Here is a 257,252-nt window from a genome sequence, read left to right as displayed (position 1 = left end):
CCAGTGGTTGCAATGGGACTTCCAGTGAGAGGTCCTTCTGTTTATCTCTGAGAATTGGTCCTTCAAAAAACATATTGAGAGGTAGTATTTCCAGGTGGGAAAAAGAATACACAAATCTAATTTGGACTTCAAGTTGAACCAGAGTGGAAATTCTGAAGGTTGAAATGGTCTTGGACAGATTCCATCCACCCCACTTTCCCTTCTTAAAGTTTATTTCTGGTAGCCTTTGTTCTAACCCAGAGTTGTGGTTTGACAGGAACAGCATGATAAGATGTAGGGCTAGTAGATAAACATAACCAGCATTTCTGACCTAGGGTAGGGTCATACTGATTAACAAGATCTTGACTTAATTCCAAAATCCGTGATATATAGTCTCCTCTATGCAATTGTTGTAGAGGCCCATTTTCCTTATCTATTCCCCCCTCAGCTGGGAATGTCAATAGTGCAACCTTAGGTGGTGGAGTTGACTTAGGTCTAAGGTAACGACCTCGTGTATATACAATGCGTTCTTGGCGTGAGTGAACTTGACCTAAAGTGTAGTCATCTAGGGAATCAATGTTCATCTTATGTTCACTTGAGAGTCCTAGTGCGAATAATGTCCAAAGCCATAAACAAATCATAATCAACTATGGTGTGAAGCTCACTATGTCAGGGAGAGGGTTAGTGGTGCATGTGATTTGGGAAACAGGAGTAGCAATAAAAATCCTAGGTCTACCACAAAAACGTTCCTTATATATGTAAAACAAAATTACTAGCAAAATTAGAAAAACAAGTACCCACAAAATGTACTCCCAAACTTCTAATAACATTAGCATGTGTAAGAAAGTGTTATATTAAAGCTAATAATATGTATATGTACAATGTGAAGGCAGTTGTCCTCTTTACAAATCTTCCGCCGTGCGTAGAGAATCAGCTTCCGGAGTGATTCAACAAGGCTGATGGTCACCTGGTATCAGTCTCATCCAGTGGATCCAGGATCATCCTCCTAAGATCTTAAAAACACAATTACAAAACCAATACATCTGGGCGAGTGCGCAAAGGAATCTGAGCAGTTGTAGTCCTTTTCAGTTGGGAAACAGCATAGGCAACCACTGAATCCTAAGAAAGAAAAAAATACAAAAATAGTCCAGATGAATGCTATTCCCACTGGTGGCTGGATCCTTTGGATCATCAACTTCACTGGATTTCCTTGATGAGATTAAGCCCGTTCACTTGGGGTCTAACTTCCGTCCAGTTTGGATTAACATCCAATCATCGTGGTGGAATTTGTGGACTGGAAACTTCAAAGGCGATGTTTGGGCTAATAGTCCTTGTTTCCTAAAAACTTCAAAATATCTGGACAGGTTATACACATATTGTTTCAATACTTTGTCACTGGTTTCCAAGGAAGTAATGCATATGCTTCCTGTAGTGAAAACTACTCCAAACAACAGTTCATATGATGATAATCTGTCTAGGTTGGGTAAAACTCTTGACACCACTGTTGCTGTAGCATTACTGCAGATAAAAGCTGCAACCCACCCTGTGAGGTGGTTCACTATGACTAATAAATATTTTACACTCCCCACTTTTGGTAATTCTGTAAAATCCACATGAATACATTGAAATGATCTTAAAGCTGGTGATACATCTTACACATCTGTTGTTTTCTGACAGCATGTTCATTCACCTTTTTACAAACCAAACATTTGTGTATAATTGATGTTACTAAAGGATATATCCCAATACAATCATAGCTTAGTTTAAAAGTTCATGTACGATAGCTTGAAGTCCCCAATGACTCCACCCATATTTTGCCAAATGATGTCCAGAGACTAAGGGTTACAATGCATTAAGCAATAGCCATCATAAAGTCAGCTTATTGCCCCCCACAAACTGGGTCCTCAATTCACCTACCTTAGAAAGGATGGAAGGCTGAGTCAACCTTGAGCCTGGTGAGATTCGAATTTACAGTAATTGCAGACAGCTGGTGTTAAATTACAATGCATTTATCCACTGAGCTATCCAGGCTCCCTGTCCATAGAGCTTAATTTAATGAATGCAATTCAAAGGTTTGAGCAGACCAATTTCGAGGCAATTTGTCTCCAGGGGGTGTCCCTCCAAATCTGGTCTTATTTTTGTATGGAGACCAATTATTTCAACACCATAATGTTCTCATCCAAGGTGATCCATTGATCTGGTATTGGTTAAGAACTGTGCTTGATTCAAATTGAAATCTGCAGGTTAAAATCAAATCTGTCTGCTGCATTAAAATTGTTTTATTTTTGTTTAGAATTTTGAATCAGATAACCACCACTGAAGGATAGTTCTGACTTGATGTGGGGTGTTTACAATGAGGGCTCCCCCAAAGGTCAATTTCCTACTTTCTGAGCCAACACCCCTCGTGCAATTCAATTTGTGTGTGTGTGTGTGTGTGTGTGTGTGTGTGAGTGTGTGTGCCTACAAAGAGACTGAATGGCTTTTCCAAATTCGGCAAACCCAATACAGGAGCCCTGGTTAAAGCCTGTTTCAAAATTTTCAAGGCTTCCTCTTTCATGTCCCTCCCATTTCAAACTCCAAGATCCAGATTCAATTAATTTTGCATAGAATTGTCTTAATTCTTGCTTGTTTATAGATGGAGGCGGAGACGCTACCCCTCCTTTCTATCAGGAGTGATTTTTTTTTTTCTGTGGGGGGGGAAGTCTTTCCCTTTAAAGATTGCTGAAAGGCAGAGCTTTCCCCGTCCTGAATTCAAAACTCCTGGAATTAGTTTTATTGTTCCTAGTAAGGCAAGCAAGAAACAAACACATCTTTTATTCTTCCTTTTGTTGTGGAAATTAAGGCAGCGTCTCAGTTTCTTAATGGCCCATTGGTAAAGGTGGGGGCTGAACTCTGCCGGAGTTTCTGCCTATTTTCTTTAGGGGAATTTTCTTGTGCTTTTAATATTGAGCTTCTCAAATCTTCCAACACTCCCTTCACTGATTAAGTGTATTCAAATGCTTTGTTCACTTAATCTGATCTCTGTCAACGAAAAACACCACTTCTCTTCAGATCACCACTTCTCTCCTACTTCTTAGCACTTCCACATTTCAATCTGCCAACTTCCATAACTTTCCAAAAACAAATCACATACCTTCTCCTTTCAATCAATTCTACTTTCTCTAACTCCTTCTTATTATAACATTCAATTCCTCCTACCACTGCCATCCTGATTTCCAAGCCAGCACAAGTCTGTGTAGACAAACTTAAAGGCAACTTTCTGACTTCCCTTAAAACTTCCTCTCTTCCTTCAACTACCGTATATCCCTCTATAAACAAATGAGCTCCTCAGCACCAATTATCTAATCTCCCCGCAAACTGAAGTGAACAAAAACAAGCATACTCTCGAGGCAGAATCCAACATTTTAGACAAAAATGCCACTGAATCTCTCCTACCACACATCGCAATTTCCAACTCATCTCTGTGACAATTCCCAAAAAGGGCAGTAACTTGTGCTACTAGCAAACAAACAAATAAACAACAAACAAACATACAAACGAACAAACGTGCCATCTGTTAAGGATGCAGAATGCACGCAGACATAAAAAACATTTAAGAAAGACAGCTTCAAAAATAAAACAATAGTAGATTAAAAAAATCTTTCAAAATAATTTCTTTGAGATAGAATAAAAATAAGAATAAAAATAATTTTATTTCTATACCATCCTTCTCCCGAAGGACTCAAGGCGGTGTACAGCCTATTTTGTTTAAAAAAAAACAAAACAACACCAATTTAAAATAATTAAAAATATTAAATGGATTCGGCTCAATTTAAAACCTCAGAAATTTAAAACATCTGATTTAAAATTATGTTGCTAACCCAGCCTGGCGAAACAACAGGATTCTGAGTACAGGTTTAATGAAGCGTTTTTAAACCTCCAAAAATTTCCAGAAAAAATAAAATCAAAATTGTATTCAGAGCAGAAAAGTTTTCATATGCAAATTAAAGAGACCTAGCAGCAACAGCATTAGCCGATCACCCACTTCCCCCTTCTTTCTCTGGCTGCTTTTCTGAGAGAAAAAAATGGTTAAACCGTAGCCCCCCCCTTCTTTCGTGCCTCTCATCTCCCAGGGAAAAAGGAGGGGGTGAGAGAAAGGAAAAAAGTTAAAAGGAACTGTTTCTCTCTTACAAAGGAAAAGAGGGGGGGAAGAGGGAAAAAATGTACAGCGTGCAAGGAAGCCTCGCTTCTCTCTTCCATTCAGCATTCTTACAACAAAGCAACACAGTATTATTACTATACTAACATTAGTATTTCTCTAATTTCTCACTTTATCAACACACAGGCTTTTCATATTTGTACTGCAATCAACTTCTTGTTTAAACCAATTTCACATACAAAAAATCCCACTTCATGCAAACCAACCATTACAATAATCTCAAATATCTCTTACAGCCTCAAGCACAAATCATCTCACTTTGCTGGCAGCCACACATATCACAATCAATTAAATTCCATTCAAATTTACACACTATCATTATATATATACATATATATTTAACAGAAATCACACCAAATTGATCAAATCATATCTGTTTTCCCATTTAGACAGGCTTCACCTTTTTAACTGCCTGCTAAACCCCGGGAGGGAAGAACAGTAAACTCTGGCTGTTTAAGAATGTCAGTTTATCAGAAAATTTATAACACTGCAATTAGTTCTTCTCTTACCACACATAAGATTACACATAATACTTAGTACTTAATTTCAACAATTAAATACTTAATTCCAGAGACTTCAGCACGCCAACTGGTCTCTCAGGAGATTGATCAGATCTCACTCTTCCACCCTTTTAATGGGTAGGTACCTCTAAACAGAGAGACTTTAACTCTCTAATTTATACTTACCTGTTTTCTTTCTTTCTTTCTTTCTTTTTTTTTCTTTTTTGTATTTTTGTTGAGTCTCTGTTGTCTGATCAACCTTCAAGGATTCTTGACTGGCCTGTCTTCGTCAGCGGGTTTACGGCACCTCCTCACTGAATCTCCATGGACTTCAAAGGAGTCCTAATGGCCGGCCAGTGGATTTTCCTTGGGGAGGCGTCGATTCCCACTGAGGCAGGCTGTCTGGTAGAACAAAAGTTCTCTGCCTTGTAGTCCCATCTGCAGGGTGCCATAAATGTTGTGGATTTAATAAGACAAACACAACTTTTGGGTTGATCAGAGACAGATTTTATATATTGCGCAATAGGTTCAAGGCTCTGTACATGAAGCGTTGAACAAAGACAGGAATTAGGTACAATGGTTTTATACCCTTCTAGACAAAGGATTCTTTTGAAGTCAGCAGTTCATATGGTCCTATACATTTATCAATTTTAATTGACATTACAGAGTTTCTTTGCAAAACAATCATAATTCTTTTTGTAGATTACTGAAGCATATCTTTTATCTTTTGACGATGGACAACTTTTAACTCATGTGGATCCCCTTGACCTAACCAACCTTTAAGCTGTATGTTATTAGAATGTTCCTTTCTTCTGACAACTTAGAGGCCTCCTAGAGGAACCAAAAGGACCTTGGCTGAGTTTGTACTCTTTCCAACCGGATGCATTTCTTTTTAGAATAGAGTGAATAGAAAGTTATCCAGTGGTCATCCATCAGAGCCCGCTTCATTACATTAAATGAGGTAATAAAAGCACCTATGTCAATGGATTTAAAACAATGATTGCATTTTGAATGGGTAGTAATCACATGTACAAATATTAAGATACTGTTGGAAGCCCCCCCCCCCATAATATTATTTGGGGAATATTAAAATAGACAGAATATTGTATTTCCCCAAAGGAGAAATGGAGAAACATGCTCTTAAAGGCAGAAAGCACCCTCAATCTTCCTGCATAGTGAAACAGCCTCCAGCAGATGCCTGAAGTCTATAGAGATGGATATTTTATGCCTATTAAGAAAAACTGGGCCAATCTATTTACAAACAAAAACAACTTCAACGCCATCTGATGAGATTAAGAAGGACAGGACAGGACTTTTAGGACATAATAGGATTAACTCACCACCATTAGAATAGCAAAAGGCACAAGGCTAAGGTGACCAGACGTCCCACTTTTGGCGGGACAGTCCCGCTTTTGAACAATTTGTCCCGCGTCCCGCGGTGTTTTTAAAAAGTCCCGATTTTTGGAAAGAATGCCCGGCGTAGTGGTGGGTTGCTCCCGGAGGCCCAGCTGATGGCTAGAGGGAAAAAAACTGTTTAAATTCTTGCCGCGGGGCTTCAAAGGGCCACCCTACAGCTGATCAGTGTCAAAAGAAAACAAATGAGTAGACCGATGCCTGCAAAAATAGAAAAAAACAGCCCATTAAAGCTTCAGCATTAGCACAAGTTGATTAGATTTGCTTCCCGACTCTCAGCTGATTTGCTCTCAGCTGTTTTGCTCAGGGCTCTGTAATTGCTAGCTGCAGAGTGCTGGAGATTTTTTTCCCCCTAACTATGCTTTAAAAGCGAAACTGAAAGTAAAGCAGGGTCTTTGCTGCAACGTGGCAAAATGAGGCAGAAAGAGATTTCTTTTTCTTTTTGCTCACCAAAAAAGGTAGGTACAAAACTGCAAACAATGGGAAATTTAGGGCAAAAGAGGAGAATTCAAGGTTTTAAAACACAAAAGAAAAAAGCTCTATTTAACTAGGGAATTGTAATAATTGAAATACTATTAATTGTATATTGTGTTGAAAGCAGAAATGGTTAAGTTGTGGTTTGGAGGAATATATGGGGGAAATTATTTGGTTTATTATTATTGGTAAATATAATTAATTGATTTGTAAGAAATTGGATTGCATGGAAATAATTGGAATATTCATGTTCATATTGATTAATATACAAAAAGATAGTTATATAACTAAATGATTTATATTAAAATGTTGAATTTGTATTAAACAACTGTATTACATAATTACATAATTAACCAATGTGAGGATGGATATAAAAATAGATGACAATGGGAAGGGGTATAATATAGAATAGACGGGAAAAATTGAATTTGATTAAGATTAGAGATGAGGATGAAGGATAATATTGGTTTTTTAAAAAAATAGATGAGGAATAAATATGGCAAAAAGGAAATATAGAAATTGTAAATTTAATTAAAATGACTAAACACTGTTTAAATTTGTGAACCAGCCAAATATTCTGTTCAAAGAAAATACATTGTGTGTTTGTATGTGTGTTTCTAATTATTGCTATTTATTCATATTTGTTCTCTTTTATTCTTTAAAGTTTAACAATTCATTCTTTATCTTAATATCTTTATATTTGTTTGGGGTTGGCTTTCTTTCCTTTCATCTTTTTTATTGTACAGCAATCTTTCTCCTCAAACCTACCACCTCTCTCTTTTCTTTCCTTCTTACTTTCTCTTCCCCCCCTCTTCTTCTCCTCCCTACTTCCTCTTCCTTTCTCCTTCTCCTCCTCTCTTCCTCCCTCTCTTACCCTCACTCCTACTCTAATTTCCCTTCCCTTCCATCATCCTTCTCTATTGCTGTATGCTTTTATGCATATGGACTACTCAGAGGGCTGAAAAAGTTATTTTTGACTGGTCCTCACACTTTTGACCAGTCGTCGAACTTACGACTGTCCTCACATTTTACATTTTTGCCCTATCTTGTCATCATGGTGAAGAGAAGCAGTTGTGAAATGAGTGACATGGTTGTTAAGAATGCTGCACGGACATAAATGTGAGGATGGTCATAAGTATGAGGACCAGTCAAAAGTGCGAGGACCTGTCAGAAATGACTTTTTTCAGCCCTCTGGTTAGTCCTTTTGTGCATATGGACTACTCAGAGGGCTGAAAAAGTTATTTTTGACTGGTCCTCGCACTTTTGACCAGTCCTCAAACTTACGACTGTCCTCACATTTTACGTTTTTTGCCCTATCTTATCACCATGGTGAAAAGAAGCAGTTGTAAAATGAGTGACATGATTGTTAAGAATGCTGCATGGGCATAAATGTGAGGATGGTCATAAGTGTGAGGACCAGTCAAAAGTGCGAGGACCTATCAGAAATGACTTTTTTCTATACACATAGCCATGGCCACTCGATCACATGACCAGCTAGCCATGCCCACCCAGTCACATGACCTCCAAGCCACACCCACAAAATGGTGAGTGTCCCACTTTACCAATGTTAAAATCTGGTCACCTTACACAAGGCTCACTACATCACACAAGCCCTGCAGCATCTCAGATCCCTATAAAATCCATGTACTCATCAAACCAATTTGTCAGCTGTCCCAGACATGCTGTTCTTGGTTCTGCTTGCTCATCAATAAACAGAGTCCTCCTTTCCAATCAGCCTCCATTTTATTTCTAGTGCCTTTCTCCCAGCTTGGAACTGGACTGGATTTTTCTTCAACAATAGAGAAAATGAGGACTTGGCAAAAAAAGCAGGTTGAGTTCAGAAGAGAGACTTGGGTTCAGAAAAAAGAATGTATCTACCAGGAGAAATGTTCTGATAGATTATCTTAAAATGAACTAAAATATATCATGGTACATCATGGTACCTTGCTCAATAGTAGTAACTGTGAGAGGGATCTTGGACTCCTAGTGGACAACCATTTAAATATGAGCCAGCAGTGTGCAGCAGCTGCCAAAAAAGCCAACACAGTTCTAGGCTGCATCAACAGAGAGATAGAATCAAGATCACGTCAGGGGTGGGTTCTACTTAGCTTTACTACCGGTTCGCAATGGGGCCGCACATGCGCAGAAGCATTCTGATGACATCGGGATGGGTGGACGGAGCCTCCCACCGGTTTTACTACCAGTTCTATAGAACCGGTGCGAACCGGGGGCAACCCACCACTGGATCATGTGAAATGTTAATACCACTTTATAATGCCTTGGTAAGGCCACACTTGGAATACTACATTCAGTTTTGGTCACCATGATGTAAAAAATATGTTGAGACTCTAGAAAGAGTGCAGAGAAGTGCAACAAAGATAATTAAAGGACTAGACACTAAAACAAAGGAAGAACCGTTGCAGGAACTGGGCATGGCTAGCTTAATGAAAGAAGGAAACATGATAGCAGTGTTCCAATATCTCAGGGGTTGCCGCAAAGAAGAGGGAGTCAAACTTTTCGCCAAAGCACCTGAGGGTAGAACAAGAAGCAATGGGTGGAAACTAATCAAGGAGAGAAGCAACTTAGAACTAAGGAGAAATTTCCTGACAGAACAATTAATCAGTGTGTCAGGACTGCCTCCTTTGAATACTCCATAAACAACTTGCCTCCAGAAGTTGTGAATGCTTCAACACTGGAAATTTTTAAGAAGATGTTGGATAACCATTTGTCTGAAGTGGTGTAGGGTTCCCCTTAAACGGGGTTGGACTAGAAGACATCCAAGGTCCCTTCCACCTCTGTTATTCTATTCTATTCTATGGTTAAGTTGCACCTTAATCGATAGTACTGATAGAAAAGTAGCCATGATTGAAGGAGTTTAAGATATGTATTCTGCAATCTTGCTTTTTATATGATGCTGAAATAACTAAGAAGCTTAAACTAGAATAGCCAGTGGGGAAGGCTACAGATTTAGGATGCTATAACTTCTTGAGGGTCATTCTTTCTTTCTTTCTTTTTTTTTTTAGTTTTAAAAAACAAACTTTATTAGATTAAAAAAAATAAAATTATATAAAACATTCACAACCTTAAAATACAATCAACAGTATCAATAAACCACAAACAAAGTATATATAATGTATATAAGTACAAATATACACAGTGATTTATTTCCTTTTTTTCCTTAATGACGGTGTATAATTATTACTTTTAATTTCTTACTAAATTTTGACTTTACCTTCTTTTCCATTGGTTTATCCACTCATACCAACTGTCCCATATCTTAAAATACTGTGAGTCTTCCTTATCTTTCAATTTCAACATTAGTCTATCCATTTCTGCACATGTATAAATTTTTTGAATTATTTGCTGCTCCATTGGCAATTGATCTGTTTTCCAGACTTGTGCTAGGGCTAACCTAGCTGCCGTAATTATATGTAATATTAGGTACTTTTTTTCTTTCCTAATGTTTTGTTTAAGCATTCCTAACAAAAAGATTTCTGGTTCTAATTCAATATCCTCCGCAATTATTTCTGATATCCAAATTTTTATTTTTATCCAATATTTCTTAATTTTGGGGCAAAGCCACCAGACATGAAAGAAGATTCCCTGTGCTTGCTTACATTTCCAACACGTTGGGTTAAGATTTGCATACATTTGCCAATCTCACAGGGGCTAGATACCATCTGTACCACATCTTGTAGTGGTTCTCCTTATATGCTACCGATTTTGTTATTCTATAGTTGGTTTCCCATACCCTTTCCCATTCTTCCAATTGTATGTTTTTACCAATATTCCTTGCCCAAGCTATCATTTGTCCTTTGACTAGATTTTTTGCTAGGTCGAATTCTAATAAGTATTTGTAAATCTTTGAAATCAAGTTTCCATCTTTAGCTCCTAATAATTTGTCTAGTCGGTTGGGATTTATTTCAATTCCTCCTTCCTCATTATCTTTATTGTATCTAGTTTGTATTTGTAGGTAGGGCCACCAATCTATTTCTATACCTTGTTCCCTGAGTTCCTGCCGTGTTTTTAATCTTCCATGGGGATTCAGTAATTCTTTATATCTTATTAATTTATGGGGGCTAGTGTGTTGGGGTGCGTTGCCGCCTCCAATGCAGATATCCAGTCGGGAACCTTCATATAATGTTTATTTTTAATTTCGAACTAAGTGCCAATCAGTGAATTTCTTATTATGTGATTTTTAAAATGTTTATATGTTTTGTTCCCGGCGTTCCACAAGAAGGCATGCCACCCCTTTAATAAATCGTGGCCTTCCAATTTTAATAGTCTATAATTATCCAAATTGACCCACTCCTTAATCCATGTTAGACTCGCTGCCTTATAGTATTTTTCCCACGCTGGTAGGCCAAAACCCCTTCTAGTTCTATCATCCTGTCATATGTTTAAATTTATTCTTGGTTTTTTTCCCTCCCATACGAATTTTGATGTTATTTTATTCAGATTTGTAAAAAAGTTTTTCTCTAATTTAACCGGAATAGTTTGAAATAAGTAGAGAAGTCTCAGGAGTATATTCATCTTTATCGCCCCAATTCTTCCTAGCAATGATAGCTTTAGTTTCCCCCATCTTTTAAAATCATTTTTAATTTGTTGTACTAACTCTCCGTAATTATTATCTTTTATAGCCACGTTCCTAGTTGTCAGATTAATACCTAAATATTTTATCTTCTTAACTGCTTGTAATCCTGATTGTTTTTCTAACTCTTCTATTTGTTTTGCTGTTAAATTTTTAGTTAATATTTTGGTCTTATCTTTATTGACTTTTAAACCTGCCACTTTACCAAATTTCTCTATTTCTTCTGTTAATTTTAATTCTGTTTCTAGCGGATCCTCTATGAAGAATACAAGGTCGTCTTCATGCTTGGACTTTGTATTCTTCTCCTTTAACCTTGAGTCCTTTTATATTTTTGTTGAGTCTGATTCTTCTAAGTAAATTTTCTAGAGTTAGAATAAAAAGTAGTGGTGAAAGTGGGCCCTAGTCGTACTCCTCTACTTATTTCAAAAAAAATTGTTAGTTGCCCATTGACTAATATCCTTGCTCTCTGTTTTGTGTATATTGAAACTATCATCTTTTCGAATTTCTCCCCAAATTTCATATTCTTTATTTGTTGTGTCATGAATCTCCAGTTGACCCGATCAAACGCCTTTTGTGCATCCAGAAAAATCAGGGCTACCTGTTTTTCTGGATGCACCTCATAGTATTCTATTACATTGATCACAGTCCTTATATTGTTTTTAATTTGTCTTGTCAGCAGGAATCCGTTCTGGTCCGAATGTATTCTATGATTTAATATTGTCTTTAATCTGTTTGCCATCAAATTCATAAAAATCTTATAATTGGAATTTAGTAAAGAAATCAGCCTATAATTTTTTATCTTTGTTGTATCTGCCGCCTCTTTCGGGATTAGCGAGATATATGCCTCCCTCCAAGAGTCTGGTAGCTTTGCCTTTCTCAGTGCCTCATTGTAAACCTCTAATAATATCCAATTTAGTGATTCCCCTAATCCTTTATATAATTCTATTGGTAACCCATCTGTTCCCGGAGTTTTATTGTTTTTTGTTTCCTTATTGTTGCCTGTAGTTCCTCTATAGTAATCTCTCTATTGAGTATCTCTTCCTCTTCTTCAGTTACTACTGGCATTCCCTCCTCTTTTAAATATTGGTCTATTTCCTCTGTTGGCACCTTATCCTGTGTGTATAAATCTTGAAAAAATTGGGTTACTATCTCTTTCTTCTTTTCTAGATTCTGACATAACTTATCATCTTTATCCTGCAGTTGATGAATTGTTCATTTCTCTCTTTCTTTTCTTAATTTATAAGCCATCCACCTCCCTGGTTTGTTCGCCTGTTCAAATTGATTTTGTTTTACAAATTTCATTGTATTGACATATTTTTCTTGTTCAAATAAATTCAATTTGTGTTTAGCTGCCATCCAATTAGTTATTATTTGTTCATCCCCTGGCCTCTCCTGTAATTTCCCTTCCCAATTTTTAATCTCTTCTCGGATTTTGTTATATTAATTTTCCTTCTCCTTTTTCTGTTTACTATTATAGGCTATTGTTAAGCCTCTAATGTAGGCCTTTGTTGTGTCCCACAGATTTTGGAGGGATGTCTGATATTTGTTGTTATCTTTGAAAAACCCCTTCAATTCTTTTTCTATCCTTTCAGTATACTCCTTTTCTTTCATTATCTGAACATTCATCATCCATCTGCTCCTTTTCTTTCTTTGCCCTCTCCATTCTATTGTTATTGGATTATGATCCGCCCAGTCATTCATCACAATCTCTCCTGTATTAAAATCTTTGTAGCCCATACCACGTCTATCCTCGACCAGGATTTGTGGGGGTTGGACTAATATGTGTACTTTTTCTCTTCTGGGTTATATAGTCTCCATACATCTACTAAGTTTAATTCTTCTGTTAAATTAAAAAAAGGTTTTGGCAGCAAATTTTTCTTTTTTTTACTATTCTGATCACTCTTATAATCCTTTTTTGGGTCCACAATTGCGTTAAGGTCTCCCAACAAACATATATTTTCTATATTTTGTTCTATTATCTTTTCATGTAGTTTTCGGTAAAATTCTTTTTGTTCACTATTTGGCGCATATACAACCACTAACAACACACTTTTACCTTTAACATTTACTTCAATCATCAGGATTCTTCCTATCTTGTCTACATATTTTAAATTACTTTCTATCTCTTCATTAACAAAAACTGCTATTCCTCTTTTCTTTTTGTCTGCTAACGATACAAATAGTTTCCCTAATTTTTTGCATTGTAAAAGTTTTTCATCTTGTTTTCTTATATGGGTTTCTTGAAGGCATACAATGTCTATTTTTTGTTTGATTAACTTCCTAAATATTTGATTTCTTTTGGCTGGCGAATTAAGTCCGTTTATGTTTAATGATATAATTTTAAGATTCCGGTCCATTCTTTAAAATTGGTCTTTTTCTTTTCTTTTCTTTTTTTATTCCTTTACTTCCTGTCCTTTTTCTTAGCTTGGTTTTGTGCTCTTTTCATTACTCTTTCTTCTTCTCAAATTTCCCCCTCTTCTTTTTCTTTTTCCTTAATACTCTCCTCACACGGGGTTTCTTGGTCTTCTCGTCTTTGCTTTGGTTTAATTCTCTTTTCCAATTCTTCTCTTCTTCCATTTGTTCTTTCTAATTCTATCACCTGGTCGTGTAGGGTTTGTGCCTTCTCTAAAGAGTCGACTTTTATCTTTTTCCCCTGCCACGTGATCAACACTCCCTCCGGTATTATCCATCGAAATAATATTTGTTTTCTGTTTAATAGTGCTGTGAAGAATCCATAGTCTTTTCTCCATTTTCTAATTCTTTTTGGTATTTGTTTTAATGTTATTATTTCTTTCTGTTTGTAGTACATTGGTTCTTCTTTTGTTATTCTGAAGACAATATCTCTGACTTTCCTCCGCACAAATTGTACGTGGACCTCTCTTGGCAATTTATGTTGTCTCACGTAGTTCATATGTACTCTAAATACTTCATCCAGTTCGTTAATAATCTCATCTTTATCTCGCTGTAGAGCTTCTGCGATCATTTCAGCCATTATTAGAGTTAGGTCCTCATCTCTTTCTTCTCTCACATTTTGGAACCTTAGATAGAATGCCACTCTCTCCATCTCTAACTGTGCCACTGTATTCTCGAGGTCTTTATTGAGACCTTTCATTTTCTCATCCAATAGTTCTAGCTTCTCTTCTGTTTGCTCTGTTTTTTGCTCTATGGCCGTAATCCTTTGATCATTTTTTGTACTATCTCTTGAATAGAGTCCATTTTTTCATCTAATTTTTGTATATCCTCTTTGACCGACTTTTTGACTTGGTCCAGATCTCTCCTAGTTTCCTCATGGTTTCTAGACAAGCACTCTTGCATTTTTAACATAGTCTCCTGTATTGTCGCTAATGTAGTCTGGACAGTCTGCATACTCATGGTGGAGGTTTGCTTTTCAGTCGAGAACATCCCTTCTAAGGTCTTTTGTGTTTCTGGGGAAGCCGTTAATCCAATTGGTGTTGAAGTGACCTTCTTTCCTGTTTTTACTGTGGTTACTGTGGTGGATGTCATTTCCTTCAAAATTTTATATTGTTTTTCTAGAATTCTGTCTATTCTTTCCCAGATCAGCATTTGCTTCTAGCTCAATTTTGTAAACTACTAATTCCTAATGTTCTTAAATAAGTCTAAATAAATTCTATTCCTATTTTATTTAAATATGAAATCTCAATCTATAACTTACAAATTATATTTTAACTAGGTTATTATATATCACTCTAATTAATTCTCAGACAAGCTGTATCTTAATCTTGATCTTAATGAAAGTCCTTCTCCTGTTCAATAAGCTATAAATACTATAAAGTGTTATAAGTGCAATAGATACTTTAGAATTGTACTAACTTGTACTATAGTATTATATCTCTAGACAGGTTAATTAATTAGTTTTCTCACTAACTTGATATTGATAAGAATCTTAATCAACATATGTATAAGAAAGCAACAGACAAAATATTATGGCATATAAACAGTACTAAAAAATTGTATATATAAATTGATTAAGGTTTAAATTGATTGTCTTATAAATAATTGATACTAATTTATAATTATTATAGATATTAAATAGTTAAGTAGGTAAATTATTAAATAGTTATTAAATAGCAGTGACTAATATATAAATATATAAATAGTTATTATATATAAGATAAATATAAAAATAGACAGATTTCTTTTCAAGGATTAATTGATGCAAAATTCCACTGTAGTTGACACCAGTCCCACTCTGGCAACTTTCCAACACCAACCATTATAAATCCGAATGAGATAGAATCTTCTTTATAAGACCAGAAGGAAGCAAAGAACAAAAACAGAGTTCAAAGTCTTTCATTCTCACTGTCCAAAATGGCGATCTCAGCCCTGCAGTTTTCCCTTTTGTCCTTCTTTATTGTTGCCTATATTGTCCTTCTCCGTCAGTGCAGCTTTATTAAAAGGAAAACCAACATCCTGTTCCAAATCGCTTCCCTTCTCCTAAATTCAGAACGCACGCTCTTTCCTTTTCTATTCCTCCGTATATATCCAACAGGACAGGTTTCGCTGCGTCACTTCGCTCCCCTCGCTGTTTGCTGCCTGCACCTTTCCGAGTCTCCTTTTCCTTCCGCTGCTCCTCTGGACTCTGGGTTTGTCAACTCCTCACAGTTATTGTCTATAGCACTATTTCTAATGTTTAATCTCTTGCTTGCACCACCAATCTTCACCCCGTACTCACTCTTTCGCTTCCCGATTTAGCACTTGGGGCGTTAGATCTCTGGGTCAGCCATGTCGGCCGTCTTCTTTTGTGTTCGGAATGAGGGTTCTTCTTCTCTCCTCACCAGCTCCGCCAAAGTCACCCTCTCTTTACCGGTCTACCCAAAACCGATTTTTCCCGTAACGGGCACCGTAACACTGGAAACCAGAAGTCCCCGAGGGTCATTCTTTCAATTCCATCCATAGACATGGCTCAAATAACTTTTTCCTGTTTAGGAATGTCTGTCTAGGAGTGTCCTTCTTGTTTAAACAGAGGGTCATAATTAGGCAGCAATCAAACCATTGGTATCATTAATATTACCATCCAACAGTTTAATTCTTTTTCTTACTAGATACATAACATCCGCTACTCTGCTTATGGATTAGCAACCTAAGACTCCTGTTGAAATTGGTAATAAATCTGCTTTCCCCCTATTAAGGGATATTAATTGTTAAATGAAAGACCTTAGTATTGCCAGTTCTGCTATTATTATTTTTTTGCCAGAGTGTGCTAGGGAGCTTGATGGCTTCAAGCATATCTCTGTGTTTATTCATATTATTTGGACCACAAATCAACAGGCCTTCCAAGATGCCAAAACAGGAATGGCTGTTTCTGCCAGGCATACAAAGCACTCAGAGGTGGGTTTCAGCAGGTTTTGACCAGTTTTGGAGAACCAGTAGTGGAAATTTTGAATAGTTCAGAGAACCGGAGGTAAAAATTCTGACTGGCCCCACCCCCATCTATTCTCTGCCTCCCAAGTCCAAGCTGATTGGGAGGAAATAGGGATTTTTGCAGTAACCTTCCCCTGGATTGGGATGGGAATGGCCATTTTATAGTATCCTTCCCTTGCCACGCCCACCAAGCCACGCCCACCAAGCCACACCCACAGAACCAGTAGTAAAAAATTTTGAAACCCATCACTGAAAGCACTCTGTTGGGAATGAAAGGGAAAAGTCTTTTAAGTATTCTGGGAAGCTACAAATCAAGGTGACTTATAAGTGTGTAACAATTGTGTGTTGCCAGGAGAGATCTAAGGCAAGATTGGAGAGAACAAGTTAATTGACTAATACAGTGGTCTCTCTAACTTTGCTTGGTATACCTGAGCATGAGGATGTAACTCATTCACCAAGGTGTAGGTGATAAATTGCAGTTTATGGAGTGACTTTAAATTGGCCAATACTTTAGAGGCAAATGTACCCCTCTTTCTTTTAGAAATGAAGTTTGCAGAACTAGAGAACTTTAATGATCCTGAGTGAGATCTGGGAAGAAGTTTATTGGCATTTCTTTTGGAAACTTATGCATGTGGGAAGTCATTAAGGATTATTATGTGCTCTGAGTTGAATTGGTCTCTACTCAATTTTTATTGTTAGGATATTGTTGAAATCTGTATCTGTGAAGTGCTTTAGATATTCATTGGGGAGGACTAAGGGATTCATATCAAAGCAGTAACAGGAAAAAAGTAAAAGGATTAACAACATAGGACAACATTTATTATACCTATTGTGTCTTCTGTTTTCTTTAACTAGAAGAATTGGAATAGCTTTAGTTGCTTGCCTTCTGATTTAAACTGGTAATAATTGCTGGAATTTTTATATGCCTGATCTGATGAGTTAAAAATAAAATTCATTTGCCTAGCCACTTTCATGGGAAACTCATATGCAATTAAAAACAAAAACTAGTTGTTCATAGCAAGCATAGGATCGGAACCTGCTGCTGCAAAAATAATCTTAAATACTGGATATCTTTGGGGACAGGCCAGATATACATATCTAGAGTCCCTCTTTTATTTTTGCATTAGGTTTATAGACTTCATTGACATTTTTTAAAAGTGCTATTAATATTACCAGATTTAAAATCTAATTCTAATCAGGCATGGCCATCGTCTAAATCTTTTGCTATTAGATATATTTGCAAAATAAATATCAACTGGGTGAAAAAACTAAATGGAATGTGTGGAGTTGATCTATAAGGTAAAGATATCCTCTAGATATCTAGAGGATATTTTAAGATATCCTCTAGATGGCACTGTTGGTTTTATTTCAGCTTCAATTCTCCAGTAAACTGGTTTTGAAACCTTAATTGGTTTCCCTTTGAAAACAAGCATGCTGTTTCAACAGAGGGTCAGGGTACATTGTTCTGGGATCCAGCTTTTATGTTTATAGCCATGTAATCAATATGTTGGGAGAGTAATTAATTTTTAACTTCCATCCAATTGTAGATCAACTACCCAGGGAGTTCCTGGGTGGAAGTCTGCTTTCTTTTGAAACAATGATATCTTTCTTGGAAGAAGGGGGAAAAAGAATAATTGGGTTTTTTTAAGGTTACAGATGACTTTGTGCTATGAAATACCTGTCTCAGTCTTAAGAAGTTAATTTGTTTTAATTAATAGATTAATATATTTTTAATTAATTTTTAATTAACATATTTTTTCAATAAAAGAATTCATGATAATGATTTGGTTGTGTTAAAATATTTCCTTTTGCTAAATTTCTATTTATACATTTAGTTTGCTGAATGGAACTCCTTACTAAATGAAATATATAATATGAAGTTTTATATTTCTTGTTGTTATTCCTGTCCTCAATCCCACTCTCATTGTTCTGAAGTCACCCAATATACTTTTAGCATTAAACTGCATTTTGTTGCCTTTAACTACATAAATTCTAGAAAAACATCAGTTAAAATTTGCTCCTATGTTTTTGAGTTTCATTGGTAAATCTTGCTATTTAAATGTTCTATTTCACCACCAATACCAGGTATTGTGATTTAGGATTGTGTTTCCAAACAATAAACATTTTTTGAACTTTTTATTTATAGTTATTGCCTTAATTGCCTGCCCAAAGTCTCCTCGTGGCAAGATGAGTAGCAAATAAATTTAATAAATAAAATAAATATTGCTGTAAAATTTAGAAAAGCATAAGTCTATTTCCTTTTATTTTGCTTCCTTTTGACAGTTAATATTAATAAACCTCTTTTCTGTTTAGCTTTTCAGAAATAATACTGTGTTGAAATGCACAGTCCTTTCTTTTAAAAAGAACTTGTTACCCATCTTACTCACATGGTGCTTGGGAATTTCTTTATGATTTTGGACTTATTTTACTGATGAGTTGCTTTCTGTTTCTCTGCATAGGCATGTGTAGTCTTTAGCTAATAGTAATAAAGCATTTGATTCTGTCCTTGTTCTTCCTAGCTTCCTTCAGGTAAATGTCTTAGAGTAAAACATGTTATTCTAGGACTACTTCCTTCTAATCACGAATCTGTGCAATTAGATCTATTATCACTTCAGTTATTAATTATGACATAGTATTCTCCTTGTTGAAAATAGGTTTGTAGAAAATGAAACACTTGTTTCTGGTAAAAATTTACAAGCAGAATACTTTATAAACTCTTATAATATAAGGTCACAAATCATTAGGATCTTGATGAAATCACATCTACCTAGGATTAAATACATGAAAGATGTTGGTTATTTTAAAGGTTGTCTGGACCTGAACATGTTTAATTGTCTGTTTTATGTTGTAATATTTTTGAACTTTTTCATTCTTTGTAACTACAGTTTTATTTTTTCCATTCCTGTTATATATCATGCTCTAGTCTAGTCTATCTGCTGTTGAGATTGTAGGTGTCTAGGATTACAACAGAGTTCATTGCTTCTCAGAGTAGTCAACTCATAAGATTTGGCAGTTATTATTTTTGTTTCATCCCACACCTATAGATTTTTGTGGCTAAACAGTCTGTATCCACATAGAAGATTTCTGTAAAGGAATTTTTCTGAGTACCAAGAGAAATAAATTATTAAAGATTTTGAGACTACTGATTTCTTTAGCAACCATTTGCTATTTTGATGCTGAATCTATTTTCTCTTTGTTTCATGAATAAACTGTTCAGTTCTCAGTAATGATTGTGTCTGGCATCATATATTTAGACATATTTTCTATTCTAAGGCTAGAATAATAATTATTCCAGAAGTCAAGTTCATCCTTGACACCAAGTTCTTTTTTAAGCCAAAGGTGTGCTTTTATCTTTTATAAGTATTTTATGTATTTACTGCAGCACTTTTATTCCACTTAGGTCAATCGTGGCAGTTTACATAAAATAGTACAAATAATAAAATAAAATAAAAAACAAATAAAAAAAATAAACAAATAATAAAATAAAAAAAATAAAAATTGTACTTGCTCAACCATTCAATTATATTATTGGGACACACTCAACCTGGCAGGGAGGAAGGATCAAGTGTGGAGTTAGCCTGAAGTCACTGCACAACTGCAAAAGGGTTGGACTAACCTCCTCTAGATTTCTTGGAGTTTTATCTATAGGTTCCCAAGAGAAGGTTGCCTGTCTGGAGAGATTCCTGCATCACAGGAACATAATAAAGTAGTTAGCTTGAACTCCACATGTGGTTTGTTTGTTTGCACCTGACATAAATATTCTTCAAATAAAACAATTCTTATCAACTTGAAAAATCTATCGTAGGATGGTGTGAGATGAATATCAGAGTCTGAAGTTTTCCAAAGCCTATACCATCTCCCAAATTCTCATAATGACAATACTTTAAGCATCCTGTATCTGAATGCATGCACAGAACAGGCAAAATCAACTTAGAGGTGATGAACTTTAAGGAATCCTGAGAAATAACTTGACCAAATTTCTTCCAACTTCTTCCCAGTCCCCATAAGTTGTCAAATATTGGGATCAATGGTATCAAAGGCCACTGAGATGGCCCCTAACATGGTTAGAAAGCATCACATTCCACATTCAGGGTTCTGATATAGTTCATCAGACTGACCAATAGTGTTTCTATCCCTGGTCTAATTCTAAATTTTGCCTGAAAAGTATCTAGATAATTTGCTTCCTGTATAGCCCTCTGTAGCCAAGTTGTTATTACTTGGACTACAATCTTTTCCATGCTACATTCTAAGATTTCCTTTAGATGAGATTTATCAAAGTGTTCTTCTAAGTCAAAGTATGTCAGTTCCTATTGTCCCTGCATCTTCTAGTTCTTTAAAATGCATGTGCTTGTTAGAGTTCTCAGCATTGTGACATAGCACTCCAGTCTTTCTCCCTTCTGCTTATTTTTTGAAAATATATCTCTACTCTCTCATTGCACTTTGGGGAAATAGGCTTCCAAAGCTCTTAGCAGACTGGTGTAAAGAGTTACTGAGGAGCTGTAAACTAATATATGATTCTATCCTAATCTACAGTACAATAAAATACATTTAACTTTTCTGCTTTATTCTTATTTAGGCATAGTCATAAAGCTTGACCTGCTTCCAGTGAGACCATTCCTAAACCAGGTCCTTTGTAGAATAATCCAGTCCTCCTGCAGATTTCAGACCATATGCCATGCCTGCTGCCTGTGAAAAGATTTATTATCCGTAAAGAAGTACTGTCACTCATTTTGTTAACATAAGGAACTTGCAATATGTAGTTAGTAAAATGTATTCTGTCTTCATACATTCTATTTTGCTCCTAATTAGGTGTTCTAACATAATACACGCTTGAGCCGGTGAGAATTGAACTGCAGACAGCCGGCAGCTAGCAGAAATAGCCTGCAAAACTGCATTCTAACCATTGTGCCACCATAGGTCAAGCAATTTGGTAGTTCTGCAGATTAAATCAAGATCCCAGAACCCCAAAATGCCATATTGATGCCTTTTTTAAAGTTGTAGGAAGAGATTGTTAATGCCTAAGAAAAGTACTAAAATCAGCAGCAGAAAGAGAGAGATATAAGGAAGTAGATGACAAGATGCCATCTTCCCTTCCTGTTTCTTTAAAATCATAGTACCTCCATAGTACTCTAATCAAGAAGATACTAAGTTTGGCTTGAAACTAAATCTCTTACAATTATTCTACTGTATCTGTTAGAATCTCGGAATCCTTTGCTATTATTAGGTTAGAGTCATATGTACTATGCATAAAGTTGATGATCTCTGTCTCTCTGTCTCTCCCTCCCTCCCTCCCTCCCTCCTCCCCCTCTCCCTTTCCTTCTCTCCCTTTGAGATAGTCTTGTTTCCTGGTGACTAATGGACAGGTCCAAGAACTTTCAGAAGTTGTGTGCTATGGCATTCTTCTTACAGCTGAGAGAAGGTAACTGATCCAGACTCACTAGCCAATTTCTATGCTTAAGGGAGAATCAGAATTAGGATCCTCCAGCTTCTGGTTTAGTACCTTTAAACATTACACTAAACTGGGTCTCTTTTGCCACGCTAGAACTCCCAGTTTCTTTTCTAGACTATGATTTTGTGCAATAAATAATTATATTTTTAAATTATAATAAACTCTGCAGCTTTCTTGGTTTCTTATGGTTCATAGTCTATAAAAAAGTCCATGTGAAATTGTCGTTATGGATCCTGTTGGGATTTAATTGAAGGTTGGAGATTGGGGAGCTAGAGGGCACTGTGATGTGCACATTATCCACTTCGTAATTAAAGTAAGTGCAAGAACAGGGCACTTCAGTCATGATAATTCATTTGAAATTTAATTTTCTTTGTGAGGAAAAAAAGCAGTTCCTTTTCCATTAATGTCAATGAAATTGTGAAAAAAGACCTGGTGATATAACAGTAATCTTCATCTTATTTCAAACTATTCAGTGAGAAGTGGCCTGGAAATTTTCATTTTCTATCTGATTCATATTTTTAATTCAGGAGAGGTAACAGCAGTGCTAACCATTCCCCTAAATGAATAATATAAGTCTTTTACATTCTGTGATAGCAAAAGTTGAACAAGTGACCTTATAAAGCGTGGAGCCTCTGGGATCCTTTTCCACAAGGTTGTTATTTGCAAAACAAAGTTATCATTTTTATGGAGTTAATATCAGATGTTTCTTGCTTTTTTCTATAAATGCGCAATCCTACCTAATACCATCTGTATTAGCAGAGTAGGCATGTGTAGAAGTTTCTTGAATAATAAAAAATATTGTTTTCACTATGAAATATGCATATAAAATATCTGTGTTAGCTCCAGATTGTGTGGTCTTGCGAAAGGTAATATTTAAAGCTCCTTCTATACTGAAAATTCTATAGAAATATATAGGATTAATGCATACTTCTATTTTTAACAGAAAACGTCTTGCAACAGGAATTAGTCTCCAACTATAAGAAACATGTTATCTGTCTAAGTATGGATTTTCACATATATTTAGCACAGGAACTACAAAGGGTTACTCTTATTAGTACTTGGATGGGAGATCAGGAAAGAGTCCTAATTGGTTTAACAGCCATGATTTTGATTATGTGCCATCACATTGGTTCCAACTCTTAGCAGTCACATAGAAGGATTGTGATCCTTCCACTATTCCAACAGTACAATTGAGTCAATTCACCTTACTTTTTGTTTTCCTTCCACCTTTACCAGCATTAATAAACACCTTGAGAGAGCTAAGTCTTTGCATAATGTGTTCAAAGTATGATTATTTGAACCTGGTCATTTGTGTCTTGAGTGAGAACTGAGTTGATTTGTTCGATGAACCTATGTGTGCTTCTTAGTCATCCATGGTATTTTCAGAAATCTTCTCCAACACCAAAGTTCAACAATATCTATACTCTTTCTTTTCTGCTTTTTCAAATCCAGTTTTCACTTCCATGGAATGTCACAGGGAGTTACCATTGCCTGGCACCTGAATATCTTTCCCAAGGCTATTTTTCCAAGTGCTATTTCTCAGCATATTCCTTGTCTGTTCCTCTACTGTTGATTATTGATACTGTAAGGTAAGAAGTTACCTGGCTCTCTGACCTATGTATAGATTTTGCATGAAACAATATGTTCTGTAATTTCTGTTTTTTAAAACCCTCTGCAGCTTGACATGATTGGCATAAAGTAATTAAAGACTTTTCTATAATCAAATAAGCATTTGCTGACTTTTTTTTAGTATTCTGTGATTTTCTCAGATATGAGCCATGGTGGCACAGTGGTTAGAGTGCAGTACTGTAGGCTACTTCTGCTGCCTGCCGGCTGCCTGTAATTTGGCAGTTCAAATCTCACCAGGCTCAAGGTTGACTGAGCCTTCCATCCTTCCAAAGTGGGTAAAATGAAGACCCAGATTTTTGGGGCAATCTGGGATTATGCTGGCTCTGTAAACCGCTTAGAGAAGGTTGTAAAGCACTTGTAAAGTGGTATATAAGTCTAAGTGTTATTGCTATTGCTAATCTAGCATGCATCAGAAATAGTGCTTTATCTTCCCTGGCGTTTTCTAAAGCTAACTTGAACATTTGGCATTGTGTTTTCCATTTAGGGCTCTAATTTATGTTAGATGATCCCAAACATTACTTTTCTAGGTTCATTTTCAATAATTTTTCATATGTGGCAATATTATTTTGTCTGTTTTTAACAGATTGTTGAAACAGGTCTTCTTTCCAAGATGTTTGTTTTTTGTCTTTGACTTCGCTTTTTGTAATTTCCATGGTTTGTCTGTCATCCAGTTTGCTTTCTTTTGTTTCTTTGTTCTAGGCAGTCTTCTTAACTATTTTTTAAGTTCATTCCACAATTCCTTTAATTGCCTGTCAATGAAGTTCAGTACTTCAAAGCAATCCCTGATGTTCTCCTTAAAAATGGAGGGTGTATGCTCAAGGTCACATCCTGAAAATTAGTTGACTTTCTTCAGCTACTTTAGCTTAATTTGGAACTTTCATATGAGCTATTTGTGGTCTGTTCCTTAGTCAGCCTGGTCACATTTTTATGTTATAATTGAATCACCTCTTTATACCAATAATTTAGTCACTCTAATTTCTCTGTTCTCTGTTTGGTAATGCCCATATACAGAGACATTGTTTTGTTTTGTTGTAACACTGTTAGTAATGAAGAAATTATTGGATAACACTGAAATTGGTAAATAGTTCTCCTGCTTCATTTCAGTTTCTTGGGCCATGGAATCCAAGTACATTTTTCTCTTTAATTTTCCAACTTTGCCATTCTAGTTTCCAATCATAAGCAGCACACCTTGTTTCTTTGTTCTGTCAATTTCAAATTTAACTTGATAAAACTCATCAACTTCCTCTTTCCTCCATCAATAATTTGAACATAGACTTGAATAATTGTCATATTAAAGGGTTGGCTACAAAGTGTTTAATATTATGGTAGTCCTTGGGTTAGAACAGAAATTGAGACTGGGATTGGCATCATTAAGTGATGCCATGGTAAAGTGTGATGTCACGTCATCTCATCATTTAGCAACAATCCTAGCAGTCCTGGTTGCTATCATCCTACAAGATGCATGAACTGTTAAGTGATTAGCAGCAGGAGTTCCAGGTAAGGAGTGTGGTAGGATGCTGTGGATAGGCAGAGTGAATGCAGGGAGACTGGAGGAAGTAGCAGGATTTGAAAGATCCTCAGCTCTTCCTTAGCAGCATGTTGAGTGCCATCTGACCATCATGTAGTACTGTGTTGTGATCACTTCTAATTGTTTATCCATGTGGTTTTCTTAGTTAAAACAAAGGAATAGGTTACCATTGAAGTCTCTGAAATCATGTCTTTGTTATTATCACTAAAGCTGTTTCTCACTAAAGCATCTATCAAATGAAGGTGCCTGCTTGCTTTAGTTGGGCAGTTGGGATGACCTTCCCTTCTTATGCTAGAATGTTATACTCCCCGCATTTTTCACTTATTTCTCTTGGGAACACCCATCATCTATCAAAATGAGGCAGCATAGCAGGATTTGTGGGGCAACAGAGGCAAGAATGCATCTTTCTTGATTGGTAAATGCTTGTGGGCTAGTGGAAAAAGTCCCTGCATTTTTCAAATTGTTCATCACTTTCAAAATCCAAACTGTTTCTTCCATTTCAATGATTCTTATCTTTCATTACAAAAGAGCAATCCATCACGTATGGTTCCTGGCATGAGCTAGATTACTTCAAACTATTGAGCAAGATGATCTTGATCTGAAGGGCTCAGTAACAAGATAAGCCAAACTGACAACCAGAATGCAACCAATTGTGTTTTGGGCAAGAACTGTAATGTTGCTGATTATTTCCAACAGTATGAAAACAAATCAGCACAAGTTTGGGCTCCACTTAATCTGATCCCTGAGCCTTCAGGATGTCCCCACTCACTAGCATTCCATATAGAAATACTATAAATGCAATTGTTAATACACGTTGGATTGATTAGCCTGATGATAAGTATATGTATATTCTTTGTGCATGTAGAGTCCATTTATTTATTTATTTGTTCGATTTATATGCGGCCCTTCTCCGGAGACTCAGGGTGGCTTACAATGCGTTAAGCAATAGCCTTCATATTTTTGTATATACCTGCTTAGTTGGACTTTCGGCCCCCCCTAAGCAGTGTTCTTTTTTATACAAAGCCAGTTTATTGCCCCCATAATCCGGGTCATTTTACCTACCTCGAAAGGATGGAAGGCTGAGTCAACCTTGAGCCTGGTGAGATTTGAACTTGCAGTAATTGCAGGCAGCTGGTGCTACTTAACAGCACTTTAGTCTGCTGCGCCACCAAGGCTCTTCTTGATGTTAACATTGATGTTAAGATTCAGATTTTTACCTATGCAGTGAGTGTCTTCATAGTCAAAGGTATTTTGAAAACTCCACATTCAGCTGGACAAAACAGTGAATGCACAACTAAACCCATCGTCATCCTTTCCTAACAGTCCTTATTCCCACAAAACTCATGTTGATAGCTTACTTGATTGGATTGGCTATCAGAGACTTTGCTTTTTGAGTGTATTTAAAAAAATAAGCATGTTGCCTGGTTCATGATATTGTTCACTTCATTGTTTATTCATCTTCATACTCTAGCGCCTTTTCTTTATGATTTGAAATTCAGGCTGCCTCTGCAGTGAATGTGCCATCCTCAAAAACACTAGTGTGTTTTTGCTGCAAGTGAAGTCTTTCTCTTGGAAGAACAGCTTTCCTCCTTCCTTCTTCCTTCCACCAAGTAGGAAATTCATGGTTTTTTATTATGATTAGCTAGAAAAAATGGAAAATCCATTAAATATTGAGATGGACAGTCTATTTGATGATTTGCAAAATTAAGTTTACATATAGACAACATAAATTTTGAAGAGGTTTATTTCAAACACATTCTTAAAATAACCCCCTTTACAGGAGTCAATACAATCCTCTGTCCAGAGTGACGCATCTTGAAAAGGTTTGATTGAAAAGCATAGAGCCAGCCCGTCTCTTGCTATGCTAAAATGTTTATAGACTTTTCTGTGATTTCCAGATTTTTATTGCACAATAGACAGATAGGATCCCACTATTTCCCCAAGGTCAATCCACCCAAAAATATTTTAGGGTTGTTTTTGCTAAAGGATAGAATTGGCAAATAATTCTGTTTTTGCTTCTTTTCGTATGGCCAGCTCCAAAAACAAATAGTTAGAACTTCCAATATGCAATATTTTGAGTTTAAATAAACCATTCTCCATTCTATGCATACTTCAAGGAGTAAACCGAAGATTCTGCATTAACAAAATGAATATACGTCATTTTGCTACAATGATCTGAAGTTTAACCAGACTACTAAATTACATAGGAATTAACAGTAGTTAATTTCTTGTTTTCTTTGGTATTAATAATTTAGTTAGCATGGAAAATCCTAATGTAGAATCATTTCTATTTTGGCTTTATTGTATGTAATCAAGTTTTCTGAATGTTTGAATTCTTCAGTAAAAAGCATAAAAATCACATAATAGCTTAGAATTGCTTGAGCTCCCACATTATGTGCTATACCATAATCAATGCATGAACTCATCCAGACTGCATACCATCCTAAATAATATCATAAGTTAGCCATGCTTAACAGCACTTTGTCTTGTTTTATTAAATCTTTTCTTGAAAGTGTGTTTAGTATTATAATAATATTGCTTCACAGGTCTGTCAAGTATATATTGTGCAGTTTCGCTGTCAACATCATGGTGAGGATATTTCTCATACACATGGAGATAAAGATATGCAAGTTGTAAACTGACTGTTCTGTAAAGAGCCTCTAATGATACATGTTGTATCATATGCTGTTGTTTGCTAACTTGCCTAGTGAAAAGAAAAGTCTGGGCTATTACACATGCCCATGTTGTCATCAGTTACTAAATGTCTTTTGGGCCTTTGCCAGTCATACTTACAGAATAATTTGGGAAGTCAAAATATGATTTAGCACTCTGTTTTTAATCTTAATTGGTAAGGCAAGAATGTTACTGTTGATGGTATTTTGTTAAGATGCAAGAAAATATTATACATTATCAGTTACTTTCCCTTATAACATTTTATTATCACATTTAATTTAAAGTGCATTATTATCAGCCCCACTAGATAGCCCAGACCAAGAACTCGATTTCACAGACAGGCTAAAATTGTTTTTTACTGAGGTGGACGATAGCAGAATCTTGCAAGTCTGGGTGTGTTGTCTCCCCCTTTTTATACCTAATAAATCAGTGTCTTTCTGAGTTTCTTTTGAATGTTTTCTTTGTTCTGGAATGTTTCAGTCCCTTTGCCTAGGGACACTTCTTGCATATTTCCAGGTTTTCTTTACTTTCTTCTTATCCATCTATCTATAAAAGTCTTGAGTCAACAAACTCAATTCTTGGGAGACTTCCAGGGCACTGTAATATTAAATAATAGGCTTTCTATCTTGCCATTTTTTGAGATGTTTTCTGCCATCTAGTCCAGGGCTGTCAAACTCCTGGCTCATGGGCTGGATGCGTCACACGCTGGCCATGCTCATGCCTGGTTTAGCAAAGGGGAAAAAAGTCTCAATACATCCTGTGACGTCGCTGCAATGCTGCGGCTTTGATACCCCTGATCTAGTCTAAGGCCTCCTGACCTTGCTTAGGTTCCAGGACAAGATCAGCTGAAGTTGTCATCTAATTGTGTATGCCTCTACTTGCAAGGAAATCAAGACAAGACTATTTATTTATTCGTTCAATTTACATAACCACTCATCTCACATATGTGACTCTGGGTGGCTCACAGAATTATATGCTGTGATGCAGAAATTACTTGCAATTATTTCTACAGTACCAAAACTTTTAATCACCAAAGCAATGTTTTGTTTCTTAATGGGGACGGAATTAACAGATCAAAGCTATTAAAAGTTTTCTATGAGCTGGAGTGAAGTTTCATTTGCATTCTATCCTGAAACACCAATTTAAGAAGTTCTCCCACATTTTTTAAATATAAAGCCTCTAAAAAAAATTTTTTTTAGTGTAGAAAATTGATCTTCGTAAATTTATCAATAGCAAAATGTGTATTATTCTAGATTGCCTGATTATGTCACTATTGACCTTCAGTTCTAATTTAAAGCATAAAAAAGTTAAACACAAAGTAATTTTGATCAATTAGGTTAGTCTCTCTATGTTTTCTAGGTGACCTGTTGTGCAGTCACCTTTATTCCTAGATAATGGGGATTGGCTGTGATGATTGGTGATGACAGGAGTTGTCATCTAACACATTTGAAGAGCATTTGCTTCTTGGCTTCTGTGAGCTATAGAGGCATGTTCTTCATGTTTTTCACTTTCTAAAGCAAATTTTACATGCAATTAACCTGCAATTTACATGCAATTAAGAAAATGTTTTAAAAGTGCATTTGGAATTTCTATATAATTTCATGCAGTGTGATAAAACATAATTATTTTATGGTTACAATTATGCAATTATATCTATATATGCATTATATGGACATTTTATCTGAAAACAATTCCTGGGAGAAGGCTGGAAAGGTGGAGCAAAGTTACAATAGTGATAAGGGCACTATTAGAAGAGTTGAAACACCAGGACAGATATGACAGATCATCAAGAAGAAAAATATGTATGCACTAAGAGTTGACAAGGACTTGATGGCACTTAATCCGCATCAATCATATGGTTGCAACCTTAATATCATAGCATGGAATTCTATAATCTTAACTCAACCAATATGTCGATAGCCACATGATGGATGTGTCCTAGCGCTGGCCACCTTCGTTACTTTTTGCTTCAATCACAACACAACAGCTAAGAGGTAAAAATCATGTAAAACTGTATCTTGTCTATACTTCTTTCTTTTTCAAGTAAATTCAAGTCTTGACATAATCAACTACATTTACATATATGTACCTATTATAGATACAGACATAACTTCACAAATTGCCAATATACAAATGTTTTATTTTTTATTAGGTATCACAATTAAAAAGGCAAGTACCATTTATCCGATTGGCAAGTATATGAATGTAAAACATCAAATCCCTACAACAATTGAACATTATTTACAGGAGTCCCAGACATGGCATTAATTTTATCACATAAATATTACAATATTTCATCCCTGCACCCTGCATTCCTTGTGTATGTAGGTTTATATTATCAATATTAAACTATGGTATAATAATTTGCCTTAACCTTCAAGCATTTTTTTTCTCTTTGCCTGAAGGAGAATTATGTTTTTGTGCTAAGGCCTTTTACAGGTAATATTGCTTTCTCAGCAGACATGAAGTATTTGCTACTGAAATGGATGTGGCAGTTCAATATAATCCAGTATTATCAGCAAGTAGTTTGCTTACCACTCCAATCTCATCATAAATCTTTTAGTGTGGTATCCTTTCTGTGGAACAATAAATCTTCCCTGTAATTGGCTTCTTTATAAGTACTGTCTCCTCAAAGATATCAAAATATGTCTGATTCCAGAAAAGGAGATTAAACACTTGGGTTACAAGTGGCTTGCAACAGTTCTTGGCTTTCCAGTCTTTACAGGATTAGAGTTTTTAAACAACTTTATAAATATTAAAAGCTGTGATAAAATATTTCTGAAGTGTTCACAGTGCAATATTTTATACCCTAGCCAAGAATTTATCTATACACCTATCTATAAAATTAATTAAAAATCAGTATAAAAATAGAATGATTTGAAAGTTTACACACATACACACACCAACATTCCTCACCTATCTGTTGATTCTACATCAAATAGTCTATACAGTAGAATGCACAGGATTCCACAGGAACAGAAACCAGTATGATGTTCAGTCAAAAGTTAACCTTTTTTTAAAAAAAATACGCTTTTAAAAAATATTTTGGTCATCAGGAAGGCTTATGTCATGTCAAAATCTTAAGAACCAGTTGACAAAATCAAGCAGCTGTGATCTATATTTGCAGGATTTTTATTTCATTTTTTAATAAAAACTTGTTTAAATGTGATGAGCTGAATTTAGCAGCAGTAATGTAAAGATGCGCTCCCTTTGACTGAATAGGCTAGCATCTTGATTCAAGCTCTTCACTTTTTTTCTGTTGAATTTTTCACACAGACACTTTTACTAAACCTTTACTGTTTCCCTGCACAGTTCAGTATCCTCCTGTGGAATTTTGTCCACATAGCTAACATACTCTTCAGCCTACTGAGTAAAGGAATTTCTGACAGATTTCATTCTTGTCGTAGTACAGAAACATTTTCTTTAAATATTCATTATGCTCTGTTTGTGGCTGGTACATCCGCAATATGACATAATAATCTGTTGTATTGCCATCAGTATTCCAAAATTATTTTAAAAATCTGTGTAGTGATAGCTCGGACAATCTGATTAATGTCCATTAGATCTGGGCTACTTATATAGTAATATAAACTGCTATATCAAATAAACATCAACAGTGAAGTAAAATCTTTGAATGTTAGAATATTTATTTAGTTTGGCCCTTATTCAGTGAAAAGCACTTGACTAATAATATCAACTCTCAGTATCTTGTATTATGAGTAACTGAGAAATTTCTGAAACATCAGTTCTGCAGAGTATAGGTGGTCCTCAACTTATGAGCACAATTAAACCCAAAATTTATGTTGCTAAGTGAGAACTTTGTTAAGTGAGTTTTGCCCCATTTTATGACTTGCCACAGTTGTTAAGTGAATCACTACAATTGTTAAATTAGTAACATAATTGTTAAGTGAATCTGATTTCCCCATTGATTTTGCTTGTCAGAATGTTGCAAAAGGTAATCATGTGACTCTGGGACACAGCAACTGTCATAAATGTGAGTCAGTTGTCAAGCATCTGAATATCAATCACATGACCAAGGGGATGCTACAATAGTCATAAGTGGGAAAATGGTCATAAATTACTTTTTTTTAGTGCCGAGGTAATTTTGAAGAGTCACTAAGCGAACTGTTGTAAATCAATAACAGTATAACAGTAGCTAGACTGCTCACAGTGAGTGATATCTGGCAGTAGATGAAGAATTTCCACTGCAGTGTAATTACTGCAATTGCCCATCTCACATGAAAATTATATCTGAACAATACATTTACCTTGTAGATTTCAGCAACTTGAATTGCCTCCTCAAAATAGTGCAATTTTAACAACATATACACATATGCAGTGGTTTCACACACAGAAAAACACTTAAAAAGTAGTTGGCCATTATTTATGCCCTTTCCCCTTTAGCACAGTTTAATGAACTTCATCATGTATCTGCATTTCTATCTATATTATCTTGTGATGACAGCAGAGACGGATATGGTGTGACACATTTCACGTTGACGTAGGTGGCATTCACATGAACATAATGTTCCCCAATAAAAGTGGAGAAGATCATGGATATATCTGAAACTAGCTCAGAAAAGGCTGGCCGTAGTTCAGGCTTTGGATGCCAGCATTTGAGCATGACTTCGTATCTGCAATGAAAAAGCAGAAAAATGATTTTTAATCTATTACATTTAATAACATGGTTTTTCAAGATTTCTAGAAGGTACTTACAGTGGATCAGGACAATATTCAGGCTGCAAGAGCCTCCTTCCTTGCAGTAAGTAAACGGTAATATCAAAAGAGCTGATATCAGGATAAGGAGGTGCGCCTCTTGTCATCAGCTCCCAAAGTAAAACACCAAAGGACCACTAACAAAAAGAACATAAACATCAAATCATAAGGCTGTGAAAGAAAGCCACAAGCATTCATAACTAAATATCACATCATCAAGAAGACAAGGCCAAAAATTTTGCTCTGCTGTTGCATTTTTGCAATTTAGGAGAACAGAAGTAAGAGGCAAGTCTTAAGTCTTGGAGGGTTGTAAGGTGGTCATTAAACCCCTTTAAAATGCTTTCTCTGAATTTTTCTTGGTCCTTCTATCCTTGATATGCTGTGCATAACCAGGTGACTACCTCAAGCTGATGGCTTGCATCAACAAAATTGCCAGTCATCTAGTCCAATATTCTCTATTTTGACAAATTTTCTTTACCTAACTTTTTTTTTTTTATGGGGAAAAATAATAATTGAATCTGGGATTTCTTCCATGCTAAACAGAAGTAATCTTTTGTAATTTTTGCATTAATGGCCGCAAGCTAACAAAGGCCTAATAAGAAATTAATCTCCAGAACAAAATAAAAATTCACGGGGAAAGGGGGTTTCTAAGAATAAAGCACAGCCTGTTGGAAAAATGTTGTATGGAATTGATGAAGAAAATATGCATTTATCTATCAAACATACAAATAGCTTAGAATGGTTAAGTCTTATGAAAAACGGAATTGATGAAAATGAACCAGGGAAGCAAAAAGTAGGGCCCACCAACTTCTGTTTTGTGACCATCAGAGTAAATGGCCAATTTGGAACACCTGGAAAGCTTAAGAGCAAAATAACCCAGCAGATACTTAACACTTACATTTGAATCCTTTAAGGCTGAAAGATAATGTCCCACCTATTCATTCCCAAACCCAGATCCAGCACACATTGTTACGTGATTCTAAATCTCTTATAGGAAGTATGATATTGCTCTCAACTGGAGAGCAGTTGTTAACTCATATATTAAGGGCACAGTTTCAAAATCCGGTCAGCACCATCAAGCTTTTCATAGCAATCATTCAAACTTAGTATTTTAAGATTGGAAACTTTCTTAGTTGTAGGTCATCTGAAATACGGACACAAAAATACCCATTAACTTTTGCAAATTAAGAAACAGGCTAGTTTTGGTTTAAGGTGTTTTCCCCCTTGCGTTAATCTATTATATAATTCTTTTCCTTTGATATGTCCAATAATCTGTTGAAATATAATCAGCAAGTCCCATATAATGATAAATATATTACCACATCTGACTTTGTAGTGAATTTCTGGGTTTGCAAACTTTCTAAAGCCATCCATTTTACTGGCAATTTTGCTCCTGTTTTATTGTGTACACTGTAGTACTCCTTATCATATACATCTCTCGCAAGTCCAAAATCAGCAACCTTGACTATGAAATTTTCATCCAGCCTACAAAAACAATACACGCACAAACATAAAATATTATTTGGAACTAAGACAGAATTTACATTTGTGTAGTCAGGTTACACTTATGATTAATATAAACAAATATTCCATTTACAGTCATCCATTCCTTCCTGAACGTAATGTTGCTTGTAAACAACCAATTGTTTACTTACAGATATCTATGTTCTTCAAAAATAGGCTAAGGGAGGATTTCATCAGAAGAGAGAATACAATTATAAATACACTAGAGTCCAATCTTCACCATTTTCTTTGGCTAGCTGATGACAAATTTTTAATAAATCTATGTCACAAATGAAGGCAACTATACGTGTTCCAAGGAAATGTTGCAGGATCCAGTCTGGGTTAGTCACCTGCACCAAAGGTTTAGTTTTCCAAACTTTTGGACTCATGCTGGAGCTCATCCTCAGGGAACTAAGGAATGTGAGCTTTGGCCTATTCTGTGCTAGTATTTACGTGGTACGTGGTGTGTGACTTTTTATTTGTTGCTTGGGGTGTTGATGGCCAGCTATTACAGCCAACAATTTAATAGCAGCTATCAACACCCCAATCAACAAATAAAAAACCACACACAACTAGGCACCACATAAATGCTGGCATAGCCCAAAGCACACATTCTGTAGAGAGAAGTTTCCTGAGGATGGGCTCCAGCACTAAACCTCTGGTCTTGATGACCGACCCAGATTGGATCCTACAAATCTTGTTCATTTTGGAGTGTTGGATTACTTCCTAATCTGCTACCTTTATAAACTGGTTCTCTTTATTATCTTATATCCTATCTCTTTTTATATAGGTAGAGCTAATCTGGAATAGCTTGACTGAAATGCAAGACTAGTATTAGAAGAGAGAGTGGTTATTAAATATAGGTAGTCCTCATTCCACATGGTGAATTAGAACTGGAGACTCTGTTGTTAAGTCACATAATTGTAAATTGAAAAACCACATGGCCAATCCATTTAGTGATGGTCATCACTAATGAGGACCATGCAGGTCATTAAATGAGGATCTCATGTGATCCTGACTTCTGATTGTTTCTCCATTAACTCTGCTTGTGAGAAGCTGGCAGGTCATAAATTGCAGGGATGCTGCAATGGCCATAAGTAGAAGGTCTAGTAATAACTACCACTCATTCAGTGTAATTATAAGTTTGAAAAAGTGGTCATTGAATAAGGACCATTTATATTACAGCATAGAAACTGGGTTGAATTGAATGCCAGCAAATAACTAGATTTGACCCTACCTTAATAAAGTAGCTCCTACTTATTTTCTATACTGTATTTTCTTCTACTTGAAATGTTGACGGCCTAAGCCTGATTTTTGTATAAATACATCTGTACTCTTTTACAGGTAGTCCTCAACTCACAACCACAATTGAACCCAACATTTCTGTTGCTAAATGAGACATTTGTTAAGTGAATTTTCCCCATTTTGTGACCTTTCTTGACACAGTTTTTTTTTTTAATTTGATTTATATGCCGCCCTTCTCCGGAGACTCAGGGAGGCTTACAATGCGTTAAGCAATAGCCTTCATACTTTTGTATATTTATACAAAGTCAGCTTATTGCCCCCCCAAACTGGGTCCTCATTTTACCTACCTTAGAAAGGATGGAAGACTGAGTCAACCTTGAGCCTGGTGAGATTCGAACTTACAGTAATTGCAGACAGCTGGTGTTAATCACAATGCTTTTAGTCTGCTGAGCCACCAGGCCCTTTTTTAAATGAATCACTGTAGTTGATATGTTAGTAACACAGTTGTTAAGTGAATCAGGTTTCCCAATTCATTTTGCTTGCTTGTTAGGTTACAAAAGGTGATCACACGGCTGGGATACTACAACTGTCATAAATATGAGCCAGTTGCCAAGAATCTGAATACTGATCATGTGACCATGGGGATGCTGCAACGGTTGTGTGAAAAATGGTTCTAAGTCACTTTTTTCAGTCCCACTGTAACTTCAAATGGTCACTAAATGAACTGTTATAAGTCAAGGTCTACCTGTATTATCTCTATTCTATAATGTATTATTCATATTTTATAATGCAATAAAAGAATTGACATGGGGTGGAAAGAGACTTGTACGGCCTGATTTTTCCACTTTCATGTAACATAAGTATGGCCAGATAAGTCTAAATAACCACTTTCAAAAGTAATCAAAATATTAAATTACTCACATTCATTACATATAGTTGATAGCAACTTTGCTGACTTATTTAATAATTGACATTATTAATCGGCCGCACAATTCTTTTCAAATGGGTAGCCATAACTTTATAGTAATATAACTTAAATTTCACATGATGAGATAATTTTAAGTTATAATTGATAATTAGTATAATAAGATTAAGTTTTAATTGTGGATAATTATGACCAGTTGATGCTAAGCTCATTATTCATAATGCGAATGATGAATTGGCATAATGATTCTCACTTCTCTTGGATTACTGAATAATTATGCAAAGTAATCTGTCTGGTTATCCTGATACCAACAAGATTTTTTTCCCCACAACTTTTGCTTGGAGTAAAAATTCTTATTCTGACAGCAAATGTCAGAAAACGTGAGGAACAAATAACTTGTTCTAAAATTGCAAGCAGTGTCAGAAGCTGTGCTTCAGAATAGTTGGTGGGATGAAGGGGTGGGGCGGGGTTGAATCACATCATTGTTGAATAAAGCAGCTATTTTGGAATTTATTTTTCAAATGGAACATAAGCTGTGTCCTTCATTTCTTAATCAGTTTATGAGACTATTATCTCTATTAGTTAAAAGAGTTAACAGCCTTTCTTTAGTTACAGCCTATCATTCTTTTTTGAAGTTCTGAACACCATTTTTGAGACTTCTTTATTGTTAAACGACAAGGAAGAAGGTTGCTAGAGGCAGCCAAAATAAGGAAGTGTGGAGTATCACTTGGAATATAAGGATAAAAGTTGTGGTCTTAATTTACTACTTTTAAAATAATCTGTAGCCCTGTAATGTTTTTTTATGGGTGGTTGAAATTTGCTGATTTTCATGAACTCTGATTGGCTAGAAAAAGGAAAAAATAAAGAAATAAATAAGTAACATTTCTGACCACCAGAGGGAGCTAAGAGATATTTAACTCTGAGCTGGAGTCTGTCGTCAAGGGAATCTTTGAAAAGACCATACAGATAATTGCTCTTTTCATAAATCAGTTAGAAGATATTAATTATACAGAGGATATTAAAAAAGAACAAAAGATACAATTAGGTGTAGAAAATTATCAACCCGCTGTGTCAACACTACAAAAGCTGGACAATGCAAATAACCTAACTGTACCTTTGGAATATAAATCTGGTATCAGCTTTTTTTTTATGCTGATGGTTTGAATACAACCCTCCCAGTGCAACTGAAACAAGAGTGCCAAGTAAATTCACAAATCTCAAGAGGTCAAGTTTTGGAGTTTTTCCTCATGGATACTAACTAATATATATATAAAGTGTTTTCTATCGAGACACCTGGTCTACCCCAGCATGTGGGAGGGAGCGTACTGCATCCCTTTCGCCTTTCAGCTCCAATCCAGGAGTCAAGCAGTTGCATTCACGACAAACTATTTTATACCAAATTTATATTTCGCTGATAAAGAAATAAAGGGAGACTAGTATAGATCTATTTCAAGCTATTTAGCTCTCATCAGCTAGCCATACATGCAGGCAGCCCAAGTTTGAATCCAACTAAGGGTATGGCTAGCTGATGAGAGCTAAATAGCTTGAAATAGATCTATACTAGTCTCCCTTTATTTCTTTATCAGCGAAATATATATTTGATATATATATACTGAAAGGAAGCTTTAAGCTGGTTTTGTACATATAAAATCTTGTACAATTCCCAAAGTTTTTAAAATACTATAGACTAAATTTGAAAATAAGAGAAGAAAAAGATCCATTCCATGAGGATAAACTCGACGGAGAGATTAAAATTCAATGAGCTAATTGGGTTTTTTTTTTCTGCTTTATATATGTAATACTTGATTACTTTTTAAAGTGTAAAATACCAAAACTAAAAAAAGTGTTTTCTCTCTTTAGGGTTAAAAAATTGAAATAATATAGAGGATTTTCTTAATATAAATTATGATAAAGATTAATGAGTTAACAGAAACATATATTTCTGCCCACGGCAAAGAGAAGTAGAGATGGTCAAATTGATTCTTTTATCCAACGAAGAGAATATATCTAACCTTGTTTCTATTCTGAAATTGCTTCCGGATTTTGTGCTTGCAATGAAAAAAATATGAAATTTTGTTTTTGTTAACTAGATAGGCTTATTGTTATAGAAATGGTTTGTACATACTGTTGTGTAAAAGCAAAAAGTTGTCGTTGTAATGTTATCTTCTACTGTGCTAAAGAGAGCCAGATTTTGGTGCCTTTTTCTTTCCTTTTCTTCCTTTACACTATATTTCTTTTCTTTTCCCTCACCCGCTTCTTAGTTTTCCATGACTTTTAAAATTTTTCTTTGTATTTTGAAAAACCAATGAAAAATCATATGGAAAAAAAAGGAGGAAATGGATAGAGATTACAAGATTCAAAAAAAAAAAAAAAGAGGCAAGATGTTTAAAGAAGAAAAGGAACTATATGAATTGGAATGGGCATGATGGAATGAAGAAAAAAAGGTGTAAGAGGAAATTGGTATCAAAGAGTTGATGCAAATTAGATTTTGTTTGTTTAATCTTTTCTCTTATTTATTTATTTCATTTTCTTTGGCTTACTCTATTTCTGTGCTTTTCAAAATATTGCTTATCTTGAAAGAAAATAACATCATGGGTATGTAGGTATGTTAACATTAAGCATGTTATTGTGATATAATCGAATGATATTTCAGGAACAAAGGAAACCTGTAAAAATGCAACAGAAAACATGGAAATATTGCCTTCTCAGAGAAAACCAACACTGAACATTGATTCATTGAAAGGATGCTCCTCAAAGCAGAACAATTTCAACCTCAGAAGCCTGCATAGAAAGAAAAAGCCCTTTAGCATTCCAATTCTCTGTATTCTTAAGAGTAAGCAAAATTGAATGTAATGGTGTTTGCTATACCACATAAGTGATGCAACTGAGCGATATTCAGCAGTTGTAAACATCTGTAGCAATGTTTCTCTGTCTTGATAACTTTTAAGATTAAAAATCTTTAAGACATGCTCACTGGAGAATTCTGAGAGCTAAAGTACACACATCTTAAAAGTTGCAAAAACTGAGAAACACTTATCTATAGGAACATTATAGATAAAGTTCTAAGTTTCATATTAAAAAGTTAGACAGAAATAAATAAAATAGTATAAATGGAATGATCTTTTTTCCCTAAATGCCACTATTTATTTTTATCCCACCTTTATTTTTTAAAATAAATAACTCAAGGCAGTGAACTGCCCCATGAGGTGAGTTGAGCTGAGAGAAACTGGCTCAAAATCACTCAGCTGGCTTAGTGATTACTAAGTCATTACTAAAGTGAGACTAAAATAAACAATCGCCTGGCTTCTATCGTTTATTTTATTTTATTTTGTCAAGCATATATAAGATAACGGGTAAAAGTATAAACATAATTTGAATACAGGAAAAGAGTAAGTAAAAAGGAATATTAGGACAGGGATGGTAGGCACACTGATGCACTTATGTATGCCCCTTACAGACCTCTTAGGAATGGGGTGAGGTTAACAGTAGACAGTCTAAGGTTAAAGTTTTGGGGGTTTGGGGAAGAAACTACAGAGCCAGGTAGTGCATTCCAGGCATTGACCACTCTGTTACTGAAGTCATATTTTCTGCAATCGAGTTTGGAACGGTTTACCTTGAGTTTGTATCTATTATTTGCTCGTGTATGGTTGTGGTTGAAGCTGAAGTAGTCATTGACAGGAAGGACATCGTGGCAGATAATTTTATGTACTATGCTTAGGTCAGACTGAAGTTGGCGTAGTTCTAAATTGTCTAAGCCCAAAATTTGGAGTCTAGTGGCATAAGGTATTTTATTGCGGGTAGAGGAATGGAGGACTCTTCTCGTAAAATATCTCTGGACTCTCTCGATTGTATTTATGTCCGATATGCAGTGTGGGTTCCAGACAGATGAGCCAGACAGTATTCAAGAATTGGTTTAGCAAATGTTTTGTATGCTCTAGTCAGTAGTACAACATTACCAGAGAAGAAGCTATGCAAGTTTAGGTTAACAATTCTTAATGCCTTTTTGGCAATGTTGTTACAGTGGGCTCGGGCACTTAGATCTTATAATAGTGCCTTAATCACTATTCTAAACTGGCTATAAAATAATATGAGAAAAAAATTAACCCATACTTACATACAATTTCTTGCTGCTAAATCCCTATGGACAAACTTTTTGCTTGCAAGGTATTTCATCCCTTTTGCTACTTGCAGACCAAATCCAATCAGATCCTTCACTGTTGGATTCTGAAAATTATAGATGTGTTAGTAGTTAAAACAATGCTGTGAAGAATGACTTTCAGTTATAAATTTGTACAGTAATTGATGAAATCAATCTTAGTCTTCACTTTAATATTGAAAGGTTCTACATCCAAACATTGTTTTCCTGACCCTAAAGTTACTATTAGTAACCAAAGAAACAAAATATGGAATAAATTTAAGTATTTATTTGATTATATAGCATGTATACATCTAAATCTAGATGAAATTAATTGATTGCTAGAACTGTTGAAATATGTGATAACCTATCTACGTTTTTTGTTTTGTTATGTTATGAATGCACTGATTTTATATACATAATATATTGAACGTGCATAAGTTTGCTATCTTAACTTGCAGAGCAAGTTTTTAGAGATTACTAATAAAGCAAAATAAAGAAACAATGGTTGGAAACTAACTAAAGAGAGAAGCAATCTGGAATTAAGGAGAAACTTACTAACAGTGAGGACAATTAACCAGTGGAACAGCTTGCCTTCAGAAATTGTGGACGCTCTATCACTGGAGGTTTTTAAGAAGAGACTGGACAGTCACTTGTCTGAGATTGTATAGGTTCTTCTGCATGAGGGGGCTGGACTAGAAGACCTCCAAGGTCCCTTCCAGCTCTATTCTATTCTAAAGCTACCTGTGAAAACTAAAGCTTAAACCATTGGAATGTTTCTTTCAAACGTAGGATGAACATTAATTATTAGTTTACTTAAACAACAAAATGTTTGCACTGTAATTTTTATAATTTATTTATTTTAATTGTAAAGAATTGCCTATGGCAAAGATAAATGGGAAACTACCAGGATCAGATAGCAACTGCAGCAGGTCTCAATGATTACAGAGTTCTCTCAAGTTTACTGGGAGATGTTAAGGGCTGAATATGGCATATTGCTTTTAAAAAATTGTCTACATTTTTGAAAACGTATGTTTGTAAGTCCATCTCTCTCCAACTTCAACAGTAAATCTATAGGCAATGTACAAGAAACTAAAGAACAAAAATTCAGAAATCCTTACACTCCTCCAGACAAGAATTCTGATCATCCAGGCCCAAACACTTTGTAGGGGAGATGAGTGGCATAAAAAATTAATAAATAAAAAATAAAATAAAATAAACCCTACACATAAATCCTTTGATTTGGATAATTTTTCTGTACTTTTCAACAATTTTTACTTAAAATGTGTAATACAACTTCATTAAATTCTGATTAAAATACCACATTTCAAAGTAGTATCTGATCCATCAATTTAAACTTTCAGACAGCAGAACTGTAATAATACATAATTGCCTAATTGGATCACTACTGAATACCCCATGATACACATACATGAGATTCATTTCTAATAAAGTTCCGAAGATCTCCATGTTTCATATAGGGAAGCACCACCAAAGGAGAACCTTCATTAGGCAAGCAAATTCCAAGTAGTGACAAGACATTGGGATGAGTGAAATCCTTCATTATAATTCCTTCTTTTAAGAATTGAGCTACTTCATCCAAATCTGTAATTCCTGAAAAATGTAGCAACAAATTTTTAATAAATATACATATCATTTCTATTATACTTTAAACACATTTTGAATGAAAGGAGCATATATAACTCCTTAGTATTACTCCTTTATAATCCCAATGAAGTTGTAATAAAACACATTGAAATTTAGATAAGTATTCTCGAAATTATATCCAGGTATTTGCAGGGCTAGATGCTGCATATCTATAAGCAAATGAGCTGGAACAGTGTTATCTGGAATGTATTTAACGAATTTTAGCACACATAGTTCCAGAACTCCTTTCTCTTCCTTTTTCACATATTAGTAACAATATATAGAAATGCTCCATCTGTCGAACTAGAAGAATGTTATTAATAGTTTGTGTCAATTAAGTCCTGCTGTTTTCCAACTGTCTTACTCATAAAAATTGAACATAAGCTAGTCCAATGGTAAAATGAAACCACATTCCCCCCCCTTTCTTTTAATCTTTTATTTATTATGTGGACGGAAAATATGAGCATTCTTCCATATGGACATTGTAAAATGTATGGAATAAAATTTCTGCAAGCTACACAAAGACACTTAACTTGATAAAAATAATCATCATAATATAGTTTAGTCAGTGAAAATATAATGACTCAGAATAAAATATTGTAAAACTCACTGTTCAAGGATTTCACAGCACAATGAATTTTCTTGCCATCAGTATCCAATAAAGTTCCATGATAAACACATCCAAAATGCCCTACAAAGAGAGAATATTATCACAAGTCAAATTTCTACTGGTTTTTCTGGAGCTGTCTTTATATTTTGAGTGTGATCAATTGCTGAGGGAAAGAAGTTTGTCCTGGATTCTTTCAGAAATCATTCTGAGCTGCTTAGAACAATGCAGTGACACTGCCAAAAAATGATAAAACAATGGTAAAACAATCATTTTCCCAACTGATAGCTCTGATATTTCAAAAGTTCTGCTGGACAGAAAAATACTAAATCTAAAACTACTAAACCCATCACCCGGCCCTTGGCGCATCTTCCTTTGGACGTTTACAATACCAGACTTTCCTAACCTTAGAAGTACAATTCTTGAAGTTTTTCTGTGTGCAAATAAGTAGTTTCTGATGCTGGATATACTGTCTGATGCATTGAATGGTTTTTTGGGAAGTCCCCAATGGAATTTATTTTCAGATAAAATTGCATAAGATTGAATGATTCAGCATTCCAACGTAAGCAGGGATAAAGCCAAATTTTTGAAATTAAATGTGTAAATTTAAAATACATTTGAGACACCTACCTCTTCCTATTACTTCACTGAAGTGAACAATCATATTATCAGCACCAATAACAACATGCTCAACTTCTTTGACCAGATCTGGATTTAAGGCATTGATGTCAATGTGAACATTAGTCTGTAACAATGGACTAGCTAAATCGGAGTCTCCAGTAGACAGAATGGGAGATAGGTCCACATGAGGATATTGGGTTGGCCTGCAAGATCCATTCTGAGATAAAGTTGGAAACTGGTCTATAAGAAAATGTGAACATCATTGTCAATAGCAAATTCTGCCACAGAAAGACCCGATTTTATCTGTTTAGTTTAAAATTTATTTTTCACCTTATTACATAATGTAACACATGATTGCTAAAACAGTAACAGTAATCCTAACAGCAACCATCTTATCTGCAACTTGAGAGACACAGCAGCTATACCCTTGAGAGAGAACTTTTCATGATGATGCTACAGGAAAATTTGACTAACAGGATTCATTTAAAATGGTGGCGCTAAGCCTGGAAACAGAATCAGAAGCCTTTATAGATCAAGAGAATATGGCTTGCAAAAGCAAACTGTTATATACTATAATTTGTCTTTCATTTGTTGGGGTAATATCTTCTTCATACCATTTATATAAAACTAGTTTCAAACACTAATTGACATCCAACTCTCATAAACATACTGTCCTACTGCCTTAATTGGAATTGCCATGGTGCAAACCACATTTTCTTTTGTAGAATTTCCCAACGATTTTGTATTTTAAACCAAGCTCAAAATTGTAACAAAAATCATCTGAATTTGTAGTAATCTTAGGGGAACAGACATTACGCATTGGTGAAGAGAAGAAAGAAATAACAAAGGATATTGGTTATTTTCAAATTATTATTTAATGAACAGTTTAAAATCTGCTTACTACTTTCCAAATTACTACAATACTTTCCAAATTACTACAACTATATAGAGGTAAATATTCAAAAAGGAAATTGACTTTTATTATTCATTTCCTGAATTTTTATTATTTAACATTTTTAAGTACAGTAAATGCATTTACTATTTTCGTTTAAGAACCATAATGTGCAGGGTTGATCAGACATCAGTCTTCATGAATTTGCATAGACAAGTTAGCAGAATAAAAATGTGTCTAAACGAAACACTACCATTCTCGTTACTCTGAATCCAAGGAAATGGATAATGACAAAGCCTAGGAAATGTATGGTCTCTTTCCCTTTCTCAGCAAACAATGAAGAATCTTTAAATGAGACCTTGTCCTGCCAGAGCTGATGTAGATACTTTATTACTGCAGACACAATGCACCAGGAAGTGCTCTAGCATAATAGTATGCCAATTGTTGAATTTGTATTTATTTAACTTATTGTATTGTTCATTTATTTAATTTACTAACATTGGTATGCCACTTCTTCTTACAATTCAAAGGTAATAACTTTTGATATCCAAAACCTAAATCATTACTGCTTCATTTTTTAGATTAGCATTCTCCAATCTAGGCCCCTGAATTCCCAATTCTCAACTCCTTCAGCTCACAGTACGTGGTTCTTCAATTTTAAGAATTATGGAAGTTGCAATTAATATATCTGGAACATACCTGCATCTGAGAAGACTGTTCTCAATGTTATTGACTGAATTCTATTTATGCTTATTTTGCTGCACCTGGTGTGTGTGTGTGTGTGTGTGTGTGTGTGTGTGTACAGACATAATTGTAGTCCAAAGAGTGGTCTATTATAATTCTGTCAGGAAATGCTTAGTTCGTATGAAGTATAGTTCACCAAACAATGTGAACATTTCTTACAAGGATATAAAAGCATTCTTACCTATGTTGAGATTTTCTTTATACTTGTAAACAGAAAGTATTCTTTTCTTAGCCATCTGTGCTCAAATAAGACCAGGATATGCGACTCATATATTAATCTTATTTTTTACTTAAACAGGGTATAGACTAGCAGTTCCAGACTTGAGAGAAAGGCCACTTTTATACATATACTGAACGGTTTATAGTATGCCTAAATGATTGATCTGCCTGATCTGATGCATGAATAGCACTGTGCATAGCACTTTAACAAGTTCACTTGTGAAGCACCTTCTTGAAGCATTGAGTCAACTGCTTCCTATGCAGTGCTCAGTCCAAGTACCTTAAGGATTTTTATACTTTGTCACTGCATGTTTGTGCATTGATAGCCACTTTATCTGGCAAGTAGAACATTTGGAAAAATCAATGAAGCAGCCCTGCCAAGACTCTGGAAGAGGTTGCAGCCTCAATGTTTTGAATGCTTTACACCCTGAAATAAGCATTATCAGGTTTAGCACATATACTTATGATCTTAAGTCAGGTATCTCAATTTACAACAGATATTTTTCTTTGATTGGCTTTTGCTTTATTGAACCTGACATGTTGTTTCATGTATTCAACAGCACTAGTTTTAAGTGTTATTCTTTTTCCATACATTTAAGAAAAATGGTGTTCTGAAGCAGCTTTAAGATGGATAATGTCCTAGAATTACTTGGAATTTTTTAAAGACATCCTGCAAGTACATGGACAGTTCACATTGCTGCCACTCTACAAATTAGGATGCTGATACTGAGATTTGTATGATCATGATCATAAAAGAGGAGTCCAAAATTTCACAAATTGCAAAAGTCTCTGAGTACAAGTATAGTGGATGGTCACAAGCTCACCACTGACTCCATGCATTTCTGAAGGCCAGTGTGTGAGAGAAAGCTACATGAGTAAGTTATAATACTCTTTGTATAAACTTCTTACTAGGTTATGAAGATATATTATTTGAAGCCATTCACAGAGAATGGATATAAAAAAGAGAACATTTGGTGAACTTGGGAAAAAAAGATAAGGAAAGGGCCCATTGAACAAATTAAAATTTCAACTGTGATAGCATCAATATACTAGCAAGCAAAAGAAAAAAAGAAACAAGGAGAGGGCCACAGATTCAGGCTGTATGATGATGGAAATCTGCTAAATAACTAGTTGTAAACATTACATCTGAATTACATAAAACCTGCAGAAAAATGTTGTTTGAGGTAGCATTCTCATAGAAATTACAGCAAGAATTGGTTCACTATTCTTGTCATCAGCATCTTGATATTGTGGCATATTAAAATCCTTAAAAGGGGAAAATCATAATATTGATGAAGACAAACAGGAGGATTGTTGGTTTTATAACAGATTCAGCATATTACTGACTTTCAGAAATATGCAACAGTGGGTTGCTTAGTGCTCTTTGAGTTTGATTGTTTTCTTTTATCGCTATCAGTGTTATGTATGGTAACAAAAATCACATTACCTAATACAACAAACCTTTCTAAGACAAATGAAAAGGTACCGATATATATCTCATTATAGAAACCACATAGTAGCTTAGCATTTGGCAATCCTTTTGTATTTATTAATGAGAAAAATGGTAATATTGTACCTTCCAAAAAAGTTGATCTATAGTCTACAGATTCACTTGACACTAATTCAGTTGTAGGGCTTACACTCCTTGCACTCACAAGCCTGTCCAAATGAGGAGTGTGTACTCTGCCATCATAGCGAACAATCTCTCCACCTAAATCTTATCATAGAAGAAAGAATGTCAATATTATAAAAAACATGTTTCCATTATCATTATTCTTAATGGAACTAATGGAATTATTATTATCTTTTATTCACTAAACATGAAACTCAGTCAACGGAACATATAAAAATGTATCACAATTATTTCAAGACCTAGAGTCTTTAATAGACCTGTCCTCCATGAATTTATAGTTATTTAGGTTAAGGAGCATCACATTATGTAGCAATGAATTCCACAGATGGATTATTTACACAGACTGATGTCTACTTGTATTACTCATACATTATGATTATATTAACAAATGCTTCCTCTTGTTTTAAATTGCCTTCCAATCAGCTTCATTGGATGCTTCCTTTTTGTAGTGTTTTTTTTGGGGGGGGTGCAGGGAACCATCTCTACTACTATTCATGACTTGCTGTGTCATTCATGGTTGTATGGACCAACCCTATCTTCCCTCTGTAATCTTTTTTTCTAAGATAAAAAGTTCCTAAAGGGTTAGGGGTTTGATCTGTCTAGTTACTTGGATTGCCCTTTTCTATCCTTTTTCTTCATCCTACACTTATTGTACTAAAATAGAATTGCTTCTACTATTAATTTGACCATTGAAGAATTCCTACAGGATCAGCTACTTTTGGTTTTTACTATTTTATTTTTTATTATCTGCAAACATGGCCAAGAAACTGTTTACACCCAACTTAAGGTCACAAAAGTTAAATCGTCTGAACATAAATCCTTCAGCAACTGTACTTCTTTCTACCCTCCATTCTGAATAGTGCTCACTTATTCCTACTTTTTATTTTTTTGGTTTTTTAACCAATTAATAATCTATAAAAGCATGAGTCAATTTATCCAAAGGTTACTAAATTTATTAAAGAGCTTTTGTTAAAGGCTTTTATTGATCCAAGAATACAGCGCTGACACCACCATCCACATGCCTATCTGTATTAGCAGTTCCAATTCCCTCCCTGAGAAAGTCAGTATAGGCTCAGGTAATCTGTCCTGTATCTTTTGTAGGGGAGACAGATCAGTGGTGGGTTGCTGCCGGTTGTAACAACCGGTTTGTCCGGAATAAAAAATGTGAGTGTGTGCGTCTTCCACCCATGCACACGGCATCGAAAAACTGGAGATTATATAGGATGTGATAGCGCCAGGGCAGGTGGGCAGGGCCAGCCACTGGTCGGAACCACTCAGCCCACCACTGAGACAGATACAAAGTAGTATTGAGCACATTTTTTTCTGAAAATCTTTCTGTTTGTTAGGGAAGAGTTTTCATTTGCTAAAGAGAGCCTTATTATTTATAGTTTCTTCAACATTGTTAAAAAGCGAGGATTTGGTTAACCCTCTTACATCATGGAATATATGTTAGCTGAGCAAGAATTACTGCAGAAACTAAAAAGATATTTTATTGAAATACAGTAAAAAGTATTAATGATCATCACCTTTGATTTGCTTTCTCTTTTTTCTCCAAAAGAGAAATCCAAATGCTAGCAGCAAGAGAAAAAATGTTGTTGCCACAATGCCTGCAATGAGTCCTGTGAAATTTGAGTCTGGTTGAATCATTACTTTCCCAATAACTGTTGATGAAATTTCTTTTTTCCACTGAAAGAGAGATAGATTTAAAAACTCTAAAATGTATTAATACATACAATAACACATTTTATCATACACCCACTACAAATTCTACTTGCTCTTTATTTCTGCTATCAGTAGCTCTTATTCTGATCCAGGAAAAATGTTTAATTAGTAAGGAAGCAAAAATGATGATGAGGATGAGGATGAGGAAGAGTATTTGTATCTGCCTTTGTCTGCTGGCTCAATGATTCCCTGCTTAGCAAAGAATAATGCAGCATGCAATAAATTCGTTGAGTAATGGAGCTTATTCAAGATGTTTTGCTCAATTCTGGAGATAAGAAAAAAATTGTCTAAATATTTATTCAGTTATCTGTGTAACTTTTCATATTGATTTGCTTTATAGGTAGCTTACCAAATTAACAATGTGATCATTTCTGTAAGAAGTCACTGATTAATTTTAAACTATGCCATGCTCTATGCTTCACAATAGCTTATAACATTCCTTATGATTACAATAGTAGACATTTTCTGGTATCCTCAAATTATTTGTTCTGTTGTTAGTAAAATATGCTATCAGATTTATACAGTAATTACTGAAATGTAGTGAATTGTTATCAAGTTCCTGTCAATTATATGAAGAAATATTTTCCATTCTGAATTATTTTTACTAGTAACTTGTAACTCTTCCAAAGACATTCCAATAATATCTTTGATGTCAGCAATCTACCTGATCCATCATCTTCTTTTTTACTTCTCTAAACCTTGCCAAATACTTTCCACCATCTGCTTGCATTCATATATATAGTCCAAGGTGTTCGTACTATCTCCATAGCCACAATTCAAAGGCATCTATCTTCTCGTGCTCTTGCTTTCTCAATGCCAGTTTCTGCAGACATACTTTTATCACAAAAAGCCATTGCTTTGAACTATTCTGGGCTTGGTTAGAGGTGCGCAGTATTAGCATCTGAAGTGGGAAAGATGCTTCCTATCTAAAGTATGTACTTCTTGTTGTATCCTGTTGGCAGAACCTTACAGAAGATACACAATCCTAGAAAAATATATGTTGGAGTTAAGGGGGCAGTAACATGACATAATCAAATCATCTTGTGGGCGCACCGACCCTCTGGAATGGGTTACCCATGGAGCTTCGGACGGCCCCCAACCTCCGCTCTTTCCGCCGAGAGCTGAAGACATGGCTTTTCCAACAAATTTGCTGATCTGGTGGGTGGTTTTTAATTAGATGGATTTTAAATTGATATAGTTATTTTTATTGCTTTCATTGTCTTAACTTTTGTAAGCCGCCCTGAGTCCCTCGGTGGCATATAAGTACAATAAAATAAATAAATAAATCTTGTAAACAGAGGTTCTTCCAGAATTTTGCCATTCTGATAATCCAAGAAAAATATTATACCATTCCTAGTATTCCATTTAATGTTTTTTGCAATTTTCCATAGAATTCATTCTATCATTGTGTCCTTTTAGACAAGTTCAAACTGCCAGACCAGATTGATTTACACCCTAAATACTGAAAATGCTGGCTGATGTGATCTCAGAACCATTGAACAAAATCTTTCAGAGCTCCTGGAGCAGGAGGGAACTGCCAGAGAATTAGAAAAGAACTGATTTCATTCCAATATTCAGGAAGGGAAAAAAGTGGATCCAGGAAACTCGAGATTAATCAACCTAACATCATTACCTGGGAAAATTCTGGAAAAGATAATCTACAGGAGATTTGTGAGCACTTAGAAATGAACAAAACAACCACTAGAAGCCAGCATGGTTTGTTAAAAGCAAAACATGTCAGACAAACTTTACTGCCTTCTTTGATAAAGTGACTAAATTAGTGGATCAGCGAAATGCTGTGGATATACTTTACTTGGACTTCAGTAAGGCATTTGATAAAGTAAACCACAGGCTACATTTTGGTAAGATAGAACAATATGGGATGGACAGGAGCATCACCAGATGGATTCATAGTTGACTGACCAACCATACTCAGCATGTAGTCTTAATGGAACTATATCTACATAGAAGGAAGCATGCCATGGGGTATCTCAAGGTTCTGTCTTGAGCCTAGTACTCTTCAACATCTTGATAAATGATCTAGATGAGGGGATAGAAGGGGAACTCATCAACTGGGAAGAATTGCCAACACTTTGAGAAATGGACGCAAGACTCAGAAAGATCTTGATAGACTTCAGCATTGGGCCCTATCCAACAAGATGCAGTTCAGTGGGAAAAAAAGTAAGGTCCTGAACTTAGGCAGGAAAAAAAACAGATGTACAGATACAAAATAGGTGCTACCTGGTTCAATAGTAGTAATTTTGAGAGGGATCTAGGCAGGGGTGAAATGCTCCCGGTTCAGGCGATCTAGTTGCGATGGAGGCAGGTAGTTCGGAGAACCAGTAGCAAAAATCCCTGCCCACCCACCTGTGCCCACCCAATCACCCGGTCCCCACTTGCCAGCTTGCTGCTTCTTTTATGCTCACTCGCTTTTCTTGCCTTGCTTAAGCTGCTGCAATCAATTGCATCAGCTAGCAACTCAATCTGCCTGCCTGCAATCAATCCAATCGGTGAGCAACTCAATCTGTCTGCCTTGTGCCTTCAATTTGGTAAGTAACTGGGTTGTTTTGGGTGGGGTGGGGGAGCTTTAAAAAAATAGTTAATTGGGTTTTTTTTAGGAGTTTTATTATTTGTTTTAGACATAGCAATTTAAAGTTAAGAAGTTTTAAATTTAGCTGCTTTTATCTAAAAATATAAATAAAATAATAAAATAAAATAAAATAATTGTGCAGCTTTCTGAGATTTGATGTTTCTGTAGTGTTTCACTCTAACTACACAAACACACAAAATCTCACAAAGCTGTATGTGGCATTTTGTGTGGAAAAAGTGTGAAAGTTGGTTTTTGAGCTTTTTGTGGCTGTGTGAGGTTCCTGCTTTTGCAGGGGCTATTTTGGATGAAGTGCAGATACTTTTACAATTTTTTTTTTTTTGCTTTAATTTATATGCCGCCCTTCTCCGGAGACTCAAGGCGGCTTACAATGCATTAAGCAATAGCCTTCATACTTTTGTATATTTATACAAAGTCAGCTTATTGCCCCCACAATCTGGGTCCTCATTTCGCCTACCTTTGAAAGGATGGAAGGCTGAGTCAACCTTGAGCCTGGTGAGATTTGAACTTGCAGTAATTGCAAGCAGCAGTTGTTAATGTGTCTGGCTTGCTTTGTTGGATCTCCTGGGCGACCGTGGGGCGTTATTTGGCCCCTTGGTCGTCCCAGAGGCCTCCATGAGGATTTATGGAGGCTGGGCGAGGCTGGACGAGGCAAGCAGCATGGTCCCAAGGAAGATCCGGGAGGGGTTGGGGAGAGCTGGACTATGACTGAGGGGTTTTCCCCCCTATGGCATTTGTTGCCTCTGCTCTCCTTTTTCACCCCCATCCCCCTGAATGTGGTGATGCCATGCCGTGTATGCCTGCTGAACAATCATCTCCGGGTCTAGATGCCATCTTGACCTCCCCGGAGGTAATGACGGTTATGATCTCCGCTGTCTGAGCCTGTCTGGACTATGTGGACTGACCTGACCCCATTGTTCCCCTCCGTTGAATGGAGGTTTACATCTGGGGATTCAAGTCTTGGTGGAGTGGGTCTATAGCTGCTGTCTCAACTCCGGCTTTTTGGACGATCGTGGTTGACCAGCCGTGAGAGGAGGGCTGGGTCACCCTCTGCCGGACCGAAACAGCATTTTACTCCCGCCATTGCCGTGAGAGGGCACTGAGGTCTCACATGCTCCATTGGAACTCTATTGAAGCCTGGCATTTCACTCCTTCTGACTGTGATAACATCAAATTGGCCCCTGGTTATTGGCCATGGACTATCACCTCCCTTTGATCTTTGATGTACTCGGTGAATGACCTTCGTGCCCTGCGAGACTCCCCCCTCTCGCAGGTCTGGCCCTCTTCGTTATCGAGGGCCTATCTTGATGATGGGCGTTGGAGCCCCGAGAGATGGCATGCGGCTAAGAAGAGTTTGAGGGGTTTTTTAAGTGGGTTTTTTAGTGAGTTTTTAACAAAAATTTTAAGGGGTTCGGGGGGGATTAGGGTGGGTTCTGGGGGAAATCCACCGGGTTCAAGACCAGCCTTAGCGAAGGGCTGCGACATTAGGGACGTAGAACCGGAGGTCGGGGAGGGGGTTGGAGTTCGATTTGAAGAGGGCTGTTCCATCAGCACAGTGAGTGGGAGGGGCAGATATGGCGGAAGCTGGGGACCATATCATGTGCGGGGAATGCGCACTCGCTATCTTAGAGCGATTGCGCATTCCGGTCCCCAATGCTTTTCTTGTTCCCCAGGTTGTTCAGATTCTCAGGGCCAGAGCCTCCGGCTGATGTTGTGCAACGGCAGGTCCGTTGTTAATAAAGCCCCCCTCATTCACGATCTTATTCAGGAGGGGGAGGCGGACCTGGCGGGCATTACGGAGACCTGGTTGGGCCAGGAGGGGGGAGTCCCCCTCGTGGATATATGCCCACCAGGCTTCCGTGCATTTCATCAGCCGAGGGCTCAGGGCAGGGGCGGGGGGTGGCGGTTATTATAAAGGAAGGTCTGGATCCAAGGGAGACCACTGTTTCACAGATAGCCGGATGTGAGTCCCTCTTTGTGAAGTGGGGTCGTGGAGTACAGATGGGCCTGTTGGTCACGTACCTGGCTCCCTGCCACGTGGCAACGGCCCTGCCCGAGCTCCTTAACGTTATAGCCGAGGTGGCGGTGGGCACCCCCAGACTTGCCATCATGGGGGATTTCAACCTGCCATCTATCGGTGAAACGTCTGAGGTGGCTCGAGAGTTCATGGCTTCCATGACGGCCATGGACCTTACTCAGTTAATTCATGACCCCACTCACACAGGAGGACACACTCTGGACTTAGTTTTTGTCTCTGGTCAGTGGTTGAGTGGCCTTGATATAGGGGATATAGCCATCGAACCCTTGTCATGGTCTGACCACTTGCTCCTTCGACTGGACTTTCTAACCGCTGCACCCTGCCGCAGGGAGGCGGGACCGACCAGGTGGTTCCGCCCCAGGCGCCTGATGGACCCTGATAGGTTCCAGATGGAGCTTGGGCCATTTCCTGAGATTCTGGCTCATGACTCGGCTGAAGACCTGGTGGCCGCCTGGGATAGTGCGGTTGCCGGGGCCTTGGACCGAGTCGTGCCTTTGCGGCCTCTGACCCGGCACCAAACTCACCTAGCTCCTTGGTTTTCCGAGGAGCTTAGGGAGATGAAGCGCCGGAAAAGACGCCTGGAGAGTAGTTGGAGGACCAGCCGCTCCGAACCTGACCGAACACTGGTGAGGTCTCATATTAAGACCTACCTAGTGGTGATAAAAGCGGCGAAAACTAGCTATTTTGCCGCTCTTATCGCGTCATCAGATAATCGCCCGGCCGCCCTGTTTAGGGTGACCCGCTCCCTCCTCCATCTGGAAGTGCGGGATGACCCCTTGCAGGGTCGAGCTGAGGATTTTGTGCAATATCTGTATGACAAAATTGCTCAGATTCGGGAAGGGCTGGCCTCTGACTGGGTATGTCCAGACGGGATGACTGAGGCAGGTCTTGAGAGTGTTATCTGGGGGGAGTTCGATCCTGTGGCTCCCGAGGACATGGACAGGGTCCTGGGACGGCTGAACGCGACCACATGTTTATTGGACCCGTGTCCCTCCTGGTTGGTACTGGCTTCCCGGGAGGTGACACGAGGCTGGCTCCAGAAGATTGTTAACGCTTCTTTGAGTGAGGGGGTCCTGCCGGCCGCTTTGAAAGAAGCGGTGGTGAGGCCCCTCCTCAAGAAGCCTTCTCTGGATCCGGCTGTTTTGGCTAACTATCGTCCAGTCTCCAACCTTCGCTTCATTGCGAAGGTTGTTGAGAGTGTGGTGGCGCAACAGCTTCCCCGGTACCTGGATGAAGCTGTCTATCTAGACCCGCTCCAGTCCGGCTTCCGGCCTGGGCACAGCACGGAAACGGCATTGGTCGCATTGGTGGATGATCTCTGGAGGGCCCGGGATAGGGGTTGCTCCTCTATCCTGGTCCTGTTAGACCTCTCAGCGGCTTTTGATACCATCGACCATGGTATCATGTTGCACCGGTTGGCGGGGTTGGGGGTGGGAGGCACCGTTTTGCGGTGGTTCTCCTCCTACCTCTCTGACCGGTCGCAATCTGTGTTGACAGGGGGGCAGCGGTCGACCCCGAGGCACCTTGCTTGTGGGGTGCCACAAGGGTCGGTCCTCTCGCCCCTTCTGTTCAACATTTATGTAAAGCCGCTGGGTGAGATCATCCGTGGCTTCGGGGTGGAGTTCCATCAGTACGCTGATGACACCCAGCTGTACATCTCCACCCCAGGCCACCCCAATGATGCCCTTAAAGTGATGTCCCAGTGCCTGGAGGCCGTGCGGGCCTGGATGGGGAGAAACAGGCTCCAACTCAACCCCCCCAAGACCGAGTGGCTGTGGCTTCCGGCGTCCCGATATAGCCAGCTGACGCCATCGCTGGCTATTGGGGGCGAATCACTCGCCCCCACGGAGAGGGCTCGTAACTTGGGCGTCCTCCTGGACGCACGGCTGTCGTTAGAAGATCATTTGGCGGCCGTGGCCAGGGGGGCTTTTTATCAGGTCCGCCTGATACGCCAGTTGCGCCCCTTTCCAGATCGGGACTCCCTACGCACAGTCACTCAGGCACTCGTCACTTCCCGCCTGGACTACTGCAACGCTCTCTACATGGGGCTCCCCCTGGGGTGCACCCGGAGGCTCCAGCTGGTCCAGAACGCGGCCGCGTGGGGGATTTTGGGGGTGACGAGGCGCTCCCACGTGACACCTCTCCTGCGCGAGCTGCACTGGCTCCCGGTGGTCTTCCGGGTGCGCTTCAAGGTGTTGGTGACCACCTTTAAAGCGCTCCATGGCTTAGGGCCGGGGTACTTACGAGACCGCCTTCTGCCACCAATAGCCTCCCACCGGCCAGTACGCTCCCACAGAGTGGGCCTCCTCAGGGTGCCGTCCGCCAGACAATGTCGGCTGGCGACCCCCAGGGGGAGAGCCTTCTCTGTGGCGGCGCCCGCCCTCTGGAACAACCTCCCCCCAGAGCTACGTACAATAACAGACCTCCGGATTTTTCGTCGGGCCCTAAAAACCCATTTATTTCAACTAGCTGGGCTGGCTTGAGTCAAATTTTAAATGGATTTTAAATTGGAATGTTTTAATTACGGCCAAAATTATTTAATTATTTTAAACAGTTTTTAGATTTTGTATGTTTTGTATGTATGTTTTTACTTTGGCTGTTCACCGCCCTGAGTCCTACATTGGAGAAGGGCGGTATAGAAATTTAAACAAATAAAATTAAACAAATAAATAAAGTTAATAACAGTGCTTTAGTCCACTGTACTACAGGCTCTTTTAATTGTGTGTGAGTCAGTTGTGTTGTGTTGTGTACTGTGTGTGTAAAGTGTGAAAGTTGGTTTTTGAGCTTTTTATGCCTCTGTGAGGTTCCTGCTTTTGCAGGGGCCATTTTGGATGAAGTGCTTTTACATTGTGTGTGTGTCAGTTGTGTTATGTTGTGTTGTGTGTGTGTAAAATGTGGAAGTTGGTTTTTGGTACCTCTTATTGTTTTGTGTACTTTGTTTATTATTTTTATTATTTATTATTATTGGCCATGCCCACCCAGTCACCATGCCCACCAAGCCACGGCCACTGGGTCACCTGACCACCAAGCCATGCCCACCAATTAAGCCACGCCCACAGAACTGGTAGGGAAAATTTTTAGATTTCAGTCCTGGATCTAGGTATCCTAGTAGACCATTACTTAAGTATGAGCCAGCAGTGTACTGGAGTTGCCAAAAAAGCCAATGCAGTCCTAGACTGGATCAATAGAGGAATAGCATCAAAAACACAAGAAAGAGAGTACTGTTCTACACTGCACTAGTGAGGCCACACTTGGAACTATGTGTCCAGTTTTGGTTACCACGACACAAAAAACAAAAACAAAAACACAGAGCTGCTAGAAAGGGTGTAGAGAAGAGCAACAAAGATGATTAGGGATGATAAGGTGTGTCAAACTGGATTTCTTTGAAGGCCAGATCACATTGTGTAGTTCTCCTCCGCGGGCCGGGGGGGGGATGGGATGGATGCCTCCTGCAGCACCCTGCTGGCCAAAACGCCCCATTTTGGCCGCAAAGTGCTGCAGGAGGCTGTCGAGGCCGAAAACAGGATGCAGGAGGGACTCATGCCCCCCCCCATTCCCCATTTTGGCCGGCAGAGTGTTGCAGAAGGCCGTCCAGGCCAAAAATGGGGGCAGGGCCCTCATGTGGCTACCCTGCACCCTGTTTTGGCCAGCAAGAGGCCACCCAGACTGAAAACAGGGCACGGGGGGGCGAGTGTGCCCCCTGTGCCCCTTTTTAGCTGCCAAAGGCACAGTGGGCTGGTCCTTTGCTCTTTCCAGGCCGGACCCATGGGCCAGATTTAAGCACCCCGCAGGCCAGAGCCGGCCCATGGGCCTTGAGTTTGACACCCCGATCTAGAGGCTGAATTGTATGGTGAATGGTTAAGGAACTAGATATGCCTAGGCTAACAAAGAGAAGAACTAGAAGTAACATAAGAACTGTCTTCCAGTGTTTTTGGCTGTCACAGGCATAAGAGGATTGACGTATTCTCCAAAGCACCTGAGGGCAAGACAAAAAAAGATCCAAGCTGGAACTAAGGAGAAATTTCCTGAAAGTTAGAATAATTAATCAATGGAACAGATTGCCACCCAGAGTTAGGGATGCTCCATCACTGTAAGTCTTCAAAAAAAGACTGGACTGCAATTTGCCCAGGATGCAATAATTGGGCAAGGGGTTGGACTAGAAGACCTCCAAGGTCCCTTTCAGACCTATAATTCTGTGATTCCTGATAGGTACACATCTTTGTACTGATTCTTCCTGGATATCCACTATTTTTATCAGTTGAGATCCTATTGTTTACTAAGTTATAGTCAAGCTCATATAGTACTTAGTATATTTTATTGAATATTACTCCCACTCTATTCCATTGTACAGACATGCCATGAATAATCTATAATAATATGAAATTAATTGTTCCATTCCAATTCATCTATCTTCACTTATTCCTAAGGTATTCAGTTTGGCATGCTTCATATTGACTTAGATCCATATATCTAATATTTCAAATACACACACACTCACTCATCCTTGTAAATCACCTCTTTCAATATTGGAAGACTCGTCTTTCAATATTCGCAATGTAAATGTAACCATGATCTAAACAAGGAGGGTGCTTAGCTAATAAAAGCAAATTTTTAATCATGAAAATATTTGCAGAATCAAACTGTATATTTCTACATTTCTTTTTGAAATATGTATAGACAGAGAAAGAATTATGGAAATAATAAGGATTATTAAAAGCCAAAGCTCAAACTTTATCCACAATTTAAAATGCCAAGTTATGGTTGCAAATTTGATTCTGAGCTGCAGACAGATTTCCAATTCATATCTTTAGCTGATGTTGTCATAGGGGAAATATTTTCCTATAAGATTGCATTAATAGTTAAGTAAAATATTTATGAAAGCGTATATATATTTATGAATTGCTAAAAATACTTAAAAAAAGAAAAAATATAATTAATAATAACAGCTATAATTATATATTTGAAAAAGAAATGCAGAAATACAGTATGAACCAAATGATTGGTTCAAACCAGGTAAGAATGTAAAAACTAAGTACTTCCCATTTTAAATGTTGCTGCTACTCACTTAATACATAAATCAAAGACAGAATGAACATATAAAACCAACTAGAAATGCAGAGCAGTAGGTATTGTTAGTAAAAATGGTGACATTTAAAGCTGAATCATATATGTAAAGATAAATATCCTACCACTATATTTAATTCATGGTTGGTTTTGAGCAGCTCCTTAGGAATGGTACAAGAAACAGACTGCAACTTCAAAGTGATGTTCTCACAACTCTTGTTTCCAATTTTTAATACTTCGCCTTTAACAGCTTCAGAGTCAATGTTACTTCCCTTAAAAAAAGTTACATTAATTAGTAAAGAGAGAAGTAGTAAAACAAAAGGCAGAATGAACCTTGTATTTATGCTTTCCATAGTTAAAAAAATGCCATAAGAAATGCCATTTCTCAGTGGCCATTACAATAGATTAAACAAGGTTATTTGGTCTCCAAAAATTAGCAAATGATTCAAGCAGAAAAACTTCACATTTCAAATAATTACAGAAAGACATTAAATTTACCTTCCTAAAATTCCCCAATAATTATTCATTACTCAAATCAAAGTTACAAAGGAGCTTAAGGATGTCTCAATAAGTTAAAAAATTGTTGCCTGTCACTGTGATTGAATGAAGTTCAATCAGTATAAAAATAAATTATTTACAGACATACAGATAGTCCTCAAGTGACGATAATTGAGCCCAAAATTTATGTTGCTAAATGAGAAATTTGTTAAGTGAGTTTTACCCCATTTTACAACTTTTCTTGCCACATTTATTAAGTAAATCTGGCTTTCCCATTGACTTCGCTTGTCAGAAAGCCACAAAAGGTGATCACATGACCCTGGGACACAGCCAACGGTCATAAATATGAATCAGTTCTCAAGTATCCAAATGTAAATCACATGACCAGAGGGATGCTACAACAGTCATAAGTGTGAAAAATGGTCATAAATCACTTTTTTCAGTGCTGTTGTAACTTCGAATGGACACTAAATGAACTGTTGTAAGTCGAGGACTACCTGTACTAAGTCAGGGGTGTCAAACTCAATTTCATTGAGGGCGCAACAGCAATATGGTTGCCCTCAAAGAGCCAGTTGCATGTAAGACTAGGACGACTCACAGAGGCCAGGTGGATGTGGCTGGTGGTAACAGCCAGGTTGCTGCAACTAGGTGGGCGTGGCTGGGTTGGGGTGGCTGGCTTGACGGAAGGAAGGAAAGGGCCTTCCCCCCAAACCCAGTCATGATTGGCAGTTTGCAAGCTCAGATTATGACGACCCGGTGCGAGGCACTGAAGCAACACAGCCAGAGAACAGTTCTAACTCCCCTTATTGCTCCAACTTTCCCCCAAACATCCCCACGTTTATTGCAAGTCCTGGAGCAAAGCTCTCACACACACCTCTGACAGCCTCTGGCTGCGAATAGTTCAGCAAGCAAAGTTAGCAAGCAGCAACCAAGACTGTCCAGTGAGACAGGCAAATAGGGCAAGGCATACAAGACAATGCACAACAAAATCCAGACGTCAGCAACAGCACATGAGGCTCCATGGATTCAACACTTGTTCCTGACAAACATCCCACCCAACAGCTTCTCTTTAAATCTCATTCCCCAAATGAAGAAGTGCCTTGTGAAGAAGGGCAGGGTGCCCTCATCCTCGGGTTGCCCTGTGCTGATCCCTCCTCCTGTCCATTCTTCATGCTGGGGAATCAGGGGGGAGGTAATTGCTCCTCTGCCTGCCCTGCCCTCCCCCCTCGGCTTGTTCTCCTGCGTCCCCTCTCCCTTGCCAACGACCCTTCCCAGGCCCGAGGGGCCCAGGACTGCCTCATCTCCCTCTGGTCGTTCCTCCATTGGCCCTAGCTCTGCCTCATCTTCCTCCTCAGATTCAGGCTCCGATGGGGCCATGACACAGATGTGGATAAAAGTCTCCAAGCTTGGAATGGAGTGCCTTTGGCACAGCATGCCGAAGGAGACATTCTTCTCCCAATCCCAGATATCATTGGCATTTCCCAGTCCGGTGCTCCCTCCCAGCAAAGCAGGAAGCAGAGGACAAAGTTGCTGCATGTGGAAGCGCGGAGGAGAAAGTTTGCAGGAAGCAGTTGCCTCTGAGTCCAACTTCTGCTTTAACAGATCTCTAAAGAGCAAGAGGAGGAGGCATGGGATCAGTGCTCCCTGGTCCTGCACAAGGAAAGCTGGCCCTTCTCGAAAGGGAATCCCCATTTCCAACCATGTGTTGTAAGGATGCTGGCTTGTTGTGGCAGCCTTCCCTCACGCAGCTCCCACACCACCCCCTCCTCCTCTCCAGACATCTGTCAAGGCAGAAGTTGGACTCGGAGAAAACTGCTTCCAGCAAACTTTCTCCTCCAAGCTTCCACATGCAGCAGTGTCCATCCTCCACCTCCTGTGGGGGGACCAGGCAAGGCTGGTCGGAAGTTTCCAGTGGAGGAAGGTGAGACCAGGGCGAACGCCAAAGCCTCATTCACTAGAACCTCACCATACCTCTCAGGCCATGTGGGGGACCCTCAGATGGTGGCACAGGCTGCCCGGAGCCCTGGGCAGCAGAGGGCAAGCCCCCAGCCCAGCCCTCAAGCTCTCAGGGCATCGGGACCCTGCAGCCCAGCCAGGCCATGCTTCCCCGAGGGGGCATCCAGCCACGCTTACCTTCTCAAGGCTGTTGCTGCTTCTGTGCTCACTTTCCTTGGCCAAGTTGCTCACGGTGGGCAAAGTGAGAGGTCAGAGGAGGCCCACTCCCTCTCTATGTGAGGAGATCCAGCTTTGTAAGCAAAGTACCCTCAGTGATAAGATGGGAGACCACCAGGAGAGCCCAGGAGGATGGGACAAGGGGATGGCAAAAGGGCAGCAGGGCTGCTAGCAGGGTGGATTTGATTTAAATCGAGTTGATTTAAATCACAATTTAAATCATGATTTAAATCACTAGTAAAAAGGCTTGATTTAAATCAACTTGATTTAAATCATAATTTTTAAAGAGCAACTGTCATCTCTGCTACTCCTTTGACCCATTGTTGACTCACCGATAGTCCCAGTGTTGCAGAATATACAGCTTCATGCTTCATAACTAAGCTCCATTTCATGCTGAATAAACTAAATTATTTATGTACCTTAAATAGAAAACTATCTTACGATAGATTTTTACCCCAAAAGTTTTTTATTAAAATAAATTCTATAAAAATCAAAAAAATCCAATTTAAATCAAAAAAATCCGATTTAAATAAAAAAATCTGATTTTTTTGATTTTTTAAAAAAAATCATTGATTTTTATCCACCCTGGCTGCTAATGGCCAAGTGATAAGGCAGGACTTCCCTCAGACTGTCCTTCCCTCATTCCAATCTCCCTCCCTCCCTCCTTCCATCGTCCCCCTCCTTCCTTCCCTGCCTCCTTCCTTCTCATTCCCATCTCCTTCCTCCCTCTCTCCATGCCCAGGAAGGGATGATGGGAAGGGGAGAGTGTGGCAATACTGTTGGTGGCCATGGCTTTCCCGCACAGGGGCAGGAGGCAGGGTAGGGTGACCACGGAGGCAGTGGAGGTGCTGGTAGTGGGCGTGGTACTGCTGCTGGAGCTCTACTACACACTGATCTACAACAACTTCATGGCGGGCCCCCAGGCTGCAATGCGGTCACCGTGCAGGGAAAGACGGTCCCGTCTTGCCCCGCAGGCTGTCCACATTTCAGCAGCCCGCAAGCACTTCCCTTTCACTGAGGATGGCTCCCGCTCCTGCATGACAAAGCGCTTTCCTTTCACCAGGGATGCCAGCTCCCACACAAATATTTAATGTTTGGTAATTGATTGTTTGAGAGTTACAGTTATTTTGCAAGTTTCTGGAAATCTTATGCATATTTTTAGATTTCCATTCTTGCGTGAACGAGATCCTGGCTGCAATGATGATGTGGAGAGCGAGATACCAATTAGATTTGTTTAAATTCTCTGGTTTCATGCCTAGTAAAAACGTTTCCGGGTTCAAATCTATTCTACATCCTATGATTTCTAAAATCCATTTTTGAATTCTAGCCCAATATTCTTTTGCTCGGGGACAGGTCCACCAACTATGAAAGTAAGTTCCCATAGTATTATATTACTCTCTGCAATTCTATCCATATTATTATATTTTTTTCTGTATTTTTTAATAATTTTCAATAAAAATTTAAAAGAAAAAAAAAAAGAAAAAAAAAAAGAAATCTTATGCATATATAATTATGTTTTAGGGAACTACACATAGGATACATACAGATTTGCTGAAAGATAACATCTACAATCACGTTTTGGGAGGGAAATTCCTGGAGGTAAGGAAGCTGCTGGATCTGAGACCAGCATGTATTTACAATGGTGGCAATGGCCCAGTGTGATATGATTGCCATTTGCAAGCTGGCTTATGACAAGCAAAGTCAATGCAGGAAACTGGATTAGTTTAATGACTGCATTATTCAAAAAGGTTGTAAAACTGGGCACAACTCATTTAACAACCACCTTGTTTTTTGTTCCAATTGTGGCCATAAGACAAGAACTATCTGTATAAATTGGTGATGATTTGACAGAGATTGCAATTTAGAAAAACTCTTTAAAGGGCTATACAAAGGAACTTCAATTTGCTACATGTTTCAGAGCCAACGTTATTGGTACATTCCATATCTTTACCAAAAAGCAAAAAAGTGTGTGACCTACAACTTTTCCATTCCAAATTAATGAAATAAAATCTAGAGGAAAGGTTATCTCTCAACATCCAAAGAAATTAATGGCATAGGTGGAGGACAGAGGGGAGACTCAAGAATTGGCTTGATGAGTTAATGGACTGGAATGATTAGGGGTACATCCCTTTCAACTAGGATTTTTTTTTTGCAGTTTTTGAAGTTTCTATATGAAATAATACTCATTTGGCAGGCACAAGAAGGAGATGGTGAATGCTGCTTCCCACTGAAATGTCTGTAACAAAACTATTCAATCAGGTTCTCAATTTCTCCTATGAGTTTTAGTTGCTCCATGTTACATGTTTTCAGAAGATGCTTTTAAACCTCTTTTAAATTATTTTAACATTGACTGATATTTACAAATAAGTTTTAAAGTATCTGAATAAATGTATAGGCACACATATGTAACTATTTAAGTAGTTTTTCTTGAACTACTTTTAATTTGCATATATTTATTTACTGGAAGCAAAATATGTCCCATTAGTTACTGCAAATAAAAGCTTCTCTGTTCTGGCACTAATTAAAAAACAGTTCAAAAACTCTTTTGGTAAGAACTTTCTGAACACTGAATTAAGCGATCACTTAATTTTGTGCTGTGTTTGCTTAATGACAACATAACTAAGCATGATCATGAAGCGTGTAAACTTGAGTATTTGTACTTGTTTGAAAATTCATTTCTGCCAATTGGAGCTCTGGAACATATGTTTGAAAATCAATGCACAGCTACGGGCACAGATATCTTACAATATCCCAACATTTTTTGAGCTTTCTCAATTCTTACCTGAAATTCCTCTTGTTCTTGAGATTTACTGATGACATTTCCATCATCTGGAGCCAAGAATCAAATTTCATAAAATACTTGAACAACTTCCACCCTACCTTCAATTTTCAACTTAATCCACTGAGTGCATTTGTTTGATGGTTTTATGTTAAATTACACAATGGACACAAAAACACTACATTATATAACAAACTCACAAATAATCATGGATATATATTTCTAGCAGAACATATTATTAAGTTTATTGTGTATAGCCAGAGTTTGTGCTACAATTCCATTTGTTTTGACCCATTTGAGATCCTGCTAAATACCTGTGCGCTTTTCAGGAAGATTATCTACTCCAAATACGTGACAAGTTTCAAAAACAGAATTAAATCAGAAAACTGAACTTCTCATCCAATGAGATCAATAGACTTATCACCACAGCCAAATCAATTCCATGGGAGAACCTATTAAAAAAAGGGCCACAGAAACCAAACAACATAATATCACTGGCTGTCACTTTCAACTCACAGTTTAAGCCATTCAAACATATTACTAATAAGCTATAAATTACTGTACAAATATGCTGCAGTGTCTCAGGCACCGGGTACAAGGCTATTTGCATATGGACAAACTACTCAGCCTGAACAAGTTCTCACAAGCAACCAGAAACAAAAGGAAGAGAATGTTAACATGGCAACCAGATCTTGCAATAAGTCCAGATGTTCAGATTTACAAAAACAACTTCTTCACAGACTTCAGTAACTTTACACACAAGATTAGGGGTCCCTTCACCTGCTCTTCCGCTAATGTGATATATGCTATTACCAGCCAACAGTGCCCCTCTGGATTTGATATCAGATAGAAAAGAAGGACAAAGTAATCTCTAAGGATTTTAACCTCCCAGAACACTCCACTACAAATCTTAAAGGCTCTTCCGGAAACTTCACCAGCACAAATGAGCAAGAGATTGCTGAAATCACATGCATCAAAGGATTTCAGATATGAGCCATGGTGGTGCAGTGGTTAGAGTGCAGCACTGCAGGCTACTTCTGCTGACTGCCCGCTGCCTGTAATTTGGCAGTTCAAATCTCACCAGGCTCAAGGTTGACTCATTCTTCCATCCTTCTAAGGTGGGTAAAAGGAGGACCCAAATAGGGGGAAATATGCTGACTCTGTAAACCACTTAGAGAGGGTTGTAAAGCATTGTAAAGTGGTATATAAGTATAAGTGCTATTGCTATTTCAGGCAATCTTCAGGTATGCATTTTTAACATGTTATAAGTGTTAAATGATAAGGTACATGAAACCTGCATATGTGTAACCATCTTGTTATCCTCATTTTCCTCCACTTCATCCCAATTTAAATCCTACATTAAATTATTCACTCCAAATATTTGATGCAGTAAGCTCAGAAAATTTTATAGCTTTTGATACAATTTGTATACAAATTGTATCTTCTCTTTTATGTACACCAAGAGTGTATGCACCAAGACAAATTCCTTGTGTGTCCAATCACACTTGGCCAATAAAGACTTCTCTTCTCTTCTCATTCTCTCTTCTTATTCTCTTCTCTTCTCTTCTCTTCTCTTGTTAGTCTGAAATGATGATATTCTCCTGTGTTTTTTTACTATTATAGGAAGTTGATCAGAGTTACTAACTTCATAATTATATCATGTTCAAAGTAAAGTATCTAAAGTATCAAAGCATAAAACTGATACAGTATTTTCTGGCATATAAGATGACTGGGCATATAAGACGACCCCCGACCTTTCCTGTTAAAATATAGGGTTTGGGCTATACTCACCGTATAAGACTACCCCTCTTCCAACTCACACCAAATAAAAATAAAATAAAATAAATAAATAAAATAAAATAAATAAAAATACACACACACACAACACAACACAACTGGCTCACCCACAATGTAAAAGCAGCTGTGCTAGACTCAAAATGGCCCCTGCAACAAGCAGGAACCTCATACATCCACCAAAAGTCCCAAAAACCAACTTTCACACTTTACACACACAAAATTCCACATACAGCTTTGTGAGATTTTGAGTGTTTGTGTAGTTAGAGTGAAACACTACAGAAACACACAAAATCTCAGAAAGCTGCACAAATATTATTTTATTTTATTTTTATTTTATATAAAAGCAGCTAAATTTAAAACTTCCTAAACTTTAAATAGCTAGGTCTAAAAAAAGAACAACTAAGAAAACCCCCAATTACCGTATTTTCTGGCGTATAAGACGACTGGGCGTATAAGATGACCCCCTACTTTTCCTGTTAAAATATAGGGTTTGGGCTATACTCGCTGTATAAGACTACCCCTCTTCCAACGCACACCAAATAAAAATAAAAAACATCAGATTTGATTTCAATATGGTAATTTTAATTCAAATGCTTATGACATGCAGGTACTTAGCAGGAAAACTGTCACTTATAAACATAAGGCTGTTTGTCATCAAACATGTCAACATAAAACAGTGCAATTGGATTAAACTTTTCCTAATTCACTCTAAAGTTGAAAGGAAGGATAAGACAATAAACCCATGGGAGCTGCCATGCTGTTTTGTTTTCTAAGCTGTCAACCAAACTGGAACTGATGATGATAGGAGGAAGATAACAAACAAAAGAGAGCCAGTGCTGGGCAAGTCCCTGGCGAGTCAGCAATGTCCATCATAACTGCAAGCTATTTTTATAGGTTTTGCTGGTGTGACAGTTTCCCTTTAAAAGCCTTCAAAATCCTCCTGTTCGTCATCTGATATCATAAGTACATCAATGACATCTTGTGATACATTTGTAAGGCAGTCATCATATGGATCTAATTCCGTATCAGATGGTGTGGTCTCAGCTTCGGCTTCCTCTTCATCTTGCCACAAGTAGTCGTCCTCCATACCATCTAATGAATTTGATATGCCACACTTCTTGAAAGACTTGATTACTCTTTCTGCATCAATATCATTCCAGGCTTTTATAACAAACTTGCACAAAACATCCAACTGTGGAGCACGCATGTTTCCTCCTTTTGTGAATGACTTTTCACCGCTAACCATCCATTCATTCCACTGTTCTCGAATGCGATCTTTAAATGGCTTGTTTAGGCACACATCCAGTGGCTCTACCAACGATGTCACTCCTGCAGGAATAACTGCCGCATCTGTGTTTATTCTTGCAAGCCTTTGCTTGGTGCTGGGAGTTAAATGAGCCCTGAACATATCCCACACCAGTAGACTACGTTTTTGAATAAGTCCACCTGGTCGCCTGCTCCATACATTATCAAGCCATAGCTTTACCCCTTCTTCATCCATCCAGCCTTTTCCATTCACATGTACAAAACAACCAACAGGGAACTTTAGTTTCGGCATTGTTTTTCTTTTAAAAATAATCATTGGTCTCAGTTTGGAGCCATCAGCTGTGCATGCTAGTACCACTGTAAAACTGGACTTCTCATGTCCTGTTGTTTTAATTAAAATTGTTTTTTCACCTTTTGGATGGACAGTTTTATTTCCAATCATATCAAAATTCATTGGAGTTTCATCCATATTTCCGATACTACTTAACACATAGCCATGTTTCTTGCGCTGTTTTATTACATATCGATGGAAACTATTTACTTTGGCATCAAGATCTGCAGGTAATTTTTGTGCAATTTTTGTCTTTTGCCTCAGAACCAAATTATGCCTTTCCAAGAATCTAGTACACCAGGATACAGTGGCCTTAAAACTGTTGCTGTGATCTGGGTTAGATTTGGCCCACTGAAGTGCAAACAAACGTATTTTATTTCGTGTCACTACATAACCGTTTTGGCGATGCTCATTCACCATGTCTGCTACATGTTTTTCGAGTTCTGGCCAATGTGGGGTGCCTCTTCTTAATGCACACTTACCCCTTGGCATACTCTTATTGCTTTTACATTTGCTTTCCAGTCCCGAACCATCTTTTCTGTTACTCCATATTGTCTTGCAGCAGCACAGTTATTATGTTCCATGGCAAAGTTTACAACTTTAAGTTTAAAACTGGCTTCATATTTTTCTTCTTGCTGGTGGAGCCATGATGGAGTCTTGACTTTTATATTTGTATACTATACTGTATGTACTGTTGCTGTACTGTATGTATTGTTGCTGTACTGTAGAGAAAGGTAATGGGCTACGCTATGTGTAGTGGCAAGAGGGCTATTTTGTACCAGGTTTTTTTCCTTCACCCATGCAGCCTTGTCGAGATTGGCACAGCTTCATGAATCTGAGTTGCTGGCGCTGACTGATGACGCTACGGGAGCGCCGACAACATTGACAGGAAGCTGTGCTGATCTAGTCAAGGCTGCATGCTGCTGAATGCTGGAACCAGCTGATTGCTGAGCGGAGCTTCCCCCGGCATCTAGGGGGATATTACCGACGCTCCGACTTCCCCAGCTGACCCCCACTGATGGCGAGCCCCACCGGTCTAGGGAAGTCGGAGCGTCGGTAATATCCCCCTGGATGCCTGGGGGAAGCTCCACGCAGCAACCAGCTGGTTCCAGCATTCCAAGGCGATTCCAAGGAGGTCCACGGTGAAAGCGGCGCCGCGGTTGACCTGGGCCAGCGCCTTGCACACCTGGCTCTGCGTCTCCATTATGAGAAGCTCCATGCGACTTCGCATGTCTCCGCCCCAGTCGCGCAGCTCTCGCAATCCGCTCACCGGAGGAGCCATGAAACGCTCGCACCGCCTTGCCAGATTTTCCTCGTCCTCCTTTCCCCATGGCTTTTCCGGTTGTAATTGCTGCTGGTGTTGCTGCTGCCGCTGAGGCTGCTCCTTCATCTCCACCCGCCGCACCAGATGGGTGGGAGTGTGCAGCGCAGTTTCCTGGCTTGGCGCCAATCCGGACGGCTGCAGAAGGAACTGGGCACTGGCTGTCATGTGTTTTCTGCTGTGCGGGGTTCGGCACCTGGGCTCCTGGGGTTTAAGCCTCTGGGCCGGCCCGTGCTGCTCCAGGATGTTCGCTTCGGGCTCCTTGGAATCGCTGCCGGGCGGTTCTTCCCATTGGGGTGATGGTGGGTGGCAGCGATCGGCATCGCTTGGACTGCGGGAGCCACAGCGGTGCTGGACGGGCTGGGTCATCATTTATGCCCATTGTAGCATTCTTAACAACCATGTCACTCATTTCACAACTGCTTCTCTTCACCATGGTGACGAGATAGGGCAAAAACGTAAAATGTGAGGACAGTCGTAAGTTCGAGGACTGGTCAAAAGTGTGAGGACCAGTCAAAAATAACTTTTTCAGCCCTCTGAGTAGTCCATATGCATAAAAGGATACATCAATAGAGAGGGATGAAGGAAGGGAAGGGAAATTAGAATAGGGGTGAGGGGAAGAGAGGGAGGAAGAGAGGAGGAGAAGGAGAAAGGAAGAGGAAGCAGGGAGGAGGAGAAGAGGGGGGGAAGAGAAAGTAAGAAGGAAAGAAAAGAGAGAGGTGGTAGGTTTGAGGAGAAAGATTGCTGTACAATAAAAAAGATGAAAGGGAAGAAAGCCAACCCCAAACAAATATAAAGATATTAAGATAAAGAATGAATTGTTAAACTTTAAAGAATAAAAGAGAACAAATATGAATAAATAGCAATAATTAGAAACACACATACAAACATACAATGTATTTTTTTTAAACAGAGTATTTGGCTGGTTCACAAATTTAAACAGTGTTTAGTCATTTCATTTAAATTTACAATTTCTATATTTCCTTTTTGCCATATTTATTCCTCATCTATTTTTTAAAAAAACCAATATTACCCTTCATCCTCATCTCTAATCTTAATCAAATTCAATTTTTCCCTTCTATTCTATATTATGCCCCTTCCCATTGCCATTTATTTTTATATCCATCCTCACATTGGTTAATTATGTAATATTACAGTTGTTTAATATAAATTCAACATTTTAATATAAATCAGTTATATAACTATCTTTTTTGTATATTAATCAATATGAACATGAATATTCCAATTATTTCCATGCAATCCAATTTCTTACAAATCAATTAATGATATTTACCAATAATAATAAACCAAATAATTTCCCCCATATATTCCTCCAAACCACAACTTAACCATTTCTGCTTTCAACACAATATACAATTAATAGTATCTCAATTATTACAATTCCCTAGTTAAATAGACCTTTTTTTCTTTTGTGTTTTAAAATCTTGAACTCTCCTCTTTTGCCCTAAATTTCCCATTGTTTGCACCTACCTTTTTTGGTGAGCAAAAAGAAAAAGAAATCTCTCTCCCTGCCTCATTTTGTCACGTTGCAGCAGAGCCTGCTTTACTTTCAGTTTCGTTTTTTCCCTAGCATAGCTACTCATTTGTTTTCTTTTAACACTGATCAGCTGTAGGGCGGACCTTTGAAGCCCAGCAGCAAGAGTTTAAAGAGTTTTTTTCCCTCTAGCCATCAGCTGGGACTCAGGAGGCAGCAATAGATTGGGAGTGGGGCCAAACAAAGGGTAAGAATAACGTGGGGGGGTGGAGGGGGAGAACCGGTTCGGTGACGTCATATCCTTACCGTTACCGGCTCGGGGGAACAGTGCAAACCTGGGAGGACCCCACCACTGATTAGCAGTCAGTCAGAGCCATTTAAAAGAAAAAACTTTTTGATTGAAGCTGAGTTGCCTGATTAGCAGGCAACTCAGCTGGGATGGTCAGAGCTTGGCTCGTCAGAGCCATTTAAGGCTCGTCTGAGCCTTTCGGGCTGGTCTGCCTGGTTACAGAAGAACGACACCCGGCGTATAAGATGACCCCCGACTTTTGAGAAGATTTTCATGTGTTAAAAAGTCGTCTTATACGCCGGAAAATACGGTACTTTAAATTATTTTAAAAATAGGCTATATAACCAACTGAAATGACAAACTGCATATTTTGTACTAAGAGAAAGGGAAAATATGTTTTCTTAATATATGAGTAGTAAAGTTCATCTTTTATTTATCTTAATACCCAGCTATCTTTTACCTTCTGAGATTGAAAACTATTCAGCAATCTGTCATTTTCAAATCTGTTTAAAATCATTATTGCAGTTTTTTGCATAACATGGTATCTGTTCAGCTAGATAGGCCAAAAACTATTTTAATAATGTAATGCCTCCATAATGCCCAGGATAATCACCAAAGTAAAAACATGTATGTTATATAAAATCTTACCTTAATTATTACATTCTGACTTCCCTTGGAAACCAACAATGGTGTTTCAGAAATGGTAAAGTCAGGGTCATTCACATAATCAAAATTAAAACCAGATGAAGTGACACCATCAAAAATGAAAAACACTTTTGTAACAAAAGGCAACATCAGCTCATAGGCTTTCAGTGAAGGAGTTGTACAACAGATTATTTCAGAATCTGAACGATGGTCACATGCCTGTAAGAAAAACAAATTAAATAGATGTATCTGCTAATATGTCTACAACGTTTTATATGAAAGACTATGAGTTTTATCTTTTTGTTGTAATCACACTGCAATTGTGCAGTTGAGCATTGAAAATTATATTGAATGGCTTCTTATGTAGACAATAGAAGCATAAGCAGGAAAATGTAAATTCTATGTTACACTGATAGATTTTGAATTATATATTAATCATTGTTTACTAATTAAAATCCAAATCTACATATATGCATACATACATACATACATACATACATATAACTTCAATGCATACTGGTTTTCTATTTGCATGGATTTCCCCATTTACCTCAATTGAATACAGGTCTACATTTACAGATCGGAGATAATTTGTACCTACAAAAAATTATTTATGCAGCTATAAGACATTACTCATCTCAAAGTACAGAGAAAGTTCTATTTCCACTTAAGAAACAAAGGCCTAGCAGAAATAGCCATATTTAAATGTAGAATGATTTTATTTATTTTAAAAATGTAGATGCTGTCTTGAAAAACAAATTTGCAGGAAAACCTTAACGAAGAGAGAGTATCAAATATTCAACACTGAAACATACTCTGAAGAAATTAAACATAATTCTGGACTGCCTTCTATGAAGAATGTTTTAGTTCCAGCATAATGATAGTTGCTCTCCAAATGTTGCTAGTATACAACTCGCAATTACACATAGTAAGGTATGTTAGAAGTTGTAGTTTAGACATATGTAGAAAATCACCAATTTCCAATCCTTGCTTGTTGTTTATTTGTCTTTTACTAATTTAACACATTTAACCCAATGGTTATCTAAAAGTGTCTTACTCTAAGAAATGGATTAAACTAAACTTTCTTCAGCTGACCTTTAATCCAAATGGTGAAATATTGCAAACCATTTATAAATATACTAAATATTTTAAATTAACAATTAGGTAACAGATTATCTAAAGTAAAGGTTATCTTTAATTACAAAAGAATATAAGAAAATGTAACAAGATATATTACAGTATAAAAACTTAATACATGCAAGAATGATATGCAATTAGAGTTAGGATCTCATGCAATTCTTCCGTTGTTCATAAGTACTATTTTAAACATTTTGCTTTGATCCTTTAAGGTATTCAAAATGGATAATTACACAAAGAAGCAGTTGTATAGTTCAAAATAAATCTATAATACTAAAATACATTTCATTAATACAAATTCATTGCACATCTTATCTACTGCAGAGTAGCCAATGTCTTTTAAATTAATAACAGTGGTATTTGTAATCTAGTTTGTGGTCATCTACTAGAATGGGATCTGTAGCTTGTTACTTTATCTGCCCCTAGACTCTGAAAAGCATGCTTTCAGAGAATGATAAAAAAGAAATCTAATAATGTTCTTTAGTGATGATGCAATGTGACTGATTGGAAAGGTCACAGTAAATCACATTTCTAGGGCCCTTACTGTTATGTTATTTGACACAACATTTTGACTTTGAAATTAGTTTTAACATTGAAAATTGTGATGCTTTCGGGAAATAGTACATTGTTTCATTTTTTTTCTTATAGATAAACAAATCAGTTTTTAGGATGCATTTTAATTTAGTGTTACTTTAAATTTTTACAAATGTTTCTAATATAAAACATAACTACTAAGTATGTATTTTTTACAAAATATATATATTACTAAGTATGTGTATTTACAAAATAAATAGAAATATTTATTTTGAGTGCTTACAATTGTTTTAAATGAAAAAAAAATTCAATAATATTTCAATATTATTATTTTTATTTCCACCACCTGCACCTGTGAACATATGGAAGAAGAAACCTTTTCACAAAACCCACATTGTTTGTAAGGCCCACTCATGTCTTTCAGAAACAATAATGCAACCTCTGAATTAATGAATATAAACACAACCTATAAATCTAAACTCCAATAACTAATTTATTTTTTCTTAACTTTGTGACATACACATAAAACTGGAAGAAGTTTTGTGTACTTAAGGGTACCATCAAGAGGGCAACTCAGATAAAGAGATAAAAAGTTATAGAGCCCAGGCCATTACAATGCCTGAGATAAAATGTTTGAAATAGAATTCCAAACTTTGATGCATTAAAATAATTTGAATATCACACCAATTTGTAAGAGTTTAGGCTATTAGGAATTATCATCAATGTGTGCTCTTTTCTCACCTAACTTTAATTTAGTATTAGTTTGTTAAGTATGAGCTTGTAGTAAAGACAGATTAGGATGTGTAAATAAAGCCAAAGATATACAGACAAAAAAGGACTTTTGAATATATGGATCAGATCAATATTAACATATTCAATTGGTATACTCAGGAAATGGCGAACAAGAGGTAAGGGTAAAAGACTAAAAATATAGCTCCATTTGTATATAACAGCCTCCATTTTTAAAATAGTGTTATGGTTGCATTTAAAACATTGAGAGGCTCACATGTTGTACAAAGTAAATTTGTTTTAATTTAGCATGATCTGTGAGTTATTCTTTTATGAACTTTCTATCCCAGTGTTTAGAAAACTGGGATTATCTATACTGTTAGCACAGTTGACTTGCATCTGAGATTATTCTCAGGGCAGTTTGTATTGGTATTTATTATGCAAAGTTGTGCTATAATAATCATCTAAATTAGCATTATCTCAAGATTTATCATAACATTTTCAGATATAAATATTTTAAATCAGTTTTGTTCATTTGTTTATTGTTAAACATATTTAAATTGAACACAGATAAATATTTTGATGTACCAAACATACATACTTTGACTGATCAATGAATTTGTCTATAGAAATTCAGTCTGTAGATATTTTTATGAATGCATTACTTCAAAACTGAAATAAATCCAAATTATCTTTGTACTGACATATTTTTCAAATTATTTGAAGATTTTAAATCTTCTCCCTCAGATTTCACTATGGTGTGGTTACAAGTCATGCTGATCTTAACACATTTTTTCCTGTTTGTGCTAGGTTTTCCCTCCCCCCTCACATATGCACATATTTTTCCAGAAAAAGAAAATATGCAATATTGTTATTCTGGAGAGAGGCATTAAATGCAACCGTATATAACAAAGAATTTACTATGTTTTTATTATGCTTAATTTTAAGCATATTAATTCTTTTTAAAAACTTGTAGAAAATAAGTTTGCCAGGTTATTTCTTGTTATAATCTCCAAGACAAAGTATATTTTTGTCTATCTATTTATGTATTTATGTATTTATTTATTTATTACATTTAGATTCTGCTCATCTCACTGTTGCAGCAACTATGGGCGGCTTACAGAAGCTTAAAAGAAAGTACAAATGGTTAAAACAATTAAAATGGTTAGATAAAAAACTAAAAACCAAGAGAACAGGTGACATGGGACTGGGGATCTTCAGCCAACCCCAGCATAGCACATCCTTATTGGCGCCCCATACCAACCAGCACAGTCAGGTTTTAATGCTCTTCAGGAACGCCAGGAGTGTTAGGTCCAACCTCACTTCCAGCGGGAGAATATTCCAAAGGCCACAGGAGAAAATGGTTTTCTCCCAAACCCCGCAGACAAATAGACTAATTGAGCAATACAAATCATTTCATCTCTTTCTTTCATATGGTTATTCAACAGAATTATCATAAAGGTATTTCAAATCATCACCTCACACACTGTGCAGGCCTACACCAATGAACAGTACTTATAGTGTTTTATATTGTACAATTATACATGGCAAAACATAGCATTTAATTTTTGACTGTTTGCAACAGCAGCTGATTTTTATAGCATTGCTAACTTTAGATGCATCTGTACATACTTCTAAAAAAACCTCCCAGCTCTATGAATATTCATTGGCATTTATATCCAGTTAAGTATGTATACAATTCCTGGATTTCTTCCATCTTCACTTACTGGCTTGATGTATTTATTAACAGAACCAAAAAGCACAAAACTATTCCTGCTGGATCATACAAACAGTCCATTTTTTCAAACTGTGCCAACAATGGCTTTTGGGAAGCTTATAAACATGGACAGGAGAATGACTGCTATCTTTTACTGTTGCTCTTAAGTAATACTTCAGATATGTTACTTGTGCTTCAAGAAACAGAATACAGTTATAAAACCCAGTATCCATTTAATACCCATAATTCAGATTAAAATGTGTTTTCAGCAACTTATGTATTACATAGTGTTGAAGGAAAAACAGCTGCTTCTTGCAAAAAGTTCAACATATTAATAAGTGCATAACAAAATTTTACAACTCAAGACTCACTAATAGAAAAGGGCCATAAACAAAAAAAAAGGGGTAAGTGTATGTCTAACTGAATTACATATTCATTAGCTGGCTAATATATAGCTTAACATACATGATTTAGCAGTTTATATTTAGGGTATGTGCACATTTGAGTGGCCTGCATGTTTCTAATCAGAAGATGCTACTCCTATGTCTTCCAACTCAACTGGTTCCAACTAGTCTTGTAGTTTAGAGTGTAGATCTGCATTCATGGTGTTAACTACAATATATATCTGTATACAAGCTGGGATGGGTAGTTAAATCTATTCAAGAATATACTTTTATTAATCAAAAAGTATTTTATTAAATAAAGTATTGTATTAAGGCCTTTGTGCAAGTAAATAATGTTCTGCACAATACAAGAATACTGCCTTTTATTTATCGTGGATCTGATTTAAAGCAATCAAGTCTTCTATTTCTGCAACTTTAAGAGATGTAGACATGCTGGGTGGGGAGTTCTGGGAGTTCATTTCTGTGAAACACCAATCTAAAGTTCTTACACTATGAAATAGGGAACAAAACTTAATTTCATACATTTTGCCCATTGTGGATCTCTTGTGTTCAACTTTCCCTTAATTCAGCTTTCCTTTTAAACATATGTTTATCTAATAGAAAAAAATATTTGTAGCTCAAGATTGAATCCTGTGGGATTCTTGGTATTCTGTGAGTACCAACAATTTGGTTGTTTCTTTGCATATGTTTCATTACCAAATTAGGTAACATAATCAATGCAGTATGTTTATCCATCCTTGAATTAGGGAAATCTGCAGGGTCTCCCACTGTCACCACCTATCTTTCCTCTATTGCCTGTATCAAATCATCCCTACTTGTATGTTTATCCAGTTAAACAAAGAAGTGTTCACCATTCACCGGAAAAGACGCCTAGAGAGCGGTTGGCGGGCCAGTCTTGCTGAATCTGACCAAACACTGGTAAGGTCGCATATTAAGACCTACTTAGTGGCGATAAAAGCGGCAAAGTTTAATTACTTTTCCGCTCTTATTGCGTCATCAGAGAATCGTCCGGCTGCCCTGTTCAGGGTGACCCGCTCCCTGCTCCACCCGGGAGCGCGGGAGGACCCCCTGGAAGGCAGGGCCGAGGATTTCGGACAATATCTATATGACAAAATCGTACAGATCCGGGGGGATTTGGACTCTGACTGGGTAGATTCGGGCAGGGTGGCGAGGAATAGTCTTGAGAACGTTATCTGGGAAGAGTTTGACTCTGTGACCCCTGATGACGTGAACAGGATTCTGGGGAGACTTAGTGCGGCCACATATTTACTGGATCCGTGTCCCTCCTGGTTAGTACTGGCTTCCCGGGAGGTTACATGAGACTGGCTCCAGGGAATTATTAACGCTTCGTTGAGTGAGGGTTACTTCCCCATGGCCTTGAAAGAGGCGGTGGTGAGGCCTCTCCTCAAGAAGCCTTCCCTGGACCGGCAGTATTAGCCAACTATCGCCCTGTCTCCAACCTTCGCTTTGTGGCGAAGGTTGTCGAGAGTGTGGTCGCACAACAGTTTCTGCGGTACCTGGAGGAAAGGTCTTATCTAGATCCGTTCCAGTCGGGTTTCAGGCCTGGGCACAGCACGGAAACGGCATAGGTCGTGTTGGTAGATGATCTCTGGAGGGCTCGGGACAGGGGTTGCTACTCTGTTCTGGCCCTGTTAGACCTCTCAGCGGCTTTTGATACCATCAACCATGGTATCATCCTGCACCGGTTGGAAGAGTTGGGGATGGGGGGCACCGTGTTACGGTGGTTCTCCTCCTTTCTCTCCAACCGGTTGCAGTTCGTGTTGGCAGGGGGGCAGAGGTCGACCTCGAGACCTCTTATATGTGGAGTGCCTCAGGGGTCGGTCCTCTCGCCCCTTCTGTTCAACATTTATGTGAAGCCGCTGGGTGAGATCATCCGTGGCTTTGGGGTGAAGTACCATCAGTACGCTGATGACACCCAGCTGTACATCTCCATCCCAGGCCACCCCAACAATGCCCTTGAAGTGATGTCCTGGTGCCTGGAGGCTGTGCGGATCTGGATGGGGAGACACAGGCTCAAGCTCAACCCTTCCAAGACTGAGTGGCTGTGGTTCCTGGCATCCCGATATAGTCAGTTGACTCCATCACTGACTATTGGGGGCGAGTCTTTCTCCCCCTCAGAGAGGGCTCGCAATCTGGGAGTCCTCCTGGATATGCAGCTGTCCTTGGAGGAACATCTGACAGCTGTTGCCAGGGGGACTTTTGGTCAGGTTCGCCTGATCTGCCAGTTGCGGCCCTTTCTTGATCGGGATTCCCTGTGCACAGTCACTCATGCCCTCGTCACCTCTCGCCTGGACTACTGCAACGCTCTCTACATGGGGCTCCCCTTGAAGAGCACCCGGAGACTCCAACTGGTCCAGAATGCGGCTGCGCGAGTAGTCACGGGAGCCGCATGGTGCTCCCATACAACACCTCTCCTGCGTGAGCTGCACTGGCTCCCAGTGGTCTTCCAAATGTACTTCAAGGTGCTGGTTGTCACCTTTAAAGCGCTCCATGGCATAGTACCTAGTTATCTTCGAGACCGCCTGCTGCTACCGACGGCCTCCCATCGACGTGTGCGCTCCCACAGAGAGGGCCTCCTCGGGGTGCCATCAGCCAAACAATGTAGGCTGGTGACCCCCAGGGGGAGGGCCTTCTCTGTGGGGGCACCTACCCTCTGGAATCAGTTTAACCCCAGAGATAAGGAGAATCCAAGACCTTGGTGCCTTCCGCCGTGCCCTTAAAACCTTCTTTTTCCAGCAAGCCGGGCTGGCCTAACACTTTTTAAAATGTTTTAAATTGTTTGTTATTGTTTTTAATCATGGGGCCAAATTTATATATATCTTTTTAATTGTATTTTAATGTTTGTAGTTTATGCTTTTACTTGGCTGTTCACCGCCCTGAGTCCTCAGGGAGAAGGGCAGTATACAAATTTAAAAATAAATAAACAAATAAATAAATTCCATTTTATTTTAATAACAAATGCTGCAAAATTACATTTAGTGCATGAGCAGAAAATCACGTCTGCACCTGTTGTATATTGTGAACTTACCACACTGAAGTTTCTGCCTATCTTTGGGACTGTTACCAACATCTTTGGAGAGAATGCTGAATTCAGGTTTATCCCTTGAGCTGTAATTGTACTTCCACCACTGATGAAATAAAGACATTGAAATAATCTTATAAATATTACTCCAGAAAACTGATTGGTATTTTAATTTTAATAAGTATGCATGTATAAGTATGCGGTTACAGGATGAAACTAATTTTGCAAAAAGATCATTACAACACCTGAACCTTTCTTTCTTTCCCTTTTTGGGGAGTTTTTTTTTTTTCTGAATCCCCTATCAAAAAAAATTTAAATGGCTCAATATGTAGTAATTATTTTTATAACCTTGGAAATATGCACATTAAACAAAGACAAGTAGTATAACATAGTCCTGATGGATCTTAGGTTTATTGTTGACCCAAACCCCAACAGCTTATCACCAGTTGTAAAAATAACAAACTGATTTGTAACTTGAAAGATCTTAGAAACAGACCTCAACCATCTTTCCCATCAAAAGGCAAAATAAACAACAGAATTTAAAGATCCTGCAGTTTGTTGACCAAAGTGTAATAAGCAGAGTGGCACAGAAGAAATATTAAACAATGTTTCATTTTAAGGAGTCAGAGCAAATAGAATTCTATTTACAGCAACAAATACAATTCTTACATCAAGAATTCTACTCTCATGGGGTGAGGAACAAGCTTTATAAATCAGTATGCATTAAATTTACTATTTTTTGGACAATTCTGTGATAAGGCAATAACAATTTCAGAGGATGCTTCTAGAATACTATAGTGCTACCCATACACTGGCATTTTGGGGGTGGGGGGACAATCTAGAGAGAGTTTAAATGTTCAAGATGTCAACTGTTTTTCTAAAAGATACTGGAACAATCTCTAAGCAATTTGTCCTTGTGAGAATCCCCAACATTCTTCCTTTTTTCTCTGAGCCTTTTTCCATTTGCGCTTAACTGAAGCAGAAAGATACCCCACCAACAATTGTTTCTATGACATTCCTATAAGCAAGTTTGATGTAGTGGTCAAGGCCTAGAACCAAGAGACTGTGAGTTCAAAGTTTCCCTTAGATATGAAAGCTGGCTGGGTGACTTTGGGCCAATCACTCAGAGAAAATGCAGAATAAAATACTAAAACATCCTCATTTCACCATTAAAATATGTATAATAACATTAATAACCTACATATAATATGTAGGTTATTAAAATATAATAACCTACATATCATAAAAAAATATACAAGCCTATTCCATTCTTGTAAAAAAATACATTTTTCTATTAACATTATTTTACCTGAGAAATTTCCATTAAGTTCCTGTTAATGCTTAGAAAAAAGACTGGGTAGTGAGGCAGCCCAAGTTGCCAAAATGACCCAAAAGCAGTCTACCGTCACACCTTGGAAAGTGGGTGGCTACCACCTTGATTTTTTTTTTTTTACCTTTCACCCCTGTGGGTGTCCCTAAAAGGGGCCTACATATCATAAAGTGAGTGGAAATATTTTGCCAATACAAATTTTGGAAAAAGACATTTCCTTCTGTATGTAATTAATAACAGATTCTTTAAGCATGACTAAAGAATAAAGATTGGTTTTGCAGTTTATTTTGCAGTATTTTACTATCATTATTTTTTCCATTATTATTCATACATCAATGTTAAAATTCCACTCACCTAAGGAAAGATTTTACTGGATAAATTTTAGAAACAGCAGGGTCTTCCCTGTAGGTAAAATGACCTGCTAAACGACTGGCCGAATCAATTTTCATTTCAACAAGGCATTCCAACGTTTCTCTTTGAAAAGGACTGTAACATTCTATGGTATTAGCAGTCACACTGTAAGAAAAAAAAATTAAAGAATTAAAATAATTCTTACTATAATCAGGTTCACATTTTCAAAAATAGTCTGAATCAGTATGAAATGTTACTCATTATGTAAATCCTCAAGATCTATGATTAAACCATAATTTCTAGTTCAAATATAATAGAACTTAACTGTGGCTCAACCAACTCTGTCCATTTATTTTTAGTATTTGAAAAAAAAATAATATGCATATACACTAAAGTAAAAAACTTTAGTTTTCATTCCTATGGATTTATTATGCAAAAACTGATACATCTAAGGCAGATTACCTGCAGTTCATAAAACTGCCAATTACACTGCATCAGCATACAAACTAGAAACTAAAGTACAAAAAAAACTTCAAGGCTATGGTGTCAAATACTAAAAAAATAATAAACACTGAATTCAGAAATCTCAGTTGTCTAATTACTTTCAACTAAAATTCTAACATTTTCTATTACTACATTAACATGATAAAGAAATGAATCCAACATGGAAAGGATGGAAAACTCAGATACAAAGTAAAAGATATAAGAAACATATCCAAGACGCATAAAGGACTTAAATGCCTATGCACTAACACTCAAAGTTTAAGGAACAAACAAGATGAATTTGAAGTACTAGTGCATGAAGGTAAATATAATATAGTTGCCATTACTGAAACATGGTGGGATGAAACTCAAGACTGGAATGTACAGGTAGTCCTCGATTTACGACTACAATTGAGCCCAAAATTCTGTTGCTAAGTGAAACATTTGTTAAGTTAGTTTGCCCCATTTTACGACCTTTCTTGCCATAGTTGTTAAGTAAATCACTGTAGTTGTTAAATTAGTCAAACTGTTGTTCAGTAAATCTGGCTTCCCCATTGATTTTGCTTGTCAGAAGGTTGCAAAAGGAAACTATGTGACTCTGGGACACTGTAGCCCTCATAAATATGAGTCAATTGCCAAGTGTCTGAATTTTGATTACATGACCATGGGGATGCTACAATCATCATAAAACTGCTCATAAGTCACTTTTTTCAGTGATAAAGGGAGTTGAAGTTGCCAGAACTTTGGGTGAGAGTGGCCACATCATAATGGAATTCAGTATGATGCAAGCACAAGCAATAGAACATAATCCAGTGTCTTAAACTTTAAAAGAGCTAATTTTAACAAACTCAGAGCCTAAGAAAAATTCCATGGATGAAAATCCTAAAGGGGAAAACAACTCAAGAAACGTGGGAAACTCTGAAACCCTGACCAGCACAATACCACTGAAAAAGAAAAACAAGAAATCTAAGAAGAAACCAGACTGGTTGCACAAAGATCTCTCTGATAAACTGAAAGACAAAAAGGACAAGTACAAAAAATGGAAAGAGGGACACATAACTAAGGCAGAGTATCAGCAGATAGTCTGAATCTGCAAAGATGAAGTCAGGAAAGCAAAGGCTCGGAATGAACAAAGACTTTCAACAAAAGTGAAAGATAATAAAAAAAAGTTTCTTTCAACATATAAATAACAAGAAAAAAAGTCAAGGAAACAGTAGGTCCAGGTTAGGCCAAACCTGGCTCAAAACACTAACTGTAAGAGGGGACTTAGAGTCCTAGGGGACAATTACTTAAACATGAGCCAGCAGTGTGCAGCAGCAGCCAAAAAAGCGAATACAATGTTCGGTTGTATAAACAGAGGCACAGAATCAAAATCATGTGAAGTATTAGTACCGCTTCATAAAGTCTTAGTAAGGCCACACCTGGAATACTGCATCCAGTTTTTGTCACATTACAAAAAAGATGTTGAGACTTTGGAAAAAGGACAAAGAAGAGCAACTAAGATGGTTAAAGCCCTGGAGACAAAACCATATGAAGAACGGTTGCAGGATTTGGGTTTGGCTAGCCTAGAGAAAACAAGGACTAGGGGAGACATTATAGTAGTACAGCAATAGCAATAGCACTTAGATGTATATACCACTTCATAGTGGTTTACAGTCCTCTCTATGCAATTTACAGTCAGCATATTGCCCCCAATAATCGGGGTCCTCATTTCACTGACCTCAAAAGGATGGAAGGCTAATCAACCTTGAGCCGGTGAGACTCAAACTTCTTGCAGTACTGCATTCTAATCACTGCACCACCATGGCTCATATTCCAGTATTTGAGAGGGTGCCACAAAGAGGAGGGGGTCAATTGCTCAACTTGTTCTGTAGCTGCTTGCAGCCAGACGCCATATGGCACATTGCTCTGGTGTAACTGTTTGTGGCAGGATGCTGTATGACTCATTGTGCTGGTGCCGCTGCTTGCAGCAGGATATCACATGCTGTGCAAGGCTGGTGACACTTGTGTACACAATGGCACAACATGCCACGCAGCCTCCTATATACAGTATTTCCCTGAGAATTTGACCCACCCGGAAAAGGAACCCTAGCCTGTGCCTAATATAAGCCCTACTCCAACAATAAGCCCTAGTTAAGCCTCGTCCACTGTTTACTTGTACGAGGTGGGTTGAGGCTCATGAGCAAAAATCAAGCTAGGGTGGGGATAGGTGGGTGGAGCTGCCTCAGATGTCCCACACCCACTTACATTAGGACTGCCACAGACAGGCCTCCCATGCCCCAACATCTCTCACGTCATTAGCCAACTTCTTCTGCAGCCGGACACCACGTACTGCATCGCATCGGTGCCACCGCTCGCAGGATGCCATATGGTTCATCATGCTGATTCTGCCGCTTGCATGCACAATGGCACGATGTGCCATGCAGCCTCATGCCACGAGCAGTGGCAGTGGCATGACAAGTCACATGGTGTCTGGCTGCAAGTGACCGCAGAAGAAGTCGGGTAGTGGCGCAACAAGTGTTGGGACATGGGAGGCCTGGCTGCAGTGGTCCTAAGATTAGCAGCTAAGACAGGGGTGTCAAATTTGATTTCATTGAGGGCCGCATCATGGTTATGTTTGACCTTGGGGGGCCGGGGTGGGTATGGCCGGGATGGGTATGGCCGGGATGGGCATGGCCAGCTCAATGTCACTCTTGCCAGGGATGCCTGTGATGGCCTGAGCGCTCCGTCAGTGAAAACGGGATCCCAACCTCCATTTTTGGCTGCGACAGTCTCCTGCAACCCTCTGCCAGCGAAAAGAGAGCTCGAGAGGGCTGCACGGAGCCCTCCGAAGCTCCGTTTTCTCTGGCAGAGGCACTGTCAGCCGGTCCTTTGCTGTTTCCAGGGCGGCCCCGTGGGCCAGATCTAAGCACCCCACGGGCCGGATCTGGCTCCACGGCCTTGAGTTTGACATCCCTGGGCTAAGACATCCTCCCAAAATAAGACATGGTGCTTATTTTGGGGCCCAAAAGAAAATAAGACCGGGTCTTATTTTCAAGGAAACATATGTATATAGCATGTGTATTTGTGTGTTATGTATGTGTATGGGTAGATATATACTTTCTTTTGAGAGCAAGCAACAGAATTTAATTTTTAATCTGTGCTAGTGTGCTCACAGTAAAAAATGGCAACAAAGGTTATTTAATCTTTAAAAAAATCTTAATCTTAACATCTTTGCAGTATGTAGGTTTCTGTCATCCACATTTAAACTTTTGTCTGTATTTGGTCTTGTTAATTTTACCTTGGGAAAGATTATTGTTTAGGAAGACAGAAAGAAAAATGTGATATGGCTAACACTTTAAGATTGCCTTCACAGTCTCAAAATGAATAATCTCTAATAGTTTAGCTTCAATACCATAGTAATATAAATAGTCTGCCCACTTGTTATAAAATCCAGAAGAAAATAGGAAAGGTGAAAAGAAGTTTGGTGATCGCTGAATTTATCATTCAAGATGTGTAATACACTAAACGTAGTTTTTGTTTTCCTTCTCATTTAATTCCATGGAAGAATCAGATTACAAAAGAAATTGGTGACTCTTTCCATAGCTTGATGTGGAAATTTGTAGTCCAGCATATCATGTGGGCATCGGATTGTGTGTTTGTGTGTGTGTGTGTGTGTGTTTGTGTGTGCGCACGCGCGCTTTGCTGCAGGACAGAAAGAAGCAAATGCTGAAACTGAAGAGGACTGCTTCTGCTGCTGGAGTTCCACAGAGAAGTGATCAGGCAGTGTCAGGAAAAACCCTTGTTAAAACCCAATTTTAAACAGTTGTTTAGTGTGCTTTACTTTTAAAGCACTGGGTGTGTTGTAGGTTAGAGGGAAGCCAGAAAAAAAGAGATCCTCTCTCCCATCATCCTCCTGCTTTTCAATTCAGCCTCCTTGAATGTTAAAAGGACATTTCCCCCCTCCCTCTCCTTGCTTATTTGGGAAAAATTAATCTTTCCAATTAGGTGTTAGAATGACAGCACTGCTTTGTTGGTTGCTAAGCCCCACACAGATTATAATAGATCCTTTCATTTTAAATCAAGGCTTGACTTTATGGTTTCTGCACTGCACCTCAGTTTAGGAATAGCTAGCCATATTCGCCTTCCTCTTACAAAAGCTTCACTGGAAAATGCCATGACTGGGAAAGTTTGAAGAGACAGTGGGAGAGTCAGGATAAAATATGCAGTCAAGGGAAAAAGAGAGTGATAGCTATAAAGAAGCTAGATTGCTTTAAGTTTCCCACCAAAGTGGCAGCAGAAGTAACATCAGTTGGCAATGTGGATGAAGATGAAGAGGACTCTGTTTTTAGGAAGAAGCTGTTCCTCCCAGAAAAAGTGGTGGTGGTGAAGGTCCTGAATGCTTACCTATTCAACCGATTCCTTTATATTATGAACCCAGAGACTGAGGGTTAGGAGGTGAGATGTTTCTCTTTCCTGATGGTGATGATGACCCAGAAAAACCAGCAACTCATTCACTATCTCTAAAGCAAATACAGTAGTGGCCAAAATTGTGGAAACCTTTTGGGAAAAGTGTATTTTCTAAAACTAGCTAATAACACCATTTTTTTTTTTTGGAGTAGTACCATAAAATTATATATCAATGGAAAGATAATTTATGAAGGATTTGCTATTAGAATAGCAGTTACAGTATAAAGAAGAAAAGTGAAACATGTAGAAAAAGCGAGATATACAAAAATTATCACCATTGAAAAAACGAGATATACAAAAATTATCATGTCAGTTAATGTAGCCTTTAGCATGAATTATGGCCTTACAATGTCTTCCTATGGAGTGAACTAAGTCTTTTAGTTCTGCAGCTCTTATAATGTGAAACCAAGATTAAATGATTGCTTCTATTAACTGGGTTTTATTGCTGGGTCACTTCTGATTAATAAGTTTCTTTAGTTAGCTCCATAGATTTTCAATTAGATTAAGGTCTGGGCTATTCCCAGGCCATTCCAACAGTGAAATATGATTATCTTGAAAACCCCCCCCCCCGAAAAAATGGTGTTATTAGCCATCAAAGCTCAAAAATACACTTTTCCCAAAAGGAAAAGCATTTTGTCTTATTGTTTGTCCTTGATTAAAGAACTTTTCAGCAGGAAAATGGTACTCCTTCTAGATCATCTACCCAAGGGAAAAGTTCATTTGAGATATCTGGTTGAGTTTGGGTACAGCCTAGTTTCTAACCCCTTCTTCAATAAAAATTAATACCATCATTACAGGCACAGTAATTGCCACCAAATCTTTTGGAAATAGGTTTTGATTATTGGGTATTGACTGATGTGATGAGAAATATTAAGTACCAGGCATCAGGTCTATCCTGAGTTTTGATCTCTCATCTGAGGCCGTAAACTGGGGTTGACCAGGGTGCAACCCCAATTTAACCTCAAGATGTATATGGCATTTCCAATGCTTTGCCAAGGAGATGAAAAACATCTCTTGTTACTTTACAGAGTACCATAAATTGGAGCATTTTGCATTCCCTGAAGAAGTCAGAAAAAGCCAGAACACATATATATCCTATTAAGGGCAGTCTATTTTCAGTTCTAGTTAGATCTCACAATGGCTTCTGTACTATATCTATGCCTCCACAGTATAGTAACCAAATTTGTATATGTAGGTTTATGCTCTACATTTTACATTCTAGGTTTTCTCTTCCTCCTTTCCAAATCAGCAGCTATTTAGGCTGATTTAACAGTTTTTTCATGCTGGAATCACTGATTCTTGCCTTGCGAGTTTCATTTACAAAAGAGATGTTTTGTTCTGAAGATAAAATATATTTCCATTTGGTTTAGAGCTCCAGGTTTACAATTTATTTTAAAAAAATAAAAATCAGCCCATTATACCTGGTTAGGTTGCACTGCTTTTTGCAGATAGAAATTTCTTGCGAATTCCCGCTGTTTAAATATTCCCCAGTTAATGTCAACAATGTTCCGCCAGATCTTGGACCATAATTAGGAGAAATCTGCCTTATTCTCGGATCCTGCATATGGAACAAAGTTTCATTTGTTACTTAAACCATATACAAACAATGACACATTGAAATAAAGGTAAAATAACTATTAAAATGAAATTATATAATTATAAAATAATAGTCTTTTACTTACCACATAAGAAAATGTATTCAAAGAGGTATTAGCTTGTCCATTTGAAACACTGCTTGAAACATTAAAACTTGTATTCTTTACAGGCCCAAGCTTGCACTCCAATCTTCAATAAAAACAAATATATTACTAATAAAGAGTATTTGTAACTCAGGGTTGACGAGGGATACTTGGTGCTCTCTGAACTTGCTTTTCTTGCAGACATTTCATTACCCAAACTAGGTAATATCATCAGTGCTAGTAAAGAGTGCAGTTTGCTGTCAATTTATATTCTAGTGGCTTGCCTGTCAGTGTTGGTGGGGGTGGTCTCAGAGATTCTTTGGTTGGGCTGTTTGCTGTTGGCTTCTTTGACAATTTCTTGATTGGGGTATTGTTTACTTGATTGTTGATCTGATGTTAACCTAACTCCAAGCTTAACACAGAATATAAAATGACAGCAAACTCCACTCCTTATTAGCACTGAAGATATTATCTAATTTGGGTAATGAAATGTCTGCAAGAAAACAAACAAGCTCAGACAGCACCAAGGACCCCTCACAAATATATTAATCATAATTAAACAAAACAAAAAATCAGAACCTCATAAGTAAATTGCAACATAAATAGACCAGCCAATGTCTAGTGTTTCAAACACTAAGAATATGACAAATCAGTAAAATAAAAATACCCTTGAACTTACAGGTGGTTCAGGAATAATTGATAGGCTATAGCTCGATGATTGATTGATAGATAGAATCTATCAATACAAATGTATTTATTTGTAATCATCTTTTTTAAAATAAACAATGATAGAGCAGTACAACAATTATTTAAAAAGTCTCATCTTAAAGAGTTTTTAAGAAAAATATCTTCCACTGAATATATTCAAAGAACACTATATAAAAAAGAGAAGGGATTAGTTACAGCTTTCTCCTTGAAAAGTAAATCCTTTCTTAAAATCATCCCTACCCTCAATTATTGCTGTAGAAAAAAGATTGCTTCTCAATAAGCAAATGGCCACATTCAACAATCTGCACAACTTTTAAAGACAGATATGCTTGGTGCTTCAATCCACATTAATATTCCAAGATAGTTACTGGGCCTGTATGAAATTTGCATATGATAGTGTTAACTAAATTCATGTCATGTTGGAGAAAAGCAATCTACTGAATATTTCATTCAGTGTTTTACCTTAACGATAACATTAGATTAAAATACAAAATAAAAAATAAAAAAATCTAAAAGAACACAAAAGAGAAACAAAGGACAAAAATCACAAAACAATCAAAACATTAAAAAGGTGCATCAAGCATACACAAATATTATGCCCTCTAGTTGAATATTGATTAATACCTTACTACATTAGCTCTCACCTCTTGCAAAACAGGGTCTCTTTAAACTACTAAATCTATTTGCAAATGTTTGAATTTTGTATTTTAAGCTTGCCTTGAATAAAATAAATACATATATAAAGAGTAAAAAACATTCGGAAAGTGACATTTCATGGTCAGTAGTAATAATCATTGAATGAGCAAGAACCATAACCTGTATTTTTCTATTAACATGGATAATACAATAGCCACTGAAACGGGAATATTTTTACTATAGACCAGGGCTGTCAAACTCAATTTCTGTTGTGGCCCCGCCCTCTGAGCCTGTCCCATCGGAGGAAGAAAGCTCCGAGCATGAGGAAGAGGAGTCAGCCAGGCCTCCCTCTCCAGGCCTCTCCCCTCTGGCATTGTCTCAGGTGCCGGCCGAGGGAGAGGAGATCAGTAGGGAGACAGCTGGCTCGGATCAGAGTGATGAAGAAACATCATTCCTGGACGCACGCCTCCGAAGGCGTGATAAACGTTTGCAGCAGCTTAGGAGGCGTGCTAGGGATTAGAACTGAGTCACTGGACCACACCCCAGAGACTATATAATAGAGGGTAGTGGTCAGTGATCCTTGTGACGAACAAAAGTAAACCTTGGATAGTCACTAAAGCCTCGTTCGGAACTGCGGAGAGAGATATTATTTCTGCTTGGACTTTTTGCATGTTAAGTACCTTATCTGTCTGTTTGTGAAAATAAAGGCATTTGGCAGACGGTGTGTCTATCGCTGCCAAGTGGGGGATAAGACCTGGGTGCGTTCCAAAGTGTTTCCTTAACTCTCGGCTGGCTGTGTTTGTGTGTGTATGGGTACGGGGACAGATCAATTTCACTGAGGGCCACATCAGGGTTGTATTTCACCTTGGGGGGGCCAGGGGAGGCATGGCCAGCTTGACATCACTTGTGTCAGGGGGGCTGTAGTGGCTTGAGCGCTCTGCCAGTGAAAACAGGCTCCCAAGCTCCATTTTTGGCTGCGACGGCATCCTGCAACCCTCTGCCAGCAAAAATGGAGGTCCGTTTTTGCTGGCAGAGGCACCATAAGTCGGTCCTTTGCTATTTCCAGGGTGGCCCCCCGGACCAGATCTAAGCACCCTGCAGGCCGGATCTGGCCCCCGGGCCTTGAGTTTGACATCTCTGCTATAGACATATTCATACAAATGGAGAGCCAGCTCAATGTAGTGGTTAAAGCACTAGACTAGAAACTGTGAGACTGTGAGGTCTAGTCCAGTCTGATAGGAAGAGAGCTGAATGACTTTGGACAAATCACTCTCACTCCACCCTAGGAAGAAGGCAACAGCAAACCATTTCAGAAAAAAACTTTGCCAAGTAACTCCAAGGACTAGTCCAGGTAGTCCAGGAATCACCAGCGACTCAAAGGCACCCTGTCCTCAAAATCATACGAATATTCATATGCTATTTTTCTGAATGAAGTCTATCAAACAACGGAGAAAGAGAAAGAAACAATACATTAAAATACAATTAAACCAAAATAATTGTATATAATATCATGCAAGACATTGAAGTTACCGTAGTTATTTTTGCCACACATCACAATATCTAAAGAGAAAAAAAAACCCCTCATATCTTACTTGTTTTTGTCACTAGTCTTGCCATCCACAATGCATCGCTGTCCCCCGACAAAGACTGATATTTTTTTTAAGCTGAGCTTATTATTTTTACTGAATCCAAAATCCCACCCGCACAGTGTCAGTCTTGTTGAAGCATCAAAAGCAGCACTTTTTGGAATAATCTAAAAGGGGAAAAAGAATAATAAATTATTATTTCTAATGGGCTTTGAAGGTGCTTTTTAAGAAAAGCAACAATACTGGCAGAAAATAATTTATTCTGTTGAAGATACCCCCCTCTTTAACTTAATTGTTCCTCCGTTTTCATTTATCACTGTATGAGCTTCCTTAGATATTAGCAATAAATAATACTGCCACTGCTACAAAGCTCTGAGTTATTGTGTTTAGGGGCACTGAACAAGCTCTGCATTGTAATAGTTTTTTTTAATACCCTTTGGTTTGCTTTTTATGTCTTTCTTGTGGTATGTGAAAGAATACAATGCACTTATTTTATTAAAAGTATGATACTGAATAGAAGAATATCAAACTGATGAAGCAACTTATTTCAGCAACCTGAAGGAAAGCTGCAATGTCTTCATAGCAATGACAGCTTCAAAGGTGTATAAATCAAACACTGTCTTGGGAACTAAAAAAATAATGTGGCTTTTACAATGCTGTCACTGAAAATACTATCTGTTGGTTACTTCTAAATTTCAAGTTAAAAATAAACTACATCCTAGCAATGCAGTGACAATCTCAAAAGGAAATGCTCTCCCCCCCCCAAACCAACTTCTGTATATTGTAAATTGCGCTGTAAATGTAACAATGGTGGGAAAATGCATGAATAGCAGAGAAGTTGTATAAATTTCAGTGGAGGGCATTTGGCAAGACACTATCAATAAAACATTGACAATGCTATAGGGCTTACATAGACATGCAATCTAAGTTTGATAAGTTTTTTGGTCAGAGAACAAAAAACTTTTTTATACTTGTGATAAAAGCGTTGTATAGTGTTTTATAGAAGTTGCATTTTTATTCCTAATAAGTAGCACAATTGTGTCTTTCATCATGATTTCCCTATTTTCCTGCTGGATCTAAAAAAAAACATTTCTATTTAAAAAGTGTTCAGGTTACTGTTCTCTTTGATATCCAGTAACATTGGCATCTTTTTAAAAAACTGTATCTATATAATGTACTTAGCTTAATTCTGTAAAAATATAAAAAATTAAATGCCAAAGAAAAATAGTTATTCTGAACATGTAAACACAAATTAAACCATACGCTTCAGGGCAACGAAGAACCAACCCAATTCCAAGTGCATTTGAAAGTCCCAGAGTCATACTTGCACATTTCCTCATGTTTTAATTATGTAAATGCTGCCAAAGGGAGATCTCTCCCTTAGAATTGGTTAATTTTTCAAACAATATTACAAATGGAACCATGCACAGTTGATATCTAGGTATCACAACCTGTAGTCCTGCGTGTAGTCTTTTTGAGGCTTTGGTGTTTGGTGGTAAACCATTTGGAAACAATTACTGCATAATTTAGGATAAGGGAAAAATAATAAAGCAAATATAAAAACTTCAGAAACATTTTATAAATATTTTACCCTTTCAATTGAAACCTGTCATCTTTTCAAATGTCCCTGTCAAGGTTCCGACTGACAAACCCAACCAAGCCACCACTCAGACTATCAGATCTCTTTAAGAACTATTTTATTGAGCACACATTTCAGCACGCATGAAAGCAAAACCAACTCTAACTATTTCCCGTGGTTTTCATATAATTGAAGGATATTCCCCTCCCTCCTTGTCACAAGTCACATTGTCAAATTAGGTGTTCTAGCGTCACCCAGGTAACTCCTTCAAGTCTCTGCCCAACACCTGTTGATGATCCCACGGGATGATGAGTTGTTATTGTTTGGCCTGACATTCCAAATCTCTCCCTCCCTCCATAGTGTGTGGAAAGTTGAGAAATGAAAAGATGGCTGTGGCAGCATGGGTCCTTTTCGAAGTTGACAGTCCCACAATGACAAAATCAGTTGAGCAGATATGTATGAGAGAATCGAGGGAGAAATATTTACAGCTGTTTAATTTTTTAAAGAAGATATTGGGTGATGACATAACACATATGCTGTATTTGAAATCCTTTTTGCTAAGAGATTTATGCTTGAATTTGGATCTGCTTGACTATTTAGTCACTGCCTGAGACAGAATATTTTATTTCTTCCCTGAATTTGGCTATTAAATATTGGATTATGCCTGGCTTGTCTTTTGTTACTGTAGGCCACTGGAGTGTGTGTCTTGGCAAATAACACAAAAACACCTGGCATGTAGTCACACAAGGTCATTTGAAAGCTCATCAAATATTGTGATGGGATTTTGGATAAACTTTTGTTTAATCTTAGTAGATATTTGCAGCCTACAAACACTGAAAATATGTCAATGATACCAGCTGTTGAAAGATAATTGTTGTGTATAAGCAAACTTTGTTTACAATATGAGGGTCAGGCCCGTAACTTCAGAAATATAGTATTTTACTAGTGAGGACAGCAGTAAATTTCTCTAGAAGAGCTGGTTTTTATTTGTTCTCCACATACATTCAAAAAAATATCCACAAAAAGAAAAGAAAGAGGAGGAAGGACAAAATGTAATGTTTGAGCCTTGGGTGGTTATTTTTTAAACTAGCTTCTCTTGCAATAAACTCTAAACATGTTCAAATAAATTGCTAGTTCAAGCATGCTGGCTATATTGATTTTATTTGGATTGCTGTGACTGTTGCTTTCCATGTTTTTCCTTGTGTTCATTCCTTTCCCCCCCCCAAATACTTTTTATATCTCAACATCTGATTTCATAATTTTTCTAAAATAAAATTTCTTATTAAAAGCATATCTATTTGCCAAGATTTAATAATTTGCATAGTTGATGTTTCAGAACTGACACAACTTAAGCTAAATTCCTTATTTTGTGCTTTGGGGAAAAAAATCCAAACCACCTTTCTATTTATTTTCAAAGAACTGAGAAGAGAGAAATCACTGGTAGGCAAGCTAAATTCAATAATTCTACTGTTCAAGCAGGTTTTAGTCATCTCTATTTAGAATTTAAAGGATGGGAGTAAGGATACCAAGTAAGCACCCTTTAACTAGAATACTACAACTAAGAAAGGCTTCAGCTACTACTTCCTTCCTAATTTTTTGCCTATCTATCTCAAATCTGATCGATCGTATATATCCAACTTCACACATACAGTTTCAGTTGTATTGGTACAATTGCCATCATGACATTTGTACTACCTCCCCAATCCCAACATTGTTGCTATGCAGTTTTAACTGCTGTGGATTTAAATGAATTTGCCCACAATTTGCAGAATCCCGTGGAGTTGTACCATTTGTCATAGATACTTAATCCCTTGTGTGAAGGCTAAAATGGAATAGATCTAGATCTGTAGCTGTTATTGCCTGGGTGATTCTGTGATCTGAAATTCAACTAAAAGTTTTCTCACCACATTATTGGCAAATGTAATATTGATACTGACTCAGACCTTTATAACAACTACCCTATGTTCACTTTAACATCAAAATTATCATTTAACATATTTTAATTATATTCTTCTTTCCAAAAAATAATTTTATATGTTAAGGATTATTGCAAATACCAGAGGTTCTTTTGCATTTCTAACAGCCAAAACAGTCCTGTGCTATATTAAAGCTATAGGCCAAATATGGATAATCTTTTTTTTAGTAGTATGAATAACTGTCATGGTTCAGCAAAGCATAAAATCTGCTTGAGTAGCTATCAGCCGTTAAGATTTAGGAACCTAAATGCATCATTACTTTCCTTTTAGAAACAAAACCTCCAAATCTTCCACTTACTATGGCACATGCTCTGGGGATATATTACTATTTATCATTGTCATAGAATATTTATTGCATTTTCTAAAATATATCCAGCACATGAACTCTGGCTTGAAATCAATCGAGTACATTTTAAGATTTTTTTTGTCATTTATTAACTTCATACAAAATTACTCCTCAAAAAGCATAAGCACTGTGCCCCATTTAACAAATTAGTACTTTCTTTTTTAAAAAATGAGATAAAGCAATAACCCAACCCAGACCTTTGAAATTACTTCATGTAGGTTGGTAATACAGAGATAATATGCTCTCACCATGTCACAAAGTGCCCAACAGGGTGGCTTGGAACAATTTCATGCTAACTCTGAAGACTCTTCAGCGTGTGACATCTCAGCCACACTAAGGGACCTAGTCCTTGCCCTCACAGGAATAAAGGGACTTAATGTAGCTTTAAATATGATTTACATTCATTCAAGCACCCTTGCACACTACGTGAACTACATAAGAGCCTAATGTAACTATGAATCAGACTTCATAATTTAAAAGTTATTTAGGGTCTGCCATCTGCCCTCATTTAGTTTGTATAGGCTTGCTTAAAACGAATATAAAGGCTCCTTTTTTAAACGAGATGAATTTCCTTTCCTATGGTGTGTCTGTATATATTAGTAAAGTGCAGAACAGTGAAAGGATGTTCACTAATCTTTCCTGAAGTCACAAGCCATTATGGAAAACATATTTCCCATTATTCTGCTAATATTCCATTTCTGTATGGTTTTCTCTTTTATTTCAACATTGCTTAGAATACATGTTTAAGTTTCAATAAGAGCATATTTTTTATTTTCCCAATCAGATATGTTTTGAATGCCATTAAAACATTTATTTAAAAATAAAGCATTTCAGAGTTTATTCAGAGTCACAAAGTGACTGCCACTGAAAAAAAATACAGTGTAATATAGATGGTAATAATGATATGCATTAGGATCTACAAATTCCACAACCATTCTGTAAAACTAGATTTTCATAATTATTAGAAAATTAATATTTAATAGAAAATTATTTTGTTAAACACAGAGACAGACTCTGAAGATCTTGCAGTGACCATAGCTAAATGAAAATAGCAATGAGCTATTATGTTCTTTATACCCCTTTGTATAATATTACTCTTATTTGCTCTTTTATTTACAAACTTCTAAAGCTGAAAATAGCTATTGTTTCTCCCCTTTCAGAGTGGTTTATATGAAGACTATAGTGAGTGCAAAAGATAAGATGGATTGCTTAAAGAAAAAGCATTAACTCTCTAGAATTGACATTACATTTTTTCTCATGAAGGAAAAAGTTCTGAAGAGGCAAAAATATTTTTTTTATTTCAATCAGTTCCAAGATTTTTTTAAAAACAGTATCATACTGTTTTAGCTCTTTTTAGGGATTGTTTTGAGACACCTACAATTATAATATATGACATAGGTAGCTATATAAGTCCTGTAAGTAATGATATATATGATATGACATGATATATGACATATGATATGATTTCTGATTAGGTGAAATCAGGTGTAAAAGACAGTACCAGTTCACATATTCTTCTCTGAACCTCTCCCAGTTTTAACTTAGCTACAAATATCAGAATAAAGCCTCATGCTTTATCATGCCCCTATCTCAGCTTCATGGAATTCCTGTAGAAGTACAAAGGTCTTTTCTTTACATCTGTACTGCTTTCACATCGTGTTCTAAACAGAAACTTTGACAAAAAGTTTCAAGTAAGAAAACAGTTGCGGTGAGATGTTCACACATCTGGACCATCCTAAAAGTGCAAATTAACATAAGGAACACAACATAATCTTTGATTTACAGAAATGCTTCCCCTATATTATGGTTACTTTGTGTTGTAGTTTTATGCTTCACTGATATCCCATATCCCATAGTGACAGTCTATGTAGGTTTCAAATAATTGGGGAGGGGAAGGAATAGAGTGAGCCAAAATATAAATAGGGTTAGGGTTAGGGTTAGGGTTAGTCAATTAACAGCAGTGGACCTCATCTCCCCTCATCTGGGAATAAGTTAATTATTCTTCGTTTTTCAAAACATGAAAAGAGACATTGTTGAGGACCATACATACTTATTGCTATAGCAACTTACAAATAATTTGTATATGTTAACTATGATCTGGCTCATGTTATGCGGTTCCAGTAAATAAAAGATAAAGGTAATTTTACCTCAGAGATTTTAGGTAAACATATGTTCTGTGTCCATCCTCCTATATGGCATTCCTGTGGCCTCACACACTGATTGCCACACCATCCACAGTTCATAAAAGAAGGTGCTAGAAGGCACTGACTGCACGTGCTAAAGTGAGAACATCCCGGTCCATTTAGTGGAATCTTGGTTACCTAATGGGTAAAACATGACAGACACATAGAAACTAATTATGAAGACTAGCAGAAGATTTATACAAAGCTAAGGTGCTAGTAATTTTCAGTACCTAACAACACAAAACAAAAAAAACCAAACATATACCTTAGCATTATGTGTGCAATTCACATCCTGTGCAGTCTTCTTCGTGCTATGAACGAGAGCTACCCAATAGACTGTGGATTCTTATTGTTATTTATCATGAATTTGCCGTATCTTGTTCAAGGATTTTCAATTTTGTTAATCCATTTGCATTTCTCCAGTATTTTATCTTTTTTGGTTACGTAAAATATCAGCTAAAGAGGAATTATTGCTAATCTCTGGAAGCAACCTGTCTGTCACCAGGAATTGTACAACAACAAGGGTTCCTGATGAAGCATGCAAAAAAAAAAAATCATCTATCTCATTGTACTTGCAAAGGTGCTCCATATTTTGTTACCATATACCAGTATAAATAGATTATAATATAGATTCTATATAATTTACAGCCTGAAGTTGAGCATGATGACATTAATGGGGCTTAATATTAAGTATGTATAGTTAAGATCACAACCTGATCAATTTAAATTTCAACTTAAAAGCTATGTTTATGCATGCCCAAATTCAACATTAGCAGATATTTAAACAAGAACAAACAAAATCTAGCTATATGCATAGTCTAATCTCATAGTCAGTGCTCAATGTGTGGAATTCACTGGATGAGATGCTTGCAAAGAAAAGTTTGTTTCCCTCTGCTGAACACCTAATTCTCGCAATGCTGCCTAATGTTTATGTGTATTTGTCCATGTTGTTGTGTGGCAGCAGTAGTATTATTTATATTTATTATTATCTTCTTTACTCCCCCCTCTTATTGGGATTATTATAATGATGATTGTCATTATTTTGTTGCTTTGCATGTACATCATTCTACTTTCATTTAAGGCAAGAAAACTGCTAACCTGATAAAAATGTATTATAGCTATCCCTATAGGGATAGGAAAAGTTAAATGAAAGTTCATAAAAAATTAAAATACTTTTGTGATCAATGAAGACTATCAGAAGTAATGAACCAGATTACCTTTGCTTCTTTCCCATGACTTTTTTGTATTGCTTTATAGAAGGTGGCAATTAATTGGTATCTATGATGTTTGCAAAAGTATAAAAGAAATGGATAATAATAAGTTTCAAATGCTATTTAATCCTCATATAAAATTAACAAAGGGCAGGAAGTTTTAAAGTTTCATTCTTTTAAGTTATTGTGTATTTTTGTCCTACATACTTTCCACCAAAGTAAAAAAAAAAAAGGTATCTAACCTTATATTTGCATTTCCTTTCTTTGGTTGGTTTGTATCACAGCTTCCCTATTCAAACAATACTCAGTTATTCATTTACTTGCCTCCTTAGGAAAAACAGTGAGGAAATACAATATACACATGTCTGGAAAGGATGCAAAGGAAAAATAATTGGAATCACAGATTATATTAAATGATTCAGTCCTGAGGGGAAATAGGTGATTTTCTCTTTTGCAATCAAATGTAAAGAAGTTTAGTTGGTCGATGCATTCCATTTAAAAATGGATATCTGATATTAATATTCCAGATTAGTGCTGAATTATAAAATGTTAAACCTGGGGTATAATCATTTCATGATCTCACCTATTTTCATGAAAAACTCTTTCGGTTCCATCTATCAATAAAATAATATACTGTATTTTCACTTTTCTTTGATACAGAAGGAAATGTGTAAAGAAAAAAAAATACATCTAAAGTAGCTGAATGTAAACACTATTAGGATTATATGTGTATATGTACACACATGTATCTATTTGTACATACATTGCCCAAAAATGCACTTGACCAGGAAGCACAAAAAATTATGAATAATATTTTACCTTCTTCCCAGTGATCACCAGAATATGCCCATCATTGCCTAGGGAATTCTCAATGATAACTTCTGAAGAAACAGGGTGGGAATCTAAATGGAAATTCATGTATGGTGTTGTGCGTTCAGAACGAGAGATCACTATCTAAAAAAAGAGAAACATTAACAACTATCACACAGTTTATATTTATATCACACAGTGATTTTAATCTACAACTATTGCTTTATGGGGGGAGGTGGAGTTAATGATTGAATATAGACAGAAGCTACTGTAGATAATTTGAATGGAGCATTGGCACTGCAGGAAGGAGGTTTAGGCTGCAGATCTACTTCAGTTATGGTTAATTTTTTTTCTTCCCATATCCTTTTCAGTTCAAGTTCTGCTTTCCATTGTAATTCACAATGGATGGATGCAACGGGGTTTTTTTTTATTCCAAAGAACTATTGGTAGACATTAATTTTGTTGAGGAAATAGTACGGGTGGAAAAGATGTACTTTCACTGTCAGTTTCAACATTAGGTGTTAGCTTCTACAAAAGAATTTCAGTTTTGCAAAAAGCAAAACAGAAAGGAAAAGTAAAGACTAAAACTCCTACTTCTTAATGAATCTTCTACATCAGAGATGGGGAATCACAGCCCCTTTATGACTTGTCGACTTTAAGTGCCAGAATTCCTGAGCCAGCATGGTTTTAACATTTTATATTTATATAGATAAAGAACTGCATTTTTATGACGATGTAGTGTTGTCATTCAAAATTGCACAAACGTTTCTGATAATATGGAGCTGTAGTGTTCATGGCTAACATGGCTGACAGAGAGTTTGCTACCCTTGACAGGTACATAGCTATATCTTCGTTTTCTAAACCCAACCAAAAAAGCTAATATTCTTTAATGCTTTATCAATTCTCAGTCTAGAAACTTATTTTGTAAGTTTTACTGTAGTTTTAGATATAAGAGGAAACTGATGAGTACCCATCTGTCTGTAAATAGTCTAAGGCAAAAAAACAAAACAAAAAACAGAATAACATTTTTGCTAAATTTTCCTCATCAGGGTATAAAGACTTTTAAAAATGCAAAGTTATATAAATCAGTAAAAATTGTACTGATTTAAAAATCCTTTTAGGAAAAGCCTTAAAACTTGGCTATGGCAGTGGCATGGGGCCCTGAAGAAGCTGGAGGCTGGAAGTAACTGCTGCAGTAACAGAGAAGGAACCACCACCTCTCTGCTCCAAATATGTTTGGGGTTTTTTTAGGTTGTTTTAATCTTTTGTCATTTTAATTCATTTTTATATTTATAATAACTTTATATCTGTATGTTTTATTACGTTTTAAACTGCTCAGAGTCGCCTCGAGCCGTGAGATGGGTAGCATATAAATTTAATGAACAAACAAACAAATATTTGAATTGTTTGTTAGCTTCAGGGGCGCTTTTATGGACAGTGGGAAACAAGATAAATTTGAATTTACTATGTAACAATGCAGAGAAAAAAATTGTGAAAATATATAACTTTTAAGTACCATTGTTTTTAAAACATATTTCAGATGTTATTTTGGTTTTATGAACAGGAGGGAGAGTGAAAAATCTAACAAAGAACACATTGCAAAGCTGCATGAAAATTCAGATTAATTTTGGAATTTACGAGAGGTAAGTCCACAGCTGCAAATACCTTTATTATGGTGGTATTCTGTCTCTTCGATATCCATTGCTAAATGCCAGGAATGCCTTTTTATCAGTCATTCAGGCTTTTTCTTGCCAAAAATTATTTCTTCACTGAGCAATAGTCCTAATCTCCAGAGAACCTCCAAAATGCATTCATAAAATACTGCCAGAAGTGTTTCCTGTTGTCATGATTCCAGTAAACTGGTGTTTCAGAAGTACCCACTTTTATTCAATTTGGAATTTATTCAATCTGGAATTAGCCAATAAACACACAAAACCTTGTCCTAGCAATGCAAGCTGAAGGCTAAATCTTTATTATGAGTGCAAAGAGCAGACTTTTCCAACAACTGCTAGTCTGGAACTAGTCAGGGACACTCACATTTCCTGAAATGCAGTTTATGAAACAAAGCCCTAGATAAAGGATGGAAACAACACTGGTCACTCTGATAGATCGTCACTTCAGAACCTTCTGGCCCTTTTAGACTTCCTGGTGGTTTTCAATATTGTACCACCAACCCTGGTATCTTGCTGAACCATCTGCAATTTCTGGAACGAACAGGCACCATTTCATGGTGGTTCTACTATAACTTAATTAGGCAATTCCAGTCAATAGCAAGTCCAGTCAATAAGCATGATGAAACAGCAATCAAATCCATGGTTGGTTTTGTAGTAAGGGGAGTGAGTGAAAAATATAATAATGAACACATTTCAAAACTGCATGAAAGTACAGATTAATCTATATGAATGGACTAAACTTTCCCCTTATGCTTCTATATTTAACATATGAATCTATTGGGAGAGATTACCCACCAATTCAGGGTGAGGAATCACCTGTATACAGATAATATCCAGTAATTTATTACCATTCCAGTCAGGCCAGAGATTCTTTAAATGTCCTCATATGGGCTGTGAGAAACTGCATGGAACAAACAAACAAACTTAAACTGAATCTCAACAAGGTAAATGTAGTGTTAATCCAGAAATACCTCAGCTCCATATCAGTTCCAATTAGCCCTCTCAATACTGTCATCCTCTCCAATAGAGGACCAAATCCATTACATGGGGATCCTTTAGACTTATGATTCCTGTTAGAACAACAGGTTGAAGCAATGTTTAGGAGTCTTTGCCTAGCTTAGGCTAGGGCACTTCCTGGTATCAGGAAGCAATTTATGCCATAACAAGTTCAACCTGGGGCTGCTTTTGAGACTTTCTGGAACTGCAGTTTGTACAAAATGGGGTACCCAGATTACTAGTGACTGAAAGGCATTATTACGATATAACGTAACACAATTTTATGATTGCTGCATTTGAATACCAATATGTTTCAAAAATGCTGCTTTTCACCTATCATGTCCTAGTTCCAAGATACTTAAGAGACTTTCTTTTCCTTTTCTATGCAAGAATATGGAAAAGATGCTTAGATTCCAAATTTGTCGGAGATCAGAAAGACATTGATCTGAAGAGAATTCTTTTCTTTTATGAGATGGCCCACATGCTATGGACTGTGTTGCATTGGAGATACACTTAGCACTCTTGTTACTGACCTATTAGGTTGTTGGAATATTTTGTTTAAATAGCCATTTGGATAATTATTTTTTTATATTAGATTTTAAGATGGCAATTTCTAAAATAGGTTTTTCTGTAATCATTTTGGTTACAGCAGGAGTAATTTTGTTTATTAAATGTAAGAAAAAAAGTAATGGGAGTGAGAGCAAATTTTGCCTGTGAGCTTCCCCATTGACTTCACTTGTATAATCAGAAATCAGGGAGCATCAGAAATCACAAGCAAATGACCGTGGGGATGTTGCAACAGCCTTCATTTTGCAAATAAACTTGTGAAAATTTTAATTCCATAGATGGAAACTGAATGTGTCCCAGATTATTTTATACATTATTTAAATTAGTGGATTTTAGATGCCTCAATTTAAAAATTGTTACTTTATAATGCACTGTTTGGACCAACTTAAGGATACCAACAGAGCTTTAATAGTATAAAGATACACATCATTTTCTTTTAAGGATCTCATGGATAAGTATATGGAATTCCTGAGCAGCCTTCATTCCAGGGACTAGCCAGATCCTGATACCCATAGAAAATTTTGATGTAACAAATAATCTTGCCAAGTGATTGATCTAGCCAATTCTGGTGATTTCCTCATATTAAATTATTTATGTTGGACAATGCCATAAAGAATATACCAAACTTTTCTGATTAAATGGATGAGTTAGATTTATAATGCTATTTCTGCTGATATATTCATTTTGGCACTATAACATAATTACCAACAAATATATAGCAACTTTTCACGGCAACTCAGAATATTTCAATAATTGCTGTCTATGGAGATGGCAAGTACTGAAGATGACACAGGAGCAAAAGATTAATGTTCCACTTAAAATGAAAGTAAGTAATCAGCCAGGAGTGCATGGTTACCAGATAAATTCTTTCTAGCATTTTATTACTATCAATTTATCTTAATATACATGCAAAGTCTGAATTACCAATTAAACTCTACATGTGCCTGCATATCATTATTTTAATAAAGTGAATGAAGTAACTTTTTGCTGTTTAATAAAACGGTACATAGTAACTTTTTATCACAATGTGGATCAATACTGGCAACCACCAATTTCAGACTTTTTAAAATAAAAATAAGGAGCTTGAAATTAAATTTTAAAAAATCAATTTTTTTTATGGATCTCCGGCAGATATAAACCACTATCCAGAAGATATATGCTCAAAGTTTATTATATTTCACAACATGTCCTTCTAAAAGTAAAACATTTGAAGATCACTTTAGCTATACACATTTCTAATCCATTCAATGTAATGGCATTATTTTGAGGATTTTAACCATTGTATTATTATTATTATTGGGAAGGGACACAGTGGCTCAGTGGCTAAGATGCTGAGCTTGTCAATTGAAAGGTCAGCAGTTCAGCGGTTCAAATCCCTAGTACCGCTTAATGGGGTGAGCTGCCGTTACTTGTCCCAGCTTCTGCCAACCTAGCAGTTTGAAAGCACGTAAAAAATGCAAGTAGAAAAATAGGGGCCACCTTTGGTGGGAAGGTAACAGTGTTCCGTGCGCCTTTGGCATTTAGTCATGCCGGCCACATAACCACGGAGACATCTTCGGACAGCATTGGCTCTTCAGCTTTGAAACGGAGATGAGCACCGCTCCCTAGAGTCAGAAACAACTAGCACATATGTGCGAGGGAAACCTTTACCTTTACCTTAATATTATTATTAGAAAAAGTAATTGCTTCAAGAATTGGTTTTATTTCAACATTTCTCATGCTGAGTACTCCAAATTTACAGTATCTCTCATAATCTCTGGAATGCTTAACTATTGGACAATTCATTTATTTAAGTTTGTTGATACTATCATTAAATTTTACATAATTTAAGCATACACAATTCAAATGAAGCAATTGTTTCATGAAGATAATTGCACAGCAGCTTAAATGAAAGAAGTAGATAAGATTGACTATTCTATAAAGGTGAAAACTATGGCTATATTAGCAACAAAGGATCAGTCCAACACTACAGTAAAGCCAATGATGTACATTTTACGTTTTATAAGATCATGCCTTATAATAGTCTTATTCCTTATGTGCAAAATTCCTAAACATCTGTAAAACACTGAGACAGATCAAATTTATAATTCCAGTGAAAGAATAGACTCTTAAAGTATCATTGATCCTCATTACAATGAGGATGTGACCAGACAGATTATGGCCATTTTTGAGGAACATCAATCAAAGGAACATAGAACTTTGTTGATTAGCCTTCAATGGACAAGACTCAGATTTTACCCACTGAAAATCTAACTCATACTATTGCTGGTTGAAATAGTATAATTCTTTTTATTTAACCACTGAAAAATTTCCAGTTCACTTAGCACTCAACAGCTGTACTGAGATTGTGTTCCCAGCTAAGCACCAACCACAATTACAACTGTAAGAAGCAGAAACAGCTGCAAAATCATGTTGGGGGTGGATGGGAGGAGGGAATGGAAAGAAAAGGGAAAATCTGCAAGAAGACTTGTCATACAGCTTAGGGTGGATATAAAATAAATTTCTTTTCTTTCTCATGCATGACAGCTGTCTTAGTCAAATTATTAGCAGTCTGTTTTGTAACAGAAACTCAACAATATTTTATCAGCTCTGAAGTCAAGGATATTTAAGGACCAGTACAAAGTTTTCACACTTTTGTTTTAGCCAAAACAATTATGTACATGACTGTGCAGCACGTGTTCCAACAGGAAAAAAAATATTCCCTACTCCCAATATAATTAGAGTCTAAAAAAATAAAAGTGTAAGATTGCTGTATTTAAAATACTACATCTATTTCCAAGACTGATACTTAATTACCTTTAGCAGCTGGTATAAAATTTATTTTTTTTATTGATAAAGTGACTTGATCTTCAACATAAAAATAGAAGATCTTAATTGGAAAGGATATTTTTTCAGTAGTTCAGTATATATTACATAGACATATGCAATGTTTGATAAAGAGATAGTATCATTTTTTCATTTTGAAAAATTAGACAAACTGAAAATTTGTTTTCTGATTTGCAGCTAATATGCTAATATGTTTGATTTATCTAATATTATTGGGATGTTTTTAGCTAGGTAATCACTATGGACAGAGTAGACATCTGGTGGTCTTTTATTAACTCTGTTATTTTGGTAAGGGAAAATAGTAATATTAATTTTAATAACACAGACATTCCAGCCAGTTAGATTATTGAAAATTAATGTCTCAATGTTTTTGTTTAAAAACTGGGTTTTTTGCATTGATGTGGCCTAATTGACACAGATATGATTCATCAGCAGCACATGTTGTTTGAATGCAGATTACAACATGACTGCAATTTTTAAAGTAGCTCAAGACCATTGTTCCATCTTTGTTTCCTGCTGCTGCACACTTGGGCATTACAACTGTCAAACTCAGTTGCTTGACACACAGAAATTCTGTCAGTAAAGGTTTCTTTCCCTGACATGTCAATGCTGTAGACAATAGATACTCATTGGCAAAGGTTATGCTTGTCCCACAAGTGTTTAAAGACCTCAGAGACCTGCTAGAAAAAAATGCTGGCAGTGAGAAAATGTTAGAATACAGATGTAAAGTACTTAAATTTCATGGCAATTACTTGTACTCTATAATGCCATGCCCAAAGAACTGAAGTACCATTTCTGCAGATGATGAGTTGCAGTGTTAACATATTTAAAAGGCACTATGGCTACTGATGGCAATTTGAAAGACTAAGCATGCTTTCTGCCAAAAAGACAGCTAAGACCACCCCAATGATGCCCTTAACGTGATGTCCCGGTGCCTGGAGGCTGTGCGGATCTGGATGGGGAGAAACAGGCTCAGACTCAACCCCTTCAAGACCGAGTGGCTGTGGTTTCCGGCGTCCCAGTATAGCCAGCTGATTCTATCGCTGACTATTGGGGGTGAGATCTTGGCCCCCTCAGAGAGGGCTCGCAACTTGGGTGTCCTCCTGGATGCACAGCTGTCTCTAGAAGATCATGTAACGGCTGTGGCCAGGAAGGCTTTTTATCAGGTTTGCCTGATTCACCAGTTGTGTCCCTTTCTGGATCAGGACTTCTTGCGCACAGTGACTCATGCCCTCGTCACTTCCCGTCTGGACTACTGTAATGCTGTCTACATGGGGCTCCCCTTAAAGAGCACTTGGAGGCATCAACTGGTCCAGAATGCGGCCGCGCGGGTGATTATGGGAGTGACACGGCGCACCCACGTAACACCTCTCCTGCGTGAGCTGCACTAGCTCCCGGTGGTCTTCCAGGTGCGATTCAAGGTGTTGGTTACCATCTTTAAAGCGCTCCATGGCTTAGGACCGTGATGGCAAACCTATGGCACACGTGCCACAGGTGGCACGTGGAGCCATATTAGTGGGCACACCAGCTCAGCTCTGGGGCGCATGCGTGCGCAGGCCAGCTGATTTTCGGGCCTTCTGGGCCCACCAGAAGTAGGGAAACAGGCTATTTCCTGCCTCTGGAGGGCCTGGGGAAGGCCCGTTTTTCTTTCTTACCTGGCTCCAGACCCTCTCTATGCATCTGGGAAAGGCAAAAACAGGCTTTCCCACTCCCTTGGAGGCCCTACGGAGGCTGAAAGGGCCCATTTCCCGACTCCCGGTAGGACAGGAAGTGATGTTTTTTCCTGTCCCCAGCCCCTAGAGACTCCTAGAGAGGCTCCTAGAGACTCCTAGAGAGGTTCTGGAGGCTGGGGACAGCAAAAAATGTCACTTCCTGTCCCACCGGGAGTTGGGAAATGGGCCCTTTCAGCCTCCGTAGGGCCTCCAAGGGAGTAGGAAAGGCTGTTTTCGCCCTTCCCAGATACACAGAGAGGATCTGGAACCAGGTAAGAAAGAAAAACGGGCCTACCAGGCCATCATGTGCCAGGAGTGGGGGGGGATGGGGAAGGGGGTTGCGCACGCATGCGTGTGGGCACGTGCACACGCAACCCTCCCCCGCCCCCCTCTCCTGGCACGCGATGGCAAAAAGGTTAGCCATCACTAGCTTAGCACCTGGGTACTTACGAGATCGCCTTCTGCTACCAATAGCCTCATACCGACCAATACGCTCCCACAGAGAGGGACTCCTCAGGGTGCCGTCGGTCAAACAATGTCGACTGATGACCCCCAGGGGGAGAGCCTTCTCTGTGGGGGCACCTGCCCTCTGGAATGAATTGCCCCGGAGATACATATGATCCCTGACCTATGTACCTTTCGCCGTGCCCTTAAGACTTTACTGTTTCAGCAGGCTGGGCTGGCTTAAATAACGAATTTTAATGGGTGTTTTAGTTTTTTAATATAAGGGCCAAATTATTTAATATGTTTTAAATTGTTTTTAAACTTTATGGATATATGTGTTTTATTGTGACTGTGCACCGCCCTGAGTCCCTCGGGAGAAGGGCGGTATAAAAATTTAAATAATAAATAAATAAATAAGAGATAATGTGAGGATTGTCTTAAATATTACTGAATATTTATAATATCATAATGAGAAACAGGCTGCCTTAATATTTTTAGCTGCAGAGAAGGCCTTTGACAACCTAAATTGGGCCTTTATGTTTAACGTGCTGGAAGAAATGGACTTTGGGGAGAATTTTATCCAAGGAATTAAAGCGATCTACACGTCACAGAATGCAAAAATGGTCATAAATGGTGATCTAACTAACTCATGTGAAATTCAAAAGGATACAAGACAAGGATGGCCCTTGTCCCCTCTGTTGTTTATTTTGGTAGTGGAAGTTCTGAATAGAGGTATCAGGCAAGATGATAAAATAAGAGGTATAAATATTAAGAAAGAATTTTATAAATTGACGGCATCTGCTGATGATCTGGTTATATTTTTACAGGACTCAAAAACAATATAGGATATTTGATGAGGAAATTGAATGAGTTTGGGGCTTTGGCAGGTTTCAAAATAAATAAACAGAAAACAACATTGCTGATCAAGAATATGTCTTCTCAAGATAGTGATATATTGAACAAAAAGTCGGGCTTTAAAAAAAGTTGAAATAGCTAGGGGTTATGTTGACAAATACAAATATAAAACTGTTTCAAAACAACTACGTCTCTCTTTGGAGGAATATTAAACAAGACTTACAAAGATGGGCTAAACTACACTTATCATTATTGAGTAGAACCTCTGTAACCAAGATGATTATTTTACCAAAGATGCTTTTTTAAATTTTAGATGTCACCAATACTTACAACTGACAACCCATTTAAACAATGGCAGAAGGATATTTCCAAGTTCATATGGAAAAGGAAAAAACCAAGAATTAGATATAAACTATTGCAAGATGCCACGAAAAAAGGGGGGTTGGGTCTACCAGATATGAAACTGTATTTTGATGCATGCTGTCTGACCTGGTCAAAAGAATGGGTGAGCCTCCAGAATAAGAGCATCTTGAATTAGAGGGCCATGAATTAAGATTTGGATGGCACGGCTACTTAGGGTATGAATGTTGGATGCTTATCCTACGGTTGGGTAGATAATATATAGAAAACTATGTTCTGTAACTTTAACTGCTACAAAGATGACTAATTGGCTGTGCTAAGCAGACATAAAAGGAAGGCAGGAAGTTTGTTCACTTCTGCTCTTGCTTCTGCTCCTGCTCCTGCTCCTGCTATTGAAGGTTGAACTGCTGGAAGGAACTGTGTCTGTGTTTGAAGAGAACTGGAATTGTAAGCAAACTATGTTTTGTGTTAAACCGTGATTGTTTGAAGAAGTTGTTTTGAGAAGCCAAGTTTGTTTTTATACTACAAGTAAAGACTGTTTATTTTTCTTTAAACGTTCAGAGGCTGTTACTATCTGTGTGTTTTGCTAAGCAACGTATCTATTCACTGTCTGGTCCGTTGCACTACTTTGCAGAGGGCAGTTTTGCCCTCAACAATGATAAAAGTAATGTTGAATTTAATAATCATGTTGTTAGATGTGCCATACTAAGAGTTGGGAATAAATATAAAGCAAGGCTCTCTACAAAGTTGCCTCTTTGAGTGTCACCCCAGGAAGCTTTCTTTAGAAAAGAAATGGTGCAAAGCCAAACTGTTGACGTATGCTAAAATGTTATCTTTCAACTCTGGTGACTCAATATTAAAGATGAGGAAGAACTTGAATCAGAAGGTTATGCTTGCCATTAGTTTACTTATCAACAACTGAAAAAAAGATTTAAACTGGATAAAAAGTGCTATGGATTTGACTTTGTTAAAAATGAATTGGAAATGTTATTATGTGGAAACGAACATGTTATCGCTAAGTTCTATAAAATATTATTGAAATTGAATTTGGAAAATGAACATGTAAAACATTATATGACTCAGTGGGCAAGGAATTTTGGATATAATGTGATCCTTGAACAATGGGAAAATATGTGGATGAAGAGTTTAAAATTTACATTAAATTATAATCTAAAAGAAAATTTCTGTAAGATGATGTATTGTTGGTATTTAACACCAGATAAGTTATCTAAGATACATAAAGGTATGTCAAATGAATGTTGGAAGTGTAAAAGCAAAGAAGAGACTTTTTATCATCTATGGTGGACATGTGATAAAGCAAAAATTTTTTGCAGTATGATAAATATTTTAATACAGAAAATTTTGAAAATGGAGATAAAGATGAAACCAGAACTTTTCCTTTTGGGCATAATGGAAAAAGACCTGGAGAAAATTTGAAACTTTTTTACTATATATGTTGACAGCAGCAAGACTATTGTACAGTATGCACAAAAGTGGAAGGACACTTTGATCCCTACCATGGACAAATGGTTGCAGAAGTTGATGGAGTTGGCTGAAATGGCAAAATTGACTATTTCGATTAAAGAAAAGAATATAAGTACTTTTGTTTCCGCCTGTTGACTGCTTCTGAACTTTGTGCTTGAAGTGGAAAAGAATGAAACTTTGATTTTGGATTTTACCGATTAGATTGATAGATCCTTATAGAAATGGCTTGCTCCTATTATTTTTTTTAAAAAGTTGGGATTTGATGTTAATGCCTTATTTTACTGGAACAGAGAGAGTCGGAAGACAATGTTTCTTTTTCTTTTTCTTATCCTTCCACACTTCTTTTCCACCTCTTCCTCCCCACCTATTTACTTCTGTATTTTGTATCTGATTTTATTATATAACTCAATAAAAATGTTAAACGTTAGAAAGTCTGCCTCATAAAATGTGCACAATAACATAATCAAAGCTGAGTTGTGTCCCAACCCTATGCACAGTTACTTCAGAAGCTCAATGAATACCAGAGGAATATTTGGGAAGAAACTAGCATAGGATTGCACTATCAGGATAGTTGTTACAGTTAAGCACTCCATAGATCCTAATGCTTAGCAGAAAGCTCAAACATGAAAATTCAGAAATTGTAACAGTTTCATAGACAGCTGCTGTTTTTCATTTTTTGTTATAAAAAAAATCCTTATCTCCTTATTGCAGTTTTTACAAAAAAAGTCCATTGCACAGCTGACCTGCTAACAACATATTAATTATGCAATTCTGTACCAATGACATATTGTTACTTTTGTTAATAATTATACTATCATATCTAAACAGAGTGTTAAGAGCATTTGATTTGTTCTAATATATAACCATTGTCCTTACCCTGAGGTTAAGCAACTCTAGTAACAGATATCACAATTAAATTTTTTTATTATTGATAATCCCAAGAAACAGCATGCGAGAATACATTTGAAACTATTTCCCATGTAACCATTTGCTTAACAAAGTAAAGGAAATCCTACATATGTTCTATAATATTCATATCCCTTCTCTTATTTTTTATGCCTAAAAGATGCATCACAAAGACAAAATATTAAGAACAGATAGGATGTTACTAAGTATTAAAAGCAATTAATATGTTTTGGACTTTTGAATATGTCAGACTCTTCTAACAAAATTGGGGGAGGAGGGGAAAACTCCACAGGTTATTAAAATACAATATTGAAGACAATTTTTGTTCAGTAACTCAATACAGTGGATATAGACATTTCTCCTAATGGCACAACATATTTCAGACAATAGCATTCTTTTTACTCCCTTGGCTAGCCTTACCAAAGGAAACGTGCTCTGGAAGTATTGTGTTAGATTTTCTAGAGTTCAGTATAGTGAAGATAAAATGTATGAAATGATCTGGCTTATGACAGAAATGAGTGAGAACACAATTCTGAAATAGGAAAATCTTATTTTTTTATTTCTGTGGAGGTTATAAAAATATTTTACATCAAGTGCTGGCACTTTAAAGGAAACTATAGTGAATTAGAATTCTATTCCCCATATCACATTTAATCACAAAACAGTTCATTGAATATATTACCCTACTATTTGTCCACATAACTGCTGAATTCTCTTGCAAAGCAACTAGAGAGCTACAGCCTACAATAGTTAAATATGCTGGTTACTATTTGAACGAGCTGTTCAACTTATAAAAATGGATTTCAAGAGCTTGCACTCACTGAAACTTTCAATGCCAGAAACTAATATCTAAATAGAATGGTTTAGCTGTACCTTTAAAAAGACAAAATTTAAAATTTCTTTCAAGATATTTAAAAATTCAAATATACTGTATCTCCCACCATGCTAGGGTATAGAACATTTTCATTCATTTTTTGAAGAACAGAATAATTATATCATACTACTTCATACTTTGGAATAAGAAGTTTTTTTTCTTTTCTTAAAATAGTTATTTTAATTCAATCGATTAAATTCATGCATAGAATTTCCTTGACGAAAATAGAATTACAGGTGCTTGGTGAACTTCTGGATCAGAGCACTAGTAAAGTTATGGCATACATGTACCGTATTTTTCGGAGTATAAGATGCACCTTTCCCCCCCCCAAAAGGGGGTGAAAATTTAGGTGCGTCTTATATAGCAAATGTAGCCCCACCCACCCACTGGCCCCCACCCTTTGGCTTCTGCCTCCCAGCAGTTACCTCCTTGCAGCAAACAGCAAGAAAAAACAGCTCCTTTCAGCTTCAGCACAGCCTAATTAGCACAAGTTGATTGGATCGACCTCCCGACTCTCCGCTGTTTTGCTCTCTGCTGTTTTGCACAGGCCTCTGCTGCTTGCTGCAAGGAGGTAAATTGCTGGAGCAGATTTTTTTCCCCTTGTGCTAATCAAGCTATACTCCGAAAAATACAGTAACTCTCTGGTTATGGTCATTCACCCAACAACTATTTGAAGTTATAAAGGCACTGAATGAGTGGGACTTGTGATGGTCATCAAAGATCTGGCTGTCACAATATTCCCACAGTCATGTGATCACAATTTCTCACATTTCCTGCTGACTTCTCACAAGCAAAGTCAATAACTCAAAAGTTGCAGGAAGTCAAAAGTTACAACCACATAAGATTTTTGCTTAATGACCCACATAGTCCTTGTGTAACAACAGCAACTAGGACTACCGGAATTGCCCTTGTTAAGCAATTTAGTCATATGACATTTTACCATGTTGCTTAGTGATGGGTCCCAATTGCTGTCTTATCCAAAGGACTACCTGTATCATAAGAGATTGCTTTAGGACTGAGAGCAATGCCAGAAACAGTAGATGCTGAGTTCAATAAAAGATAATGTAGGAGGTATTCCACTATAGAGGAAATAATGTCATAACTCTACTTCAAATTAATTACTGGTTTTAAACTGAGCATGGATTTTATTTCATGTCTGCTTTCTTCAACTTAACTTGTATTACTGTTAAAATTTTAGCATTGACTTTCCCAGTCAAGGATGATTCTCTTCCTTCCGAGCCTTAGCCTTTATTGACTGAATTTGTAAAAACAAAAACAAAACCAAGTAGTAAAATATTATATTGCTTACCTGCATAAAGTGTCCTTCAGATGTCCCCAGATTTGCTATAGTAAGATCCCCTTTAATGAAGACAGATATAGAAGTTAAGAGGATAGCGTTGAATTGCTGTGTGAATAAGTCAATTCTCTGCAAAGCTGTAGTAACCTCCACCCGATACTCGTCATCTTGAGCTCCACAGTAAGAGGTGTTTCTTGAAAAAGTCTGCAAGAAAACTAAATTTGTTTCAGCAAATCAGAGAAGACAGTAAAAATGACAGTACTTCAGTAGCTGACAAAATGGTAGGTAGGAGACCAGGAATATTGATTGAGTTTTGAAAATAGTTTTTTTAGATTTTAAAAGCAAGACAGTATTATTAAATTGCATAGTTTACATGGTATTATGGAAATCTTTTTTTTCTACTTAGTGATGTTCATGCTTTTGCAAATATTTTTAAACTGTCAGACAAGGAATCCACCAACACCAGTGGATGGCCAAAATCCACTGCATTCTTTTAGATCTTTGGGCTTGAAAAGCAAGAGAGTGAATTCTGTTGCCTATTCAAAACAAAAATAATATAACTAATGATATAAGAGGGATACTTCATCCTTTACAAATATATTTCCTATAAAGTTTCTTCTAGCTAGAGAGTATATGAGTATAATGCCAGCAAATAAGATTCTAAAATATGTTTGCAGGGGACTGAATAAAAATATTTGCAGAAGTTTGATAAATATTTACTTCATATATAAATATCTTAAGACTCATATACTGTTTACTCAACTTCTAGTAATATTGTCAAACTACATGGCTGATACTAGTTTAAGAGGTCCAACATCCCTGCAAAACAATATATATATATGTCTTATTAGTATTAAGTCAGATGGCTTTCTTAAGAGTCTACACAGATAAAGAAATAGCAAAATAGGTAATTAATAATGGTAGGCTGCTGTACTTTGGATCATGGAAGCCCCAGACCTGGAATGTGGTGGAAGTAGCAAAGATGGCATCTACAAGAATGTACACCATGTGGTGACTGGCTGGCCGCTACAGCAGCATTATGTGGAGTGTTTTTGGTGTGTCAGGGGGAACCCGCTTACCAGCCATCATGCTCAAAAGGGTAGCCGCTGCAGCTGCCGTCATGCTCGCCATAGCCACCGTAGCCATCATCCACGACACGGCCCCAAAGCTTTGGAGGCATTCCTTATCGCTGCGCGCACCGCCATTACAGTGGACACTTCTAACACTGTTGCTACTGCTGTGGGCGCTGCCATTACAGTGGACGCCTCCAACACTGTCGCTGCCGCACAGCTGAGGGGCGGGGCCGGAAACAGCTGAGCCACAGGGACTCCGATCTCAGTAGCATTCCCAGGCAACCTCAACAAGCCAAAGGGGAAGCGCCTTGTAACGCCATGTCGGCTACCTGTGATGACGGAGCGCATCTAGGCTTGGGGGTGGAGCTATAGGGTGGAGTCACAGGGGTAGCAGGTAACCTTAAAAGGTGGTGGGGACAATAGCGCTGACAATGCTTCATTCTTCACAGGTGTTTGTTGGATCGTGCAGGAGCCGAGGATAAAGTACTCTACAACACAGACAGCTTTTGTTTGGAGTCTTATTTTACTGCGGCATTCCGGAACCTGACAGGTTGTCAGCGCTCTTCTCTTCCTCTATATATACAGTAAACATGGCAGAGGGGACGCAGGACGCAAGTTCAGGACTAGAAACTGTGGACTTAGTGGAGTCGGGGGAGCAAGCTGAGCTTTCCACTCCAGAAGACCTGCCCATTCAGCAAATGGGGCCAAATGTTAGGCCTAAGGAGCACCCAGCATTGCTTCCCCCACATTTGGACCAGGAGATGGGGGATATTGACCAGGTCAGACTGCAAAGGACAGAGGCTATGGGAGAGTGGTGGATGGGTCCAATGGGCCAAGGGGGTTATGAGGCACCCCCGCCTCCACTCATGGTCACTCCCACCAGGGGCCATTTCATTCAGTGGCAGGAGAGACGCATCTCTGAGGACGAGTGGAGTTACTCTACTGCCCTGGGGAGCCAGACTCTGGATGTGTTAAGGGAGATGTTTGGTCCTGCTGAGTTCAAGGGCCTAAACTCTGGTAGAGGTTGGAGGAGGGGTTTGGAATCTCACACAGCACGTGAAGCTCACCTACCAACAAAGGGCCTGACCCAGTTCCCGGAGAAAAACCCAAACCCACGGTATGATAGGGGAAGGCCCAAGATCACCAATCCACCCCTAAGGGCCCACTTCGAACACTGGGGGCCCAAGACAGGGCTCTGAGGCAGGACAATTGGACCCCACTCCAATCCTGGCCGGTTGCAGCCCAGGGCCAGGCCCCCTAGTGGGACCCGCCAGCTGTGTGGGCCTTGCTTGATGGCAGCCCGGACAGGACCATCTTGATAAGTACGGCCATCTATATACTTCCCAGTGGCCATGGTAATGGCGGTGTCCACCGTTATGGAGGGTGAAGCAGCCAACTGTGTTGCTGACTTATATAGCAAACATGCCAGGGAACTAGGAGATATAGGCCTGTTCCTCTCAGCTATGCAGGAACAGTTCGAGGATAACAGACAGCTATAACAAGCTGAAGGGGACTTGTTGGCAGCTAGGCAATGAGGCAGACCAGTGGGCGCTTATATAAAGGAATTCTGGAGGTTGGCAGGAAAGGTGTGGGGTTGGCCGGAGAGGCTGATGGTACATCAATTCAACTCTGGACTAGACCGGGTATTATGACAAATGTGTGTGACACGTGGCCTTCCTCCCTGCCTGGCGGCATGGATTCAGGCCACCACCAAGATCGGTACGGAGCTCCGGAGAGACAACTGGGCTAGACCAGATTGGACTGCCAGGGGTAGGAGGTCACCAGACCGGCTCATGCGACTAGTCCAGATGACACGGCTACCAGACCCAACTCCCACCACACCCTCAGCAACCTTGCCAGGGAAGCCCGGTCTCACATGAGCCCTGATGATCTGCTTCCGATGCAGGAAGCCGGGACATTGTACCTTAGATGCCGAGATGGGTATAACTCGATCAATTGGAACACCAAAGCCCAGGCAGAGCACTGCCAGGAAGGGTACACGGAAAACTCCAGTTGGGGGGGGGACGCAGCACGCAGGCCATCCTCCCCCCCTGGTGAAAGCGGCACCACTCCTGATAACAGGGAAAAAATGACCAGTGGAACCGATGACGAGGTGGAAGCCAACCCCATGGTAAGCCAGGCTATTAAACCTTTCCTCATTTCAGTGGTGGTGAGGGTGAAACGCCAGAAGTGCAAGGCACTTGTGGACTCAGACTGCACCTGTTGTCTCATGAGTGCAGCCACCACATATAGTATAGGAGTGGGGGTGTGCAGATTAGCACATCCCATCCGTTTTGAGCAGATGGATGGGTCTTTGCTAGGAGGACAGCTGGAGACACTAGATTAGTTTAGAGATTAGTGGGGCCCAACGATCTGGCGGGGAGGGGGTTGTAGGCATCTGAGAATAGCGGTGGGGCCTAACCCGCCCCTGCATGAACTGCACCCCGAGGGGATAGGGACCACCCAAATGGCCAACAGGCATGACAGTAGACTGGGCGGCCTCCCTGCGGGATATAATGACCTAAAACAGGTCTGTAGTGAGCAGGAGTTTGACAGCTTCTTGGGGTTTGCAAATTTTTATCACCAGTTCATCCCATCCTTTGCTCGTGTGGCTCTTCCATTAATGAATCTTCTCCGAACGAAACATTTAATCCAAAAACCTCATCCTGGCTAACCAGTACAATGGACATTGGCTTGCCAACCTGCATTCGAACACCTGAAGACTTTGCAAGAGAGCTGATACTGAAAAAATCGGATCCCACCAAGCCAGTCATAGTGCAAGCAGATGCCAGCAACGTGGCGGTGGCAGCGAACAAATGAGGAGGGGCGTTTGCACCCATGTGCATATACCTCCCACAAATTGAATGCGACCAAATGCATATGGGAGAAGGAGGCATTTGCGATGCAGTGGGCCCTACTAACATGGAGACATCTGTTGGAGGGGAGTAGCTTACCATACGAGGTCTAGACAGATCATAAGAACCTGGAAGCCCTCCAGGCCCCATGTAAGCTGTCGCCCAAGCAGGTTAGATGGGCGTTATATTTCAGATGCTTTAATTTTTGCCTGAAATATATCCCCGGAGGGAAGAATTTTCTGGCGGATACTTTGTCCCGCATGCCACAGTACGCCAGTGACCATGAAGAGGTTGTGCAGGCCATAATCCCAGCATCGCTGCCTATGGGAGGTACAACGCAGCAGATAGTGGGTACCGTCCGGTTAAAACATCTGGCAATGGAGATAATCTGCAATATTAAAACATCCCTTCTAACGGATTAGTGGATTCAAGCCAATCAAACCACCCTTAGTCGAAGGGATGGCTTGGCATGGAAAGGTTCCAAGATCTACATACAGAGTGTTCTCCAGACGGAGGTATTGCGACGATGTCCAAGTGACCAGCCACTCTGGATTTCTCAAGACATTACATTTGGTCAATCGTCAGTTTTGGTGGCCACAAATAAAGACATTGAACAATACATGCGCAGTTGTGTTACCTGTGCCACAATGAAAAAGCAACCAGGAAAACCGCCTGGCCTCCTCCAATCCATGGCAACTCCTCTCAAGCCGTGGGAGGAGATAGCCATGGATTTCACTGTGGACCCACCAGCTAGTGGGGAAAAGTCAGTGATCTGGACGGTCATTGACCTATTCTGAAAACAGGCCCATTTTGTGGCCTGTAAGGGGCTACCCTCAGCTAGAAAACTGGCTAAGCTATTCATTACAAATATCTACCGGTTACACGGTGTCCCAAAAAGGATTGTGTCTGACAGGGGGTTCAATTCACCACCAGTTTTTGGTGTGAATTTCTGGCCACAATAGGGTCAACCCAGGGGCTCAACTAAGCATACCACCTAGCTACCAATGGAGCCTCCGAAAGAGCAAACACAATGGTGGAGCAGTATATCCAGTGCTATGTAACACACCAGCAAATGGACTGGGCGGATTTGCTTCCTTTTGCGGAAGTGGCATATAACAATGCCGTCCATAGCAGCACCAGATATACCCTGTTCCAGGTAGCCACAGGAACGGAGTTCATCCCATACCTGAATGTCCCCAACAAGAGACCAAGGACCTGGAAGTATAGGGATGGATAGCCCAGATGCAACGGGCATGGGAGAGGGTCAAGGAGGCTTTGCGAGTGGCGGCTCAAAAATATAAAGCTCAAACTGACAAAAAGAGGAGGCCACAGACACCCTTCCATGTGGGGCAACAGGTGTACCTATCCACCAAATAGCTCAACCTCCGAGTACCCAGCAGGAAACTCGCACCCAAGTATATTGGACCATTTACAATACTGCAGGTGATGAACCCTGTAACGGTGCAATAACGGCTCCCACCTTTGTTAGGGAAAACCCATCCGGTAGGTTTTCTACGTCTGCTCAAGATGTCTTCATTACAGGGAACCCCTCCATCTTCCCACCACCACCTATCGAAATCGGGGGAACACATCATTATGTAATAGAAGAGGTCCTAGATTCTTGGTGGCACCGAGGCTGTCTACAATACCTCGTTCTATGGAAGGGGTACCTGCTAGCAGAGGCATCCTGCGTCTGGGACCAGGACATGAACGCTGAATGGCTTTGTGCCCGGTTCCACCGTAAACATCTGACCAAACCGGGGGGGGGGGATGCACAAATACCCTGACCTACCTGACTTTGTATTTTGGCTTCCTCAGCTGCTGAAAGTTTTGTATGGCCCCTTCCTCTGATCAACTAAATGTAAAGCTACTCATGGACTATTTTGTTTTGAATGTGATTTTGTACTGTAAAGAGGCCTCTATCGGGATCTGGAGCTGTGACATGGTGAGTGAATATGGGGTAAGTGTGTTCCAGAGGATCCTGGATGAAACGGATTATCTGGACTCCTTTCAATCAGGTTTCAAGATGGCTACAGGATGGAAATGGTATTGGTTTTGCTTTTTGGTGACTTCTGGTGGGAGCAGGATGGGGGTAGTACATTCCTGCTCTACCTGGTCTCTCCAGTTTTCAATACTATTGATCAGGGTATCATTCTGGAGCAGCTCTGGGGGTTGGGTATGGGAAGCACTATGTTGTCTGGTTCACTTCCTTCGTCAGAGGCTCTTTTCAGTCAGTGAGAGGTCCAACCTGTGGCCCCTTCTCCAAAAGTTCCATATAAGTTGGTGCTTTCTCCACTCCTGTTTCATATCTACATAAAGCTGTTAGGTGAGATCATCCATCATGTTGATGATACTCTGTTGTAAATTTCTGCAAATGATGAGTTAAACAATGCCTTGACCAATTTTTCTTAGTACCTGGAAGTAGTTGAGGTCTATATGAGGAGCAACAGGCTGAAACTGAACCCTGGCAATATGCAGGGGTTTTGAATTCAGGACTTATTGATTCTGGGAGAATTACCCTCCTTGCTCATGGTTATACCACAGAGTGTATAGTCTGGGTGTTCTCCTGAACTCCTGATTTCTGCTCAAGAAGGTGACAGCTATGTCCAGGAGGGCCTTTGTACAACTATATGATAGTTATGCCCATTCCTGAATCAACATGCCCTTCTCACAGACATTCAAGCCCTTGTCACCTCCCATTTGGACAGCAGTAACACATTCTACATAGGACCACCCTTGAAAGTATCAGTTCAGTTGGTTCAAAATTCCGCAGCCTGCATAGTTTTGTGCAAATCTAGATTTGTGCATGTGTCATCTCTTGTGGGAGGTGCAGAGACTGCTGATTTGCTTCTAGGTCTAACTCAACGTGCTGCTTATCATTTTTAAAGCCCTACATGACTTGTGGTCAGGTTATTTAAAGGACTGCCTTTCCCCACTTACATATACCTGACCCACCAAAGCAGGAAGGCAAAGTATGTTGCAGGTCCCATCTGTCAGAGAAGTATTTGTAGTGGAACTAAGAAAAAGAGTCTTCTATTATTTCTCCCTCCTTATGGAATATTATTTTCCAAATATAAGATTAACCGTGATATTTTTCCAGAAGGTCCAGAAGACATGGTTCTGTCAGTGGGCCTTGGCTTAAATGGAGCTGATCAAGTGGCTGTTCGATTGTGTTTGTTGTTGCCACAGGAATGGTGTTGTTGTTATGGGTTTCTGTATTGTGGATGTTTAATTTTTTAAGCCACCTGGAATCGCCAGCCAAATAAATTTGTTTAATAAATAAACAATAAATAAATAAATAAATTAGTCTGGAAATATTTTAACTAACTCTTTTTATGTTGTAATTTTTATTACCATATAATATGTTTTGTTTTCAATCCTGTAATTCATCAACAGGAAATACATATTTTCCTGACAAATTACCCTCATAATATATCTTGATAAATTGGGCTTAAAAAAGAATGTAGTTATGCTGCATTCACAATTCAGTAATAATCTTTTAACTGAATTATTATCTATTGATGCTTCATTTCTATTTCACATAATAAACAGAGATCACTTAGCATTTTAATACTGAAGAATATATGATATACTTCAGTTCTAGAATATGACTGGAGTTATACACAATAATGTAAAAATGACAAAAATATAGCTGTTTCCTAAAATCAATATTGTACTCATTATTTTTTCTGATTATTAAATTTAAAGATTAGTTTGAAAATTAAGACGTGTTGAAATTAAGACATATTGAAAAATTAACGGGAATGTGTCCTTTAAAAAGCAAACCAGGATGTAATTATAGCAATTCTGTTATTTCACAGTTCAGCTGGAAATCAAATTTTTAAAATGTTAATTGCCAACAGAATTTGGTCATCTTTTCAAAATACATAGCCACATCACAATGTCACATTTTTGAACCCTTTTCCATCCTCTATTTTTCCTACTATTTGTTTTTTTATTTTTGTATTTTATATTATAAATTAATAAAAAAGAAGAGAGAGAATTTGGTTAACTTTTCAAAATACATAGCCACATCACTATGTGTAGGTGATGTCTAATTGCTGCATTTCTGCAATAACATCTAATTTAAATTATGCATTTGACCAGGAGCAGAGAAACCGGATTTTTAAAAATTCAACTCCTAAAATCTCTTGCTATGTGTATATAAATGTGACTAATAGATGTTCAAAACATTTTTAGCATCCTCTTGCCCTCAACTAGGAGAGCTAACTATACCACTGAATATCAATTATTCCAGCAGGTTTTGGTCTTGAGTTGAAAGGTTCTCAGACTATTGGAAGATCATTTTAAAGGAATGTGTGAAATCCCACTCCCCATTATCTAATAAATACTGGCCGAGAATCTGCAATTCACTTTTCCCCATCCCCACTCCAAATAAGCTTCAAAAGAAATCCAAATTTCTGAGCAGATTCTAAGGATGCACAGGGTTCACTGAGACAAGATTGTATTGATTGTAACAGCCAAAGGAAATACAGGCAGTATAAAATACTTTCCTCTCTTATGCAGACAAACACAGGTGTACTTCAAAAGGCCGTAGTTTGCTTTATTTATTAAAACTTTATTTAATTTATTCATTCATTTCATGCATTCATTCATTCTGTCCTGCTTTTCTTTACAGCAGGCTTTGATGATTCCAGAATGCTAAGGAAGGTCTGATCTGCTTAGTATCCTGATCGGAGACCGTCAAGAAATCTTGGAATGTCCTGTAGCTTAAATGAGAAGTTTTTTTAAAAAAACCACCACCCTGAAGAGAAGTAATAACAAACCACTTCCTCTTAAGTGCTTTGAGAAGTGCTTTCTTTCTCTTTACCTGCTTTTTTGCTCAATTGGAACAATGAAGCTCCCTAGGGAAAGAACACATTTGTGTTGCCAAAGGTCTGAGTTAATTGTTTAGAAATTAGTTTTAAAATTAGGCTGAAGGGGCCATGAGGCTCCACAGTGAAGGGTGCACAACGGCAAGTGTACGGTTGGATTCCAGCTATATACACTAAATGGATAAAGGTAGCCTTAAAACATTTTTAATTGCCATTTCAAAGGTTAAATCTTTCAAAGCCACTTATCAAGCAACTTGCCATGGAGAATATCCGTATCATTTAATTTATATGAGATAATTATATATTTCAGTTTCACTTCCTCACCTCAAGACTCCCTAAACTATTCAGTTGGCAGACAAAATGGAAAATTAAATTATCTCTGGATTAAACATATATATATATTCACTGCCAAATTCCAGTGACAAATCGCACAAATATTGTAGTTCAGTAAATGTTTTACTGGTATGTGGCTTACTTTTATTTCTTTCTTTCATGCACTTGAGTGAAAGTACAAAGTCCATTTGTGACTCACCCAGGAAAAAAAAAACCCTGCATCTGATGTAGGTCAAAACTGGAATGTGATGATACAAACTCATTTCCTCCCTGTCCAAACTTAAATTGTATTTTACTTGCTCATGCAATAATCTATGAAGCTACTCTACAACTAATCTTCACAATATAGGTCTTTAAATTAATGTATTTCTTTGGCTTTTAACAAAAAAAATCCTGTTACGTTAAACGAACACTATTGCTTTGAGCAAGATATAGTTTTAATTATGAATAATCCATTTTCTGTAAAAATGCACAAAGCAACTTATACAAAATTAAAAGCATAGAACAAAACCAAGACATAAATACAGTATAAAAGAAAAAAGGATAAATAAATTTTTTCTCTCTCAAATAACTGAGTGATCTCACAGCTGATCAGCTCTGAACCTTGCTTTCCCATGTACATCCAACATAGCACATATGACCAGAGGTAAATTAATACAAATTATGTGTTTAAAATTTTTGAAACTGACATCTCTAACTCTAAATCTACATTTTATCAGAATAAATACTGATACTCATGAAAATTAACTAATCATCACTACCAAAATTATCTGCTCCATAAGGATGATTTTATTAATAATGCATTACAAATCACTCTGAAAGAAATCTGTATGAACTTGAACTAAATGGCATTTTAAAAAACTAAATAATAGCTTCATGGTTTTCATCCTGTTCATGTATGTATTATTTAAATACTAAAGCAATATGCTGCATGATCTGAATATTGCATTTTATACGAATATTGTGGGAAAATTGATACCTACAACCTGTTTTGCACATTTTTGTAAGTTATGAACATACTGCAAGCTGCCACTAATTCTTATAACACTATAGAAGATAAAGTCATCATAATTTCAGATATTATATATTATTTTACATTGTATTGTGAAAATAATAACTCTCATTATCATAAAAACTTATGTTGTATATTCCTGGGCATGGAGCTGGAGTGTTAGTGGAAACTTGTGATATGCTACTTTGTTTAGAGTGGTTTGGTCTACTGATTGCTGTATGTGTTATTTGCATTATATTTTGTATTGTTTTACTTGTGGTAAATCACCCAGAGTTGTTTTGTGAGATGATGGCTATATAAATTGAATAAATAAATAAATAAAGGTAGTATACCTTTCTATAATTTTGCTTTTATCATAATATAACTTGCTGAAGCATGTCAGCTTCAGCTAAATAACAGATTTGCAATGAAGCAAGAATTTGAACTCAAGCTTTCTGATAACATTCTAATCTGTAAATAAGAAAACATCTCTATTAAAACAGTAAAAAATACAAAAATTCTGTATTCAAAGTAAGATATTTCAAAATTAAAAGAGTTCTTGCACAGTGGTTATATTGAATTCAACAAGCATATAAAATAGGAAGTGTGTCTCCAAACCAATTCAGGTCAATAGAAAAAATGGTTAAATATACAGTAAATATTTATAGCATCAGCTATGAATTTAGTATCCTGTATTTCCAGAAACTCTTAGTGTTCATTTACTGATAAAGGAAAACCAAAAGGTTTATGCTAATGTTAGATTACATAAGGAAAAAAAGACACAAATGCTGATGTAATTAACTATTTCAAATTAAAAACATAGCACATTTTCTTTTCAAAGATCTTTCATAGTATTATTCACTTTTGGTATTGATTACCACTGCATCAATTCTTGTAATCTGGTTAGTGCATTAGCACTAAGTAAATAGTATTGATTTAGGTACATGTATAATGGACATATGCGTTATTTGTATTTTGCCTGTTTCCTTTGTGTTATGGCAAAGGCAACACATGGCAAAAAAGGCAACCCAGGGCAAAAAAAAATGTATTTACTACGGAAAACAGTAGAAAAGTATGTCACACTTCCTGATCAAGATAGGCTTGGCTTTAACAATTGCTTATATCAATAATGTTTTGGAAATATTTAATTAATACTTTAGGCTTTCCCCACAATACCATAGAACTATCCACCAATCCTTGCCTTAGCAGAAGCCATGCCAGCATTAATTTTTCCACCCTACTAAAAATCCGTATCTTTCCTGTTCTCAGTAATTGCCAATTGACTGACTTTCCTCTTAAGGTAAGGGATGACAAAGTCTTCATCAGTGTTAGAATAAAGACGAAATATTATTTATTTATTTTAAAGGTATTTATGGTTTCTCATATCAACATTTTAACAGAGGTACCACAGATCTAGTTTGAATCTGACTCATTCATGGCCTGGAAGAAAGATGAAGTGACATTATAGGATCCAACAGTGAAAAAGAGGCTGCCAGAACATATTTATGGTATAGTTTAGGAGCAATGGAGATATGGCATAATAAAACAGAAACTGTCATAATTTTAGAGGCGAACATATATTCAGTCCTGCATTCAATGAATGCTTAAGATGTAATACATTTCCTTCCCAGGTTTGATATGCCACGTTCCCTGCTGGCAGGGCACAAAACAGGAAACTAATAATTGCTTGATTAAGCTATAATCGTGGGGGTTAATACCTGTATGGAAAGAGGTTGCTCCATCAAGGTCATGGTTGGGAGGGGCAGATATGGTGGGAGCAGGGGGCCACATCATGCTAGGGGAGCACGCAACCGCTGCCTTCAAGCAATGTCACGCTCCGACCGCCAAAGCTCTTCTCATTCCCTGGGTTGCTCAGTCTCAGGGCCCGAACCTTAGGCTGATGTTATGCAACGTCAGGTCTGCGGCTAACAAAGCCCCCCTAATTTGTGAACTAATTCAGAAGGGGAGAGCGGACCTGGCGGGCATTACAGAGACCTGGTTGGGCCATGAAGGGGGAGTCCCCCTGGTAGAGATGTGCCCACCAGGTTTCCGCGCATTCCATCAGCCAAGGGCTCAGGGTAGGGGTGGAGGGGTGGCGGTTATTATAAAGGAGAGTTTTGATCCTAGGGAAGCCACTGTCCCTCAGACAGCCGGATGTGAGTCCCTCCTCATGAAGTGGGGGCATGGGTTACAGATGGGCCTGCTGATTACATACCTGACTCCCTGCCACGTAGCAGCAGCCCTGCCTGATTTCTTCAATGTAATAGCCGGGGTGGCGGTTGAGACTCCTAGGCTTCTTGTCATGGGAGATTTCAATCTGCCGTCCATCAGTGAAACATCTGAGGTAGATCATGGCTTCCATGACGGCCATGGACCTGACCCAGTTAGTTCATGGCCCTACTCACACGGGGGGACATACTCTGGACTTGATTTTTGTATCTGACCAGTGGTTGAATGGCCTAGATATAGGGATATAGTCATCAAACCCTTATCATGGTCAGACTATTCTCTCCTTAGGCTTGACTTTCTGTCCGCTACACCCCACCGCAGGGAGGCGGAACCAATTAAATGGTTCCGCCCCAGGCGCCTGATGGATCCTGACAGATTCCAGATGGAGCTTGGGCCATTTCCTGAGACTCTAGCTCACAACTTGATTGAAGACCTGGCGGCAACCTGGGATAGGATGGCCGCTGGTGCCTTGAATCGGGTTGTGCCTTTGCGGCCTCTGACCCGGCGTCGAAATTGCCCGGCTCCGTGGTTTTCCGAGGAGTTGAGGGAAATGAAACGCCGGAAAAGACATTTAGAGAGTAGTTGGAGAGCCAGTCGTTTCGAATCTGACCGAACACTAGTGAGGTCATATATTAAGACCTACTTAGTGGCGATAGCAGCGGCAAAATATAACTATTTTTCGCTATTATTGCATCGGCAGATAATCGCCCAGCCGCCTTGTTTAGGGTGACCCGCTCCCTCCTCCATCTGGGAGCATGGGAAGACCCCTTGCAAGGTTGAGCTGAGGATTTTGCACAATATCTACACGATAAAATCGCTCAAATTCGAGAAGACTTGGACTCTGACTGGGTAAGTTCAGACGAAGTGATGGAGGCGAGTCTTGAGGATGTTATTTGGGATGAGTTTGACCCAGTGACCCCTGAAGACGTGGACAGGTTACTGGGGAAGTTGAATGCAACTACATGTTTATTGAACCCGTGTCCCTCCTGGTTGGTACTGGCTTCCCGAGAGGTTACACGAGGCTGGCTCCAGAGGATTATAAACGCTTCTCTGTGTGAGGGTTTCTTGCCTTCCGCCTTGAAAGAGGCGGTGGTGAGGCCCCTCCTCAAGAAGCCCTCTCTGGACCCGGTTATTCTAACAAACTACCGTCCTGTCTCCAACCTTCGCTTTGTGGCAAAGGTTATTGAGAGTGTGGTGGCACAGCAACTCCCGCAGTACCTGGATGAAACTGTCTACTTAGATCCGTTCCAGTTCGGCTTCAGGCCTGGTTACAGCACTGAAACGGCACTGGTTGCATTGGTTGATGATCTCTGGAGAGCTCGAGATAGGGGTTGCTCCTCTATCCTGGTTCTATTAGATCTCTCAGCGGCTTTTGACACCATTGACCATGGTATCTTGCTGCGCTGGCTGGAGGGCTAGGAGTGGGAGGCACTGTTCTACGGTGGTTCTCTTCCTATCTCTCTGACCGGTCGCAGTCTGTGTTGGCAGGAGGGCAGAAGTCGACTTCAAGACACCTTATTTGTGGGGTGCCGCAGGGGTCAGTCCTCTCACCTCTTCTGTTCAACATTTATGTGAAGCCACTGGGTGAGCTCATCCGTGGTTTTTGGGTGCAGTGCCATCTTTACGCTGATGATACTCAGCTTACATCTCCACCCCAGACCACCCCAATGATGCCCTTGCAGTGATGTCCCTTGCAGTGGATCTGGATAGAGAGAAACAGGCTCCGACTCAACCCTTCCAAGACCGAGTGGCTGTGACTGCCGGTGTCCCGATATAGCCAGCTGATACCATCGCTGACTATTGGGGGCGAGTCATTGGCCCCCACAGAGAGGGCTTGCAACTTAGGTGTCCTCCTGGACACGCAGCTATCTTTAGAAGAGCATATGACAGCTGTGGCCAGGGGAGCTTTCTATCAGGTTCGCCTGATTCGCCAGTTGTGACCCTTTCTAGATCGGGACTCCTTATGCACAGTCACTCATGCCCTCATCACTTCTCGTCTGGACTATTGTAATGCTCTCTACATGGGGCTCCCCTTGAAGTGCACGCGGAGGCTCCAACTGGTCCAGAATGCAGCTGCACGGGTGATATTGGGAGAGACATGGCGCTCACATGTAACACCTCTCCTAGGCGAGCTGCACTGGCTCCAGGTGGTCTTCCGAGTGCGCTTCAAGGTGTTGGTTCCTACCTTTAAAGTGCTCCAGGGCTTAGGACCTGGGTACCTATGAGACCACCTTCTACAACCAATAACCTCCCACCAACCAGCACGCTCCCACAGGGTGGGCCTCCTCAGGATGCCGTTACTGAGGACCCAGTTTGTGGGGGCAATAAGATGACTTTGTATAAATTTACAAAAGTATGAAGGCTATTGCTTAAGGCATTGTAAGCCGCCCTGAGTCTCCGGAGAAGGGCGGCATATAAATCAAATTAAAAAAAAACAAACTAAAGCAATGTCGACTGGTGGTTCCCAGAGAAAGAGCCTTTTCTGTGGGGGCACCTACCCCTTGGAACAGGTTACCCCCAGGGATACGAATGATCCCAGATCTTCGTACTTTCCGTCGTGCACTTAAGACCTTTCTATTTCACCAAGCCGGGCTGGCATAAATCTCTTCTAATTGTTCTAAATCTTTATGCTGAAGATTCTTAACCGATGAACCAAACTGGCGTTATCATCTTATATTCACATTTTATATGTATGTTATTTTAACTGTTCACCGCCCTGAGTCCTTCGGGAGAAGGGCGGTATAAAAATTAAATAAATAAAATAAATAAATAAATAAATTTATGGCACAGAAGATCCCATTGATTAGTTGTAGATGTATTAATCAATTTAATCTTGCAATCACTGGGTATGCTATCATTTCAGAAACCAGCTGTGTATAACCCTATTAACTAATTAATATGTGAATTGCCAAAATTCAAACAATATATCATACAAAAATAGAAAAAAGCAAAAAGTATTTCAGCAGATGATTGTTTGATGATGCACTGTTTCTATAGCAAAGTCTGTATGGCTGCTAATTATTTTTTAGTTAAATGTAGACAAATATTCATGATTTAAAAGGATTAGTTATGTTAGAGAAATAAAGACAAATAAACAATGTGATTAAATGAGAACTAAAACTGTCTTAATTTACACAAAATATCATAAACAACTTCCTATATGAAGTATTCTAGTATAAGGGTAAAATGAGAGTCAGTTTGTTGTAGTCTAAGGCATCAGGCTAGAAACCAGGAGACTGTGAATTCTAGTCTTGCATTAGGCACAAAGCCAACTGGGTAATCTTGGGTCAGTTACTTTCTCTCAATCTTAGGAAGGAGGCAATGGCAAATACTGCTGAAAAACTTTGCCAAAAAAACTGCAGGGCCAAGAAAACTGCAAGGCCAGACAGTTTCCCATGACTGAATGGAAGGGGAAAAAAATAGGATAGAATAAGTAAATCCAAGACCACAGCATAAGGTGAGGGAAAATGTGACCCTTGAAAAACATGGCCAATAGTGAGAGATGTTTGGAGTTGTTCAGAGCCATTCAAATGTGCTTACAAGTCCTCTCTTATCAACACAATTGATTTGAACTGTGATTTGAACTCACATTTATTTATTTATTAAATGTATATGCCACCGATTTAGCCATAAGTGATTTTAGGCAGTTTACAATCATTAAGCATGATAATACACATTAATTATCAATCTACCACAGTTCAAGTCAGCTTGATCCAGATTATGATTATATCTTCATGAAAGCACAATATCTCAGGTAAAGGTAAAACAGACCAATGGAAATTAGTGAACTTTTAATAACAACATGATATTGCTACTTAGAGCTGGTTCTATTTACATTTGAAAGCAAAACCAAAGCTGGTTTTGTGCGCTTTAGACTTATTTTTGCATTGTGGGTGGCAAGCTAAGTAATAATAATGGGATATCCACTGATTTAGTGTACAATTTTATATATAAGAGCTGTAGTGAATCAGATGTCATAGTGAAAAACCAAGACATCTATGGGGAGGCACTTAAGTCACTGCTGTTAGGTGGAGGAGGGAGCAAGGAATTGTAAGAGTGGCTGGGAAACTGTCATGGAACATTGAAAATGAAAATCACATGACCATAGCAGCAGCCCAGGAGCAGCCAGTAGCACTGAAGCAGCCACAGCTTTCCCAAATGTCACTCCCTCGGGAGACATGGGTGCCAGATTTTAGACAAATTCTGCAAATTAGTCCATTTTAAGTTCTTTGTTTCAAAAATTGTTGACCTATAACATAGTTTCTCCCAATTAAAAAGTCATAAGGATGAAGATTTTAGTAATATATAGATGCTAGCCTATAAACGTTACTTTTCACTTTGTGTTGAACAAACTGGTGTCTAAACTATATTGCCAGGCTGCAAAAATATCGTTGGAAGGATTTAAAAGCATTGAGCTTTAAACTGCTTCCTTCTAGAGACCCAGAAACTCTATTAAACTTAGACACTGCTATTTCCTCTACAGAAGAAATAAGCTGAGTAGAAACTTTGTTTACTTGTGTCCTATGTCTATTCAAATTTGACCCAATGTATTTTCGGGGTTAAAAGTAGACATTAATGCAATAGGCAATGTTATATATTCCAGAAAGTAACAGGAATTGAACTCGAATAAAAATGTAGAATAACCCTCCAACCCTGTATTTTATGAATTTGTAATGCGTATGTTTTTAAACATGAGAATCTGTTTAAAACAAGTGATATGAACTGTCTAGACCAGGGGTGTCAAACTCAAGGTTCGGGGGCCGAATCTGGCCCCCGGGGTGCTTAGATCTGGCCCACAGAGCCACCCTGGAAACAGTGAAGGACCGGCCCACAGTGCCTCTGCCAGTGAAAACAGAACTTGCGGCCCTCCCGAGCTCTGTTTTCACTGGCAGAGGTTTGCAGGAGGCTGTCGCAGCCGAAAATGGAGCTTGGGAGCCTGTTTTCACTAGCAAAGCAATCACAGGCACCCCCAACATGAGTGACATCGAGCTGGCCACACCCACCCTGGCCACACCCGAGGTCAAAAACAACCCTGATGCAGCCCTCAACGAAATCAAGATTGACACTTCTGGTCTAGACATATGACCAGAAAACCTGCCATGGGAAGATGAGAAAAGCCTATGTTTGTAAAATCTGTTTGCGTTATTTTGTCTTTATTTTATTAAATGTTGCTATACCCAAAGGACAAAAGATCAATAAAGCTCCTTTGGTTTCCTGATGGAAAGCTGCAATTACTTCTTCCCATTATAAAATAAGCGTAACTCAATTTCTTTCATCTATCATCTTAATAAATAAATATCACCATATGTTTATTTCACTATGTCTTTTTATTTGATTTTAGGGGGCTCTTCATTTCACTCTCCTATATTTTTCTCTTCCCTTTATCAGCATGTTTTGCTAGAAGAATAAAACAATGCAAAGAGATAACAAATAAAAATTACGAAAAACTGAGCAGTTCTTGCTTTTTTGAGGGAGGGGGAAGCAAAATTTATTCTCATTCCAAAAGCAGAAGTCTTATGCAATTGTTTCTACTTTAAGAGGACTATGCTGAATCAAACTGAAAGAATTACCATCCTTTAATAAGTCATGCTGAAAATGACTAAAATTGAATCTCTCCCCAGATTTACTGTATTTCAGTTTCCGCATCATTAAAGTGGCAATACCCCCAATCCACAGAGAAATGATTCAAAGCCTTCCAAGATTGTTTGCTAACCATCTTTTAATTTCAATGAAACTATTCTAAGGCCACTTTCCTCTTCCCCCTAAACCCTTTGGGACTTTTATTCCTTTGAAAATAAAATTAAAATTGACAAAATGACAAAACCCTTGAATCTTGTTCCCTTTTTATTCGACCATATGATACCACTGTTCTGTCCACTGCACTGGTTACCAGTTGGCTTTTGGGTATAAAGTCAAGCTGCTAGTTATCAACTCCACAGCATACAATTTGGGTATCTGAGGCAGGACAGATTTTGCCCATCTTATAATATTGGGCAGAGCAGGTGCATTCAGATTTTTTAAAATTAAACAATGCCATCTATCAGAACATCTGTGCAGTTTCCCCACAGATGACCTTCAGAAAGTCACTGAAAATTGGGCTACTTTTCCAGTGGTAAGGTGGTTGTTGAGCTGCTGTTAAGTTTCTTTGTTTTTTTATTCATTGTTTGTCTTCTAGATCCATGAACATGAACTTTATCCATGATTGTATTGTTCCAGAGTTATTGGAAATAGGTCTATAAATAAATACCCAAAATAAATAAATACCTAAACATTTTGGAAGACTTGCAGTAGAAATTTTGGAAAGCTTTCTGATTGCTATATTCGTCTACTTGTGGTTTAACTGAAAGATTATGCAGGAACAGAAGCACTTTGTTAATGTATGGTATTTGGCTTTGTTAAACCTGAGTAGAGTTCTCTATTTTGATTTGTGTCCTCAACACCACCCATTTTCTTAACGATTAGAAGAAAATAGGGTTTAGGGTTTAGGGTTTATACTATCTCTAATGTAAACATGTCTAGGGACACGGTGGCTCACTGGCTAAGACGCTGAGCTTGTTGATCAAAAGGTCGGCAGTTCAGTGGTTCGAATCCCTAGTGCTGCATAACGGGGTGAGCTCCCGTTACTTGTCCCAGTTTCAGCCAACTTAGCAGTTCGAAAGCATGTAAAAATGCAAGTGGGAAGGTAACAGCATTCCGTGCGCCTTTGGCATTTAGTCATGCCGGCCACATGACCATGGAGACGTCTTTGGACAGTGCTGGCTCTTTGGCTTTGAAACGGAGATGAGCACCGCCCCCTAGAGTCAGGAACAACTAGCACATATGTGCGAGAGAAACCTTTACCTTTTAATGCAAACTCTAATTTCTGAATGCATCTTCCTATTACTTTTATATCCAACACTTATATATAACAACTGTTTTATGTGAAGATAAATCACAATTGGCAGTAACTAGCATTAATAGTGAAACTGAAGTACACTGGATAACTGAAGATATCCTGGATCAAAGCCAAAATATAGTCCAAGATAATAACTACTACTCATTATTAGAATCAGCATAGTCACATATTCAATACTGGAACATTCAGTGGGAATTAGATAGTGTTAGATAATTAACATCCTATAATACAATATTTACTTACCTTGTTCAGACAGTATTTGTTGTTCTTCTTGTAGAGATGCTGCAGACATTTCATGTTTTGTTTGTCTACAATCTTGCCAAAGAATTCATTGATGGTTTTGATAGAAACTGCACAGACAGCAGATTTAGGAGTCGGGTTTGAAGAGTCTGGTTTACTTTGGGCAAAAGCACCAAATAAAATATCATCATTCATATTAAGGCCCATTTGCTGGGCTAAGGTTGCACCTGGCTTACCAATATATGCAGCCTGTAAAATATTAAATACCTCATTTGACCTCTTAGCTGACCTCTTCTTACGTTTTTCAGTGTAAATGCATTCAAGGGGCATTTCCACGTATGAATGCAACTCAGAATCAAAAGAGCAAAACCGTATAATCCTTGTATGAAAAGCTTGGGAGTCAAGAGATTCTCTTTGAACGGTAAGGAAGTACACAAAATGGTCCTTTTCAAATGCATGAACATACTTGATGGGGTATGAATCCCTGAATTCTGGAAGAATATCAATGTAAGAATAAGCCGTGAGGAACTCAAATCCATCCAGAGTTTCTTTTAATCTTCGAACAGATATTGAATGAAGCAAATGGTCCTGCTCGGGTGAATTACTTACAGTATTGCCAACATAGAAATATACAAATCTTTCTTTTTCTGCCACCAGAATTTTGGTTCCTAAGGGGCTTACAACACAGTCAGGACACTCATCTGATTCCTCGTCCATCAGTTTGGAATACATGCAGTGTACTCTACTTCCAATGTCAGCAGGATTATCAGGATAAATTACATGGCGCTGACAGGTTCCTTTGGCCACACTACCGCAGCTGATAAGATGATGATCGTAGTATGTTTCAAAGAGTAGAGCCATGTTAATGTTATCTTTCCAAATATCAGATTGATTTCCTTTAGGCTTACATTCATCACATGGAGCACAATTTGGATTCTCCAGAACAGGTCCAGTCTTGTATTCATAGACGTTGTGAAGAGTTTCATTTAAGACATAGATTTTATTGACTGCACCTACATACAGGTGCTGTCTGTAGAGAATAATATTTTGTATCGGGGTTTCCGCAAAGAAATATGGAAGTTGGTACTGGATGCTCAAATTCATCTCTCTCTTTGAACCTGCTTCGTTACATTTGCCATTGCTCTTCTGTAGCAAGGTAGACAGTAATAATATAATCCCAAAGGGAGAAGTAGCAAAAAGGTTCATAACTGCAGATTTATCCTGTCGAAAGACATTTTAAGAAAGATTTATTATCATATGACTAATCAACAGAACTGTTCATCTAAGCTATATTATTTATTCAAAGCATTTATACCATAAATTCAGTGTAAAAAGCTTCTAGAGCAGCTTATATAATACAAAATCAAATACTGCCCTCAGGCCTAAAATGACAGAAGACTAAAATGACACAAGGCTGAAAGAAATGGATTTAGGGGAAGTAAAAGCAAAGAAGGTACCTTAGGTTCAAATAATTGTTTTATCATTTCTAAAATAGGTAATTATAATAGAAATAGTCTGCTCAGGAATCTCTATTTAAAACCATTGCTTCTAGAAAAATATGCATTTCCCAAGGTGTAGAATTAATGACACTAGGGCTAGGGCAAAAAAACAACAATAATTCATTCTGAAACAATATATCTACATTCTAGTTATTCCTGCTATAATTTTAAATATTTTATGAGAACACTGCTTACCAATACTATTTTTGAAAAATCATAATGAGATGAAGTCAAGATCAACTATATAGGTTTGCTAGAGAAATTTTATCAGTCAATTCTGCCTGGCATGACCGGTTTAATTCTTAAAAAAGAAAGATTTTGTACATGTTCCCAATACATTGTAATATATCTCTTTGAAAAGATTTATATAATAGAACATGGAATCTCTTTTTTACTTAGCATTATGTGATAATTAGGACACTGTCACCCTCACAAGGCCAGCATTTCTTGTTTCAGATTCAAACTTGTTAAGAAAGAAGCCAAGAATCTTGACTGAAATATTATTAGAATAATTAGATTAATTGGAAAATGTCCATTACTTGCTAATCTACTTCCAATAGTCACAGCCCTCTTGTTTTATCTCAAGAATATGAAATTCAGAACTCACAAAATAATATTCTCATAAATGAGTTCCATTTCAGCTTTAAACAAACCAGTGTTAATAATCCAATTAGCATTTATTTTATGAATATATAAGCATCTAATTAATTTATATTTGTTTTATTTAAAAACAGTATTCATTATACATTTCCTTAACAGCACTATAATATAAATTACTACATTTAAGATTAATAACATAGAATATATTAATCACTAAACATTGGCAGACAGACATTCTTTTTTATATATTGTATTGGATATTGTATTGATTTGATTCTAATCCTATGACATTTAAAGTATATTCAGGAAAATTGTTATTCCATTTCTTGAGTAATCTGTTTTTTATGTTTTGTTGGATTTATTTTCTCAACATTTGTTCACTTTTTAAAATGCTTACAGCAATAAGTCACTGTATAGGATAAGCATTTAGCTATACAGACAGGCTGAAAACAAATTTGAACTGTCTAACAGGTTGATAAAGAGTCTAATCTGACACATTTCTTCCTTTTTAGTCATTTTGATGTGGTTTTCAAAGTCAAAAGACTCGTGAGTAGGGTGATATTTTAAACCTCTGACATGAATAATAAATGAATTGTGGTTGAAGCAATGGGGTTTTCATCAATTTTCAACATTATACTGTAAGTTAAACCAAAACATTGTTCTATTGATACTTAGACACAGTTGCTAATCTAAATTTAGTTTCTTTAGAGGGAAACAATTATGCCTCCTAAAAGGACAACCATATGCTGTTTACAGGATTTTGTACAAAGTATTATTTAGTTATGGATAAATAGTATTGTTACTGGTACAGAAAGATGAATAGCATTGTTACCAATCGTTCACAAAAACAAATTTAAAAGCATCTTTGATAGTATAGAAATATGAAACCAAGTTTCAACAACTTTATTTCTAAAGTAATATTCTTTTTATTATGCTTTATTTAATTTGCTTAAAGTTACAGTAGCTTGCATATAAAACTGCATTACTAGATTAGGGAATTACTAGAATTACCTAATCTCTATTACTAGATATTTTGAAATTTTTTTGCAAAGAGCAGTAATGGGAGAGTTTCACATTCAACTTGCACAGCTATTTATTTGGATCCAGATAGTTTTTAAAATGAATACATATTTTTGAATTTGATAATTTGGGAGAAAATAGCAAAAAATATTTGATATACTGAGGCTGTTATGTCCCCTGCACATTTCATACCATTAAATATCGTATTTCCTTTCACTGTGGCATATACTATCTCAGTGATGGCTAACCTTTTTGCCATCGCGTGCCAGGAGGGGGGGGGAGGGTCGCGCACATACGTGCCCAAGCGCATGCGCACGCAACCCCACCCACCCCCGCTCCTGGCACATGATGGCCTGGTAGGCAGTTTTTCTTTTTTACCTGGTTCCAGATCCTCTCTATGCATCTGGGAAGGATGAAAACAGCATTTCCCACTCCCTTGGAGGCCCTACGGAGGCTGAAAGGGCCCATTTCCCAACTCTCGGTGGGACAGGAAGTGACATTTTTTGCTGTCCCCCAGCCTCTAGAACCTCTCTAGGAGCCTCTCAAGGAGTCTCTAGGAGCCTCTCAAGGAGTCTGAGTGTCTGGCATCCTACTTCTTTTGCTCTGGCCATCACCTTGCACATGGCTGATCAGCGCTCCAAGGGAGTTTTTCCAGAGCGTGGCTGCAGTCACTGGCACCACAGACGTCTCTCCCACCAGCACCTTTCTCCCGCCCCTCCCTTCTTCTCCCCAGTAAGGCAAACCCTGAGATTTACAGTGAGGTTGGCAGGAGGGGGGGAGGAGGAGGAGGAGCTGCTGCTGCATCTACAAAGAGGATTTGCCCCCAATCAGGACCTTTCTCTCCCCCCAGGGCAAACCCCAAAATTAACAGCGAAGTTGGCAGAAGGAGGAAGAGGAGCCTCCGCCTCTGCAAAGAGCATTCCCCTCTTTGGAGAAACCTCGAGCAAAGGCAGCGCTGGTTTGCCGGCACGAACGGCCTCCAATGTGGATCCCAGGAAGCGGCTGTCAATCGCATGGCCGGTACGCATGCGTGCTAAGAGAAGCTGCCCAATGGGCATGTGTGTGCTGGGAAATAAACTTCTGGTTTCAGGTTCACGCATGCACATCAGCCACCTAGTCTTCTGGTTACTGGCGGCCATGCGTGTGGGACGATTAGCTGGCCAGCTGATCTTCTGGTTTCTGGCACAGCCGCCTGCGTCAAGTCCTGCTGATCGTCACACGTGCATGCGCACCATTAATCAGAAGAGTAGCTGGCCAGTGTGCATGCGTGCGCCAGAAATCCGGAAGTGGACCGGGCATCACTGTGCATGCCAGGCAACATGGCTCCGTGTACCACCTATGGCACGAGTGCCATAGGTTCGCCATCACGGGTTTAGACTATTGCTACACAACACTAAAAGATGTTTATCGGTCTTTACCATGAGCAGCTGTAGGACACTCTGATCATTGCATGATTCACCTTGTACTTGCTTACAGGCAAAGACTTAAAATCACAAAACCAACAATTAAATCAGTGAAGACTTGGACTGAGGAGGCAAAGTTAAAGCTACAGGCTTGCTTTGACTGCACTGATTGGAATATTTTCGAAGATATCTCTGCAGACCTGGATGAACTCACAGATACTGTAACATCATATGTCAGTTTCTGTGAAGACCTATGTGTACCGACCAGTAACAACAAACCTTGGTTCCCAGCTAAACTTAAACAGCTATGTTGTTCCAAAGAGGAAGCTTACAGAATAGGTGATAAAATGCTGTACAATCAGCCAGAAATGTACTAACAAGGGAGATCAGAGCAGCAAAAAGAAGCTATTCTGAAAAGCTAAAGAATCAGTTCTCAACAAATGAACCAGCAAACATGTCGAAAACTCTTAAAAATATCACCGGCTACAGCAAACCTCCTTCCCAGGCTGAAGGAAATCAACAGCTGGCAGATGACCTGAACGTGTTTTACTGCAAGTTTGAAATGAAACTACAGCCACCTATCTCCACCACCCCCATCTCAGACACACCAACAACAGACACACTCCTACAACTGACCCCATCTCATTGGGTTTACAATCCTTAGTCATCACAGAAAAGGAAGTGCAAGACCTATTTCACAGACAAAAGCCAGGAAAAGCTCCAGGCCCAGACAAGATAACTCCTTCTTGCTTAAAAGTCTGTGCTGACCAATTGGCCCCCATCTTCACCCAAATCTTCAATAAATCGCTAGAGATGCACTATGTTTCTTCTTGCTTCAAATGCTCTACTATCATCCCAGTGCCGAAGAAGCCCACCATCAAGGAACTGAATGACTACAGACCAGTTGCTCTAACACCTGTAGTCATGAAAACCTTTGAAAGGCTAGTGCTATCCCACTTGAAAACCATCACAGATCCGCTGTTAGACCCCTTGCAATTTGCATACTAAGCAAATAGATCAACAGATGATGCTGTTAATATGGCTCTGCGCTACATCCTACAACATCTCGAATCTCCAAAGACCTATACAAGGGTTCTCTTTGTAGACTTTAGTTCAGCATTCAATACCTTCATTCCAGACACTCTTCTAACTAAGCTAGACCAGCTACAGATACCTGAACACACTTGTAAGTGGATCAAAAGCTTCCTAACAAACAGGAAGCAGCAGGTGAAGTTAAGCAGAATCATATCAGATACCTGTACAATTAACACAGGGGCCCCACAAGGCTGTGTGCTCTCCCCACTTCTCTTCTCTCTGTTTACCAATGGCTGCATCTCTAACGATCCATCTGTTATACTACTGAAATTCACAGATGACACAACAGTGATCAGTCTCATTCGAGACAATGATGAGTCCGCATACAAATGGGAGGTTGAACAACTAACCTCATGGTGCGACCAGAACAATCTGGAACTGAACACACTCAAAATCGTAGAAATGGTGGTAGACTTTAGGAGAACCCCTTCCATACTTCCACCTAGTATATCAATACTAGACAACCCAGTATCAACAGTAGAGACCTTCAAATTTCTAGGTTCTACCATATTGCAAGATCTAAAATGGACAGCTACCATCAAAAATGTCATCAAAAAAGCACAACAAAGAATGTTCTTTCTGCGCCAACTCAGAAAGCTCAAACTGCCCAAGGAGTTGCTGATCCAGTTCTACAGAGGAATTATTGAGTCTGTCATCTGCACCTCTATAACTGTCTGGTTTGGTTCTGCAACCCAACAAGACAGACACAGATTTCAGAGGATAATTAGAACTGCAGAAAAAACAATTGCTACCAACCTACTGTGAAACTATTTGCAGACCCCTCACATCCTGGACATAAACTATTTCAACTCCTACTCTCAAAACGACGCTATAGAGCACTGCACACCAGAACAACTAGACACAAGAACAGTTTTTTCCCGAACGCCATCACTCTGCTAAACAAATAATTCTCTCAACACTGTCAAACTATTTACTAAGTCTGCACTACTATTAATCTTCTCATCGTTCCCATCACCCATCTCCTTCCACTTATGACTGTATGACTGTAACTTTGTTGCTTGTTTCCTTATGATTTATATTGATATTGTTTCCTGATTGCTTATTTGTACCTTATGACTATCATTAAGTGTTGCACCTTATGATTCTTGATGAACGTATCTTTTATGTATAGAGAGCATATGCACCAAGACAAATTCCTTGTGTGTCCAATCACACTTGGCCAATAAAAAATTCTATTCTATTCTATTCTATTCTATTCTATTCTATTCTATTCTATACTATTCTATACTATTCTATACTATACTATACTATACTATACTATACTATACTATACTATACTATACTATACTATACTATTCACATATTTTTCACTTACCAATATAAATTTTGGACTCAATTGTGGTTGTAAGTTGACCTGTACTTAAAAAGAACATAAATGTAGTATCATATTCTAAATAATCCACACTATTTTCTAAGAGTTTTCAAACAACCCATTAGCACCTTCAGATTTCTTCACTTTGTATACCATTTTAGGCTACATCATCTAAAAAATAACACAGAGCAGGTTTACAATTCAGACACAGGGTATGTAAGTTTAAATCATGCTATCACCACACAGAGTTTCAGAAGTCAGTTTAAATATGTGAAAAGGTACAGACTATATAGGTAGTTCTAGATTTACAACAACTGGGACCAGAATTTTGGTTGCTAAACAAGACAATTGTTCAGTAAGTCATAGCTGATTTTTCTTTGGCTGTTAAGCAAATCACTGCAGTTCTTAAATGAATCATGTGGTTGTTAAGCAAATCCAGCTTCCCTCATTGACTTTGCTTGTCATAAGATAGGAAGATCACAAATGGTGATCATGTGATCCAAGGATGCTGTTGTAAAGACATGCCAGTTGCATGTATTTGCTGAATTTTGATCAGGTGATTATGGGGTTGCTGCAATGTCATAAGTGCAAGGACCAGCTGTAACTATTTCAGTGCCATTGTAACTTTGAACAGTTACTAAGTGAATGGTTGTCAGCTGAGGTCTACTGTATAGTACTGAGCTAGATGGAATGATAGTGAAACTCAAACATTCTTAATCCAGAAAAATGGAAAGAAAGGAATGGTAGTTGGCTTCACTATTCTTGGATGTTGGCAGCTATTAATGAGCTGCTGATACTAAACTGGTTGTTCCTTTCTTTTGATATCCTTTGTATTCACAACAATGGCTCCTACAATAGCACCCCAAAAATGTTCTGATCTAGTCTCACATTTGCCTTTTTCAAGGGATGACTCTTTCTAGACTTCATACGGGTGCTGGCATTGAACCTGTAAGTCTACTCCAGGAAGTCTGATCTCTTTCTCTTATCATGGCACCTTATAATGAAAGGTCTGCACTGAACTAGCCCCAGCTTAGTGGAATTTGCACAGCAGAAATTTTAGTACATATCACAATACAGCCTGTAAGATATAAAGCCAAGAATAACAGGATTAGGTGATCATCAGTGAGACATTTTGTAGCAGTTTTACCAAAAGCCCAACTTTCAACACAACATAGCTATTGCAATTTTTGGAATCTAACCGTTTTAATAGCTACATTAAATTTCTTCTAACATGGCCATCTTTGTATACATCCATTATTGGCTAAAATAATTTTTATTTTTTTTTATTATTTTTTTTTATTGCAAAAGTTTTACAATTACATTTTCACCCCTTTCCCCCCCACCCCACCCCCAAACTTCCCAACCTCCCTAACCCTCCCCTCCCCCCAGACTTCCCTATAATGTACTCATAACTGGTAAAGAAAGATTAAAAAAAAACACAAAAAACCCCCCTTAATATAACACTTATATAAAAAACTTGAACCCCTCCCTCCCCTTTATAGTTTTTCTTTTTATCCTCATTACATTAAAATATTTCTAATACATTATTTTCAAATAAAAGCTATTTGATACTTTCTAGTTTGATATTTGTTCTGAACATATTCTATCCATCTTTTCCATTCCCATTCATAAGTCTCTTGTGAGCAATCTTTTAAGTATGCTGAAATCTTCGCCATCTCTGCAAAACTGGCCATCTTCAAAGTCCATTCCTCAATAGTGGGCAAAGCTTCGTTTTTCCAATATTTACCTATCAACAATCTTGCTGCTGTTATCATATACAATATCAGTTTTGTTTCACCCGATGTAAAACCCTTAACTATTCCCAATAAAAACAATTGTGGAGAGAATTGAATTTTTTTCTTCAAAACATTCTGCATGACCCACCAAATTTTTATCCAAAAAGCCTTAACTTTCCTACAGGTCCACCAAACATGATAATACGTAGCATCCAAACATTCACATCTCCAACATTTTGGCTGAACATTAGGGTACATACATGACAACTTTTTGGGATCTAAATGCCATCTATAAAACATTTTATAGAAATTTTCCCTCAGGTTCTGCGACTGTGTAAATTTAACATTCTGAACCCAATTTTTTTCCCATGTTTCCAACATCACTGGTTCTTCAAAATTTTGTGCCCACTTAATCATACAATCTTTAACTAATTCAGTTTCTGAATCCCTTTCTAGCAAAACATTATAAAGCCTTTTGATATGCATTGGACCTTTCTCTTTTATATGTCTAACCAATTCTTCCTCGTGCAACATAATACCAGTTTTTTGGTCCTCTTTCCATCTCAATTGTAATTGATTATATTGTAACCAAGTTAAATTAATCCCTTCGTCCAACAGTGTCTGCAATGTCTTCAGCTGCCATCTACCCGCATCTGTAAAAAGAACCTCTTTGTATAAACCCCCCCCGAGTGACATTATATTTGTATTCCACAAAGTATGACCAAGATCCAGCCATAGCGGTATTTTGTAATCCCATTTGAGTCGGTGCTTCTTCCAAACTCTCATCAAAGGCTAAAATAATTTTTATCTGTCTTTGGAAAGTACTTGAAAACCTTCAGAAGCACAACATTTGACCCTTCACTTTAGAAAAGCATTTGAGATCACCTCAATATGAATAGTTTTCTTTAAATTCATGGGATGAAGCATATTTCCATTTGGTGTTTAACTTAACGAGCTAAACCATACCAATGTTGTTTGTGTAGATACATTTCCAGTTTGGATTCAACATAAAAGTTACTATATTGAACTCAAAGAGAATGACAGAATTTGTGGCTAGACAACAAAAAGACCACTAAAATGCAATAGCCAGCAAATCTGTTCTAGGGAGCATGATGTCAGAACATTCATCCTCTTGTATAAATGGGTTCTGGCTAGCCTCCACAAGCATAGTCAGCAATGATGTGCCATGTTGGAGGTGCAAAAAATAAGCAATGCAATTGGTGTTAGAATGTAACTGATACTTATGTGACCTAATATTCCTTACTGTAAGCGTAAGATTAGTTTTTTCATTTTATCAGTTAACAACAGGGGTGGATTGCCCGATCCGGTAGTGATGGCAGCGGGCGGTTCGGAGAACCGGTAGCAAAAATCCCTGCGCCGCCCCCCCACCCCCCACCATGCCCAGCTGAGCCACATGATCATCAGAGGCTCTTTTTTTTATTTTTAAAAGCATTTTTTCTACAACCTCTTCCGAAGAAAAAATGCTTTTAAAAGTAAAAAAAAAAAGCCTCTGATGATCACGCAGCTCAGCTGGGATCATCAAAGGCTTTTCAAAGCATTTTTTTCTGCAACCTCTTGACCGAAGAGGTGGTAAAAAAAATGCTTTGAAAAGTCTCTGGCAACTCCCCGCTGTGTTGCCTGATTGGCAGAGGCTTTTCAAAGCATTAGAAAAAATGCTTTGAAAAGTAAAAAAAAAAAAAATTGGCCACTCCCACCCAGTCACATTAACCCCCCCCACCAAGCCACGCCCACAGAACCGGTAGTAACAAATTTTACATTTCACCCCCCGTTAACATTATTTCCTGCTGACCATTTTATGCATCTCATAACCGTTTTATGCAACTCGTAATTCAATTCCTTTTTTAAAAAAAAAAATCATTTGAAAGAATATTTTAAAGATATTCAGTTCACCGTAAATTTTAAATATAAAATAACTGCCACATTCTGTGAAAGCTACAGTAGAGATTAGATTGAAATCCTGCATGGAATTTCATGGAAATGAAATTTAGCCACATCCTTATCTTTCTCTTTTAGAATAACAAATTAAGACTTGTGTCTAAAATTATACAAAAGAACTGTGCATTATTAAAGCATCTCAAGTAAATCTTGCTAAATCTTATCTGGGAAAACATGCTTTCCATCACCTAACAGATAAATATTTCCAGAAACCAGAACTGTGTTTTATAGTCAGGCTATAAATTAAACGAAAAATATTGCTTTTAATGCTATTAGTAAATGACATATATTAATGCAACCTGGACAGAACTAACTAAAAGTCATAGGCTTTTCCAGAAGGTATAGCCCTTTGTTTTCCTGAAATATAAAACATATGAAATATTTGCAATATATTTATTGTAGTCTAAAAGTGAAGAGAAAAACAAAAACCAAGTTAATACATATTTAAATGTTCACCAATATTTACATGCAGGTCCCATTAATCAATACTATTCTGCCTTTAGCAGCTTTCCATAAACCAAAGTGTAAATTATTTAACCAAGTCAAAATCAATTATTGTAGTATGCTTTTAATCACATGCATACAAAAGTAGTAATTTATCTCTATTCTGAAGAAAATATATTATTCTTTTACTGATTTTATGTTAACCTATAGTAAGTAAACTGTAGAGATAGTATTTTTCCTTTGTTACCTACCGCATCCCTAAGAATAAAGCGAGCTTTTCAGCCTGTGCTAGTCTAGACTTATTTCTTTCCTTATGATAGTAATGGTGCTGGACTAAAATGGCACAATAGGTCTTTATTATTACTAATATAATAAGCCTTCAAAAATTTTCACTGATGTTCTACGGGGAAAAAGCAGAACAATAACACTATTTTGTTTCAAAAGACTGAGAAGAAGGAATACTAGCCAACCTTTGCTGAAGAGGTACAGAAATACTATTGAGTAAAGGTTGAAGGTTTCAGATCATAATAAGGAAGTTAAATATTCTGAAAATATTGAAAGGAGGCCTAGAAAAAGGAAATTCACTCAAGAATGCAGAACAGGGAAAAGAAAACCAGACAATAGAATGCGTATCATTATATTGGTTTGAGCTGAGTTGGGCTTTATGAAATCTTCACTAAAGCTTTTATTCTTTGTCTTCCCCCCATCTACAAAAAGACACACATAGCAACATTTAGCGCCAAAAGCAAAAAAAGGAAAATAGACACTACAGACAAAAAGAAATGTTTAGATTCACATTTTATTGTGAATGTATTTAATGTTTGCTGAGGGGGGAAGAGGACAAATGACAAGATATGTTCCACGATAATGATGCAACTTTAATCAGGTATCATGATGTAGATGATATACGTTTGTTTGTGAATGATTTGTTTGTGAATGATTAAGTCATGACGCATAATTATGTTGACCTCATTGTGATTTGTAATAAGTGTCAATGCATAAATCTACTCATTTGGTTTTATTCTCTCTGAATAATAAATGAAGTAATACAACAGAAATAGGTGTACATTAACACAACGAAATAAATTCACCCAGTGGTATTCATAGTCTTGACAGAAATTCTTGTAAAATAAGTCAATGAAACAAAAGTAAAGATTTGATTAGACTTTTTAATACTTATTTTGATGCAGAGTGCACTGTTTTGCTTTCCACTGTCATTTTCAATTAATCACAATTATGGATTCACTCTGAGTAAAATTCACAACATTTGTATCTCTCTCTGTGTGTGTCCCTGTCTCTGTCCCCGTCTCTCTAATCATAAAGCGATTAAAGTCCATTCATCTGGACTTTTAAAAACTTATTGCATGGAATAGTTTCATATTTAGAATGCAAGTTTACTCTACAGAATTGGAACTATTTTCATTTCACCCAGTTAAAATTGGTGAGAGACAGTATCAATTTAGAACTGAAGATCTGTAAAACAGGCAAAGTTGGAACAACAACCACAGAGGAAACCTATTTTACCTATTTTAAGAAGAAAGAATTTAGCAGTCTTTTCTTTTTTTGCAGACTTATCTAAAAAGTCTCCATCTTGTGACTCTTTGAAGGCAGAATCCTCCCTTTTCCTGACATTCAACTGTTTCTCTTCTGCTCCATATAACAGTGAACCAAAACATTTTGTTACCTGAAATAAAACCCGTTCAGGTTGTAGACAATTCAATTGCACCTTCAGTTCATCATGCTATCTCCCGTGTCTGGTTGTAGCCCATAAATGGGCTATATACTTAGATTTCCATGATCCAGCAGATTCTATTAATATATCAGCACTTAACAGACATAGCTTTTTCTTTTTAATTACAACACAGAAAACAAAACATAACTTTCTAGTCATGAAACATAGATGAAATTATGCAGATGTGCACATGTTGTAACATAGGCAGACGTGGAAAAAAATCAGAACTACATCTATTGAGACAAAACCATACCAGGAGAAATAGAGACTCCATAGAGATTTTTATTAATTAATTTATTCATCAAAGTTCTACATCGCCTATCTTACCCACATGACTTAGATACATCACATTAGGACTTACCCCTACTCTTAACCTGTACACCGAACTTGTACCCCAATTACAAAATGTTTTCAGGTTTTTATGAAATGACCGTACCTCCAGGAATACTTCAACCTCTTAATTACTTAGGAAAAAGTCCTTAATTTTAGAAATTCTCCCACTTCCTCTCTTATAAAGCTAAAAATATCTTAAAAATCATCTGTGTTTGTTCTAACACTACTTTCAGCAAATAATTAAAACAAAATCTGATATTTTAATGAATATTTTTCTTCATTGGAAATTTTAATGTTTAGTATACTTCATACTTGCATCTGAAGTATGTATTCACTTTAAAATTATAGATATTAAAATACAAGGTTGTTTAAGCATGTGAAAGAAGAACTTCTCAATGCATGGAAGTGCAAAACAGCACTTTTCTTCAAACTTCTTGCAAAGTTGCATAGCTGTTTTCCTAGGAAGAAAACAAAAAATGCAGAGTTTTAATGATTCAAAGAAAAGTGTTTCACTTGCTCTGCCATGCACTTGAAGTATTTCAAGAGCTACCTGATAACAATTAATTTTCTCCAGACATGATTTACAGTTGCAGCATTTTATTATATTTTATCATCTTTCTTTTTTAAAGTAGAGGTTAATTAAAGACAGAATTAAGTCACATTCCTTTCATGAATGGACAGGCATCTGCATGTTTGCTGATGATTCAATAACCTCTATATCAGGTGAGATAGGGAGGAAACATGTTCTGCTATTTATCATCAGATACTAACAGAATTCTTGTTAATCTATTGTTAGAACAAGTTACAAGGCAAAGAGAGTCCAATTCATAGACTGCAGGGGTGGGTTCTACTTACCTTTACTACCAGTTTGCAACAGGAGCGTGTGCATGCTTGCTTTGTTCATGCGTGCTTCTGCACATGTGCAGATTGTCCATTATGATGTCCGGGTAGGTGGGCGGAGCCTCCTGTTGCTTTTACTACCGGTTCATAAGAACCGGACAGAACCGGGAGCATCCCACCACTGATAGAATGAAGTGAATTTTGTCTTGATAATTAGCAAAAGAATATACAATGCATTCAGAAAGTATTCAGACTCTCTTCACTTTTGTCAATTTTATTATGCTGTAGCCTGATTCTACAGTTGTTGAAATTCTTTTTCCCCTACATTACTGAATACTCAATTACTGTACACCTCATTACTGTATATCCCATAATGACAAAATGAAAACAGAATTTTAGAAATGTCTGTAAATTTATTAAAAAGAAAAAACTGAAATATCACATTGACATAAACATTTATCTACCTCGATGAAGGGCTTTGGAACCCAGAGAGGTGGCATGTCACGAAGAGGGGGTTGAGGGGTTTTTTAGATAAAGTTTTAGCAAATGTCTTAAGGGGTTCCGGGGGGGGGAGGGTTGGATCAGAAGTAAGGCCGTGGGTATGGGGGATAACCCACTAAGGGGAGGGCCAGGTAAGGCTGTGGAGCACGGCATGGGGGGTGGGGGGCCCGGGGTCAAGAGGGGGGATAAAGTTCATCCAGATAAGGTTTTTACCATCAGTACCGTGGGTGGGAGGGGTAGATATGGCGGGAGCAAGGAGCCATATCATGTTAGGGGATCGCGCGCCCGCTGTCTTCGAGCGGTGGCGCGCTCCGGCCCCCAAAGCTCCACTCGTTTTCCAGGTGGCGCAGATCCTCAGGGCCCTGGCCTCCGTCTGATGTTATGCAATGCCAGGTCTGTAGTAAATAAAGCCCCCCTCATTTGTGATCTTGTTCAGGAGGGGGGAGCGGACCTGGCAGGTATTACGGAAACCTGGTTGGGCCAAGAGGGGGGGGGTCCCTCTTGTTGAAATGTGCCCACCAGGTTTCCGCGCATTCCATCAGCTGAGGTTGCAGGGTAGGGGCGGGGGGGTAGCGGTTATTATTAACGAAGGTCTGAGACCGAGGGAGGCCACTGTTCCTCAGACGGCCGGCTGTGAATCCCTCCTTGTGAAATGGGGCCACGGGGTTCAGATGGGTTTGCTGATCACATACCTGGCTCCCTGCCATGTGGCAGCAGCCCTGCCCGAGCTACTCAGTGTCATCGCCACGGTGGGGGTTGAGACCCCTAGGCTTATGGTCATGGGGGATTTCAACTTGCCGTCCGTTGGTGAGGCATCTGAGGTGGCTCGGGAGTTCATGGCTTCCATGACAGCCATGGACCTGACCCAGTTAATTCATGGCCCTACCCACACGGGGGGAAACACGCTGGATCTGGTTTTTGTCTCTGGACAGTGGTTGAGTGATCTCGAGATAGGGGATATAGTCACCGAGCCCTTGTCATGGTCTGATCACTCTCTCCTTCGTCTCGACCTTCGAACCGCTACACCCCGCCGCATGGAGGCGGAGCCGGTAAGATGGTTCCGCCCCAGGTGCCTGATGGAACCGGATAGGTTCCAGATGGAGCTTGGGCCATTCCCTGAGGCTCTGGCACACGCCTCGACTGGAGACCTAGTGGCCGCCTGGGATAGGGCGGCCGCTGGAGCTCTGGATCGGGTCGTGCCTTTACGGCCTCTGACCCGGCGCCGATCTCATTTAGCTCCTTGGTTCACTGAGGAGCTGAGGGAGTTGAAGCGCCGGAAAAGACGCCTAGAGAGTAGTTGGAGGGCCAGTCTTTCTGAATCTGACCGGACACTGGTAAGAGCTCATATTAGGAATTACCTAGTGGCGATAAAAGCAGCGAAATGTAGCTATTTTGCTGCTCTTATTGCATCATCAGATAATCGCCCGGCCGCCCTGTTTAGGGTGACCCGCTCCCTGCTCCACCAGGAAGCGCGAGAGGACCCCTTGGAGGGTAGAGCCGAGGATTTTGTCCAATATCTGTATGACAAAATCGCTCAGATTCGGGACGATCTGGACTCCGACTGGATAGTCTCAGGGGGAGGGACTGGGACAGGTCTTGAGAATGTTATCTGGGATGAGTTTGATCCTGTGACCCCTGAGGACGTGGACAGGATTCTGGGTAGACTGAACGCGACCACTTGTTTATTGGACCCGTGTCCCTCCTGGTTAGTGCTGGCTTCTCGGGAGGTGACACGAGGCTGGTTCCAGGGGATTATAAATGCTTCGCTGGGTGAGGGTGTCGTTCCTGCCGCCTTGAAAGAGGCGGTGGTGAGGCCTCTCCTCAAGAAGCCTTCCCTGGACCTGGCAATGTTGGTAAATTATCGTCCGGTCTCCAACCTTCGTTTTGTGGCAAAGGTTGTTGAGAGTGTGGTTGCGCAACAGCTTCCCCAGCACCTGGATGAAACGACGTATCTGGATCCGTTCCAGTCGGGCTTCAGGCCCGGGTACAGCACGGAAACGGCATTGGTCGCGTTGGTTGATGATCTCTGGAGGGCTCGGGACAGGGGGTGCTCCTCTGTCCTGGTCCTGTTAGATCTCTCAGCGGCTTTTGATACCATCGACCATGGTATCATGCTGCACCGGTTGGAAGAGTTAGGGGTGGGAGGCACTGTGTTGCGGTGGTTCTCCTCCTTTCTCTCTGACCGGTCGCAGTCCGTGTTGACAGGGGGACAGAGGTCGACCCCGAGGCCCCTCATATGTGGGGTGCCGCAAGGGTCGGTCCTCTCACCTCTCCTGTTCAACATTTATGTGAAGCCACTGGGCGAGATCATCCGTGGTTTCGGGGTGGAGTACCATCAGTACGCTGATGACACCCAGCTGTACATCTCCACCCCGGATCACCCCAACGATGCCCTTGAAGTGATGTCCCGGTGCCTGGAGGCCGTACGGATCTGGATGGGGAGGAACAGGCTCAGGCTCAACCCATCCAAGACCGAGTGGCTGTGGTTTCCGACGTCCCGATATAGCCAGTTGACGCCATCACTGACTATTGGGGGCGAATCATTGGCCCCCACGGAGAGGGCTCGCAACTTGGGCGTCCTCCTGGATTCACGGCTGTCTTTAGAAGAGCACTTGACGGCCGTGACCAGGAGGATTTTTTATCAGGTCCGCCTGATTCGCCAGTTGCGTCCCTTTCTGGATTGGGACTCGTTACGCACGGTCACTCATGCCCTCGTCACCTCCCGCCTGGACTATTGTAATGCTCTCTACATGGGGCTCCCCTTGAGGAGCACCCGGAGGCTCCAACTGGCGCAGAGTGCGGCCGCGCGGGTGGTAATGGAAGCGACATGGCGCTCCCATGTAACACCTCTCCTGCGCGAGCTGCACTGGCTCCCGGTGGTCTTCCGGGTGCGCTTCAAGGTTTTGGTTACCACCTTTAAAGCGCTCCATGGCTTAGGGCCTGGTTATTTACGGGACCGCCTACTACCACCAATAGCCTCCCACCGGCCAGTACGCTCTCATAGAGAGGGACTCCTCCGGGTGCCGTCAGCCAAACAGTGTCGACTGGCGGCCCCTAGGGGGAGAGCCTTCTCTGTGGGGGCACCTACCATCTGGAATGAGCTCCCCCCGGAGATACGGAGGATCCCGGATCTGCGCTCTTTCCGCCGTGCTGTGAAGACCTTTTTATTCCATCAAGCGGGCTTGGCCTGATCTCTTCCCTTTTTAAAATATGTAAATTTTAATCTGTTTTTAAATTATTGGGGTATTTTAATTTGTCTGGGCCAAAAAGTTTAATTTGATTTTATCGGGTTTTTAAATTTTGTGTATTTATGTATTTTATTGTTGGCTGTTCACCGCCCTGAGTCCTTCGGGAGTAGGGCGGTATACAAATCAAATAAATAATAATAATAATAATAATAATAATAATTTAGAACCTTTGCAAACAACACCTGAAATTTACCTCGGATGCCTCCCATTTCCCTTGATCGTTGCCGACATATTTCTAAACCTTGATTGGAGTCCACCTATGGTAAATTAAATTGATTGGACATGATTTGGAAAAGCACACACTTCTCTATATAGAAGGCCTCACAGCTGACAAAGCATACTGTAGCAGAACAAAAGCCATGAGGTCAAAGGAACTACCTGCAGAGCTCAGAGACAGGATTATTGCAAGCCACAGATCTGGGGAAGGCTACCATAAAATTTCTGCTGCACTGAAGGTTTGTAAGAGCACAGTGGCCTCCATAATTCTCAAATGGAAGAAGTTTGGCACAACCAGGACTGTTCCAAGAGCTGGTCACCTGGTCAAACTGAGCATTTGGGGGAGAAGGGCCTTAGTAAAAGAAGTGACCAAGAACCCAATGGTCACACAGAGATCCTGTATGGAGATGGGAAAGAGTTCCAGAAGGACAACCATCATGGCAGTCCTCCATCGATCTGGACTTTATGGCAGAGTGGCTAGACCGGAGCCTCTGCTCAATGCAAAACACATTAAAGCTCGCCTGGAGTTTGCAAAAAAGCACCTGAAGGACTCATAAATTGTGAGGAACAAGATTATCTGGTCTGATGAAACCAACTTTGAATTGTTTCAATTCTAAACATTATGTCTGGAGAAAACTGGCCACTGCTCATCACCTGCCCAATATCATCCCAACAGTGAAACATGGTGATGGCAGCATCATGCTGTGGGGGCATTTTTCAGCAACAGGGACTGGGAAACTGGTCAGGGTTGAGGGAAAGCTGAATGGAGCAAAGTACAGGGATATTCTCAATAAAACCTGTTCCACAGTGCTGAGAACCTCAGCACTGAGAACCTGGGCTGAAGGTTAACTTTCCAACATGACAAAAATGATCCTAAGCACACAGCCAAGACAACACAGGAGTGTGTTACAGACAACACTGTGAATGTTGCCAGCCAGAGCTGATTTGAACCCTACTGAACATCTCTGGAGGGACCTGAAAATGGCTGTCCACTGATGGTCACTATCCAACCTGTCTGAGCTCTGAGAGGATTTGCAAAGAAGAAAATTCCCCAATCCAGGTGTGCAAAGCTTGTCATGTCATACCAAAGACTTGAGGCTATAATTGCTGCCAAAGCTGCTTCAACAAAGTACTGAGTGAAGAGTCTGAATACTTATCCCAATGTGATATTTCAGTTTTTTCTTTTTAATAAATTTACAGGCATTTCTACAATTCTGTTTTCACCTTCATCATTATGGGGTACCGAGTGTAGATTAATGAGAAAAAAATTAATTTCAGCAACTGTAAAATCAGGCTGCAGCATAACAAAATTAATGAAAGTGAAGGGGTCTGAATATATTGTATATGAATATATTGTATATGTATATGCAATTGTATATTCAGCAAGCAGAAACCAGGAAGATCTGGTATTTAACACAGTGAAATCACTAAAATTTTGAACATTAAATAGCATGTAATATTATCTATAGAGATATTTAGAGATATTTAGAGATATCTATAGAGATATTTACCAAGAGCCTTGGTACTACAGGGGTTTAAGGCACCCTGTTATTAAGCTTATTAAGACCAGCTGCCTGCAATTACTGCAGGGTTCGAATCTCGCCAAGGCTCAAGGTTGACTCAGCCTTCCATCCTTTCTAAGGTAGGTGAAATGAGGACCCAGTTTGTGGGGGCAATAAGCTGACTTTGTATAAATATACAAAAGGATGAAGGCTATTGCTGAGCACATTGTAAGCCGCCCTGAGTCTTCGGAGAAGGGCGGCATATAAATCAAATTAAAAAAAAAAATTGTATAGTGATTGTAAAGTTTATTTTATAATTGTGTTTTGGTATGGTTTTATCTACAGTAGCTCTTCACACAGTTTTTAGAAAATGACTATTGAGAGTCAAGGACAGAAAATTGTAAGCTCTATACCAAGAAACTGAAGAAGAGTTGTATTAAGCTACAAACTGCAGGCCCATTGAATATGATACATGTTTGACAAATATGATTTGTGTGGTTTCAGTGGGAACAGTAGGACAAGATGTGCCAGTGAAGTTTACATTCTAGATAGTACTGAATAAGGTGGACCAATGATCTGACTCAATATAAGAGATTTAAGCATGTTAAAGTCATTTCCTTTATGGTCAGATATGTTCCTTCAAGAATAATCAGATTAATGATTCATGATAGACAAAAATGTATTTAAATCATCTAATTTAGCAGAAAATATCTAAACCTGTATTGCTTACATTTAGTTTCAATACACTATCCACAAAACCCAAAATATATTGTGATAGATAAAAAGGAGGCTGAGGATATAGAATCTTAAAATGGACCTATTAGCATTCAAAGTATTGAACATGTTGTTGATCATAGCTTAGGTCTGGATTAATTTTGGGGATCATGTTTTTCCAAAAGAACTCCTTGGCCATCTGCCCTACATGCTGCTGAAGAATCTAATCATATTTCTCATTCTAAATACAAAGTTCTCACTTGATGAGATGGTTAAATTAAACTTACGTGATCAGAGAAAACACAATACATCCATGTATGATTGACTGCAAACCCCTTATAGACCTTTTGCATGAAGCAGAAAACAATGCACTTGTGCTTTGGTGACTGAAGGAAAAACTAGATCATTAAAGAAAGTGAACTTTTAAAAAAAATCAGAGTAAGAGATAACTTTGTAAATCTATTTGTATTCGTTGCAAAAGAAATCAGAAGCTTCTATTTTTATCGTTTCTTTCTTCACTTCATTTTTTCCCTTTCTCTCTTTAATGTTTATTTTGCATTAGTTTGTATTAGTTTTTATTGTCGCTTTAAAACTTTTGTTTAAATGTATATTAAAAAGGAATCATTGTATTCCGAGCTTCCCCACACATAAACATTTACACATAGCATATATACATTCATTCAAACACATTTAATATCTCTTCCAAAAATATTTTTTTCCTAAAGTGTTGTAAGATTTGAATTCAAATTACTGAATAATTTCTGGACTTCTGAATTTTTTTAAAAAAACATCTTCTTGTATTACATGCTCAGGTTACATGTAGGTTCAGTAATTGTTTTCAAACCATTGAGTCATTGCTTTTTTACAGTTTTGAATAACCACATGATTGTGGATTATTCAGTTAAACTATTTGATTTTAGCTTTTTAAATCAAACAGGATACACCTGCAGGGGGAACTTTTGAATTACAGCATACCTGGAGGCATTTACCCCAAAAAAATGGGTTTAAAGTAATTCAAGGCCAAGACTTGTTTGGGCGAATACAGCTATTTTGTAATCATAGCACTACTAATTCAAATCAGTGGCATCAAGGCTCCTTTATACATGACATTTGTTATATACCATCATCCATGAATACAGCAGAAAAGATTATCATCACAAGTGCAAAGAGCAGACAGCTCTTTTATAAATTGGTTGCCTAGTTCATATATGTTTCGCATCATAAACTCACAAACTGCATGTCAAGCTTTCACTGTATTTATCTCTCACTCAACTGAAAAAAATGCCTTTCAGCTTTATGTACAAAAAAGGGGAAAATGCTGAGAAATATCTGCAATGTTCAAAGTCTTACATCTGTTTTACCAAAATAGATCCTAATCACATCATTTTCTCCAGGTACATATTGAAAGTATCTTGGCAGGAATCCTAGAAAGTCATATCCAACTGCAGGTAGTCCTCGACTTACGACCACAATTGAGCCCAAAATTTCTGTTGTTAAGTGAGGCATTTTTAAGTGAATTTTGCCCCATTTTACAGTCTTTCTTGCCACAGTTGTTAAGTGAATCACTGCAGTTGTTAAGTTAGTAACCCGGTTGTTAAGTGAATCTGGCTTCCCCATTGACTTTGCATGTCAGAAGGTCGCAAAAGGGAATCACGAGACCCTGGGATGCTGCAACCATCATAAGTACGAGTTAGTTTTCCAAGCATCTGAATTTTGATCACATGATCATGGGAATACTACAAAGGTTGTAACTGTGAAAAATGGTCATAAATCACTTTTTTCAATGCCGTTTTAACTTTGAAGCGTCACTAAATGAACTGTTGTAAGTCAAAGACTACCTGTAGTGTCTGATTCAGGTCTGACTGAAAAGAGGGCAATTTGCCAGAATAATGGTACATTTTATAAACAAGTCAGGAAGTTTCTACATTTTGGAATGCTTGATACATTTTAGGCACTTTCTTGAAAATGGATTTTTTTAAGTTTAAAATTTTCAAATAAAGAACAGGTAAATAATTTAGAAATTTCCTAATTTCCATTTTGTTGTACAAGACAGAAAGTATCATGTTGTTTTGGAGATGACGTCAGCCAATTCTTAATGGTTATTTTAATTGCTAATAAAGTTAATTAATGATCTCACTTTTTAAAAAAGTGATTTTGTGACAGCGATCAAGAAAATTTCCCACCTCCCAAACATGGTAGCAAGGACTTTTCCAGATTATCAGCTTTTCCTAGTCTTCACAATATTGTACATTAATAAAGCAAAATACTTTCCAAGAAAAGCAAATAGCAGCTCATAGGTATGAAGACTTTCTGTGTAATAACTTTGGGAATGTCCTTATTTTTGTCAAATGTAAATCTTGCTGATATGATCATCCGATCAGTACATTTGCTCACAATAGCTACTAGAATCATTTAGCAAAGGCCCTGAGCTTTGGATTTCTCCCCACTGAGGATTAGTGTGGTTAGCAAAAAGAGAAAGAGTATATCTGAAAAATCAGACAAATGCTCCTGGAAGTTGCAGCTGCATTATTTTGATGATTTAGCAACATGAATGGAGAAGCCCTATAACAGTGTTGGCGAATCTTTTCGGCACCAAGTGCTGAAACAGGAGCGTGCCGAGGAGGGGGGGGGGGACACCACCAGAAACTGGAAGAGCAGTTTCCCAGAGTGCATGTGCGTGCCGGGAAGCTGCGCTTCTGGTTTCCGGTGTGCACATGCGCGCTGGTCACCTAGTCTTGCAGTTTCTGGCACGCATGCACGAGTGAAGACCAGGTGGCCGGCGCACACATGCGCACCACGAAGCTGCTCTTCCAGTTTCTGGTGAGTCCACACACGAAAAGACCAGATGCCGGAACCCGGAAAAGCAACGGGCGACGGCTGGCATGCCAAGAGAGATAGTTCTATGTGCCACTTCTGGCACGCGTACAATAGGTTCGCCATCACGGCCCTATAATAATGATGGCTTCCTTTAAATGCTTCCTGGATGTTTCTGTGTAAGGAAACATGATACTAAACCAGCAGTTGATGGAGAATAACGGGAAGTTCAGTTCTAAACTTAAAGACCCAAACAGTAAAAGCTTGATAGTTTCACAGAGAAATGAAATGACTGAAGAGCACATTTAGGAGTACAGAAGTCACAGAAAAAAGTTAAAAATGCAAGGATGGCATTTTTCAAAACTCTCCCCTTTTCCTAGAAAAGGTCAGGGCTCTAATCATATTGTCCCGACTGCAGTTTTGCTTTGATTTTTTTACTCTGTTTCAGATGACAAATTGGAATTCTTTTCAAACAGGACGCCATGACTGGCTGCTTAAATGGTATATTAATAATTCCTGCAATTTGACAGGTTATAAAGCTAAAACAGCTTTTGTCATTAAATAATATATGAGGGATATGTGACAGAAACACCAAAAACATTGAGCGTCACATTCTGATTCCAGAAGAAGACTGGGTGATTAAAAGCATCCAGAACTCATATTGCTTTAAGAATGCTGCATCAGGCACCTTCTGAAAAATACTTGTAAAAGTAGAAAAAAATTACTTTTACAAGTAGTGGTACTGCAGAACTGGATGAAATGAAGATCACCTCAATTCCTATCTATTCAAATAGAGTGAAACAGGAAAAAAAATCACAGGGAAAATGTCTAGATCAAATGCTTAAATATATATTCCAAGCTTTCATTTATCCCTCTAATCAAAATTTACAATTAATATACCATATTTTTCAGACTATAAGACACACCGGTGTATAAGACGCACCAAGATTTCAAAGAGGTAAGTAAGGAAAAAAAGGGGTTTGCCCTCCCCAGCCCCCAGCAGCACTCTGTAGGCCTCCTAAACCCTCTGCGCACCCTGTTTTTGCGAAAAACCGGGCCATTTTTCGCAAAAATGGGACGAGCAGGGCAGGGCTTCGGGAGACCAAAAATGGCTGTATTCAGTGTATAACACGCACGAACATTTCCACCCTCTTTTAGAGGAGGAAAAAGTGTGTCTTATACTCCGAAAAATACGGTACATAGCAGAAAAAAATCAAATTATTTTAAAACTATACCACTCAATCTCCAAAACCTTATTTTACTCTGAAGAGTTGATGGTTCAATTTTTTAGGATTACAATAAATGAGTACATTATTCGTGAAACACAGCTTATCTAGCCTGAAGAAATTCATGCCATCTGGATAGTCACTAGATGAGTTCAAAAAAGTTGCAGAAGTTACGTAACTTTTGCAACTTTCTGTATATTGCTAATAATTTCATCTAGAGACAAAAAGATCAGCTGACAGTTTAAAATATGTATGAGATTTGCATAAATCAAGTAATGCTTCTAAGTATCTGTATAAAGGAGTATCCTAAGAATTTTTTTTTCAGTGTTCAGGTTTGATGGGGGAAGGGACAAAGAAACAGAACTCTGCAGTTTGTTTGCAGTAAAATACATTTTCAGAGGAATTTCTCAGAAAATATATTAAGTTTTGAAGCTCAGGAAAAGTAATACAGATGAGATCCATTCTTCTATTACCTCTTGCCCAATATAATTAAAAACCTGGGTAATCAATAAGAAAACATCTTTTATATTCTATTATGAGAGCCAGTTTGGTATTCAAATAGTCCTCAACTTGCAACCGTTCAAAATTATGGCAGACTGAAAAAAAAAAGGTACTTACAACTTAAAGAGTTCCACATTTAGGAGTCTGGCAACCAACCCACATTTATGGCTATCTTTCCCCTGGCCATGTTACCCTGATTTATAATGTTTTTTTGCCAGAAATTGGTGTTTACTTCTGATTTCTGGCAAAAATGCCTATTGTAGACAATGGGAACATGTGTTCATTTTACGACTGCTGTGTTCATTTAATGACTGCTGCAGAAAAGGCTGTAAAATTAGGTACAGTCATATGATGACCCGCTTAATGACCAGCATGACTTATGACCATGATTCTGGGCTCAATTATGGTTATAAGTAGAGTAACACTTGCAGTATTAAAGTTTGAAACCAAGCTAACAATTGGGATACCATGAGTTGTAGTCCTGCTTTAGGAATGAAGACAGATGGCTGACCTAGGTCCAATCACTCTTTCTCAGCCCTAAGAAGCAAACCACTTCTGACAATTTTGCCAAGAAAACTGCAGGGGCTAGTCCAAGGACTCTCCAAGAGTCAAAACTGACTGTGACACACATACACACTTATTTTGCTCTGCAGCCAAAGTCTAAACACATATTCTGATCTATATACATGTATATATTTGCAATTATCTGTAGCTCAGGTGTAGAATGAAAGTGAAGGTTCATTCACTTGTGGGTTGGTTGTGGGTTTCATTACCAGGCTAGGTAACATCTTCAGTGGAATTTAGGGGATGTCAGTGTTCTTCAGTTTATAAGGGATTCATGTGGTCAGTAGGTTTTGTGGTGGTGAGGTCATGTCAGGTGAGGGTCCCATCAGGTCAGGGTCTTATGAGTCTTGTGGGAGTCACCAGGGAGAGTCTTGTGATGAGTTGTGATGGGGAGATTACATCAGGTGAGGTGCTGGTTGGGGATGGGGCTTCTGTTGAGTTGGTTGACGGTCGGTGCTGTCTCTGGTTGGCTGTGCAGTTGATTTGAATTCTAAGGGGTTCGTAATCTGGTTGCAGGTCAATGTTGATGGAATTGCTTGTGGAGTGTCAGGCTCCAATGAACTCAAGAGCTCGGCAGGTGGTAGCGTGGCCAGCACTGCCCCAACACAAGCTCTTCCCAACCAGCATTTCACCTCCCAATGACCGTCACCTGATGTAACCTCATTACAAGACCAAACAGAAAATTGTCACTGGTGACTCACGCCTGACCCATCACAAGACCGTCACTTGACACACCCACATCTGACCCAACACAAGACCTCATCTGATGGGACCCTCACTTGATATGATCTCACCGTCACAAGAACTACTGACCACATGAAGTCCCCATAAACAGAATACTGACCCTGACATCCCCTAAACTGCACTAAAGATGTTACCTAGCCCAGTAATGAAATGCTCAGAAACCAACCGACAAGCTTGGAGAGCAAACCTTCACCCTCATGTGTATGTCAGGTATGGAACTAATCTTTTGCATTGGATCTTCAGGCCTGCCACATTTACTACTGTAGGAAACTGGGAGGGGGGATTGTATGGAGCAAGGGTGATATATAGTCATAACAACGTTCCTTTCTTAGAGAGTAAAGGACATTTTGCCCTGCACGTGGAGGGCTGGAACTGGGAGGCATCTCCAGTTGGGATGATGCTTTGATTGGACCATGTGATGGACATGTGGGTGCTGCGCAAGGACTTGGACTTTTCTTTGGTGGGGAAAACGGACGTTGCTTACCTGAACGTCCCTTCTCGACACGCAGCTGGAGAATCCAAAGCTTCGGGTGGTTCAATAGTTGAGTAGCCTACACTGAGTGTGTTCCTTTAATTTTTTCTCTTCAGACACGCCCACTTGCTCAGCAGAGTCCCAGTTTTGTTCACGAAGTAAGGAGCAGTAGAGCGTAAGGAAAAAAATCATCAGCAGCCAAGCTGGGTGGGTTGGATTCTCCAGCTGCACGTCAAGAAGGGACGTTCAGGTAAGCAACGTCCGTTCTCCAACGCGCAGCTTAGAGAATCCAAAGCTTCGGGATGTACCTAAGCAAGTTCAGACGGGGGGGGAGACTGGCTGCTGCACGTCGTCTGAAGAGTTGCATACAGCTTGGAGCACATGGCAACCAAAGGACGCCTCCGCCGAGGCAAAGGAGTCCACCTTGTAGTGCTGGATGAAGGGATTTAAGGATGACCAGGTAGCCGCCCTGCAGATGTCGGAGACGGACGCATTGGTGGCCCAGGCGGCTGTGGTGGCGGCGCTCCTGGTGGAGTGAGGAAGGATTCTCTTCGGAAGTGGTCTGTTCCGAGCTGAATAAGCCCGGGAGATGCAAGACTTGATCCATCTCCCGATTGTTGTAGAAGAAACCTTCCGGCCCATGGAGGCGGGCAGAAAGGAAATGAAGAGCGATTCAGATTTTTGAAAATGCTCCATTCGTTTAATATATCTGCGTAGGGCCCGGCGGACATCTAAGAGGTGCCAGTTTGCTTCCCGAGGATGTCGAGGTTCCGGGCAGAAGTCCGGGAGGATCAATTCCTGGGCTCGATGGAAGGAGGAATTTACTTTAGGTAGAAATGAGGGGTCTAGTCTCAGTACGACACGATTCGTGTGAAAAACGCAGAGGTTGCTTCTCACTGACGAGGCCGCAAGTTCAGATATTCGGCGAGCCGAAGTAACTGCGACCAGGAACGCCACCTTGAGTGTCAGAAACCGGAGGCTGATAGAAGCGAGAGGCTCAAATTGAGGATGCATGAGGGCCTGTAGGACCAAGGTCAGGTCCCAGGACGGGTAGCGATGGATAACTGGTGGGCGCAGGTTGGCTGCCCCTCATAGAAAAGCGCGAATCGTAGGGTCCTGCAAGAGAGGAAGATTTGCGGAAGTAGAGACAACAGTACTTAGTGCGGCAACCTGGTGACAAACAGCCGTACCGGCTGTTGACTTAGGTGGCCTGCCACTGCTGCCAGGAGCTTCGTAAAGGTTCTGGGGGCGGAAGAGAGGCCGAAGGGCATTGCCCTGTATTGGAAATGCTGGCTGTTGTAGGCAAAGCGGAGGAAACGACGATGGGACAGTCGTATGGGCACGTGGAGGTACGCTTCTTTCAAATCGATAGAAGTCATCCAGTCCGATGGTCGAATGGAAGCCAGAATTGAGCGGAGAGACTCCATTTTGAACTGATGGTAGATGATAAACTCGTTCAGCCTCTTGAGGTCCAATATGCCCCTGTAACCCCCCGACGCTTTGGGAACCAGGAAAAATATGGAGTAGAAGCCGGTCCCGCGATGTTGGGGGGGAACCGGTTCTATGGCCTGGATTTGGAGCAGGTGATGGATTTCTGCCTCCATTAATTGACGCTTGGCGAAATTGGACGAGAGAGGGCATTGGACAAAGTGAGAGGGGGGACGGGAACAGAACTCCAGGGTAAGACCTAGACGGATCGTCTGGAGCACCCAGGCATCCGTTGTCGAAACCTCCCACTGAGAGAGAAAATGAGTCAGATGGCCGCCGATGGGAAGGTGGATGTAGTCATTTTCCTCTTCTGAAGGCACGGGTGCCTGTACCTTGGAAGGGCCGTTTGGGCGCTGGAGTCTTGCGTCCGCGGTCTCTGAAGGAAGGTCTATCGAAAGAGCGATCAAACCCTTGCGAGTAGGACCTGGAAGAGAAGGACCCGGAAGGTCCGGCGTCGGTCCGAAAGGGCTGCCTGGTGGAGTAAGACAAAGGTTTACGTTCTGCTCTTCTGTAAGAGGATGGCATGACCTTCCGCTTATCCTTGTCCTCTACAAGGTTGGGGTCCAATGCGTCTCCAAAGAGGTGGGAACCCTTGTACGGAGTTGAGGCGAGGCGCCATCTGGACTTTGCATCAGTTCTCCAATTTTTTAGCCACAATAAACGACGAGATGTAATGGATGACACCAGGGCGTGCGAAGCAAACTTCGCGGCATTCAGCGAAGCGTCCGCCGTATATTCAGTAGCCGCCACCAGTTTGTTGACATCTTGGCGGAGGCGTGAATCGTCAGGAGGGAGGCGCTCCTGAAGTTGGCGGAGCCAGATTAGTGATGCACGGCTGAAGAAGGAAGCCGAGGTGGCAGCCCTAACAGCCCAGGCAGCCGCATTATGCATACGATGAAAAGTAAACTCAGCTTTCTGATCCTCCAAACGCAGTCCGTCGGCGACGTCGTTGGAGATTACCGAGGAGGCAGTCAGATTGGCCATAGGTGTTTCTACAGTTGGCAACTGAAGGAGTTCCTGGAGACTAGGCGCTGAACAATATAGTTTTTTGTCCAGACCCGATGGGGCAGGCAAGGAGGAGGGTGTGGACCAGGAACGTTGGACCACCTCGGAGAAGAGCTGCGGGCACGGAATGAAGTCTGCTTCAGGCTTGGGCGCCGTGAACAGGGTCTCATGTTGTTGAGAAGGACCCGGTTGATCAACCTGCGGGGTCGGATCTGCCAGTTTCATGGTCAATTTGGCTTTGTGGAGAAAGGATTTAAATAGCAAGGGCCTGAAGAGCCCAGAGAAGGCCAGCTTTTCCGGTGGCATATCAGCATCGTCGGATAAGTCCATATCCAATAGGTCGGCCTCGTCCTCCTCCGAAGACGACTCCCTGCCGTGTCCGTAGTTTGGATGAGAAGCATCCACGTGTGTCATGGCGGGATACTGGTAAGAGGCTGGCTGGGAGGCCCGAGGCAGAGGCGGCAGCGGAGGATATCGTGGTTGAGGCCAGGCAGCATATTGCACTGGATGTTGAGAGTTTGCTGCCAGAGTGCGGGATACAGTCTCGGAGATGATCTGTTGAATGTCATAAGGAAAAGGCGGTGGAACTGGCTCCGTGGCACGCAAACCTGCAGCCGTGGGAGTAAATGTCGCCTCCGGCTGAGCCCTTCAAGTATGGGAGGTGTTGCACGAGAGGTCCACCGGTCCCATGCATGGACCGGAATTGCCTCAGAGGAAGAGTCCACGTCAGGATGTCGATACAAAGGCTGTAGTGGTAGTTGATCAGCCTGATGGATGGGCTGATCGCTTGCTTCAGCCACAGGTGATAGTGGGACTGGTAAGCGTGAGGACGAAGCCTGATTGGACTGCTTGCGTGCCTTCTCAAATTGTCGTTCCAGAGCCTTGTGCCTCCTGGAAGCGTCCTTGGCTGCAGCAGATGAAGATTTGGACCTCTTTGAAGTTGGAGCGTCAGATGATGGATGCGAAGAACGTTTGCGAGACTTCTTACGCTGCCTGCTCTGCTCCGGGTGACGCTCAGGGGAACTGTGAATATCTTCTAGGTCAGAAGAGAAGTCACGTGCGGCCATATTCGAGAACAATTTGGGATAACTGAACTGAAAGTCTTTTTTTTTCTTTGTTTTTTTTAATTATTATTTATTAATTTTTATAACTGAATATTAATTAATTTATTTATTTTTATTTTTATTTTTTTTTACAGGTATGAACTGAGGCTCAGACAACAGTGGAAGAACTAAGGCAAGTACAGCAGGTAAGTCCAGAGAGAAAAAGGGGAAAAACGGAACTCTAGCAGTTTCTCCATGGAGGCAATGTTACTGAGGCCTGATATTGCCAGCAGAAATGACTTTCGGCTCCCAGCAGCCAATTGCGAACGCACGAAGCAATTGCTGGGCAGAAAATGGCAGCCGTTGATTCCCTTGCACCAAGGACGGAAGGAATGGCGCTAGGCGAGGGCTGCAGAAGAACAGCTGATATGCGTGCCAGGTGTTCCCTTCCTTATCGTTTCCCCTGCAGGTGGAGGTGAACGGTCAGGCTCGGAAGGGGATTTAATCGAGGCTCGTCGGGAGAGCAGGCAATTAGGCGCGAGCTGTCTCAAACACAGCTCCCAGCGCTGAGGCGGGCGAAAATGGCGCGTAAATGTCAAAGTCTCCAAGCGCCGCCGCCAAGACACTAGAGGTAACCGACGACACAAAGCACGCAGCAGAAGCCTCAAAAGTACTCCCAGCGCTGCGTGGAATGAGCGGAGCAGGGAAAAACTGCTTGCGATGTTAAAATGCGGTCCAACAATCGAGGGATCGGCAAGGAGAGGCTGCGGTGCTGTCCCTGTGCTCCTCAGGCGCGCGATCACTCAGAAGTGATCCAAACGCCGATGGCCAGTCCCAATTTAATGAGAAAGTGCCGCTGAGAGAAGGGCAACAATCTCAAGCTGCCCAGATTCAAAAGGAAAGTCCAAAAAGGCGGGGGCGGTATTACCGGCAGGCCGGGAAACCTACCCACACGCCGGCGGCTATTAAGTGGAGCGGGGAATTCAGATAATTGGCCGGGCACCCCGTAGGAAAGGAAACTGCCACGGACAGCCTGCGCTGAGGCAGTAGGCAAACTCACCCCTGGCCAACCAAACAAAGAGGGGAAATTCGACAAAAATATGCAGAAAAAACTTAGAAGAATCCAAAGCTTCAGGAACAATAGTCTAGTAGAGTACCAGACAAAAATTCAGACAGTGTCACAGGCTCAACTGAGTGAACTAAACTGGGACTCTGCTGAGCAAGTGGGCGTGTCTGAAGAGAAAGATTTAAAGGAACACACTCAGTGTAGGCTACTCAACTATTGAACCACCCAAAGCTTTGGATTCTCCAAGCTGCGCGTTGGAGAACCTGTAAACTTTCAGATCCGGGTTTTCCCAGATGTGCCAATATGACATCTCTAATAAAATGGAACTTTGAGGGACTTCAAGCCTCGGAGTCTTTTTTCATTGGGGGTGTTACTTGGAACCCTGACAGTCTATATGTTTTATACACTTAGAAAAGTCCTAGATCTATGGTTTCACCTAGTATCAAAACAAATGTATTGTTACTAATTTCTTTTGAATCATTCCCAAATGAGATTTTGAATTATATGCATTGCTATATCAAATTGTATATACCTGCAAAGTTTGTATCTGTGTAAAGGGAAAGTTCATACTGTATTTGTACTAGGGTTTAGCTAGAGATGTATGAAACAAATCATTCTGAACTCTTATCATTTGTCAGCATAATGCAAATTTGCATTATTTTTTTTTATATCCCACCTTTATTTTTACGAATAATTCTAGATGGCAAACTTACCATATCTAACATCCTTCCTCCTATTTTTTCCTCAATAACCCTGTGAGATAGGTTGACCTGGGAGAGTGACTTTGGGGTTGGCTCAAAGTCACCCAATTGGCTTTGATGGCTAATGTGGGATTTGAACTCATGATATCTTGCTTTCTAGTCCAATGCCTTAACCATTATGTCAATTTTGCTTTGGTCTATACTCAGAATTTACATTTACAATTTTTGCCTCTTTCCTTTAAATTTACTTTCTAACATTACTTGGTATTTATAACTCCTTCCTTTCATGGGTCAAATATCCAAATGTACATCAGAATATTATTTTATTTTTGTGGAGGCCTTCATAGCCAGTATTAGTTGGGCAGTGTTGGACTTCAGGATTTAGTGCTCATGGTCTAAGCAAATATTTCCTGACCTTTGCCACCAACTGTGGCTGGCATCTTCAGATGCAAGGACGTCCACTATGCAGACTGATTAGTTTTATGTCTGACTATGCAGGACTGACTAGTTTCTAGCCAGGTGACCCAGGATTTTACAGGCTCCCAACTGCTTTCTTTTCCATGGACATTGCCATTTTTTTGAAGCCTCTTCTGTTGTTTCTCTCTTGTAGTTGATATTTTCCCATCTGATTCATCCACTGGAAGACCAGTTGAATTTTAAAAAGAGAGAAAGAAAACAGCAAAGTTTAGCATGTTCTCCATCATATGGATTAGAATGGAAAGGTGGCAAAATTCTTGTCTATTTCACTAATTCTTTTTAAAGTCTATATTTCACTGTTACAGTGTAAAATGGTGTAGTGTAGTATGTAGTATGCATAATGCTCCAGTGAACCTATATATAAAAACTTTAATTAACAAATCTGGTCTTTCTCCATGCCATCCCTGCACCTGCTGTTATAACAACAATAATATAAAAAGGTTCACTGTTCACTAGTCCACCACCCCAAGATGAAATGGCTATGGAAGATAGTAATTGGAGGAAGGGCTATTATATACTATACAATATGTAACTGGATGTAGTGTTTGCTTACAATGAAATGAAACAACAATTGGCACCACTTGATCTGACCCACATTAGAAAACTGTGCTTTTGGTATATGACAGAAAAACACAGGTGAAGTTGACTTCCGGTGGCTAGAGCAGACTATGAACTTATACATTCTTGCCCTCAAGAAAGAGTTAGTGGGCTGTACTTATTACACGAGGAAACTTGTTATGGATTATGGATTAACCTTAAATATTTTAAAATGTGTCACTAATGAGAGATAGTTGCCTAAAGTGAGACTGTTTACACTTTAAACGGTCACTTTAAACAGGGGTGTCAAACTCAAGGGCCATTGGCCACATCCAGCCCACGGGGTGCATAGATTTGGCTCGCAGGGCTGCCCTGGAAATAGCGAAGGACCGGCCCACAGTGCCTCTGCCAGCAAAAACGGAGCTCAGGAGGGGCATGTGTGGTCCTCCCAGGCTCCATTTTCACTGGCAGAGGGCTGGAGGAGGCTATTGCAGCCAAAAACAGAGCCCGGGACGACAATGGATCCCCCCACTGCCCGGGCCATCACAGGTGCCCCGACATCGGTCTGGCCATGCCTACCTGGCCCCGAGGTCAAACACAACCCTGATGCAGCCCTCAATGAAATCGAGTTTGACACCCCTGGTTTGCACAGATGGCTTACTTTACACATGGAATGGTCATTACATTCTTGTAATAGCTTGGCAAATACACATCTTTTTCTGAGAATGCAATAAGTGAAAGAATGGAAGCTTTAAAGTTGCAAAGAAAAGGGGAAAATCTAAGCAAGTGCTGGTTGTCTGGCAAGGCAGAAAACAGTGTATGGAAAAATGAAGGAAAATCTGAAATATGGACATATTAATGAAACTTAACTGAGAATTCAACAAAATGCCAAATCAAAAATAAGACTTATAATTGAAGTCAGCCTCTATTTTGCCTATATCATATGGCAGTTAGTATTTCATTTAAACACTTTAGGATTAAACAATTTCTAAAAGATTAGTCAATACACGTGGGAAGGAAGGCTTACTTTAGTTCCAACAGCATCAGATACAGAAAACAGGAAATATATACAGCAAGAAAGCATTTGTTTTCATACAATGGGACCTACAGATGTCTCATCTGCAGATTTTAGACAAACAGGCATTCCATGTACAATTGCACATTATAGGATAACAGGATTATAAAATTTCCAGGATATTTCATAGCCTGCTAAAACTTGGACAAGGGCAAAACACAAACGACTGATACCTATTCTGCTCAGTGCACTGCTCTTAATCAGCAAACCACTCAAGCTCAGGAAGAGGAAATCAATTTTCAGAAGTCAAAGACAAACAATTGCAAATTTAGTCAGATTGATTCTACAATCTCTTTGCTACTTTCAGTATTTCTGAGCAAACAGCTCAGGGGTTTAAATAGCAAAGAATGCATTTCAGCAAATATCTCTGCTTTGTTACTAATTTTAATCCTTAAGATATAAAGAATTTCAGCAATGTATCTAAGGCACTTTGTATTCCAAGTGTGGTAGAAATGCCTACTCAGCAAGGGAAAGGGGGGAAATCTAAGAACATTAAATCTCCTTAAGCATTTTAAAATTATTTACTGAATGTATATATTAATTTAATCCCCAAAATACAAAAACCTAAGAATTCCATAAAGACTTCCATGAAGCTCTTCTAAAATAGTGCAGAGATTTCATCATGAATTAGATTCTAGGATGTCTAATGTTATTATAATAAAATAACATAGGATTATGGTTGTCTAAAGAAGCTGGAATGAAGCACGTAGAAAAAGAGGGAGAAGAGAGATAGCAATGCATTTTTATGACCTACACAAAAAGAATATAAAGCATTCTACAAAACTTTCATAACCCAAGACGTAATGGCTGGAAATACTTAACATTCCAAAGAATTACAATAAAATTTTAAGTACTAAGGTTTGTGGACCTGATTTTTCTTTACTGTTAATCTAAGCAAGACTCAGTGGGTATGCCAATAATATAAATATACCTCCATCAGTAGAAAATTTTTAATTTTAAATGAGCCACATTGGATAGATACGCTGTGTTATCATCCACCATAAGTGGACAGGATATGAAATTATTAAGCTTTGGACAGTTCAAATAGCACATCATATATGGACTCTACTTCGATTTTCTCAATTCAAATATGAATTGACAGACCACTGCAGTGTTGAAGAGGATTTTTAAAGGTAATTTTAAACTTAGCAAGTTAGCATCATAGAGATCATGCTTTAAAATATATGTATACAATGTTTTAGAATATACAGAAATCAAAATCCCCAAAACTACATCTCTAAAACTCCTTTCATAGGTACAACATACACACACACACACACACACACTAATTGAACATCTCAATTTTAGCACTGCTCCACTGGTACTTAAGGTAACATTTGCATTGCAAGTATGTTGTTATTCTATACTTCAGCCCACACTGACAACAATCAAAAAAGGTGAATGAAATAAATATTGATCACAGGCATTAAGAAAAATATCAGAAAGCAGCATCTAACTTGGCTGATCTCATAAACCAAGCAGATAGTACTTGGATCAAGGAATCATTTGAGAGTCTGAGGCTTGACTAGAACACTGAAAAATCATCTCAATAAAAAAAAGCAATGTCAAATCACTTCCCCATATTGCCAAGTAATCTGTTAAAGTAGCGTCATCAGGAGTTGAGCTCTGTTTAAGTTAAGCTCTGTTTAACTTTTCACCTTAAAAAAAGCAACGGCAGGTATTTGTCTCTTTTAATATAATTTTGCAACATAACATGAGTAATCCTTTTCCTGTACAGCACACTGTCTTCCTGGAGGCAAATAGGCTGCCAATTCCAAAGATTTGTTAATCCTGAAACAAACAAGTTGGTACACAGGTCCCATGTTTAAAAAAATTGTTTTAAGATTATATTGTACTGCTGATTAAAGTTCCTAAAAGGGATTTAAAACAAGACAACATCATAAGGTTAAGGATAAAGGAATTTTGTACAATATTTACAGCATTTTACACATGCTGATACAGATTAATTTACAGAATTTTTTTCTAGAAGAAAATGGTAAATGAAAAAGGTCCCTTACTTATTCTCATCTTTAAATAAGTATCTGTAATATTTCACTGAGTAAAGAAATGTGTTCAAAAAACTTATTGTAAAATGCCTGTGTATCAATTATCAATACTTCTAAAATAATAAGCATGTTAAAAAATGTGCACTTTACAAGAAAGTTACAAACACAATGAAAATCCTTTGTTTGTAGACATAGCATACATGTTCAGCAATATTACTTAGTTTATGTATACCAAACTGGTTCCCAAAGTGTAGATTAAAACAGAAAAAAGCAAGGATAATGTTGTAGCACAGGAATAACGAGAGGCACAAGCAAGCTAGTGACAACAGCTCTTTAATTCAGGGTGAGACTTCAGCAAAGGAACACAGGCAACAGCCCTCTTTATATACTGTTCAGGGACAACCGTTAACCAATCACAAGTAACAGTGCATTTGAATTTCCCGCACAAAATAGATACATACATAACAGATAATATCTCACAAAGTTGCAAGATGATCAGGCTCCTAAGACAGCATTTTTTTCCAGCATACAGAAAATGTCAAAACATAATACACAGACAATAGGGATGGATGGATGGATGGATGGATGGATGGATGGATGGATGGATGGATGGATGGATAGATAGATAGATTAGCTATAGACAGACAGACAGAGACTATATTATGTTTTTTACCAATATATGTACATGTATGTATATAATGTGTGTATACCCACACTCACATACACACCCATAATACACACATGTACATAAAATATATAAATATACATTAAAATGGTAATTAAAATAAATTACTGTATATGAGTTAAAAAAGGAAAGAGAAAAGATTTTTAAAGATCCAAAAAAGCACTTTTGTTGGACAGCATTTGTTGCTTCACTCTTACAGCAGCTAGGCAGAATTTAGCAATATGAAGTGATAGTTCTGTCGGCTAAAACAGCAATAGCGCTTAGACTTATATATCGCTTCATAATGCTTTAAAAGTTAGGAGAATGTTGGTTGGCTCTCCCTGGGAATTCCTTTTTGGGTGGCTAGATTAATACTCCATACAGGTTCAAATAGAAATTACAGTACAACAGGATATGCTGAACATCCTTTATAGCATGTGAGTCACAGAGGCCTTTGTGGATTTTTTTGATATTTACCATCAATAACTCCTGAAGGAAGTTATTGATGGTAAATCTGGCCAGAATGAATGCTCTGAGATGTCTGTTATTAGAGATTGGCAATAGCTGGATGATTTGGTGGTAAAAGCATCTTCAAGACTTACATAGTCTTGGTGCTAAATTAATGTCATATTGACATCCTATATTAAGGATCCTCTCCATCAATTATTATTTTGCTTAGCTGTATACCATCCTTTGTACCGACTCATTAGATAAACCATAGGCTGCCAATTTTTGTCTACTGGATATTTCGAAGTAGGTTGGAAGTTATCACTGTTAATGAGGGATGTTAGATCTGTTGGGTTAGTTTTAGCCAGTAATTAAAAATGGCAATGAAGATTCTGACTTCTATTCTTATAGTTCCTAATTTATACACTATTAAACTAAAACTTCTGTTTGTAACTTTCCATTAGCTCAAACGGTGCAGCATTATGAAAATTTTTTTGAATCAAGATATCTCAAATTCGCTAACCTAAACAAAATTTGGGACCCATTACTTCAATGTAATTGAAATATAATGCAGTTATGTTCACAAAATATGGCTGCTGCACTATTGTTACAATTAGCCACAATCATGTGATTGTGGTTTCTGATACTCCCTGCCAGCTTCCTACAGGTAAAATAAATGGGGAAGCTGACAACAAGTTGGAAATCACTGATTTTTTTGCCTGCCAGTGTCTCTATTTAGGTAATGGAATATAGTTCTAGTTTTAAAGCTATGTGAGCTTTAGATATACATCTAGAGACTTGCAAGATTGAGCTTAAGAACTTGGGCTGTACCCTATCAGGTGCAATTATGTTAGTGTAAGGCCCCACTTCAGTCCCATATAATATGCCATAGCTTTTGCCTCAAAATGTTTTAGGGAACCTGAAATATAATGGGAACCTTTAGAGAAATAAAAGGACAGCATAACTGTGGCACTCGTCTGGGTAAACTGCAATATTGGGCCAAATGTGGGTTCCTGCATCCCCAAGAGTGACAGATAATTCCCAGGAAGTTAAAGCATTGATATAACAAGTATTAATTTTACGTCTTGTTAAAGGCCAAATTTTTTTTGATAATTTATCATTATTTTTTCTTTTTCACAACAATGGATAAAGAATCTAAGAGGTCTTCACATCTCTGCCACAGATAATTGACAGAATAACCATTTCATCAGCATATGGGAGAATTGAAAGGTGTCTATCAGCTAATTTCGGTAGGAATACACAAAATCATGTATGAGAGAAATTTATTTATTTGATTTATTACTCAATTCAATTCAAGGACCTCTGGCAATAAAACATAGGAAATATCCAGAGTAAAACACTAAAATTACATAATTATAAAATCACTAGTACTTTATATATCTCTGTAGACCTTCCAGAACAGTTCATTTTAAATCATTTCTGTAAGGCCAAACTGAAGAGGTCAATCTCAATTCAAGCAAAGGGCTGTTTCAATGTACTAATACTGATGCTTATACAGACAAATAGCATCCATGAGTCTGCCTTGTGAACCTTGTAAAAATGGAAGACTACTGGCTGTTTTTCCCAGTAAAAATTATTAGGACAGGACATTTCTGGTTAGAAAAAGTGGTACTGAAAATATTTCCCCACCAAACCATGTAGGACATTATAGGAATGAACAATAAACTTGAATTATGTTTTAAGCTAATTAGAAGTCAATGCAGGTCCTGGGGCAGAGGTTTATGATAGTGTCAGCTAATAAATAGCCAGTTGCATCCTGGATTAATTGAAGCTTTTGTGTGGTCTTCAGGGGCATCCCCACGTGGAGCACAATGCAATAGTCCAGTCACATGGTAATGAATGGCATGAGTTACTGTGGTACTTAGTGAACATCCTATGAATTATTTGATTAAAAATAATCACATATATTCTGAAATCACTAACACATTTTTTCATTATGTTGGTCACAAAGTAGAGCCTTCATTGCTAATTATAAATAGATAAGTGTATTCCACTTATTAGAAATAATGTGGTACACAAGGCTTTTAAAAAATCAGTAGCATGGATTTGATCTCAAAAACTAGTAAGAGGCCTGTAGGATACTTGTAGTTCAATGTAATACAGTATTGAACATTTCCCAGCCATAACAATGAGTAGCACATTCTACAAAAGCCACACTTAACACTATACAGAACTAATTATATAAGTAATTTTTTACACTGGTCAACCTTCAATTAATAAGACTATACATCAGAAGTGGGAAATCTATGATATTCCAATTTTTCATGAACTACAAGTCTCAGAAACCACAACTAGTATCCATGCTCATTGAACTGTTAGAAATCTTGGTTGCAATCATCTCAAGTTCACCCTCTCCCTTCCTGATGCCCCATATAACTATTAGTTGTATGTTGACTATTAATTGTATGCTGCCAATGAGACAGCACTATTAGTGCTGCCTCATTGGTACACTAAGCTCTGTACCAGAGGTCCATGTATGGATCAGGTGGACACTTCTGGAGTAGTCATGTGACACCCACAAAAAGGCTGCTTGGGTAGATGGGGCCACATACAGTTACCATTTATCAGATTGCATTAAGGTTGTTCATTGCTTCCCTTTCTAAAGCCCAATTCTTAGAGGATGCTGTCTACTGATTTGCTCTTAAAGGAAGGGAAATACAGATATAAAGAAAGCACTGGACTATAACCATCAACCATATTTTTTTTCAAAAATGTTGCTGGGCCTAAAAACTTGGTTCTGCAAGCTGGTTTCTGGAGGTAGCTAGTAAATTAGATATAATCCCACTTCCATCCTGTTTATGCATTGCTCCTTTATTTAATTTACCGTTCCAGTCTTTCAATTTTAAGGCTTGATGTTTAATGTTTCTATTTTAATTATCTATTTTGCCTTTATGATATGGTAAGTCACCCAGTCACTTGATAGCGAGATGGGCAGCATACAAATTTAACAAAATAAATAAATGAGACCATTCTTTCTTCACTTCTGGGCTTCATCCACCACTCAGTCTGTTTTCCTTGCTTTTAATATTTCCAGTGCCTTCCTGTTGTCTTCCTGAACAACTAATATCTACATGCCATATAGCTTATTTTAATTGGCCAATCTTCGGCAGCAAAAGGACAGCGGAGAACTAGGTTATCACCAAGAATTGCTTAGCTTCTTGGCTCAAGCTTCACTGGAAGTTCAAAGAGGTTAATCAAAGTAAAGAGGCAATGATAGTCCTGCCAACATAGAAATCTTCCTTCACCTGTGTCTTCCTTTGAACTTTTCTAGGAGACTTAGGAAGCTCAAGATTCCAGTCATGCCAACTGACCAAGAAATGTCATTCCCCAATCAAGGATCTTTCAAGGATGGTTGGCCAACTATGTTTATCCTCTCATCCTAAAAGCCTTGAGTTACTGTATGTAGATTGGCAAAGACTTCATTACCCAAAGTATGTAAAATGAGCCAAATAATTAATTTGCATTCTTGTACAATGATGTCATCATGCAAATGATACAATATACTACTAAGATGATATGCTTTCCAAATCTCTACACTTTCATAGATAATAGACATTCTTTCCCCCAAATTATCCTTAAAATGAGGGTTAACTATACTTAAAAAACCATTCCAATTGACTTTATAGAAATTTAGAATGACTACATTCTGACAAACTCATCATGTCATCCAAGTATGCAATCATCCCCTATTTTGCTGACAGAATGCAATTCATTTTTGATATTAGCCATAGTCATAGGGTATAATTGCGTAAGGCAATCTTCACTAACCTGGTGCTCCCCAAATCAAAGGCATGCAACTTCTTCCAGTCCACAATGGTTCTTTATTGGTGTGTTGGGGAGACACTCCAAAGAAAAACTGGTTTTGCATTAGGACTTATGGAAGGCTGGATTTATGGATGTCTTATTTTTTTCCAAAAGCAAATCCAGCTTCCCCAGTGGACAATTTTTGCCAGAAATTGACAAACTATCATAAATCAGTGTCATTCTGATTTCAGTATTTCTTAATGTCAATTTAACAGGGAGACACCAATCAAATGTATCTAATGAAATATATTACAAAATCACAAAGTTTGCATGCCAAATTGAAAGTTCTGATGATCAACTAAAGTTTTACGCAGTCATCTGTGAGATGGCCTGCTCCAAATGGTATCAGACTGCCCAAGGCCTGCCTGCATAGAAGCTGTGAAACAAGTATTCAAGTAACATGAAAGCACTCATAATAAATCTTAAACCATGAATCAAATATTTAATATGTTAACATCAGAAAATAGTAATTTAACTCATATCCTCTGGATATTTGTTAACCACTGGACACCAGAACAATTAGACACAAGAACAGTTTTTTCCCAAACGCCATCACTCTGCTAAACAAATAATTCCCAAAACTGTCAAACTAGTTATTAAGTCTGCACTACTATTAATCTTTTCATCGTTCCTATCACCCATCTCCTCCCACTTATGACTGTATGAATGTAACCTTGTTGCTGGTATCCTTATAATTTATATTGCCTGTTTCCTAATACAATTTGATTGCTTATCTGTTCCCTATGACTATCATTAAGTGTTGTACCTTATGATTCTTGACGAATGTATCTTTTATATACACTGAGAGCATATGCACCAAGACAAATTCCTTGTGTATCCCATCACACTTGGCCAATAAAGAATTCTATTCTATTCAGAATTACATTTGTTAATGAAATTGACTTATTTGTCCTGTCCACCCTTTAAGTCTGAGCAGTAGTGTACAATTCTAACAGTGTTAAGAACAGCTTCCTCAAAAGATGACCTTCCAATGGGTTACAACTGGAACTGTGAACCTTTCTAGTCAGTAACTGGAGTGCATAGCAGTGGTGGGTTCCTCCCGGTTTGGCCGAACCGGTAGCGGTGACGATATGACGTCACCGAACCGGTTCCCCCCCCAACCCCCCAACCCCCACCCACGTTATTCTTACCTTTTATTTGGTCCCACCCCCAATCTATTGCTGCCTCCTGAGGCCGAGCTGATGACTAGAGGGAAAAAAACTGTTTAAACTGTTGCCGGGCGGCTTCAAAGGGCCGTCCTACAGCTGATCAGTGTTAAAAGCAAACAAATGAGTCGGGTCGTAAGTGCGAGGACCTTCCAGAAATGACTGAGCAGCTAGCCACGCCCACCTAGTCACATGACCTCCAAGCCACACCCACAAAATAAGCCACGCCCACAGAACCGGTAGTAAAAAAATTTACATAGGTGCATAGGTTATAAAAGTGCAATCTGGAGGTCCTGATTTCAGGAAAACTGAAATGAACTGTACAAATAAAGCTGAAAGGCCGTATTACTTAGCAGACAAACTTTTCAAATCGTTATCATACTAGTAGATGTTCGCTATTCACAGACAGAATGAATGTACTGTGAGAGGAATCAGGTAATTCAAAACATAAGATTGTGCTAAATTAAAACCAAGGGGCACTTCCATTGCAGAACAGTTTGTGCACAAGAAAATATAATGTAATATCATTTCCTAAACTAGCGCCCCAAATTAATGGAACTCCTGTCATCCTTAGCCACAGTGCAGAAAATTGCAATCTAATACAATTGGGGGACATGAAGTTGAGGAAGATTAGAATCAATTCTAATATATTATGACATTGTTACTTGCCATTTTATCATATGCATTCCAAAGCTTTTATTTAATCATCAGGTTTGCTACAATAACTTTCTAAAAACATGTTTTGCTGAAACTTAAGTTCCACTGACTACACTATCTAATTCTTTTGCAGACCTTTATGGTAACAAATTATTGAACTGCATTTCATAGCTCTCCTATTAGCAAATCAGGTATAAAATATTCTCCAATCAAACTGGCATAAAATCATATGTCCTCAGAAGTGTTGCAAGTCTGAAGCCCCTCTCCTTAAAAAAAAAGGGGGGGTGGCTTCAATCCCAAACATTCCCGATTCTACAAGATTACCAGCAGGACCAACGTGCACACTGGTTTTCTTAATCACATTTCTAAGAACTGGAGAGAAGACACAAACAGTAGGTAGCTTATCAGGAAATTCTGGCAGCCAGACAAGCTCACCTGCAAAGCACCCAAAGAAGTCATCCTCTCCCGTCAAGGTTGCCTAAAATGAACTGTATTGAAAAGACTATCCCCTTCTGCCAGCCCCTAAAATCTTCGCATGGCTTTTTGGCCGCTACCGCTGCAACCACCGCTACTAGCAAGCTGACTCAGACTGCCAGCCGCCGAAGTTCTTTGTAAGCAACCCGCGTTTTCAAGCTTCCTCCTACCGCTTCTACCCTTTCTCTTCCCTCCTCCTTAGGATACAGTCATTCCTGAATCATCCAGGATCCTATTTCAATAAAAAAAGAGATGTTCTTCCTTATTCTCTTCTCCGCTTTACACGCTCTGTCCCTCCCACCCCAGCCTTTCTCCGGAAAACAGATAGGATCCGTTGGAAAGATTTTCCCTCGCGCCAATTCAATCATAAGGAATCAAAGCACCGCCTCGTATTTAAGCTAACAGACAGGCCAGCCGCCTCTCCCAAATCCACGATACAGTGCGGAATAGTTCAGAATTACTATCGTAAACCCTGCGATCGCCAGAAACAGGAAGAGGTGGTATTCTCCATATCAGTTCTTAAATTGGGAGTAATTAAACAAGGTAAATTAGGCATATTCTGGGGATAATTGAGCAATTTGTAATTGCTTGTGAATCCGGGATCCAGTTTGTAAAACAGCAAAGTATGTCTGGGAGGGAAGGAGCAGAGGTAATGACATTATTCGAGATCAGGGAAATGGGTAACTGGGTCAGTTGAAGAACCACTGCTCTATATTCTCAGAAGCGATTTTTAACGCATCATTTACTCCAGGATCGATCCTCATTTTATACTCCAGGATTTCGCTCTTGGGCTTTCTCAACACCTGCTAAAGCCAGGCTTCCTCACGTGGAGAGCACCTCGAAGTTTAGTGCGCATGCGTGCATATTTTCATTTACCCTGGGCAAAAGGGCGAGTAAGGTGTGTTCCTGGAAAAGAACGTCGTCCAGATCTGCGAAGCTCGCAAACAGAAGTTATTTGAACACCTTCTGATTTAGAAGCTCCACCTCTTTAAAAAAACACAAGAACTAGTAGCTTACTCAGTGGAGGGGAAAACCACTTTGTAACCGCTTGTAGACCGTCTCCTTTTTATGTTATTACCACTTCCCATGTTCCGGGAATGATCCCTGGCAAATAACAAAAAAAAAAAAAAAAAAAAAGCACGTTTAGGGCTGAGCCCTGCTGCGTCCAGGCACATCTCCAAAAGCAGCAACACCGTCGCCAAAAAAAATCCAGCCGCTCGTTACCTCAACAGCCAACTGCCACGCATCATCAAGCACTCACCCAAATCAACAGCAGCGATCGGTCAAAATGAAATTCCGCTACCCTTGATAGTCAAATATTAAACTCACTAAATGACGCGATGGCTGGATTCGCAGGATACCTTAACCAGGTAACTCTCTCCTACTTGCATAAACGAACGATGATGGGTTCGCATCATATACTGGGTTAAATAGGCGAGTGACTGATATGTGGTTCGTGAGAGCATAATCGCTGTTTAATTTCTGGGGCTAAAATATTTTATGCATTTAATAGCGAGTCTGTCAAACGAAACCTTAAGAATCAGCACTCCCTAACAAGTCACGCCCCGATCTAGGTTGTAGTACACTTGAACCAAATACCGTAAGCAGGAATGAAGTCAGCACATGCTCAGGGGCACTCCCCTTTCCTACCATTACCTCAAACCACCTGCAGTCGAAAGGAGGAGGATAAAGGTTAAGCGGTCCATCAAACACTTTTTCAAAAGCAACCCCCTACAATACTACAAAAACCAGCCGGTTTACGGAGATGAGCTCAGGACTAAGATCCAACTAGTCACGTCTACGCAAGAGATACTTCTGCAGAACATAGCACAGGGTCGGGCCGTGCAAAGCTCCAGAGCTAATGGCTGGTGCATTGCAGCGGCGGTTTTGTGCCTGGATCCCTTTCCTCTCCATAGCGTATGCAGCCCGCGGGGATCCTTAGGATTACATACCTTCTCTGCTGAAGGCGAGGGCACAGCTGTTCAGTGGCCGGGTCCTTAGCATTTGGCTTCCTCGCTTACTGTCCCACCAACGGCCCGGACTACGGGAGCCACACGCTTCCCCTTTCCCTTCTGCAGCTGAGCCACCTGGAGGAAGGACGCCGAGACGCCTCTGGCGCCGCCTGCGAGGGAGCCTCTAGCACTGGCTGTGACAGGGCTTGAGCGAGCTCCTCTCCCTCTCTTGTGGCGGCTCGCAGCTCTTGCGGCGGCTCCGAAGGCTTTGCGCCCCTCCCTTCCCGTGCGGTCCTCCTGACCTGCTTGTGACTCACCAGAGCACGAGTGGGGTTGTGTTCTTTGTGTGTGTGTGTGTGTGTGTGTTGGGTGTCTGGTGCGGGAACGCTGGCAAAGGGCGACGCGTCTTTCCGTTCGTCGGGGCCAACTACAACAGACGGAGAATCCACTCTCCCCCTTTCCCCTTCGTCGCCAAAAGCAACAGAGGCGCCAAGGGTCGCTTCACGTTCCCGCCAATATTGCCCCACTTTTCCTCTTCCCTTCCCACGCACGCAGCCGGCTTCAGGTGATTTCCTCCTCCTGCCAGGGAAGGAAGCGTCTTTGGAGGCAGCACGGGAACGAAAACGCTCGGCTGAGTGGAAGAAGAAAAGCTTATACTTTCCCAGGAGTTACAGAACGCAGAGACAAAGGCGCAGGAGGAAAAGAGCTTCGTTCAGCTATTGTTAGCCAACCCTCCATTGTCCTGAGGGAGGCGGCCGGCGACGAACTACATGGATTACTAAGCAACTGAAAGAAATGCTTCTTCACTCAAGTGACAGATTTCTTAAGGCAGAGGGAAGGCCGTTTCTCGTTAGGAAGTTGAATTTGTGTAGCTCTTTGTGTAGCTGTGTGGATACCTGTAGAGAAGATTTGGCCAACAAGACTTAACAAGACTTGATATTACTTCCCTTTTCTGTGACTTTAAAGGATAAATAGTAGTTACAGCCCCCACCTCCCATCATAAAAGATTAGGGACATTGCACTGGCTGGGCTTCCCATGTTAATGTGTGGCAACTAAGTTTGTGGTGGAGACCTTAAAAAACTAGCAAGATGTTATGGCAGCTTTCATGAAAGAATGCTTCATCCAAATGATGGTTGCATTTACCCCACACTTCTGCAACAATGTCCCCTCCAGCTGTTTTGGACTTAAACCCTCATTTCTCATCATGGTGCTTTTTGTTGACTCAAGTTTATAGCTGCTGAATTCAAATATATTTGGATAGTAGCACACTGGGAAAGGCTGCTGCAGTTCATGAAAACTGAGGGCACAATAAAACCATTCAAAATGCCATCAATGCTCTCTGTTGTCATATTTGTGCTTCAGTGCTACTGTTCATGTCTGAAATTTAACACTCCACACCAGGCATCATCCGGGTCTTCTATTTTTTAGATTACTTTTTTCTAAAGGACTTGACAGCCTATACTACATAGAGACCTTTGAAATACAAAAATTGGACTCAGTGGCATTTCACTATTCACCAATCTCTACCGATCAATTTCTACTCTAATAAATGCCTTCATAATAAGCAAAAAGAAAATTAAACCAGTTCTCAACAAGTTTAGGCTAAAATGTTACTGACTAGTTTGTGATAGTTTATGATGCACAAACTCAAACCAGTATGATTATTTTATGGCTGAGTATTCTGCAAGTCTAGGTAATTGAAGTTAATGGAGTGAAACAGTTCTGATCCCTATGAGTTAGAATGGCATGTAAACACAGCGTTTATTATGTTCAAGTATGAGCATGTATCAGCTGAGTGTGACTGCACTTTTAAAAGCACCCCTGTGCCCTTTAGATTGGAAGAAGTCAGATCTTGGGTTTAGCGCTGCTATCAATAGGCACATAGGAAAAAAAGAACAACTCACGATACTAATTTTTATAAACACTACTATATTTAATATCTATTGATGTTTCTTTCCTGGAGAGAGTATTAAACAATGCAAGCTGTTTTCTGACTAATGCAGTATAAATGAGCAAGCACATGTAGATTAGTTGATTATGGGGGTAAGTCAGTTTATATTCAAAAACAGTTGGTAAATTACAGTTTTAGTGGCACATTTTTTTTTAAAAAAATGCAGTCTAGAATAATATATTAATATCTTCTGACAGATGAATTGTTTGATGTTCACATTTTCCTGCGGTAACTTCATTTTGTCTTGCTATTATCAGGATAAAATGTGTAGAATCAAAATATATTCTGTTAATACAAGTAACAATTTTTGCCTGCATCTTCACTCCTAACTACAGAAATCAGTTTTTCAATTAACCATATGCACTTGAACCTGCATAAAACAAAGGCAGAAAACTATAACATTTAGAGAGTATGTGTAAATGTTTTGTTTCCTGATGTTTTGTTTAAAAAAGCGTAAAACACAAATGGTGGTGAAACCTCGTAAGTTTTCTAAATAGAAGATGCTATAAAATATAATGTCCCTATCCTCCATTTAAACATAAATGGATATCTTTTGCTTTTCTTCTCAATGCCGACCTACTGAGATAATGCAATGGACCTCTGAGAAAATTCAATCTGTATTCTCTGTTGTGACTGTCAGAGGTGAACATCTTTCCCTGGAGACTCAAATTTAAATCATCACATAAACATCATCAAATCATCTATTTGTGGGTATATGACTCCCAAGAAGAGTAGAATACATGGATATTGGACTATTCTGTCTATAATACTCTATTTTATATATACTCCAGAAATAGGGCTTCTTGAACTAAACTGCTTGAATTATAAGTGAAACAATTGGGATTTGTAATGAGCACTTTGATCATCAAACCCTTGCAAGCATGAGCAAGCAAGTAGAATATAAAATATTTTGGGCCAAGTAAGTGCATTCATAAACTATGGTGCTCAGAATTAGAAGGAATGGATGCCTGTTCTTAAATTGGGGTGCTCAGCTTCCTTTCTAAGTCTACCCCAATCTATCTTTAGGAAGGATTGCATATAATGTTAGTGTTCAAGAGTTGACAGAAACAATTTTCCTTTTTACTTCCAATCCCTTGAATCCAGTTTCAGGATAACCTATAATCTCTGTGTTCCAAGACTATGGAGCAGAAATCAATGCCATATTCCAAGCTGCTCCAGGTTTTGGTAACAAACCCATTGCTACTATCTCATGTAAAATAAAGGAATTGCTTGTACCCAATCCTCAATCTTAATGTTAATTTTTTGTTAATCATTCATATATTCCAATAGTTTTGTGAAAGCCGTGTTTCCTCTTTGTAGACCTCAAGCCCATGAACTGAAAGTCAGAGGTTCCTGCAAATGGAGGGATGGATTGCCCACAAATTACACAGATGTGCTGTGTTTAAAAGAAGCAAGCAAACAAAAGACTAGTTTTATTGTGGTTTCAAATACAAGGCAGAAATGAATAAGCTTATCCCTGAAAAATAGTCTGTTATGGTATTACCAAGATTCAGAGATTTTTCTGAATAGAAATAGAGTAGTCAGGTACAAGTGTCCATAAAGGAGTTGAGAGACTTGATCAGAATTAAACATGTTTGCCCAGTAATATTTCATGGGCATCAGTATGAACTCAGCTCGGTTTTATTTGAAAAGGATCAATCACTAAAGATTGACTGATAATGATTCAAAATACTTTTGTTTACAAATATACCATAGGAGAAAGAAAGATGTACATACTGTATATTTGCTATTAGGTGCCAAAATTTTACATCACATTTCCAGCAAAAGATGTTACAAACTAAATACTGTCTTTCCTCACCTTGTCTTCTGCATCATTTACTGGCCAACTTCATATATTGTGCTAAACCAAAACTAAATAAATAAGGTTATAGCTTAACATGATAATGAACCAAGCCTTCTATCGAAACTCTTTTCCCTTCCTTCATATTTATACTCAGTGGGTTTTTACTTGTACTGTTTAGCTTTATTTATTACATTTATGATGTCCATCTTGCTATTAAAAGTGACTGGGCAGCTTCTCATTCAGAGAGGTCCAAAGAGACTGCTATCAGGAATCATATTCTGACAATTTATTCCTATAACTGGGCATCATGGATTATCATGAAATTGTGGAATGCATGGTGTTTTAAGGCAAATCCAGAATTATAGTCCTAACTGTATTATCTCACACAGTGGTAACAATCCTTAAGCTGACCTTGTTTAAGTAAAAAAAATGTATGTGGTATCCAGATGTTTAAAATGTGCCAGAAAAATTGCAGAGATATTTTGGAGATGAAAATATTAGTCTGCTGATGCCTTTTGATGTGACTTTTCTGTAGAAAAGTGAGTTCCCAAATGCTTTATACACAATTATATTTTGGAATCATTTGCTTAGAGAGGAGAAAATGCAGGGTAAAATTGCAGAACTTCCCTCATCTATAGCAGATATTGAACCTTTTGCTTTACAAACATTTTTTCCTGAATCATTTTTTGTCAGGGTAACTCATAGAATTGTAGAGTTGGAGGATGATATCAAAGTTCATCTAGTCCAACCTCTGCTTGATGCAGGATCTGCTAAATGCATTTGGAAAAAATGACTATCCAATCTTGATTTGAAGATCTCCATTGAAGACAATCATACCATTTTAGGAAACAGCTTGTTCCACTAATGGCCAGTGTCTAATGTCAGGGTATTTCTCTTATAACTAACCTGAATCCACTTTCTTATATCCTGTTTCCCTCAAAATAAGACATCCCCTGATAATAAGCCCAATTGGGCTTTTGAGTGCATAGCAATAAGGCCAAGCGCTTATTTCAGGGTTCAAAAAAATATAAGACAGGGTCTTATTTTCGGGGAAACATGGTAGTTTGAACTCACTTGTTTTCATCCTTCCTTTCAAGTCAACAAAGGATTAAGTCTACCGAGGGGTGAAATTCAGCTGGTTCTATCTGGCTCAGGTGAACTGGTAGCGGCGCTGCAGAAGGCTCCGTCCCCCCCTACAGACTTCATGACATCGCTTTTTTGTGACATTTTAAGCCAATGTGCATGTGCAGAAGGCTTTGCACATGTGTGCAGGTGTGAGTGAAGTGTGCGCGCTGTGTGCGAACCAGTAGGGAAGGTAAGTGAATTTCACCCCTGCTACTACCTCTTCTATATGACAACCATTTAGATTGCTGAAGATTTCTAGACTTCCAGCTGTACTTCCGGTGTTATTGGAGGCAAGGACCGTGAGCTCCACGGTCCTGCTCCAAGCTCTCCCCATCGGAGGGCTCAGAAAGGAGCCATAGCCACCCGGTAGGGATGGTAAAGTAAAGGGGAGCGCCTTGCAGGTCAACTAGAGCCGCATCTCTCCTCCCTGACTTGGAAAATCCTCCTTATCTGAAGACGAGGAGCAGTGGCAGTCATCATGGCTGCCATGAAGCTGGGGACATCCTTAATACCTAAGAGAGTGCAGGAGCAGACTTCAGTGAATAATATGTGAACTGGGTGAGAGAATACTTTTTGTTAAAATTTGACCCCAAGGAAATCTAGGGGGAATATATATCTAGAACTATTTGTTAAAGCAGTGAACAAGCACTTTGAAAAACTACTAAACCGGAAGGAGGAGAATCTAAGAGAGAGGAAATTTAAAAAAAAGAAAATTGGACTCTCAAAGTAAGAAGATGATGTATTGAGAAGGCATTTTAAAATGCTGGAACTATGGACTTAAAAAATTAACATTTCTTTTTTATTGGAATTATAATTTTAAATAATTAAAATCAGACTTTCCAATAATACATCGTGAAGGAGAGAGCGCCATCTGCTGATGAGAGGGAAAATATGCAAGCCTGGGAATAACCATCTGAAGGACTGAAAATACTTACTGGATCATCTACTCCAAGACCACTGGATATTTGAATATTAAATAAGAATTTTAAATAAAAGACCCCTGAATGATATGTCATATGATTGAATGTATAAAAGTAACTTGAGGTGGCTTGGACAATCCCCTTGTTTATTTAAATGGATTTGACTGATTATTTATGAGATTAAAAATTGTGATGTGTGTAAACTCAGTTTTGAATGAATGATTCCTGGACTACTGGTTAAAAGTGGGACCTATTAAACAAAATAAGGAGCCTTGGTAGTACAGTGGTCTAAAGCACCCTGTTATTAAGACCAGCTGCCTGCAATTACTGCAGGTTCGAATCTCACCAGGCTCAAGATTGACTCAGCCTTCCATCCTTTCTAAGGTAGGTAAATTGAGGACCCAGTTGTGGGGGCAATAAGCTGACTTTGTATAAATATACAAAAGGATGAAGGCTATTGCTTAGCACATTGTAAGCCGCCCTGAGTCTCCGGAGAAGGGCGGCATATAAATCAAATTAAAAAAAATAAATAAGACACAACACAAGGCGGAAGTGAGTGGAACTTTAAATGAAATGGAGCTGATGTTTCAAAGCATTAAGGATTTTATACAGGAACAACATAAGGCAATGGTGAAATTATTTGATGGCATATACCCAGTAGTGGGTTTCAAATTCTGCCACTACCAGTTCGCTCTTGAAACTTCTGCACATGCGCAGAGACGTCCAGGCAGGTAGGCGGAGCCTTCCACCGCCACCACTACCGGTTCGCTCGATCCGGGACAAACCGGTAGTAACCCACCACTGCATAGACCAGTGATGGCTAACCTTTTTGCCATCCTGTGCCAAAAGTGGGGGAGCGCGGGTGGTCGTACACGTGTGTGCCCACACCCATAATTCAATGTGCCCCCCCATGCATGCACGTATGAGCCCCATATGCTCCCCTTGCTTTTGGCATGCAATGGCATAGTGGGCCTGGTAGGCCCATTTTTTGCCCTCACCAGGCTCCAGAAGCTTTCTGGGAGCCTGGGGAGGGTGAAAACGGCCTTCCCCACCCACCCAACACCCAAGGCCCTCCAGAGGTTGGAAACAGCCCATTTCCTGACTTCCAGTGGGACTGGAAGGCCCATTTTTCACCCTCCCCAGACTCCAGAAGCTTTCTAGGAACCTGGGAGGGTGAAAACAGCTTTCCCCACCACCACCACCCCAGAGTCCAGAAAAGGCTCATTTCCTGACTTCCAGTGGGCCCGGAAGGCCCGAAAATCAGCTTGCCAGCATGCGCATGCATACTGGAGCTGAGCTAGGGCAACGCTTGTGTGCCCACAGATATGGCTCGGCGTGCCACCTGTGGCACGTGTGCCATAGGTTCACCATCATGGGCATAGACCAAAAATGGGAAATACTATACAAGGGACAATGAGCAAAGACCAGGACAATTCAGAAAGAAAGGAGCCACCAGAAGGAATGGAGGGGAAAGCAGAACTGAAAAGCCAGCGAAAAGAAGACAACAAGGAGGAGATATCATCAAAATTAATAATTGACTAAGGAATTCAAACAGGACAAAAATATTTTAAAAGGGAATGGGAGAAACAAGAAGATACCTGGGGAAAGGAGATAGGGGTTAGAACAGATAGCTTTAAAACTAGACAGTGAGAAAGGGTAGAGAGGGGAGAAAAAGTTAAATTGCATAGTCAGAATGTAGATCTAGAAGATGGATCTCGAACTATCAGGTCCACATCTGGGCATTGTAATGTTGAAGCACCAAAACGAGACAGCAGCTTGGAGATCAACAGTTTATTCCGCACCAACCGGCACCAGAAAACTCCGAGTTCACAAAGATGAAATAAAGTTAGCTCTGAGCGTTCCATCTACGTAGCTTATTTTAAAGAAACCGTGCCCCATGCCTAACCCCACCTAATTGCGCTTTGCAGCTGATTCTGGTTTTCTGGGAGGTTGCAGCAGTTCATGGTTTATCATGCAGTTCTGTTTCTGTGTGCGGTATCTGTATGCGGTATCCTGGTTTCATAGCCAGACTCTCTTAGTAAGGTAATTTGTTCTGCAGCCTAAACGCTTCTAGCCACCAACAATATAATACACAAGCCTAACCCGCCACCATTGCTAAACCCGAGTAGTGTGTGCTCTTTCTCAGTTGACATGGCTTTGCCGAACGCCTTGGCTTGCCTCTTCTTCCGGTATATATGTTGAGCAGAGCAGAAAGCAGGCTCGACAGGTGGACCCCCCTACCACGTGCCCTCCTGAAAGAGAGAAGAGTAATTAGTAATATCCTTACATTGACATAGAATCTATCAACGCTCCCTGGTTCCTACCCACTCCTGTGTGTATATTCCGGATCACTACCGGGATTACAAACGGTTGCATAGGATCACTCACCATCGGATCATGTGACTCATCACCATCACTTTCGCCATGCTCCTCCGATAACTGGCCCTTTTGCTCCTCACTGGATTGTCCACCAGAACGCCCATTCTTTCCTGATGTGGGGCCTTTTCCGGGTATGGTATGAGTAGCCAGTCGGGTTCATTCTGCAGTGGATCCAGGCCGACTCTGGTCCCAGGATTTCTCTCCTACAGGAGGAACTTGCGATTCTGACGTCTTTAGGGGTGGTATAGGACATTCTATCGCTCTGTGCCCTTCCTGGTTGCAACAGAAACACCTGAAAACCATCCCTCGACCCGATCCGACAGACCTTACGAAAGGTTTGGCTGGAACAACAGACACCCTCGTTGGTGTTCTGTCCAAGACCCTGGGTGGTAAGGATGGTCTATCCTCCGCTCGTGATCTAAACTCCCGCAACCCAACATCCAATTCTATCACTGCTTTGAACCAATCCATCAGACGAGGGGGTAACCTCTTATACACACATGCCTATAGCAATTCCCTGTCTAACCCCAGATAGAATTGGCGAACCAATAGACATTCAGGCCACGCCCGTAAATGACCAGCCACTTTCTTGAATTCTTTGATGTAGTCTTTGGCTGGTCGGCTCCGTTGTTTGGTGGAGACTTTCCCTTTCCGCGGCCAGCGTTCTGGTATCATCTTCAAATCTAGCCCTTAAGCTTTCCAGGAACATACCAATGTTCGTTAGCTTTCAAGCGTGGTCACTGTGCAAATCAGCCACCCAGTCCGCTGCCTCTCCAGTTAGAACTGTGGTAACCACCACCACCATAGTCCACTGAGAAGGATAGAACCGTCCGTAGAGATCGAAGTGACTGATAACTTGGCTTAAGAACAAAGTGATTTTGTCAGGGCTTCCATCGAAACAAGCTTGAATGGGAGGCGGACCCCAAAAGAGAGGTTGTTGAGGTGGCCACATTCCCGCGGCCATACTGGTACTTGCTCAGTAGCCCGCGGCCCATCCATTGGTCTGCTAGCACCCCTAGACACACTCCCCTGGGTCTGTCCAGTCACTGGTTTACTAGCGAACAGCTCATACCCACCCATCGAGCCCTGTCCTGAGCCATAACCCCCGTCCCCCACAGCTGGTGCAGAAGAGCCACTGGGGGGGTTGCTTTGTACCCTCTTTCCGGGAGGTTTGTTCCCGTTTTAACTTTGGACTGGTGAGGCGGAAATGGGTATCAGAGTTTGAACCCCCTCCCCCCATGTACTTGAGGGATCCACTCCCACCGCCCAAGGCTGCCATGAGGGGGCATCCCTGAAGCTGGCCTCACCAAACTGCTCCCTCAAAGAGTCCATGGTGCTGGCTCCAGGGCCCGTGGCGTAACTCCACTCCTGGTCTTCATCTTCTGTCCACTGCCATTCCCTCCAACCCTTGAACATAGCCTCTGACATGGGGGGTGGGGTCCTGGTACAAGAATCCCCCTGTCCCGTTAATGCTGAGGTATGCTACCAGGTATGCTGCCAGAAACAGTCTGCTTTGCCCCCTTCTCCGTTTCCTCCCAGTTCTCGAAGGAAGGGTCCATGGTTTGGGATTTCCTCTCTTTGGGTTGCACCATCCGAGCATCACATTCTTTCGTGGTTAGCTCCTCCATTGACACCATCTCTTCACTCCCTTCCTTTTCCACAGCCTCCGATGCAGTCGCCTCAACTCCCTCAGCCATAGCAACTTGTCGTTAGCCTCCACAATGATAAGAGAAAAGTGGGGTGCAGAGCTGACTTTCTCTCAGACTGTCAGGTCTGCGTCTGGGCATTGTAATGTTGAAGCATCAAAACAAGACAGCGGCTTGGAAAATCAACGGTTTATTCCACGCCAACCGGCACCAGAAAACTCCGAGTTCACAAAGATGAAATAAAGTCAGCTCTGAGCGTTCCATCTACGCAGCTGATTTTAAAGAAACCGCGCGACCGCATCCCATGCCCCACCCCCCTAATTGCACTTTGCAGCTGATTCCAGTTTTCTGGGAGGTTGCAGCGGTTTGTGGTTTATCATACGGTTCTGTTTCTGCATGTGGTATCTGCATGCGGTATCCTGGTTTCATAGCTGGACTCTCTTAGTAAGGTAATTTGTTCCACAGCCTAAACGCTTCTAGCCACCACCAATATAATACACAAGCCTAACCCGCCACCATCTCTAAACCCGAGTAGTGTGTGCCCTTTCTCAGTTGACATGGTTTAGCCGAACGCCTTGGCTTGCCTCTTCTTCCGGTATATATGTTGAGCAGAGCAGAAAGCGGGCTCGACAATGGAGACTTAAGAAAAGAATATGGGAGGCAAGTCAAGAAAAATAAGACTTAAAGTACTGATGCAGACAAGAGATGATGGATAGAAAAAAGAGAAAGTGATCCTCCATGAACATATTTTAACAAAAACATGTGTATTAATATTAGAACTATACAGACTGGATAATTATTTTGTATGTAGTGTGACAGACATTAGGATAATATTAATATAAATTGATATGAAGAGTGAAATATGGGAATTGTGAATAAGAATTAAGCATTAATTGGAAAATCTGAGATTGATGGTATTATTAAACATGCATAAAAATATTATGATTAGCAGTGAAATGATAAAATTAATGGATGATCAGATAATGAAAGAATATATTTTAATGTAAATGTGTATTAATAGTAGAACCACACAGATTGGATGATTGGAAAAAACATGAATAGATTTACTCTATATGTTTAAATGATTGTAATTGTTTAGAAAAGAAAAGAAAATAGAATAACAGAGTTGCCTGCATTCTTTGAATGGGGCTTCACTTGTTTGCATAGCCTGGTTTTTGGCATGCTGCAGACCAGTGCCAGTCCATGGACTGGAGGTTGGGGACCTTTGGTATAGAGTTCTTTGAAACTTCTTTTTGTCCTCTATAATGTTGAATATATGCTCTAGTGTAGGAAGTTAGCACCCACCCCTCTCCTAGGAAAATGAAATATTCTAGGAAATATTAAAAAGGCAGAATATTTCCCCTAAAAGAGAAATAGAAATTTTAAGACAGAAACTCAGCCCCAGCTCCCTGCCCCCAGCAGATACTTTGGTTATTTACAAGACAAAAGGCTGGGCCAGCTTAACTACAACACAAAAGACATGGCCCTCAGGACATGATAGAGTTAGCCCTCACTATAGATCCAAACCAGGACAAAGCCATTAAGCCATAATAGGAATTGTCCAAAGCCCCTTCGTTACATCATCACCCAGCAAGATTCAACCAGGCCTGGAACACAGACAGCTTACAAAGTTAGCTAAGACCCCCACCCCCTGGGAAACTGACAGTCAATGGGCTACATTTCTTGTACAGGAACAGGAAGCTCTAAGGCAGGGCTCAAGAGAGTGTATAAATATATTCCTCTCTCCACTCCATGTGCTTTTTTTCCCCCAGGACCTCAAACTACGTGGTCCTGTCCACCATTAAACCATCTTTCCAAGCAGTCTCCATGTTTCCAGTGTCTTTCTTCCTACTTGGAACTGAACCCAGATGGCCATTTCTTCCAACACTATTGTATCATCTACACACTGGATAATCATGCTCTCATCTAGGTCATTAATACAAATGTTCAACAATATTGGTCCCAAGCAAAGCCTTGCAACCATTCACTTGAAATTATACTGCAATCTAATGTACTCTGTGTCAACTGTCCAATTAGCAAACCCAAAACAAGGAAACACAAGTGAAACTTTATTGAATACACCATGTTGGTATTAAAGAAACGAAACCAGTTCTGGTTTCTTGTGCAAATGCTTGCCCAGTTAAACAATCCTTTCTCCTTCTCCCCACCCCTGGATGATCATTTTGTCCAATTATGAGATGGTCTTTTGTTATGAGAACAGTCCATCTCTTTCTCAAGCACCTGCAGCAGTGACCTTGCTGTGTCCAAGCTCTCATAATCTCTGCATACATTCTCCACATTCTTTTCCCCTCCCCCCAGTTCATTGGCAAGTTGAAAAGCATTATTTTTGAAAGAAGCAAAGCGGTTCAATCTTGACACTCTGTGGAAATAGTTGCTCAGCTATATGAATCCATACAGCAAGTGTGTCATCTAGCGGCCTGCATTTTATCATGTTGTTAATGAGGATATTATGAAAACTTTTTCAAATATTTTGCTCAGATCAAAGTACATCGTGCACATAGGATTCTTCTCATCTGGCAAGCATGTTAAAATCAGAGACAGGACAAGCCTGAGATTACTTGCTTAAGAAACATGCCCAGTTTAAGTTCTAAAGTTTCCTGGAGTCCCCCTTTCCTTTTTTGAAAATGAGGACAATGTTTACTTTCCTGTCTTCTGAAACCTCCTAGTTCTCCAGGAGTTGTCAGAGATTACAGTTACCAGTTCTTCTATCATTACTTTATTTTTTAAAATTTATTTATTTACTTATTTGAATTTGTTAGCTGTCCAATTCTAATAGATTCTGGGTGATGTATGAAACTGGAAACTCTATGAAAACAAATGAACATCAAACCAAATGAACAGCCCAGACTAAAACTATTTTGTAAACAATACAGATCAAACTAAACAGGGATCCTGGACAAACAGTAACATATCAACTCCCAGCCGGGGACCAAAGACAAGTTTTGAGAATTTTCTGGAATCCTAGTAGAGAGGCCACTGTCCTTATCTTCAGAGGCATACCATTCCAGAGTGTGAGTGCCACAACAGAGAAGCATGCTTCCTTGGTCCCACAAGTTGACAACATTTAATAGAAGCATAATGGACTATACCCACTCTGCAAGAAAATGCCAAGAAATAATTGGAGGCAAGCATTCCTTCAGATATCCAGGCCCAATGTTATGCATGGCTTTATAGGTAACTAGTTGATGACCCGGCACTGCCTGGGTATTTTTTCAGGCAGGAGTGTCTTACCCCTCACAGTATCTTTTTCCAGAGAGTAAGTCATCTGTGTACAAGTTTGGTTGAAATTGCTTGAGGCATTCCAGAGTTATGCTGGAACACACACACACACACACACACACACACACACACACACACACGGAGGGGCATTAGGGGTGTCTTACCCCCATAGTGTTTGTCTCCAGAGGGCAAGTCATTTGTATACCAAGTTTGGTTGGAATTGCTCGAGGTGTTCCAGAGTTATGCTTGAACAAACAAACATACATACACATACATACATACATACATACATACATACATACATACATAATCCTTTTATATATAGATAGATAGATAATCAGCATCTTGAATTGCATTTGGAAACTGAGTGGCAATCAACAAAACTTATATAGCAAAATTGAAAAATGGACATATGGAAAAGCATCCATGACTACTCATGCTACTACATTTTAAACCAACTGTAGCTTCTTTAGCCTCATGACATCATCCTTACAGTTTTTATTGAGTGTCTTATATACTTTTTAGTTGAATTCCCCCTTTTCCATTTCTTATAGGCATCCCTTTTTCTTTTCAGAAAACAGTTGTGCCTTTATTATCTTATTTGGCAGCACTGTTCATCTTTTCTGGTCTCCTTTAGGATTTTAAGCCACCAGACCATATCTTCTCTTTGAGTACATGAGAATCTGTTTTTGTGAAATCTTTATGTCTGATGCTTCTCCCTTTGATATCATGCCATGACATCATAACATAACATCATGACTTTCTCCCAGAGTTCCAGTCACTTTCATTTTATTAAGCAATTCCTTCCTGCTGGTAAGGATCAGATCCAAGATAGCATATTCTTTTATTCTTTCTTCTACCTTCTGATACATCAAGTTGTCAACAAGAGAGAACAAGAATTTTTTAGTCCTCTGATTCTTCGAAAAGTTAGATTTAGAGCAGATGTTAGAGAAATTGAAATCTCCCATTGTTACTGTTGTGTCTCTTAGAAAGTTTGGTCCTTGGGCACAGAAAACCTTCCTCTATATATTTTCCCTGTCAAGATTCTCTATAAATTTCCACAGCAATATCACTTTGGTTTCTCCTTCTATCCTTCATAAATGCTTTCAACTGGCTTTCTTTGTACTGTTTCCTAAATTTCTTTGCAGGGATAAGTTTTCTTTATAAATACTACAATGCTCCAATTCTGTCTTATGAATCTGTTTCTTTTGAATAAATTGTAGTGTTCACGGACTATTTTCCAATCATGAATGTGATTCCATCAAGTATCATTGATGCCTATGCAATATTTCTTCTTCTGTCAAGATGAACTAATTCTACTTTATTGTAAGGTTTCATTAACGAACCTTGCAAGTCTCAAGGTTGGGGTGATTTTCCCCAATCACCTTTATCACTCAAGAAACTAGGGAGAGTCCCTTATGAGACATTTGCCATGCCCATGTTCTTTCTGTGGGCTAAGCTGCTTCTTCTCTGGCCATTTCCCTGGCTGTGTTTCTTCTCTGTCTCCCAAGGTCATTCCCACATATTACATGGGGAATATCATGCATTCACACTTGTCTTCCTCTTTGTATTCTTTGACATTCACATTCCTTCCCTGAAGGGATCATCCTAAAGCACTTATCTTGCCTAGGAACTTTCTATCTTTCCTAGATGTTCTCCTTAAGTCTTTTCTATGATTCTCCAATAATGACACAAAGTTGTGCTTCCAGTAGATTATGCTTGGACAGAAAGACAAGCAAAGTACACAGCTTGCAGATTGCTATATAGCTTCTTTTGCACTCTACAGTGCTTGAAGTTGATTGGCATCTCTCAAATCCACTTCCTCTGTCAAATCTGCATGCAAAAATTCCCTGTTATTCCCCCTTGTTTGCTTCCTCAGCATACTGTCCAGGCAGCTGTCTTCTTTATATGTGCCTTGAAACTGTCTCATCTAAGACAAGATGCAAACAGTACTCCAAACATACATACTGGGCAATCAACAGCACATCCTAGTAGGATAAATATTTATTACTAGCTATATAGACTGTTGAAACTACATACTCAAATATAGTATCTGGGTTAACATAACTGAGCAAAGGTCTGTAAAGATTCTCAGTGATCCAGGTCATGGTTGTCCCAAAGGTGGTTTTTCAGGAGGCAACTGGACTTTCTTGGTTTTTTTTTTAAAAAGACTTTTCACTTCTCATCCAAGAAGCTTCTTCAGCTCTGACAGGAGAGTGGGGAATGGAAGATTTATATTCCTTGCAGACAGCTGGTCATTTGAATCCTTTGAGAGGGTCATTGAAGCACTTGGAGCATTTGAACCTCAGGTTTGCTTCAACAAACCTCTAAAAGGATGCAAATGACCAGCTGTCTACAAGGAATATAAATCCTTCCATTCCCCACTATCCTGTCAGAGCTGAAGAAGCTTCTTGGATGACAAGTGAAAAGTCTTCAAAGAAAAAACAAAGTCCAATTGCCTCCTGAAAAGCACCTTTGGGATAACTGAGCAAACCATTATTATCATGGTTCATTGAATTCTACAACTGATTGGTTCACATTACATTAATTACAAATTACAAAATTGGAGTCACAACTATACTAAACCAAAACTAAATTAGTTTTTTTTAATCTTAGTATGATGTATTAATCGAACCAAATAGGAAATCTAGGTAAACCTGATTGTTTAGATTGCAGTCCTGTAATTGCAATTTTGTTCCCTGCTTTTCTCTAGTTCAGATGTAATTTTTTAAAAGGGGGGGAGGGATGGGAGGCAGAGAAATAACTGCTTTTCTATTAGAAAACCTCAGCTTCTTCTGTTCTACATTATAGTAGCAAGTTCTAATCCTACTCCCATTTCAGATCTGAAGGTGATGTCCCTAAATGTGACTGGCCCAAAGCTACAAAATAAGTTCCATGATTGAATGAGTCTTAACTCTGGTTTTCCTAATTCAAATCCAACATTAACCTCTATACTAACCAGACACTAAATAATATTTAGCAGTTACCAGGTCATCACACATGACCTGGTAACCATTTTGTGAGGATGCCCTTGGTATGCTCTCAAAATAATATCTTACAATTTGCATTTTGTGATGTAAACATGTCAAAAGACATTTGACAACCTCAAAAAAAGAAAGTTATTTATTTGTTACTTCTGCTCGTATTGCAGTTCATTGTGGTAATAACACTTTGATATTAATATTTATGCCTTCAATACAAGACTGAGCTGGTGCACAAGCGAATGAGTCACCAACCCAATCACACACACACACTTTTTCCTGTGTACAGCACTTTCTTTATTCTATTATGCACAGCAATTCTGATGAGGAATGGTTTTTTTTCATATTGTCAGTATCAGGAAAGATAATGTTTCTTGCCATACAGAGAGATGGCAACCTATCCAAAGAAGAAAACAAAAGTTACATTCTATTTTTATTCTGAATAAAAATATCATTATACAAGAAATAAACTTCACCACCATTATGTGAATATTATTATTACCTGTGAGGTCTTTATGAGATGTGACTTTTCTATATTATTTTAAGGGATGGGCAATGCTTTAGAGGACAATTGCCTTAATTGTCCTCTAAATTAACTTAATATTTTAGAAAGGGGAAAGATAGGACAAATAAGTGAGCTATCTTTTTTCCCCCTGAAAATTTGCACATTTTTGTTTATAAAATTATATTGAGTTTAGGGTTTATACTATTGCTTCCGCTTCCAAGTAATGGAAAACACACAACTAGACAGTGTTTTGCAGTTGTGTGCAGAAAGGAAAAGACTTCGCGATTGTGTGCGGCTCTCTAGCTAAATGTTGCCCATTTCTAGCTTGCCTTCAAGAGTGTGTGATGAAGGAAGCAATCAAACATGTGATCCCTGCATACTTACACCTGCAGACTAAAATAGCACCGACTTCTATGAGATATTAATGTTCGTATCTAGCCCAGTTAAACCTATCATTCAAAGCATACTTAGATTGTAAGCCTGTACTCACTTATAAAACTGTATAATCCATCAATTGCACTGGAACCTACAATCCTATAAACAATTGCATTGTTACAAGGCAGTAAATGTCTCTGCACTCAGTAGGAGTATCCATAAAATTGTGTTCCACAAACTTATTAGAGCATTTTTGTTAAGTATTAAGTGAAGAAAAGGTTTGGAAATAACATATCATGATAAATTAGCACTTTTTCAAGTCCTGTTTTTTAACTAAAAGTTGCACATAAACAGTCCTCCAAATCAGAACACTTTTTCAAAATGAATCCACAACAGAACTGACCTTGCTGGATATCATTAATGTTTTGCAATATGTTTATCTTTTTCTGTTGCCTATTATTCCATAGATAGCTAACTTACTTGTAAGATAAGTGTCCAAACTGGCCAGAATAATGGCTAATTCAGGAATTATAATCAACATGTTTGTTTGAATTGGAATGTCCAATAGGAAATACATGTTCTTTTAGTTATTTCAACAATTACTAAACCTAAAAAGATTTTTTAAAAAGAGAAAAAGGATGAACATAGTAAAACAAACTAAAGATATATTCTCTATATATACTTGTAGCACGAACAGTCTCTGATCCCATCAGCATAGTTAATGAAGATATAGTTATGACATTTAAAGTTTGTCTTAAGTAATTTAGTGCTGTTTTGCAAGCACAAAATGACACTCAATATTTTGATAAAATAGAAAAAACAGGAACATGGAACAGATGTTTAAGCAAAACTTGACAATAGTGAGCTACGTGGATTTAAAATGTTTAGATAAACTGAAAAGTGCTCATCTATCTCCTGGAGATAAACTTTATATTTTAATTCATTTTCAATTTTTAAATAACCTATTCATCCCCTTTACTAGATGGGGGAAAGTAAATTCCATGTCTATATTATTTTGCCAATTAGAGCCAGGCATTAGTACCAGGAGGAGAAATTCTACTCCATTTTTTCCTCTGCTGGTTCTAATTAAATTTTCTGAATAAGTTTTTTTCCCCCAGAAGAGAAAGGTTCAGAAAAAAAATATATTGCAGGTAGAATATGAAGTTCCTATACTTATTTAGTTACAAAAAAGCCAAGAGTAGATGTGAACTTCCCCATCTTTCACTGTATAAATCAGTGCAAGATTGTAAACTATTCTAAGTGGATTCTATTTCAACATAGAATCACCAATCTTCTGTCTAGACAAATTGTTTCACCGATTATCATTTGTTGCCATGAAGAATTTTTTTCCTAATATTGAGCCTAAATGTTTCTTTAATTTTAAGTTCTTCTTTCCAATTTCACAATCAACGTTTATTTTCACTTACATGTGATACTTACATGAGCCGCGGTGGCACAGTAGTTAGAGTGCAGTACTGCAGACTACTACTGCTGAGTGCCGGCTGACTGCAATTTGGCAGTTCAGGTCTTACCAGGCTCAAGGGTGACTCAACCTTATTGCAATGCAGATGCCACATATTTCTATTTCTCTGTTTTTTTTCCACTTCTTGAAAACATGTCTTGAAAACACTTCTTGAAAACATGTCTTGAAAACACTTCTTGAAAACATTTGTGACACATGTCACAAATTAAGCTCATCCTATTGGATTTGGGGCAGTGTTCAAGCTTCTTGAGCTTATTCTGACTTTTGATTATGTCTTCTACAGGAATATCAAACCCTTCTAGCCTGTCTTCTGCAAATTTGGGAAGTGTTCCTTTAGGTCATTTATAAAGCAGCTGAATATGAATGGGCTGAGGAGGGAGCTCTGGGTGACCCAACTCTATATTTTCCTCCAGGACAATGAAGTGCCAATTGCAAATTTCTCACCTTACAGTACCATCTAGCTCCTATTTATCTACCTTGTCTACAAATATATCATGAGAAATCTTGTAAAAAGCTTTACCAAAATGAAGATAATACTGTATATATCATAATATATACAATACAGCTTTGTCTTGGTCTTCCAAACTTATCATAAAAAGAAAAAAAAAGGATAGTCTGATTCTTGATCTTGACAAACCTGTTGTGGTTTTTAGAAATAGTATTAAATATTCGTAGACCCTGTACTTGACTATCTATTTTAGTACCTGTTTCAGGATGGATGTTAAATTAATAGATCTCTGGGTTTTTGGACCTCTTTCTCTCTCCTTCTCTCTCTGAACATTGGGCCATGTTTGCTTTTCTCGGATGTTCTGGCACTTCTCCAGTTCTCCAGGAGTTTTCAAATATTACCATCAGTGATTCTGAAATCACTTTGGCCTGAGTTTCTATGCCCTGGAATTTATTTAGTCCTGAAGACCTAAATTTATTTAATGTAGCAAGCATAAGCTCTAGCTATGCCACTATCATTCCTGAATTGTATTTCTCTTTTTCCTCAAACCAACATCTTTCTTTACTCTTTGGTTTTAATTTCAGACATAGTCTCCCATTCTTTTCTACTTTAAATTTCTCATGACCCTCATCTCATCTGAGATTTCACCTCCCTGACTCAATCTTTACAAGCTCTAAATATATCTGTTTGTACATCTCCTTATTTATTAACTCCTGCCTCCATTTTCTATACATTTTCTTTTTACTCCTCATCTTCTCAGGGAGTTTGCTATTTATCCATACAGGATTCACTTTGATAGTGTTACAGGATCCATGGATCAGGCCCAATAATAGACATGAGTCAGTCATTCAAATAAGTCTCCTTTATTTACAGGTTCATCTGTACATTACAGGTATCATCTGGAAGAAGCATCAGGAGTATTGAGGGGCAACCTTATATACCCATGGGGCGGAGTCTCAGGTAAGGAGTGGTTTGGGAAGGGGGCAGGCTGGGCGTGAGCTTGTGTTAACCCCTGCAGTACTATACCCTTTGCAGGCTCTGGTGCGGGTAGGGCATTTACTTGTGACAAATCCCCCTCTAAATGCCTAGCCCGTGATTGTGTGTTGAGTTCCTCGTGGGGAACATATGGCCTGACGCTTAGTTTGGATACTAGGTATGAGTGTTGTTTGCTTAGCAGTGGTTTCGTTAGGATGTCGGCAGTCTGTTCTTCTGTGTCACAGTGGACGGCCTTTATGAATCCGATTTTTGAGAGCTGCCTCACATGCTTGTGTTTTATGTCAATTTGGCTGGACCTTTGACCCACCGCATCGGCCTTGGATATTTCTATGGCAGCCCTGTTGTCTTCATGGATAGTTATCGGATACGTGGGGTCGGCCCAGATGCTGGTGAGCAGGTCGTCGAGCCATATGAGGTTGTTGGCAGCCTTGGATAGGCATATGTACTCCGCCTCAGTGGTCGAGGTAGCTACCAAATTTTGTTTGCCCGTGTACCAGTGCACTGGGCTATCGTTTAGGTAGAATACGTACCCCGAGGTGCTCTTCCTGCTCTTGGTGTCTCTGGCCCAATCGGCATCGGCATAGCAGGTGAGGACAGGTTTGCTAGATGTACTTGGCTCTAGGAGCAGGCAGGCATCAGCGCTGTACTTTAGGTATCTTAGCACCCTCTTTACACCGTCCCAGTGGTACATGGTGGGTCTACCTACGTGCCTGGACAGTAGATTAACCGATAGGGCGATGTCTGGTCTTGTCCAGTTGGCGATGTACAGGAGTGAGCCTATGGTGGACCTGTACAGGGTGTTGTCCTTGAATTCTGGAGACTCGCCATGCGTATTCTTTAAAAAGTCCGGTTGCATGGGGGTCTCACACCCTTTGGCATCTGCCATGTTGCACTTGTGCAATAGTTCGTTTATTTTCTCTTTCTGAGACAGCCGAAACCCCTTGGGGGTTTTATCGATCTGCACCCCTAAGTATTTGTTTATTCTTCCTAGGTATTTCAATGTGAAGTGTGCGTTTAGCCTGTGAGCAAATGCTTCACGCTTGTTCTTGTGCTTGCTGATATATAGGATGTCGTCCACGTAGACCAGGATGTACTCAGGGGGTCCTTCTCCTCTTCTGGTGAAGAAACAGTTGTCGGCTGTGGTTGCAATAAATCCCATTGACTTCAAGACTTCGACTAAGCACTCATACCAGCGTTTGCCGGATTGTTTCAGTCAATAGAGGCTCTTGTTGAGCAGCCAGGTGTCCCCTTTGTTGGTCTCTTTACTGTGCGGCGCTCTGACGTATATTTCCTTATCTAGCTTGGCGTGTAAGTAGGCCGTCTGTACGTCGAATTGATGTACCTCTAGCCCTAGTACGGAGGCAATTACTAGGACACTCTTGACGCTTTCCGCCCTCACAGTAGGAGAGTATGTGTCGGTGTAATCTTCCGGGAACCTCTGGGCAAATCCTTGAGCAACTAACCTGGCCTTGTATAGGTTTTTGCCCCCCTCTAAGTTTTTAATCTTAAAGATCCACTTGGTACCTATCGTGTTTTTGCCTTCTGGGACCTCAGTTGGGGTGAAAACTTCTAGTTCCTTTAGGCTGTCCATCTCCTTAGTCATGGCTGACTCCCACCTTGACCTCTCCTCGTGCGGCAGTTTCAATACCTCTTCGTAGGAGTTGGGTGTGATGGGGGATGTGTGAATGTGCATTATGTAGTCATCAAATCTTTTGGGCAACTGGTTTCTGGTTGTCCTAACTGGCCTGTCTGTTATGTGCTCATTATCGTGTAGGTACCTGGCTTCCTTTTGTGTCAGTGAGTCTACACTTATCTTGGGGTGGTCTCCTTTCCATTCCTTGACCCTGATCTCCTGGTGTTTGGGTTTGTGTTCCTTCCTTTCTACGCTGTCTAGTGTGCTTTGTTTGTCTTGTTCCCGATTGTCTAGTCTAGTTTCCTGCCTAGGGTGTACATCGTTGAGGTGTATCCTGGACCAGTTTGCCTGTTCATGAAAAACTGCCATCCTAGATACTACGAACTTGTCGTTATTGTCTACAAACTTGAACCCCTTGGTGCCTGGTTCATATCCCATGAATCTCAACCTTCTGGATATTTTGTCCCCTTTCCTGCGCAGCTGCTTTGGTATGTGTACATCAGCAGTGATCCCAAACATGTGCAGATGCGCTATTTGTGGTTTCTTATACATGAGTTCGTATGGTGTCTTATCTATTACACTGGACCAGGTTCTGTTCAGCGTGTAGTTAGAGTAGACTAAGGCCTCGGACCAAAAGTGTTGGCCAATCCCTGCGTCCTCCAGTGCGCACCTGATCATGGTCTGCAGGGTGGAATTTCGTCGTTCTACGACACCATTCTGGAAGGCCGAAAACGGAGACGACGTAAAGTGAAGCACGCCCTTGGATTTGAGCCAATGGGAGAAGTCTCTCGATAGGAATTCGGACCCTCTATCTGTCATGATTTGTTTAATCTGTGTGTTGTTTTGAGTCTCTACCCTCTTGTAGAACTCCTTAAATTTTTGGAAGGCTTCGCACTTTTGCCTTAGTGTATAGACGAAGCCGTAGCGACTATAGTCATCTACGATGGTGAGGAAGTATCTCTTTTTGTATTTGATGGATGGCCTTAAGGGCCCCACCAAATCCATGTGTACTAAGTTGAAAACTTGGCTGGTGGTGCGTGAGGATGTCTTTGGTCTGAGTTTGACCTTTAACTTTGAACATTTGCACACCGAGCACTCAAGGTAGTTTTCGCAATTCTTTATTTTGATACCCTCGGTACAATTGGTCATTTTTTGAATCACGGGGAAACTAGCATGCCCTAATTTTCAGTGCAGCAGGTGGGCACAATCGTCGTGCATGGGTCTGCCTATTGATAGCTTTCCCTGTGTGTGTTTGGTTGCATTTGCTTCCCGTGCAGTGTTTTCTTCGCTTTCTGTCCCCCTCTCACTTGCTTGACTTTCCTCATTTTTGTCTTGGTTCACGCTGACTATGGGGGCTGAGTTGGTGTTTATGCTGGGGGCGCTGCTCTCATTGAACGTTAAGTAGGGCAGCCCCTGTTTGACTAACACACTTCCTATACTTTCTCCGTCCTTGCTTATGTGGGCCTTCCCTTCAGCGAAGGTCACTTTGATTCCTGAGTCCTTACTAAGTTTTAATGCGGCTAGAATGTTGTGGGGGATCTCTGGGATTAGCAGTACCCCCTCTATTTCCCCTATGCCCGGCAGTAATACTACTCCCTTTCCAGTTACCTTAACCTCACTCTGGTTGGCAACCTTGATCAAGAAGTTCTCCTCTGTAAATGAGGAGAGCAGTTGTCTGTTACAGGTTGTGTGGTTGAAGGCCCCAGAGTCCAGGAGCCGTGAGTTGACTTCCCTATCCTGATGTGTTAAGTGTGTGCGTTCCCCTATCTCGTACAGGGACCCTGTCCTGCTGTCACGGGAGCTGTCCCTATTTCCCCTCCTGTCCCGTGGGTTGGGGGAATCCCTGCGCCTGTACCTGTCTTCGGGAGTGTATCTCTCTGCCTGTCTGAATCTGTGTTCTGGTCTGCTTCTCTCTCTGTAGCCCTTGGGACAATCCCTCTTGTGGTGCCCCCTAGACCCACAGTTGTAGCATTCAGTTGTGTCATGTTGTCTGTCTTGGAAGGCTACCTTCTTTATGTGTTTGTGTTCCCTAGCTGTGTCATGGTGGCTCCTTTTCAAATTGTCTTTGGCTATCAGTTTGTTGGACAGTCTCTCGATAGATAGGTGCCCTAAGCCAATGGTGTCCAGGTGTGCGATGAAACTATCCCATGAGTGGTCTAAAGAGTTAATTATTACACTCTTCATAGTCTGGTCTGATATGACCTCCCCCCTAAGGTGTAATTCGGCCCTGGTGGCATTCAGGGATATCAGGTGTTCGCTTATGGGGGTCCCTGGCCTAACTCTGGCAGAGAAAAAATCCTTAGAAATCTGGGTGGTGGTGGCCACACTCTCACTGTAAAATATCCCAAACATTTTTTCTATGATTTCTGACACTGCAGGCTTTCGTCCTCCTGGCCATCGGAGTCTGTGTTGTTTCCATCTTCGGTCTCCCCTCTTTCCTCCATCGTGCTGGTTTTGGGGTTGATTGTGGCCTCTGCCTTCTCTGGCGATCCTGCTGGGTTGTCACTTTGTTGCTTTGGTGGCGTCGCCATCTCCTTGGCAGCGATTTGTTCCTTTTGTATGTCCTGGGTTTATTGGGCCATTAAACCATCCTCTGCTACCATTTTGTTACAGGATCCATGGATCAGGCCCGATAATAGACATGAGTCAGTCATTCAAATAAGTCTCCTTTATTTACAGGTTCATCTGTACATTACAGGTATCATCTGGAAGAAGCATCAGGAGTATTGAGGGGCAACCTTATATACCCATGGGGCGGAGTCTCAGGTAAGGAGTGGTTTGGGAAGGGGGCAGGCTGGGCGTGAGCTTGTGTTAACCCCTGCACTACTATACCCTTTGCAGGCTCTGGTGCAGGTAGGGCATTTACTTGTGACAGATAGTGATGCCGGTATTGATCCATACAAGATAATTTGTACCGTGCTTTCAATAGCTCTTATACATCTTTGGCAATTATCCTTTAGAATTTCAATATATTCTGCCCATTTTTTGCTTGAATTCTTTAAAATCTCTTCTTTATAAATTCAGGGAAATCCTTCTTTTAATGCCTTTCTCTAATTGTTTTGAATATGATTTGATCACTTATTATCAAGATCCCTTCAGTCCATCAGTTAATCCCCTTCTATAAATCTTGATGAATTCAGAATAACAAAGTCCTATTCTTATCTCAACTTTTTTAAAAATAAAACTGCTACCAAAACAAATCAGAAATCCATGTGGCTTCCCACAGTTAGCTGACTTTCTTTTGTAGCTGCTAAAGGAATAAATGAAGTCTTCATTACCACTATATCTTGTCCTTTTGAGATCTTGGGAGCTGATTTAGAAAAATCTTGTCCAAATATCCTGCCTGGAAAGGTAGCTTCTGATAAATTCCCACAATGATATCTTATTTCTTTTAATCTTACCCAAAATTTTTTACCATAGTACCTCCCCCCAACACATTTTCTCTGTCAAATCAGTAATCAGCAAGATTTCATCTTCTTTAAAAAGACGTATGAGTAAATAACTCTGATTTATTCCAGGCAGTCTATATTTAGCCAGAGTCATAGTGATCTGCAATAATTTGCAAGATTTTTCTTTTCTTCTGATGGAGGCAATGTCATTTCATAGCACTGTGATACGATATTGATGGTTTGGCAGGGACAGGCTTCAGCAGTAACACACCTGCCCTTGATTATTTCTAGTAATGCAAAAGTGGGGAATCTGCAGCACCTAGCATATATTTCCCTCTCTTCCTATAGCCTGCTTTGTTTATGACAACTGAGGATGGTGGGTAGTCTTCTATTAGTTTGAGGCAGGAAATACACAACAATGTACTGCCAATGTCCTGCCAGTGTACATTAATAGTGTAAATCCAATAATAGGAATTGAATATTTTAAAAAGAATGAGGGACCCTATCAAAACTCTTCACTCTTCAGGATAACAAAACAAAAGTCATAACCCTCTCCTCTTGCATTATCACCATACCTACTGGGGCTCTATCAAAATATTCCATATCCCTCCACTAGTGCATGGAGCTAAGAAAGTGCCACTTGATTAAGTGCTATATCAATTATTCACTTTTTAAATTCTTTCTCCAGATTTTCCAATAGCACCAATAAGAGGGTGCTAAAATTTATATTTTACTACCGTGAATAATAATAATGACAGAAAGGAGGGCAAAAATACAGAAAGAAAGTAATCAAAGGCTGTGGGGAGAGGGGAGATGATTTTGGAGTGAACACAACATCAGTCATGACACCTGATTTTTAATAAGTTCAGGCTGAGTCAGTTTATCTAGATGTTATCCATTTTCATACTTTCACATCATTTTTATTTTCCCCACCGCATTTCCCCAAACAAGTCTCCTTGCAAGGAAAGGTTGATACACACAATTTTATCACTAACCTGCAAATTGATTAATGGGCACGAGGCAATTCTGGCCTTGCTACTTGTTTTATCCATTAGGACAACAGCAGATGCTGGAAATGGCTGAAGCTTAGTAAAAGTCCACATATTTCTTTGTTCACAATTGTTATGTGACTAGCCCAAACTAGAATTGGAGGGTGGGAGATATGCTTTGGACAGATCATGCTGATTATGTATGTGCTTTTCTCAATACCAGAATATCTGATCCCTCTATTATTTCTCACCCCCCCAGCCCCCCATGTCTCATTCTGCTATGAAGAACAGGAAAGGGATTTATTTGATTTGAGCTTCAGGCAGCATGGAAAACACACCTGTGACTGTCACTCTGTTTGTTCTCCCTGAGTTCAAAAAAGAACATAAGGTTATCTAATCAGACCTTTAGACTTTCAAAATTCCGCTAGTTTATTTCTTTTAAACCATTGCCCTACAGCAACATATATTAGCTAAGGCTGAATTCCTAAACAGATTTACTTGAAAGTCAGTTTTATGTAAATAATATTAAGGATTACACCCAATTTTTAAGATCAGGAGTGGTAAATTACTACACCCATTTTAAGAAGAGTTCTGAAATTCTGTGGGGTTATGACTGAACAAAAAGAGAATGCCAATATGCTTATACTTTCTAGAAATATGTTTGGGTTTTTTGCATTAAATAATTCTGTATGCTGGGTAAAACAAAGCCAGGGATCCAGGCAATCATTTTGGTCTCACAATAACAACCTAATATCTAGAATGGACTCCAGGCTTCTGAGATCTCTTCAGGCTACCGTTGACTATTCAGCTTACCTACTCGACTCTTCTTTTTCTCCTCTTTTTCTTTTTCTCCTCTGCCTGCTTTTTCCTTTATTTCCTCCACTGGTGGAATAGCAACTAATAGCCCAAACTACCAATGACACATCGATCCCTAGTATTATGAACCTGGCAACATAGGTTGAAATCTAAAAAATCTAATCCCTTGCTCAGCTCCTTTCTGTCTTTGCTGCTGCAAACAGCTGAACTGACTGGCTTTTTTGAAATGAAAATGCAGCAACATTAACAGGTTGGAAATAAACTGAATTATCTAATCAGAGAACTATTTGAAAAATGTAGTGAAATTCGGAATACTACGCAATATGGGAGAAGTGGTACGACTGGATTGAGAACAGAAAAATGGAAAAGAAATAGACAAAGTAGAAGTGGAATTAAATGTATAGTAAAAATGTATAGTATGTATTTGAATTGGAATGTTATTGTATGTAAATGGTCACAGTTATGCATAAAATATGAGTAAAATTTGTTTAATTGTAAAAATGCAACAAAAACAGGAAAAAACTGTAGTGAATTGCTTTGTTGATCCACAGGCACTACTAAGTAACAAGAATAAAAAGAGACATTATTGCTTCTACTGCAATATTTGGAGGATTAGACCTAATCCTTCAACATTTTTCACTCTATCAGGAAAAAAAAACTGGTAAAAAAACCTGAGTACATATATATCAAAGTAAATACTGTGTATTAGTTTCTTTGCCAAGTATTTTGAATGCAAGATTCTGTATCCTTATTCTTAAACCAAAGGTTACTTAATTAGCAATCCCAAGGATCCTTAGGGAAATTCAAAGAAAAGCATTTATAATGCATTTCTAGTTTACTGAGGGGTTCAGCCAGCAATATCTTGTTTATGCCTCTGTTTATATTGCTTGGCAGTGCAAAAAGGTTGACCTATGAATAGCTGGTTATTCTGTTCCAAGATCAGGTTACAATATCCCAATGAGCCTGTTATGAGTGAGCTGATTTCATAGAAGCATCCTGAGTCAGTTCACTGCAAGTGGTTGGAGGGATAAGAGCATCAACATTTCACATAATGACCAAAATGTGTCAAAACTGATTAACATTCTCAATATTAACAGAGAATGCTACATGTGGCGCTAGTAAAACTGATAAGACAGTCTATACTTTCTCTCTCTAATGAAAAAGCAGTACTAAATGTGGAAGCCTTGATTGGCTAAAGTCATAATAAGTGCCCAAGGTCAATATATACAGTATGGCAGGGGTGAAATGCTCCCGGATTGGACCAGATCGCCAGGTCCAGTAGCGATCTTGGCCGTTGGTTCAGCGATCGGTAGTGATTGTGGAACAAAGCTCCACCCACCCACCCGGGTGTCATTACTTCCTGGTTTTAACCAGGAAGTAATGTGTTTTTTACCTTCTGCACATGCACAGAAGATCTGCGTGTGCATGTGACACACATGTGCTTCCAAACCGGTAAGGAAGATAAGTAGATTTCACCCCTGCAGTATGGTAACAACCAGGGTATATGAAAGACTGCAACATGGAATCGAAATTGAATACATTGCAAAGAGCATGAATAAACAAATGAAATTAAATAAAAATCAATATAAAAGAAATAACTGAAAGTGTGCTAATTTTGTGGTATGCAGTTGAGAAATGCATAGAGGGAACTGAAGGTGTACATTTAATTATGAATAAAAAAGGCTCAAATATATGTCACAAAGAATGAAATGGTATCCTTTAGATCAGGGGTGTCAAACTGGTGGCCTGTGAGCCAGATGTGTCACGTGCAGGCCATACCCATGTGAAACATCACATGATAGCAACATGATGCAGTTTGACACCCATGCTCTAGATTATTGTAGATGTGTATGAAAGTTGGGATCTATAGGTTGGTTGCATGTTTATAGGGGAAGGGTAGGGCCGAGGACTTTGTCCAGTATCTGTATGACAAAATCGCCCAGATTCAGGAAGACTTGGACTCTGATTGGGTAGATTCAGGAGGGATGATGGAGGCAGGTCTTGAGAATGTTATCTGGGAAGAGTTTGACTCTGTGACTCCCGAAGACTTGGACAGGATTCTGGGTAGACTGAACGCAGCCACATGTTTATTGGACCCGTGTATTGGATCCTGGTTGGTGCTGGCTTCTTGGGAGGTGACACGAGGCTGGCTCCAGGGGATTATAAATGCTTCGTTGGGTAAGGGTGACTTTCCCGCCGCCTTGAAAGAGGCGGTGGTGAGGCCTCTCTTCAAGAAGCCTTCCCTGGAACCAGCAGTGTTAGCAAACTATCGTCCAGTCTCCAATCTTTGCTTTGTGGCGAAGGTTGTTGAGAGTGTGGTTGCCCGACAGCTTCCCCAGTACCTGGATGAAACTGTTTATCTGGATCCGTTCCAGTCAGGCTTCAGGCCTGGGTACAGCACGGAAATGGTATTGGTCATGTTGGTTGATGAGCTCTGGAGGGCTCGGGACAGGGGTTGCTCCTCTGTCCTGGTCCTATTAGATCTCTCAACGGCTTTTGATACCATCGACCACGGTATCATGCTGCACCGGTTGGAAGAGTTGGGGGTGGGAGGCACTGTGTTGCAGTGGTTCTCCTCCTTTCTCTCCAACCTGTCACAGTCTGTGTTGGCAGGAGGGCAGAGGTCAACCCCGAGGCACCTTATATGTGGGGTGCCACAGGGGTCGGTCCTCTCGCCCCTTCTGTTCAACATTTATGTGAAGCCACTGGGTGAGATCATCCGTGGTTTCAGGGTGAAGTACCATCAGTACGCTGATGACACTCAGCTGTACATCTCCACCCCGGACCACCCCAATGATGCCCTTGAAGTGATGTCCCGGTGCCTGGGGGCCATGCGGAGCTGGATGGGGAGAAACAGACTCAGGCTAAACCCATCCAAGACCGAGTGGCTGTGGTTTCCGGCGTCCTGATATAGTCAGTTGGTGCCATCACTGACTATTGGGGGTGAATCGTTGGCCCCCATGGAGAGGGCTCGCAACTTGGGTGTCCTCCTGGATTCGCGGCTGTCTTTAGAAGAGTACTTGACGGCTGTGGCCAGGAGGACTTTCTATCAGGTTCACCTGATCCACCAGTTGCATCCCTTTCTGGATCGGGACTCCTTACGCATGGTCACTCATGCCCTCGTCACTTCCCACCTGGGCTACTGCAATGCTCTCTACATGGGGCTCCCCTTGAGGAGCACCCGGAGGCTCCAACTGGTGCAGAGTGCGGCCGCGCGGGTGGTTATGGGAGTGACGTGGTGCTCCCATGTTACACCTCTCCTGCGTGAGCTGCACTGGCTCCCAGTGGTCTTCCGGGTGCGCTTCAAGGTCTTGGTTACCACCTTTAGAGCACTCCATGGCTTAGGACCTGGGTACTTACGGGACCACCTGCTGCCACCAGTAGCCTCTCACCGGCCAGTACGCTCTCATAGAGATGGGCTCCTCAGGGTGCCGTCAGCCAAACAGTGTCGACTGGCAGCCCCCAGGGGGAGAGCCTTCTCTGTGGGGGCACCTGCTATCTGGAATGAGCTCCCCCCGGAGATACGGAGGATCCCGGATTTACGCACCTTCCGCCGTGCCCTCAAGACCTTTTTATTTCAACAGGCTGGCCTGGCCTTCCCTTCCCTTAATTGTAAATTTTAAATCTGTTTTAAAATTTTAGGGATATTTTAATCTGTTCTGGGCCAAACTATTTAATTGGGTTTTATATTGTCTTTTAAATTTTGTAGTCTGTATGTTTTATCTCTTTGGCTGTTCACCACCTGAGTCCTTCAGGAGTAGGGCGGTATATAAATCTAATAAAACGAAAAAAATGAAAATGAAATGAAGGGTGAATAGTGATAATAAAAATATGGATTCTATTCTTTCCAGCTTTTTCTCTTTAAAGCTATTGCCCTTCAGGATCAGATAAGGTTGCTCTTTAAAAACAGATAAATCTGCAGCAGTGTAATTTGGCAGCTTTAAGAAATGGATGGATGGATGGATGAATTGATGGATGCATGGATGGATAGATGGATGGGAGGAAGGAAGGAAGGAGGGAAGGAAGGAAGGAGGGAGGGAAGGAAAGAAGGAAGGAAGGAGGAAGGAAGGAAGGAAGGAGGGAGGGAAGGAAAGAAGGAAGGAAGAAGGAAGGAAGGAAGGAAGGAAGAAAGAAAGAAAGAAAGAAAGAAAGAAAGAAAGAAAGAAAGAAAGAAAGAAAGAAAGAAAGAAAGAAAGATATAAAATTTAAGGTTAAAGAAAAAGAGCAAACTTGTTGAAGCAGAAGCAGAAGAGTAGTAGTGGTGAGTGGTGGCAGCAATGAAGAGTGACAATGGCAGAATAGCATCCCAGAAGACATTAGGTGAATTATTCAAGCAGCCCAGAGTACTAATACTAGCACTAGTATACAAGTCGGTTAGAGAGTTGGCATCTTAAGAAAGTCTGGAACACTGCCATGTAGAGGCCGGGAGTGCTTGCATCAGGAGACAGCTTGAAGTGTTGGCAAATCTGAGCAGCCCAAAGATATGCCTAGGAGGAGGGGATTCAGAAGGGGGCCTTTTCTCCACCCAAACCAAAGTAGCAGCAGCATTGGAGAAAATGCTGTTCAAAACTCTACTGGCCCTCTCAACAGCAAGTTCAAATATTGAAATACACAAGTGACTTTGGGACTTGAGTTGACTGGGATGGGTGATGGGAAAGTTAATGTGACCTGTAGAACTATTGCTTTAATTAGGATAAAGGTAAGATGTATAGGAAAAGAATGTGATGGGTTGCTCCAGGGATGCGTGTTTGTGGTGCCATGTTCCATTTTTCCTGGTTTGGGTTTTATTGTTTTTATTTAGCGGTGTATATTGTTTTTATTATTGGGTTGTAAGTCTGTCCATAGTAAGATTAGCAGCTGTATGAGTGATAAAATAAAATAGCTACAAGTATAAGGTAATAAAAAGGGTTAGATATAGCATAAGAACAGAGAAATTAAGACAGATTTAAATTAAGAATATAACCAAATACCATTTTGTTTTATATCTAAAACAAAAAGGGCTGGAAGCAACCTTAAGTAAATAAATCTTTGTTTGGTAACTTTAAAAGTCCATTATGACAGACCAAACATATGATACTGTTTCTAAGGTGTGTCAAATTTTTCAACTTTCAATTTCCAAACATTAGGGGTGCTCAAAGATTGTGACCTTGGGGATTGAGGATTGTAAAGATATTTTGGTTAATTTAATATAATTTAGATGTGCTTGGTAAGTAACTATATAAACATAATAACTTTTTAACATTTTGTTTGTTTCAGAAGTTATACTTCAGTAAATCAGAGAGATAAATTTAACAGAACAACAGAGTTGGAAGGGATCTTGTAGGTCATCTAGTCCAACCCCGCCACCCAAGCATGAGACCCTACACCATTTCTGGCAGATGGCAGTCCAGTCTCTTCTTGAAAGCTTCCAGTGATGAAGCTCCCACAACTTCTGAAAGCTAGCTGTTCTATTGGTTGATTGTTCTTACTGTCAGAAAATTTCTCCTTATTTCTAGTTTGAATCTCTCCTTGATCAGTTTCCATCCATTATTCCTTGTCTGGCCTTCATGTGCTTTGGAAAATAGGTTGACCCCCCCTCCTCTCTGTGACAGCCCCTCAAATATTGAAACACTGCTATCATGTCTCCCCTGGTCCTTCTCTTTACTAGACTAGCCATGCCCAATTCCTGTAACCATTCATTGTATGTTTTAGCTTCCAGTCCCCTAATTATCTTTGTTGCTCTTCTCAGCACTCTTTCTTGTGTCTCAACATCTTTTTTATAGTGTGGTGACCAAAACTAGATGCAGTATTCTAGGTGTGGTCTTACTAAGGCTTTATAGAGTGGTATTAGTACCTCACGTGATCTTGATTGTATCCCTTTGTTAATGCAATTTAGGATTACATTGGCTTTTTTGGCTGCTGCTGCACATTGTTGACTCATATTTAATTGGTTGTCCACTAATGCTCCAAGATCCCTCTCACAGTTACTGTTATTATGTATGTATATGTATACTTTTGGTGTATACATATACATATTATGTATTATGTATGTATATCTATGTATATGTATACTTTTGGTTTTTCTTGCCTAAGTGTAAGACTTTATTTTTCTCTATATTGAATTTCATTTTGTTAGTTAGGACCCATCTGGATCTTGAGCCTATCATCTAGGATGTTGGCTATTCCTTAGTATCATCTGTAAATTTGACAAGTTCCCCTTCTATTCCCTTATCTAAGTTGTTTATGAAGATATTGAAGAGTACTGGGCCTAAGACGGATCCTTCTGGTAACCCACTGCTTACTTTCCTCTATATAGACATAGTACCATTAAGGACTACTGGTTGAGTACAGTTTGTCAGTCAGTTACAAAACCATATGATGGTGATGCTATCTATCCCACTTTTTTCTAGCTTACCAAGAAGTAGATTGTGGTCTACCTTGTTGAATGCCTACCTAAGTCTAAATGCATTATGTCCACAGCATTTCACTAGTCTACTAATTTAGTCACTATGTCAAAGAATGAAATAAGGTTGGTTTGGCACGATCTGTTTTTAACAAACCTGTGCTGACTTCTAGTTATTACTTTACTCATTTCTAGATGTTTGCAGATCTAGTTTCTTTTTCTTTCTTTCTTTCTTTCTTTCTTTTGTGTGGAAACACTATGCAGCATTCTGAATAAACACAATCTGAGGAAAATTTATTCTGTTAAATATCTTGAATGAATGGGTGGGAATGAGAGAGAAGAAAACAAAAAGCATTTGGGCCATTTGGAGACCAAAAAATGAGCAAGAATAACTAGTGACAAAAGTTAAAAAGTTAATTCTGTATAGATGCTTATGCATAAATCTTTTCATACATTTGTGAGACAAAGGAAGGAATATAAATTGAAACACATGATTTATTTAATTATTTATGATGAAAAATTAGGAGAATTAATGGAGGACACATGGCTGACAATCTACTCCTGCTCTTCTCTTCACAGCTTTGCGAGAAATGCCCCAAACGAAAGGCAGTTCTCTCTGAAATGGGAGGGAGTTTCCCCAATGCATGCAAATAACTCTCTCACTCTTCCTTCAACCAGGACTACTCCATTACCTGAGATGTTTGTGAATCAGGACATTTTTTTAATTACACGGATCTAATATGTATTCTGCCTGACATGCATGGTAAAACAGCCATCTCAGCCAGCACTTTGTCACATGTTTAATGGTCCTGTGCAAGATCACTAGTTCTGTGTAGATAAGACGTTCATATAGAGAATCACCAACACTTTGTCAAATGCTGATGCCTAGTGCCTGATCTCTTTGCCTTAGGCAAAATTACCATGAAGAGAAATTGCCAGTAATTGACATGTCTTCAGCAGTCAAAAGCAGACCAAACCAAGCCCCTGCCATGTTGTCACCATAATCTCTACCAAAGCACCACTTGCCTTATGCATTATATAAAGCCTGCATTGAATGGCATGTTTCAATTTTTCCTTAATATCTCTCAAACTCAAATATATATATTTATGAAGCCACTTGACTGTGTAAGAACACAAAAACACATAGTTTCTTTAAAGTGCCACTGACTCATATGTTGACTAAATTCACACTGGATCCAAAGCTCCATTCTACTTCAGATCTAATTATTGTATACTTTCACTTTCAACCTGTGCCTTTCAACCTGTTGAAATATAAAGTTTTTTATATTTATATGAAAAGTATACAATACGAGTTCACAAACCACAAACCAGAAAATGACACTATTGGGTTGGTTCTATTTCTATTTGTGTCAGAGTTAAAGATATACAGATGGCATTAATTCCTCAAGAAATTATATACTATAGATCCTAAACCAGTTTTCATTTTGCTCCTTACCTTGCTATGTTCTTAGATTTTCATGGAGACCTATCTTGTCCTATTATTAACAGAATATTAACAGACTATTCATCACCCTCTTCAAAAACCTGCTATTGGTACCAACTCTATTGATAGTTTGGCATCACACTAAGAATCACCTGTTTTGAGGAGCAAAACACTAAATGAAGTAGGATTTGTGGGATCACATATTTTCCTCCTTATCTTTTTGATTGGTTTCAATGTTTTTCCTAATATTTTACTCTTAAATATATCTCTGGGATTTTTGCAGGAGAGGAGTGAGATATGGAAAACAAATGAGTGAGTGAGTGAGTGAGTGAGTGATGAATGAATGAATGAATACAATGTCACTTGATGAATGATCAGGAACTGAACAAAAGAGACAGTTTGTCCATGGTCCATTTAACATCATGATAAGAATTGAGACCAAGTAGTGTTCTCTGACAAAGATAAAGAAGTTTGACTTTGGACTCAGGCAGAATCAAAACCTTTTATGTTTTTATTGAGGATTGGTCAATTAAAGCATCATTGTGGTCTGGTTGCTCTTTTAGGAGCCTGATGAAATACTGGTGATTATGCTGCAGGGTGTACAAAAGCTCCCACTAAGCTTTGTTTTAAATCTATAAAGGAAAAGAGAGGGAAAAAACTGTCAAAGGCTCACAGTCATCCAAGGCAAGCCAAAGCTGTGATTCTATGGATATTTATCTAATAATTGCCCTGGAATTTAGGTAGATAAAATTCTAAATAAGCACACAACAGGAAACTATTTTGTATATGTTGTTAGGGAATCTATTAGACCTCCCACTCCCCAGCTCTTTTGGTATTTTAATTATTTTTTCATTTTGATACTTTTAATGATTTTAAAACATTTTCTAACTTGATATTCAAAATATAATAGAAATAGACTAAACATTGGTGTATGTGTGTGTGTATATATATGTATATATGTATATGTATTCTTGCTTCTTCGTAGGATTTATGTGTGTTTTTCCTCTAGCCAGGTTTTTCCTATGTAACCAAGGTTTTTCTGCAGCCCTAGCTCAGTAGAATCATATCCACTTGATTCTGGGCTTTTTTCTTTTCTGGCAGCCAGCAAGTTCCTGCTGCCAGGTGAGAGACTTATAGAGATCTATTTCTAGCTCGTTAGCCTTCATCAGTAAGCCACACCCACATCTCATGTATCCTCCCTGTAAAGGTATAGTAGCTATTTTCTTACTTCTTCGTAGGATTTATGTGTGTTTTTCCTCTAGCCAGGTTTTTCCTACGTAACCAAGGTTTTTCTGCGAGCTAGAAATAGATCTATATAAGTCTCTCGTGTACAAAGCTGAAAACACCAGCCTGAAGATGATGAATGAGACTTCATCGAAATGTTGCCAAGACACTTCCAATTTTACGTGGGAGAAAACCCGAATAACCAAAGACCTACATACAAACACCTGCGAAAACCTCAGAAAACAAATATGTGTGTGTGTGTGTGTGTGTGTGTGTGTGTGTGTGTGTGTGAGCAAGTGGGAATACCTGGCTGACTTTATTTGGGTTCAGCTGTTAAGTAGAATTGGTTTGTATAGTTTGTAAATGGAACGTTACAAGCAAATGCCAGGGCTGTAGGCTATATTGGGAAGCTGAAAAAGCAACTGGGAAGAAGATAATACAAATACCTTCTCTATTGCTACCGAGCAAACTTACAAGAACATGCTCATGAAGTCACTAGAAACTAAGCTGAAGTTGAAAGAAATGTGAATTAAAGAAAAGAAACCTACCACATCCACACTGCTTTTTAGTTTAGCTTTTACCAAGAAAGATGTTTTCTGTGGATGTAGCCTTTTAAAAAGCTAAACTGATCTCCATTCATTCCAAGATTTTTAAAATATCATTCTAAAACAATATACACCCCCAAACTATCTTTTTAAGAACCCGATGTTCTTGGACATCATGACAATAAAACTGAGCACAAGTTATTAAGCATGGATCAATATTTGGTGGCAAACAAAATAAATGATTTTGTAAGCTCTGAATCACCCATCACCTTTTCATTCTCTTCTCTCAGCTGCTGAAAACAATATCAGATAATTTGCAACTATGAAATGATGTGTGATATATTAAGATATTTCTTAATTATAAAATTATAAAAAACAAAAAAACATATTAAAGCTATAAAAACCAAGCACATTAAATAAATATATAACTGAAAAGATTTCATAAATCATATTACCCAATTCTCCATTTTCTAACCAAGTAAAATATGGTAGCTAATGCTTCTATGGATTGTGGGCATCTGATAATATGACTAAGGATGCACAAATAAAATGTTGATGTACGATGCCCATGGCCTATCAAAGAGTTTAGGGTGCTTTTGACTGATAACTTTATTAGCTATATACATTAAAAGGTTCAGAGAGACTCAGTTGTTAATAAACATATGTAAGATTGTACAAAAAGTATTTTTTTTTCCTTATGAGTTTTAATTACACTAACTTCAGCAATGAACTGTGGGCACTGAATTTTAAATACCACTTTGGTGAGGCTTTCTGGCTATTTGCAGGGCTGGAATAACTTGATGCATGTGACATTTAGCTCACATCATTAGCTACCAGAAGACTGCTGCTACATAGACCAGATATTTATTGTGTGCAATAGCTGCTAGATTAGAAATAGTCTTGCAAACAGTTTAACATTTCTATTTTGTATGTGTATGCAGGAAATATGTATAAAAGCATAGTACAAGGAGTAGAAGTATTCATTGGAATTTAGGGAGAATTTCTTAGTAAAGGTAATCCTCAACTTATGCCTAGTTGCTTAGCGACACTTTGATATTACATTGGCATCCAAAAAGAGACTTACAACCCAGATCTGAAGTTCCGATGGTCATGTTCTGGATTGTGACCGCAATTCAGGCTCTTAGCAACATGGCCACGTTTACACCCATTTTCAGTATCCCACGGTCGCATGAGTGTGTGTGTGTGGTTGACCTATTGAGTTGGTCACAGATTGATTCATTTTATGGCCATTAGAACTTAAAACAATAATGGGCATTTATTTATTTATTTATTTATTTATTTTTAAATTTGTATACCGCCCTTCTCCCTGAGGACTCAGGGCAGTGAACAGCCAAGTAAAAACATAAATTACAAACATTAAAATACAATTAAAAAGATATATATAAATTTGGCCCCATGATTAAAAACAATAACAGACAATTAAAAACATTTTTAAAAGTGTTAGGCCAGCCCGGCTTGCTGGAAAAAGAAGGTTTTAAGGGCACGGCGGAAGGCACCGAGGTCTTGGATTCTCCTTATCTCTGGGGGCAGCTGATTCCAGAGGGTAGGTGCCCCCACAGAGAAGGCCCTCCCCCTGGGGGTCACCAGCCTACATTGTTTGGCTGATGGCACCCCGAGGAGGCCCTCTCTGTGGGAGCGCACAAGTCGATGGGAGTCCGTCGGTAGCAGCAGGTGGTCTCGAAGATAACTAGGTCCTATGCCATGGAGCGCTTTAAAGGTGATAACCAAAACCTTGAAGCACACCCGGAAGACCACTGGGAGCCAGTGCAGCTCACGCAGGAGAGGTGTTGTATGGGAGCGCCATGCGGCTCCCGTGACTACCCGCGCGGCCGCATTCTGGACCAGTTGGAGCCTCCGGGTGCTCTTCATTATGCATGCTTCATTATGGTCATAATTTGAAGACTACATGTACTGACACAAATGTGGAAGAGGCCAAAGATGATCTTTGATAATGGGATTTGTCAGTTTGTGACACATCACAAAGGAAAGCTTATGATGATATTACTGTGACTGTTAAGTTTTTTAGACATAACAGCACACCTAGGACTAAATAACCATTCTGCATAAACATTTCCATATTAAAATAACTCTATTCAGTGTTCAACTGAGCTGAACACAGTTCTTTATATTTAAATTTATATGCTGCTCATCTCATTTACTGTTCACAGAAGACAAGGATTATTTTAATACATGGCTGTGAATGGAGGATATGCTAATGAAACTGGACCATCTCAAATGCTCTAAGGCAGGGATGGGAAACCAGCATACAAGCTTGAAGATTTTATATGGTTGCCAGAGCAGCTTTCTTGTTGTCACCAATTTTGGGTGGTCATGGGGTTTGGTGGTTGGCTTTTGGCTTTTTTTCTTTTTGTAAATGATATAAAGATTACATTTAGCAGTCAAGAGGCTAAATAACAATCAATAAGATTGTTATAGGGACTACCTCGTATGCACACACAATTTCAGTTTAGGCACTCACTGCTGACTTTTGTCCAGATAAACAAGCAGCTTGCTCAAGTATCATCATATTCATGATCTTGATGATTGTTTCTATGAAACCTTCCCTTAGCAAAGTATTTTTGATCATGAGAGTAGGAAGACAGCTCTCTGTTTATCAGGTTAATTTTGAAATGTTGACACTATTTGTAGAAAACTAAGGGATTTTGATGGAATAACTCATTTATAGGCCATTCCTAAATATAGCTACCTACTGAATAATTACTGGAAGTAAGGAAGTAAATCCTATGCATGAAAATGATTGAGTGTGGTAGAAAATAATAAGGGGAATTCCATGCAGAGTCTATAGCACTGCTATAGAAGTGACTGTATATTTATGTGAGCTCATGTTATCATCTGTGTTCAGCTGCTGAATTATTTTTTCTGGCTGACCTGCAGTAAGTAGAATTTCACAAAGGCACACTGTCCATTTGGAACCCTAAAGCTGAGGAAAGCTTTTGAGCGGGCAACTTTGCCATTTGTAACTACTTTGATTAGAGGGCTGGAGGCTAAAATAAGAACAGTTGCAAGCATTGGGTATGTCTAGTCTAGCGAAAAGAAGGACTAGGGGTGACATAATAGCAGTGTTCTAATATTTGAGGGACTGCCACAAAGAAGAATGGGTCAACCTACTTTCCAAAGCATAAGAAAGCAAGGGAAGAGACAATGGATGGAAACTAAAAGAGAGAAGCAACCTAGAACCGTGAGAACAATTAACCAATGGAATGGCTCACAGAAGTTGTGAGTGCTCCATCACTGGAGGCTTTTTAAGAAGAAACTGGACAGCCACTTCTCTGGAATAGTATAGGCTTTCCTGCCTGAGCAGGGAGTTGAACTAGAAGACCTCCAAGGTCCCTCCCAACTCTGTTATTCTGTAATATTCTGTCTCACTCTTCCTCCCAGCTCATGAATTCATATCAGCGTATCCCAACCTTTTCTGAAGTTTTTCTCACTTTATTTTGATGACAAGATGCCATCCTTTGGACAGATTCTATTAATGTGTAATCTCTTGGATCTGTAATAACTGCTCTCATAACTGCTCTCTTTTTTCTTTGGCAATCACCAGGCATATTTACACAATGTGAGCTAAATACATATTTGGCATCATGTTCTCTTTTGGTCAGTTGCAGTAAGCATTGACTCATAGTGTTTGAATATATTGAAGTAGGAGGCAGAGAGGATGACTATGGATAAACTTGAAACTTCTTTCAAGCATTGGGAACAGAGTGAAATGGCATGATGGTGATGTGGATATCTCTGAAGAGTTACAGTAGATGGAGAAAATCAATTGAAAAGTTTAGAAAAGATAACAAGAAATAAAATAATAAGAGAACATTTCAATAGAGAAGAGTCAAGAAAAGGAAGTATGAAATACAAGAAAGATACACTGGTGAGGATACTTAAAGATAAGCAGCCCTTCTGTGCTTGTGGGCTTATCTCAGATGTTGAGTATATAGTGGGGGATACACTCACAATGTGGTTGCCAGTGGGGCTTGGGCAGTCACAAAGAACCCATTTACCAGACAGACAAACTGGTAAAGGAACAATCCTTGCCAAGTTCTTCTAAGCGTGTTCCTTATTAAACCAGATAAAAAATAACTGGGTGTCAAAAAGGAACAATCTTGCCAAATGCAGTTGGTGCATTAAGATGTCCCCTACGGGGCAACTTACTTTGCCTATTTTTTAGGACAGGTGGGGCCACTTCCACTAGATTAGACTGTAGCCATTCATAATTTACTTTTTAATGCAAATTAAATTGCATTTAATCCAAATTGTTAAAATTAGAGCAAATATGAAAGTATGCTTAAAGTTACTACTAGAGGCACAAATGACCAAGCTAAAATTACTGTAAGTCAGCACATTTTGTGAAAACTTAGCTCTCTATAGAAGGCTTTAATGCTGGAAAAGGTGGAAGAAAAGAGAAGAAGGGGATTTAAATACAATGGCAATTAGTACACACTTGGGAGACATTAAAAACATTAGGAATTGATCACAATGGAGAAAATCTATGTGATCACTATGAGTCAACAATGAATTGATTGCAAATAATTTAATGCACATTTTAAATGTTAAATTAAGCTACAGTAAATTTCTAAAAATGCTTGTGGAACTACACAGGGATTCATAGAATTATAGTATGGAAGAACAGAATGGATCTTGGAATTCACAGAATCTTATACTCTGCCGTAACAGCTATCTACTACTATAGCATATCTGGCAAATAGACATCCAGCCTCTGTTTAAACACCTCCAGTGAAGGAAAATCAACCACACTGTGAAGCAGCAGTCTATTTACTTCTGGATAGCACTTATACTTAGGAAATTGTTCCTGATTTACAACTGAAATCAGCTTTTCTATTATGTAAGTGTATTATTTATACTCTTTCTGGAACAACTGTGAAAAATTCCACCCTTTTTTATGAAGTGACAACCCTTCAAATACTTGAAGACAGTCTTCTCTTCTCTAGACTAAATCTTCCCAACTCCTCAACAACTCTTCATATCTTTTTTTTATGTCAGGCACCTTATTATTTTAATGGGTGTCCTTTTAGGTCCTTGTTTTCCTTAGAACATCCTTTTCTTTCTCAGTCTTTTCTAAAATGCAATGATATGTGCTTAGAGTTCAAAGCATTGTTAGAGACCCCACACACCCACTTTACAGTCTGTTTCTGTTGCTCCCCTGTGGGAGGAGGTTTCGAAGTATTTCTAGCAGGACTACCAGATTCTGTAACAGCTTTGTTCCCTATGCCATCCATCTGGTAAACTGGCAAGATTCGTTTTTCTTGCCATGTACATGTATATGTACGAACTAGACTGTGTTGTTTCTCTGTGTCATATATGTGGGTATATGCATAATTTTGTATTTATTTATTTTGTCATGTTTATGTAGTGTATATTGGAGGTGGTGACCCTTTGAGAGCCGTTTGCAACAAAATTTCATTTTAATGTATGCCATTCAAAGTAACAATAATGTTATTCTAAAACTAAGTTGTTATCTAGCCAATACAGATGGTAGTTCTCTATCTTTCTATTGTAATTCTATTGATGCAGCAAAGGATTGTGGTTTTATTTATTTATTGCATCTGTATCACATCTGCTGGTGATCCATCAAGTTTGCCAGATTATTTTCATGTGTATTGTTGGCTGGTATGACTCTCCCTGACTCTTCACAGATTTTTCCTATCCAATGGATAATGTAGGAGTTTGCACTTGTCCCTGTTGAAATTTCTCTTGGTTTCTTCTCATTCTTCCATTGAGAATCATTGTCCTTAGATATTCATGTTTGTGGTAGCCACTTTCCATATAGGGGCTCAAAATCATAAGCCTGGGTATCTTTGTGTGAGAGCTCTGCAAACTATTATGAAGGTCAACAGAAAAGAGCTCTTGTTGGCATGATTGGTCATTTATGTAATGTTCCTCCATTTTCCCATCCCTCCCATCCTTTCATATCTTACATCTTCTGATGGATTCCATATTTTAAATTTTTTAATGATAAATTGGGGGAGTTACTTTACTTCTAGCTGCTTCATCTTATTCATTAAGAGGGCAAATAGCATTTAAATATATATAATTCTTTCTTACATTTAGGGAAGAAATCATGGCACATTCGCTGTAGATCACAAGAGTTCTATCAATCTCTATGTTGCTCAAGTGAAAAAAGAACTAAAAGTAAAAAAGAAAAAAGCTACCTCCTTTTTTATCTTTCCTGTCAAATTCTCTTATCAAGCTACTGTTTGCTGTCCCTAGTCACTCAGCCAGTGAGCCACTTAGGGAAATGAAGATAACACCAGAAGCTATTGCTTTGCCTCCCATATAAAAGATCTCTCTCTCTCTGTTTCTGTCTCTCTCTCTGTCTCTCTCCCTCCCTTATATATAAACTTAAAAGCAGGTAAGGTTGGCATGTTGCAAGTAACTTTGAGTTACTGATTGACCTCTAGCTGCTTATACTTAAAATAATCAGTAAAGAGAGAAACTTCTTCAGCAAACAGTATATTAAAATTATTTCTTGTGGCTGTCATTCTGCATCAGTCCTTGTAAATTTAAACTGATGTGTGTCTTTTGGTCTTGAAGAACCTAATTTATTCATTATCCTTTTTCTTTTAATAGGAGCGTTTAAACCATTAATATTTACTGATAGCAAGCATACATTTTCTCCCATCCCTTTCCTCATAGTCAACCCTTACTTTCCCGCTGTTTGGCCTTTTTTCGTCTGTCTTGTCTCTCTTTGTGCCGTCACAGTTTCTCCTCTTCCTCGGTTCTTTCTTTCTGTTCTCCTCCTTTCTGTTCTTTCTGTCTCTTTTACTTTCACCAGTTCTCATATTATCCTCTTTCTGAGACTCCTCCAAACTTCTATTTTCTACCTCCTCCTCCATATCCAAATCCACCATATTAAGTTGTTGTTCAAAAAACTATTTTGCTTCCTTATTCTGATTCATCTATTTCACAAGTCATTAGCAATCCATCCGGTAGGAGCCAACGGTAGGGGATTGCATTCTTCCTCAAATGTAAAGTGAGGAATTGGTACCTCCTTCTGTGCTGTCTGACCAGTCTCGGGATTTGCTTTAGGATCGTCACTTGGTGGCCCCTATATGTAATAGTCTGATCTCTTGTGCGTCGGAAAAATTCCTTGCATAGGGCCTTCTTATTAAAGCGCACATGAACTTCACAAGGGAGATTGTGCCTCTTTGCGTAACTAGTGAACACCCTGAATACTTTGTCAATATTGTACTGAGGTTCTGTCTACTTCCAGGGCTCCTGCTACCATCTCCCCCACAATCTCGTCCAGTCTCTCTCCCTTATCTTCTGCCACGTTCTGGAACCTAAGAAAAAAGGAGGATTTTTCCATCTCGAGAAAGATGATCTCGTCTTCAAGCTCCCTGTTAGCCATCACTTGTTTTTTTCCCCATCCATCTATCCGGTGTTCACACCTTTCTGTCCTTGTCTCCACCTCCCGCATCCTTTCCTCCTGTTTAATTATTGCCTGTTGCAGTTCTCCAAGCTTCTCACCCATTTGTTTAACCTCTTCTCTAACTCCTCCCATCTCACTCTTAACATCCATTCTCAAGTCTTCAAAATTCCTAGACATCATTTCCTGATTCTTGGTCATCGAATCCTGGATAGTCTGGAGCATAGCTTGGAGAACCTGCATAGATGGAGACTTTCCAACCGATGACATATCTCAGGAGATCTTGTTGAAGCCAATGGATATACAGATGCAGGGAAAGCTAGGGACTTCTTATTCACTTTAGTAACCGTAGACGTTGTGGACATTTCTGGGTCATGCCAGAATTTCTTCCAAATCAGCATAGGCTATAGCCCTTAAAAAAATATTTCCAACACAAGCCAGGAGTTAACCTCTAATGTCCAAGAGCCTGGGACCAACTCTTCCTCAAACTGATACTTGTAAGGTGCATTATATTGCAATTCCCTACATTCCATGCTACCTGACTAGAAATTCTGGATTTTCCAAGATTAATATAATAATCTGGTGAGTACTATGAGGCAGAGGCTGGTTTATAAGATTGCTATCCAAATTTCATGGTGTTGTTATAAAGGAATGCAGATATTTCACAGTTTAGTAACCTGAAAGAAATGGAGTTTCCGGGTGAACAATCAGTGCGCTTTAGAAGCAGCAACAAAATTGTTGTTTTTAGTTTACTTGCCTGCTTATTTTTATAAGTGAGATTTCTTTCAAGTCAATTAGCATTGTGAAATCTGTTTATGTGTTTAAAAACAATGTAAGAACTATATTATTGCCACTACTCATTGTATAATTTCATTTCTTTGCTTTTCCTTGAAGGCCTTCTCTGGTAAAAGATATATACTTTTAACATACATACCAGTTTTCTTGAAGTCAACTGCCTTAATTTCTGTGTTTTACTAAATGTACAATAGCATGAATAAAAAGCAGTTTAACTGTGTAACAGGTGTACAGTAATAAACAACAGATAAGACAAATCTAAGATAAAAAGCCAGTGACAAAACAATTTAAAGCTTATTATTTAATAGGAAATTATATTTTATTTTTATTTTACCTGGAATGCTATTGAACATGCTTAATAAAAGAAAATATTTTAAATGATTTAAAATGCACAAATACTCCCACAGCATTGACTTAGGCTCAAGCCCATGTCATCCTTCATAACTTGGTTATGTGAATAAAACATAAAAATAACAAGGGAATTATATGCTATTTTGCTGCAGATTATACATAATATGGCTTGGTGGAAAGGTTATTTAAAGGACCACCTCTTCCCATTATATCATCCGGCTCACCAGGATGGGAAGGCAGGGTATGTTGCGGCTCCCATCTATCAGGGATGTACATCTGGTGGGACTGAATAAAAAGGGCCTTTTTGGTGGTGGCCCCTTTCCTGTGGAATATCATCTCCCAGAACTACCATTGGCCCCCACCTTGTTGCTTTTCTAAAAAATCCTGAAGATTTGGTTTTCTTATTGGGCCTGGGGACCCTTAATGGTGATGAAGTTGATTCAGGTGATTGATCGGATTATGTTGTTGCAGCCACGGGAATATATGTGTTAGGGTTTTTATGTTGTGATTTCTAATGTAAGCCGCCCAGAGTCACATGTGTGATTGGGCAGCCATATAAATTTGTTTAATAAATAAAGTACTTAACACTATTGCTTCTAATAATATTTAAAGACTATTTATGCATGAAATGTATAAGAGGAGGATGGTCATGTTGAGCTTCTGTATGAAAGATGGGATAGAAATCAAATAAATAAACAAATAGCTATAGCCAAAAAGAAAAAAATTCATGACTATTGCAGGACTTGATGTAGTTGCCAAGATCATGGGTATTATGCCTACAACTTCTGAAGGCAAGCTGTTCCACTGGTTAATTGTTCTCACTGTTAGGAAGTTTCTCCTTAATTCCAGGTTGCTTCTCTCCTTGATTAGTTCCCATCTATTGTTTCTTGTCTTGCCTTCTGGTGCTTGGTGCTTTGGAAAATAAGTTGACCCCTTTTCATTATATTTCTGTATGGCCATGCAATAGATAAAGTATGCATATGAAAGTCCTGTACCAATTAAATTGAGGAAGGATTGAATTCCTAAGAATTTTGGCAACAGCTACCGTCCAGATGGGAATTTAAACATCCTGGGAATCTAAACACATGATGGCAACCTACTTTATAAGGCAATTCTTTTTCAACTGCTGCAGTAAACTTGGGTGCTTTTAATTTGTTTATGAGCAAGTAAAAGGAGATAGAGTGGCATTTGAAATTTTATTTTTCGTCAACGTAGGTCGGTTTTCTATGTGTAAGGTTGCAGTCTGATTACAAGAAACTTGAAATAAATCATATTTGTCAAAATAAACTAGTAAAAATTCCATACAGACAATGCTAGGTAACAATTTAAGACTAAATAAAACTTTACAACAAACAACAGTAAAACTAGAACCAAGTCTGAAATTAGGATTATAATGCAGCAAATTCTATTAATATACAGTTTATCTAGGTTATTAGTCAAAAGTCCCAATATATATGAACTTCAAAATATCACACCTTCACCTTTCTAATCCAATTTCTGAGCATTTGGACCAGCTGTATAAATATGTTTGATCTTATGTCCTTTACAAAGACAGGACTCTCAAACTACCATAGTTGTCATCAAATAGTTCCTAAGCAAAAGTAGCATGTAAAACAGCCAAATCTCCTGTTAGATTTGGATAATAGTTTACAAACTGATTTATAGACCAAGTGGTAGGATATTATATTTTGTCCCCTTGCCTTCCTCTGTTCTAATCTTTTTCTGCTCCGCCTAGAAATAGGAGACGGGGAAAAATATCCACAGAATATTATTATTATTATTATTATTATTATTATTATTATTATTATTATTATCATTATTATTATTATTATTTATTAAATTTTTATACCGCCCCCTCTCCCGAAGGACTCGGGGCGGTGAACAGCCAAAATTAAAAACACACAATACAAATATTAAAATATATTAAAACGAAATTAAATTATCTTTGGCTTCTCCAATTTAAAAGCCCTTGCCCATAAAATTCCCCAATTAAAAGATTTTTAACCCATATGTCTAGGAGGCTAGCACAGAAGATTTTCACTGAGACTTTTTTTAAAGTCTTGCAATAAACTGAAAGGGGGGATTTTCTAGAATCATTTGAGAATAATCACGGAATATTTGGTGAATTCTATGAAAAGCATTTGACTTTATTACAGTGACAGCCAAAAAATAAGTGTGTGCAAATAAGTACAGATAAATAACAAAACAAAATAATTTAATCATAAACATGATTAAAACCTTCTACTTTGTGCTCTTTTCTGGGAAAAGAAAAAAAAAACCCTTTAGACCTTCAGCTCAAGGACCAAAGACTGGATCTTTTTATCAATTCACATATAATGAGCAGACATAATCTAGTCAGATGTAACTGGTAAGGACAAAAACTTCTTACTGAAGGTATCTAACAAAGGTCAATTTGTCCTTACCAAATGTTACAAGCAAGAGGCATCAAAATTTTACAGTGCACAAGAACAGAGTGATCCTCAACACTTGTTGCTTGATAAGGGCAAACATTCAAAATCATCTCTAGCAATTGCACTCAACAAAAGCATTCAAATACTTTAACAATTAGGTCACTCCAAGGCCTACAAAGAGGGTAACTTGGTTCATTAGTGCCTGAATTCTATGAAAAGGTAACCAATATCTATTCAATTCAAGTAAAATGCCAGCCAGTTAAATCTGGGCAGACTACCAACGTGCCATTTTTTATGAAACTCCATCCCAGTTTAGATAAAAAAAACCTTCATACTGCAGGAAACCATTGAGAAGTGTATCTAACTATTGATGATAATGCTGAGAAGTCTCCCTCTGTTACAAATCTCTGCTCTCTAAGAATTAAAATGAGCATATATTTTAAGATGATAGAAATCATTTTATGAGCTCTCAGCTGTATTTCCTTGTCTAGAAAAAGACAATGTTCTATAGGCACCTTTAACTGATAACCATTCAAAGTTATAATGGCACTGAAAAAAATTACTTACAACCAGGTGTCACACAACTGATGTAGCATCCCCATGGTGAATTAGTCAAAATTTAGGTGCTTATCTACTAACATGTAGCCGAGGTAGCACAGTGGTTAGAGTGCAGTACTGCAGCTATTTCAGCTGACTGCTAGTTCAGCAGATCAGCGGATCAAATCTCACCGGCTCAAGGTTGACTCAGCCTTCCATCCTTCCGAGGTAGGTAAAATGAGGACCCAGATTGTTAGGGGCAATATGCTATTTAGTATACTGTCTTTGGTGTAAGCCGCCCAGAGTCCTCGGAGAGCGGGCAGCATAGAAATACGATGAATGAATGAATGAATGAATGAATGAATGAATGAATGAATGAATGAATAAATAAATAAATAAATAAATAAATAAATAAATAAATAAATAAATAAATAAATGTATTTACAACAGTTTCAGCACCAGGGATCATGTGATCACCACCTGCAAACAAAGGCAATGGGGGAAGTCAGATTTTCTTAATGACCACCTGATTCACTTAACATGTGTAGTGATTTGTTTAACAACTGTGGCAAAAAAGATTGTAAAACTGGGTGTGATTCATTTAACAATCACCTTCTGGTTTCAATTGTGGTTGTAAATCAAAGTTTACCTGTATTACAAAACAAGGCTTTTTTCTTTTTTTAAGTTATGATAATGTGGCTGATTTTAGCTGCAGATCCTATTGTCATCATAGTACTCATGTCTGAATTTTTTGCAAGTGTCTGTGGATTGCCGCGCCTCAGCTGTTTTATTCACCAGAGCTGCAGTAGAAGGTGCTGTTTTCAAATGTACTGTGCGTGTGCAGATTGCCCGTTTGTTGTTACACCAGTTGTATCCCACCACTGCTGGCAGCCAATGCAGCTCTTGCAGTAGTGGCATTACATAAGGAGATTTAAGCATACCCATAATATACTGAAAAAGCTGAAGCTTCCATATAATCTTCCATTCATAGTTATTTATTTGCTTATTTATATTTCACATTTTTGAATCATCCATCTTCCTCAGAAAGGGACTGTGGGCAGTGGGAAATAAAAATATAAAAAAACCATGTGTAACAGTATATAAAAATATAAAAACCGTTTTTTTAAATTAAAATTTTAAAAGGAGGCAAGGATAATTGAATGCTACTAAAATTAGTTCAAAGGTGAAGGAAGGGCTCTCAGAGCTCTCACAACACACATAGAGTGAATTGCAAGAGGACAAGGAGATTAGTGACCCTGAGCAAAACCTCCTGTTTGAGAAATGGTTGGAAGTGACACACAATGTTTAATTATATTATGTAAAGGTCCTCTTGGCAAAAACCTTCATTGGCTGTTCAAGCTGGAGGCTGAGTGCCTGAAGATCTTCAGATTATGTCTCTTTTTCAAGGTAAGCAAGATAAAGAAAGAAAGGCAGTAGAAATTCCAGGAATGCTCTTTAATGTTGTAAAATAGGGTAACAGAATCTTGAAAGCATATTAGAGTTTCTCTCTACTCTCCTTATACCAAACAAAATCAAAGGAGAGTTTATCTGAGTTTCTCACATTTTCCACTTTTTCAGTGCTGAGTTGCTGTTTTGTTTGTCTTTAATGTTTCATTGTGCTCCTTCCACTTCCGAAGGTCAGATCTACATTCTTTTCAGAGCAAACTGCAAGCCAGCTCCATAACAGAAAACACAACCTCATCCACTGTTAAAGATGGACTACCTATGGAATCAGTCAGTCTTTGGATTCACAGCTATTTCATTGTCCAGATACTATTCAAATTCATTACAATAATCCATTGGGCAATCTTTTGGCACTGTTTTCCATAACAAGATCCAAGCAAATGTAAACAATGCTGCTGGATAGCTATTTGCAGGTGCAATCAAAACAGAGAAGTAGGGCTACTTTGCTATTCTAAACCACTTTGGTTTAAAACTTGAACTTGGGCTCTTCCTTATGTTCTATTGCACTCATTCTTTGCTTTTCTTCAACGTGTTCTGCCATTTCATCTCCCACTTTGAATCACATCTCAGATTCTCAAAAAAAAAAAAAAAAAAGTAGATCAAATGTGTTCCCTCTACATATTATCTAAGGTATGCCAATGGTTGTCATTGTGGCCCTGCCTGAACTCATCAGCTGCCTCCACCCAAGGGCAAATTGAAGTCCCCCAAAACCAAAGGACAAGAGTACTCCCATATTAATCTTGCAGTGAGTTTACACAACTCAGACAAGGATGAAATTATGTAGCAGAAAGGCCAGTACAACAACACTCCCAATTTGTAGCTAAAGCACAAAAGGAAAGTGTTTCTCAGAGAAGAACATTTATTCTGTTGGTTGATGCATGATAGCAAAGAATCCAGAGGGAATTAATTTTGAGTTGGGGTTAGAAGATGAAAGACAAACTAAAAGAACCAACATCCCTGACTAGAACTTAATGGTTGCCATGGCTATAGGCAGGTAGTGTTTATATCAGCTAGTTTTACAATTATATTTAAACACTGTCATCTGGGTGTATCTATAGTTTATTCCATTATTATGAATTAATCTTAAGTAATATTAAAAGTAACTGATGCAACTGAGGTCCATGTGATTTCTGGGATACCTAAATATCTGATATACTTTCAGGAAGTTTCTTAGGAAAAACAATGTATTTCAAATCTCTAACTGTGGTTAGAGATTCAAATCTCTAACTGTGGTTATTGCAAGATATGTATAGATTGTAACAGCAAAACAGAAAAATGTATATATTTTTTTATTAAAATTATAATTCCATACACGGTTTTGCCACTCAATTCTTTTTGTGGGACCACTGCTAATATGCAAATTGAAGGTGCTTGGGGGTTGTTATTTATATTCAACAATTATATGCAAAGCAGGTTATCATCATAATCATCATCCATCACCATAATGATTATAATATCAACCATTATAAATAAGTCTTTGATATGCCTTTATCATTTTGACCAGTTTTGATTTATGTAGAGATGCATGCAAAATGTAACCACATCCCTGGTGGTGTCCAAAGAAAACAATATTTCAATAATCCTGTCTTGTACAAGGAACAAAATATTTTCACATCAAATTTTGTTTCCACCCTTCCCTCAGTTACTGGATAATTGTTTACAGGCAACTGCAGCTCAGGGGGACATCAAAGCATCTTTAATAACTCCACTTTAATTTAAAATTATAACAAGAAATCTTGTTTTTCTTTACTCTTCTAAAAAATCTCTCCTATTAGGGCTCTAATTTTTAACTTCAAATCTGAAGTGATTTCTGCTGCCTGGACTTTAAGCTGGAAAAAGGGCAACATATTGTTTATATTCAAGTTTCTTTATATTGTCCTATTGTCCATTAGGGAACTGACAGGAAGATCTTTCCTCTGCCCAGGAATTATTGTATAACCTTGAAACAACCTCTCCTTCCAGAGTTACCTTGAGGAAAGATGGGTGGCTTATACATTTTATAAACAAACAAAGAAAGAAACAAACCTAATGTCAGCCAGCCTGCTGCTTGCTGCCATGGAAATGAGGGAGGGATCAGTGGAGAATTTTTCTTTGCAGCTTTGCAACTATGGCCTGGGCTTTGCTTATCTCTCCAAGGTCATTTCTTCTAGCTTTGGCATGCAGCAGCCAGAAACAAAGCACTTGAATCAAAGACTTTCTCACAACATTTCCTGGCCTGGTCAGTGGATAGTCTCCCTCCACAATGACAATGCCCCCCAACTGCAGAACTATAACACTTTATGACAGCCCTTTGCCAATGGTTCGAGGGGGGAAGAATATTCTGGCAGATGCTTTGTCTAGGTTGCCCCAAAACAACAATATTAAAGCTGAAGTGGTTTGACCTGTTATCCCCTCAAAGCAGCTAGCAGCCCCAGTAACCACTAGAGCTCAGGGGAAGAAGGAGCCTGAAATTCCAAATGAACTATGTGAGAAGCTTAAAAAAGCACTGAAGGTTGATGAATGGCTTTCTACTCATAAAAATGACTGCACCATGCATGATGGACTGGCTTGGGTTGGAGGCAAATTATATGTGCCCTCTAGCTTGAGGACCTGGGTACCTACGAGATCGCCTTCTGCTATCAATAGCCTCCCACCGGCCAGTGCGCTCCCACAGAGAGGGACTCCTCAGGGTACCATTGGTCAAACAATGTTGACTGGTGACACCCAAGGGGAGAGCCTTCTCTGTGGGGGCACTCGCCCTCTGGAATGAATTGCCTCCGGATGATCCCTGACCTGCGCACCTTTCGCTGTGCCCTCAAGACGTTATTGTTCCAACAAGCTGGGTTGGCCTAAACATTAATTTTAATGGGTTGTTTTTGTTTTAATGGTTGGGGTCAAATTATTTAATATGTTTTTAAATGGTTTTTAAATTTTATATATGTATTTGTTTTTATCCTTGGCTGTGCACCGCCCTGAGTCCTTTGGGAGTAGGATGGTATAAAAATGTAATTAGAAGACAAAGAAGAAGAAGAATGAGGAGAACTGTTTTAAAAGATGCTTATGATTCTAAGTCAGCAGGACATTTTGGATTTGTAAAAACCCTGCACTTGATTAAGAGGCAGTTTTGTGGCTTTCCTTGAAGAAAAAGATTGAAAGCTATGTGGCCAACTGTCCAATTTGTGCAGTGGCAAAGAGACTTGCCAGTCATATCTACCCGACCCATCAGAGCGAGGAGGCAGGGAATGTTACGGGTCCATCCTCGAGGGAGATGCACCTGGTGGGACCAGGAAGAAGGGCCTTCTTCATGGTAGCTCCCTCTCTCTGGCACATCATTCTCCCAGAGATTAGAATGGTCCCCACTCTAATTCTTTTCCAGAAGGCGCTGAAGACCTGGTTCTGCCAGTGGGCCTGGGGAACCCAGAGTGGGATGGAGCCCATTAAATCAGGGGGCACGAAGCCTGGAAACCTCTTTTGTGTTCCTTCTCTTAAGAAGCTTGGTCAATCTGAGTGAAGGAAAACGAAGATGGACAGACTGATGATGGCTTGCTGACGTTGGTGGGAAAGTCAGTCCCATATTCCAGAGCTGTGGTATAGACTGGCCCTTTGATCACCCCGGAACAGCTTCTCCACCTAGGGGCACCAGCCTGCATGGGAGCGGCCTGCATGGCCTGTATGGGAACTGCCAGGGAGCAGGCAGCTCCCATGCAGGTTAGTGGAGGAGCTGCTTCGGGGTGACCAAAGGGCCAATCCTGTGACTACCACAGTTCTGGATTATGGGACCAGCCCATGGTAAGGCTGGAAAGCTCCACCATAGGGGTGGCACGTACAATGTGCAACTTTGCAGGTGGTGCAATGTGCAAAAAGGAGTGCAGCCCTTGCTGACCGGAACAAGATAATGGTGCTGCTGTGGAGGGGGGGCAGCCCAAGAGGCCCAAAGCGGCAGTGGCAATGGCTGCAAGATGTGGGAGCGAAGTGCTACTTGCATTTATGCAGCATCAGCATTCCGCCTTCGCCACGATATATTTGCGCCAACTGGTGGCGCTAAGGCAGTCCTTGTCTCTTGCCTCTTGGGGCTTGGAGCGGTAAACTGCATCCAGGAAGCACTACAGCTTTTTTTCATTTTATCATTTCTTCCCTACATTACACTACACTGTTCATAACTGTCCTATTTTAAATTTAATCAGCATCAACCTAGAATCTTAACCAGTGCACCGTTATTATTTTTTGCACAACATAATCAAGGCAATGCAGCAAAGAAAACAAAACTAACAAATCTCAGTTGCCCTGCTTCATGCTAAATTTCTTTTAAGAATTTATACTCATTCCCATTTTAAATGCATAGGCATATTCGTGCCTGGGATTTATCCACCAATCCAATACAAAGAGAAGTCTTTATATCTAAATCTTTGTATTTGTTTGTTTGTTTGTTTATCAACAAGTACAAGGAAACAAGTAACAGTATAGACATAGACATGGACATATGAAAAAAATTGGCACAAATAAAAGGATATAAATAGGTAAAATATAGCCATAAACACACAGAAAGATTACATATAAATGAGGACAGTAGGACAGGGATGGTAGGCATGCTGATGTGCTTATGCACGCCCCCTTAGGGACCTCTTAAGAAACATGAAAGGTCCATGGTAGACAGTTTAAGGTAAAAGGTATGGGGATTAGCGAGACTAACAACAGGATCAGGTAGAGTGTTCCAGACATTTACTACTCTCTTGCAGAAGTCATATTTCCTACAATCAAGATTAGAGCGAATTAGACCTATAGATAGTTAGATAGTTCAAAGCTATCCAGACCTAAAATTTCAATCCTGGTGGGATAGGGAATTTTATTTAGAGCAGAAGATTTGAGTACTCTTCCGGTAAAATATCTCTGGACCTTCTCTAATGTATTGATGTCTGAAATACAGTGAGGATTCCAGGTAGCTGAACAGTATTCAAGTATAGGTCTGGCAAAGGTTTTATATGCCCTAGTTTGAAGTATAGCGCTACCAGAGAGAAAACTTCATAAAATAAGATTGACAACTCTTAATGCCTTTTTTGCAATGATGTTACAGTGAGCTCTGGGACTTAGATCTTTTGAAGTGAGTACTCCTAGGTCTTTGACAGAGTATGGGTCAACTTTTAGATCGTTTCCAGCCAGCAAATATTTGATGTTCTTATTTCTATTGCCAATATGCAGGACTGAGCATTTGTTAGCAGAGATTTGAAGTTGCCAATTGTTTGACCATTCAGATAGTTTAGGTCATTTTGAAGGGTAGTAGAGTTGTCTGTAGTGTTGAATAGTTTAACATTAAGACCATATTAAGACCAGCTGCCTGCAATTACTGCAGGGTTCGAATCTCGCCAAGGCTCAAGGTTGACTCAGCCTTCCATCCTTTCTAAGGTAGGTGAAATGAGGACCCAGTTTGTGGGGGCAATAAGCTGACTTTGTATAAATATACAAAAGGATGAAGGCTATTGCTGAGCACATTGTAAGCCGCCCTGAGTCTTCGGAGAAGGGCGGCATATAAATCAAATTAAAAAAAAAAAAACATACTGGGCAAAGAGGACACAGCTGTTTATAATTTGATCACAAAGGTTGTTGATATAAAGCAGAAAGAGTGTTTGACCTAGAACACTGCCTTGGGGAACACAAATCACCGTGTAGGATTTGATAGGGTGCTGCCTATTTTGACCACTTGTTGCCTGTTTGATAGGAACACAGCTAACCAATTATGCAGGGGTCCAGAAATGCCATAAGATTTTAGTTTCAAAAGTAGTTTGTTGTGCACTACTGAATCAAAGGTTTTACAGAAGTCTATGTAAATTGTGTCTATTGCTTTGCCGTGGTCGAGTTGAGAGGTCCAGATGTTTTTGCAATGTATGAGTTGCAGATTACATGACAAATTTTTCCTGAAACCAAATTGCTTTTCAGAGAGTAGGTTATTTGTTGCTAAGTGGAGGGTGATGGATTGGTTTATGATGGATTCCATGACTTTGCATGTGACACAAGAGATTGGTCTATAATTCTCAGCCAGGCTGGGGTCACCTTTTTTGAAAATAGGTATGACTGTTGCTAATGACCATATGTCAGGCAAGTGATTTTAAATCACACAGGCAAAAAAAAGCAGGTTGGAAGAAAATGGAGGACTTGGCAAAGTAATGGTTGGGGGGAAAAAATCAATGAGAAAAATGGAGATGTCCAGAAAGGGACAGCCGATGTAAATAATAATAATTTTTAAAAATCAAACAGGAAGCTGAGGTCGCAGCGAGATGGATGGGAATTTCTGGTGCTCCAGAATTCCCCCTGAAAACTCTGCTGCTGGACGGTCCATTTTGGACCCCACAGTCTAGTTTTGACTGTGGTAGTGGAGAGCACATCCTGTGGATCCCAGGGACACCGCAAAGTCCCTGGTTGATCCAGGAAAACTCTTTTTCTAGTGGCGGAGCAGCAGCCAATGTGGCTGCCGAGGCTGGGGCAGTTTCAGGAAGAGAGAAAGAAATGACAGTGAATCAGATTGGTGAGAGAGTTTTACTTTTTTAAATGATACAAAGAACACCCTAAAGGGAAAAAGATTTAGAAATTGGAAACTGGGAATAAGAGAGGAGAAGCGGTGGATTGAATTGGAAATAGTCTTTTTTCTAAACCCAATTATTTAATTTGAAAGACTTAAGTGTTTTACTTTCACTATTGACCAGAACTGGATTGAAAGTGAGAAGATTAGTATTATTAATTTTTTAAATTTTGCCTTTCTAAGAGAAAATAATTGAAGAAATTGGTTTGATTACTTAGATGGAAGCCTTATTCTTTTTTTCTTCCTCTTTTTTTGTAATTTTGTATCAATTTCAAATGGAAAAGTTTTGGACTTTAAAATAGGAAAGATAGGAGAGTGTTTAATACTGCCACCTACTGGTAAAGATATTTTGTTTCTATTTTTCTTTAAGTAACAGCCTAGAGCCATGATGGTGAACCTATGGCACGCGTGCCACAGGCAGCACGCAGAGCCATGTCGCCTGGCACGCCAGCTCAGCTCTGGTGCGTATGTGTCGGAGTCTCTGGAGGCTGGGGACAGCAAAAAAGTCACTTCCTGTCCAACCAGAAGTTGGGAAATGGGGTGTTTTGGCCTCAGAGGGGTGGGGAAGGCTGTTTTCGCCCTCCCCAGATGCATAGAGAGGATCTGAAGCCAGGTGAGAAAGAAAAACGGGCCTACCGGGCCATCGTGTGCTAGGAGCGGGGGAGAGGGGGGTCGCATGCGCGGGGTAGGGTGCATAGAATTATGGGTGTGGGCACATGTGCACGCAAACCTCTGCCGCCCCCCCTTTCCTGGCACGCGATGACAAAAAGGTTAGCCATCACTGGCCTAGAGATACATTGTAGCCATAATTAAGTGGCTCTGTACTGGCATCCTGATAAGAGTGGAGAACATCTGAGAAAGTGGATCTGTATTGTTTATACAGGTGTTTCTCTTGTATTTGCGTGGAGTAGGAGCCTAGAAATATTGTTGATGGGTTTTGTTCTCTTTTGAGCTGCTACTTGCTTTTTTCTTATTTTTCTTTAATTTGTGGCTTTTAAGAAATCACTCTCTGAATCCTTTTTGGATATAAATGTGCCTGAAGAATTTTCTTTTTTAAATTTTTCTTTACTCTTTTGTTGCCTCTATTTTTTTTATATATATCTCTTTTTCATTGTCTTTGGGATTTTTTATAACAGTATTGGATTAAGGTATTCAAGAGCCTGAAGATTTCAGCTTTTTGTTATATTTTGTTATGTTTTTTTGTTTTTTCCCTTTTACTTTTTGTTTTCTTTTTTCTCTCTTTTGGATTTACGTTTAAAGGATTAAGGTTCGAAAGAACCTGAAGAACTTGATTTTTTCTTGTTGACCTTTCTGTCTTTTTGGCTTTTTCTTTTTAAAACTTTGTCTTTTTTGGATGTTGCCTTGGTTGGATATTAACAAAATGAGTAGAAAAATAGCAACAGTTGGAATTGCCACGACTATGCCGACTTCATCACCATCTGGAGGACAAAGACCTATCCAAGCAATGTTGCAGAAAGAGAAGGAGAAAGATAAAGATACATCATTACAAATGATTTTCCAAACAGTTTTAAGAATGGAACAACAACTACTTAAAACAGATGAGAAAGTTCAAAGAATGAAATAATAACTACTTAAGACGGATGAAAAAGTAGTTAGTATTCAGCAAACAATGTCAAAATATAAAGAAAAAATGTTAAATTTAGAGACGAAAGATGATCAAAAAGTGGAAAAAATTAAAGAAATAGAGAATAGTTTGGGAGAGGTTGAACAAGAAACAAGTGGTTTCATTGGATGGGATATAGACAAAGCAGAATTTTATTTAAGATTTCAAAATGTGGAGGAAGAAAAAGGAGAAAATTTGGTGGATATTATGATTGGTATGCTGGCCGAGGCACTAAAAATCATTAAAGAGAAGATGATGGACAGAGTCGACGAAATTTATCGAGTTTATACTAGATACGCTATGCGCAACAAACTGCCAAGAGAAGTACACATAAGATTTACTAAGAAATTGATTAAAGCACAAATACTTCAGGCTAGAGAAAAAACCCTGAAGTACAAGGAGAAAGAAGTGGCTGTTTTGAAACAAATACCAAGAAAAATTAGAGAGCTGAGAAGAGAATACCAATTTTTGACAAAAATCCTGATTCAAAAAGGAATTAACTATAGATGGCTGGTCCCAGAAGGATTAACTCTTACATGGCAGCTCCAAAGATATAGGTTGAATACAGTTGAGAAAGCAAGAGCTTTTTATGATGAATTTCTTAAAGAAAAAGAAGTAATAATGGAAGTTGAAACACAAGCTACAGTAGTTCCAATTAAATTCATAGAAAAAGAACTGGCAATGCTTGAATCAACAGAAGGTGCTGTTGGTGGGGTTGTGGTACATAAGGAACAACGTGAAGTAAGATCAACTACAGCAACAAAACCTACATATAATGTATGAACATGGAAGAAAGGAAATTAATTTCAATAAATGTAAATGGACTAAATTCAGCTATTAAAAGAAGGAAAGTATTTCATAAATTAGAGAAATTAAAATTTGACATAATTTGTTTACAAGAAGTGCATATTAAAAACAGCATGAACAACTATTGATACAACAAAAACTTGGAAGAACTTTTCTATCACTATCACAAAGCAAAAAGAGAGGAGTTGCCTTATATATCAAAAATGCAATTATGGCAGAGCAAAAATATGCAGATGAAGGTAGAATTCTGATTGTGGAATTAATTGATAATAATATGAAAATTCTTCTAGTAGCAATTTATGCTCCAAATGACAATAAAGAGATTTTTATAGAAAATTACATAATAAAATGACTGAAATGGAATATGATAATATATGTATGATGGGAGACTTTAATGGAATTGTGGATGAAAGTTTGAACTATAAAACACATAAAACAATAAAACACAACAGAAAGACATTACCGAAATTTTTCTTCAAGATGATAGAGGAAATAAATATGAAAGATGTATAAAGCATAAAATGGACCTATTGGAGAAAGACGATTTAGCCCAAAAAATAAGAAATGTAAAACAGAATTACTTCAAAAATGCGAATAAGCCTGGAAGATGGCTAGCATATAAATTGAAAAAAAGAAAGAGAATCAAGAAAAATAATTCAACTAGTTGATGATCAAGGGCAAAGTAAATTTGGAAATAAAGAGATGGGGAAAATAATACAAGAATATTATGGACAACTTTACAAGAGAGAGATGATAGAGGAGGAAAAAGTGGCAAGATATTTACAAGATGCAAAACTACCTTGGATTCCAAAGAAACTGAAGAGATGTTGGAGGGGAGTATAACAATGATGGAATTAACAGAAGCAATTAAGAAACAGAAGAATGGAAAGGCACCAGGGCCAGATGGTTTACCAGTTGAATATTACAGGGCATTACAAGAATCTTTAAGTCTCCCATTACTGGACGATATGAATGAAGTGATGATAAAGAAGAAAATACCCAAATCATGGACTGAGGCGTACATTACATTGATTCATAAGGAAGATACAGACCCACAACAAATCAAAAACTATAGGCCTATATCCGTGCTAAATTCAGATTACAAAATTTTTGCTTCAGTACTGGCAGAAAGACTTAAGAAATATCTGAATAATTTTATACATACAGATCAGAATGGATTTCTCCCAAAAAGACAAATTAGAGATAATATAAGAATAATTCTGGATACTTTAGAATATTATGAAGCACATCCTGAAAAGCAGATGGCCTTAGATGCACAAAAAGTTTTGACAATGTTAACTGGCGCTTTATGATACTTCAAATGGAAGAGATGGGCTTTGGTAGGAAATTTATTCAGGCAATTGAAGCTATATATTTTAAACAGATGGCAAAAGTAATGATAAATGGTGAATTGACTGATTCTATCGAAATAGAAAAGGGTACTAGACAAGAATGTCCGCTGTCCCCATTGTTGTTTATTTTGACTTTAGAAGTTTTAAACAGAAATATCAGAGAAGAAAAAGAGATATAAGGTATGAAAATACGAAAAGAAGAATATAAATTACAAGCCTTTGCAGATGACCTGGTCTTTATTATTGAAGAACCATTAATAACAATAAATAAATTGATAGAAACTATTGAAGAGTTTGGGAAAGTAGCTGGCTTGAAAATTAATAAAGATAAAACGAAGATAATGACTAAAAATACGTTGCAAAAGCAAAAAGAGGAATTGATGGAGATTTCAAAGATGCGGGTCACAAATAAGGTAAAATATTTGGGGATATATTTGACAGCAAGGTGTAGCGCACTTAAAGAAAATAATTATAATAAACTCAAACAACAAATAGGGCAAGACTTGATGAAATGGGAAAATTTGCAGTTATCTTTGATTGGTAGGATCTCAACTATTAAGATGAATATTTTGCCTAGAATTTTGTCCCTATTCCGAACAATTCCAATTAAGTTGGGTAAGGAATTCTTTGCAGATTTGAATAAAATGATATTGAAATATATTGGCGGGGGAAGAAGGCGAGAATAAAGTTAAAGTTGTTACAAGATGCTAAAATGAGGGGTGGCTTTGGCCTGCCTAACTTTGAACTATACTATCAAGCAACAAGTCTAATGTGGATTAAAGAATGGATAACTTTTAGAAATACCAGATTATTGAATTTGGAGGGACATGATTTGTTGATGGGATGGCATGCCTTTTTATGGTATAAAGGAATTAAAATACAGGGATACTTTAGAAGACATCAGATACGTGAAGCTCTATGGTTGAATTGGGAGAAGGTTAAAAAACATCATTATTTGAAGATTCCAATCTGTGTATCTACAATTGAAGCCTTTTCATATCCAGTGATATTTAAAAGGGAACAAATTATTAGATATAGTGAATTATTGGATGAAAAGGGTGAACTTAAATTAAAGCAGGAACTAGAAGATCAGGGATGTAAGATGGACTGGTTTTCATATATGCAAATATTTTCTAGATATTGAGAAGATCTCAAACAAGAAGGTTTTTATAATGTTTTGACTAATTTAGATAAGATTCTGATGACCATGTAATTAAAAAGTTATACAGATATTTGTAGAGGTAAAATTTGAAGAAGAACAAGTTAAAGAATCAATGATAGCGTGGGGGAAAAAAATGGTTATGGTATTGATTTAGAGAAATGGCAAAAATTGTGGTCGCATAATTATAAAATGACAATGTCTACAACATATAAGGAGAATTTGTATAAGATGTTTTAAAGGTGGCACTTACCCCCGACGAGGATAGCCAGAATGTTCAAGAATAAATCGGAGAAGTGTTGGAAGTGTCATCAGACCCAAGGATCATATTACCATATGTAGTGGACATGCGTAGAAGCAAGGAGATATACACACGTGGTTGGAAAAAATGATAAAGAGACATATTGACCTTAAACCAGAGACATTTTTATTAAGGATCTTACCAGAGACATTTAATAAAGAATTGCAATATTTAATTGTGAATGTTTTAACAGCAGCTAGAATTGTATTTGCTAAAAACTGGAAAGGAGAGAAGATATATACTGATGAAGAAATTATTAATAAAATTTTGGACTGTGATGAAATGAGTAAATTGACATTTGAAATAAGAGAACAGGAAGATAAACAATATTATTTGATATGGGATTTATTTTATCAATGGATAAAATATGGAGATGAAATATGATATATGAAATGAAATTAAGATAAAATGTGTAAAAATTTGTTTTTTTAGGGGAAAAGAAACAAATGTCATATATTGATTTTTTTTTAAAATTTGATTTATATGCCGCCTTTCTCCGGAGACTCAGGGCGGCTTACAATGCGTTAAGCAATAGCTTTCATACTTTTGTATATTTATACAAAGTCAGCTTATTGCCCCCACAAACTGGGTCCTCAATTTACCTACCTTAGAAAGGATGGAAGGCTGAGTCAACCTTGAGCCTGGGGAGATTCGAACTAGCAGTAATTGCAGGCAGCTGAATGTTAATAACAGGCTATTAGTTTGTTGCGCCACCAGGCTCTTATCTTAATTTTGAAGATTCTGTGAGCATGAAAGGATTTTAACCAACCGAAACACTGTCTGTAATTGTTTGAAAAGATGATGCTTTTATGTTGTTTTTGTTTGGGAAAAAAAATTTACAAAAAAAATTAATAATTTTTAAAAATCACAATCAAAGGGGATTTGGGCAGTTAACACTGGAAAAGTGAGGTTTGGAAAGCACCAGCTGGGTACAAAAAAAAGGAAGGGGTCTTTTTTTTCCCCAGAAAGAGCCACAGGGAAAGAAGGGGAAAGAGCCAGGCAGGAGACAAGCCTTTGTGCGGAAAAGTCGGGCAAAGATACCCTACTACCAGGTTTCCTCCTCCTCCTCCTGGAACTGCTGCTGCTCTTCTTCCTTTTCTTCCTGACCATAGCCACCTGAAGATCCAGTATTTCCACCTCATCCAAAAGGCTGGCCGAGGGCAGAACGATGGAAGGGGCGGCGAGGGCTTTGTGGAGTCCCCTGATGGGGGATGGCTTTAAGTAGATGAAGGGCTCAGCTTGGCATATGAGAGCCAGTTATCGACTTGACCAGCTGACTGGAGGGGAGCTGTTGTGGGGGACTGATGAGGCAGCGCTTGGGGCTTGGAGCGCTTGGGGCTTGGAGTGGTAAATGGCATCCAGGAAGCACTACACCAGAGAGAAGCAGCTGGAGTCAACCCCAGCTTTGCTGTCCATTGCAGATGCTAGATCAGCCCCCTACAAACTTGTTTCTCGAAGAGTTGTCTGAAGTTTCCCGCGCCACTTCAGCGAGCACTCCTTGAGAGACGAGAGTTTGCAGGGAGCTGATCTAGTGTCCGCAATGGACAGCAAAGCTGGGGATATCTCTGGCTGCTTCTCTCCACTAGCAAACGGCCAAGTTAACTGCCTGAAGGACCTCATCCTGTCCCTGGGAGTCAAAGTGCTGAAGCATGAGCGGCGCGGGAAACTTTGGCTGGGCTTCTTGAGAAAAATGCAAAGATTTCTCTGCGGCCACCAAAATTTTCTCACAGACCACCAGTGGTCCATGGACCACCAGTTGGTGACCACTGCATTAAATGGCTCATGTGATCTGTCACTGCGGCAGGGGGTGGGAGAGGGGGTGATTTTGTTATATTATACTATATTAATTTATTTGATTCTTTTTGTTAGTTTTTATTGTTTTAATGTGGTTTTATATTCTGTAAGCCACCTTGAGTTGCCATGGGCGAATAGGTAGCAATATTAAATAAATAAATAAATAAATAAATAAATAAATAAATAAATAAATAAATAAATTTTGGTGGGAATTATTGAAGCTGTTGGGAACTGTCCAGGGCTTAAGCTCCTACCATCACCCCCAAACTAACGGGCATGTGAGAGAACCAACTCAGTCCCGGAACAGTACCTCAGGTGCTACATTAATTACCAACAGGACAATTAGGCTGACCTTTTGCCTTTGCAGGTGTAGCATATAACAATTCTGTGCATAGTAGCACAGGGTTCACCCCATTTAACGCAACCCATTTAACTTTGTAGCTATGCCAGAGCTGCCTCAAGAGAAATTACACATACCCTCCTTAATGGAATGGATAACACAATTGCAGAGCACTTGGCCATTAGCCCATAAGGCACTGGAGGAAGCAGGTAAGGCACATAAGAAACAAGCTGACAAAAAACATGTGAAGCCAAAAGACTTTAAAGTAGGTGATAGAGTTTACCTCTCAACAAAGTACTTACAGTCCACCCAACCATCAAAGAAATTGGGTCCCAAATATGTGGGGCCATTCCCATTTATTAAAGTAATTAACCCAGTCACTGTACAACTGGAGTTGCCTATAAATCTTAAAACGTATTCACCCTGTGTTTCACTGCAGTTTATTGAAACTTGAAACTGTGTCACCTCTTCACCCTGCACATGATACCCCTCCTGTGCCCACTCTAATCAAAGGAGAGCAGCATTTTGAAATTAAGGAAATTCTGGATTCCAGGAAACATAGAGGGAGAGTCAAATACTTCGTTGCCTGAAAACATTTTCCCCCTGCATAGCCCAAACGGGTGGATGCTAGACATCCTCATTGACTGCTTCAAGGTTTGTTTCAGTTGCTTTGTGCACTTTTGCCTCAGATCTTGCCTGAAACTTGTTGTATTCAGTTCTCTCCTAGTAAAAGTACCTTTTCTCTGAATCTATGGAGCCAAGGGTTTTTTTTTTTCCAAGGAATTGGCAGAGGTAGCCCTGACACCTACTTTTCCCTCTATCACTGTGTCCTGGTGGTGGAAATGGAAACTATTGCCAAGAGAAATGCCTTTGGATCATATAGTGGTTTCTCCTGCCTGAAAAGCCTCTCTATCTATACAGTTTCCTTTACAGTTCTAACTCTACCTAGACCAACTTCTTCTGATTGAGCAATATCCACATTCACACAAACTTGTTTCATTTATAATGGTGGGGTCCTAATCCAATAAGGATTTTAAAGCTGTTCATTCTACAGACCTTCATTGCTTTAAATAAAGTTGTCTGGATCTCCATCCTTTTGTGGGATCAATTCAATAAGCACAAAGGAAAAGGCAAACTGTGCCTTTGTAAAGCACCACTTGGAGGAATTTGCATGTTTAAGGGCATATGAAATATTCAAAATTGTCTTGTATACAAATAATGAATACAGATATCTGACATGTGTGGCCTATTTCTTCCCTAGCAGACTACCATGTGATGACAACGGGAAATAGAACCAAAAGTGCCATAAAGAAAGAAAAAGAGAATGAACGAAATATGACAGAAGCAGGAAAAAGAGAAGTATGATATGGCAGAAAACAGTAGCTTTGTCATTCAATTTTATTTGCTTCAGGGTTACTCAGCACTGGGAGGCAATAAGATGCCAGAACATTATTTCTGAGAAAATGTGGGCTTTAGGAGAAAAAAATAGAGAGAAAAGAACTTAGCATTTTCTGGTGTTGGTCCTTTATAAGCAATATGCTAACAAAGAACCTGTTATATACAACTATTCTGTTGTATATAATGTGGCTGATAAGCTACATGAAGGTACAGGAACCTTGAAAACTTCCTTCGGCATTGAAAAACCAAATCTTTAGGGAAAAGATAATGCACTAATATTTTTCTTGGCAAGATAACATGTTTATGGTGTTTCCAATTAGTTAAGTACAGCATACTGGGGGTGCTGCCACCCAGTGGCCTGTCTATCACATTAGCAAACTTAATCCAGTGATGTAAATGTGTACAGGTAGTTCTCAATTTACGACCACAATTGAGCCCAAAATTTATGTTGCTAAGTGAGAAATTTGTTGTGTTTTGCCCCGTTTTACAACTTTTCTTTAACATTTGTTAAGTGAATAACTGCAGTTGTTAAATTAGTAACATGGTAGTTAAGTGAATCTGGCTTCCCCGTTGACTTTGCTTGTCAGAAGTTTGCAAAAGGGGATCGCATGACCCAGGGAAACTGCAACCATCATAAATATGAACCATTTGTCTGAACATAAATTATATGACCATGGGGATGCTGCGATGGTCATAAGTGTGAGAAATGGTCACCAAGTCACTTTTTTCAGTGCTGTTGTAATTTCAAACGGTCACTGAACGAACTGTTGTAAGTCAAGGACTTCCTGTACAAGGTTTCCTCATCAATTGTAAAATCATTTCCTAAAACCATTTCCCCAACTTTACTTATTTTACAGTAAAATTGATAATGATATGTTTTTAAAGTGGAGTCCTTTTCATTAAAGTGTGATTGTGCTTTAAAGTGCAATTGCAATTGTGCAAAATACATGAAAGAGACATATTCCTTAGTTTGGTGAGCTAATTGGCTAGTTAGCTGCAATGTTTTTGTCTCAATGATTGCAGACTATAGCCATACCTGCTATAATCTGCTTCTACCAATTTCAGCAGAATGTTTTAAAAAGGTGGATTTAAAAACAGGAATTAGGAGGGGAGGGGGGAGGAAAAAGAGTTTTTCATCCTGGTTGGATGTCCCAAAGGTGCTTTTTCAGGAGGCAACTGGACTTTCTTGTTTGTTCTTTTGAAGACTTTTCATTTCTCATCCAAGAAGCTTCTTCAGCTCTGACAGTATAGTGGGGAATGGAAAGATTTATATTTCTTGCTGACAGCTGGTAATTTGCATCCTTTTAGAGGGTCATTGAAGCACTGTCTGCAAGGAATATAAAGAAAGTCCAGTTGTCTCCTGAAAAAGCACCCTTGGGACAACTGTGATCTGGATGACTGAGAATCTCTACCAAGTCCTGGTTGGATTTTCGGATGAACAATGCTGCTTACTGTTCTGACCCAGGCTTCCTTAAAAAGCATGAAGCAGAGTCTTGGTCCTGGCAAAACCCTTTTATTTACATGACTGTGAATTCCTTTCATTCACAGTCAGCAAGGCTTGGCAAACAATCTTTCAGAGGAATATTTATCAACACAAACCTTATCTCACTTGGAAAGCTGCCAGATAACTAGTTTCCAAATGCAGTGTAAAGCAAAACTTGGCACAGAGTCTCTTAGAGTCACGAACAGAACTTTCCACTCTTTAAACGAATGAATGAACAAATTGTTTCCTGCAAAAGCCCACTCTCCGTTCACTCCTCTTTTGTTTCCTATGGGAGGGGCCAATCACCTTCAAGGTGTGGCTTTACTCCCAAGTTGACCCTGCTTTCTTAGTTGTTCTTGTCTTCTGGCAGCTCTGCACATGCATACACTGGGAACAGGCTCCAGCTGTTCTTCTGCGTCACTGATGTTTAGCTCCCTCTCTGCCTCTGATGCAGAGCCCTTGTCCGAGCTTTCCCAGCCCCAGGACTGGCCCATGTTCCTCCCCAACCTCCTCACTGTCCGACTCTGCTGCCAGCTCCACTGGCAGGCTACAACATTTACAATTACTGGTAAAGGGCGAAGGCCATTCCCCCACTTGTGACTTATAGTTCTTGGAGCATTATCCAGTTGTCATTGAGGTGATATAAAGCCTGCCCTCATTACTGCTACATTGACACTGTCAGATATAAATGCCTTATTCTCCAATGTGTAAATAGTGTACAGACAGGGTATCAGGGGTTAACTTATTCTTCACTTCTTAATGTATTCATAATTCACCACTCCCACATATAGCTCCACCCATTGTATATATAAGGAGCTACCTACACCATTTCCCTTGCTTCTATCTGTGAATATTCAGTGAATATAGAATGCCTAATGTAAATAAAAGAATATATAGTTAAATCTTTAACTCTTGTTGATCTTATTGAGTCTGATCCTGAAAATATTGCAACAAACTGGTAGCAGAGGATGGTTAATTGACTCAATAAAAGGCTTTAAAATGTCTAAGAAAGATAGGCCCAACACCAGGGCCTACAGCAAAGAAATGGAAACGGAACAAGAAATAATCAACGAATCCACAAATGCAATTTCGAGAAAATCCGAAGAATACACCACTGAAGACGAAGAAATAATTGATGACCAGGAGGAAATCGAAATAGAAAATAACGAACTCAGGTCAGAGATATTAAAACTATTAAAAAGCCAGAAGAATGATGAAAGCCTCATCGCGGACCTCCAAGATATGCTAAAGAACAGCGGAGCAGCGAGAGAGAAAAACATCACCAATGAAAAACCCAAAGATCCAAAAATAGTGAGTAATATGACTGCGGAGAAAATCATTACAAAGAAGAAAAACGATGATCCCGCGCAAAAATTTGAATGGCGGACATCTTGGTTTCAACCGGCCTCCAAGATGAACGAAGCAGAGCCAATCAGCAAGCTCAATTCAAAATTTCTGGCGCGAAAAATATTATCGGACAACGAAAACGAAAAGGAAGATTCAAACACCTCAGAAGAATCAGAACCAGAAAGCGAGGAAGATCCAACAAAACACCAAATAAAATCAGCGATGAAAACACTCTTTGCTGCATTTGGGCCAAAACTGAAAATTACTAAAAAGACACCAAAAAAGCGAACGAGCAAGCCAATGTCTCAAGACCTGCCCGCTCCCATCCTGACTACTAGAGCGCTGACGCCGGAACCCAGAGAGCCCTGCCGATACCGCCCCACGCCGCAGACCGAAGCAAGCACCAACGCTTTCAATAGAAGAAGAAGAACAGCCACCGTCGCCAGAACCCCCAAAGTCGAACCAGAGACCGACTCATCTGAAGAAGAGCAGAGCGAGCAAGCCGCAGTGAGGAGAACCTTCCACGACGACGCCGAAGAAGAAATGAGTAACGCGCATGCGCGAAACTACGCTGACGATCCGGGAAGACATGAACAGGAGAGAAGATCATGCAGACTCGTAGCGAGCATCCCCATGCCGTTTTGCAATTTCCTGCATTTACGAGACCACGGACTACCTCAGGTTGTAAGTAATGGACCCAATAATATCGGAAATTTACCCAGTGACTTCCCAAAACTAAGGGTTGATGGCATTAATTTACAAGAATGGTATCAACAGCTCCAGGTTGTCTTTATGAAGGAAAACTTACTGTTTTTTATCACTAGTCCCCCAAAAAGACCTTGGACACTAAAAATAGATTGTTTACACCATAGAGCTTTTTTCTTAATAATATCTAGTGTGTCTCCTGCAATGTATCACAGCATTAAGCCAAATTTGACTGTTTCAGAAATTATTCAATGCATGTTTAATTTGTTTCACAGTGACAGTGTAGCCACCACCACAAGGATATCTAAAGACTTCTTTTCATCTAGGATAAAACCAGGGGTTTCCATAAGTGAACATTTAATATCTTTGAACAAAATAAGAGCTGAACTGCATTTGAGGGGGGAGGTGATTTCAGACCAAACAATGAAAAGTGTCATTATCAACTCACTTGACCCATCATGGGACAATTTTATGTCACATTTAGACACAATCAATCTAGGGTATTTATCCATAGAAAGTCTATCTAACAAATTGATAACAGAAGATAATTCTAGAAGAAATCGTTCTAACAATCACACAGAACATAAACCATATAGGAAAGTAGCTTTCCAAGAAAAATATAATGGAACATTTAAATGTCATAATTGTGGATCCAGGGAACACAATAGAAGAGATTGCCCAAAATTCTTAAAAGAAAGATATAGATCAGAATACAGAAACAAATACGATTATAGACAGCCTTCCATAGAAAGGCATAGATATAGGAGCCCACCAAATCACAGAGAGAATAGAGGGGGCAGAGACAATTCAAAGGATAGAAAGTCTGGTTCACTGAATGGATTAAATAAACAAGACAACACTAACATACAACAAAGTGAGAACAATAATTGGCTTATTGATTCTGGAGCAACTAATCACACCACTAATAACAAAAGTATATTGTCTTCATTTGCAGAAGATAAATTTGTAATTAAGGTAGCTAACCAAGAAAAGGTTCAAGTATTAGGTAGAGGAAATGTAACCTTGCCTGGTTTAGGAAAAATAGAGGGGGTATTACTAATACCTGAAATACCTCATAACATATTAAGTGCCATAAAACTAAGCAGAGATTCTGACATTAACATTGTCTTTTCAAAAGGAAAGGCAACTTTGGAAAAGAATAAAATAAATGTAGGCACTGTGGTGACTAAAGGAGGACTACCTTACCTAATAACAAAAGAAAAATGGTTACATAACATTGATTCAAATATGGAAGATTGTATTGAAATAGATGATGAGAATGTTAGCAACAGTGACAATGATGAATGTAAAATATCTCATGATCACACAGATGCACACAACGATAAGAAGCCAAAGATAGGTAAACCAATTCATGATGAGTGTGCTCACATATTGCATAGGAAGTTAGGACATGCCAGTTTTCCTGTAGTGCAAAAAATGACTGAACACGCAGAAGGTGTTAAAATAAAGAATTGTGAAAATTATCTGGAATGCTCAGTATGTAAATCTACAAAACTAAAAACTAGTCCCAGGCCAAGAAAATCTACCAGATCAACTAACAAAATTTTTGATTTAGTACACATGGACTTAGTTGGTCCATTAACTCCATCAATCACTTATAGGAAACGTTACTTCCTGACAATAGTGGACGATTATAGTCGCTATGGATTTGTTTACACATTAAAACACAAAGATGAAACATTTCAAAAATTTAAAGAATTTTACAAACGCATAGAAACACAACACAACATCAAAATAAAACAAATTATGACAGACAGAGGATGCGAATTCATGTCTAAAGAATTCTCACAATGGTTAAAAGACAAAGGAATGTTACATTACACATCTAGTCCATTTTCTCCGTTCCAAAACGGGATTGCAGAGAGAAAAAATTCCACATTACAAACCATGATTAGATGCACATTGGAAGATGCTGGCTTAAGCAAACAATTCTGGTCAGAAGCCTTACATTATTCAAATTACACACAAAATAGAACATGGTCCAGCATTATAAATAAGACACCATATGAAGTGATGTATAATAGAAAACCAAAATTAGCACACATGCATATATTTGGAGTCACAGCAGACGTACACATACCTAAACAATTAAGAAGAAAGGGAGAAAATGTGTCCAGGAGACTCAGATTTATGGGATATGAGACTGGCACTAAAGGATACAGATTCATTGATAGTAACAACAAATTTATAGTCTCCAGAACAGCTGTGTTCCATGAACAAGCTAACTGGTCTAAATTACATCTTAATGAGATATTCCCAAATAAACATGAAGATACAAAATCTCATGAGAAAGGGACTATAGAAAAACAAAATATCAACAAATATAAAAACAAAACCAAAACTTGGACAAATAGCCAACTCAAAATAAAGACAGATACACTAACAAAAAAGGAAGCAAGATATTTGCATGATAACGATAGTAAACCCGAGAAAATCATTAGAAACACCAGAAATCAAATGCCAAATAAATACAAGGATTATGTAATGCACATGAATGGTGAACCAACAACACCCAATACATACGAGGAAGTGTTAAAACTTCCTCACGAAGAAAAAGAAAAATGGGAATTAGCAATGAAGAAAGAGATGGAAAGTTTACAAGGACTAAATGTATTTACACCTGCATCTGCACCTAAAGATAAGACAATTATTGGTACCAGATGGATATATAAAATTAAGAATTTAGAGGGAGGAAATACTCTATACAAAGCTAGATTGGTTGCACAGGGTTATGCACAGAAATATCCAGAGGACTATACTGACACGTATTCCCCCACTGTAAGAACAGAGAGTGTCAAAACAGCTCTAGTGGTAGCTTCAGCACTCAATCTAGATGTATTCCAATATGACATACAGACTGCGTACCTACACGCAAAATTAGATAAAGAAATATACGTGAGAGCACCTCATAGTCCATACACAAACAGAAATGAGACTTGGTTGTTAAACAAGAGTTTATACGGGCTAAAACAATCTGGTAAACGGTGGTATGATTGTTTAGTAAAAGTACTTAAGACCATGGACTTCAACGCTACCACTGCTGATAATTGTTTCTTTGTCAAGAGGGGTGATGATTACATTGAATTTGTATTGATTTATGTGGATGACATTTTATACATAGGAAAACATAAAGAAAAAAGAGAAACTTTTGTAACTAGACTAAATGAACATTTCTCATTGAAATCTTTAGGCAAGGTAAACAAATACCTTGGTGTCCAAATTAATAAGACAAAAAGGGGATTCAAACTTACCCAGAGAGATAAGATCATAGATCTTTTAAATAAATGCAACTTAAACAATGCCAAACCTTGTGATACCCCTATGCAAACTGACTTTCTAAGAAATTCTGATGAATCTTCTCCCGAGTTCAAGGACAATACATTCTATAGATCAATCATAGGTTCACTCCTTTACATATCTAATTGGACTAGACCGGACATCGCTTTACCACTCAATTTATTATCTAGGCATGTCAGCAAACCAACAATGTACCACTGGGAAGCTGTTAAAAGAATTTTAAGATATTTAAAAAGTACACTAGACTTTTGTTTAATGTTAGAACCTAATGATATTAAAGAACCAAAGCTTACGTGTTATGCAGATGCAGATTGGGCTGGAGACACCTCATGCAGAAAAAGCACATCCGGTTATGTATTTCTCTTAAATGACTGTCCAGTTTACTGGTACACTGGTAAACAAGAACTAGTGGCTACTTCAACAACAGAAGCGGAATATGTTTGTTTATCCAAGGCCGCAAATAATCTTGTATGGTTTAATGATTTAATTTCAGATGTCTGGAAAAAACCTGCTCTGCCTTTTGTTATGCATGAAGACAATAAAGCAGCCATTGAAATATCTAGATCTGATGCCATTGGACAAAGATCCAGACATATAGATATAAAATTTAAACATGTGAGACAATTATCTCAGGATGGATTTATTAAAGCAGTGCATTGCGACACTTCAGAACAATTAGCTGATATATTAACGAAGCCTTTACCTTCTAAACAGCACAAGTACTTAACCTCTAAGTTGTATGTTTTGTACTGTCCTGAATCTGAATGTAACTGGTGTTGTATAACGAATCGGCATTTAGAGGGGGATTTGTCAGATATAAATGCCTTATTCTCCAATGTGTAAATAGTGTACAGACAGGGTATCAGGGGTTAACTTATTCTTCACTTCTTAATGTATTCATAATTCACCACTCCCACATATAGCTCCACCCATTGTATATATAAGGAGCTACCTACACCATTTCCCTTGCTTCTATCTGTGAATATTCAGTGAATATAGAATGCCTAATGTAAATAAAAGAATATATAGTTAAATCTTTAACTCTTGTTGATCTTATTGAGTCTGATCCTGAAAATATTGCAACAGACACAATGATTGTTGGATCATAGTATAAGTCATTAGTAAGGACCCTTAATTTCCCTGGACCTTAAGAACTAGGATAAAGCAATGGTGTGGGAATCTGTGGGAATTGGGGCGGCTGGTAGATTCGCCCCTTTATGGCTCCAATCCTATTGAGCACTTTGATCAACCCAGTTAGAGGAAAAAGTAAAACAATGCTTCAGAAGTTGTTGGTATTTCCTTGCACTAAGATGTTCACCAGATAAAAATATTTACTCAAGCTGATCAATGGTCTTTTGCCAAGATATTGGATTCTGAACAGTTTGTCTTATTAACTACTGTTCAGGTTCAGTAGACACATTGTAATTCATCTTCTAGTTAAGCTACCTGTACTGGAGGCAGACTTCACTATAAACAAAAAACCTTTTGAGCTTTTTTTTTTTAAGTATTGATTCTTGGATTTCAGTAAGTTAGAAGCAAGGAGAAAGGCAAATAGTGTGAGAGAGGAAAATTAACAATGCCTTGTCATTTAAGGATGACTCATCTGCATAGGGAACATTGGAAGAAATACTGGGATCCACATAATCTGCTTGGAAACAATAATGCTTTTCTCCATGCAACAGAAAGGAAACATAAATGCTGAGGGCATATTACTTGTTTGATTTCACAGCTCATTTCAAACCTTGAGAATCTGGAAGAAAAATCCCTACCAGGTGATGACATGAAAAACAGCAATAATTATGCTATGCTCAGGTGGGTCTTTTAGAGTCACATGCAGCTCTATCATACAAGTGAAGAATAGTTTAGAAACCAAAGTGCAAGCAAACACCTAAATAATAAATTTAAAAAATGAGATGTGATTGTAGTCTGCAGGGCTGGAAAACTTATCAAGACAATTTCTTTGCCTTACTGAGTACCTGTATCCCACAGATGAAGAGTAGAAAGGCTTCTGTCTTGTGTAACTTATTTTATTTATTTATTTATTTATTTATTTATTTATTTATTTATTTATTTATTATATTTCTATACCGCCTTTCTCCCGTAGGACTCAAGGCGGTGTACAGTCAAGAAAAACATAGACACACAAACACCATAAAACTGCCAATTAAAATTGTTACTTAGTTTGGTCAATTAAATAAAACCCAGAATTAGATAACATTTAAAAAATCATTCGCATGTTTGTATGTTTAGCCCTGCCTGTTGGAACATCAGGGTCTTGAGGGCACGGCGGAAAGCACGGAGATCAGGGATATTCCGTATCTCCGGGGGCAGTTCATTCCAAAGGGTTGGAGCCCCCACAGAGAAGGCCCTCCCCCTGGGAGTCGCCAGTCGACATAATTTGACTGACGGTACCCTGAGTAGTCCCTCCCTGTGAGAACGAACTGGTTGGTGGGAGGCTATTGGTGGCAAAAGACGGTCTCGTAGGTACCCAGGTCCTAAGCCATGGAGCGCTTTAAAGGTGATAACTAACACCTTGAATCGCACCCGGAAGACCACCGGGAGCCAGTGCAGCTCGCGTAGGAGAGGTGTTACATGGGCGTAACGAGCTGCGCCCATAATCACCCGTGCGGCTACGTTCTGGACCAGTTGGAGCCTCCGGGTGCTTTTCAAGGGAAGCCCCATGTAGAGAGCATTACAGTAGTCCATACGGGAGGTAACTAGGGCATGAGTGACCGTGCGCAAGGCATCCTGATCTAGAAAGGGACACAACTGGCGGATCAGGTGAACCTGATAAAAGGCACTCCTGGCCACGGCCGTCAAATGATCTTCTAAAGATAACCGTGAATCCAGGAGGACACCCAAGTTGCGGGCCCTCTCTGTGGGGAGCAAGATCTCATCCCCTATTGTCAGTGATGGTACCAGCTGACTATACCGGGACGCCGGAAGCCACAGCCACTCGGTCTTGGAAGGGTTGAGTCTGAGCTTGTTTCTCCCCATCCAGATCTGCACGGCCTCCAGGCAACGGGACATCACAGCAAGGGCATCATTGGGGTAGTCTGGGGTGGAGATGTATAGCTGTGTGTCATCAGCATACTGATGAACACTCACCCCAAAACCACGGATGATCTCACCTAGTGGTTTTACATAAATGTTGAACAGAAGGGGTGAGAGGACTGACCCTTGCGGCACCCCACAAATAAGGTGCCTTGCGGTTGACCTCTGCCCCCCTGCCAACACAAACTGCGAACGGTCAGAGAGGAAGGAGGAGAACCACCGAAGCACGGTGCCCCCTATTCCTAACCCCTCCAGCCGGTGCAGTAAGATACCATGGTCGATGGTATCAAAAGCCGCTGAGAGATCTAATAGGACCAGGATAGAGGAGCAACCTCTGTCCCGAGCCCTCCAGAGATCATCCACCAATGCGACCAATGCCGTTTCTGTGCTGTATCGTGACCTGAAGCCCAACTGGAACGGATCCAGATAGACAACTTCATCCAGGTATCGGGGTAGTTGTCGCGCCACCACACTCTCAACAACCTTCGCAACAAAGCGAAGATTGGAGACTGGACGATAATTTGATAATATAGCCGGGTCCAGGGAAGGCTTCTTGAGGAGGGGCTTCACAACCACCTCTTTTTTTTTTTTTCATTAGAATCCTGTACAAATTGTCTTTAGTGTCTATGTTGTCTAAATAGCCAAGCTGGTACCAAAGATTCAGTTTAGTGCAATGATTAAGGCACCAGGCTAGAATCCAGAAGACCATGAGTTCAGGTTTTGCCTTGGGCACACAGCTAGTTAGATAACCTTGAGCCAGTCATTCTCTCTCTGTCCTAGGAAGGAAGCAATGGCAAATACCTCTGAAAAATCTGGCCAAGAAAACTGCAAGGAGTAGTCCAGGCAGTTGCCAGGAGTAAACAATGACTTGAAGGCACACATACACATACAGATGTACACATATACAGACAAATAACCAGGCAGTAGACAGAAGTGAGTTAAAACTTAGACAAGCCAATAAACAGTTGTTGTTCAGGAGATGTTCTAGCCCAAATGATAAATCCTTTTTTGTTTTATTTCTCTCAGGGATCCAATAGCCAATTTAGAGAGGTAAGTGGCATCAAGAAAGTAATTCTCATGATTCTGTTTCTAATCTTTCCCAATAACAAAGCCAGAATACACATTTAAGATCTGTTAAAAGTTTAAAAAGCTACCCTAAGAATGTATTAGGACTACACCTTCCAACATTCAAGTTGCTGGCTGGGATTTTGGGTAGTGCAATCTCAACTTTCTGGGACTTTACTATTTGGAAAATTGAATTAAGGCTTTATAAATTTGCTTGTTCCTGAATAGTATCACACTCAGGTCTTCAGAGAGACTTACATTATAGGTCCTGTCACCATATGTTTGCCACTGACAACCAATTCAGCTTCTGTGCGGTAGGATCCATATAGTGTAATAAATTGCTGATGAATTTGAAAAAAAATTATTTTAGAGTTTAGATAAATGCATTTTTAGATGCATTTAGATGTATAGCATTTGAATGTTATAGGTGTTATGTTTTAATAATAATTTTATATAATAATTTACTTCTATGGTACTTCAGAAACCATCCAGAGCTACTAAAGGAATGAGCAATAAATATATTTTACAAATAAAGAAATAGATATAATTTGTCTGCATTCTTCTTTAAAAATATTCCATTACAAGTGCTTATTAAACTAAGCCAGATATAGTTAATACAACAATTTTAACAAGACCTCTATTAATCAAGAGGTACAAAAGGAAAAAAATAAAGGGAGAATTAATTTTAATTTTCCAAAATAGAATTTCATTTCAAGGAGAATGCCCAGTTTTTAAATAGCTGGAGCGTTCATTTCATAACAGTTAAAATTGCATTTTTTTGTTCTCACTGCAGTTAATATTCTACAACCTACTATTTCTTGATGCTAGAAAATGTCCAGTACTTCATTGGTGAGTCATGGTCTACCTTGCTTCCCACATCCTACACTGGTTTTTGATAGCTACAAAGATAGTGTCTAACTTTCATTGCAACCAATGTACTGGGGGGTGGACTTCTAGGCAAGCGCATGCTTGCAATGATTAACCATGTCTGGCTAGATTAATCAAGGTTAAAATTAATCAAACCTAGCATGTTGTGTAATTACAACCTACATATATGACACATGCACAAATATATCCAGCTATGTTTGATTTTGTCAACAATCAACAAAGGTTACAGAAGGATGAATTAGATGGAAACATTTCCATATATCTTTGTGTTTAGAATTCATTTCTGGAGTCAGAGTGATTATGCTTTTAGCTCAGATACTCTGCATTAATTCACTAGCATGGACGAATTTTGGATAGCCATACTAAATGTTTTTGTTGGAAGACAAATCTAACAGAGATGCAAAGTTGACAGGCAACAGGATAATGATTCTGTAGTGTGTTGGAGGGCACTTTTCAGCTGCGAGCACTTTCACATGGCACCAGATCTATTCTCCTGCTGCACAATCTTCTTCTGCTGGCCTTGGAACATAGGGAAAATGCTCAGATTACTACAAACTAATCAGCATTCTCATCAGTTGACCTATAATTGACTTCAAAACTTTCTCAGATCCACCGTTAACTGCTGCAGTTCCTAAAGCAATTCCGTTTGCTGTTGCCCACCCGTTGCTCCCTTTTTAGAAGTCTAGGTTCTCCTCTATTTTAAGTAAATTGTGTATTACAGTTTTCTAAAAATAGTACTTATGGGATTGTCCTGAGAGGTAAGAGGGCTATTTTTCTTTTGCTTCTACTATAATTTTGCAATTGCCATGAGTTACCATAAAGAACCAGGTATTTATGATCTGGGAGTGGGAAAAGTGCAAATGTACAGGGATTCTGACTAGATAGAGTGATAGTTTCAAGGCAGATTGAAACTTGCAAGAAAGAACAATCTGGCTGGGAGAGGCAGGAAATTATACAAGTGCTATGTTGTCTTTATGACTCAATTGGCTCATAATTCAATAGTTCTTTGACAGTCATAAGATGAAACTTATAAGAAAAGCTTAAAATTTAAAGCTCTTTTCCACACACCCAGCAATGTGCTTTTGTTCTTTTCTTAAAATTAAAGGAAAGTATTGGAAAACCATTGTCTCTATAGCATTCCTTTTGCTGCACCTCTGAAATGAGACTGACTGAGAATCAGGGTTTTGCAGTAGGCAGATTGAAGAGGAATAAGGAACACATGACAAGGAGAGGAACCTGTTGGACATGCCATCCAAGTGGAAGATGGTAGTGAGCTGTCCAGAGGTACTAGTGGGAATAGAAATCTCATGAAAAGCATTCCATAAAGTTAATATTCTCCTTTCCTAGCACAAAAATGGTTGCAAGGTAGGTTTTGTTTTCACCAATACTTGAAGAAGAAATAGCCTCAGAGGCATTGTAGCTCAAGACATTGTCAAATCATAACAGAAGCAGAATGAAAACATGTTGCCATGAAGATGGCTAGTTTTCTGCTGGATCACCTTGATATATCATTGATATATCACCTTGATATATGCCTCAATGACAAGCTAACATCTAAATCAGGGCTGGGCAATTAATCTTCCCAAGGGCCCACATGAGAAACTGGGACTGTTCTGGAGAGCCGAACCAATAGAACTGTGAAGATGCGTAGGCATGTGTGCACACAAATACATAGATTGGAAAAAAAATAGCAGTTGCCTTCAAAATAAAAGCAATGCAGTTGTACTGCATGCATAGCATATGCTTATTTATATTTGATTTCTAATTTCTGATTGACTTCACCCAAGCCAGAAAGGAACAGGTAAAGGATTGGATGTGGCCTTGTGTGTGTATGGGGGGGGGGGGCGTACAATGCCCAGGTCTGATCTAGATGCAGGCTCCATTGTGAGAACATGTCACTCACAATTGGTAAATGTGCCATTGCAATGCTAGGGCGAGGAAAATATATAGATGTCTCTTCACTGTAATGACACTGTAAAGCTAGGGATAAAAAGTATGTTTTATTGAGTGTTCTGCATTAATAGCGTTTCTACAATGACCAAGGCTTCATAAATGTACCATTTAATTTAATTTAATTTAATTTAATTTAATTTAATTTAATTTAATTTAATTTAATTTAATTTAATTTAATTTAATTTAATTTAATTTAATTCAATTCAATTCAATTCAATTCAATTTATATGCCGCCCCTCTCCAAAGACTCAGGGCGGCTCACAATACATTTAAAAAATCATTATAAAAAGACATTGAAAAATTAAAAAACATTAAAAACTCATTCACACCATTCATGGCTGGATCTCGCCAGATCACAAGAGCGAGATCAACGGCCCCAGACCTGCCGGAAAAGCCAGGTCTTCACCGCTTTTCAGAAGGCCAATAGGGTGGGGATGGTCTGGACCTCAGGAGGTAACTGGTTCCAGAGAGCTGGGGCAGCCACAGAGAAGGCCCTCCCCCGCAGGCCCGCCAGAAGACATTGTTTAGCTGACGGGACCCGGAGGAAACCAACTCCGTGGGATCTTACCGGTCGCTGGGAGCTATGCGGCAGAAGGCGGTATAGAAGATACCCTGGCCCTGAGTCATGTAGGGCTTTAAAGGTAATAACCAACATCTTGAATTGTGACCGGAGACCAATAGGGAGCCAGTGCAGCTCATGGAGAATTGGTGTAATGTGGGTGTACCTAGGTGCACCCAGGACAGCTCGCGCGGCTGTGTTCTGGACCAACTGTAGTCTCTGAACACTTTTCAAGGGTAGCCCCATGTAGAATGCATTGCAATAATCTAACTGTGAGGTGACAAGGGCACGAGTGACTGTGAGCATTCTTCAACTGCTCAAATTTATTGTATAAAAGTTAGTAGCATAATGGTAAATTTGGAAGTGCAAATACTCATATCAAACCCCTGTACATATGTGCTCCCACCTGCCTCTCTAGTACAACAATAGGCAGCATAATTATCCAAATTATTATGATCAGCATAAGTATAATCCTACATATAACTGTTTGGAAATTGGAACACTGTGCATATGCATGTGTGTGAGAGAAATTCCAATCAAGAATATTACCAGAAATAAATCTTAAGGTTTTTCTTAAAGCCTTGATAAATTAGAAGCACATAAATAAATATCAGAAAATATGCCTGTATAACATCATCATCATCATCATCATTCATTATTATTATTATTATTATTATTGAGATTTTTTTTTAAATTTGATTTATATGCTGCCCTTCTCCGAAGACTCAGGGCGGCTTACAATGCGTTAAGCAATAGCCTTCATACTTTTGTATATTTATACAAAGTCAGCTTATTGCCCCCACAAACTGGGTCCTCATTTCACCTACCTTAGAAAGGATGGAAGGCTGAGTCAACCTTGAGCCTTGGAGAGATTCAAACCAGCAGTAAATTGCAGGCAGCTGTGTTAATAACAGGGTGCTTAGACCACTGTACTATCAAGGCTCTATATGCCTTGATTTATATGCCGCCCTAACTCCAGCCGGACTCAGGGCGGCTCACAACAGTAAAAAACATCTAATGAAAAAGTTAAAAAGAAAGTAAATCCAAATCTCATAATTTAACAGTTAAAAGTGCAATTAAGACTAACAAATTAAAAATTAAAACCCCATCAGTCCAGTATTATCATACACAGTGTTATTTCATTTTGTCATGAATTCCATTACAATTTATATTAAGGCTAGACAGTTTTTCTAACATGTTATAATTAGTCCTTCAGATAATTCATGTTTTTCCAACATGTTATAAATGGTCCTTCAGATAATTAACAATTAGAATTAATATATTTAAATTTAACATCATCATCAAACACTGCTTTGTCTGTATTCCCTTCTGAAGCTGTGATTTATTTGTCTCTATTATATGCTCCACTCATCCATTGTAACTGTAGGTGATATTTGTATTTTAACGGCTTTTGAAGTTGCTCACACTTCATTCTTCTTCAGTGAGCTTAAATAATAATCCATTGTTTTGCTTTATTTGTATTCCTATATTACTCACGCTCTGATTTGTGGATTTAACAAAAGTAGCACTATAAATGCTCTTATCCTGTCTTGGTGTCATGCTTTCTGAATAATTACTTTAGCCATGCTTTTTATAGAATTCTTATTGACTTCATTTTGACTTCAGTTGTTTGTCTTGACTGCCTGATGTTCATCTTCCAAGACGCAAGGAAAGTCCATTTAAACAAATGGTGCTGCATTTATCTTCATAGCTGAAGATACTGTTATTAATCATAGCTTGAATTCTGAGACCATTGAGAAGACAGAAGCTCAGAGAAAGCTTTCTTATCCTTTCTTCCAGTCTTGTATAAACTCAGGCACTTTCCATGATATATCTTCTATATCATCCCAAATTAATTATTTCATCTAGTTCAATGTTTATTTCATGGCCAGAATATTTCAGTGGCAGTTTTAGGAAGCATAATTACTCTAATAAGCTGTTTTGTAATCAGAAGACACTTAATTAAAGCTTCCATGCCCACAGGGAGCAGGAACAAGCTATTAAGAGTCAGTCCAGGATTATTGTGCTATGGTAGCAGTCAAGAAGCCCTGGTCACTGTGATAGAAACAGAGGATATAACCTCTGCTCTCTGAGTATCAATTCCTTGCTTAAGTGCAAAAATCCAAATTAAAGTATCCCCAAAAGCCTTCCAGCTTC

The 257,252-nt window shown here is 38.9% G+C and overlaps 1 protein-coding gene and 1 long non-coding RNA gene across 6 annotated transcripts; one reads left to right on the top strand and one right to left on the bottom strand.

Annotated features, from left to right (window-relative positions):
* Positions 1 to 29,935: 29,935 nt before the first annotated feature.
* MET (MET proto-oncogene, receptor tyrosine kinase) lies at positions 29,936 to 176,862 on the bottom strand. Of its 5 annotated transcripts, none has more exons than XM_034431027.3 (21): positions 176,142 to 176,862; positions 131,069 to 132,286; positions 111,627 to 111,818; positions 97,629 to 97,763; positions 95,563 to 95,736; positions 89,521 to 89,681; positions 86,588 to 86,690; positions 86,327 to 86,463; positions 79,977 to 80,138; positions 78,299 to 78,398; positions 70,732 to 70,947; positions 58,261 to 58,407; positions 48,230 to 48,389; positions 46,647 to 46,787; positions 43,225 to 43,455; positions 42,598 to 42,678; positions 41,773 to 41,954; positions 40,320 to 40,429; positions 33,852 to 34,017; positions 32,533 to 32,669; positions 29,936 to 32,450 (listed from the first exon to the last, which is right to left on the bottom strand). In XM_034431027.3, the coding sequence occupies exons 2-21, from the start codon at positions 132,269 to 132,271 to the stop codon at positions 32,240 to 32,242; spliced, it is 4,149 nt and encodes a 1,382-aa protein (XP_034286918.1). In that variant the 5' UTR covers positions 132,272 to 132,286; positions 176,142 to 176,862; the 3' UTR covers positions 29,936 to 32,239. The 5 variants fall into 5 exon arrangements, with proteins under 5 accessions (XP_034286918.1, XP_034286917.1, XP_087730311.1 ...); XM_034431026.3 differs by lacking the exon at positions 176,142 to 176,862 and adding an exon at positions 174,151 to 174,630; XM_087874185.1 differs by lacking the exon at positions 58,261 to 58,407.
* Positions 99,202 to 113,186, top strand: LOC117673591 (uncharacterized). Its single transcript, XR_004593514.3, has 2 exons — positions 99,202 to 99,262; positions 113,137 to 113,186. It is a non-coding gene; the product is annotated as an uncharacterized LOC117673591 (long non-coding RNA).
* Positions 176,863 to 257,252: the final 80,390 nt, after the last annotated feature.

The sequence above is a fragment of the Pantherophis guttatus genome, chromosome 7, assembly GCF_059756535.1.
Source record: "Pantherophis guttatus breed Tessera chromosome 7, ASM5975653v1, whole genome shotgun sequence".
NCBI lineage: Eukaryota > Metazoa > Chordata > Lepidosauria > Squamata > Colubridae > Pantherophis > Pantherophis guttatus.
The sequence above is the reverse complement of the archived record's forward strand: the minus strand, read 5'-3'. Positions and strand labels throughout refer to the sequence as shown.

Coding starts and splice junctions, on each gene's coding strand:
- MET (XM_034431026.3), bottom strand. CDS start 174,174: ATGACTTCTTTGGGTGCTTTGCAG. Junction 86,691..89,520: donor AAGACTAGTGACAAAAACAA/GTAAGATATGAG, acceptor TTTTTATTGAAG/ATTGGAGTGCAAGCTTGGGC. Junction 58,408..70,731: donor GTCAGAATGTAATAATTAAG/GTAAGATTTTAT, acceptor ACTTTTTTTAAG/GGAAGTAACATTGACTCTGA.